Source organism: Acomys russatus, chromosome 4 (genome assembly GCF_903995435.1).
Source record: "Acomys russatus chromosome 4, mAcoRus1.1, whole genome shotgun sequence".
NCBI lineage: Eukaryota > Metazoa > Chordata > Mammalia > Rodentia > Muridae > Acomys > Acomys russatus.
The window spans coordinates 46812951-47101308 of NC_067140.1; the positions used below are offsets into that span (position 1 = coordinate 46812951).

A 288358-nucleotide genomic window follows, 5' to 3' on the forward strand; every position below is an offset into this window, starting at 1 on the left:
AGGAACTACACACTAATTAATACCTGACCTGTAGGAACCTCTAGCTCATTGGTTCTCAACCTGTGGGTTGCAACCCCTTTGTGGGGTCACATATGAGATGTCCTATATATCAGATATTTACATCACAATTCAAAACGGCAGAAAAATTACAGTTATGAAGTAGCAACAAAATAGTTTTATGATTGGGGGTCACAACAACATGAGGAACTGTATTAAAGGGTCACAGCATTAGAAAGGTTGAGAACCATTGTTCCGGTTAGAGGGATCAAAACCTTGAGTCAGGATCATGCATTTTTCCACAAGTTAGAAATCTAATCTAAACCATAGGATGGAGTTGTGTCATAAAAACAGGCCCACCAAGCAGGTCCAGGTGAGGGCTTACTGATAAAGGAGCCTGCCTTCATTCTTAGGCTTGAAAGCCTTCTTATAATAAAGACAAACTAGGTTTCATTCCTATTTGTGATTAAATCTGTTTCTCAAGGATTGGGCTATGCTCTACCTGTAACCTTAACTACAAATAGTTCTGTGCTGCCTACTCCATGAAATAGCAACCATGCCTTTGTTTCAAAAGATTGTATGGCCACTTGTACTTATGATCACCTTGTTATGACCATGTTGCAACCTTGTCTTTATTTCAGAAGGTTGTTATAAGCAACTTGTTATGCTTATATTCTATGTCTATGTTTATATTCTACCACTTATCTGTCTGCCAAATCGCCCATTTGGAAACCCCCTATCCTGAGCTACAAAAACCTTATCTTCCCCACACCCAATGCCAATCTCAAAAGCCTGCCTTTGGGGAAGACAGCCTGTGTACATGAACAGAAAAGCTTGCTTTAATTAATTTGGCCATGATTTGGGTTGGTGGTCCTTCTCTTTGAATCTGTGGGATTAACTTCGTACCCCTGCCCACTTCACAGAAGTTTCATTCTTCTTCTATTTAATACCCAATTTCAACTTAGTGGAACAGCTTTGCTTGCTCTGACCTCACCACTACCACCCCTTTTGTTGTTTTTGTTTTGTTTTGATAAAGCGTTTCAGAGTCCAGAGCTTTATATGTCTTTATCTTTACGTTCACCCAGCTTTTAGTTAAAGCTGCCTATCTCCTCCCTCATCTACCTTGCTTTCATCCTATCCTTGCTCCTGTTTGCTTCTCCCTTCTCTATTTTATCTGTTATTATAATACTGATCTATACTCTTACTTTATTTATTTCTTTTCTATCTCCGCACTTAGAAACTAACCTTTATGCTCCCAAATTACGGGAGCTGAAGAGTGAATTGACTTTAATTAGCTATGACTGCATTTTCAAAATGGGCATATACTATGATCCAGCTATATCATTTCTGAGTATATTCTGAGACTTTAAGCAAACATACTAGTGACATATTTAAAGATTCACAGTAGCCAAGTGATGGAATCAACCTAGCATTCCATTGACAGATTAATAGATAAAGAAAATTTGGTATAAATGCACAATGGAGTTTTATTTAATTATAAAGAAGAATTAAATCATGTCATTTTCACTTTTTAGAAGACAAATGCAATTGAGATTCTATTGAGCAAGAAAGACAAATAAACCCCATCAAAATTCCAACACAATTTTTTACAGACCTTGAAAGAACAATTCTCAACTTCATATGGAAAAACAAAAACAAAAACAAATCTAAATAAATCTTGAACAATAAAAGAACTGCTGGAGGTATCACCATCCCTGATTTCAAGCTGTACTACAGATCTATAGTAATAAAAACTACGTGATATCAGCATAAAAACAGATACATTGAACAATGAAATAAAATTGAAGACAAAGACATACATTCACACACCAATAGACACCTGATTTTTATAAATAAGACAGAAATATACACTCGAAAAAAAGAAAACATCTTCAACAAATGGTGTTGGTCAAATTGGATAGCTGCATGTAGAAGAATGAAAATAGACCCATATTTATTACCATGCACAACACTCAAATCCAAGTGGGTCAAAGACCTCACTCAACATAAACCTTACTCAGGGAATTTGATAGAAAAGAAAATAGAGAACAGCCTTGAACACATTAGCACAGGAGGCAATTTTCTGGGGCAGGGGGAAACACTGTTAGTGCAGGCACTAGGATCAACAATTAATAAATGGGACTGCATGAAATTGAAATGCTTCTGTAAGGCAAAGGACACCATCAATTGAATAAAGAGACAGCCTACATAATAAAAAAAGATTTTTTAAAAACCAACTCCACATCTGATAAGTCTAATATCCAAAATATATAAAGAACTCAAGAAATTAGATATAAAAAAATAATTCAATTAAAATGGGGTACCCATCTAAACAGAGAATTCTCAACAGAGGATATTTAAATTGCTGATAGACATTTGAGGAATGTTCAAAATCCTTAGCCATCAGGCAAATGCAAACAAACTACTTTGAGATTCCATCTTATGCCTGTCAGAATGGCTGATCAATACACAAGTGAGAGCTCGTGCTGTTGAGAATGTGAAGCAAAAGGAACACTCCTCCATTGCTGGTGGGAGTGCAAACTTGTAAAGAACTATGGTTGGAAATCAATTTTCAGTTCCTCAGAAAACTGGAAATCAATCTATCTCAAATCTACCACAGGACACTTGCTCAACTATGTTCATAGCTACTTTATTCAAAATAGCCAGAAACTGGAAAGAACCTAAATGTCCCCCAACTGAAGAATGGATAAAGAAAATGTGGTACAATTACACAATGGAGTATTGCTCCACTGCTAAAATAATGACATCATGAAATTTGAAGGAAAATAAATGGAACTAGAAAAAAATCATCCTGATTGAGATGACTCAGACCCAGAAAGATAAGCTTATAAGTGGATATTAGTTGTTAAATAAATGATAATAAACCTATGGTCCACAGACTCAGACAAGTTAGGTAAAGAGGAGAACCCTAGGGAGGATGCATGGATCTCCCTGGGAGGGGCAGATTGAGAACAGGAGATGGAGGGATTAGGTGAGAAGAGAGATGGAGGGAAAGAGTGCAGAGCAGACAGCTGAAATTAGGGAGCACTGGGAGGGCAAAGACTTAGTGTAGTAGAAACTTCCTGGAATCTATGAGGGTGACCCTAGCGAGGACTCCTAGTAATGGAGGATATGGAGTCTGCACTGGCCATCTTTTTTAGCCAGGCAAGGTTTCCAGTGGTGGAATTGGGTTGCATTCAACTGAGTTGTTGGCTAAAGGGGTCCGGTAGAAACCACCAAACAACCCAAGGTGAAGGTAGGACAGGTCACTCTTTGGAAACTGATAAGATGGCCATTTCCCAGGACAAAATTCCACACAGCCCATTGAACATAGAGAGGTTCAGCTGGTGCCTGTATGGAGCCTTCACTCCTCCATTTTAGTCTCTTTGGTGGGAGAAGGTACTCTGAAATGTACGGAAACAGAAACCTGAATACTGATCCTGCCACAAAACCCTCGAACTACAATTTGTCCTACCTGCAAGTTGTACTGGGGCAATTTTGGCACAGAACTTGTAGGAGTGGCCAACCAATGTTTGGTTTTAACTTGAGGCCAATGATCCAAGAGGGAGCCCATGCCCTACACTTCCTGAATGGCCAGGAACCAGAGACTGGATAGCCCAGATACCTAAGGTAGAACCAAACATGACTGGCAAAAAAAAAAATCAATGAAATGATTCCTAATGATATTCTTCTGTGCTCATAGATCAGTTTCTTGTTGAGTCATCACCAGCAAGGGTTCCTCCAACAGCAGATGAGAACAAATACAGAAACTCTCATCCAGACATTATGCAGAGAGAGTGTGTCTAAATTGGAGATCTCCATTGAGTCCCTCCCTTAGAAGATCGAAGAGATTGCTATCCAACCCCAAGTAGTCAGCTCTTCAAAAATATACACACAATCAACGGCTTTAAGTAATTATATAAAATCTAGGACTCATGAGGAAGAGAAACATGATATTTATCTTTATGAATCTGGTTTATTTGCTCAAAATGATCTCAAATTGTATCCAGCTTTCAGAAAATGGCATAATTAATTTTTTAATTTAATTTAAAAATAATAATGGTGCACACAAATACATCTGCCATCCAGGAGGTGCAGTTTTCCTTGGAAACCTTGCATAAAACACATGCATTTGATTTGCAACCTCCCAAGGGCTTCCTTCCCTTTATGCATAAACCAAGTCCCAAGCTCTCAAGGAGGCCTTGTACACCTGCTGCCTCCCATCTTCCCATATTTTCTGTCCCTCAAATGCACCTTTCTCAAGAGTTTCAACTTTTTTCTATTTTCTTTTCTTTTCTTTTTTTTTTTTTTTCTTCTCCCCAGCTCCTTTCATTTTTCTAATGCCTGCTAACTGAACTATTTTATCCTAGGCATTTCTTTGGCTGGCCTCATTTCTCCATTTGGGACTCAGCTCAAATGCCCTTCAGAGATGCTTTCAATGGCACACCATCTCTGTCACATCTAGGTTTTGTTGGGGTTTTTGTTTTGTTTTGTTTTCTTGACTTATTTGAAATTATCAGCATCTTTTGGGTTTTGTTTGTTTGCCTTTTTGTTTCATAGAAAATTCAAGCTTAACAGATACAAAACTAAGCTGCCAGGCTACCTTCTCCAGATCTGTTCTTTCTCTCACCATTCCCATCTCACCTAAAAGCAACACCATCTTCTATGCTTCATCCTGGATCCCTTCCTTTCTGTACATTCTATTTCTAAATCCCACTCACTACATTTTTATAACAGAGTCTCTTTTCCCCACCTTCAGCAACACCTCCCTCCCTTCCTCTTTCATGGTGTTCACCTACTCTGGTCTCACTGCTTCCTCCTTGTTCCCTCACAGTTTGTTTTCAACAGCACGCTCAGAGTGTCCTTTCAAAAGTGTGTCTGGCTGGGGCTAAAGACATGACTCAACACTTACAAGCACTTGCAGAGAGAAAATCCTGAGTTCAGTTCCTAGAACCCATATTGGCTCACAGCCAATAGTATCTCCAGTTCTAAGAGTGCCAATGCCATCTTCTCACATCCACAGGTATCAGACATTCACATGGCTCACATACACACATGCATATATACATACATGATGTAAGCATACACATGTACACACAAATTAAAAATAAATAGAAACTGTAAAGTTAGTCTGGTCATATAATTTCCCCGCCTCAAACTTTACATTAATTTCTCTTGATTCAGTAAAAGCCAGTGGCCAGTGGCCACCTTAGACATCTATGCTGTTCATTCTAGTTACAAATAGCTACTGAACACTTCATATAATCATTTCAAAAGGAGACACGCTATGAATACATACACTTCAAAACGGTATCTGTGGCTTGTATTATACTTCATTAGATAACACTAAGATACTATGAGTGTTAAGATTCTCATGTAGCCATGAGACAGAATGAGATCATGCAATGTGTGAGCACAGACAGAAAGCAGAAGAGAGATACGGACAGAACCCTTAGATTTCTCCAAAGTTAAGACTCTAAGGAAACAAAGGCCTATTTTAAAGAATTGGAAAAGCATCCATTGAAATGAGACAAGACTTAGACGGTGACATCCCAGAAGCCAAATAGAGTAACCGCTGGAAGGAAGAAGAAATCAATTGTTTTATATGAGCCATGACGAAGAACCGATCATTAGTTAGAGCAACCTGGATAACTAGTTCTCTCCCCACTCCCAGCTCTAGACACACTCATCTCTGTCTCCTCTGTGTCCTTTGCAGCTGCCATGTGTGTTGATTTTAGATTTATTTATTTATTTGTTTATGTACATCTGCATGTATACCTTCATGCCAAAGAAGGACATCAGAGACCATTATAATGGTTGTAAGCCAAGATGTGCTTACTGGGAATTGAACTCAGGACCTCTGAAAGAACAGCCAGTGTTCTTAACTGCTGAGCCATCTCTCTGGCCCCTAATTTTTATTGTTAATTTGATACAACCTACAATCACCTAGGAAGAGGGAATCGCAACTGAGTACTGTCCAGATCAGAGCTGTTTGAGTGAAATTGTTTAGAAAGGAATTATTAAGGAGCTCAAAAGGGGATAGGAATAAAGAATATATACTATGCATACGTAAACTACACTTTGAATAAGTCTTGTAGTGAAGGTGACATGAATTGATGGTAATATTTTAATATGAGAGATAGTGCTTATATGCTAATGGAAATAAAATTCAGAAGAAGAGAGAACCTCTTATTTTTGAAAATGCTAGAGTATTCTTTCTAATCGGGGAGAAGGCTTGAGGTCCAAGAAACTGGTTTATGGCATATAGCAAATGTGCAGGCAGGGGCAGCAGGGGTAGATGTTATGTACAAAAGGTCTTACTGATTCTTTTGTTTTCAGTGAAATAGGAATGGAATCCTCCCTCTCGATACTTTGGAATCCTCTCAAAGGAAAGAGTATAAGAACATGCTGAAAGTTTGAGAAAAAAGCTTGAAATTGCGTTGTAAAGAATTACTAGAGTAAGAAAATCCATCAGAATTAGTTGGGCCCACTGAATTAGCGATTTATAACTTTTAAATGAGACCATACAATAAAGTGGGAGGGGGTCCTTTTCTCTAGACAAGCATCAGTCAGATACGAGTGCAGAATAGAGAGATGATTGTACATAACTGGATTAGAAGTTCTGCAAAAGGAGGAAGGGTATGTGAGAGTCACCAGCATCATGATAGACTAAGATCTAGGATGGATAAGGAAGTGATGAAAACATGTGGAATATAAAGGACAGTGAAAAGATGGTTAGCCGAAGAATTTTTAGTGAGCTGCAATATCTGCGGTGGTGGTGCTCGAAGGGAATTGCCAGTGGCTGAGATTATGGAAGGACAAATGCAGGGTAGAACACAAATGGATCATTCTGTGGGAATGAATGGCCAAATGGTTAGGAAGTTGTAAGATTATTACAAATGAACAGATCAAAGCACTTAGAAGCCAGAGTACTGAAATTACCCTCTACATCAGCAGGTCTCAACCCGTGAGTCACAACCTTTTGAGATCGCGTATGGATACCCTGCATATCCAATATTTACATTATGATTCATAACAGTAACAAAATTACAGTTTTGAAGTATCAGAAAAAAATAATTTCATGGTTGGAGGTCACCACAGCATGAGGAACTGGCATTAGGAAGGTCAAGGCATTGGGAAAGTTGAGATCCACTGAGCTACATGGAAGTGGAAATCATGGAGAATTCTGACAGATTTTTTGTTGGAATGAGTGAGAGTAAACTGGAGGCTTAACTCTTCATAGAATATGAGAAATGACCCCAAATAAGATGGTGGTTGCAATAGGAAGGATAGTTAGTCATGACGTCATTGTTTCCATGGCAAATTCCTCAAGGAAGATGAGAATATGCTCTGTTTGGAGTGATGAAAAAGAAACAAAGTCCAAAATTTTACCCCAAATTTACATACATACCATCAACAGCTTCTATTTCACTGACTCCACAAAAGTCATACTTATTTTTAGGAAAAGGAGCTGAAATGATGGTAGTTTTACTTATTTAATTCAAAATTACATAAGAGGGAATCTCACACACACACAGAAAACAAGCACCAGTTGGCTAGGCTGCAAGAAAGCAAGACTCTGGGAGGTCCAGGCCTCATTTAGAGCAATAATGTGTAAGACACAGGGGTTTTTGCTGGAGACAGGCTTCAGGGCATAGAAATGAATAGGAGTGGGGAAAAAGGAAATGTGCTCAGGAAAAAGAATAGTCACATAGATTTAGGTTTTAGGAATGACCAGGCAATCTGGGATACGAAAGGAAGTGTTGGGATTGTCCTTGATCATCTCCTGGGAAAGTTGTGGAAGCTCTTAGTAGTGGAGAAGGAAAACAGGTGAGGGATAGGACAGAATTTGGGGGCACTTTGAAACGTTGATCTCAGATTCACCACTTCCTTTGACCCATGATAAGAGGCTGTCCTATCCAAACTTATGCTAGAAGAGTTGAGAGCCGCCAACCTGAAGCATCTTATTCATGTGTGAAGAAGTTTAAGTTCCTGAGGATAGCACAAGACAAAATGACAAGCAGAAAGGGCAAACTACCTACATTAAAAGTGTAGGGTTTTGATGCCAGAAAATTCTTACACCTGTCTAAAGATGCAGGTCTGGCTATAGACTTCATGGTGTAATTTAAAGCTTAAAAACTTGACAATTGCTGGGGTAGACTACTGCTTATTACCTGTGGGGTAGGACGTTTTAGAAAGGGTCTTCAGCCCATTTCTGTCACAGTCCCCCCAAGTGTGCAGCTGTTTCTGCGTGGGACGTTATTTGTATTAATAACAATAAAGCAGAAAAATCAGCCCAAGGAGAAGTGCTCAGTAATGTTCAGAAAAATAAAATTTCACCTGATATCCTGAGTGAGGGAAGTTCAGGTCAAGTTCATTGAGAACTAGCAAGATGAGTCAGTGGCTGAGATCTGTAGAAGGCCTTAATGATTTTTACAATTGTTTCCTTAATAATGGAATCTTAATAAGCAGGTCAATGTTAAATTAATAACATGGAAGTACTCTAAAAAGCATATTAAAACATGATTTTAGCCTATTCGCCCAAGGCTTGAAGCCATATTCTTTTCATTCTTCCTGATAGAGTATCATCTATCAGAAAGAAATATTTAAGCTAGGAGATGAAGTTCAAAACATAAAATTAATGAGGAAAAATATTGTTTTAACAACCACCGAACAAAGGCTATGTGGGTACAGAGCTCCTCTTTGCCACTCACTCCCTCTACCAATGCTAAGTCCAACTGAAGACCATTCAGCCTAGGAAATAAACCGAGGTAACACATTGATATCTCCTGGAAGTCAGAGATGAATATAATGCATTCACACACACACACACACACACACACACACACACACACACACACATTCACACACAAATACACATACACAAACATACATGCATACATCCATACTCACAAACACATACACACAAAGGCAAACACACATACAGACATGCATACACATACAAACAAGCACACATATGCATATACAAACACACACAGACTACAAATGTATTCACACATACATGTTGGGGTGTTCTCTGGTCAAGGAACATAAACACTTGAGCAAACAGTGCTATATCGGTGATCTTTCATCACGTATAGCAGAGAACAGAACGTTTGAAAATATTCAGTTATGTGTTGGCTCCAATTCCTTAAAGATTCTACTTTATTAGGGATTCATTAAAGGCATGTACCTCCTTTACAACCCGACTACCCTAAAATGGGGAGGGAAAGGAGATTAGGGGGAACAAGAATGAAACCTTCTGGGTATCAGCTCGGTGGGGCAATTCCCCTGGCGTAATTCTCAGGTGTCTAGCAGACTATCTGTCATAGAGAAGTCGCGCCGTCAGAGGACAGGACTTGGAGGTATCCACTGAGACCACCTCTGCAAACCATGAAACTCCAGGCGCCATAGGCAGGAACCTCCGATCTCCCTCTCCAGTTCCCCAATCTTCTTCTCTCTCTCTCCCCTTTTCCTCCAAATCAGTGCTCATTTTGTGTGTGTGTGTGTGTGTATGTGTGTGTGTGTGTGTGTGTGTGTGTGTGTGTGTGTGTGTGTGTGTGTGTTTTCAATACAATGCCCCCAGCTCGACATCTCTTCTGTCTTGGGCTAATACTTCCTTCCTCTGAGTCTATACTAAGATGTTTGTCAGTTTGTAGAGACAAAGTCTCAGTAGGGTTGAGCATCCCAAGACTATTTTCATCTTGGGCCCAGACTAAGGCAAGATGACATTCTCAGTTATGTTAGTGATGCTAGAAATGAAGGCCAAGGCCTCATGCAATCGAGGCAAGGATTCTGAGACTGAACTGTATACCCTAACCTCTGATACCGGCCTTCAAGGATGAGCAAAGGTTTGCTGGACCAAAAAAAAAAAAAAGTGTACCACTCAGAAAGAAAAGCATGTGAGAAGGTAGATAGGTGTGGCCTGTTTGAAGGCAAGTGTAGTTCTGCAGAGCAGGACTATGAGGAGCTAAAGGGAAGAAGTGAGTGAGACATCTCCAGATACTGCCCAGTGGCCTACCAGCTTCCAAACAAACCATGGGTGAGCACCTCTGCTCAGCAAATTGCCCTGGTTCCTTCCAGTGAAAAATCATTCCTCCCTACTCTATCCCACACCACTTTGCATCTCTATCAAAATTCTTGCAGTTAAAGCCACAGAGTAGCAAGAACTCAGATAAAAGCATTTAGCGCCACCCCTCCCTTTTCCCCTATGTGCCAATCTTCTCCCACTGTTTGTATAAGCCGTTTGAGAAACTAATCTTTCTAGGGCTCAGCATACCACCTTACCACACTGAGTAATTAAGGCATGTTTTCTACATTTAATTAATCAAGCTATTGTCTTGGTCTGTTTGTCTTCTGACTAACCACTTAATTGACTGTCTAAGTGGAAAGATTTAGGACCTAAAAATAATTCTAATGTTGCTAAGATTTTTCTCTATACCAGGAAAGTTATAGGAAGCAAAAGAGAAAAAAAAAAAATAGAGCTGAGGGCATTTGTGGTTTGTTTGTTTGTTTGTGTTTTGTTTTAATTTTCACATGTTGGACTTTTTTTTTTTTTTTTTTTTTTTTTTTTTTGCTTTTTTCCCCCCTTGAGTCGCTGTTGCGCCTCAGATTTCTAGTTCTCCTGCCCTAGCCTCTTGAGTGCTCAGATTACAGATTTGCTCTGCCATGCCCAACTGGAACTTTTGATTGTTGAATAAATAAATGTTAATTTTCAGAATGGGTCTAGCTTAAAACAGTGATATGCTTTGCTTGAATTTAGTGTGAGTTTGTTTGGAAACTAAGTGAGTTTGAAATTTAAACTACGGAGTAGTGTTTCAGAGCAGAAGAGGAAGAAACTCCAAACCCATGGAGAGAAAGAATCCTGGAGTCTCTCCTCTGCTCAAATGGATTGAAAGTTCCTGGCAGCCAGAAGAACCCCAGTCAGATGGTCCTCTCTCCAGATCAGTGAGTGCTTTAGAATTGACTGGTTGAATACTTCAATGAATGGGGCTGGTAAGGAAGAATCAGTTGACTGGGATGCTCCAGGGCCTGCATTTCAGGGTGTTTTAAAGGCTGTGATATGATGTGAGAAAGCTCACTAGAGGTTTTAAAACAATACTCATTTCCCCATGTTCCTTGGGTTCAGAATTGAGATTTTATAGTTGGGCTCCATGCCACTAAAAATAAGAGACTTTGGAACTGGGTGTGTAGCTCAGTGAAGAGTGTGCACTTGGCATGCACGAGACCCTGGGCTTAGCCACCAAGATGAAAATAAACAAATAGCCATGGTTTGGATACAAAACGTCACTAAGACTTATACATTTGAAAATTTGGTCCCTGGCTAATGGCACTATTTGGGAAGTGCTGTGGGACCTTTAGAAGTTTGGTCCTAGAGGGAGACAGTAAGCCACTTGGAGGCAGCCTGGATTTACCAGTTATTTCTGGCCTAAACTCTGTATCCTGGACTATAAAGACATAGGGGTCCAGCCATGTTCTGAAAACTACCACAAACCTACTGTACTTTACTGTCAAACTGTGAGCCATAAAAAAAAAATCCTTGCTCCCTTAAGTCTCTTCTGTTGGATATTTTGTCACCTCAGAAAGTAACATAATACATATATAAAAAATATACATAGACACATTGACAAGAAACTACATGGCTATTTCTAGTTCCATTGCAGTAGACTGGGGCATGTAATATAGTTCTAATAAATGAAAAAAAAAAAAAAAGGTTAAAGTATTGTGTGGAGGTGAAAAGGGGGTGGGGGGGGAATGCTTACAACATGGTGGCTCACAGTCACTCGTGGTGACACGCACCTGGAATTCTAGTGTGGGGACGCTGATGCAAGAGGATCTCAGGTGTGAGACAGAATAGACATGCACATCAAGTTCCAGGCAGCCTGATGTATGTAGTGAAATTCCCACCTCAGCAAAGCAGAGAAACAAAACCAAAGGCTATTGATTCATCTGGGAAGGTACGTTCTATTCATCTGCAACTCCTTGCTCTATGTCTTTCTATTGTACAGCCTGTATGTAATGCCTGGGACTCCAGCAGCGAGGCCAGATCATGAGTGACTTTGACTATAAAAACTGTGCCCTAGGGCACTGGTACAAAATAACAGTAGCTGAGACCCCTTCCGCAAGGGCATGGTGGGGCTATCATAGGAATACCAAATTACTTATATCTGAGTTTGCTTCTTATGATAAATGCACAATTTTTTTTTTCATTTTGGTGGTATGTATGAAGATTTACATAATCCTAATTCACAAATATATAATTGAAATTTGAAGATATATGTCAATGCCTGTTGTATGTTACAACCAGAAGTTTTTTTTTTTTTTTGATTTAATGATTTATTCAATGTTTTCATACATGGAAATGCATACACTGAATCGAACAATAAACAAGCTATGCTTCTGCCTGTAAAAGCATATTTCCATCCATGACTGCTTATGTGTGATCCAAAAACAATCATTTAATATAGTAAAACATGTGGAATCATTTCATTCTCCTCTTACAACCAGAAGTTTTAAACAAAAAATTTGTCCTTCAAATTTTTATAGGTTTGAGAAAGTATAAATGTTCATGCCATGTTTAGTAATTTTTAAATTAAAAAAAATCGACATTGTAAACATGCGGCATGAATATTCAGAATTATATATGTCAAAAAATTAAGCAATTTGCATTATATATATGGATATATACCTATTATATTCAGCGCTATGAGCACATCTGGAGAGAGACAGCAATGTTTAGATTTCCCCTATGTTGCTTTTTATTCCTATAGGTTGATTGTAATGTAATGCCACCTCCTTTATTCCTAATTTTGGTATTCCTTTATTTCTTGGTCAGCCTTCCTAAGTAATTCCCACTGGACTGGTCTTTTCAAGAAACTAAATATTAGAGATCGGGTGTACTAGGATAGGCTTTTAATACTAGCACTTGGAAGGTAAAGGCGATTGGATCCTCAGCTTGATTCACATGGTGAGTTCCAAGCCAGCCAGGGCTACATAGTGAGACAGACAGAGAGACAGAAAAACAGACAGAGAGAGGAGGGAGGGAAGGGAGGAGAAAGAGGAAGGAAAGAGGAGAGCAACTATGGGCGTCAGTTCTCCACTGTGTTGATCTCTACTCCATGTTTTTGGTTCTGTGTTGCCAGTATTTTCCTTTGCATCTGTACGGGCCTTAACCACCCCTTCTTCTGTTTAATTTGGTTTTAGTATGTGATTCTCAAAGATGACTTAAGATAATGACTGATATTACTGATTTGAGATCTTGTTTTATTTTTGATTTTTAAATATAGACCCTTAAAGCTATCAGTTCCCCTCAAGGCACCCTGAAGCAGCATGATGAAGCATTTCCAAAACACTTAAGTGCTCTGATGTGCTAACTTGGTGAGAAATATGCTGTACTTTTTTTTGCCATGTAACAGTTTTGTTTGTGTTTTTCCATTTCCCACCACGGTTGCTGATATTTTTAATAGGCAAAGCTTTTCTTTTTTTATTTAAATAATTTATTCAGATTACAACTCAATTGTTATCCCATCACTTGTATCCTCCCATTCCTCCCTCCCTCCTGCTTTTACCCTATTCCCCTCCCCTAGGTCTATGACCAAGGAAAGCTTTTCTTATAAAGCAAAATTCCTTGGCTTTTATCAGACAATATTTAAAAAAAGGCTCTGGTTTGCAGCTGAAAGGTGCTTTTCATGGTCTAATTTAAAACTTGGTTTGCTTTATTTATTTATTTATTTATCTCTTCTGAGAAGGTGCCTAGAAGAGGTCGGTCCTTCTCCAAGTTGCATGTCTCCTCTCCAGCCCATATTTCTACGTGGTATGTTTCTAAAGCCTGGAAACAAAGCTTACATAGTCCAAGTAAAACTCAACTAATAGGAAAAACTTTCCATGCTAAGTCCTTTCTCTTGCCATGCTTTTTTCATAATTTAGCAGGATTATCACCGACTCCACGTGACAAGTGACATCATTGCTATAATGAGAATTCCAAGCAGCACCACTGGATCAAAGCCCATCTGTGTGCCTGCTCCCACACTTGACAAAACAAATTCCAAATTCATTCAGCATGCCAGTGCCATTTAGTCACTGTGACATATCCCCAATTTTGGACTCTGTGCAAAAACCAGTCTGTGCCCACAAAATTAATCATGGAACATATTTTATGACGTTTGACAACAACTTAAAAGGTTCTCATCTCTGGCAGGTGGCTCTGCCAGTCTGTAAGTATGTGCATGATAAATCCTGAACAATATACATTGTGTAACTGAAAGGACTTTGTGAAGGACGTACACCCAGGAGAGACCCCAGAGTAAATGCTGAACTCTTACTCAGACTTGTGCAGGAAGTATGATGGCCCCAGGTACTCATAGAGAGCCAAAGAAAAGGCAACAGCTCATGTGCCAGGAGATGCTGAGAACATTGGCACATTCGCCTGTGTTGGCAGGATCAAGAGTTTGAGATGGCTAATTTAAGCGACAAGATCCTGGCAAACAGATTTATTTAGGGCAAGGGTGCGTCAGGAGGATGCCAGAAAAATACATCAAGCTGTGCCTTATATGTACTAGAGAGTGATGATGAAACAATTGACATTAAAAAGTCAACTCTTACACTTTAATATAATCTGAAATCCATCAAACAAGAGAAACAGGATTTACTTTAGATCTCTGGAACTCTGAGTGAGAGTTGAGTTCTGTGATACAAATTTCCCTTCAAAGGGTGAAGAGACTTCTCCATACTTTCAGGTTTAATTGATTAGGCAAAGTCCTAAGATATATTGATTAATTTTGATTGCTTGTTTAGAGACAAGGTTTCATGTAGTTGAAGATAGCCTCAAACTCTATGCATAGCCAAGAATAACTGACTTTGGATCATCCTGTTTCTAATCCCAAGTGTTGAGATTAAGTGCATGGGACAACACACTTGGTCTACGTAGTGTTGGGGAATCCAGGGCTTCTTGCTGCTAGACAAACTGAGCTACATTCCCAGAACACATAATTCATTTTAAATGCAAATTATTTTGCATTTGACCATGTCATTCGCACTAAGTGAAGCTATTTGCCCAAGGTTTTACTTTTCTAAGGAGTGAATAACTTACAAACTGTGTTCAAGGAAAAAAAGTAAGTTGAAAATTTAATTGCACTATCAAAGACCTTTAAAAGACATAAGCCTCTTCAATTCCTATTTTATATAGCAGCGTCTAGTTCTGTACAGATCAACAGGCAATAAAATAGTAAACCATTAGAATATCTTGCTTTGTATTTCCATGTTCCTTCTTTCCGTAGACAGCCTTTGACCACCAGCACCCCAGGTTTGTCCACCTACTCCCCCTTGACTTTATTGATGCAATTACAATCTCTTGAGTTTAAAAAAAGAAAAAAAAGAAAAAACGTTTTCGTGGGCTGGTAGCTTACTTAGGACTCTCATTTGTTACACAAAACTAAATTTACATAATTTAGCTTTCACTAGATTTGCCTAGATGCAGACTTACCTTTCTAATTTTAAAGTTTCCTTTCATCTTTCAGGCAGGAAGTGACAGGGAGAGGCAAGTGGAGAAGAGGATCCTTCCACAGAAAGAAAAGGTCCCAAGCCTATATATTAGGCAATCGTCTTAAAAGCATTCTTTAGCTACCTGGATACAATGTACTTGGAACAAAATCAATTCTTCTTGTGTTTAGCTAGTCAAAATGATGTAATGCTGCCCTCCCCTTGTTTTCCACCTGGTTGTTATCTGGTTAAGGTTTTTCTTATAAAAGGCCTGCCTTAAAACTGGCATCACAGTTTGGCTCCTGAGTCCACTGTGTCCCTAGCCATGGTCAGTCTTGGTGTTTAGCATTCAATAAACCATATCTTAATAATAGATTCAATAAATCCATATCTTGCTGAGAGTGGTGCTCAAGTGATTTGTGTGGCAATTCTTTTACTACAACAGGTATTAAGAGATGAGCTACCACCTTAAGCAGGTGACAACACCCACCTCCAACCATCTTATTGGCCCTCATGTCTGTACTAAGCATTCAAATAGTTTGTACTGTAGGTCTCCTATAAGTTTTCATAAAACCTATAAATAAGAGTGAATATCTCTAAGTGAAAACATAAGATTAATACAACTTTGATTGTAAAAATAACACATATCAAGTTTTGCCTTATTTAATATTATTGCTTTTGTCTTTCACTGTTTTCATTTTATTAGAATACATCTAAACAGGTTTGGCGTGTTCCTTTCATCCTTGAGCTTTGAGCATTCAGATGGAAGGACTGTATCTTTGCTTTGTGAGGTTTGAAGATCTGCCTGTGTGCATGTATACACACCATATCCATGCCTAGTGCTCAGAGATGTCAGGAGGTCTTCAAATACTGACCTTGTGTTCCACTGCTCTGTCACACTGTGTTTAAATGAACCTTGATGCCCCACCTTCCATGCAGTTTCAGTGGATTGCTTGCTCACAACTTCACTTAAGAAGACCAAGTCCCCAAGGCTGACTCATGCAGAGAAGTCAAGGTGTGGCTCCTGGAACACTTTGACTTATTTTCTGTATAGTTTTATTGAGTTGGCTTAGGCAGAATTCTCCCCTGAGCAATAAAGAGCACCTGAGTCTTACTGAACTTTTCTCCAATTCACACACTAACTGGACTTGGAGTTTCTGGAAACATTTCAGTTGAGGCACTAGAACAAGAATTTGGACTGCTCTCCAATCACTACCAAGTTCAGTGTCCTGGGCTACCTTGATTTTGAGTTCAGGAAGCTTTGCTTAAGGTCTGATTTCATCTCCAGCTCCAGTAGTGCCTGAGAGTTACTCAACTCAAGTTTTTGGCAGTTGGGTCTGATGACACCTTAGACTATGGCTTCCTGTTGGGAGGAAAATGTTGCTTCAGGTACGCTGGGATCCTGACCTACCCCACCTGAGCCATTGGCAAGGCCAGTCCAAGTAATCTGCTGCATCTCTACTTTGGAGCAGGGCCTATTGCCCACAGAGACTCCAGCTTTTTCCCTAAATGCAACAGAAAACTGTCAATGGTTAACCCTAGTATTGATTTGACTGGCTAAAAGGGGCTCGGACTGAGAAGTGATAGTACAGGTCTTTAATCCCCAGTGTCTAGAGACAGAGGCAGGTGGATCTTGGGAAGTTGGAGGCCAGTCTGGTCTATGTAGTAAGTTTCAGGACAGCTGAGGCTGCATAAAGACTCTGCCTAAAAGCAACAAAAAGATGACCAGGTAGCTGATAAGACATTATTATTTTTGGATGGGTCAGGGTGTTTCTGAAAGAGCTTACATTTGTCTGATAAACCAAGGAAAGGTAACCATCATTACCATGGATAGGCATCATCCAATCCATCCTTTGAGGGCCTACACATGAAAAAAGGGCAGACAAGGACAACCTTCTCTCTGGTTAATCTGAGTCATACATGTTCTGTATTTGGACCAGTATTGGTTCTGATCACCAGGTCTCCAAGCACAGACTAATACTAATACCATTAACTCTTCTGGTTTTTTGTTTTTTAACCTTTGATTTTGTACTGAAACTACTGCCATCTTGTTTCCCATGTTATCATCTTGTAGACCACCGATCATGAGACTCCTTATATTTCATGATCACTTGGACCAGTCTGTCATCATAAGTCAGTGTTTGTATCCATGCATGTGTACACATGTGGATGTTCACATCCTATTAGTTATGTTTCTCTGGGGATACTAATAAAATAAGGATTCTAGAACATTTAACTTATACTAGTTTTCTGTTTTCTGAGGGTTGGACTCAGGAGCCAGGTATATGCAAGGCAAGCACTCTGCCACTGAGCTGCATCAGAGGTCTAACGTCCTAATTCTGATGGGGCACAATTTCTAGTTGCTTTTGAGAAAGTATATATGGAAAGTAATTTTAAATTTTATTATGTTTAATATGAAATTATGTTCCTGGGGAATCAAACTTAGGGTGTCAGACATGCTAGACAAATAATCAACCACTGAACTACAACTATTGTGGAGGCTTTTGGGGGTCCTGCCCTAAAACACCTTCTAGTATTTCTTCACTTCTGATAATTTCATCAGCAAAAGTTGCCCCCTCCCCTTTTTAAACACACACACACACACACACACCTAGGAACTGTAATGCAGTGGAAATAGTCCACTGCTTAAGTAACTGGCTAAGATGAGGTCATATTGAATTACAGTATGCCCCTGGTCTAATATAACTAACTGGTCATAGTATATGAAAATGCTCAGATGAAAATAACAGTGAGACTGCCAACTGACAGCAAAAAACAAAGACTAGAGTAACCCAGCTGCAGGTCAAGATCATCAAAGACTTCTAGGATACTGCTAGAAAGCCAGGAAGAGACAAAGAAGGGCTCCTATAGATTCAGAAGGAACACAGTACCTTCATTTCTGACTTCTATCTTTCAGAAATGTGAGACAAACATCTGCTCCTTGAAGATTTGTTGCACTTTGCTATGGAAGCTCTAGAAAAAAAAAAAAAAAACAGAGAATTCTAATATGGGAATTGTTTTTCCATAACAATTTTATATCTTGCAGAGTTCTCCCAGCGCTGTTGGTGAAAAGTGCATCCTGTTCCAATTCCTTAGAAAGTGACTTTTTATTCTCTGGAAACTTTTGCACAAAGAATTCTGGAATTCTATGTTCATGTGTTAATCATCAAAGATATGGAAAAAAAAGATAACTCAGAAGGAGCAGATGAGAGGAGATGTTAGCTCAGTAGTAGAACATGCGTGTAGCTTGTACAAGTCTGTGGGCCTGATTCTCCTGAAAAGTAATGTGTAACCCCGGTTCATAAGAATAGTTCCTGTCAGCAAAGAAAACCTACATATTGCATGGAGCATGGGGAATCGTGAAGGCCACGGCCCAGTGGTGGAACTAGTCTTACACAGAAGTCTGAATTGGCTCTACCTAATAACATGTAGAAAACTGTACTTGAATGGAAAGAGTGGATCACCTACAGCCAGCTATTAAAATAATCCTGTCGAGGTGTTGAGAACTTAACACAGAAACTCACGAAAATTATTTCCCCTAAATTAGGGACTAAAAAGAGTTGGGTTCACAAAGTTTTTTAAAATGGCTCACAAAGGACTTGGGGAGATGACACAGCCATTAGGAGCACTTGGCCTACTCTTCCAGAGGACCCATGGTTGGATTCCCAACACCCATGTGGCAGCTCACAACCATCTGAAACTCCAGAGCCAGTGGATCCCATGCCCTCTAGTGGCCTCTCCGGGCACCAGGCATGTAAATGGTGCACAGATTATACATGCGAGGAAAACACCCACACATGTAAAAATTCTTATGAAAAAGTGGACCTATGAAACAAATATATGCTTCATACTTCATTTACAAAAAGACTTTGAATTGGCCAATTAAAAGCGCTACGTTGTGATACATCAAAGCATCCTCTCTACCTTTCTGCTCAAACAGACTTGTGGGTAAAATTCGAATTACAGGTTTTTTTTTTTTTTTTAATTAAAGCAAGCTATGAGATCAAGACTTTATAAGGGCCTCAGCCATAGTGAAACCAACCGAGAGTCAGCCAGTGTGCAAGTCCAAGGTTAGAGGCTGCTATCGACCAAGCAAGGCCAGAAACTAATGACACGACTTCCCCGAGGCAGGGGACAAGTCGAGACATCGGCTCTTTACAACCTCAGGTTATTGGAAGTGGGAGAGCACGGTACCACAAACGGAGGCGAGCCCTCGGCTGTGCGGCTTCACCTGTTACTTCTCTGCGTATTAAGCCCCTTACTTCTAGCTCTCGCGTTACTCTCACCCTCGCCCTTCCGGCTTCCCGACCCGGTCCACCTCGGCCTCCTGTCGTCATTTCCTGTGGGTCTGCAACGCCGAAGAGAAGATGGCGGCGCTGGGAGAACCTGTCCGGCTGGAGAGGGGTGAGTGCGGCGTGTCTCGCGGCCGCGGTGGGTGGAGCGGGTCGGGACGGACTGTCCGCTTTCCCTGCGGGCCGGAGGGGAAGGGAGGCGGCGGGGTCCCCGATACCCGGAGCTTCCCCCTCCCCTGTCGGCCTTCGCGCAGGGCGCTGCTCGCGGGAGGCGCTGGTGGCGTTTGAAAGATCGCCAGCCCGTTCTGTTCCCGCTGACGGCGGGCGCAACTCAGTTCTTAACGACCCTGCCCATGGCATGGGCTTTCAGCGTCATAAATCCTAAAAGCCATGCCATGGGCTTTCAGCTTCATAAATCCTAAAAGCAAGAGCCACTCAAGCTGTTCTGGACTGCTTGCTGTCATCGCCCCCTGTGCCCTCTTGGCCTCATTCATACACTTGGCGGACACGGACGTTCCCGCAGCAACTCCCTCGCCCCCGTTTAAACTCGGATTCCTTCATTACATTGACCACAACCTCCTGGGCTTTGAGATGCTATTTCTTAGCTTTTGCACTGCTTCCAGCCACGGAGAGAATTTTTTTTTTTTTTTTAATCCAACTGACTTGATCTGGGGAAGGAGATTACATAACTAGGTAAAGTGGTGGTTGGTTGTAAATCACTTTTCAGCGCGAGGCTATTCTTTACTTATAAACCCTACAACTGGATATCTGGTTGGTTGATTGCTTCTTAGAGCAAACAGTCAAGAAAAATAAAACCTATTCAGGAGAAGCCTGCGAAAATACTGTACCAGGGTCCAGTTGCAGGTTTCCAACGTTGCCCAAATTGCTGAATTTCAGATAACTGGAGCAAGCTTTTTTATAATTGGAAGTCACAGTAGTCAAGGAGGTTCAGTTAAGCATTTTGAGTACTGTTGGCAAACAAAGTGTGGAATGGAGTTTGGCATTGCTTTGCCTGTATTAGTATTCACAATTACAGTCTATTAGTATTGCTCGAGAAGGAAATAGATTTTGAGGTTGCTGTACTTAACCTCTTTTCCTCGTGTCTCCACACACTGTGCTTCATGTGGAAGTGTCTCTCCTCTTCTTCTTCTTTCTCTCTCTCTCTCTCTCTCTCTCTCTCTCTCTCTCTCTCTCTTTCTCTCTCTCTCTCTCTCTCTCTCTCTCTGTCTCTCTCTGTCTCTCTCTGGTGTGTGTGTGTGTGTGTCTCTCTCTCTCTCTCTCTCTCTCTCTCTCTCTCTCTCTCTCATATATTTGGGCTTGTTTCTCTCCAGCCTACTACAGCTTTACTTAAAACAGTGTTTTATGACAGTGGGTAGCTTGGGGAAGGTAGGCTTATAGCCGTGACATTTACTCTAGTGTCAGTGTGCCTTGTAAATTGGATCACATCTGTTGACGTTAACAAGAGTAATTGGAGGTTTCTAACAAGACGGCATCCTTTTGTATTTTTAAATGAAGCACAAAATGTGGACCTTTAGCTGCTGACATTTGCTTTTTGCTGTTTACAGTTTTCAGTCATGAAGTAGAAAGCTCAAAATACTGATAGGAATGAAGTCCTTGTTGGTGCCAGTTAGTAGGATCAAGTCAGATGACATAAAGTCTGATTCTGATTGAGAATCCAAATAACATACTTCCGGCAGTTCCACAGTAAAATACCAGTACATGTGTCCTGTTTGTCTTCTAGTCATCAAAGCATAATTCACCAGAGCACAAACTCAGTGAGCATATATTTGGCACAGTTTAAATTATTAATAGTTTTTTAGCTTGTTTCCAAGCGTTTATTAGCTGGACTCCCTTCTACCTCTACCCTCTCCTTTTCTCTTCTTCCCCTTCCCTTCTTTCCACCAAGTTGTGTATTGAGTTGAGGGCCTTGTACATGGTGGACAGGCACTCTACCACTGAGCTAAGTGTAGGATTTAACTGTAGATACAGTATTGTAACTTTGTAAATCAACAGGTGGTGCATCAACATTTACTAGCCATTCTAGTGGTGGGAAATGAGAGCAAAGGTGGTCTGTTTGACTAATAGCGATTTAAACGTTTATTATCTAAAGCTGAATCAACTTTTTGCTTCTTTATTAAGTTTATTTGGAAAAGTTCTAACTAATTCTATAAAGTATCTGTTTTTGTTTTTGTTTTGTTTGACAGGGTTTCTCTGTGTAGCCTTGGCTGTCCAAACTCACTTTGTAGACCAGGCTGGCCTCGAACTCACAGAGATCCACTGGCCTAAGTGCTGAGATTTCAGGTGTGTGTCACCCAGCCAGTATCACGAAATGAAAAACTTCCTCTACTTAAGTAAAAAGTATGCAAGGGTTCGAATATATAGGATAGTAGGTATTGTAGACATTGGAGTTAAATGAACACAATTAAAATTTACTGACATTTCTGTTAATTAAAAGTAGTAATATACTTAGGCTTGGGTTCAGAAAAACCTTAGGGGGAAAATGAGAACAGAGGTTATGATTAATAGTGTTGTAACAAGTTGTGTGTGTTGAGGGATGGGGGTGGGAAAGGGACAGAGTCAGGCCAGAAAAGGGTCTCAGATCCCTAAAACTGGAGATGCCCAGGTAGGTGCTAGAGATGAGAGAGTGCTCTTATCTGCTGAGCCATCTCTTTAGCCTCAGTGCCTTAGTGTTTCATACGATCGCTCTGCACCAATGTGGCATAGCACCCGTGCTTGTGAGTCTTTGTATTCCCTTTTCTTTTTCCCATATGAGGAAGGTACTGTCATTGCTCTTTACAATGAAAGACTACAAAACAGAAACCTTATCCAAGCTCACAGAACCTCAAGCATTAAGACCAGGTTGATAAAGCTATTTCCCCCCCTTCTGTTTTGTAAACCGTCTCTGAACACGTCTGCATTAAAATAGTGTTAGCAATCCTCCTAGCTAACTGCATTTCCATGTGTTAACTGAACAGTTTGTATGTACATTTGTGTCATGTTTTCCTTTGTAAACAGTGGTGTCACTAGCACATGGTCTCTTGTATTTTTTGGCTGCTTTGATTACAAATGAGATGATTAGGCAAATTTTTATTGACTAAATAATTCTTAATACTGTTAGCTTTTCTGACCTAATCTAAAGATTTTCCACCTTTATTATATATTCTTTGTCTCTGGGGAATTGGGAGTTTTTTGTTTTGCTTGGATTTTGAGGCCATATGAAGCACAAACCGGCCTTTAGCAGATGTGATCAGTCTGTCTCAGCCTCTACAGGGAAGATATGCATATCTGGCCCACACCTGGCTGGTCTGCGGATTAATCTCAGCTGCCGCAAAGCTCGAAAAGAATGAGGAGAATCCTTAGCAGGAATTGTACTTGTGTTGTGTTTCCCTGTAGATATCTGCAGAGCAATTGAGTTGTTGGAGAAACTGCAGAGGAGTGGAGAGGTGCCACCCCAGAAACTTCAGGCTTTGCAAAGAGTCCTTCAGAGTGAGTTCTGCAATGCTGTGAGAGAGGTGAGTTCATATAATCGGTATTTCCTCAGATTTTCAGTTAATTAGCTACAGAAATACGCTGGAATTTGGATTTAGAAATACAGTAGAAAATAAACTAGTGCTGCACATGATGGCTTATGCCTAAAATCCCAGTACTCTTGGAGATGAGACAGGAGGATTTCCATGAGTTACCTGCCAGCCTGGACTACATAGTGAGCTACAGACCAGCTTGCCTGAAATGAGAAAGGAGAGATGCGAAGCAAGGAAGAAAACATTAGAGCTGGTATCTTCTCTTTTTTTTTTTTTTAAATAGTTGGTAGAACATTTGCCTAACATATATAAACTCCTAGGTTTAACCACCACCCTCCAAAAAAGAAAAAGTAATTTTCTTTGAAATTCCTATTCTTTTTCAAGTCTCTGATGGAGTTGAAATCCAGATAGTTTAGTTTTACAATGAAGCTTAGTTATTTAGGGGTCAAGATGTTTTTAAGTCTAAATAACTTTTAAGTTGATAATTACAAGATGTGATGGAGATTGGTTTACATTCAGAATTTTAGATGAACCAAGATAGGAAAGATGTTTTCTTCAAGGCTATCAAATACAAATAGCCAAAACACTAAGAATGTAACATTTATATAATTCCTGATTATGTCTTGGTTCTTGCTATAGGTAGTTTATTGTATATATTTGTTTTTGGTTTTTTTTTGTTTGTTTGTTTGTTTGTTTGTTTGGTTTTGGAGACAGGGTTTCTCTGTGTAGTCTTGGCTGTCCTGGAATCGCTTTGTAGACCAGGCTGGCCTTGAACTCACAGCGATCCGCCTGCCTCTGCCTCCTGAGTGCTGGTATTAAAGGCATGCGCCACCATGCCCGGCCATATTTATAATAATATAAATGTATATATAAAAAATAAAAAATGTTTAATAAAAATAAAAAATTTAAAAACTAAACAACAACAAAAAAAGATTCCTAATAGAAAAACATTTACATTTTACAAAGTGCATATTTATCTCTGGGAAAATTTAACATATTTGTTAGCTTCACAGAGAGAGAACTCAAACAGATATATTTCATAATTTAAGTATGATGAAGACTTTTGTGGTTTGCAGGTGTATGAACATGTTTATGAGACTGTGGACATCAGTAGCAGCCCTGAAGTGAGAGCTAATGCAACTGCAAAGGTAAAGGTTTTTATTTATCAAAAGCAAGACTCCAAAAATAGATCTGGAAAGGGGGCTGGGGAGATAGTTTAGTGGGTAAAGTGCTTGCTATCCAAGTGTGAGCACCTGAGTACAGATTCCCAGCTCCTGAGTAAATGCTGGGCACGGCAGTGTCTACAGCCCCAGTGCTAGAGCAGCAGAGATATGGATATTCTGCGGGCTCTCTGGCCAGTGAGTCAGCACACATATGTGCACACACACAGACACACAGGTGTGTGTATGTATACACAATACAAAAGTCATAAAGATTTAACACGGAAATTACCAGATTCATTGTAAGCTTTAAAACTAGCATGTCTTTTACATTACACTACACTTCTTAGGTACTAAGAAATAGTAATGTTTTATTGGGCTTATGTAAGACATTTATAACATGTTGAAAAGACAATAGTACATAAACCATGCCTCATATAATTTTATTCAGTGCACTGTACAGTGCACATTAATTTCGCAATCAGAGTGACTTTGTTGTTGAAGAGGAAGCATCAGAGTTACACTACGTTCCTAGCACCACACAGCAATAAGTGAATGGTAATTCTAGGTACCAAGGTACACCCTCAAATTACTCTTGGGTTTTCTCTTGACTTTGGCCCTGCACATATTGGACAGTGTTGGTCCTAGGCCACTTCTTCAGGGCCATATATGGCGTATTTGTGTGCCTTTTTTGAACTAGGATAGTTTCCTTCGTATAACTGAGACATTGAGATGGATGCATGTCATGTGTGCTTGGAATACTTTAATGTACACTATAAGAATGGAGTAGCAGGCCACTTATTGCTGGTTCCTGGCTTGTAAGGGAAGTACTAGAGTCTTCATTAAGTACAAGTACTTCAGTGTGTAGGTTTCCTTCGTCCAAGGCATGAAATCCATAGAAACTAGGATTTGGGCTGTGTGTGCGTATATCTCAGTTTATAGAGGACTTGCTTAGCATGCATAAGGCTTTGAATTCTATCCATCCCTACCACCACATAACCCAAATGTGGTAGCATATGCCCATAATTGCATCATCTGGGAGGCCAAGGCAGGAGGAGCAGAAATTCATATTTGTTGCCAGTGAGACCCTGTCTCAGAAAGGAAAAGAAGGAAGCATTTTTTGCAAGTTTTGACAGCGTACTTGTAACCCCAACATTTGAGGCTGAGGCATGAAGGTGAAGAGTTTGAATGTAACCTGTGCTACAAAACTGCTGGCTTTCACCCCACCCCACCCCCAAAAAGAAATTTGGTTATCTCTAACTTGTGTAGTTCTCAGTTTGCAAAGCTTGTGAACCTTAGCTCTGTTTGTAAAATGGTGCTGTCTTTAGTAGGTCAGAGGTAGTAGTTGGTGTTCAGTAAGTCTTTCTTTCCCCTCCCTTCTCATTTTTGATTTTCCATCCAGCATCCATAATGCAAATGGTGCCTTTAAAAGCAAAAGGGAACAGACTGTAACCCTGTGTTAGAATATAATTAGTTATATTTCATCTACGTCTTTTTTAGTTGTAACTAGATATGTAACTAAAACAACAAAAATAATCGATATAGGTTATATGCATCCTTCCTTTTCTCATATTCTTGACATTTTTGTTATTTACTATTTGGTACAAGCAATATAGCAGCCAAAATTAGTTGATATAAGAACACATTTATGGCTGGCGGTGGTGGTGCACACCTTTAATCCCAGCACTAGGGAGGCAGAGGCAGGTGGGTCTCTATGAGTTTGAGGCCAGCCCTGGTCTACAGAGCAAATTGAAGGACAATCAGAGCTATACAGAGAAACTCAGTGTCAAAAACCCCCTACACACACGCATAAACACCCACACAAAACAACACATTTATGTAGGTAGGTTGTGCCTTGCCAGGGGCCCCAGAAGGAACCAGTCTACCGAGAAGCTCAGGGCTCTTGGCATCCTCAGAGAGAGCTTCTCACTGTCTTGACCAGCCCTGTGTGTGTGCAGCAGAATTTTTCTGAGACTGGAGGAGCTGGTGGGGATCTGAAGCTTACTTTCTACAAAATCTCTTGAGTATTTATTATTTTCAGTTATCTCCTACAAACTTGCTTGACTTACAGACACCCAGTGAAGTTGTGGGAACTCATACTGAAAAGCTGTGTTCCACAAAAGTGGCTTTTGTAAGCTCGGGCTGTAGAGCAATACACATGCCTTTATCCTGTCTGAGTCCTGGATTCAAACGTGGCACCTCAAAAACAAGTTTGTTGTGTGCATTTTTCTTTCAGGCTACAGTTGCTGCGTTTGCTGCCAGTGAAGGACACTCTCATCCCCGAGTTGTTGAGCTCCCCAAAACAGAAGAGGGCCTTGGATTCAATATCATGGGAGGCAAAGAACAAAACTCACCAATTTATATTTCACGGATAATTCCAGGTGGAATTGCTGACAGACATGGGGGCCTTAAACGAGGAGACCAGCTACTTTCTGTTAATGGAGTGGTAAAGATAAATTGTATTTATTTTTTATTTTATTTTATTTTATTTTTAAAGATTTATTCATTTATTATGTATGCAGTGTTCTGCCCACATGTACGCCTGCATGCCAGAGATGGCACCAGATCTCATTATAGATAGTTAAGAGCCACCATGTGGTTGCTGGGAATTGAACTCAAGACCTCTGGAAGAGCAGTCTCTTAACCTCTGAGCCATCTCTCCAGCCCGATAAATTATATTTATATTTGCTATTTGTAGTAATGTGTTGTAGCCACTTGGGGGTGCACTGGAGCAATCATACCAGAAGATAGAAGGGGGAAAAAATGATATTTAAAATCCCCTGAGAGAAGCCGAAGTGGTACTGGTGGATACGGGGTGTGATTGCTTTGATGGGGTGATGACAGTGGGGGTTACTGTGGAGCTGAACCTTGTGCACACTAGGCAACTGCTTACCACCGAGCCACATCCCAGTCAGTGCTGCTTAAAGTCCTTCAGCTGTGGCTATGGGGCTGTGGGGCACTCCAGCGAAGTCCACAGAGCTCTGGAGTGGCTAAAGCTGTGTATTATCTCAGAAACAGACCCTCTTTTTACTTGTGTAGAGTGGCAATTACTTGATTTCCTGACCTAGTGCAGTAATAATAAGGTATGCCTATCATAGGATTTCGTTGATTAAAGTTGTAGGGTATGATTATTATTTTTGTAGTACTGAAATGATGTAACATTGAAAATTTTACTTAATTGTGTCTTTTTTACAGGTATGATTACTTGTAAACTTCAATGTTAATTGTGTGTGTGTGTGTGTGTGTGTGTGTGTGGTGTTTTTCAGAGTGTTGAAGGAGAACACCATGAGAAAGCTGTAGAGCTACTGAAAGCAGCCCAGGGAAAAGTGAAATTAGTTGTGCGGTACACACCTAAAGTCTTGGAAGAAATGGAGTCGCGCTTTGAAAAAATGAGATCAGCGAAACGCAGACAACAGACCTAATCATTTAAAAACTCTGTGTTCCTTTTTGCTTTTAGCTAGAAAAGTTTTACTTGTGACCTACTGATGGCCTCAATGCCAGTGACTGTAGAACACTAGAACTTCCGTGAAATCTTCTTGCCATTTTATAAATGCCTGTTTTAGCATCACTTATGGTTGTAGAGAAGCATACACTTTTTTTCTCACGAGAAAAAGTCAAAGGTGATGAGGGCAGTTCTGTCCTGCTGTTTTTACAGGCCTTTTTCAAATGCAGATTTTGTCACAAAGTTGTTATAGATTTTTAAAAATGCTTTTTTAATATTAAAATGTACTTTTACATTCTTAATCTTTTTTTAAAAAGAAGTTTTCTTCATTTGGCCACTTATTTACAAATAACAGATCTCCAATATTTCTTTTTGCTTACTGCAATTTCTTTGTGAAATTTCTTTTCATTTTTTCAAGAAATTAAACCTAGCGGTCTTGCCTGTGGCAGTCTCTCACACTGTTGAGTGTTGGCATCTCTGCTGCATTTTGTACTTGGAACATACATATAATAACTGTAATCAGTGGGAAATCATTGCTATTGTGAAACCTTTTTTTTTTTTTTTTTAAACCGTGTATAATGTATCCATTTATACTGATTTGTAAAAATAAGTTTTTAAACACTGAAGCAATCATTGCTAAAATATGTATTCTTTCATAATTAAGCAGTGAGATGAGAGGATGTAATTTGATTATTAGCATTGCTGATTAAATCCTTTATTTATATTTAACAGTATGTCATGAATTATACATAAAAAAGCTCAGATTTCAACTTTTCAAATTTTTTATACTATTCATTTGTATTTAAATATATTTCTCATATTTCAGTTCTTTCATGCCTAGGGATGAGTCAATTAGTTTGTGCTGTGCAAAATGGAAAGGAGACAAAGTAATGAGTTCAGCATCTGAAGCCTGAAGAGCCGCACGCGTTCTTGCTATCCCAGCTTTAGTACCGACTTGAGATACAGAGGAACGATTTAACATACCAGGCAGTCTCACAGTGCCTGAGGCGCAGATGCTTTATGTCGTATGTTTTGAATGGTGGAGGGATCTGGACAGTACTTTTTACCATGTGTCCACTGCGTGTCACCATTTTACCAAAAGGCAGCTAGCGATGTGTGATTGTGACTGTGGTCCTCCACAAGCTAAAATCAAAGGTGATTGGTTTTCAGTCACACAGATTGTTGGAACATTTGTAAAGGGTTTAAGTGATGTTAAAAAGAAATGGGTGGGTGAAAAAATTAGGATTTTTGTCATAACTACGACTTAATTATTATTGTTTTCTAAAAAATGGGCATTTTGTAACATTCCTTCAGGAAGAATGGAAGTGTGTGCGTTGTTCTGCATGTTTGTGAGCACTGTGAGTCTTAAAAGATTACTGCAGTTTTCAGTGATTTTTTTTTTTTTTCAGAGTAAAAGTCAATCAGCATTGTTATTTATCATTTAGGAATTGAACACTGGATTGTGCATGGTTGAATGTCTTTAGTCCACTACAAAATGTGCTTGATATTGATAGGATCATGTTGAATTGTATATTTTCAGAATTAGCTGATGTGTTTTGAAATGTGGAGACCAAAGTAGTATAGAAGAGTATGACATATTTTAATTTAATTGTAAAATTATTAGAGGTATTTGTTCTAAAACTCTATTAAAGAAAGGTGTTGGTGCATATAAAACAGAAATATTGTTGTGCTTGTGTTCCTGCATCACAGGGCAAGGAAGCCCCGGGGAAACCTTGCCTTAGCATAGCTGCTACGGCTGCAGTTGCTCCTGAGGACGCATGAACGTCCCATTATAATTACAGCTTCCTGGTTTGTGTTTCAGCTGTTGCAGAATTTCAGCCAAGTTACTTTTTTTCCTTCTTTTTTAAGTATGTTGAGTAAGCTTTTTTTGTTCTGCAGTAATTCACACAATCTGTTCTTTGTGTGGGCTGACACCTATTTATAATTCTTAAAATAAAATTAACTTAAAGGAGCCAAATACATAGCTTTGCTTGGTACTATTGAGCATGAGTAACAGTAGTTTGCTTTCATTGATGCGATTCTTGTATCTCAGACTTTTAAATACTGACCATAGGAAACTTCAGTGGCAAGTGCACATAGGCTTCTTGTGTACATAGGAAGCGAAGGGAACTTATTCTAATAAATGGATGGCTTGTGAATAAAAATAGGCAGTAAGTATATGAGAGTGTTTGTTTGATTTGTAACTTACAAATGTAAATTCCCGTAGCCCCAGTTTTCCATTTATTTTCTTAAACATTTCAAAATTAGTTGAGTTGTTGATTCTCAGCCTTAGCTGTATATTAGAATGTTCTGCAGATCTTAAAACTTACTGACAACTAGGTCCCTTCCCATAACAGCTAATTCCAAATCATTGCTTTATTGATTGGCAATTCCATACTATGTGTTTAGGGAGTCTTTGGAAGCTCATTCGCCACAGTTATGATGAACACCCAGATTTGAGAAGCACTAGCTCGTGGCTTTCCGATTATACTGGACTCTGTTTGGAAGTACATTTAATTTGAAACTGCTTAATGATTGATTCTATTTCTTAATACCTCTTTATGGGCTTAAAAGGTATTTGACATCCCTTACTAACAAAATAATTACAGTCTACCTTTTTTTTTTCGGATAGGGTCTCTACATAGCTCTGGCTGCCCTGGAACTCACTATATACCAGCCTGGTTCCCCCGTCCAGTACCCCCCTTTTTTTTTTTTTTTTTTTTTTTTTTTTTTTTTTTAAGTAAAACCGGCCAATAATTCAATTGTAAAATTTTAGTGTTTTCTCTTTCTTCCCACTTTTACCTTTAAAAATTGTTAAAGGTTATTATTTGAAAGCATGTTAAATATTGCAGATGTGAAAACACTGAGTAATGATTCTGTGCCGTCTACACATGGCTCCTTTACCCATTAATGTACTACTACATTGACGTAGCTTTGTCCTTTAGGGTTTGATGTTTCACTTTTTAAGATCATCTTCCTGTTGTAAAACTTTAAAGTATCTTGCTCAAGTACTTTGTTCACAGTTAAAATGAATAGAACTTAATAGAAGATACGGTCATGGCTTACCCGGACAGTGTTGTCAGCATGGCGTGATTGTAATGTGGAGTGGTCATTGGTGTATAAGGACTCTAGTCACTGTACCTCCTGAATAAATGTCTGTCTGTGCATTTTCTAACTTACAGTTCATTGTGTCTCCTGGCTATAATCTCATTTTGTAGATTTTATTCTCCGATATATATGTGTAATGTTTCTTCCAAGGTTGTTGAAGTAATAATAGTTACACAATGGGGGGAAATCACTTGATTATTCATTTTCAAGAACTTTTAAACTAATTTGTAACTGGACGTGGTTTTTAAAAATATTGGCAAAGATTTGATACACTTGTACTCTTTTTCATTTGAGAAAATAATTTGGAATGTCAAACTGTTTTTTCAATAGATTGATCATTTAGCAATTAAATTCTGATTCTAAGGCTTATTTAAAATATAGCTGTATGAGTCGTGCTTGTCCTTTGCATTTGACAAAACTGACATAACTACAAATAGATGGATTTCTGAATGCTGTGTATAAAGTAACTTTTACATAGAGTAAAAGCAATATCCATGGTGGTTCTTGAAATGAAACTTCAGATTTCTGTATTTCATTTGCCTTTCATAAAATATAACTAAACAAAAATTTCTCTTCTGTTATTTCGAGAGATGGTGTGATATGACTGGCGCCATAGACACCTAGATACTCTCTTAGGTGGGCATTTCCCTGTTCTGCTGGACCGCCCTGCAGAGCTTCGCCTCACCTGCCATCTTCAGTCAGTGTGCCTGTGCCACCTCATTGTCTGTAGCACCCTTTGAAGGCTGCATGCAGGTACTTACTGGCTGCATAGTCCACACACTAGGTAGCTCTAGGATCAATCCTATTAGCAACAGGATGGCTCAGCAAGTAGACATAAATGCCAGGGAGAGCACCACTCTTTCAAGCTGCACTATGACCTACACATATGGGCAAATAACCATTACAAGATGAAACTTTTAAAGTAAATTGCCAAAATTTAAAACTAGTGATTTTTTGAAGGGTGAGACCATACTCGGAATGAAAGTTGTGGGAATGTAAGGTCAGTTACAATATGTGTTCAGTGAGGAGGCAACTTGTAAGGAAAATGGCCTGGCTCTGCCTTTATAGACCGTGGGTTGCATGGGTAGTGGACAACAGGGTGAGGCTATTGTTCAGGGGTGGAGTCCCTCACACTGTACTTGGATTTGATACCCAGAAACTCATCTTCCCAAATTACTGGGCAGCCAGGATACAGCAAAAGCATCTGTGAGAACTTAAGGGAAAATACAATCTGAAACAGGAAAAAAAAACTTTTTCGGGGCTGGAGAGATGGCTCAGAGGTTAAGAGCACTGTTTGTTCTTCAAAAGGTCCTTAGTTCAATTCCCAGCAACCACATGGTGGCTCACAACCACCTATAAAGAGATCTGGTGCCCTCTTCCGGCATGAAGGCATAAAAGGGGGCAGAGTACTGTATAAATAATAAATAAAATCTTAACCAAAAAAAATTTTCCCGACTAGCTTTGTAGACCAGGATAGCCTTGAACTCACAGAGATCCTCCTGCCTCTGCCTCCCCGGCGTGCTGAGATTACAGGTGTGTGCCACTGCTCCCAGCTGAAAACATGAAAATTCTATTTCTGGCTTTTAAAACACATATTCTGAAAGCCCAGAGTTTAGGTGTGACCTGACCTTGGACTTTGTGTTACAGTGTAATGGTGTGTCTTATTTATGTCCCTTTAAAAAAAAAAGAAAAGAAAAGGAAAAAAAAAAAAAAAAGCTATGGAATCCTAATCCCCAGCCTTACATGGAGTTAGGTCTCTCCAAAAGTAATCAAGTTAAGATGGCGTAATTCAAGGCAGCCCAAGTCCTCACCAGGGAGATTGGAACACAGACATAGCACCACACAAAGGCAGGGAAGGGGAACTTTTGAACATTGCAAAAGGTAGGAGTTTGCCAGGAGACCCACCCCTGAGGTGAGGACGGTGGTGGGCATAGATGCCCCTCAGCACGCACAATCAGCCAGCACGCATCTTGGACTTAATTTATTCATCCAACCAGTTCGCAGTAGTTCATCTAGCAGCACTTCTCACTGGGGGCATCATTACCAGAACCCACCCAGCACCGAACCAGAATTCAGTGTGGCTTCTTCATGTGCAATAAAGATGTCAGTAGAATCCCCGAGTACGAGGATGAGATTGCTGACACTTGACAGACAGGGGCTTGCTGCTTCTGTTTCCTGTGATGGAGATGCCTCCTTAGACACTTGGAGCCTCAAGTGGCTGCCTGGACTCATCCATTGCACAGAGCATAGCTTTCCTTATGTTAGCTTATTGTCACGATGGCTTAATCTTTCTCAGTAAAGGGCTGGAGTTGGCACTGCGTTTAGTTTGAGAGACAGTTTCTACAGCAGCCTTTTCTCTAGTTGGCTTCGGCCAGAGGTAGTTTGTGCAGGATCCCCAAGATCCATGTGCCTGACGAAAAGCACCCATTCAACCAGAGCTCTATCGCTGCCTCTTTTTGTCTCCATTATGCTGACAGCAAAACCTAAGAGGTTCCGCGTAATCCATCTCATTCTCCAGTTCCCCCTTCTCCAGTTCCCCTCGGCTGCAGTTCCCTCAACCTACTGCTACTCCTCACACACCATTTGGGCTGGGTTGGTTGTTTTAAAGTAAGGTCTCACATTGCAGCCTAGGCTGACCTCAGCTGAGCCAACAGATTACTGTCTGGCTAGAGTTCACATTTGCGTTAAAGGATGGGCAGTCCTGTATATACTTGAGAAGAAAATGGCCTTCAAGTGTAGGCAGGCTTCTGTGGACCCGAGCCCACAGAGGGTTCACATCATACAGAGATAAGGGCATATCCTTCCCCGACTTACCAGTCAGATCCTCACTCGAGGGAGCGCTCCCAGCAGAAAGAACACCTCGGTAGAATTCAAATCTAGCAGCTAGATAAAAATGAACACCGAAATGGTTTTGTTTGTTTTAGTAAAAAGGAGAATGTCTAAAGACGGGGTTTTTCTTTTTTTTTTCTTCAGAGTTAATTGAACCTTGCATAAATAATTCTAACACTGAGTGAGTCCCCAGTAAAATATGTTTTCAAGCCTTTGTTGTAGACACTGGTAGACGTGGAACTTTAAAATGTGTTGATTATTTCATAATATGAATACTTTCTTTGCATCTGATGAGGATATGGGGGCAGTAACACATGTTTTGGTTTTCTGCTTGGTTGGCTTTTTGTTTGTGACATTGAGATCTTACAGTAGTCCCTTAGGTACAGGGAGTAGTACATATGCATATGTGTGATTTTGAATGCAATTGAAAATATAGACATTTACAGGGGGTGGAGGCTATTACTTTTTGTTTTTTTTTTTTTAAAGTCCTGTCTTTTGAACATTAGGGCCCCTCAGCCCCTTGGCAATTTCATTTCTTAGCATTCTACAAATATAGGCAGAATAGAGGAAACACTTTTTTTTTTTTTTTTTTTTTTTTGCTTGTTTATAGTGAGCATGTATGGTGTCATTCTTACATGCTGTCCCAGCCACTTCATTTTATCATGATGCCCATAGATGTTATAGCTAAGGAACCAAGATACAGAAAGATTAATTTGATCTATGTCCTGGCTGGTAGTGTCTTCTCTTGAGTTAAATATTACTGCCTGTACTTTGTGCAGGTATACTTCCTCCCTATGTTGGTAGCCCTTACAAAAACATTTTAGAAAAAAAGGATTCAAGAAAGTTCTTTTCAAACCAAACCAAACCAATGTGGTGTATACTTAATTTTCTTTTCTTTCTTTCTTTCTTTCTTTCTTTCTTTCTTTCTTTCTTTCTTTCTTTTCTTTTTTTTTTTTTTTTTTTTTTTTTTTTTTGTTTTCTTTTTTTTTCTTTTTTTCTTTCTTTCTTTCTTTCTTTTCTTTTTTTTAATTTATTCTTGTTACATCTCAATGGTTATCCCATCCCTTGAATCCTCCCATTCTTCCCTCCCTCCCATTTTCCCCTTATTCCCCTCCCCTATGACTGTTCCTGAGGGGGACTACCTCCCCCTGTATATTCTCATAGGGTATCAAGTCTCTTCTTGGTAACCTGCTGTCCTTCCTCTGAGTGCCACCAGGTCTCCCCCTCCAGGGGACATGGTCAAATAATTTTCACCACCTTCTATAAATAATGAGCTAGCCACCAATTTATTCACAATTCAGGGATGACATTCTCTGATGTCACCACAGGGTGGCACCAAAGCACCATTTTAGAATTTAGTGCTTACAAACTAATGAAATTGGTGCTTAGGTGCTAAAATTGAAAAGTTTTGTTTTTTTGTTTTTTTGGTTTTTTTTTAAGAACAGAGGTTTTCAAATATAGACAAAAAGTTCTTCCAAATAATACCCTAAAGTAAGAAAGTACATAGGAAATTTCAATGGAGGAGAATGCCTATAGTCTTGGTTGGGGTGTATACAGCAATGGTTGTGTAGCTGTGAACCATGTTCATGGAAAGAAACTTATCTTTGGCTCTGGATCTTTTATGCTATCTTTACCCAAGCTCCTTGAAGATATGAGGAATAATTATAGGGGCACAGCAACTTGCTTTAAATAAGCGAAAGGCCACCTGGGTAGTTAGGGTTAACTTGCTTGCATGGCATTAAATGTGTCTAACAACTTTCATTTCCTGTAAAAAGTAGAGTAGAAAGAACAGTTGACCTGAGTATTAATTCCAGTCATGCTAGAAACAAAGTATGCTGCTTTTGAGTTGTGTAGTAACCTCTGGAGATGATTTTGCAATGCAGTGTAAGGGATTTTGCTTGTGTTTTAGATGAAAGTCTCACCATGTTGCCCCAGTCTTGAATTTGTGACCTAAAATGATGCCTTGGTCTCAGCTGGGGTGACAGGCATGTGGCACCCAGGCTAATCCTAGCATTTATAGTCTTTGCTTTGTGGGACTGGGGACCAAACCTCAAAGGTGTACCCCAAACGCCTGACCTCTCACCTTCCCTCTTTGTCTCATTCACTGTTCCGGAGCATCTTGAAGGCGTTAAAGAGAAAGCTATGGGCAACATAAGACAACGTTCTAGCCGCCGCTGCTCTAGCGTAGCGTCTCCTACATGTGCCCATGCGAGTGTGTTAACTCTAAAGTTATGCCCAGGAATCATGGAGAAGCTGCTAGGTTCCCAAGCCTTAGGAAAAGGATTAAACCATTCTTTCATCTCTTTTCATTCCTGCGTTCCTAAATTCCAAAAATAAACTCTGATTGCAAGCTGCTTGATTGAATAGAGGAACCTCATGTTACCCCTTAAATACTGAGACTGTCCAGAAAATGCAGCTCTTGACTGTAGGGGCCAGCCTAATAGAGACATGCAATGGAGACTTTCCCGTCCATACCGGTGTTGCTGTCTGCACTGAGCCCAGGCATTGGCTGAGCTAAGCCATGATATGAAAGGCAGAGCTATGCCTGGATGACACGGGGCTCCTCTGATGAAGGAGCTTTTATGGGGCTGCATTGCACTCCAAGACTCGCCTATCTTAGTCATATCAGTCTTTTTCATTCTATTTCTTCCTTGCCTGGGGCCAGACCTAGTATTGACTCAGTGCACAGACTTGACCTGCCTCCGTTCTCGCCCCAGACCCCCCAAAATGTTCACACAAGACCCTGTATTGGGGTCTGTGTGTAAGAAGACCCCTGCTGGCAACAGTCTGAAAGCAGAGAGTCATGCATTGGGGAATGGGGTTATATCAGGATCTGTAATTTTTAAACATTGGCAATCCAGGGTCTATCTCAGACCTACTCCAGTGAAAACAATGGAAATATTTCTTTGTGTATTCTGTTTTCAAAATCTTCCTGGGTGATTTCTGGGCAGATATGCCTGTATCAATCAAAACTCTTCAGTCCATAGTAAAGTAGACCCTGAGGAGTAGATACGTAGTAGGTGCCCCTACAGGGAGCTAGAGCCAGGCAGGTGACTTAGGAGGTAAAGGAGCCTTCTTGAACACCTTAACCTGAGTTTGACCCCAGAGACTCACACAGTGCACAGAGTCTGGTCAGCTGCCTTCAGTCTTCTACTCCACACATAGTATGTGCTTGCCCATGTATGTATGTACACACACTCACACACACACACACACACACACACACACACACACACACACACACACACAAATTAGTAAAAGCTTTTATGGTTTCTAAAATTCAATAAATAATAACTGTGTCATTTGGACTAAAAGTAGTGAAATAAGCTATAATGTGTTTCACTACCACCTCAAGATCTCCCATTTTCCAGTTTAATAAGAATGTTAGCTTTCTCTGTTGTCTTTTTCAAAGTGATTTTTATGTGGTTTAATATTCAGCATGAGCCGGGTTGAAGAAGGGCAGCAGGGAGGATAAATTACAATGTTTGACCAAACAGAGGGAATTGTCAGAGTGAGCTGTGATCCAGAGATACCAATAAAATATCATGAACATGGAAGTACTTTTTCACAAATAAATCAATAAGTATAATGCCTACTTAGAACTCTTTTTTGAGAAACTGGGACCAAACTATGCACATACTGAGCTATAGCTCCCCCCCCAAAAAAATTCTGTCCTGATGCATCCTAATATTCCATAGCATTGGCTAAATCCTTGTAGTGAATTTTTTTTTGTCTGTTTGTAAGGGAAAGGTTTTATTTTTTGCTTTATCATTTTCCAAGCTAATCAGAATACTATTTATAGTTGGCTGTGTGGTTTTTAAAGAAACGATCTTGGACTGGAGAGATGGTTAAGCAATCTCGGTGCACTTGTAGAGGATCCATGCTTAGTTCCCAGCCCCCCTCAAGGTGGCTCACAGCCATCTTTCCTAGGTTTCCACTGCCCCCTTCTGACCACCAAGGGAACCAAGCAACAAAATATACATGCATATAAAATAAATCTTTTTAGGACATTTAACAAATGAAAGCATTGCCTCCAGATGTTTTATTCCAAACGTTATTTTAAAGACATATTCACCAGGCAGTGGTGGCGCACGCCTTTAATCCCAGCATTTGGAAGGCAGAGGCAGGCAGATCTCTGTGAGTTCGAGGCCAGTCTGATATACTAAGAGAATCCAAGACAGCCAGGACTACACAGAGACCCCTGTCTTGAAAAAACAAAAAACCAACAAAAAAGACAAGTTCAAAAACTTTAGAATGATGGTAGTGGTTGTCACCATTATAGTTGTTGTCACAGTGTTAAGAACCAGGAGTCAGACCTCCCTAGCATTACATTCTACCTCGGAGCCACACACCTCAACCCCTGGACATGTCTCTTAAATTTAGTATGCAGGTTAGAAAAAGAAAAACAATTCCTATTCAAAGTTTCTGCTTTGGTAAACGTTCCCCCTTTTCTGGATTTTCCCACACATGTTTGTGTAGACAAGAAAAACCTACCAAGGGCCTTGCTCTATTTTACCATCAACATGTCATTTCACCCCAAAGGCTGCTTTTTCTTATGTGCATGACTTACATGCACTTCTGTAACATAATTGTCTTATGCTAAGGTCTTTCCATAGAGTTGAAAGCTTATTTGGAATTCTGAAATGTACCCAGTTTAGACTATCAAGATGGAAGAGCAGACACCAAGGCTGAGGACTTGAGTTAAAGCCCACAAGGTGGAAAGAGACAACTGACTCCCACACGTTGTCCACATACTTCCACACGTGCACAGTAGCGTAGCATGTGCATGCCACCCAACCACAAAAGAAATTATTTCTAAAAAAAATTTCAAAGTACTCTTTAAAAAGAGAAAAAGAAAAATAAGGAAGAGAAGAGAGAAAGGATGGGGGGGGGGAGGGTAGTGGATGTAAACATGTTTTTGTTTTGATCCCATGTGTGAGATGTGAAACCAACTTGTGTGAGGGTATGCGGTGTTTGCTGGAAACAGACTTGTGAGAGAACACGAGGTGTTTGTCCACCTGAAGAGAAACTGCATCTTGTGGGGGCATGGTCTTTGCTAACTGATAAACATCCTAGTGTGGACTCTGAGAGCCAAGAGATTTGGGCTTTTTGGTCTTGGCATCATTTTCTTTCATATGGGTGTTCATCTACCATTCTGCTTCGAGACACCCCTAGAGCGAAAAGCTCTAAAGAAAGCTTCAGGGTTCTGGGTTCGGGCTGCTGCTCTGGATTCCAGCTACTGCCCCTGCAGTCATCTTTGCTAAATTGCTGGTTTGCTGTTTAACTGGTGTGCTGGAATCCTGCTAATTACGCCAGTGGAATTGCTCCAAGGAACTGAGTCTGAAAAGATCTACTTCTCCTGTTCCCATTAACCTCTTTTCTCTCCTATATAGGGTAAATGGGTTAGAAGGGAGATATAAGCATTAAAGAGCTCCAAATAAAGTAGATTTGAAAAAGCTCAAAGCCGGGGCTGGACAGGTGGCTCAGCAGTTAAGAACACTGGCTGCTCTTTCAAAGGTCCTGAGTTCAATTCCCAGCAACCACATGGTGGCTCACAACCACCTACAATGTGATATGGCGCCCTCTTCTGGCCTGCAGGTGTACATGTGCATTCATCCATTGAATAAATAAAAATAAAAGTTGAAAGCCTACAGAGAAGGAAGAAGAAAAAGAGATGACCCCCCAATCTGATGATGAAACAGGGCTGGTATTTTGGTCTTAACAGAGTCTCAGCATAACCCTGTAGCAATTGCCTTGGCCTCCTGTTTTGACTTCCCCCCTTCTGCTCTTAGTGCAGGGTTCCTAGGCACACGACTTTTGGCTTGTGTTTCTTATATACTCTAGATTGAGACCTACGTTTGTTTCACGGATAGTTCAGAAACTGTTCCTGGAGGCTCATTCTCTTCATGGGTTGGAACTGATGCGAAAAGTTAAGTAAAAATCAGATTTACATAAATTTAGGTGTGAGTTGGGGAGCGTTTCTGATCTTGATCTAATGTTTTGGAATTCATTGTCACTGTAGGTCTGGAAAAGTATAAAAAGGACATCTTACCTGGGGCTATGGCTGATGATGACAAAATGGGCTGACTCTGAGAATGACCTTCAGCCAGGTCTGCCAGTGCTTTACCAGTGTGCACATCCTAAACAGGATGCCTCCTGCAGGCGGCGTTTATTGATGTCATCCACTTCCAGGCATTGCCCTACCAGTGGGTCAGGAGAGCAAGGAGACCCAATGTAGCCACGTGTGTGCTTCAGAAGATATCTTTAGTTTGCCGATAATCTCACAGTATAATCTCACAGTATCACCTCTATACTATTTTAAATCATCTCCCTGTATTAGACACAGTTTCCGTGCATAGTAAAAGCACTCTTTGGACACTAAAACACAGGAGGAAAGGACAGGTATGCTAAAGCCACTGACATCAGACCATGATTGCCCTACGTGATGCAGGTGTGGGAGCATTTCCATTCCAAAGCCCCATATACAAACATGGAGAGTCAGGGTGTAGAGATTCCACTGTGCTTGAGGCTGTGAAGAGTGATTATCATGCAGCTTTGACTACTAGAGCAGGGTGCATAGTAGCTACCTGCTCAGGAGAGAATAGACTAGACAGTTTCTTTATTAGTTGATTATGGCTTACCAGGCCTTTGTGTACATGTGTGTCCAGGGCCTACAGATGCACACAGTTGTATATTATTTTGTACACATTTAGCAGCTAGCTTCGCATGACGTTGGATACCTATGATTTATTTACACCAATAGCCATTTCTTACAGGCCATGAGATTACATCAGGTTAGAAAATATTTGGGGTGCATTTTGAATAAAAGCTAACATGAACTCTCAGTGTTCAGAATATCCCTGAATCATTCATTCCAGAAAGAGGGGCTTTCTGAAGCTGGTAGTGTTTGTTTGTTTGTTTCTTTCTTTCTTTTGTTTTTGTTTGTTTGTTTATTTTTTCAAGACAGGGTCTCTCTGTGTAGCCTTGGCTGTCCTAGACTACCTTTGTAGACCAGGCTGGCCTCAAACTCACAGAGATCTGCCTGCCTCTGCCTCCTGAATGCTGGGATTAAAGGCATGTGCCACCACACCCAGAGCTTGTAGTGTGGTGTCATTTTCCAACATAATTTTTAGTACTAGTTTGCCTAGACATCACAAAGATGGGCACTTTTGAGGCATAGTCTTCTAAATGTTACATAATCTCCCATAAGTTGATTCTCAAACCTTAAAAGAGTTCAATAAAGGATTTGCACCTTACAAAACTGCATTGGGAACCCAATTGTGGCCTATGAGCCACAACTAATTCAATGCTTGTTTTATCTAATAATGATGATAGCGATGATCTGAAAGGGCCTCTGAGTAAGATGACACAGTGAAGGAGAATTTTTAAAAAAGGTGGGGGAGCTTTCCATCCAGGCATGGTGGCCCACAGCCCACATCTATAAGCTAGCAAACACTTGGAAAGTGAAGGCGGGAGGATCAAGAGTTCAAGGTGTCCAGGTAGAGTGGTTTATACCTCTCTCTCTCTCTCTCTCTCTCTCTCTCTGGCTCTCTCTGGCTCTGTCGCTCACTTTCTCCTCTCTCTCTCATCACTTCCAATTTGAAGCCAGCTTACTCTATACAACAAGTTCTGGGCCAGCCAGGGCTCCATAGAGAGATCCTGTCTCAGAAAGAAAGAAAGAAAGAAAGAAAGAAAGAAAGAAAGAAAGAAAGAAAGAAAGAAAGAAAGAAAATGTCAAAGTCATTTTGCTTTATTCAGTGGGTTTGCGACCAACCTGGTCTCCATGTAAACCTAGGGAGGGAAGCTTAGCTCTGCTCCAGAGACCAAATGTAGGAAAAATCTTCAAGATAGAAAAGACAGGGGATAGTCAAGCGTGGTGGCGCACACCTTTAATCCCAGCACTTGGGAGGCAGAGGCAGGCGGACCGCTGTGAGTTTGAGGCCAGCCTGGTCTACAAAGTGAGTCCAGGCCAGCCAAGGCTACACAGAGAAACTCTGTCTCAAAAAACCAAAAAGAAAAGAAAAGACAGGGGCAAATCCCAGAAAAGCCATGGTGAGTGGACCCCAGAGGTTGGGGTGGAAGAAAAGATTGCTGACAGTAAGTCAAGAGGCCCTGCTAAAAAGGAAGTCTGACCTATGTGATGGTTCAAAGCCCTCACAAACCTCCAACGTAGTGCAGGTTTGTGTGAAACAATGGTTCATTTCTCAAGTGGAACACTCATGTTATCAGTCTACATGAGGGCATATCTCGGGAGATAATTTATTATTAAGTTACTAAGCAACTTTTAACTAAGCTACTATGGGCACCAGAGAACAGGAAATAAACAGAGGACAGGGAGCTTGAGGTTAATCCACCACATTCCCAAAGTGACTGACAGCCCTGGGAGGCAGCGGCCGACAGCAAGAGAACCAGTTGATTGACAAGCAGAAAAGTGTAGGCAGCAGGACACTCAGCTCAGACAGTGAAGTACACAGGGTGAGTCAGCCCCACTTGCCAGGTGCAGATCCCATCAGCCTAGACTCACTTTGGGGTTTGGTAGCCCTGTGTCGGAGCTCAGCAGGTGAAGTGATCTCTGGATCTGCCTACCCACAATTCACTTCCGTAAAGCCTGAAAGCTCAGAAGCTTCGGTGGTCTGTCTACCAGACACCCGCAGCTGCATCCCTCCAGCAAGGGATGCCTTTAGAATATGACCGCAGGGCTTCTGTCTGTACAGATCGCGGTGCTGTGCTTGCTTCTTACACCCGCAATGCGACTGGGAGACAGCCTCCGTACCCAGCAAAGACATCACCGACTTCAAACTGGAGAGACAGGAGAGGGATTGAGTTCTCAAGAGAAGGCTGCTCAATAAGATCCGCAAGACTGGAAAAGATATCTCAGCCAAAATATGCAAAAATAGTGTTTACAGAAACATGAGCAGGCAAATAATAGTATGTGGTGATTTGAATGAGAAATAGTCCCCTTAAGTTCATGCAGTGGAACGCTCGCTCCCCAGTTGGTGCTGCTGCTCAGAGAGGACACAGAACCTGGCTGGAGGAAGTACATCCACAGGGATGGGCTTTTAGAACATACAACCTCACTCTACTTCGAGTTTGCCATTTCTGCTTCCTGGGTGTGGATGAAGTAGTTCTCAGCTTCTTACTGTCTCCTCCACCGTTCTAGTCTCTCCCCTCACCCCATGGAACCAGAGACCAAACAAACTTTCTTCCTTAAGTTCCCTTTGGTCATACTATTTTATTACAGTGACCACTAATACGTGGTCCAAAAGACTATATTCATCAACTATTCACTTCACACATGTTACAATAGATAAAGTGCTGGATGTAGATTTCCAACTAACTAATAAAAATGATCAATAAATAGATAAAAAAAATAAGCAGACACATTTATTTAGTGCAGGTGCTGGACAGCAAACTCAGAAATACTGAAGAGAAAAAGTAAAAAACCTGGATGAGAAAAACTTGCAATGTAGATGAAAAAGTAATAAACATAAGAAGAGAAATTCATCAAGGAAATTGAGACCTTCTTTGCGACCTAGACAAGGTATCAAAAGCATAAAGTAGGAAAATAATAGGGGTTGCATCCATCAAGAAACCAGGAAGGTCTCAAGTAACTTAGTAGTGCAACTCAAGGTCTCAGACAAATAAGAAATAAACCAAACCCCAAAGCAGCAAGCTACAAGAAAAATAAAAAGTAAGGTAGAAGTGAATGAAACAGAGACTAAAAGAATAGTGCATATAGCCGGGCGTAGTGGCGCACGCCTTTAATCCCAGCACTCGGGAGGCAGAGGCAAAGGCAGGCGGATCACTGTGAGTTCGAGGCCAGCCTGGTCTACAAAGTGAGTCCAGGACGGCCAAGGCTACACAGAGAAACCCTGTCTCAAAAAACCAAAAAAAAAAAAAAAAAAAAAAAAAAAAAAAAAAAAAAAAGAATAGTGCATATCGTTTGTCAATCAAGGAAGACGTTGATTTCCTGAAAAGCTAAACAATGCTGGCATCCCCCTGCAAATCAAAATTAAAAAGAGAGAAAAAAGACCCAAATGAATATAATTAGAAACGAAAAACAGAGGTATTGCAGACTCCAGTAATTAAAGGATACTTCGAAAACACATATTCTAAAACAGTGGGAAATCTAGAAGGACTAGCTAAATACCTATATGTCTGTGACCTACCAAAATTAAATCAGGAATGTACAATCGATTTAAATTGATCCACAGCAAAGCAGAAACAACGAAGAAGCAATTATTAAAAAGTATCCCCACAAAGACAAATCCAGAGCTGAGTGAATTTACTGATGAATTTCCCAAACCTTGAAGGAACAGCTAAAACTGTATTCCTCAGACTGTTCCACAAAACAGAGGAGGAGGAGGTGCCACCTTATTCACTCTACAAAGCCAACATACCATGACACCAGATCCAGGAAGGAGACCATAACAAAAATACACTAATCTCCCTGTTGAATACAGACACAACCTTTTAAAATAAAATTTTTGCACACATCAACACATGATCATAAACCATGACCTAACCAAGATGGTTTATTCTCAGGGTTCCAAGCTGATAAATGTAATACTTAAAGACAGAGATCGCATTGTTGTCTCAATAGATATAAAAAAGGCCTGTAACAAAATTAAATATTTGAATATGATAAAATCTCTAAAGAAAGTAGAAATACAAGGTGCATATCTCAACTTAATAAAGGGTCTATACAGCACACCTGTAGCCAACATTATACGAAGTGGAGAGGAACTAAAGTTTTATCTAATTTTGTTTAAGACCACAAATAGGGCAAAGGTTCCCATTCTTATTGTTCTTACACAGTGCAGTACTTGAGATAGTGACTAGAGCAGTAAGACAGGAGAATAAAATAAAAGGGATGAAACAAGTTTAAAAAGAATGGAACAAATTACCTCTAATGAATATAACATGATCTTATACTTACAAAACACTAACAGCTTCACAAAACAAATCTTAAATCTGACAAATACTTTCAGCAATGGAAAAGCACACAGTCAATACATAGAAATCAGTAGTCTTTTTGAAAAAAAAAAAGATTTTATTTTATATTTTATCAATAGTGTTCATAAATAATAATAATGAACTTGCCAAGAAATAAACCAGAAAAAAAAAACCCTTATTCACAACAGCTTTAAGAAAATCAAAATATTTAGGGATACACCTAGTCAAGGAGGTGTAAGGCATCTACTGTGGAAACTTTGGGACATCGAAGAAAGCAATGAAGAATTTACTTTAAAATAAGATCTCTCATGATTATGGATGGCAGAAAATTGATGCAGTCCCCATAAAGAATTATAATTATATTCCTAATAACAATAATAGCTAAAAATCAGATCCCTGGAATTCACAACCAAAAAATTCATATGAAAGCACAAAGTCCCTGAGTAGCAAAAGCAATCTTAGACAGAAGAAGCAATGCTGAAGGCAGCACAAACTCATATGTTGCAGAGCCATTGCTACAAAACCTGCATGGCAATTGCATAGAAACTGACAAGGGTGGGATAAATGAATGGAAGAAAATAAGGGGTCCAGAACTAAACTCAAATAGCTACAGCTACTTAATTTTTTACAAAGGTGTCTAAACAGAATATGGAAAATAGAGCCTCTTAAACAAATGGTGTTAGGAAATCTTTCTGTCCTCCTTTAGAAGAATCAAACTACCCATATTTGTCACCCTAGTCAATGAATCAAAGACATTAATGCAACATCTGAAATTGCTAGAAGAAATTTAGTAAACCTCTTCAAAATGTAGGCATAAATGAGTCCCCCTCCCCAACAGCATAGGAAATGATCCCAAGATTAAACACACTGAGTTATGTTAAACTTAAAAGCTTCTGCACAGTAAAAGAAACAATCCCCAGCATGAAGAGACTACCTAATGGGGCAAGTCTATGCCAACCGCACATCCTCCAGGAATTAACATGAAGACCACACAAAAAACTGTGAAAACGAAACACCAAGAGAACAAACCATCCAATCAACACATGGCTGATGAACTAGCAGACAGCTCTCAGACAGAAAAAACAAAAACAAAACAAAACAAAAAAAAAAACAAATGCCAATAAATATATACAAGGGCTCAGCATGCTTACCCATCATCAAATGACAAGTTAAAACATGTCACCCCAGTCACTATTGCTAACCACAAACAACATTGGATACTGATTAGGATGCAGGGACAAAGGAGCCAAGCCTCAAATAATGACAGAGGAATGTAAACTGGTGCAGTCACTCAGGACGTCAGTGTGGGCATGTATCAAGGAAACTGAAGATAGAGACCGGCAGGATAACGTGAGCACATGAAGCTGCGTGCCATGTGAGGTTGGAGACCTGAATCAGATCCCTGGAACCCGTGGAAAGCCGGGTGGAAAGAACTGTCTCCACGAACTTGTCCTTTGATCTGCACATGCACACCATGGCATGCTGCACACCTCCAAACACACACACACACACACACACACACACACACACACACACACACACACATGAAGATTAAAAATTAAAAATGAAAACAGGACTGCTCAGCATGTGTCCTAGAGCCCTCTTGGAGACGTACCTGAAGGAGTAAGCTGGCAAACCACAGAGACAGTTGCACATCGTGCCTATAGCTTCACCAGTCGGAATAGCAAAGAAATGAAAGCACAATACATGTTTATCAACAGATGAGTAACTAGGGAAAATGTGGTTCATATGCCTAATGGGATTCTATTTAGTCCTAGAGGAAAACAGAACCACAGCACTTGCAGAAAAATGGGTGGAACTGGAATCACTGTTAAGCAAAAGAAGCCAGACTCAGAAAGACAAATTGCCCAGTTTCTTCTCAAAGGTAAACTAAAGATTTAAAATGTGTGTGTGTGTGTGTGTGTGTGAATGTAAAAAGCAGACTCTGAAGAAAAACAGAAAGAAGTTAGGTGAGAGTGGATAGTAAAAAAATAAGATAAGTGAAATTCATGTGATGGGACATGAGAAGGGAACTTCTGTGGGAGAAAGGGGAACAGCTGAGGGTAATAGGAAGAGATGGACTCAGACAAGGAAGTAGTGAGAAGAAGAAAAAGTATAGCGATATATACATACACACACACACATATATACAGGAAATTGTCAATAAAACCCTAATACTTTGTATATTAAAGAGGAGAAATAGCTGAATATGGTGGCACTTGGGCAACAGTGGCAGGAAGATCTCTGTGAGTTTGAGGCCAACGTGTTCTACACAGTGCGCTCCAGGACAGCTTGGACTAGATAGACCCTGACTCAAAGGAAAAAAAAAAAAATCTGTAACCATAAGTATCGAGAAACTCTTATTGGAATAAGCACTGCCATAACTCTTGCTTACATGTTATACGTGGTTGCTTTTGAGTTACAATAGTGAAGTTGAAGAATTGTGATAGACATAACCATAAGAAAACACTTAAAATACTTAGTATTGGATCTTAACAGGAAGTTTATGGATGTTTACTGTAAACTTGTACTCTAATACTGAGTTAAATCCTCAGTCCCCTGGGCAAAATTCTTTCAATGGAACATAATACAACAATGAAAATTAATTAAGGATAGCTATTAACATCGCAGACATGGGGAAAATTCATAAGCTGAGTGCAAGACAAAGGGCATTGCAGAAACGTGTTGAAGGATATTTTTCTAGGCAATACTGTACATTGTTTAGGGACACAATGAAGCCGTGTAGCTGTGTATGGGAATTGATGCTGACATTTAGAAAACCGCTTACTTAGCAGGGAGAGGAAGGAGGACAGAATGGGGAGAAAGACAAAGAGAACTTCTACCATATTTGTAACCTTTTATTTCATAATCAGCTTGCTGTAAATTCACATTTGTTGTAAGTCAGAGATATTTCATTAAGAGATTAAGGTCTGTATGGCTGAGAGCCCCTACTGTTCCAGCTTTGTTTTGGGGTTTATCCTTAATAAAGTGCCTTGGACCTTTACCTAGCATGTAGGACGTATATAAGAGCCTAAGGGCACCAAAGCGACAGTATCACCAGATGCTGGGTGCGTCCTTCTTTCACTTCTAAGACTTCCACAGGTCGCAGCCTCAAGGCCACACTTTTTTTTTTCCTTTCCTTTCCTTTTAAGATAATCTCCTTGTGTAGCCCAAGATGGAGTTGACTTTCCAATTCTCCACCTTCAGTTTTTACTGGGCTAGAGTCACAGTGTCTAGCGACACAGGCACTTCACAGGCTGTAGGCCTTACCTCCCTGTGGGTGCTGCAAGTGTACCCCCATCTGTGGCCACGAGAGAAGAACCTGCATTTAGCAGAGACTAGTAAGTTGGCACTTTTGCTTGTCAGCAAATTTGTACTTGGGTTATTGTGCTATCTTCCTGTGCTTGTAACTTAGGTAAAAGCTGACCACGTTCTCTAATTATTTGGTACAGGGCACTAGAGAGTGTACTTCTTTATTTCATTCTGTTTTATGCTCTAGCAGGACAGCTTTCCAAGGGGTGAAAACTAGTAGATAAATTATTCTTAGCAAGGCTCACCGATGTGGTAACTACAGAGCTGCAAACTTTTCAACACATTCTGTTCACTTTCCTTCAAAGTCTTTTGTGATCTTTTGTCCTTTTGGCTAAGTGAAAATATGATTTTTTTTTTACCATTTTCTCATTTCATAAACAATAAAAATTGATTCTTTAATAAAATCCATACCTTTCCCTTTTTGAAAATTTGAGTCTTTGCTTTCACCTAAATTACCAACCACAACAAAGTTTTTGAAAGTGGTTCCATGAACCACCTGTGTGCCTTTCATTTCATGACCATTACAATGCCAATGCCTGGCCCTGTGCAGACACACTAAAATGTTCTGCATTTTTAATTATACTGTACATGTGACTCTTATAACCACTTAACTTCTGGAAACACTTTATTCTTATTTAATGTATATATGTGCTTTGCTTGCAAATATATGTGCTTGCCATATACACATGCATGCCTGATCATCATGGAGGCCGGAAGAGTGTCAGAGGCCTGGACTTGGAGTCACAGACAGTTGTGAGTACCATGTGGGTGCTTGAAACAGAACCCCTGTCCTCTGCAAGAGCAACCGATGCTATTAACCACTGAGCCATCTATCTCTCTAGCCACTTCAAAACACTCCTACACACACACACACACACACACACACACAGAGAGAGAGAGAGAGAGAGAGAGAGAGAGAGAGAGAGAGAGAGAGAGAGAGAGAGCCGTGAACCTGAAGCAGGAGTATGGTTAAGTTGAGATCTGGGTTACAAATCAAGACCCTGTAAATAAATGTTATTCACCAGAAATGAAAGCAACTAGTAAAGTTTATAGTTATCATATATATATATATATATATATATATATATGCTATTTTTATTTACATTGGTGTTTTGCCTGTATGTATGTTTGTGAGAGGGTTTTGGAACCTCTGGAACTGGAGTTACAGACAGTTGTAAGCTGCCATGTGAGTGCCAGGAATTGAACTCAGGACTTCTGGAAGAGCAGCCAGTGCTCTTAACTGCTGAGCCATCTCTCCAGCCCCTATAGTTATCTTAATACAGCAGGTGTACCTTAGGTGGAGAAATTGCATTTCTAAGAAAGAAGGCTTCAAGGTATCAATAGAATTAGAATTTTTCCTCGCTTTGTTTACTCCTGAAAGTAGCTAGAAAGTAATAGAAATGGAAAAATAAAAACAAACAAACAAACAAAGACAAGTTGGGAGAAGCCTCTGAAATACCAACCAGAGCATAATTCAGATGCTCTTAGGCAGGAGGCAGAACATGGTACTCAAGAGATTCTGATGCACTGTCTATAAAACCAGAAGGCTGCTCACCTTTCTTTTTAACGTTCTCTTTCAACATTGTAGTGGGGAAATACATCATTCTTAAAATTTGTCTATATTTACTGATTCACTAACATAAGATTATAGTATACAGATCCAACCTGGCTTTATCATCATTATTAATTTGCCATAAATTCTTGGATGTATAGATGGTGGATTTTTTTTCCATTTAAGAAATCTTCTGGGTCTTCATTAACTTATTTAAGTTTTCTTTTTTCATTTGCATGATATGGCTAGTTAACTTTATACAATACAGATATTTTAAACCCTTCTTGCTCTAACTTAATGTGTTCATTGAGAATGTCTACCATTTAGAGTAAAACAACCCAAAGGCATAGCAGAAAGCAAGACAGGAAGCACGGAGAAAGCTGTAACTTATTTGTACAAAGATTATGAGGGTTGGGCTGGAGAGATGGCTCAGCAGTTAAGAGCACTGATTACTCTTCCAAAGGACCCAGGTTCAATTCCCAGCACCCATACGGCAGCTCACCACTGTCTGTAACTCCAAGATCTGACACCCTCACACAGACATACATGCAGGCAAATCACCAATGCACATAAAAATAAAAATAAAAATAAAAATAAATAAATAAATAAATAAAAAAGATTATGTGGGTCTAAGGCCACAGGGCAAATAAAAGCTGAGAAAAAGAAAGGAGTGAAGAGAGGTAACGCATGGTTGTTTCCGGTGCCTCAAGTGCAGTCAACTGTCACTCAAACGTTCTCTTCCAGCCCACCTCCTTGGAAGCTTCACTCTTCAACAGCCTTGTGCTTAGGATGTTAAAGGGAGAAAGAAGTCTGATTTGTGTCATGGGTGATTAACTGCTAATTTAGCTCCCAAGTGTGAATGAAAACGGGTACTAAGATCTCAGAAGTGGAGTGAGATATGGGGGGGGGGGGGGGGAAGAGGTGGGAACACTGTTTAAATTAGTGCATGGCTGAAACTCAAAAATTTGGGTCAGATTGAAAGAAATGTTTCCTTCTCCTTGTCCTTCCTCTCTCCCTTTCTTTTCTTTTCTTTCTTTTCTTTTCTTTCCTTCCCTTCCTGTGTTTGCAAAGCTCTAAATGCCCTTGCCCTTAGGAACAGCCGAGAGTCATTTGAAACGACTGAAAGCTAGAGGCGAGTTTTACTTTTCAGGTCATCCAATTTAGGAGATCCAATTTCTGCGGAGAGAAGAAAAAGACTGGGTGGGGGAGGGAAACAGGAGACTCCTCGTGTTCCCATACGTCTACCTTCAGTCTACAACCTGACACACAGACCCAGGAAAGTCAAGGGCTTTTTCTTGAACCTCCACCACCACCACCACTTACTACCACCACCAAACGCAGCAGCCCTACCTTGTCACTCAAGCCAGAGAAACACGCCCCTCTACTGTTGACCAATAGCGGCTCCCCTGTCTGCATAGTAATAAGCTCGAGACCTTCGCTGACCAATGGCGCTCCGGGAGCAGGGTTAGTTTTGCATGTACCTAAGTGATTTGCATAACCCGGCGGCCTGGGGGCTCCCGAGGCGAGCGTGCAACCCTAGAAGGGAAAAGGACGCGAGGAGCGGGAGCCGCCGCGGGCAGATCGCGGACAGCCAGGGTGTTTGTGAGAGCCGGGGCGGGGGTTGGGGCGCCGGGGCGGCATGGCTGAAGGCTGCGCTCCGCAACCTTGAGGAGCCGAGCGGTTGGAGGAGGCCAGAAGGCGGCGGCGATGGCAGAGCGCGGCCCCGGCAGCTGCTCTAGGCCGGGTCGGCTGGCCTGAGCCAACGAGCCGCGGGGCTGCCCGTGCGCGTCCCATGGAGCAGCGGGAAGGGAGAAACTGCGGAGCGCCGCGTCCTAGCGCTGCGGCGGCGGCGGACTGCTGAAGGAAGCGAGCGCACGCGGACCACCGAGGGACGGCGCCCGGGCCCCAAGCCCCGCAGGCCGGCTGCCCCCGGGGTGGCGTGGGGCGGCGGAGGGCAGCGGAGGCGAGCCGAGCGAGAGGCGCCGCGGGAGAGGCGGGCGCGGGCGGCGGCCGCAGCAATGCCGGGCCCGCTGCGGCTGCTCTGCTTCCTCGCCCTGGGGCTGCTCGGCTCGGCCGGGCCCAGCAGCGCGGCGCCGCCTCTCTGCGCTGCGCCCTGCAGCTGCGACGGCGACCGTCGGGTGGACTGCTCCGGGAAGGGGCTGACGGCTGTACCGGAGGGGCTCAGCGCCTTCACCCAGGCACTGTGAGTGCGGGAGACCGGGGTTATGGGCTGAGAGACCCGCGGGGCGCTGCGGGGCGGAGCCAGGGCTCGACCCCAGCCCCCAACCCCCAGCGCTCTAGGGTACAGGGTGCACGGTTCACCTGTGTGCGTGTGGAGGGGGGGTTACAGGTGGGGGTTCTGGCATTGTCACCCTTTCCTGAATGGTGTCCTTTCCACACTTAGCCAGCTTAGATCTGAGGTTCAAGGAGCTTTCTCTTTCTCACACTTTTTGGGCGCAGTTACCACCCTCATCCCCCATGTCAAGTCCCAAGTGTATCTAGCGCCAAGAAGGAGGGGGAACGCTGTAAACGCTTTCTTTGGTAGCCTTTCACGCGACCTTTACTCTCATGCGGGCCCCTGTTCCTCTGGCAAAACTTTGGCCACGGATGAGGGCGCCTAGAACTTGGCCTGCGTTTGCGGACCAGGCACGTTCCACGGGGGAGCACCTGGATACCCCCAGGGTTCCAGCAGGCGGAGAGAAGAAACACCTGTACCTTAGAAGGTAAATCTCCTTCTAGTTTGGTCCCATTCTGCCTGTGCAGTGTGGCCCAGTAGCCCAGATCCACTCGAGACTCGAGACTCGTTACCACATGCCAGGCACCAGGGAGGAGGAGGATTCTCTGGGCGGGAATCCTCTTACTGAACAAGGCATTTTAAAGAAGAAATGCTGACTGGAGATATACTATGCTGGGAGAGAAAGTTCCAGAGCAGGCAATCGTTTTCTGCCTGTACCTTCACCCGCAGAACCTTTCATTTGAACTGCCAGGTGTCACACAAACAATTCCTCTAACCTTCCACATCTCTTTCCTCGGAGACCCTGAGAGCTTTCAACATCTCAGGAGAGAGGAGGGATTTGGAAGAGGTGTTGGGAGGTGCTGTTGGCAAATGCCACCGATATAAAAATAATAGGGTAATTGAGCAGAGGGCAACTTGTATGCCCCTTCCATCCTTCTCCGTGTTGTGTGGCCTATTGCTTGATTAAATCAGGAGCAGGCAAAGATCTGTTAGAGAGGAAGGGGCTGAGAGGCCCTTGGGCAAAGGAAACTTCCTTTTTACCTTCAAGCTACCACAAGACCTCTTAGACCTAGCTTTAAAGGAATAACAAAACTCCCTTGTAGGCAAGCCGGGGCATTGCTGTATTTCCAGGTGGGTGGTGACAAGGCATTCGGCTGGCCTTCTCTGGCTTGGGGATAATGTGAGTTGAGGCCTGTGGCTTTGCAACCCTACTTTTTGTTTTTGTCTCAGTCTCAGGTGCTATTTATGCGTGGAAAGACGTTTTCCTTCAATATGATAGTTAACTTTTTACCGAAGAAGTTACCTGTGAAGCGTTTTGCTCACACAAGTATATTAAGTGGCAAGGTTTGAGCAGGGTTGGCACGTGTGGATGGATGTAGGTTTTTACTCTTTCTTGAAAACTCTTTGGAAACACTCAGAGAATTCAATTAGAAAGAGACATTACCTGAATGATTTAGAAGGCTTTATATAATAGTAATAGTAGTTTAAAAAAACCTAGGATTTCACCTTTATTTAGCTCATCTGTACCAACTTTGGTTAGCACGTTTCTCAAAGTTTTAACAAGACTTGTCCCATAAGAAAAAGGGCTGTTTTGTGTGGTACCTGAAACCGGAGAATAATGTCATAATTTTATGGGAACTTGCTTCTCTAAAGAGAGTGTCACACAACCTGAAGATCTCACTGGCGACAGTGAAACACCCTACCTTCGACACAGAGCCTTAGGGGAGTTATGTGCGTTGCTTGTGGAGTGGACAGAAAACATTTTCCTGCAGTAGTGGTCAGGTGTGCTCTGTTTCTTTGTAATCAGTAGGTAGAGTGGTTGCACATTTGTAGACTTCATCATTTCCTCCAGGTTTCACCCTCAGAAGTATAAATGTTTTGTGTGTGTGTGTGTGTGTGTGTGTGTGTGTGTGTGTGTGTGTGTGTATCCACTCTATCTTTAAAGGTTTTGAAGGGCAGTGTATTTGCATGTAACACCTGAGGAAACCAGGTGACTTTCCTGAGCTTTGTCTGAGGAGGGGCAGGTGCCTCAGGTCTGCACTCTATTTGCTTTCACAGGATCATTTAGGATCACCAAGGGCTTCCATTCTAAGGCACCATTGCAGCGTTCATGAACCACAGTTCATACTAAGAGAGTAAGGCCCGCAGTCTCTAAGCTTTTGTTTATATATTCTAAATTTCTGGATCTCATCACTTGTGAAATTGCAAACACAAAAACAGAAGCGTTAAGATGAGACTATAGCGCTCAAAGTTCTTTCTCATTCCTCAGCGACTTGTCCAGTTATGGGACTTTCCCTAAGGTACGAGCACAGCTCACCTTGGAGACCACAGGGCTGACTGAGAACAGAGATTTTATTTGACTCAGTTCACAGAGCCTGGTACACTGGAGAAACTTAAAAATTCTGGAATGAATAAATAAGCACATAGGACCGCACTAAAGAGCTTCGAATCTAGACACCACTCCCATGAAGGTTTGCCAAACTTGGCGTCTCCACTTTTAGCCTTTTGTCCAGAATTGAGAAGGCCCCAGAGAGAACATGCCTGCTGCTGTTCCTACTTCAGGTTGGCTTAACTTTGTGCAGTCCAACTGTCTCCGTCTTAGTGATTGCTACCTTATCAGACCTGGGAGATAGAAACAGATGTAATCTCCAGTATACTTCATGGGGTCCTGCATTCAGACCATTTGTAGTGATTGTGTGAGCCTATCAGAGTTAAGTAATCTTACCAATATTAACATTTCGCTTTATTTTGTCAAAAGGATTCAAGGTTATCCCTATGTTAGTGTTGATAAAGAAATTATTCACCCGCATTGCAAGGTTAGGGGAGAAAGCGATGAAGTAACAATGGTAGTGTGTTGGGGAGCTTTTAATGTGTATTTTCTGGTTCATGCGTTTCTGCAACGAAGTTTGAGAACCGTAGATTTGGGACAGAAAGTTTCATACCCATAAAACATAAGTTTCAGATGATAAAGTCTGTTTCTGTGGCTTTCTGGGCAGAGAGATAGAGAGGTAACTTTTTGCACTGTCTCCTGAGCCTTTGATCATCCTTCTTACCTCCCCACTGAGTAACTGTATGGCCTTGGGCAAGTCGTTCCACATCATCTTGGAGTGAGTGAGAATTTCCTTATCTGGAAAAATAAAGTAATTGAATTCCCTAGACTATCTGTCTCTAAGTTGCTTCTTCCATCCAGAAACTGGGTGATTCTACAATTCTTCCTCGATTTGAGGACTGCGAACTGACCGTGATGGTCAGTGACCTCTTGAAAAGCTCTCAGGAGCAGCAGGACATTTCTCCAGTTGAAGCTGCATAAGCCTTTTTTATTACCACTCGCTTGGAGGTGTTCTTGTCTGTATTTAGAAGTGTGTGTTAGGAAATTTTCCATGGAGACTTGTTGCAGAATTCATGAGTAGCAGGGGTGCTTTGCTAGGGTAGAATAGCCCCGATTGTTTCCTGTGTGTATGGCTTAACACTTGGGAAAGAAAATCACTCTTTCACTAATTTGGATACAGTACAAAAAGTTACTCAATGTTCTCCCTTCCATGCAATTAGTCATAACTCAAACCTTCACAGTGGATATTCTGTACCTGAGCAGATTATCAAGCCTTTCTTATGGAACTGATGGTTACCTGAAGGCCTTTGAAGTCCTATTTCAAGAACCAGTTACTTTTTCTTCTTTTATTAGTATCATCTTGGATTCTTCTGCAAGGTGTGTTTCTTAAGTATACCACACACTTTCTTTTAGAGATATCAGTTGAAAGTATTTTCTTTTTCCAACTTCAAGTATCTACTGCATAGTCCATAACAGGTCAGGACAGTAATCAGTATCTGAATGTTAATATTTTATTAGAAAGAAAATTTAATATTTATTTTGATTTCTTAATTCTTGGCACATTTCATTGTTGGCATAGTGTGTATGTTTAGAGGTGTGTTGGTTTTGTACAGATGTGTACTTTAAAGCAAGGTCAATTTATGAACATCTTTCTAACTACCCAAGAGGAAAGAGTATTCTATGGAAATCATAGGAGCTGGGTTCCAGGTCTGTCAGTAATTCACTGAAATAGCCTTGAGTGAGTCATGCACCTAACCCTTCAGGGCCCTAATTTCCTCAGTCCTGAAAACAACGATGTCAACAACTCTTATTGACAAAGAGCTTTCTTTCTATTTAATCTAAATAATTTTCATGAATTGGGGCTTCAGGACCTTGCATGTGCTAGGCACCCACTCTACCACAGAGTATACCCATTAGCTCTGGATTTTAATCTTACACAGTTCTCAAGTCAGTTAGTGCAGAGAAGTGATGGGGACTCGTTCCACCTGCCCAGCAGTCCTACAGTTGTCCACTTCACCTGGAGTACTTCCATGGAACAGGGCATCATCCATGCCTCAGTGAGGTGTTGCCTGGACGGTGCTGAGAATTTATACTGGGGATTCACTTATACTGCATGTTTTAAGACTTGCTGTAACCAGTAATAGTTCACAATTTCCAGTTTAACCGAATACTGTGCCAGTTTTGGTGTCACAAGTATTTACTGTCCAAATACTTGGCTCTTAGCATTAGAATTGTAAGGTAACGTTTGACAGCTTAATCTCAGGAAAGATCAAAGATCTGTCTTAGTAGGTGGATCCAGACAAGTTCTGGCATTTTCTTGGACTCTGCCTTTGTCAGTCTGTCTCTCAGATTTGTATTTTAGTCATCTTTATAATGGTAGAAAGCACTGACAGCCTGCCAGTTTGGATTTTAGTTACTGGTCTCCTTGATTGTACTTATTCTATTCGTGTGTGTGTGTGTGTGTGTGTGTGTGTGAGAGAGAGAGAGAGAGAGAGAGAGAGACAGAGACAGAGACACAGACAGAGAGCGACAGACAGAGACAGAGAGAGACAGAGAGACAGACAGAGAGACAGAGAGAGAGAGAAGAGTATTTGACTAGATGGTAGCTTCTGACTCTACTTTGGATTTCTTTGAGTCCCTGTAGAACATAAAGTTGTAAGCATCATTTGGTGAATGATAGAATCTGAGACCAACTCTCACTTTTGTTTTCATAAACAAGTAGTGCAGGTATTGAAAAGGCAAGGCATTGATTGCTTCCTATACCTGGGAACAAATTCATGTTAACACAATACTTTATTGGGTTGCTAAAGTAAAATTTTAAAAGTTAAATCCCACCAAATATGCCTTTCAACTTTGAAAAATGTAAGTAAGCCAGCATATGTCTTCAGGATAAGATATCAGTGCTCTTTCCATCTGCTTATACATATATTATCTGGATTGATCTTTAAAAGTCATGGATGGTCCGTTTTTGGCAATGCCAAAGATTATTTTCAATACATAAAAAAGTAAGCCCCCCCCCCCAACCTCTGCTTAGTGAAGTGTGGTTTTTGTAAAAGCTTGACTGAAGGTGATAAAATGCTCCAATTTTAAATACTGGCAGTAAAGAAGAAGAAAAATCTAGGGCATGTACTCAGTCAGTACTCTTACACAATGGCTAATTTGTCTGCTTTCTTGACATTTCTGTTGTATCTTTAATCACCTGATGGCCAAGCTACATGCCAGATATCAGTCTATTTGAAAGTGAGCAGGTTCCTAAATTGAGTTAAAAACTCATCTTAAAGAGAGAGAGACTATGCTTTTATAGTTCATTGATGTTTAATGGTGTTTCAACTTTCTAAAGACTGTAGCAAGATAGTTTCACATACCCCTTTAAATAGTACTGTGTACTGTGTGCAGTCTGCACTGCATTTACTCACAGAGACAAAGGCTACTAAGCTCTGTATGTGGCTATTTGTTTTTGTAAGATTCTTAAAAGTACTGAGGTATTACATTCCATGGCTGGGCAATTAAAATTTCTAATGTTTGGGTTGTTTGCTTTTAGTTTGTGAAACAAGGTTTTCTATTATGATTTTTAAAACCATTAAGGCACAATAGCCACGTCCTCCCAAACCACCATATTTAGTATTAAGTGCCTCACTTATTTGTTTATTTATATATTTGTTTTTCATTTATTGTTTCTGCTTGTTTAAGTACAAGTGATTGAGGTTTGGAAAGAGCTTTTTCACCATCTGGGTCCAAGATACAAATATTTGAGTGTTTTAAGTAGATGCATATATGAATTTCTTAGCTTTTTGTATTGAAAGGTCTTATGGGCAAGCAAAACCCTGAATTGTGCACCTGTGGTAGCATATTATCCCATAGAATATGAAACTATTCCTCAGGGAATGTAAGCCGTAGATATTTTAGGAGGCAGCTGTGTGTACAGTTAGATTCTGAGCTAGTGTCATATTTGCGAGTAACGGGACATGTGGAAGAGGCAAATTTAATATATTGCAAGATATTCAATGAGTCTGTCTTTCATGTGTGATGTATATTTGAATATTATGAGCCAGGATAAGCATGATAAGCAGGATAAGCATGTATGAGCCTTCTTGGTTGTTTATCTGTTTATTTTTTGAGACAAAATTAATGTCTTACATCATAGCTCAAGTTGGCCTTGAACTTGTGATCCTCTTGCTTCAGCCGGAATGGTTTATTTTTTTACATTAGAAGAATGTAGTATATTTATTGTTTTGTTTTAGTTTTAGTTTTTAATATTGACTGTTCAAAGAGTGAAATCTCATTATGCTCTGACTATAAAGTATATTTGATACTCTATTTGAATCATAATGTGAAATCCTTAGGAAAATTGTGAGGTATGTACCCTCCCTGCTTATTATCAAAGGTCTATTTAGGGACATTTTCCTTCTTTAGAAAATGGCCAGAAATTTGGCAAGCATATGGCTCCTTCACCTTGCAGTGGCCCTAGGTATGGCTAAGGGATATGTCTAAAGTTGACTCAAGCCTAACTTTTCCACTGTCCCTGTGCATACCGTTTAATGGTGTAGTGCTCAGCGTGAATGACAGAGTACTTTAGTACAAGTGATGGCATCCAGACTTCCCCCAAGGAACTAGCTTGCAGCCCTTCTCAAGTGAAGGGAGGGATCTGGAGAGATGGCTCAGTGGTTAAGAGCATTGACTGCTCTTTCAGAGGACCTGGGTTCAATTTCCAGCACCCACATGGCAGTTCACAACTGTCTATACCTCCCAGATCTGACACCCTCACACAGACATATATGCAGGCAAACTACCAATACACATAAAAGAAAAATAAATAAATTAGCAAGTGAAGGGAGGTGGATGGATTTCACCATCCTTTCTCTCCTCGGGGTTTTGAGTTTGAAGGCGCCGAGTGGGAGGTGTGCTTCCGGTTGGCAGTGTTGGGCTACGCCATAGGTTAACTTCTGGGTTTTTTCTGTTTCCCTTAGTGATGTTCTTTCTATCCTGAAGGTTTTGAGCAAAGTGTACACCTCATGAAGGACTTGGCCCACTGCAGACTTGTAGGCGTGTGGAAGAGCATAGTCACCCTTAGATTCTCTATTGTCACGCTCCCCGTGTGTGCAGACCATCTGAGAGCTGCCACTTTGCAGGAGAATTCTCCCCAGAATGAGAGCAGCATCTCTGGAAGCATGGATACTTCAGCAAGCCCTTTCTTGTGCGTCAACTTCTATGCAGTATTTGGGAGAGAGAAAAACCAAGTAATGACAGCTCCGGACTTGAAGCTATGGCCCTATGCTCCTCAGCATTTTGTTTTGTTTTGCTTTACTTTACTTAATATTCGTATTTTCTAAGTGTCATACATGTTCTTTGGATCTTCATCAAGTCTTCCTTACCTCACATAAGTGGAAATGTTCATGGACATCATAATGCAATGGGGGCCCTGTTCATGGGAGGAAATATTGCATGGATCCCATATATTTAACATATTTTGGTACTGTGGTTTTAATAGGATATATTTGGGATTTACTGACATTTAACAGCCTCATGAAAACTCAGTTTTCATCGTTTCTGTGATGCTTCTGCTCATGTACTTTGATTAATTTTCTTCTAACTTGATGTTTGTGTGTGTGTGTGTGTGTGTATGACGTGTGTGTGTTTGTACAGGGTGTGTATGTACGTATATATATCATGTACTTAGGAGTACAAAGCAACCATAGTTGTTAGTCCTTCCCTTCTACCTTGTTTGAGCCATGATCTCTTGTTTTCTGCCATTTGTACAAGACTACCTGGCCTGTGAGCTTCTGGAGGTTCCCCTATTTTGACCTTGCATCTCTTCTCTTTCTTTCTTTCTTTCTTTTTTTTTTTTTTTTTTTCCTTTTTTGGTTTTTTTGAGACAGGGTTTCTCTGTGTAGCTTTGGCTATCCTGGACTCCCTTTGTAGACCAGGTGGGGCTCGAACTCACAGAGATCCACCTGCCTCTGCCTCCCGAGTGCTGGGATTAAAGGCTTGCGCTACCACGCCCAGTCTCTGCCTCACATCCCATGTTTGTAGGCCAAGTGCTTTATCCATTGAACTGTTTCCTCAATCCTCAGTATTTCCTTTCCATTTTATCTTTTGAGACAAGCTCTTGGCTGGCCTGAAAATTACTGTGTATACCAGGCTGACCTTGACCTCACAGATGACTGACTGTCTGCTTCTCTTTCTCAAATGCTTGGGTACTATAGGTATGTGCCATCGTGTATGGCTCCAGCATTTTCTTTGAAAGTATATGCTTCTTTTTAAAAAGCCAACCTTGTTGGTTTTCAGCTCTCCAAGGTCATTTTGAGTCCATGGTCATATCATCTGTCTTTTTATGTCACTGTTGGTTTCCAGTCTTTGGTAGGCATGCTTTCATGAACAGAGTTCAAAAGTGATTTTTGCTTTTTAATGTTTTGAGTTTTACAAGGAATTGAGAGGTCAAGCAAGCCAGTTAATCCCCCAGCGCTTCAGACTTCGCATCTGGAAAAAGAGCGAGGTTGCTTTGCTTTCACTCTTGACTTAGGGCCTCTCTTCAACATGGCCTTGTTGACACAGAGTGAGCACCTTGTGTATTGTCATTTCTTTGGGGGAGTTAATAGGTAGCTGCGCATGTGTGTCATTAGTTTGTGGTTTAAAATTCTGTATCTTCCTCCTTTGGAGGAAGTTTGAAAGTTGGATTTGCATTTCGTGGATGAGCCACTGGGCTGATGGAGAGGTCTGCTTAACTACCACATATTTCTAACAATATCCCAGTGAAGAAACATCAGTCTGTAGGTTTTGCAGTGATGCTGCTGTCCTGCAGGCGGGCTGCTCACTTTCTAACGGGAAGGGCTGTGATGTGAGGAAATGATTTTTTTTGGAGGAGGCAGCCCAGAGGAAATCAGATTTTTTTTTTTTTAATGTTGATCTCTGGGACGTGGTGTTTCTTTCCTCAGGGTTTGTCAAGTAGCAGAGTGCTGTCTCAATAAGGGAACAAAGTATTGTTGCACAAACAGCATATGACCTTGTCCAGCACAGTGAGACCAAACAACACCAAGGATTTTCATTGAATCAACTCAACTCTTTGAGAATTCTCTGAACTATAGTTTCTCAGATTCACCTGGTCATTTGTTAGATATGGTAAAGACAAAGTCAGAAATAAAAAGCCAGCCACATACTTACTCCTTTACATCAGTTTCTTTCTGGAAATATTCAGATTGCTAGGGCTTTTTCTTATAAGTATTTTGAAAAAGTATTTTTACTGCTTACTGGATATAGATTAGATTAGAATCTATATCTGCGCACACACATATATTTGGATATATATTTGCATCTGAGACCAGAATGTTCCTGATGTGTGGATAAAGATGCACTTGTTCTCTTAAGTAGTTTTAGAGCTAAAATTTTTTTCTACAGATATGTCATTTCTAAAATGTTATGTAGCTTTCTTGTTCATTTTTGGTGCTGGGATTTAATCTAAGGTCTGTGTATGTGCTTAGCACATACAGGCTGCTAAGCTGTGTTTTTGTCCCTGGCGGTTTTGTTTGCCTTTCATTTTATTTATTTATTTATTTTCAGAAAATTTAAAAGCTTTTGGGGTTTTGATTAAGCCCTGCTTTTAAATGACTTTTAAGCCAGAACAGCAGCTAACACTGGCTGCAGTGCCCACGGCCTGTTTAGACTGCCTGAGTAGCTCAAGTACAGTTTGCATATTCTACCCTGGGTGTCTCTTTAAAGAAAAAAAAATGTTTGAGATGTTTTTGCTATTGCCATCTTGACATTTGCCTGGTTACACATGAATAGCCTGATCCAATCCCTCAGCAGGGAGACTACCAGAGTCTGGCTTTCAATAGCCTTGTCACCAACAAAGAAAACATATGGAATATTTCATCCATGCCCTTTACAAACAGTCTGGGCCTGTGAGGGCACGTAACAGAATGCTTCCTCCTTCATGGTAGGTTGGTACATTTGCGCACTAATGATGGGCTCTGCTACTGGGAAGCAAGCCATGATTCCAGAGCCTGGATACTTTTTGTACAAAGTAAACCCTACACTTTGCTCTAGTCAGTGTCTAATATCAATTTGAATGCAGTTGTACTGTTTGTTTTTATGGATGACCACTTACTCATATGTTCACTAAAGGGAGTGCAAATATACACATGCATGCACACACCCTGGAGCTCACACACACACACACACACACACACACACACACACACACACTATACACACAACATCAGCAGCATTTGGTTGCTGTCTTTTCAGATTTGATATGTGACGTGTAAAGGGAGTACAGATGCCTGATTTCCCACAGGACATGCCTGGAGGGCTACCTGCATGTGTGTTTATCTTCCTGTCAGTCGAAAGAAAGAGATCAATGGATCATTCTCGTGCTAGCCACACACGGTTGCATTAGCCATTAAGGATTTTCTTCTTCACAGTACCAGCCTTCTGCTAACACTAAGGGCTTTGCTTTGTGCTGTCCAGATCTACAGAGCAGAGAGGCAGGTTGCTGGTTCAGTGGGAGATAAGCACGAAATATGAAAAAGGAAGGGTAGGTCAAGCTCTGTCTTTACTAGGCCTTACTCTGTGTTGGGAACTTGCCTGCGGTACCACTCTGCTTGGGATGGCCCTCAGAAAAAATAATTTCAAACAAACAAATGTATAGAAAAGAAAACCTAAGACATCCAGTGATGAGACAGATCGTAGCTTTGCTGAAGGAAATAATGATGCTCGTTTCTTCAGGTCTTTCCTAATCCCTAAGTTACCTCAGCCTGAATTTCTAGTTTCATTGTTTCTCATATGCATGGACTGGCATTGAGAAATGATCATGGTTTTGCTAAGGGATGTGATTGCCTGTAGGTTCTTTAATTCCACATAAAAACAAATGTTTAAATTTATATATACATCTTATCCAAAAGTTATTTCTGATGGCTTCATGTCATAACTGAGCATAAGCTGCATAATAGATTAGCTAATAGAAATTAATGTCTTCACACTTTCTCTTTCTTTTCTTCCTTTATTTCTTTTTTTCTTCCTATTTTTGTTGTTGTTGTTGTTGTTTGTTTTGTTTTTGTTTTTTGAGACAGGGTTTCTTTGTGTAACAGAGCCTTGGCTGTCCTTGACTGGCTTTGTAGACCAGGTTGGCCTCAAGCTCACATAGATCTGCCTGCTTCTGGGATTATCCAGAATGCACCACCATGCCTGGCCTTCTTTCTTAGGTAAGAATCATCCTTTTTGTAGTCCTTAACCCAAGGTCCTGCGTGTGCTCAGCAAGTGCTCTATTATTGAGCCATAGTGCAGCCTTGCCCCTTATTTGTTTTTGATAAACTTTTCTCTAAATTTGTTGACCCTTGAGAGCTAAATTTAAATTAAAATATGTATTTATTAATTTTATGTGTATGACTGTTTTACCTAAATGCATGTATGTGCATTACATGCCTCCCTGCCTGGTACCCAGGCAGGCCAGAAGAAGGTGTTGGATCCTCTGGAACTGTAGTTACAGATGGTTGTGGGTCACCATGTAGGTGCTGGTAACTGAACCCAAATCCTCTTCAAAAGCAACAAATACTCAGAACTGCTGAGCCAAAACCTTCTATTTGCTGTTCTTCACAAGTGAGTCTACTCAGTTCTCCTTTTTATGGTATAATTACGAATTCATAATGAGGAAAAAAATCAGCCCTGATTTAAATTGACCCTTATTTTTAGTGTTCCTATTGGTATATGTAGAACAAAGGTTTTTGAGCTTTGATATAAAGCTTTGGTTGGCAGAATTCATGTGACCCAACATATTAGTTTCAATTTGAATGTCTTAACACTGTGGCAAGGGTTGTCTTTACTGGTTAGTTGCAGCTTAGATAGTTTAGTATTCAACATTAGTCAAACCTGTTAAAGTTGATTTTGTTTAGAAGTTTTTGCTTTTAGAGAACATTTTGTAGCATCCTTTAGGTGCATGGCATTTACTCTGATATCCTGAAGACATGTGCAGAAGTGGCCATTGTAAAACATTTGCCAACAGTGAAGTCTTTGGATTATTTGGATTATCTGTGTTTGAAAAAGCATGATTTGTAATAAATGGAAATTTGGTGAGGAACTGCCAGATCTGCCTCCTGTATTAGGCACGTTATATGTGCTAACTGTAGTTTCCCATTATGGCTAAGTAAAGTGAGATTTGCAAGGATTAGGTAATATGCTCAAACACCCACACTTAGTGGGTGGTGGTTTGGAAACTTGGGTGTTCTGTACTTGTCTGCTCATCTGTGTTGTTTGCTTGGGTGTTTGACAGCTTATCATAAGAGAAAAGAGTAGGAAGAAAAGATCAGGTCTAGTGAGATGGCTCAGTGGGTCAAGGCACTTGCCACCAGACCTTATGTACGGCCTGAGTTCCCTCCCTGGAACCCAGATGGTAGAAGGAGAGAATTGACTCTTTCCTGCAAGTTATCCTGGGATGTCACACTGAACCGCGGCAGATGGTATGCACATGTACACAAGCACACACACACAGAAGAACTGAAAAAAAAAAAAAAAAAAAGATGAAAAGTTTTAAGTTATTACAGGAAAAGAAAAAGTCAGAACTGAAAAGAAGCATGTGCATGTCTAGACATCTATATTTGATGAGAGCAGCTGATGTTAAAATCTGTGTGCTCTGTGTATAAGATGAAGTGTGTAGCAGATATTTTTAAGTGCCAGTCTCTGTCACTTTCGCTCCCTCTCTCTACAACCCCTGCTTTTTTATTTCTCTGCAGAGAGAAGAGGTGAGTGATGAGTATGGTCAAGATACAGTGTGTATGTGTGTGAAAATGTCATTAGGAAATCTGTTGTTTTGTACAGTGAATATCTGCTAATGAAAGTTTAAAAGAAACAAGACCTGTGAGAAAGGAGAAGAACTTTGATGTGAACACCAGCAGAAAGTCCCACCTCGCTTAACAGTGAGTGTCTGGAATGGGTGTCCGTTGTATATTTTTTACTAGCTTTTTTCTCTCTTGTGGCGTGTGCATGGCATAGGAGAGCCAGATCTGCTAGCAGACTCACTTTTCTATTACTCAAGGAGCAAGTCTCTCAGTGTGCTTCTGTAAAGCAAAGCCTCGAGGAAGATTAAAAAACCAAGTGTGCAGTGTGATGGTTTCCATATAGCTGCCCCTGTTCACTCACTGGAATTTCCTGCCTCTCCTGTGGAAGATGTTTTTATAGGGAAGTCAGCATAAAAGTGAATCACCCATGAGCCGTTTTTCCCCCCAAGGCATTTCATTTACTCAGCTTGGTATTAATTTAGTTGGTACTCTTTAGTTGACTTGAACACTGTGTTTGTTGATAGTGTGAGCTGATGTTTATTAAGCTGTTAATATTTTACAGACTTCATGAGTTCCTGTTCAGATCTATGCACACTTTTTCCCTTAGCACCAAGGCTATTCATGATGGGTCTGTGGCCATAATTTCAGTGTTCTGGTGATTGCCAGTGCCGTCCTGGAGAGCCATTTGTTTGCTAGTTCTAAAGCTTGTTTTTTTTTCCTCTGGGAAGTATTTTTCTGTTTTTTTTTGGGGGGGGTTGTTTGTTTGTTTGTTTTTTGGATTTTTGTTGTTTTTGGGGGGGTTAGTTTTTTTTTTTTTTTTAACCTACATTGCATTGTCATGAAGAGCTCTGTAATCTTTCTGACCTTTCAGAGAAACCCTTATCATCTTCTTGCTAGGAACTTGCTTGTTAAGAATGTCACCAAGTGCTTCACCTGTGGCATCTGTGATGCTGCCAGTGGCACTCCTACTTTGTTCTATTCATGCCCGTTTTAAAAAAGCAGAAGCTAAATGGACTGTGCTTGTGTGAGTGCTTTTGCCACAGCTGAGGAGAGAAGCCTTGCAGAGGAACCAGAATCATCCCTAATCCTCAGAGTCAGTGAAGGGCAGAAGCATAAAGATCCTCAGAGAAGACATCCTCTTTAGACTTGGTAAATCTTCATGAGAGAAGATATCCTCCTTAGACTTGGTAAATCTCTATATCTAGTAAGACTTTCTGACTCGCGTTGATACAGCTTGTGCAACCAGCTGGCAAATGTTCTCCCCTGGTCTTTCTAGCCTTTTATGGGCCTGGTACTCTTGGACAACAGTTGGTTTCACTGTGAAAGTGAATAAGAAGATCATTAAGTTGTGAGAACTAATAGCGTTTATATAATAGCATTGATGGTCTCCAGCTTTAGAAGAAGAACTACTCAGATAACAAGATAATATTTAAAAAAGTAATTTCTCCAATACATTTATTATATCTGATGTAGTAGGGACAGGGGACAAAGAATTGAGTGATGCCTGATAGTATCCCTACACTCATGTCACTTACCTACTGGGGAAGGAAGACAGTAGTTAATTAGACAAAAGTAATTAAACACAGTGAATCTTATACTATCTGGTAAATACTGTCAAAAAATAAAGCAGGATGAAGGAAGTTCCTCTTTGGTTAGTCAAGGAGGGCTGCAGGAAGTGACTAGTTAACTAGGAACAGAAATCCATATTAGGCACTGGCAAAACAATGTTATAAAATTTCTCCAACATGTCCCCAGGAATCTCATACTGAGAGATGAAAAAGGCTGAGGCCTGGTGCCATCCAGAAGGGAAACTTCTCTCCCAGAGGGAGATCTAACATACTTCTGACAACTTGCCCGACCACCTTGCAGGAGAGTCTGGACCTGAGGATAGTAGTGGGACCTCCACTTGACTAGGACTGCTTAGCTGCGCCCTTTAAGGAAACCTCAACCTCATGTAGGACACCAGAGTTGGAATTTTGGGGTCCTGGGACCTCTGCTCCTCCTCCAGTGTGGTCACATTGAACAATTCTCCTTTTTCTGCTTTAAGGACAAAAATTATTCTCCATGCTATAACAACAAATTGATTTGAATATATAAGGAGTAAAAATCAGTGTGGCTGGATAGACTAGTGTCATGGAGCACCAGACAGGAGTGAAGGAACAGTCCACTGATACCTGCAAGAGTAAAGGGCTAGATGTTATAGGGTTGTAGCTAAAACAAAATTATAGTGATGGAGAGCAAGTCTGTGGCAGCTACAGTCATGGAAGAGATGGTGCGATTATAATGTGTGTGTGTGCGTGTGTGTGTGTGTGTGTGTGTGTGTGTGTGTGTGTGTATTCCCTTGTAATGATGGACAGTTCTTATAATCGTAGCATTGTGATTTAAGAAATGAGTGCTGGCCGGGCGTGGTGGCACATGCCTTTAATCCTAGCACTCGGGAGGCAGAGGCAGGTGGATTGCTGCGAGTTCGAGGCCAGCCTGGTCTACAAAGCGAGTCCAGGACAGCCAAGGCTATACAGAGAAACCCTGTCTCAAAAAAACCAAACCAAACAAACCACACCAAAAGAAATGAGTGCTGCTAGCTTTGGTGTGGTGCAGGCCGATTATCCCAGCTACTCAGAAGACTAATATGAAAAGATGGCCAGTTTGAGGCCTGCTGGAAAACTTAGTGAGTCCATGTCTCAATATAAAAAGTAGTAACTAAGCCTGGCAGTGGTGGTGCCAAACCTTTAAACCCAGCACTCAGGAGGCAGCAGCAGGTGGGTCTGAGTTGGAGGCCAGCCTGGTCTACAGAGTGAATTCTAGGACAATCAGAGCTGTGCAAAGAAACCCTGTCTTAGAACAAAAAACAAAGAATTTTAAAAATGCTTGGGGAGATAGTTCAGTGGTGGAACACTTGCTTAGCAGTGTTGGATTCCCTAGTACTTACTGCAAAAGAAAAACAATAAAACTAGTGAAACCTTGTTAGGCCCCCCAGTTTAGGAAATGTATTATACCAAAGTAAACTGCTGGCTTAGCTACTGTGTACATAAAATTCTAGTTGGCAAGAACAAGGCGAAAGGGACCCACTGTAGTCTTTTTGTAGCTTCTAGTGAGTCTTAAATTATTTCAAACAGGAATGGTAACACACATACCAAATGAGTTGAGAGTCCTGCAAAGTCTTAGTCTTAGATTTTATCTTTTAAATGAGATTAGGAAACAGACTCTGAAGTGAGGCCACAGATGCGCGGCTGTGAAGCCAGAGGCTCTGTCTGCACCTTTGGCTTCAGGGTCAGGACTGTTTTGCTCCCTGAGAGCATCACTGAGTTGATTTGTTACTGAGCGACTGTTGCGTGCTTCTGTCTTTCTCTCCCAACTTCCTGCCTCTCTGTGCCTCTTTCTGTCTCTCTTTCTGACTCTTTGTCTGTTTGTCTGTCTCTTTCTTGTGTGTTTGTGTGCACTATCCAGAGTCCACGTTTAACCCATTACAGTCATGTTTTTGCATGGAGCACCCTTGCACTTCCTGTTAGTGGCAGTGTTTCATGACTGAGCACCCACACAGTCTAAGCCGTGTGGGGCGTGGTGCTGGGTCTGTCTGTGAATTAGTAACAGTTTTAGTTCAGACAACTTGGTATATTTGCCTTAATTGCTAGATTAACCACTTCTTTTCCTTCCACAAAAGGTGCACACATTGGTAAAAAGCGAGGATGAATGAGTGAAGTTTTAAAGACTAATTTTTGTGGTATTTAGGCAACAATAGTCCAGATTACCCGCAACCTCAGTTTCCTTTCATGAGTCCTACGGATGGGCTTTGTCACTGTTTACACTTGATTGCTTCATTGTTAGTCCCAGTGATGTGATTTAGCATGCAAAGACTTAATTATTCGTTTCTGGCTTAGTTAGAAATTTCCTTCCAATAATTGCCTCCCCTGCCCTTTAGCCTCTTAAATGTTTAGTTTGTTTGCAAGAACGTGGCTGCTCAGTAAGCAGTTCCAAGCTCAGCAGTGTCCAGAGCTGTCTTTATCGTAATTTATGCCCTTGACATAGTGACTGAGGCCCTGGTTCTTAAGTGGTGGCTGGTGGCTGTTCCTTAGGGTAGCCGTGGTCAGGCATTTGTCTCAAGTTGCTGTTCATGGCTAAATGGCACTAAATGGTTCTCTAAGGTCTCAATTTTAAAAATTTGATATTTCCTAATTTTAAGTGAGAAATTATGCCAACTCTGGAGACAAAACTAGATTCTTAAAACCTTAGTATTTAGACTTACAAAAGACTTTAGTTTTGAATGTGAAACCTTTTCATGTTTGGAAGAACTATTTTTGTAAGGCCATAACATGCAATCCTAGTTGTGTGGTACAGACAAGATCATTACATGTTATCCATTGGATGTTAGTTTATGAACAGCAAAGAGGTTTATATTTAGGGTTATATTTAGGGTTAGCAAAGAGATGATTTTCATTCTCCTTGGGTCTAAAATATACTTGATACATTCATGGCCTGAAAGCAAGGGATGGAGAAGAGAGAATCTGTTTTCTGAAAATAATTTTGTATGGCAATTTAATGGGAAGTTCTGTTTGATTTTCAAAGTTGAAGTTTGTGGATTGAAAGTGTATTTCCTGCCAGGGGGAAATTACTCTACAAGGAAGAATTAACATTATTCATTCTACCTAAGGACTTTGTTTCAAGTAGTTACAGTCCCATCTCTGTAGGTAGGTTGTAAGATTTCTTAGATATTATTTCTTAGGTTTTTGTTTTTGTAATATAGTTTTCATCCTCTTTCTTCTCGTTTCCTTCAACAATATTAATCACTCCATTATCTATGGAGTGAGGGTAGGGGTGGGCCAACAGTAGTATGCTGCGGGGGAAATTAGGTATTCTCAATAAAAGCAATGCAAAGTGCTTTGTTTAAATAAAAAGCTAAAGGTTTTTGATTTAATAAAAAAATAATATACTGAAGACACTAACATCTATAACAATGAATCTTTCATTTGTACAATTGCTAAGAAAAAAGACTCGTTTTGCTAGTTGGGTTATAGCTATTCCACTATAAGGCTGAATATTGAATTTATCAGACTTAATTGAGGGGTCTTTGAAGATGTATTATGAAGCAAGATTATGTTCAGTTTCTGTGTATTCAAGGCAGTATAACCTTAAATCACTAGCTCATTTTGCTAACTTGGGAAATGTCAGAAATACATATTTGAAGAAATGTGCATAATAATGCAGCTCCAACCATTTAAGGACTGAAGAAGAAGTGTAGCAGGAACCTCTGAAGATACAGTAGCACATAAACACATGCTCCTATGAGAATGTACATCTATGTAATGCCTTTCACTTTAGCCTTGTCATGACACCAAGCGCTTAACTTTTGCAGTTGTGTGTTACACAGCAAAGGTTGAATGATGTTCTTTTTGGTTCATTACAATTTCACAGACAGAACATTCATTGTTACCACAACATATGATTATTTTTTTCCCAACCATATTAAATCAGGAACTTTTAGCTTTGCACATAGACTAAGTACTTGGTTGGGGGAGGAGTATATATGAGATTTGAAGCATACGCCATTATTTAGCAGAAGCTGGGTTACTTGAACACACATACTTGTAACAAAACGGTCAGTCTCATAACCTATCTACTGTGAGACCAGAAGTGGTTTGAATCCTATGAACAGTGGGATGACCCATATGTCCTGGCCAGGATAGAGCAGGATAAATAATTTTGGACAATGGCTAACTGAAATCATGCAAATGATTCTCAGCATAACACGGGCACCATTGGACCTTTCAACAGTAATTTTAATGTGCTTAAGTAGCCAGCCTACAGGCATTTCTTGTTTGAGTTACATTTATTTCTTGTAATATATATTTGATTGCTTGATGGTTATGCACACGTGTTTGTGTGTGGATGCATTTGTGCTATGACACTTGTGCAGAGGTCAGAGGACAACTTGTGGGAGTTTCTTCTTCCACCTTGTGAGTCCCAGGTTGCAACTCAAGTTGCTTTTCCAGCTGAGCCATCTGGCCAGCTCTTGAATTCTCTAGTAGTATAGCAAAAAGCAATCCCCTCATCAATGAGACATTTCCTACCAGTAGTTGAAATAGATTATTCTAAGGCTATCATGAGTTTTTTTGTTTATTTGTTGCTTTTTTGGTAATTTTTTTTATTTTGCTGGTTAATGGTGGTATATGCCTCTAATCTCAGCACTCAGGAGGCAGAGGCAGGAGGTCTACAGAGGTCAGCCTGGTCTATAGAGTTAGTTCCAAGACAGATAAGGCTACACCGAGAAACTCTGTCTGGACACACACACACACACACACACACACACACACACACACACACACTGTTGTTGTTGGAAACACACACATTATTATTGTTGTTGTTGTTGTTGGTATTTAGGTATGCATTGATTATTTGACAGCTAGCCAGAACTATCTGGACAGTGTTGATGTAGCAGAACCATCTTCTCTTAGACGAAGATAGTGAGACTAAACAGTCTGGCTTTTTTTTTTTTTTTTTTTTACAACTTAATTATGTGTGCTGGTTGGACATCATCAAATAGGTTGAGTTCCTTTCCTTGTTTATCTACAGGCAAATGAGGAAAGAAAACATTTAATGGGTGATGGACTTTCCTTTTTCTTGAATTTGAGTGAGAAAAGTCATCTGTTGGTCTCTAACTTGTTTAGAGTGGAGGGTGAAAGAAAGTCCCCAGCCCCCAGGGGCCTTGCTACAATGGTTGGTTTTCTATTACTTTAGTCTCCAGGAAAAAGCATGGGGTGCTTGAGTTTTCAAATGCAAATATGTATTTGTGACTTTAATACTTAAATCAGATTTGTGAAGTTACTGCTGAATCTTAAAATGAGTTGGACAATGAATAAATACACAGCAAGTTCATTCTGTTTCCCTAATTTCTTTTTAGTTAACAAAACTCCAGATGATTTATTCTAATTTAATAATGGTTTTAGCTTAGTAAGGATTTCATTAAATTAGGGCTTAGTGGAATTGCTGCATATAATCAAATGTTCCTGTATTTAATGAGAAGGTCTTTGAAAGATACATAAAGAAGACAGTGATTGAGGGAGGGAGGATGGGTAATGGAGGTTACGAGCAAGGGAGGGGGGTAACAGTTGGGCATGTAATATGAATATTTTATATATATAAAAAGAAGACAGTGGGTTTTGCTTTCCTATTTGTTCATGGCACCAGTGGCCTTGACTCTTACCCAGCAGTACAGGTCTGCAGCACACGTGTGTGTGATCAGTACCTGTGGGGAAGACTATCAATGTTGCTAAGTTCCAGTGAAGTGCAGTGAGTAGAACATCAGCGCCTGGGTGTGTTACACACCTGCTTAGCTTGCACGAAGCCCTGAGTTAGTCTCAACACTACAAAAACAACAAACAACCACAACAGAAAAAAAAAAAAAAAAAAACCCTCATGGTATCTCTTCTTTAGAAAAAGTAGGAGCTTTGGTTATCTTTTTTTTTTTTTTTTTAACTACTCAAAGATTTAATACACCGTTGAGGACATATACATGTGAAGTATAGTGAACATGTAGTCTTAGCCATCACCAGCAAACGTTTGGCTAGGTCCTCAGCTTAGAATTGTGCCTGAGCACTCGGAGGGAGGGTGAGAATCAGCTCTTACTTGGGGTTTAGCTATTACTTGCTTTAGCTCTTCTTCTCTTGCATATAATACAGAAACTGATCTATATTGAAGAAATTGAAGACCATGAAAAAAAAAATCATGTTTGGAAATTGTATTTTTACTTGCAACATTTTATAAATGAACCTGCTTAGCAAAAAAAAAAAAAAAAAAAAAAAAAAAAAGAACAGTTCATACCGTCAACAAAGTACGCACTTATTATACTTCAGGTGTGTTGCTGTGCTTAAGGGTGGAAGAGGAAAACTAAGGATGGGATTTCCTGTTTAATGCGTAGCAGGGTCTTTATATGTGCCAGGCATTATACTCAAAACTATACTTATTAGTTCACTTGATCATCACAACTGTATTGGAGAGGTCTTTTTATCACCATTTAAAATGAGGCACTGATAGGAAACATTTAATTAGTTAAGTATGGTTGTGGTGTATATCCAAGGTCGTGGTTTGTAGTTTCTAACCAGGGCTTAGACCCCTGCTGTCTGAATCTAGGGCCTGTGCCCTTTTCTCTACAGCACTGGCTCACAGGTATCCATAGGTGATGTGCTTTGGGGGAGAAGGCAAAGTAAGTACAGGAAGAATCAGTAGGAGTGTGCCACGTAGAACCCATAGATTGAGGTCTGTGGGAACAAGAGGAGGCCGAGGAACTCACTCTGCTTTGAGAGTGGGAAGCCTTCCCAGCTGAGGTGACATTTGAGCTGGGTCGTTTAGTCTTTGGCAGGGCAGCTGCCAGGTTCTGCCTTGTCTGAAATAAGCACATTTACAAGAGAATAGGGGGGCACATTCCACTTGATGGATTAGATTGACAGATTGAAAGTAACTCCCCAGAATGATGGCTTTGTTAGGTGTTTGTTCTCTGAGAACTCTACCTGCCACTCCCCTTTGGTGAATTGTGGCAAGAAAGCTGTCACATTAAGCTGTCATTCAGGATATGGGGGGTGGGGGGGCGGCGACGCAAATTATGAGCAGGAGTAGGTATTTTCAGACTAGCCTACAACCCGGAAAGATTATATTTCAGAGCATTTAAAAACGAACACAACAGCCCTTTTTAATCTGTGCAAAAAGAAAATTGGATAATGAAAAGTTAATTAGGCCATGGATATTTTTAAAGCTTAGACATTCTGATTCTTATCCACCATAATTAGATGAATCTTTGTTCAGGCTAGGATAGAAAAAGAAATCAATTATAAAATCATGTAATATTCTTACAGAGAGTATCTATTCTAAAAATACCTTTTTTTTTTTTAAAAAAAATTAGTTTCTAAGAAGCAGGTTGGATTCCAGCTTCTATCTCTCTATTTCAAGTCTCTAGTTGTTTGCTTTAAGACCATCTTAGATATTGCCATTTCTTTCCATTCGTGTGTTAAATTATTGAAAGTTTGCGAACACAGCTCTAGATATTTCTAAATTATGGATGCTCACAGTTTTGTGTCTGGAGAAATGGCTGAACAATAATACTTTGGGGTTGGCACTCCCCTCCCTAGACCTTGACCCGGCTTCCCCACTCCCTTCTAACCAACTCTTCTTTCACCCTCCACTTCCCAAGCCTGAAATAGAAAGAACTTGTTTTGTTACTTATGATAATATTTAAGCTCTAAAATTTTAACAGTATTTCAGTTGCAAATAAATGGAAATTGTGTATTCTGTTTAATGTGTTTCAGAAAATCCCTGCCATTTTTTTTTCTTTAAATACAAGAAAACAGGCATGTAATGCCTCATTGAGAAAAGCCTGGAGGGGTGCTTTGTGCAGGTCTTAATTAAGGGCTTTGAAAGACCAAACAAAAGGAAAAAGGAAAATGCTACAGGGCTATTGTTATTCCACCCCATTGGCTCAGCTAGCTGACCATCCATTGGAGCATTTTGTCCATTTTGAAACTGAATGACACTTTTGTTCGTGATTAACAGAGGTGAAAGAAGCCAATTATTGGGCCCTCTTTTTCCATAGAACAGCTGCTGTTGGATTTAACTGCGGGCAAATATGGCCTTTTACTACTGCAAGGATGTTGTGATGAAAGTTTATTTTTATAGAACTATGTGACTGAAAACAAAATCTGGCTGACTTTTTGTTATGAATATGCCCTGGAATTTATCATGGAAGGGTGAGTTTGTCGAGCCTTTTCTGTAGTCCTCTGTAAAAGTATCAAATATGTTGTGTATAATACACATGCTCATATTCGTGAGGATTCAGTGTTAAAAATCTCTTTTTTACTCCGTACATCTGTAGCTCTTTCAGTCTGTTTCGATTTTACTTTTAATGAAAACTCATAATTTATTAAGGTTAGGAAGCAATTAGTGGGAGAGTGAGTGCTCTTGAGTAAGCTTCAAGCTGTTCTGAGGTACTTAAGTGGGACAGATGAATCCCAGAGACCACCTACCATTAGTGCAGAGCTCCGGCTCTGGCACTCCATGGTAAGAATGAGCTTGGGGAACTCTCTTGCATCTTGGTATTAATGAATGTATAGTGATAGTTACAACTGGGCTCAGGGCATAGGGTGTGTGGGATGACTTTTTTTTTTTTTTTTTTTTTAATGTTTTCAGATTGTGGGCCATGCAATGGTTCCCTTTAGTATAACTCTAAGCCATTTTCTTTAGTTTTCTCAGGTGATCTAAAAGTAATCTTATCTTTTGCCAGGAACAGAATCAACATGGTCCTGTCTACTAAAAGAAGTACATGTATATTACTGCCTTGCTTTTGGGAACAGTTCTATGAAGCCATTTGAGAGGCTGTTCTGGGCTTTCTTAAGTCTTTCTGTATTTATTGGCACCAAATAAATGGAACCTGTACTCACTCTTCAGTTATCTTCTGAAGATGAACACACCTAAGTGATTTATAAGCTGTCTGTTGAGATTACTACATTAAAACAGGAAGTGCAGTTCGTGTATTTACTTTAATCATCATTGTGACAAAAGTAATTAACAGAAGGGGTTTGTTTTGGCTCACAGTTTCAGGGAACTTCAGTCTATCCTGGTAGAGAAGCCATGGTTGAGGGAGCCACTCAGCCTGAGTCAGTAGCAGCAGGAGCCAGTGGCTTTGCATAACTCCTGCTTGAGAAGTGGAAGTTGTTAGGTTCTGCTGCAGGGTGTGGCTGGCATGCCCTGTCCTCTACCTAGGGGTGGGCCTTCCCCTCTCCCAGAGACCCTTCACTATGTAATCCAGACATTTTGGTTCCCTGGGCCCCTTTTGGCCCTTTCCCACTTCCCTCTCTCCTTCCCTTCCCCTCACCCCCAGCACTTGCTCTCCTTTCTCTTACCCCTCCAGTGCCACTTCCAATAAACCTGCATTTATATATTATAGCTCCGTGGCCATTAGCTCATTCTGATATTTAATCAACCAGAGGCAGGTAACCATCCCTACCAATCCACCTCTACTATCCCTTGCTACAAATCCTCAATCTCTCTAAACAGCACTCCCAGCTGGGGAGGAGTGTTCAGGGTCACGAGCTTCTGGGGAGCATTTTAAACCCAAACAGTCCCTAAAGCCTTAAAACAAAGTGAAGTAAATTTTTATGGCAAGATACAAATAGCTTGGTTGTGTGGCCTCATGGGCCTGGCTGTCATTTGAGCAAACTGTTTAATGCTCACTCTTCTAAGTCTAAAAAGAACATGTCTTCTTTCTGTAGCCTTTGCAAAAATGATGGTCTGGAGCTGAGCTGTGTGCCACTTCTCATCTGGGTTCGCTTCCCTCCTCTCTGTCTCAGTCTTGCTTAGCCGTGCCCTCTGAAACTCGCTCTCAGGCTAGTCACTTTCTAGCATCCTTGGCCTCTTCACTGCTTCAACCTCAGAACAGCGTTCTGTGTAGGCTCCTGGATTGAGGCTGCCCATCTCCCTGCGCTGTTAAGGGAGTAACCAAGCATTGAAGGCCTTGCCTCTCTACTTGGCTTCCTGCAGGTCACTGGGATACTACTGTCTTCACTTCCAGTCCTTGCTCCTTCTGTGGTCCTGAGGTCAGTTCCCTTACCAACGGTGTCATCAGCTCATTTCTGTGCTATTCACTTTAGAGCCAAGTTCGTGGTCTGATGATTTCTGCTGTTCTGTCTGTACTGTAGCTCCTATCATTTACCTCCCCTAGATAATTTTTTCAGCACTCTCATCTTTTGTGAGTCCTACATTAAGCCTACTTCAGTCATTTACCCCCTGCCCACATTTGGACTGTGTAACTACTTCTGACCTCAACTTTCTCTCTCTCTCTTTTTTGTCTCTTCAGTTTTCATATTTTTCAGCCTTATTAAACCTTCAATCCATGAATCCTTATACTCCCATTATTTCTCTGGTCAGATTAAGGCCTGGTATTATTCCTTTATCTTGTCTCACCAGTATTCTTTACTTTTTTACCCTATTGCTTTTTCAAATCTAACTTTTATTTAATGATGAGATCCATCCTTTTAGTAATCTATGCCACGGTTTTGTGAAACACTCTACTGCCTGGTGGGACTACATTGGATCATATAACTGAATGTGGGAGTCATGAAATATTTGTCAGCTGTAAAAGGTTTCTGGATGGGTCACAAGCAAGTATTAATTCAAAATCAAATGTGTAATATATCCAAGCTATTTGCACACATTCATTATGGCCATGGCTTTCCCCATCCAGGACAAAGAATACTATCTGCAATACCTTGTCTCACACTTGAGACTGTTGTTTGTATGTTATGAGTTACAGTTTTTTTCCCCCTGTATTTACAAATATCTTGGCTCTTACAGAGACATAATGGATTAATTTTGAAAACAAAGACTTCACATTTTTCTATCACTGTTCATCTTGGTGTAAACATGAGATTAGTGTATCTTTGAATTGTATTGTATTAGATAAAATTCGATCTTAAAAAACTGCTGGTGGCACTGATAAATAGTTTCAGTGGAAAAAAAAAATCATTCAATGATTTTTGGCTTAGGATGAGGATAGGATTTCCAGCAGCTTCTGATGGCCATGAATATACTTCTGTGTCAAATATTCAGCAAAGACTTAAGTTTTTTAAATGAAAAATAGGCACATCTATTTTGTTCTTACACATTTTTTTCTAGTCTTTAATTACTGGTAAAACTATATTAAATGAATTTATGGTTTATTATCAGCAGATATTTGATTTGTATGCCTATGTACCCGACCAAGATTGTGTAAGAATTTTTTGGGTGAAAGGGGTTGTACATTGAGAAGTTTTAACAAGTGCCAACCTAGTGTATCCCAAACTAAGTGCTTATACAGACAGCTTCTGGCTTCAGGAGATGGTTAAGGGGTAGAGATCGGCTGCTTGTATGTAGTGGTTTGATGGAAACTGAGGCTTGTGCTTCATGGTGGTGCTGTCTGACTTTTGCCCAGATCATGTAACCTCTCTGGGTGGTAGTTGCTTCATCTACATAGTGACGGTGCGTGGCTCAGTGATTCCAGCATTGCTTTTACACAATACATACTAGCTTCTTAGGATTAGCAAGATGGCTCAGTGGTTAAGAACCTTGAAAAAAAAAAAAAAAAAAAAAAAAAGAACCTTGCTGTTCTTCCAGAAGACTCAGGTTTGATTCCCAGGACCTACATAACTGCTCACAACTGTCTGTAACTTCATTTCCAGGACTCTGTTCTGGCCTTCCTGAGCACTAGGAATACACACATGCAGTCAAAACATGCATATACATAAAAAACAAAACAAAACAAAACCCCTGAGCCTCTTGTTCTTGTTTCAGAGGCAGCTGCTCTGGCCTTAGTTTCTTTGTGTGTAAAAGGAACGTTAGAGATGGAGGGACAGTTTGGCAGAGCAGTTATTATGTGTCCTATACTAGTACGGCACCATGTGCAAACAGACTGTCTTGCCATAAGAGGTCTCTAACACAGGAAGATACTCAAAGAATACAGACAGGTGCCCAGAGAAAGTGCAAGGTGATATGGGGATTACTTTTCTCAGGTTTCATAGGAGGGAGTCATTGTGACTTGCAGGGTTATTGAAGAGAAGGGTCACCTGCTGGACAGGCAGGTGTGTTTCTTCTCACGTTTTCTGGCCTTCTCTGGGCCCTCCTACCTTGCTTAAGATGAATTAGAGAGATTGAACATCAAGGAAAATGAAAAGTTAACTATTGACATAAAAGCACCAGTTCTTGCAGTTTTCCAAGGATTTGTTTACTATGGCCTTTGTAACTGGGCACAGGTGCTGGAGGGAAGGGTGAGAGGACATTAGACCGGAGAAAATTCTGATATTGGGAGTTTTGTCGGTTAGAAATATACTTGAGGAAACATAACGTCTCTGGAAAGCAGTGTGGTGGTTCCTCAAAAAGTCAAAAATGGAATCTTCAGATTGTCCAGCAATTCCATTCTTGGAGATGTCTCCAGAAGAACTGAAGGATCTTTACACATTTTCATCATGGCAGCCTTCCTCCTCCTCCTCCTCTTCTTCACTGGCTTTTTTCAACACAGGGTTTCTCTATTTAGACTTGGCTGTCCTGGACTCACTTTTTAGACTAGGCTGGCCTCAAGCTTGCAGAGATCCACCTGCGTCGCCTGCCTCTGTCTCCTGAGTGCTGGGATTACAGGCGTGTGCCACTGCGTCCAGCTGCCAGCGTTATTCTTAATAGTAAATGCAGAGATACATCTCAAATGCCATGACACATGAATGGATAAACAAATGTGGTGTGTATATAATTGACTATCACTCCGTCTTAGGGAGGAAATATTTCCTTTTGCTATAACATGGATGAACCTCAAAGTTACTGTTACAGTGATATATACTAGAAACAAAAGAATATATATGGTGTCACCAGTTATTGCTTGTTTTGACGTTTCGAGACAGGGTGTCTTTGTGTAGTCCCTGCCCTGGAACTCGCTCTATAGACCAGACTGGTCTTGAGTTCACAGAGATCTGCCTATCTCTGCCTCACAAGTGATGAGACTGAAGGTGTGTGCCACCATGTCGTGTGAGCTTGAGACTAAATCCAGATCCTCAAGTATGCTTCAGCGAGAGCTGTGCCCTTGAACTGCACCCACACCTCGCCACTGCCACCGTGTTTAAGTTCTAAGGATATATATACCCTTTTAGACAGTTTTGAGGGGTATTATTTACTATCTCTCATCTAAAAATGGTTTCAAGAGGTTGTTTTGTAAATGTTCTCATATGTTAAAATAAAAAGTTGACACGAGTGCTTTTGGTCTCACTGAGTGTTGGAATATTGCAGGTGAGGGTGAGCCCTGCGTTGATTAAGGTATGAGAGCTTTAGGAGAGAGCGGCATGCTAGGGACCTTTCTCCATAGTCCTTGAAGGATGGTGGTGGTGTAAGCACTAACAAGGCAGCTGTTTCTCCTACTAAACAGTATTACTGCACAGGCATGAATAATGTTCTCTTCCATTATAATCTGGGACATTTGACCTTATAGCTCACTGTAACAGAAAGACCATAGATTTCTGCTCCATCTGTTGTTATTTTGCTTGACATAAGACCAGAATTCTTAGGAAGACAACAACAAGAAACCCAGCTCACTAGCCTACCTACTTATCTACCATTCACGACGCCTTATTCATGGTAGCTCATGCCTGTTAATTCTAGTACTTAGGAGGTGGAGACAGGACGATAAGGAGTTCAAGGTCATCCTTAGCTACATGAAACCATGCTTCAATAAAAAGACAACAACAAAAGAAATAAAAGAAGACCCAGATGTGAACACTGAGTACATACTAGGCACCTATGAGCCATTACTTCTCAGTTGCTCTGGGTGCATGTCCACAGTACCTGGTTCACTGACCTATAGTCATGAAGGTGCTGTTGTCTTTCCTACAGCTGAGTTCTGAAGCTTCTTCCTCACTCTCACCCTCAACTCCAGGGCAGCTGTCCTTTATCTCAGTGCCCTTCTCTCCAGCTCCAGTGTTGAGTCCTCTCACTGATCAGCCCTTCCATCTTAGAGGCAGAATATTTGAAGTTGTTACGTTGTTGGTGTCATGCATTCATTCGCCCTCCGGAGACACCTTCTGTATACAAAGTAAAAGTAATGCCTTAAGGTGCATGGAGGCCTCTCGTTTAGAAACTGTTTTCCTATTTCCCAGCCTTGTGGTAGGGCAGGTAAAAGGGATGCGTCCCAGTTTGCCCAGGGAGAACCGGTGAGCCTTTCTAAGATCAAAAAGCCATCATTTAATTTTAGAGTTGGAAAGGGTTTGACCTCCCATCCCAGAAGACAAGCTAGAGGCCCAGAAGAGTTAAAGGGCTTGCCTCAGGCCACATGCCCCAGGTTTGGCTAAGGCCTTGGTGCATGGAGGCCTCTCGTTTAGAAACTGTTTTCCTATTTCCCAGCCTTGTGGTAGGACAGGTAAAAGGGATGCGTCCCAGTTTGCCCGGGGAGAACCTGTGAGCCTTTCTAAGATCAAAAAGCCATCATTTAATTTTAGAGTTGGAAAGGGTTTGACCTCCCATCCCAGAAGACAAGCTAGAGGCCCAGAAGAGTTAAAGGGCTTGCCTCAGGCCACATGCCCCAGGTTTGGCTAAGGCCTTTGGAAACCACATTCCATTTTAAATCAGAAGTTGAACCACACAGTAAGGTTCTGCCTCTGTTGTACACCACATGGAGAGAAGCAAGAAGAAAGGGGGCTTCCTTAGTGCAAGGGGTTAGCACATCAATAAAATGAATTATTTTCCTGTTTACTATGTGAAAAAATTCTGTCTGTCTGTCTGTCGGTTTTTTTGAGACAGGATTTCTCTGTGTAGCCTTGGATGTCCTGGAACTCACATTGTAGTCCAGGCCTGCCTCTGCCTCCAAGGTGCTGGGAGTAAATGCGCACGCCACCACACCCAGCTCAAAAACTTCTTAGCAGCTGCAGTGATGGTAGTTCATAAACTTCGGGAAGAAAGATGTGCACCAAATAGGAATGGATTGTAAAAGAGTCCTTCAACAAATTAGATTAGGGTGTGGGAGAAGCAAGTGGAAGAGTGTTCCATGTGAGATGTCTGGGGTTACTGTTTAAAATAACTGGTGATGGGTCAGATCTTGTTAATATATTTCTGATTTTGGATTGCTTAATACTCTTTTAAAATACAGTAAGGAATGTTTTTTTAGGGAAAGAAAATATACATAGTATAAATCCCAGCCCCCCCTTTAAAAAAAACATAGAAAGTACTTTTACTAGATAGGAGTGACAGGAGCACTCTGTGTTTCTGCTTGGTTCACTGTCAACTGCTAACAGTTTGCAAACAGGCCTTGTATGACTGTTCTAATGTGAAATAACATGGAGGAGAAACCAGCTGTTGTGGGAGGACCTAGCCAGATCATATCAATTTAAGTGGTGAGTCGTGAGTCGGTACTAGCTGCTAGAGAGTCTCATATTCTTCCAGGGGAATGAGGAAGAATTTAAATGTGACCCCAGCAGTAGTGGGGAGCTACTTGAAGATTGTGGGCTGATATATTCAAGGGCACTTCTTATCATTCACCACTGTTTGTAAGCTCTGTGTAACTCTAAAAATGCTGTGTTTTGTGTCAACTGTTCCATGTCATGATTTTATTTTTTTCTTTATTTTGTTGTTTATGTCATTCAAATAGCAGAAATAGGCTGTGGTTTCAGTATTGTTACCGTATTAGATGTTACGCCTTCTCGGCTTGGATATTTTGTTTAGAGGTCAGGGATCTAGCTCCCTGCTCTCCTGTGTGCTGCACTGTTTCTCAGAAAGTGTCTTATTTGTTAAACAAACACTATTTTGTTTTTTAGCATTTTCAAGGCAAAGTCTGCATAAGGGCTGAGGAAAGAGGCTATTTACATGGAAAAGGTTATCAATATTTAGGAAACCTTGGGGAAGATCTCTTGGGGAGCTATAAAAATTACAGCGTATCTTTCATAGGGTTGATGTTCTTGCATGCTGCATACTTTTTTACTGGTTCTCTAGAATTGAATAGCAATGCTCTGCTGGAGCCAGATTGTTAGACCTGGGCCATCAAGGCTAAGCAATTGCCCAACCCTTAGCAGTTACCATCAGAGTGTGCAGAAGTACTTGCTGAATGATAACACTGTCCAAGCATTTGACACAGGTTATTTTATTTAATTCTCAGAGCAAGTGTGTAAAGTAAATGGCATGGTTCATTATTTTGGAGAGGAAAGGGAGGCTCAGAGGTTAATCTGTTTCTAATGACTGACACAGCTACACCTAGGGGACGTGCCTCAGTGGTAGAGTGCTTGACCAGCATTCGTGAGGTTCTAGGTTCAATTCTTGTTAGTGGCACCACACACAGAACTAATCTAAAGTGGAGTTTGAATGTGAAAATAGCAGCCTTGAAGCAAAGTTGGTCATTTCCTTCATTAAGCTAGTCCTGCCTGAGATGGAAAGATTCTTGATGTACGTACGTATAGGTTTCTGAGGATTGTCCATTTCAGATGTGGAATCATTTCATCCTGAAAGCTGAGAAATGTGGAAAGGAAACAGTGACCCAAGAATTACAGAAACAAAACATAAACAAACCACAGGAAGAGCCATCTGTGCTACAAAATCTCTTTGCAGACTAAAGCATGGCATCAGGCCATGTAGTACCCTACTCATGAAGGTGATGTGGTACCCTACCCATGAAGGTGATGTGGTACCCTACCCATGAAGGTGATGTGGTACCCTACTCATGAAGGTGATGTAGTACCCTACCCATGAAGGTGATGTGGTACCCTACCCATGAAGGTGATGTGGTACCCTACCCATGAAGGTGATGTAGTTTTGGTTCAGTGGTCTTTCCCAATACCTCCAGATGACTGCATGAGTGTGATATGTGAGAGTTGTTCACACACATACACACAGAGACAGAGACAGAGGTGGAGGTCAACACCAACTGTCTTCTATCTCTCTTTGTCTTCTTTGAGACAGGGTCTTTCACCGAACTCTGAGCTCATTGATTTGGCTAGGTTGGCTGCCAGGAAGGCTGAGGATATTCCTGTATCTTCCACCCAGTGGCAAAATTATATGTACAGTACCTTCACGCCTGGTTTGTACCTAGGTGCTGGGAATCCAAACTCAACAACTCAACCCCTTGTGTTGTGCACTTTACTGACTGAGCCATCTTTGCAGCCCTAGAAGCTTTTTATTTCCTAAGGGAGTAAACGGGAACATAATTTAAATGACAGGTACAGGGAGGAAATGGGCTGCGGAGTAAGACAGACACAAACGGAGGTCACTTTAAAGGGACTAAGAAGAATGCAAAGGATGAGGCTGCTATGGAAGAAACTAGAGAAGAGCAGTCCAAGCAGATGATGAAGGCAAACGCTGGGGGATGAAGGGTCTGAGCCTTAGCCACGAGGAAGCTGTCCTGAGCTAGGGGTTCAGGGATGGATTGAGATGGGGTTAGGAAGAATAAAGGAGCAGCTTATTGGAGAGCAAATGGTGCTCCAAGGCCGAGGTGCTATCTTTCGTTTTGTTTTGATTTGATTTAAGATTGCGTTGGCTGATTGGGAGAGGGATAGGAAGTGTGGAAATACGAAGATCAGACAGGAGACTGTAGTAGGAGTCCAGAAGGGCTGGGGCATGAGGAGGCTGTGTGCTCAGGCAGTGGAGGTGAGGTGGAGAAATAAAGGGAGGTGAGCCCAAAGAATGCATCCAGTGTTTTATCACAGCAGTGAATGCTCATAATGAAAGCCCATGAAAGGTTGAATTACATTTTATGTGTGTTGTCTTAAAGGAGATGAGCGCAAAGAACATTTTGGAAAAACATTCATCATCAAAACTTACTTGTGTCATTGCCTTCCCTTTTGTCCCCTGCAGGCAAACCTTCAGCTATCTGGAGAGCTTGGCTGGCCAGGACAACTTGTTCCCTGAGCTCTCTGGTTTAGCTATATTAGTGTGGAGTATAATCTGTGTGTGTGTGTGTGTGTGTGTGTCATTGCTTAATTGTTGGCATGTAGTGACTCAACTGGCAATTTAAATTAATAGACTGTGCATATAGGCATACTATTGTTCTTAGATCTCGATAGAGCTTTGATTGGCAGTTAAGTGATGGTGTGTTCAAATTAATTACTGCAGCTGAGAAAGAGCTGGGAAAACACGCTAGGAAAAAAACAGATAGCTGTAATGTAGGAGTGAGAGGAAAAGATTCAACGTGAGAGTGAGCCTAGAATAAATTATTCTGAACTTAAAGGCGAGAGTGGGTGCCAAGTGGGGCTCTGACTATCACTGAGGTACAGCTCATCGCCCCACAGTGTCACGGCCTCTCCTGAGCAGTCACATAGTGGGTCCCGTCTCTTGTCTTTTGGGATTCTGGCCCAGTCAGTTCTACCTCAGGCAGTCTCTTTCTCACATGTTTACACACACCCTCTTTAAACTGTGTTTCTTTTTCCTTTGCTCTTTTAATTCTTGCCCAGTTTACCTCAGGAATTTTTTTTTTCTTTTCTTTCCTTTGTTCTATTCTAGAGCCAAAATAAGAAGGAAAAATCCTAGTCATGGTTAATATACATGAGGTTCATGCTGGGATAATCATATTGACAAATGATCCAATTACCAAATCCTGTGGCTGCTGGACTTACTGATTTCTTGGCTGCCTTTGTCAGTGCAAATTCTTTTTCTCTGCTTAACTCTCTTCCTTTAGGGTCTAACCTCTTTTCTAATCATTTCGGCCTGCTCTCCCCTTCCCCTTTTTTCTTTTTTGCACTGCAAATTGAATTGCTTTTTAGAAATGTTTTCTCAGCCATTTTCTTTATTTTTTCTTCTCTCCCTTCCTAGGAGATGCCACCACTCCTAAAGTTTCCATTCATTATAGTGCTCACCTCATTAGCTGTTCTTCCTCCCTCGCATTTCAGCTCAATTCTGGGCTTGAATTGAAATCTATTTCCTAGTTAGTGTTACAAGACAACACACCAACTTTTATCTCTTTATATGACAGCAGGCTATTCTAAAAAAACAATACAAAACAAAACAAAAAAACAAATAAACCTGTGGAGGAAAAAGTGTTTCCTCCAACTTCTCCTCTGAAGAGACTATTTCATCAATCTGTCCTTAAGTCTCTGACTGTCCACCCTTCAGTCTTTCCCCCTATCCACCCATCGATCCATCCTTCTCTGCCCCATATGCTGGCCTGGTAGTTCAGGACTTTATTTTCATTCACAGATGAACTTTCCACTTCAGCTTTCCCTCTCCTTTTCTTCTCCGCCTCCTTCCTTATTTTCTTTTTCTCTACCCCCTCCCTCCCCCCAACCACTTAGATAAGGTTTCACTGTGTAGCTTTGGCTGTCCTGGAACCCTTTCTGTAGACCAGGCTGGCCATGGACTCAGATCCACCTGCCTCTGCCTCTGCTTCCTGAGTGCTGGGCATTAAAGGCATGAGCCACATGCCCAGCTTCCATATTTTCAAATGTTAATCGTTTACCAGTTTTTCCTGCTGAAGATCAAACGTGAGGCCTCATGCACGCAGCCTTAACCGTCGTGACGTTTCAATTATTCCTGCCTACTACCAGACAGAATGATTGTACATTTGTTGGCTTATGTGTGGCAGGTACATGGAAAAGGCTTAAAGACTCCTGCCTATTTGATTCTAAAAATAATTTACAATAGCTTTTGATAAGTCAAGATAAAATACAGGACAAATGAGAGGACTAGAGACACCTCCTCCAGCTAAGTTAGCAATAGAAATTCCTGAATCACCCACCTAATATATGTGTTTGTAAACAAAATTTTAGTGGCAGGTGGAAGAGGGGCGGGGGATCCATTTCTGTCATTCCTCACTGTCCAGAGGATAGGAGGAGTTGTGCAGAAGAAAAACAGCTATTCTTGGAATGGAGATCAGAGATAACTTTCCCCCCAAGGGCTCTGAAAAAGGGAATTCCCTGCAACATCATGAATAATCTCGTTGGCATTCGTACTGCCATCACTTTGGAGGTGATTGCTGCTTCTAACACTGCTGAGTGTGAGCCAGCAGAGGGGATCAGTGTGTAAGTTCAATAAAAGTGGTTAAGAGTGTGGGGAAAAGAAACATTAAAAAAAGAGTGTGGGGAATGTACACACACCACAATTTCTTTGTAAAGCAGTCTTCACTATATGTGCTCAACTCCTTGGTCCCATCTGCAAACCTATTATTTCTCGGACTTCATGGCTCTGAATCTGAAGCTGTTATCTTTAGGTCTCAGCTACTTTGCACATCTCTCATGCTGTTTCCTGAGTGGCCCTGACCATTGAGTCTACCCTACCTCGATGCCCAACCCTTTGAATAAATTGCTTTCCTCCCATCAGGATCAGAAATAATGTCTAAGTTGCCGTGCTAATAGGATTTGCAAATCAACAACCTACAGAAGTTCTTTAATTAAAACTGAACACATGAACACCACCACATTAACTCATTTTTTAAAAAATTCAGGATTATTTGGTAGGAATTTTATCTCATTTTAAATTAATATGCATTGGGGTGACTAGTATTTTTTTTTTAAATATTCTTTTAAAGATTTATTTATTATGTAAACAGTATGTATCAGATCACATTATAGATAGATGGTTGTGAGCCACCATGTGGTTGCTGGGAATTGAACTCTTGACCTCTGGAAAAGTAGTCAGTGCCCTTAACCGCTGAGCCATCTCTCCAGCCCTTTTTCGTTGTTGTTGTTTTTTATTTTTGTTTTTCGAGACAGGGTTTCTCTGTGTAGTCTTGGCCATCCTGGACTCACTTTGTAGACCAGGCTGGCCTCGAACTCACAGCGATCCGCCTGCCTCTGCCTCCCGAGTGCTGGGATTAAAGGTGTGCGCCACCACGCCCGGCTTGTGACTAGTATTTTTAATAAGAAGAAACTTTACTTGTTTTGATGTGTTTGTGCTATTTTGTAAAAATTCATTTGCTAACTACAGTTCAACTGACTTACTTAGAGTCAGTCTGGAACTTTTTAAACTATTTTCTTATTAGCACATATTAATTGTAGGTAATAATAATAATTGATATTACTGGGATCTTAGTCTTGTTAATAATAGAATTTAGAAACAGATTCAGAAAGAAACTTGAAGGCAGTTACTTTAGTTTTTGAGAAAAGAAACAACAGAGCAGGCGAGCTGAGATTCGGCATTTGCCAGGAGAGGGGAGAATAGGGAAAGTTTCATTTTTTGATTAGGGTTCTGGAAAGCTGGCCTGTTTCAGCAGGTAGGGCAGCAAACAGTAGTTTATTACAGCAGACATGTAGTCAAAAGTGGACTAGATGCTTCAGAGAAAGAACGAGAAAGCCCAGGGAAAGCATGCTTAGATTTTTGTCCAGAAGAAAAAAATGAGCAGATCCCATGGCAGAGGCTCTGTGCCCAAGTGGCTGCATGGAAAAAGGAGTTCTCCTGGGAAGGACGAGTGAGTATTCTGCCTTGTTAAGGGAATAATTATTCCTCCCATCTTCCTCTGGGCCTTAGGTGAATCAGCCTTCTTAAAGGGTGGTCTCCTGATCAGTTGGCTGATAGGCCTAGTTGGAGGAGACAATAGTATGTAATATCCTAATCTTTAAAGCAGATCAGATTGTCCTATCTCTATCCAGGGCCAGAGGTGTTGTTTTGAGGCCTAGGGAGAGGCAAAGTTGCTGTTTACCTTTCTAGTGTTATGAGGGAAATGGGAGGTGGGGGTCCAAGTCTCAGAGTTGAAGTATTGTTTGTGAATTGTTTCTGAGAGAAATTGTTGTTGTTGTTTTGTTTTTCACATTCTGGATCATAGTGCTAAGATATTTTTATTTAAAAAAAAAAATACTCCAACTAGGTGCAGGTGAAAGACGCCTAGGATTTATCTGTTAGATTCTCATCTTGATTCTTTAACTAATTACTTGATGCTTCTGGTATTTAGTTGTTTTGTTATTAAAAATGATATGATTAAACAGTGGTTGAATAATGGCAGGACAAATTATCAAAGGTGATTTCAGTCCTGGCATTGGTCAAGCTACTCAGTCTTGGGATTGATGTCCTGAAGTCAGGATTTTCATTCCTGTTTATAGGAGTAGGGGCCTAGGAACAGAGATTACAGGGTTTGCACAGGGTTGGATAGCCAGTAAGCAGACAGGCTTTTGGCCTGGCTTCTGGAAGAAACTTTTAACCACTATGCTTTCTAGTTCCGTGGTTCTATCATGTGCTATTTATAGGGCAAAGCCTGTATTTTGAAATTTTGAGGTAGTAAAATTAGTTTTACTGAAATTCAGTTTTGTATTATTCTTCCCAACCTATTTTTAATCCAGTAACTTATATTTAAATGAAATGTTACTCTTCCTTGTTTGTTCGCAAATGTGTTTGCATGTGAGACTATTTGGCCATAGCAGCAGACACAGGGAGGAAGTCAGTCACTGTTCTTTGCCTTCCAAGAGCAGTGGCGTGTTCTTAGTGTATGTCTAGCTGGAGACCCAGCATCACGAACAGGTATGTTTTCTAGACCCAGCCTTCTTTCTACAGTGAGGACTTTGGCTCTCTCTGAAGCACTGGAGAATGGTCAAGCATGGAAAAAAATTTTTTTGGAAGTATTAAGTATTTAGTATGGTCACTATGTGAAGTATTTAATGGGTTGACTGGTCATTTACTCCACAGATACTATGACTACTGATTGTGTTAGAGGCTTGATATGAAATTGTGAACAAAGCATAGGTCCTTAAAGAGACATCTGGGTAGTTCTACAGACTTTTGATCCATTGTCATCAAACTACAGCTACTCTCATATCATCATATGAGGAGCTAGTCTTATTCAAGCCTTTTCCAATGTGGCCCAAACCAAAGCTTTCACCTCTTTCCATCACAGCCCATCAGCCATCATTCGACTGTATCTATTTCTGTTGGTAGGATGGTCAGTTTATTTATCAATCTAGGATACTTTTCAGAGTGAAAAAAGTGTATGTGTGTGTATGACGGGGGCACTATTAATATTTATGTTGGGATAGTAAATGTAAGCCGGGATTGTACCAGGTTAAAGGAAATGTATTTTCATTCTACTTATCTGAATTGACGCCCCACACTTAACATTCTTGAATTATAATGAAGGTGTGTGTGTGTGTATGTGTGTGTGTGTGTGTGTGTGAGAGAGAGAGAGAGAGAGAGAGAGAGAGAGAGAGAGAGAGAGAGAGAGAGAGAGAGAGAGAAATGGCTCTTGGTTTTTGTGGAGTTTGTAGGCTTAGGTATGGTTTTCCTTGCAGGAATTCATTTTCAAGTCATCCATAGAAACTAGAAATTTTCTCAGATAAGTGTCATAAAGTAATAATTCTCACTAAAGTGTAAAGTAACAACTCTGAATAATCTTTTTTTTTTTTTTTAGACAGAAAACAATGAGAGGGACAGAGAAAGGTAGAGAGAGAGAATGAGATTCTTGCTAAGCAAATTTCGTGGCAGCACATAGTTTTTTGTTCAGATAAAGAAATACATATTTAACCCATATTAATTGTAAAAGTCAAAAAAAACTTTTTGTTGTTGATGGTAACATTGACAAACTAATTAATTGTTACAAATAGAGCAACCTAAAAATAACATAGATCTGCCTTGAGTGCTTTAAAATTTTACATCTATTTATCTGCAAATGTGTGTGACTGCACATACACAGGTCAGCAAACAAACTGAAAGAGTTCGCTCTATGTTGGCAGCAAGCTCCTTTACTAGTTGAGTCATCTTGCAGGCTCCGCTTTTAGAACTTTTGTTTCCAGAGATTCAGGGTTTCTTTCATCCTGAATATGTCATTAGTGATTTTAAGGAGTTGTAAGTAATTCCCAAAGAAGTTACTTGAATGATTTTTTTAATAATTCAACATTATTGATGCATGTCTTTTCATAGTTCTCAGATATTGTCCTCTCTCTCAGTTACAAGTTTTAGTAATTGTTAAAAGAGTAAGTTTTGGAAAATGGCCATCAAAACATGCAAACAGATAAAAACTGAAACAAAAGTCACTGTCTGGGCAAAGGGGGAGGGGAGTGAAAGGGGTGGTGGCAATGTTTGTGAGAGATGTCTTGACACCTCATGGCCTGAAGGGAGTGATTGCTCCACCAGCCTGTGTTATGGGGGTGGTGAAATCCCAAGACTGAGTGTAGTTGCTTTTAGGTTTAAGCCATGACTGTTGGCTATTGGCCTTTAGGCTACAACCAGAGGGTGAAGGAGACAGAGACAGTTTGTTTCTTGTTTTTGTTTTTTTTTAATCATTACATTGCTGGGCATGGTGGTGCATGCCTTTAATCCCAGCATTTGGGAAGCAGAGGCAGGCTGATTGCTGTGAGTTCGAGGCCAGCCTGGTCTACAAAGCGAGTCCAGGAATGCCAGGGCAACACAGAGAGACCGTGTCTCGAAAAACAAAAACAAAACAAACAAAAAAATCATTACCTTATCGAGGGGTGGTCTTGTTGAGGTTATTTACAACCACTTATGACCAGTAAGTGAAAAAACTACCAAGATGTTATGTGATTGTGACAACCTCAGCCTAGCCCAGGGTAGCCTGATGAAAATGTAGCTAGGTCAGTTTAGCACCAATTATCAGAGCATCTGAAAGTAACATAGTATTAAAGCCTTTGTAATACCCCTGGACTCTGAGTGGCATCCTTCTGATGGTTTCAGTCCATTTTAGCATTGTCCTACAATAGGAGAAAGTGCTAAAGTAGGAACAGAACGAAGGAGAGGCATTAAACATTACTTGATCCACCGGGGCAAGTCTGGGTGCTGGGGAAGCAGCTGCAGTTCTGACTTAATTTCAATGGAGAATAAGCAGTGCTGAATTTGAATAGCCAATTCCTTGAACTCGTCGATCTCCCTGTGTCAGAGAGGACACATGAGTTGGTGAGGCCACAACTTTCACTTTACAGTCTGGGTGAGAAATGAACATACATGCTAAATCAATCTCCATAAACCATCCTTACCTTTATTTTGTTTGCCTCCTGACATTTTTTTTTTCTGTTCTGTTTCCTTCCTATCTCTCTCTCTCTCTCTTTTTTTAAAGTTAGCTCTCAAGCGTTAAAATGATTTCACAACCCATTAATTGGTTGTGAGCTGAAGTTTAAAACTACACGTCTAAATAGATTTTTTGTGGGTATACATGTTTGAAGGCAAGAACCATGAAGTAATGTTTTCCTATCAGTCCTGTTAATAAGTATAATAAATAATGAGCCATAATAAAGCATGAACCATTTAGTTAATTAGAATATTTACCATAATACATGCTGTTGGGTTGCTTTCCTTATGAATAGTGCATTTTGTCTGCTAGGATGAAGTAATTGAGTGTTTCCAATCTGCTCAGACGGTAATCCTTACAATACTTCTTGTTGCTGTTAAATGGTCTATTGAAATAGCATTTTGTCTGTGTGTCTTGGCTGGTAATGAACACTGTTTTGTCATCATAGGGTTACCAGAACAGCTGTTGACACCCAAAGAATGCCTAAGAACGCCCATTAAGTAGCAGAAAAAAGAAATCATAGTTTTAACCCCGTTCTGTTTTATATGATGTCAGATGGTAGAGTACTTGATTATGTGGAAACTAAGGTTCTTCTGTTTCTGGCTATCATTCTCCAGGATTAGAATACTATATATTTTTTTTCTCTTCAGAGTATATTCCACAACTGAAAACTGGTCTCCATTTAAATAACACAATAAGGAAAACTAACCGAAAAGAAGCTGAACTGTTTTTCAGCCTCACTGGTTTTTGTTATTTATTTTTATTCACTCCCTTTAGAACACGCCTTTTAATCCACGCATGCTTCTTTGTGGTGTGATAGAGGGTCACTGTCTTCTCTAACTTATAGGCTTGTGCCTCCCTGAGGAACACACCCTAAGCGTCTCTGCGACTGTGTTACCTAATCAAGAGCATAAACAATTTCAGCATAAAATACTATGCTTGGAGTGAAGTCATGCGTCGTTCTTAATTACTGAACTCTTATAATTTTAAGGGGGTGTGTGTTTAAGTCTGCTCATTCACACACTTGCTAGCACAAGCAAAGGAGCCCACACTACAGGCAGGAAGAAGATGAATCTGAAGGGTTCTTGTTTTCTACTAATGCTTGCAGTGTGCGGGATCAGGAATGCTAAAGTGGGAGTCACAAGGAAAGCTGTAGCCTTAGAGTTACAAGTGACTAAAAAGTGTTTCACAGTGGAGAAAGCTGAAATCAAGAGATCTGGAAGCCTTCTTCCTGGCTTTTGTCTCATTGTCCTATATATGATATTTCTATAGCAAACTGGGCATGCTGAAATGACAGCAGCTTTTCATGTAATTGAAGTTCTGATTTCTGAAGGCCACTTAAAACACCCTGAGCTGTACCTCTGCTTACCTTCGGTGCTGCTCTTATGATCTGTAGTCATCCGGTTCATAATTCTTTTTTTTTTTTTTGAGTTCAGGTTTCCTGATGATCATATTTTTTGAAGCTTGTTATTTGTAATTCTCTAATTTTTTGATGACTCTTTCCTTCAATGACTGATTTTATCTCATTTGATCATGATTTTTTTATATTACCCTTTTCCTCCCAGAAAACACCCTCACACACCTCAGGATACCAGTTACTTAGTTCAGTGGCATTTAGAAAAAAACAAATCCAGTGGGGACTATTATTTGTATCCTGACAGTATACATTATATATGCATATGTATACATTTTATATATTGTTCTATAAACTATATACATTAATAATTTTCATATACCAATAGTTAATTTTTTATGTGATATGCTTCAATGTTGGCTATTCACTATGTGTCTTTCAAACAATAGTATTTGTCACAAGCTAAATAGATATCATTTCTTCTCCTGTGCTTCCTGTGCTACCAACTTCAAGTGTTTGTGAGGGTTTTTGGAGGTACTGGACTTGGTATGCAGGAAAATATCAATGGCAAATGGTCTACTGGTCAGCAAGTGTCTTAACCCATTTATTCAACATACACACATTGTGCCTTCACTGAGGAATATCATCAGTCTAATGAGTGAGACCAAAGGTCTAAATAGTAACTCTGTACAAAGTAGCACATTTCCTTACTCTCTCTTTGTGTGTGTGTGTGTGTGTGTGTGTGTGTGTGTTGTGTGTGTGTGTGTGTTGTGTGTGTATGTGTTTATGTGTACCATGTACATGTACATGCCTGGAACCATGGAGACCAGAAAAGACTGTAAGATCTCCTCAAATAGGACGTAGAGATGGTCGTGAGTCTCCTGATTATGGGTGCTGGGAACTGAGCCCAGATTCTCTGCAAGAGCAGCAAATGCTTTAACCACTGAGTCAGCTGTCTATCTGCAAGTACACCCCAAATGTACTTGAAGTTCATTTGCAGTTCATTGAAGGTTTCCTTCCTTCCTTCCTCCTTCCTTGCTTCTTGTTCTTGTTCTTCTTGTTCTCGTTCTTGTTGTTGTTTCTTCTTCTTCTTCTTCTTCTTCTCCTTCTTCTTCTTCTTCTTCTTCTTCTTCTTCTTCTTCTTCTTCTTCTTCTTCTTCTTCTTCTTCTTCGTCTCCTTCTTTTTGAGTGTCCTGGACTTGCTTTGTAGACCAGGCTGGCCTTGAACTCACAGAGATCTTCCTGCCTCTGCCTTCTTGAGTGCTGAGATTACAAGCATGGCCACCATGCCTGGCTCTCATTGAGGGTTTTCTTGAGCTTTTGGTCTAACTTGATAATTTCCTCTTGTTCTTTCATGTCTCTCTACTGCTTTGTGAAGCTTTTAAGGGTAAGTCTATGTTTTGTGTGTCTCTGAACACAGGCACACACACAATAGGTGCTCAGTAAAGAAGGAGAATAGGTTTGGCTAAATGTTGATAGCAGAAAAACAAACAAAAAAACCAGGAAGAGGAAAATAATCAATCTAAAACCAAAAGAACCCTAGTTTCTTGATTCTCCCACATGTCTGTAAATCACATTTTTGGTTTTCCATAAGGATTAGGGAGAGAAACCTCTAGGTATAGAGTGAATGTTTCCCCCGTCAACAGAGATGCCAGGAGGCATCTCTGTCATCTATTGACGACCACAGGAGGCATCTCGGTCATCTCTATCATCTATTGGCGGTTACAGGAGGCATCTCTATCATCTATTGATGGCTACTGATCTATTTTCTGTCTCTTAACTTCCCCTTTTTTTCCCAGGCTACTTTGCCCTGGCATAATGCATTTGAGACTCCTCTGCGTCATTGCTTGCATCCTTAGTCTGTGTGGCATATTACTAGATCACATTCCATTGAGTACACATTCAAGGGATTCCCTGTACCTAGATACTTGAATTGCTTCCAGTTTTAGGCACTGATACCATTCAGACCTAGGATTGCTGTGCCATATGGGTTTAAGTGTATGTTCAGTTTTATCAGAAACCATTGAGCTATTTTATAAAGCAGCGGTGCCTATTGCAAGAGCTCCATACGTGTATGGAGCTAGTTATTCTGAAGCCTGATCAGCATCTGTCACTGTCTGTCTGCTATTGCCCTGTAAAAGTCTAATAGCTCTTTTAGTAGCTCTATGGGTTAATTTGCATTTTCTTAGTAATTAATGCTAAATATCTTTTTATGTGCCCCCTCACCATTTGTAGATCTTCTTTGGTAAAATATTCATTCAAGTATTTTGTCTTTTAACTTTGGGTTTGCTTGCCATCACTGATTTTGAGAATTTTTCTCCACATTGTGTTTCTGTGTGCCTGTGACCTTGGCAAGGTTTACAGGAAGTAGATGTTCATGTTCCTCTGGTTTAATAATATGTTTTCTCAGTGGTTTTTTTTTTTTTTTTTTTTTTTTTTTGTGTGTGTGTGTGTGTGTGTGTGTGTGTGTGTTTTAATATGTTAATAATGACAATTCAGTTTTGAAGTATTTTCGGCAAACATTCTAAAAGGTACTAAAATGGAGGTTTTAATGATAAAGTGAAATAGATGTTCTTCCTCTCTGATATGAATGTTTAGAAATTTTCAAAGTTTGAACGTGACATTTTCTCACACACAAGTTAGGAGGAAGATCTTATACTTGGGATAGTCAAGGGCCTAGAGCAGAAAATGGCTTTATATCTTGGTAACTTTTTTCGTTGGTAATTAGCACTCACTTTTAAGTATCAGTATGGTGATTGTGGAGTATTCTAAAGAAGTAAGTGTTTGGTCCCCTCTTCCAGGGAGCAGGGGCTACACTTTGGTATTTGAATCATTAGGGAAGAGGCTGGTCAGCATGGAAGCCTTTGTACCACTGTCCAAAGTTGTTTGCAGTAGGTATGCTCACGAAGCATTTAGAAGCATGTCTGTGTTGATGTCTAGTAGGATCCAAAGAGTGCCGAATAAAACAGGGCAGAAGTCTGTGGAGAAGCATCCAATTAAAATACCAGATGTGCAGTTCTGGCCCTGCCTGCATTGTGAAGTCATGGTTCTTCATGGATATGTATTTGTTATTTTCAAAATGCAGAGATTCTATTTTTGTATATGTGAAGCTCGTGTGTGTGTGTGTGTGTGTGTGTATGCCTGTGTGTCTGTGTGTGCGCACATGCGCTTGTGTGTGAAAGTCAGAAACCAACCTTGGGCTCTCTTTCTCAGCAACCTCCAACTTTAGATTTTGAGGCTGGGTCTCTCATTGACATAGAGTTCTGTGAGTAATCTAGGCTTGCTGGCCAAAGAGCCCAGGGGTCCTTCTGCCTCTGCCTCCTCAGCGCGGGGATTACAAATATGCACAACCACACTCAACTCTTTTCTCTTAAATCAGTAATCTTTCTTATTGTTGTTTTTTGTTAGTTTTGCGTTGTTTTGTTTTGTCTAGACAGGATTTCTTGTAGCATAGCCTGACCTTGAACTCATTGTAGGCAAAGATGGCTTTGTTTCCTGATTCTCCCCTTGTATCTTTGAAGTGCTGGTTTGTGGTTTTCTGGTGTTGGGGATCAACCCCAGGACTTTGTGCATGGTAAGCAAGTACTCTACCAAGTGAGATACATTCTACATTCTGCTTTAAATGTGAGTCATGGATATTTGTTGAAGGTTATTTTTATATAAATATATAACATTTTATAGGTTTTTTTTCTGTTTCTCTCTTACCTCAGCTATCACACAAATAACTGAGACTCTATATTTGTTTATAAAGCTTTACAGCACAATCTTGAACAATTTCAGTCTCTTCTTAGCCCTTTATGTTATTCTGACTTCATGTTATCCAAAATTCCCAAGTTACTTGCTTTTTAGTTCTTTCTTTGCGGCGGCTGACTCTTCTTTACCTCTCCTGTACCTCTGCCTGTGGCAGAATCCCCTACTTCCTCTTCTAACTCCTCCTCCCCTACCTGGCAGGTTCCTCTCCCATGCTCCATGACTGGCTGTAAGCTGCTTTACTGGCATACAAAGAACAGTTAGGGGACTGAGTTTATACATTAAGACAGGAGATTCTCACAACCAGATGCTGGGGATGCAGAAATCAGCATTTGAATTACACAATAACCTTATACTAAAAGAGACTGAACTGGCGAGTGGGGGAGGCGGGAGTCATGTCTGTGTGGCATACACTGCCTGCTAAGCTATCTTTTTGGCCCAATAATGCAGTTTTTAAAAAGTTAAGTTTAACTAAATGTTGAAATTATACCTTACATAATTGCACGTTAAGAACAGTGGGGATGATGGGTTTCAAAGTGAAAACTAAATGTCAGCATATTATTTGGTATGAGAGCTTTACCGTTCATCATACCCTGGCTTCTGCACCTATGTACATACTAAGGATATTGTATGGAGCTAGTGAATGGATGACAAGCTTTTCACTCATTCATTTATTTATAATGGTAAAGAAAGCCACTAGTTAACTTCTTACTCTTTTTGGCTTTCAGTGGCAGAGATGTGGTGTATATAGGCTGCAGGGAAAAAAAGAAACCGAAAATTTTGATGTGTGTTAAACTTTATACCATTGTATGTGTATATACAGAAACACATACACCATTCTGTAGTGTATATAGGCTGCAGGGAAGAAAACCAAATTAATGAAGTATATTAAATGTTAGTACTTAGAGACACAGAAAGACATTTTTAGCAGAAACATTTTCTTCATTTTGAAAACGGAAATAGGCACCAAGAGATGAACATGCTTTGAACTATATGATATCTTTTAAAAAAAAAATCTATAATGATATCCACAAAATATGGTTATATGTGGGTGTTGACAGTGTTGAAGGCTTTATTTGTATTTTATTATTACTATTATTATTTTTTAAACAACAAAGGTTACTTTGTGATTATAAAAGGTAGAAAGAAAGATTATTTGCCTGTTAATATTGAAAAGTATCAGAAAGGAAATTTAATTCTTGCTTAATTTTAGGAAACTGGCATGATGTTAATTTTTATTGCTTTTTGATGCTAGAAGCCTTCTTTCCAAATGTTTACACTAAAGGCATTTGTTAATAATTTAAAAATGTTTATTATTTATATTGTGCATGTGTGTGTGTGTGTGTGCGTGTGTGTGTGTAGATTAGGAACAACTCTGTGTAATTGGTTCTGTCCTTCTCCTTTTATGTGGGCCCTGAGATTGAATTCAGGCCACAATTCTTAGGTGCCAGCAGTAGCTGAACCATTTTAGTGGCCTACGGCCCATGAAGAATTTTTCAAAGTTGCTTTAATTTGGGGTTGTACTGTAGACATCTGTTATCTGGAAATTGGCCTGCTATTTCTGGTTGATTACCAGAGACCCTGGAAAAGTTATTGTGAGACTACTAGTTTGCCATAACCAACATGTACTATTGGAATTAAAGTCCACCACCAACCAGTTTTGTTGTTCCTGTTCTGTTCTGTTCTGTTTTGTTTTTGTTTGTTTGTTTGTTTGAGACAGGGTCTCTCTATGTAGCTTTGGCTGTCCTGGAATCACTCTGTAGACCAGGCTGGCCTTGAACTCACAGAGATCCACCTGACTTTGCCTCCTGAGTGTTGGGATTAAAGGTGTGTGCCACCGCCCCCACCCCAAGCCTAGTTTTATTGTTACTGTTTGTTTTTTGTGCCTCCTCCCTTTGTCTCCTCTCAGAGAACACATTTAAGAACTGTGTGCCATATCTTGTATGCGCTTTCATGACTTTGGAGGTGTATAGTCAACAACATGACAGTGAGAGGGCCATTTCAAGTAATGCAAATTTAGATAACATTCACTCCCATGCTTAAAATTAAATAGTGCTGAGGTCAAAGTCCCAGACACAGCTCCCAGGGAAGCATAGTACAGAGAATATAAAAGGTGGGGTGTGGAAACAGAGTCTCTACTGTGGAGATGCTTTAGTGTTCCTAGGTTTTATGGGAGGGAAAAGATGAGAGTTTAACCACAGGGAGATGTGTCAGTTTCAATGAAAACAGTTGCACCCTGTAAACAGTAATGTCGAAATCAGTGACTGATGCTGTTTGAGTGTTCAGGTGTGTTTTTTTAGTGGAATGCTGTGCTGTTGTGTGTCTCATCTCTGTGGTGGAGAGTTGGATGCATTGTGCTGCGGGGGTGGACAATGTAGACTTGTGTTCTGTCTGTTGTGAAATCAAAGATGTATAGAAAAGATTTTCCCTCCATCCTGCCAGACTACATTTTAGATTCTGTCTCTAGTGTTCTCACCAAATTGCTTGCAGTAATCCTAATCTTTTTTTTTTTTTTTTTTTTTTAATGCATTGGTGTTTTGCCTGCATGTCTGTGTGAGGATGTTGGATCCCCTGGAACAGGAGTTACAGACACTTGTGACCTGCCATGTGGGTGCTGGGAATTTAACTCAGGACCTCTGCAAAAGCAACTAGTGCTCATAACTACTGAGCCATCTTTCCAGCCTCCCATCCTAATCTATTTGAGAGAGGATCTTGTCTTATTCCTACTGAATTTTTTTTCTTTTAAAAATGTAATTTCTTGTGCCAAGTGGTCGTGGTGCATGCCTTTAATCCCAGGACTCAGGAGCAGAAGCAGGCAGATCTCTGGATTCCAGACCAGCCTGGTCTTCAGAACGAGTTCCAGAACACCAGGCCTACACAGAGAAACCTTGTCTTGAATCCCACTGCCCCCCCCCCAACTTTTTTTTTTAACTTAAGATGGTGTGACAATCAGTATTTGGTCCTTAGCATTTTCTTTTCTTTTCTTTTCTTTTTTTTTTTTTTTACCCCTCTTTTTGTTTTCAGTGAAGTGCTTAGTCTGATAATCTCTACTAGATTAAAAGCTATGACTCCTGAAGTTTGGAGTTTTGTTAAAATTTTAGGATCTACCTTCAGTTCTAGATAATGTCACTCCTCAGAGTGTCTATAGTTCTCTTCCTGTAAAGGGGTCTCCGCTTGGGAGGCACCAACCATGTGATGCTCCGCCTCCTTTTTAGTCCTGCTGGATTCAGAGGACCTATCTGCGCAGCCAAAACAGGTGATGGGAAACAATAGCTATTACTTGGTGAGCTTACTTACTACATGTGACTTGACATTTTCTGATTTTCCCAGCAGTCTAAAGTACATGATTTCTGCCTCTATTTTAACAGTGAAGTATCCAGATGTCCACAGCTCAGCAGCCTGCCAAGGTCACACAGCTAAAGGTCACAGTACTGTCGTACGGGTGAATCCTGGGCTCTTGGCTTGGAGGCATTCTTTTCTGTTGAAGCTGCCCTTCAGTGGTGTTTGTGACTGGTCCTGACCTTGTGTGGCTTTCGTTTTGTTTTCTACGTTACATTTATTCTGGGGAAGGAATCCTAGAATGGTGAACCACCAGGTTCAGTATGATGCCTGGCTGGTAGACTGAGCTGCTCGTGTAAGTTTAAGTTTACTGATTTGTGAGAGTGTCTTGTAGCTGAAGGTTTCTTAAAATCATATTTAATTAGTTACTTACTTACTTTAGTATGTATGGAGGTGTTTTCCTGGCATGTATATCTGTGCACCACATACATGCCTGGTGCCTGCAGAGGCTGACAGAGATTGAGATCTCATAGAACTAGAGGTGCAAGTGGTTGTAACCCACCATGTGGGACCTGGGTATTGAACCCAGGTTCTCTGGGAAAGTTGTCATTGCTCTTAATGAGGTATCCATCTCTTCACTCTTGGCTGAAGATTTCTAAGCAACTTTCTTTTACATAAATATTTTATGTGAGTTCCATATATTTGTAATTGCCAGCTAGGGCTTCTATTTGTTCATTGTTGCAGTGTAACTCATCACCCAGTATGCCTTCTAACATCTTATTTGTGAAGTCTGTGCATCTTGGATTCTCTTGTGTGTGTTGGTGATGTCAGGTCTAGAATCTACTCTTGGTACTGTCTGTAGGTTGTTTATCGCCATTAGCTCTCATTATTTTAAGTGGGTACCCACCCGCCTTCTACTCTGTAACCACAGGATTCTAGGGCTGCTGTGGAGATAGTATCTTGTAGTTTATCCCTTTCACATCTTTTTACTTTATTCTTAAGTGTTTTATAACTGTAGTTCTGATAGTGCAAGGGAAAACATTTTTTAAAAAGAGCCTCCGGCTAGGTAGGGTTTGTGTGTAAAATCTCTTAAAATATTGGAAGTCTTACTCTTGACCCAGGACTTAGAAACAAAACCTCCCCATGATTTTAACATACATTAGTTTGTAAATACAGAGTCTCGCTAATTGTAGTTACAGCTCACAGCAAACTGCCTGTTGTGTCTTGTTACTTTGAGGGGGGAAAAGTGAGCTGTCTGAGTGTATGTCTGTGTGACTCTGTGTGAGTGTGTGTTTCTCTGTGTGTGAGTGTGTGTGTGTGTGTCTGTGTGGATGAATGTGTGTTTTGTGTATGTTTCTGTGTGTTAGTGTATATGTGTGAGTCTGTAAGTGAGTGTGTGTGTGTCTATATGTATGTGTATGTGTCTGTGTGTGCGTGTAAATGTGTGTTTGCATGTGAGTGTGTATGTGTCTGTGTGTGCATCAGTGTGTGCATTTGTCTGTGTGTAATTGTGTGTTTTACAAAATGCTGAATGCAGCGAAGAGTGTTGGAATAAATGGTTTCTAATTACATAACATGCCGTGCCCCCACCTTTGACGTGAGATTAATTAGTTCACTCCAGACCTTTTCTGATGAAGTCAGTTTTTCTGATACTGTTGGACTCAACCTGAATTCAAGTATGCCAACCTTAAATAGTTTTGGGTGCCTCTGTACAAAGTAATAAATCAACAATTTATTGTACCCTTTATTGTTTTATTAGAATAGCTAAAAAGCAGCAAAAACATGATTTTACGGAATCACTGTTTACTCATATGAGACTATTGCTTTGCCTTTCAAATTAAAATTTGTGTTATATTCTTTAAAATGTTTTTGGCTGGGTGAGGTGGCACACATCTGTAATCCAAGCACCCTGGGAGGCATAGGCAGGCCAATCGCTGTGAATTTGAAGCCAGTCTGGTCTACAAAGTGAGTCTAGGACAGCTAAGGCTACACAGAGAAACTCTGTCTCGAAAAAACAAACAAAAGAACTGTATTGGTTAAGGCTCATGTGGTTTCAGCAGAAGTGGTTTTCTAAGGTAAAAGTAATGCATAGCCTTTACATTTTATACCATGGTAAACTGTTCAGAAAAGATCTTTAAGTGAACCTTGTATACTTTCAATTAAAAAAAAAAAAAAAAAGAGTACTCCTCCATGATAAATTTACAGCAAAAGGAGAATCATAATATCATGTGAGTCTAGGAAGCTGCCCAAGCCAATTAGTGTACTGCTTCATTTTAGAGAGAAGGGCAGACAGAATCAAACTGGGTGCCAGTAGTCAGAGTTGGAACTTCCTTTTCTGTCCACTATTCTGATGGCATTTCTCCAGTCTTTTGCCAAATTATTATTTAAAATCTTTTAACTTTATTGTATGTGTATAGGTGTTTTGCCCACATATGTGCCTGTGCACCATTTTCTTGGTACTTGCAGAGTCCTGAAGAGGGCATCAGATCCTCTGGAACTGGAGTTACAGAGGGCTGTAAACTGCCCCGTGGATACTGGCAACTGAACTGGGCTCCTCTGGAAGAACAGCAGGCGCTCTGCACCGCTGAGCCATCTCTAGCTCCTTGCCAATGTGTTTATGGAAAAGGAGTCCTTCCACTTTCCCAACTGATGATTGTTTCTTTAAGTAGCCTTGTGACCTGGGTTTAAAAGGAATACTTCCTGGAGAAACATACAATGTCTTTTAAGTTATCTATAGCAGGAATAGGGTCGTTTTTAGTGATAGAAAAATTTGGAATGCTTGTAAGTCTGTATGGTAGTGATAAGGGAAATTTCAAGCTATGAGGAATTTATGTGAATTTTGACTCCTCGGTTTGTGAGCTGTTTATAATCCTTTTCCCACTCAGTTGTCAAGCAGACATACACTACTTATGACTCATTGATGATTATGCCAAGCTCTTGAGGGTATTATCCCTCTCCTCTTTAGGTGCCAAGGAGTGAACCTGGGACCTTCCGAATGCTAAGTGTACTCTGTCACCAAGGCTCCCCATCATCGCCATCTTTCCTAATTTTAATCTTGGCATTATTCAGCCTTTGCTTTCTGTATTGATTAGCAGCGAGGAGACTTATAGGAAATAAATACTACGTGGGACAGCTGATGAGGCAGTTGAGTTCATAGAGCGCACATTTCCTCCTCCTGTTGGCTTTAGGTTATTTTGCCTCACCGTGAGCTTCGGCTTCCCAGTTAGCAAACAGTGATTAGGGGTGCAGTTTTATACCTGCCCCTTTTTGCAGCTTCTGTTCCTGCTGGTTTCGGTCCTACAGCTGTTCCTGTCATTCCCAGTCCAAGGCATTTTCCACCTGCCCTGGGAAAGGCTAGGAAGAAGCGGGGGAGGGCGATTCCTATTTCTAAATTTTAGTGAGAGGAAAGGTGGGATAGAGTGACTTCTGTACTGGCGAACTGAAGGTCTCTTACCTTGAAAATATTTTGTCTGAATGAACAGATGACAGTTACACCTTATTTTACGTGATTTTTCTAATGCCTTTTTCTACCAATCCTCATAATCCAGCATTGGAACTGTTTCATACTCAGAGGGACCCAAGGGCTCAGCCACTGCATTTGCCTTCAGATAAGAGGCAGAGACAGGTGAGGGACTTGTTCACTTGGCCCAGAGCATGCCAGGACTTTCCCTCAGAAGGCTGTTAACGTGTCTTTCACAGTGTTGATATCCAGTGGAGTATGGAAGAGAAAGTCAAAGGCAGCTGCCAGGGGAGAGGAGAGTGATTAATAAAGTATGTTTTAACTGTTTGAACCAGTTAATTGTTGAGTTGCACCGTTGAGTGAGTTCCCTCCTTTCTAAACTGACTACATGCCTATCATGTATGCACTTGTCTCCAGCCTGCATCTGTTCCTAGGCTAAAAATGAAATCCACTGACAACTATTACCTGGAGGACTTTTATAGACTTTTTAAAGAAAATCTGACTGGGCTAGAACTAGGGCTTGGTTTTATTTTCCTTGATTGTAATTCAGAAGCCATTTTCATCCTCAGATCTGTTTGATCTAGTGAGTGTGTGAGTGTGTGTGTGCGTGCGTGCACGCTTATGAGCACTTGCTTATTTTGATCAGGTATAGGACTTTAGCCACCCCTGCTATTCAAGGACACTGGGAACCTATCCTAGTCTACTTGTTCTAGGTAGATTTAAAGCATTTTTTAACCCAGTACACTTAAAGGTGGAAATTCCAAGCTTGCAGTATGTTTCTAAATTGTGGGACATAGTTGACTGTGAGAGAGTTAACTTTCCTAAGCATTGCATTCTGAAATCAGATGGGGGCAATTCCCTTGTCTTCCATGCTCATTTTCCTAGCTTCTGTACAAAGTATCAGTGTGTAGTTGGTTTTCTGTTGGCTTAAACAGTTTATGATGAGCACTACTTAGTTAATGATGTTCCTAACTTCATGTTTTGCAGGGATATCAGCATGAACAATATCACCCAGCTACCAGAAGATGCATTTAAGAACTTTCCTTTCCTAGAGGAGCTGTAAGTACTACTTTGAGCAACATCTACCTGTGTATTTCCTGCTCCTTTCTTGTTGGAAGCTACTTCTATGGAGAGAGCCTAATGTTTTCTGTCTGAGGACTTCTGGTAGCTCAATTTCAGTGAGCTTTGTGCTCACTGGGGAGTTGCTTTTTAAGCAGTATAATTACTGAAGTTATTTTTGAAAGCCAGAACTAAAAACTGCTACTTCCATAAGACATTTCACCCCCCCCCTTGCAATTATTATAACCATGATTGCCGCAGTGACACAAGTTAATTACAGTGCGATCCTGAGATAACATGGCTCCTACATAATTACCATTGTTGCCAGAGGAGTTTCTATATGGGTAACAGAACCAGAAGAAATAACACAAGGTGTTCCAGGGTTGTGGTGAAACAGACCACGTTGACAGTAAGTAGACAGCAAGCAGGAAACGGATAATAGATCACCTTGGCTGTTTGCACATGACCTTTGGCAGGGGGAGGTAAAAAAACAAATGACAGCAGCCCGCTGCATCTCCTAGAATGCTTGTAAGAACATTTCTGCTTTTGTCAGCTACCATATGAAAAAAGCATTTTTGATGTTTTTAACCTCTCTTCTAGTTGTTCTTTCCATATGGTTTTAACGTCCATAATGAAAAGAATGAACCTTTAGTTTTTCAAAGGACCGGAAACCGTGCTTTATATTTTTTGAATCCTGGTGGAAAGTAAAATTAGATTTGAACCAGTTAATATAAGCCCCACTTCATGGCTTATGTAGTATGTGGTGGTAGAAAGGTTACAGTTTGATACTCAGAACATCAAAAAGACACAGGCCTGAAGGGATCTAAATTCAAGTTATAGTCTATGTCCTGCTCTGTAGCTGTTGCATATTAGAGCCAAGTCAGTGAAGCTGCTTCTCCAAGCGCAGCCCCTTCCTTACAGCTTAGAGTAGGAGTCCAGTTAGAACCAGATTGTGTTCCTTGCTCATTGAAATAGCAATTTCAAGACAATAAAATCAAAGAGAATTTTTTTTTCCCACACTACTTAGTTGAGCCTAATGCTTCCACAGCAAAAATTGAACAGAGATTATTTGTCACAAGTTTTAAGAACTGGGCCAAATTACTTACACTCTTTCTGTTTGGTGTCTTTGACTATAAGGTATGATTAATAATAATCCCTCATTTGTATTATTCTGGCATGTACACATGTCTTAAATGTTTAGTATGGTATATGAAACCACATGTTCTTTAAATGCATGCTAGTATTTTACCAAAGCGCATAAGGAAAAATTATGTTCAGGTAAAAGGATTTAAAGGTATAGTGCATTTTATTTATGCCTTTTTATATAATGAGTATTAATTGTTTTACAATAAATGCTGTTGGAGCTAATTGCTTTTGAAGTCTCTATCTTCACCACTATAATCAATCGTTAAGGCGCTTTTCTGCTTTCATATTTTTTCCACGTGTAATTTTAGACTTCAGGATTAATCCGTCTTTACAGAAGTAATTATGTAATCAAAGGACATTAACAAGTGGTTGCTCAGGCATTGTATAGCCACTGGGGGATGTATGACGTACCAGACAGGAAGTGGAGAAGTTCCGACACTCTAGAGGGCCCCTGTGTGCAGACCACCTTTGTTGATGCCTGCAATTACCAGTTACACTTTTAGGGATTTTTGTAGTGGGAACCTGGCTAATCTTTGCTTTGTGAAATTTCTCGTCTTGGATTTCTTAAAATCTCAGATGACCAAGTATTTGTGAACCTCATGAGCTCTATCAACTGAGAGTTTTAATTGGAACCAAACTGAGTTTGATTGCTAGTTCTTTGTAGCTGAGTCATGGTCTCTCTGTATTCCACCATCTCAATAATGAAGCCTATCAAATCAAGCTGGTATACCCACTCTGAATACTGTATAAGATTTTAAAAAATAGAAGAGCTGAAAGTTATTTACAAAGTATATTTCAAAATAGTCTTTAATACTCTAGCAATACTTTAGGCACCCAAGAAAGCTTATTTCCCAGGTTAAAGTGAACATTAAAAAGTAATTTTTGTGTAAGAAAACAATGTAGTGATACGGCCTTGCAGCCTTGACTATTGTAATGCTTCATAAACATAACCATTTGTTCAGAAGTCATCTGGAAATGACTTAAGAGTGATTGTGAAGCTTAGTACACTTAAGTAGAAATGAGTGACTTGCCCAGGGTTTTTTCCATGTTAGTTAATGAGGTGGTCTTTACAACACATGACTGGGTTTGGCCAAATTTCATGTAGGGATCTGTAATGCTTAGAGGATGGGGTAGATTCACTTCCCAACAGTATATAAGTATGTCCATACATATTTGCACATCCATTTACTCTTTCAGCAAGCACCGAGTCCTGGTCCTTGCTCGTTCTTGTGGTGCTATTAGGGATATGGCCACAAGCGTAGTTCTGTGGGGAGATGACAGTATTCCTAGAGCTGCATTGTTTGACGTCATACCAACCAGAAGTAGGTGGCCATTTAAATTTAGATATGAATCAAAGTAAAAAATTCAACTCCTTTGCTGAAGTAACAATATTTCACACAGGTTATTTTTTTATTTTTTGTAGCTCTCATACACACTGGTCAAATGTTTTGCACAGAGCTACATTGCCAGCCCTGAACTACCACATTTTAGTATCGGTAGCTACCTATGCTTAGTGGCTACCATATAAGACACAATTTCCATCATTGCAGGAAGTTCTGTTGGACAAAGTTGATCTAATCTGCAGAGGGAGATGAGTCTAAAAGATGGTGCATTGTTGCTGACGCATGAACAGGATGGGTGGAAGCCAAAAGCACTAGATTTACTTGAGACTGTAGGATGGATGTGGGAAGCTTCTTTTCATTCCGCAAATCATTTCCACTGGGTTTTGAGTGTAGGAACTGGCCAGATGAAGACAGGTAGTTAAGGGGACCATGTAAGCGCTTCATAGAATTGGCATATATGAAGTGACTTGTTATGAAAGGATTGCGTGGAGGTTCTAAAGACATTTCTCAGATGACGCTGGATCATGAAGTTTTTTTTTTTTTTTTTTTTTGAGTGAAGCTGGGGGCGGGTGTTAAATGATTCCTGAGGGAGATTGGTTTGATAGGTTTATCAGGAGGATGCTAGAATTGTTAGAGGCCAGTTACAAAGACTGGAGACACTGGCAGCTGGCCTGCTTGGACCTAAAGGGTTCAGTTTTATAAAGATACAATGGTTGACAGCACACATAGAAAGCCTCGCATTGTGTGTTAAAGTTGTTTTTATGAAACTGTGTTTGTTTCTTAGTTTCTCTCTTAACCCAGCTACCATACAAATAATTGAGACTCTATTATATTATTTTAACAAGATCCATAGCACAAGAACTGAGCAGTTTTAGCTCTAAACCCTCTAAGCTAGTTTGGCTTCCTCCCAGCGATACTTGCACTTTGTAGCCTTCCCTGCTTTAGTTCTCCTCCTGATGCCTTGTGGACATCTGCCTGTGCCTGAATCCCCTGACTCCTCCTCTAACTCCTCCTCTCTTGGCTGGCAAAAAAATCCAGCCCTGTTCTCTCTCCTGTTCAGTGATAGGCTGTAAGCTGTTTTATTGGCACATCAGAGGCCAATTGGGGAGCAGTGTTTACACAACAATGAGGCAGGAGATTCGCAGAAGAAAGATTGCAGCCAGATATGGGGGGTACAGAAGCATTCGAGGTACACGGTAACCTTATGCCCTCCATTGTGTATAAGTCCTCTCTCACACCAACAAGAAAGTTAACTTTATAAAGTCAGAGCTGGGCTGAATGTAGTGGATATAAATATACAGAAGGGAAGTAAAGTCATTAAAGACCCTCAAATAAAGTTCATGCATCTTGATGTTTTATTATTTTGAGTCCCTTCAGAGCCTGTTCCTTCTGACTTCTGAAGAATGTGTACGTACTCTTAGAGAAATATTCCATCCAACCTTTCTATGTGGGTTACATATATTAGATAATGTTGTTGTCAGTTATTTTCACATTTAATCTACTTTTGAAAGCTTTATAGCTCATAAGACTGTTACTTAGCAATATTCTCTCCTGGATTCTAGCCCCAAATTCAGTACATGCAAGGTTCACAGGTTTTAGAACAATCCCTTGATTTTTATCTTGTGTTTCTAGCCTTTAAAAGGAGACTCCACAGGACCACTACAGAAGGAATATTGGATAATATGAAAAAGCATCTGTATGCGAAGTAGGGAAGTTTTAATAGTTATGTAAACATATCTGCCTTTTCACTGACATATTTGGAGAAGAGGAAGTTTGCTTGGAGGAAGGAATTGGTGTAGGCTGGTGTATCTGCTAGCAGTTTTCAAAGAAAGCTGGGATTCTAGGAAAGCATCCATGCAGCAGTGTTAGGATCTATGGTCCGATACTGTCTGTACAGCTACAACTGCTTCTCGTTCTCTTGAAATTCTTAGGACCTCAGTAACCATTTGGGGAATGCTTGAAATTTAGAAGTGTGAAAATTGATTTAGTTCTGAACAGGAGAAAGAATACCAACTAGGTTTCCACAGACTGTCACTGAGGACCCCCCCCCCCCCCCGGATATTATAGGATCTAGCAACACCAGTGGAAGCCATTGCCAGTATTGTCATTCAGTCAGTTATTATTGAATACAGTCTGTGACTAAGATAATTCTATCATTTCCAAACACTTTGACTCTGAAGGCTTCAGGATACTAAAGTGAAGGTTAGGAGTTTGAGTACCAGATAATTGTTACTTGTTTTGTTTTCATCTCTTCAGTACTGAATGGAGCTACTACTTTATCAAGGGGGAAATGTAAGCAATTCCAACAGGGATGGGTAATCAAATATAATATTTGACCACAGCAAAAATTTCACCTCTTTGAAACCTCCATGTTCTCATCTGTAATCCATGAAAATATGCTCTGTCTCCTCGTAGGTGCCGTGCAAGCACCAGTTAAGTTCTAGGCATATAATAAGCTCTTTATCAATATGACCTGCCACTATTATTTCTGTTTTATTATATTTCTGTTTTACCTTGTAGCTTTACCAAGCTTGAGCAATTTTAGGTATTTTTTTTTTATAAATAAGTTCAAGTATATAAATTTCTTGAGAAATTTTAAATAAATTATTATCAAAAAATCTCAGCGTGTGCTGCCCAGGTGGAGATAATAACTGGCTTTGTTCTTTTCTGATACTATACTCCGAAGGACTTACCTTTGCCTTTAAACTACATGTGACTCACCTCACCTTTACTACCCTATGAAACCTTCTACCCTCTCATTCTTCTCATGAGCTGTTTGGTTCTTACCATTTTCTGTAATTGGTCATTTGGAGAACTCTCAGACTAGAAAGAAGTGCTGAAAAGGGAGAAATGGGAAGGGAGCTTGCACTAATTGCGACTTAACAGTTACGGGATAGGCTTTTTTAGGATGTTCTTCTCTTGGCTTTGATTTAACCCATAAAACACTGCGGAAATTGAGTTTTTCCTCACAGAAGCACCTTGCCCAGGTGACAAGATTCATTAGGAGTTGGGCCTGTTATTGGCCATAGGACTGGCTCTGTCTACTGTACAAGTGGGAAGGGCTAGGAACGACTTGCTACATCATTTGTTAATCCAATAAGCCTTTGTCAACTAACACACTGTGTTCCGTGTTGAATTAAATGAGATTCTTGACTTCAAGGGAAAGAATAGTGTATTCCAGCTATGAGAGTTCAAAGGAAAAGGGAAATTGCATCTAGCAAGAAAGATTAAAGAAGAACTCATCAAAGAGTTGGCATTTCTGGAGAGCCTTGAGGGATGGTAGGAGTTATTTATGAGGAGATACACAAAGAAGCTCAGGCTGAGATGGGCAGTGAAAACGCTAGGTGAGGTAGTGCTGCATTACTGAAAGCAGCCATGGAAAAGAAATCTAGAAAGGCCTTTGGAGCCAAATTGAGGACCTTTCTTGGCAGACAGAGGGGTTCTTGAGTGACTGTTGAAGGGTTTTGAGCCAGGAACTAACTAGTTCAGTCAGTTAGGGTCTTCTGTCACTATAATTTCATAGCAGAGGGCTTAGAATTGAGAGAAGTCAGGAAGGTAACAGAGCCAGCTAACTGTTAAGGTGTATGTGAGAGTCATCAGAATCTGGGTGTAGCATGGTGATACATACCTGTAATCCCAGCACACGGGACTCAGAGGCAGGCAGAGCTCTGTAATCCACAGCCAGCTGGGTCTACATTGTGAGTCCTGGGATAGCCAGGGATTCACAGAGAGACACTGTCTAAAAAGTGTTTGTGCGTAAATTTGAAGTAGGGCAGATGAGAGGCAAAATAGAATCAAGAGGCTATCTCAGCTGAGGTTACATCAGTAGTACTTAGTTTTAGTATTTCCAGGAGTTGTTAACAATTAGCAACAGTGTGGGAAAAAAAGTTGTTCCAGAAGAGCAAATATCAAATTTAATTTCGAGTAAGCATGCTGAGTCCCATAGACTATAGACAGAGGCATATGGAAGCATGTGAAGGAAATCTGGAATAGATATTCATGGGTGTAGAGTTGAGTCTTTTATGTTGAGGTGACTCTTGGAAACATGAGATCATAAAAGGTTGCCAGGGGATAGAGGGCAGAAGAAAAGGGAAGAAGGCCAAGCACAACTCCTTGGGAAACACTTGAAGCAAGGTGTGGGAAGAAGACAGGTGCCAGGTGAGAACTGAGGCAGAACTCTTCCCTAGGAGTGGTGGAAGAAGAGGTTTCCACAGTGAAACCAGGGTCAGTGTTGACATGCTGGAGAGAGGGGCCCATAGCGTGGCACTCCTTTACTTTAAGTAGCTTTAGAGTTCCAGCAGCACACTGACTTGGGGAAAGGTGTTTATTAGACAGGTGGCTTCTGGCCTTTGGAGAGTGAATAAAGCTTGTAATATGGTCCGTATGTTACAAGAGTCCACGGAATTTAAGACACAAGCCCCACCGAGGCATGGTAGAGAATTGTTTCTCGGAGAGCGCAAGTGTCTGAAGGTGGAGTTCAGCTGGCATTGCATCTTGAGGCTTAAACGTTATGAGAACTTTCACATGTTCTCTATTGGTTACTGTTGAGTCTCTCCTCTTGTGTTTTTGGTTCCTTGCCTGTTGTAAATATCCTGCCTTCATATGATGGGGACTGAAACCTTCATGAGTCCCAGCTGGGCTTTTGCACCCTCGTATTACTACAAAAAGCATTCCTTGCTGCTTTCAGCAGAGGCCTGCGAGGACTTTGCTTGGCAGTCTTGCCTCCCTTGCCTGGTATTAAAATGTTCATTCTGTTTGATAATATGGTTTAACCTGTTTCATCAATCTATCCCTAACAGAACCTTTTAGACGGGAGAAGCTGTCCCCTAAAATGAGCAGAAGAAAGCAGGAAGGACAAAACCTAGCTCCTCCACACAACCGCAGGGGATATTTCTTTAATGGATCAATCTGAAATGAATAAGAGAATTGTTGAAGAATTCTCCGTTTAAATAGGAAATAATATCAATTAAGCTAGTTCCACTAAACTACACCTGTAACTTTGTTGCAAGTGCTTAATAGCCCAGCACTTGATGAAAATGGAAGTAATCTGACTTTAGTAAATCAGAATTTAATAGAGAGCTAGAAGAAATCAAACTGGGATATTCCAAGCAGTTCACTGGTAAAGTAATTCAAAATACAAAAAACGTAGAAAGGCACACAAAACCACAGTTTGTTGGTTCATTTATATGTTTTAATCAATGATGATTTTTTTATTCTTTATCTGAATATAATAGTGATTACAAGTAAATAAAAATACATTTGATTTTTGTATTAGCATGATTAAGTTTTCCAACAGGGTAATAAGATGAGTCATCTCTTTATTTATTGTATACTCTTACATAAGCCATGCTTATTTAATATAATATTCAATAATACTATATTTTATATAGGATCTTTGGCTCAGTGTTTGTTTTTACCTGCTCTGTTTACCATCAGTTACTTTGGGCACTATCTGTACTTTGAAGATGGTCATATTGGAGGCTCTGCAAATATTTGTATTGAAGATATATATATATATGTGTGTGTGTGTGTGTGTGTGTGTGTGTGTGTGTATGGTATGAAAGAACTTGATAAAAGCTAGAATTTTCAAAAATTAAATAAAATTAATGGAAACTCAAATGTTCAAAACATGTACATGTAGTTATAGAAAAGAAATGATTAACCAATTATTATCTCACCCCTGAGAGATACTCTGTTACTATTTTGTTACGTATCCTAGAGTATACTAATACTTTAGTATACTTCCTTTGAAAACTAGAATCTTATTATCTACACTCATTTGCCAAAATACTAACATACTGATAGATCTAGGTTTTCCACTAATGACTATAAAGTATATTTTCTTCTGAATGCTTATCTTTTGTTGTAAATAATTTTAGAACCTCTTTACCTAGTTTTTGTGTCTTTTAAAACTATTTTATTTGACATACATGCATGCGTATGCACGTGCGCGCGCGCACACACACACACACTCCATAAGAAGCTGCAGCATCAGTTCTCAGAATTACAGGTGGTTGTTATTAGCTACTTGATATAAGTGCTGGGATCCTAAGTCAGGTCCTATAAAAGCAGCAAGGGCCCTTAATGTAGTGGGTTTTGTTTATTTGCTCGTTTGTTTGTTTGTTTTTTGGTTTTCAAGACAGGATTTCTCTATGTAGCCTTGGTTGGCTGTCCGGGATTCACTTTGTAGACGAGGCCAGCCTTGAATTAATAGCTATCTGCCTGCCTCTGGCTTCTTGCGTGCTGAGACTAAAGGTGTGTGCCACCACCGCCCGGCTTAATGTACTATCTTTAATTGTGCTGTTTTTGTTACAGCTTACCCTGCTCCTTTCCTAAATATCTTGAATTGGAGTTATATCAAACTATAGTGGAAAGTTTCAGTTAACAGTGGCTTAAAGACATAATGCCTTCTTTTATTTGCACGCCTATGAAATCCGCAGCAGAGCAACCAGGAGCAACTGTTGAGAATCACAGTTACTTGAAATGTAGAAGAACCTAAGTTAGCATTCTTGTCTGCAGTTCACTGTTTACAGTGCTCACATCTAGATCATGCAGCGACTGGAGACTGGAGCTCTACCCGTCAATACTCACTGTTCAGAGGAGGAAGGAGGAAGAGGGGATGGAAATGTCCCACTCAGTCACTTCTTTGAAGAAACCACCTTGAATATATTGTATTACTTCTGACATCTCATTGGCTAGAACTTAGTAATGGATTTTTAGCAGGAAATGCTGGCTAGTAAGAGCTTTGTCACCTGGCCTCAAGTAAGGATTCTCTTGTTAGGTAAGAAAGGAAGAATGTTTATCGGCAATGCAGTCAGTTAAAGCAGCGTTTGACTGCAAGTAACAGAACGCAATTTCCTATTGGAACAGTAGGAGATGTGTCCTTACCTTCCATGACACAGTGTCAGAAGAGCTCTGGAGCTGACCAGTTCAATACATTTCATTCTGAGCGCCTTGTGCTTCCTAATAGTTCCTCTACCCTTCCTTCCCTAAGTTGTTCTGTTATTCCATTCCTCACCCCTTAACTTTGTGTGTCTTGCCATCTTATGATGCAGTAGGTCAGAGAGTCACTATCTGCTGTGCACTCTGATTTTTCCCTAAAGGCAGAAGGCACCCTCTCTTACTTCAGTATGACTCATAGTAACAATAACCTCATTTAAATTTTTATTGTTCACTTATTGTGTGCATGAGTGTGCAAGTATGGGTGTGTATGTCACGGCTCACATTTGGAGGTCAGAGGACTACAGCTGGTCGTCCTCTCCTACCAATGTGGGGTCTAGGGAGTGAACTCAGGGCATCAGCCTAGGCAGCCAGTGCTTTTACACTCTGAGTCATCTTGATGGCTTAGTAATCATATTTTGTAACCTACATGCAGTGGCACATGTCTGTAATCAGCACCCAGGGAGGCAGAGACAGATAGATCTCTGTGAGTTCAAGATTAGCCTGATCTACAAAGCCAGTCCAGGACAGCCAAGGCTACACAGAGAAACCCTGTCTCAATAAACCAAAGAGAAGGAAGAGAAGAAAAAAAAGAAAAAAAAAATAGGGGAGAGGATAAGACAATTTCTTTCAATTTTGAATTTATTGATGCAAGAAACTTTGTCAGCACAGATAGAAACCTAATTCTGCTGAAGTTCATGACTGCTGGACTTAAAAGGAGCAAAATGAGAAGCAACTGGGAGAAAGCAGTACTTCCTTTGCTATCCTGTGGTAGAAAGGGAATAAGGAGCTGATGATTGCTGTTAGGTGTAGATCATTTTAAAGTTGGTTATCCTCACATGGGTGTGGCTCAGGTGTGCTATCCTCAAAAGGCAAATGATGAGATGGTTAGAGTAACTTTTCAGAATCATTACCATGGCCATGGTGTCTTTTTTTTTTTTTTTTTTTAGACTTTTTTTTTTTATTAATTTATTCTTGTTACATCTCAATGTTTATCCCATCCCTTGTATCCTCCCATTCCCCCCCCCCATTTTCCCATTATTCCCCTCCCCTATGACTGTTCCTGAGGGGGATTACGTCCCCCTATATATTCTCATAGGGTATCAAGTCTCTTCTTGGCTACTTGCTGTCCTTCCTCTGAGTGCCACCAGGTCTCCCCCTCCAGGGGACATGGTCAAATGGGCCATGGTGTCTTAACCTCTAAAATAAGCCTCTTCCTGGTTATTGGGGGAAAGTGAGAGTCACAAGAGGTCAATTTGGTGCAGGTGGAACTTAAATATTTTTGAGTTAATAAAGTTCTTTAGTATGTGGGAGAGTTCTAGATGGCTTTATACCAAGTTTTAGCAGGGATGTAATAGTTTTATTTTAGATTACTATAATGGGGTGTGTGTGTGTGTGTGTGTGTGAGAGAGAGAGAGAGAGAGAGAGAGAGAGAGAGAGAGAGAGAGACAGACAGACAGACAGAGAGACAGAGAGACAGAGAGACAGAGAGACAGAGAGAAAGAATTCCTGCTTTAAAAACATCAGTGACTATTTTGTGAAAGGTTCTGATCTAAATACATGTGTCTTCTTAAAACATTGTAGTTTTACAATGCTTTGTTTCTTTGCCAGCTTTTTGTGATAGGGTCTCATAGAACCCAGGATGCCCCACAGAATACTTGTGTATTCCAGGTCCATCTCAAACTTGTTATTCTTTTGCCTCAGTCAAATGCTGGGTGGCATGTGCCACCACTTCCAGTGTGTGTGTGTGTGTGTGTGTGTGTGTGTGTGTGTGTACATTATATATACATATTTAAATAGGAGCTGTTTGAAGATATAAAAGCCTTCCTGAAGATGTGGAAAAAATGTGGATAACATGGCTGGAGATGTCACTCAGCATGCCCAAGGGATGGGTAATGAAGAAAAGAAAAAAAAAAAAAAAAAAGACAGTAGAGAAGTAAGATAGGCATGGTTAGTAGACTTTAGAATACTTTCATCTACTGCATCAAATGAGGTTTAACCCTGGTAGGAAGAAGGTCCCAAGGGACCTAGAAAGAATGCTGCTTATTTATTGGCCTTTTTGGTCTGCTGCAAAAGGATCTTTTTCTTGTGGTAGTCTTGAATTTAGCAGTAGAAAAACAATCAAACAGCAGTGTTAGCTGTCTGGGATTGACGTTTCATTTGCTTTGTTGTGTTTCTAGGACTCACATTTCTAGTGGTGGTGTAGGACTCTGGGCTAGATATGTCAGGAAGTACAAACTCACAATCTTGATTTGTTAAAAAGGGGCCACTGAGGATAAGTTGTTGAGGCGTATTAAGGTGTTTAAAGGGCCAATGTAATAGGATAATGAAAATGGAAAGGGCAAAATGAGTATTCAACTTTTTATTGTCTTTGCTGTCGCCAGATAGCCTAAATGGGGACCAGTAAGCCCCTCATGGTTTTTGGTTTTTTGTTTTCACAGAAGCTCCATAGTTCTGAACACACAGTCAGGATTTCACATATAAATTAATATGTGGCTTAGGATTAATAAGAGGAATGCTTTATACTGTTGAAAATGGACGCTATCATTTTACATCCTGCTGATTTCAAATAGTGTTTAGAAGAGTGACACCTCCTGTCAAGTGGTGGCCATACTTGCCTAGTTTAGTCTTGACTTAGAACTGTTAAGTACAGCCTATTGTACTCTGTAGGCAGTCTGACTGACCCTGGCCATCCCCACTTGAGGGAAGTGATGGCGTTGGAGGCGCAGCCTGGGCACGGTTCAGTGTGAGCTGTGATATTTCCTTTTGCTTGGCTTCAAAGGTAGTGTAGAGAGAAGCAGTGGAAGAGGAAAGAAGACATTACTGAGGACAGAGAAGTGTTGATTAGACTGAGGGGCAGAACTGTGCTACTTCTCAGTAAGGATTAACAGCAGTAGCACAGTGCCAGAACAGCTTGTAATCACGTGCAAACGAATGTTAGGGACATGAGCAGATGGCAAGATGTGCAGCCTACTTCTCAACTCACCATAATGTGAGAAGAGCTGTCTTTGTAAAGCTCGCTTGTTTGTGTGGGGAGCAAGTTTCCTGCCTCCCATCCACAGTTGCTGTGGTCTCACTGTCCCTTTTCCACCCCATGTCTCCTCAGAACAGCTGCTAGAAGCCTTTAGCCACATTCCCCTCAGTGCAGTAAATATCTAGTTGGTGTATAGACTGTGGTTTTACTCTGCTACGTCTTGACTAGAATTCCAGCCACCATGAAATTTATATAGTGACCCCAATGTAGTATTTCTTGTGCAAATAACACCAGTTGGTTTACTCTGTTTTTCAGTTGCCTCTCCCCTTTTAACAAAATACTTAACATTTTTATTTGTATGTGTGTATGCTTGAGTGTATTTATGTGCACCATGTGCGTGCAAGAACATGTGTAATATGTAACCAGAAGAGGCACTGGATGCCCTGGAACTGGAGTTAGAGATGGTTGTGAGCTGTCATGTGGGTGCTGGGAACTGAGCCATGTCTACAGCCCCCGCCTCTCCTCTTTCAGTTGCTTCCCACGTGAAGAAATCCTATGTTCTTGTGTGTATTACATGAAGTTATCAACCTCCTGGCCTATATTTCCTTTTGACATGTAGCTTGCTCGTTCTTATCCATCATTGACCCATTTCCCATGTGTAAGCCACACTGTTTCCGTCCTCTGCTTTCTGGCAGATGGAAATTTCATGTAGCATATTCATTAAGAGTAGATAGCATCATTCAAAACCCTTGCTTCTCCAAATCTTCCCCTCTAAGGAGCCCCTAATATGAGTCCATGGTGCTTATGAATAATAAACAGATTCATAGGGACATTCACACTGCACCACTTGGTCCCTGTACCCTGGAATAGCTCCAGATGTATTGAGGGACCATAAGCCTAGTGAACTGATATCTCCCTACCAGCAACTCTTGCTCATCTCTCCTTTCTCTGCTTCTGAAATTCTTGTAGCAAGCAGGGTAAATAAGACTTGCCCTGAGGTAGACAGACTGCTTGAAGTCACTGTATGAAGTGCTGTTGGACTTGTTTCAGTTCTTTATGTGTGTGTACACAGTGCAGTGAGTTGAGATACTTCTGTTGACCTGTGAACTGGTCTTTCCAACTTTAAGCTCCTCTTTAATACTTGCAGGATGTATTAAAAGAGATGAGAGTTGCACTGGCACCTGCTACCTTAAATTCTAGCCAAGTTACATCTTTTCTGTTAATGAGTATGAGGGAGGTTGTGGGAAAAGGAAAGATAATCAGGTAGCTCTCCTATATTTTAAATACCAATGTCACATTCTCAGAATCTTATATTGGGGCTTAGTGGAGGCGTTACAGCATATTTGCTGTATGCATGGTTCATGCAGGAATACAAAACAAATGTGTTTTAATCCCCACTCATAAGGAACATTATAATGCCATAGGGAAAAAAAGATGGGAGCAGGTGAGAAAGTGGTATTAAATGATTTCATATAGGTGGTAGTCCTCAGCAATCAGCATGGTTTCAATTGCCAGAAGTTAGGACATAGGGGTATTACACATGAAGAAAAACAGTGTGAGTGTTGAGTTATATAGGGAAACGCTGATGTGTTTAGATATGTAACAGTCAGTGCTAAATTGTAGGAGACAAGATCATTGGGTTGAAGTATAGAGGAAGACAGTTATGTTGAAGGTCCAGAAAATTCAACGTGGGGTGGGGTGGGGCGGGGAATGAGGCTTTGAGAAATTTAACAGAATTACATATTTAAAAATTTAGATCTCGATAATGACAAAATGTGATGGAGATTGATTTGCATTCAGAATTTTAGATGCACCAAGATAGGAAAGATGTTTTATTCAAGGCTATCAAATACAAATAGCCAAAACACTAAGAATATAACATTTATGTAATTCCTGATTGTGTCGTGGTTCTTCTTGCTATAGGTAGTTTATTGTCTGTATGTGGAATACTACAAATGTATATGTAAAAAATAAAAAATGTTTAAATAAGAAAAAAAGAAAGCCAAAAAATTTAGATCTCATACTATTACATATATATATGCACACATATATTTAAAATATTTATATTTGGCCTCCAAGTATATATGTGCACTACATGTCTTCCTAAGTGTCAAAGAAAGCCAGATATGGAGTCAGATCCCTTTAATGAGTTATGGCTAGATGGTTGTGAGCCACCATGTGGGTGCTGGGAACTGAACCCAAGTCCTCTGAAACAGCAACCTGTGCTCTTTTAACTGCTGCTACCTCACCAGCTCACTCACAGTATTGGGTCAGTTGAGGCAGAAGTCTTGTGGAAATTCAGGGCAGTAATCCAGGTGAATAATAGTGAGACCCTGAAGTCAGACAACAGAAAGACTAGGAGTACATGGCTTGGAACCTTGTACGGCGATTCTTACTACATGGGGAGCCATCCTACTGAGGTGCACAGGTCACGGACATGATGCCCGGTACTGTCTACTCGGGTTTGCAGAAACTGGTCCCACATCTACCTTCTGCTCTGACATTGATGATGTTTCTTTGGAAATTAAGAGCCACTGAGGTGTGTGCTACTAATAAAGGTATTTTGTGGAATAAGAAGTACAACTCTCCATCTTGTTGATTTTTCTGGGGGAGGGGAATGGGATGCAAGGGGGAGGGAGGGTGGGAACAGGAAGATAAAAGCAAGGGGATAACAATAAGGATGTAATGTGAATAAATTATAATACATTAAAATCAATTTTAAAATGTCTTCAAATAAATCGAGTGCTCCCTAAAGAAGAAAAAGAAAAAAGAATTACAAATGTCACTGTTTAGCAAAAAGACAACTGTTGTGTGTTGCATGGAAGTAAAATCCAGGCACAGAATGGGAAATAGCTGGTCTTTGTTAAAAGACATCATTGGTTATAATTCTGCCTCAGGATCAGCCATCTCATTTTTACTTGAAAGTTACTTTTAAAAAATGCTAATAGATTGCTCTAAATGCTGAGTAGTTCCAGAAAGAGTCCCCATATATGGACTCTGAGGGGTCTTGTTCTCATCATCTTCGCTCTGGGCATCCTTGGCTGATGGAAGCATGTTAGTCGGCTGGGAAATTCCCTCATAATTGCAGTTGGCAGTTCAGCACTCCTAATGCATAGGCTGAGCTCGTCATCTTTGGGCTGCTGGACAAGAGCTGTTGATACTCAAACAAAGCTGTTAGCAGGCCCAAGGCCACAGTGCTCCACCTCTCCTCTGAGAATGATTTCCTAATCCTTTGGTGACACCACAGAAACACCTCAGGTCAGGAACAAATTGATAAACATTGAGACAATTAGGCAAGCACTAGAATGCTGTCTTTCCACCTTGAAGCCATGTGGGGGGGTGTTGTGTATGTGGGGGGGGGGTTTGTTAGGTTTTGTTTTATTTTGTTTTGTTTTGGTTTTTTATTTTGTTTTTTCCCAAGTCACCTAAATTTTCAGGTTAGAAAAGCAGGGTTGTTGTCATGATGTGATTAAAATGAAAAAAAAAAAAATTTTTTTTTTTTTTTTTTACACATAATCTGTTTTGACCCCTGCACCTGGTAAGATCTCAGGTGCTTGTCTCCTAAGGATTTGGCACTTGTCCCCAAGTCTTGTCATTTATTCACTTTGCTTTTATTGGATCTGAACTTTTTATTAAATGAAACGCCCCCAAAATGTACTGCTACAAGAAGTACTGGCTCCTAAGACTGCTAACTAAGCAGTCTGTGAAAAGGTTCTGGGCTGAAGCTACAACGTGTATCAATCCTTACCACAGCAGCTTAGCAGATAGACTTCAGGAGCCGCACCCTGTAGCATGTTTACTCTCCAGAAACAAAGTCATTGGAGTAGTATGCCCCCTGTTGTGAGGCATTATCACCCGTCTGCCACACTCAGGGTGTTTATTTCAGTTCTCCAGATTGTTGGCTTGTGTTTCAGGATAAGCCTCGTGCGCAGAGCTCATTGTGTCATTTCTATTAATGATAAGTCCAGGAGATGGAATGTTTTTTAGAACCAGGTTACTTTAGTATTCACATAGTTTATAAAGGGGGCAGAGATTTGGGGAAAAGGAAGCAAATATTTTGACTAATGTGGTTGAACAGTCTTTTTTGGTTGGCAAGTTAAGATAATCAGGTGTTCTGGGTTTTACCACATCCTTGCTTACTTAATAAAGCACTCTTTCTCAGGGTCACGGCATAGAATACTAAACTTCTCAAGGACGGCCGCAGATATCAGGACTGTAAAGGTTAACATTAGAGACAAGGGGTGAAAGACCCTGGAAAGCTGTGGTTATAGCATTTCTTTTTTGCCAGATGCTTTTAGCATAGGTTTTAAGGACAGCTGGGAGGAGCAGGGTTACAGGACTATTCGAGGAATTTGGGGAAACATGGCTACTGCCTCTTAAGGCCCTTACGGTGCAATTTGGGCTTTCAAAATGTGGTCTTTTACATACAGTGTGTTACAATTGTGAGCATCCTTAGTTGAATTTAGTGAGGGTGCCCCAGCGGAGCAAACCCTTTCATTGTTTATGTGGAGCTTGCACAGAGGTGTGGACTACAGGAAGCTATGTACTGGCACAGGGGGTGATTGCAAAGAACCCTGCCTTTTATTTGCTCTGTTGGCAGTGGTGGAGATCGAACCCAAGGCTTTGCCCCTCCCTGTTAGGCAAGCTCTCCACTACATCCCTGATGCAGGGAGGAACATCATAGAACACTTACAGGTAGTAAACTCCTAGATGAGATTGTTTCTGCCTAATGACGTGGCATCAACTGAAAGGTGGTAATGAAAGTGTGGGATGTACACTCATTCTGAGATGTATTTGTACTTAGCCTGTGAGACTGATGTGCAATAAACAGTCAAAAGGTAACCCGTGACCTTACTTAATTTTGTGATTGATTGATTGATTTCCTCTTTAACGGAAGAAGCGCTACCATTGGGTATTTAAAGAGTGGCAGTGGCGTTACACAAAGTGTTTATATATGGTGGAGCAGGTGAAGCTGACTAGTTTGGGACCAAGAGGAGAAATGTCTTGAAATGATTGCATTGAAGAAGCTTTATAAATGTTTTCTTCAGTTTTGTTTTGTTTATTGTCAGTGGCATACGGCCTGATGTTTTGTTTTTTTTTTTTTTTTTTAAGGAAACTATGTACAGTAAATTTTTTCTATTTATTCATTCTTCTTCATGTAATACATCGTGCCCTGACCACAGCCTCTCCTCTCTTCCTCCACTCCTCTCAGTTCCCACCACCTCCCCATCTCCCAGATCCACTGCTACTGATTTCCGTTCAGAAAAAACCAGCCCTCCTAGTTATATCCACCAAACATGGCATAAGAAGATCAATAAGACTAGACACAAACCTTCATACCAAGGCTAGACAAGGCAGTCCAGGTCGCGGAAAAGGGTCCCAAGAGCAGATAAAAGAACCAGAGACACACTCATTCCTATTGTTAAGAGTCCCACAAAGTCCCCACCCTAAACAATTACAGTGTGTATGCAGAGGACCTAGCACAGACCCAAGCAGGCTCTGTGACTGCTGCTTCAGTCTTACAGTAATGTTTGTAAGATTTATTTTTATTATTTCTAGCTATGTATATAGGACTCTGAATAGTCTCCTGGGTTTTATCAGGAACACATGATATGTCTGAATATGGGGTACGTGCACATGGGTAGCAGGTGTCTGTGGAGGCGAGAAGTGTGAGATTCCCCACTCCCCCCACTCTGTGAGCTGCCAGGGAGTGCCAGAACATGAGCTCAGGTGCTCTGCAAGAGCAGTGGAAGCTCTTAATTTTGAAGCTATTGCTCCAACCTCGTAAAACTTTCTAGTGAGCAAACAATTCAGGAACTGGGCAGTTACCCACCGGACAAGATTCAGGAACTCCACTAAAGAAATGCAAACGAGGAGATTTTATTGGACCAGCATAGAAGCAAAGAAAAAAGATTTTTATCATGAACACATATATACTTATGATCGTCTAGGCCTGGCTAACTGAGCTTAAATACTTGTTTCCCTCTAAGGCATTTATAAAATATAGCTCAGGTTTTTGGTAACATTTTCAAAGTAAGCAAGGTGTAAGTCACTTAAGGAGACAACTTGTTGCCTTTTTCTGCTTAGATTCTTTAGGCCCTGGCAGCGTTTTAGATGGCATTTAAAAGGCTGGTGGTATGGAATAAGATGTGACACCCAAATTGTGAGAAGCTTCAGAAGGCATGTAGTGTAGCTACCGGAATAGAAGGCCATGTATCTACACCCCATGTTAAACCTGTGGCTTCCCTGAGAATCCAGCCTCATTACCTGATGGTATGGAAGAAGTTATTTCTGAGTTGTTCTTCATCCATCTGTAGAACATATGTCTGATGTGGACCAGAGCTCAATAGGTTTTCGCATGCTGTTTGCATATTAAGTGGTATAAAACCTTAGAAGAAAACAAGGCTTTGATAGTAGAATTTCAGACCTTCATTACTTTGAATTTTAGAGTTAGTAAAGATTTTTCCCTGCGTCCCTAAAGTGCAGGTAAGTGTAGCAGATTAAAGAAGGGTGGGGGGAGGATGTCAAGTTGGGTCCTCAGCCGCAACTAGAACTTGATAGTGAATGAATAAACTGAGCAGAGCCAGGGAAGGAATGTGCTTGCAGAGTGATCAGAGAGAACAAAGGAAAAGCTTCCTCTCCTTCTAGATATTTATTTTAATGTGTATAAGTGCTTTGTTTGTATGTTTGTTATGTGCACCACATGTCTTCCTAGTGCCTTCAGGTCAGAAGCGGGTATCAGATCCCCTGAAACTAGGGTTATAGATAGTTCTAAGCTGTCATATGGGCACTGGAAATCGAACCTGGGTCCTTTGGAAAAGCAGCTAGTGCTCTTAATAGCTGAGCCTTCTTTCCAGCTCCTGCTTTCTTATTTTTGAGACAAGCTGCCTTTGAACTTGAGATTGTACTGTCTCGGCCTCCTGAATATAAGTATGTATTATCTGACTAGGAACAGACTGTTTTTAAAGGCGAAATTACAAATTTTGTTTCATAAATTAAAAAATTAGTTGAAACTAAGTTGTAAATAGGAGTATTTAATGGAAGATATGGAAAGACTTTTTTTTTTAAGAAATTGAAGAATTTAGGTGCTTGAAAGACTAACCCTGGTAGAACTAAGAAGTGAGCGTCTTGCACTCCATGACAGGGACACTTGACTGCCAGTTCCCAGGTCATCTGTTTGCAGGTGATTTTCTATGAGTTTCTGTCTTATTTCCTGGTTGGTTGGTTTGTTTGTTTGATGCTTAGGCCTGAGGAGACAGGAGGAAAAGTGAGGAAATAATGCAAAATAATTCACATCCTTTCTTATTCACTATACCTATACTGAAATGCTCTATTTAACAATTTCTTAAGGAAAATGTTTCTGTAAGTGTGTATTCTTAGGCCTTTATTTGAAATCTAGGCTCCCAGACATGTCCTTTTTGTCTGGAGTATGCTGTGTGGGTCTCTGTGGAGATAACAAGCTAACTTGCCTCCTGAGAGCATTCCTCCTTGACAGACTGGTTTGCTCCGCTCTGTGTAAACACTGCTGCCTGCTGACTAGGAGTAGGCTGTATTTATGAGGCCTTTGGAAAACACTGCAAGCTGCAGAGTGACCATGAATAGCAAACTTAATTTGGCTTAATGTGTTTTGGCTTGCTTGACCTCACCAGAATAAAAATGTGCCTACTTAAATTATTGTATTGGAAGTTTTTTTAAAAATCTAGACATTCTTAATTCATTGGAATAATCTTGGGAATACTTTAGCAGAGGTTTAAGTCTCTGTTTAACGTCATCTAGAGAAATGTTTAGCATAGAGTTTTAATCACAGAGAACTGTGGATTCTGAATTTTGACTCTGAATTACTATTTTTTTCTCTTGTTACTTTCTTTCTAGACAACTGGCTGGCAATGACCTTTCATTTATCCACCCAAAAGCCTTGTCTGGCTTGAAAGAACTCAAAGTCCTGTAAGTAATGCATTTTTAGAGCTTCGCAGCTGGCTGTGTATTTTCTTTCTGCATAGTCAATATGCTTGGAGCTAGGTTAAGCACAGTTTCTTTTAGTTGAGGATTAAAAGATTTAAGGCATGGCCAATGGGTAGGGGAACAGGCTAGAGGTTGGTCTGGGCCAATTTGGGTCTAGATAACAAAGGTTAAAATTACCATAGTGAGTATTCTGAGCTCCAAGGCATCACAGACTTTCTGTGCTGCCAATGTATTAAGTTGAAGCCATATTTAAACATTATTGGTAGAGTTTGATTTCTCCTTACTTTATAGCTACAAGGATTTTTTTTAATTAGCCAACACTAAAGGGAGAGAAGTTTATAAGTGCTTTACATGTTAAAAGTATTTTAGAGCTGAAGAAATTGAGGTGCCTATGATTTATAAAGATAGAGACCAGAAGAGAAATTCCTGGCCATGCAGGAGCTTAGAGGGTGACAGACTGAATATCATGTGGGTTGACAGGGACTGCTTCACCTACTTTTGTCACTCCTGCTGTGGGCCAAGTCATCAGGCCTCTGTGGTTCAGTGTGTTTAGGAGGTCCTGTTATGTTAGGTGGTCCATGGTTATGATTCATGTCAAGTAGGCATTAACCTGACAAGAGTGGCTGTCGGGAAAAATGCAAAAGTTTTGGTTTTTTCAGAGAGCTATCTGCCTCTGTTCTCTAGGTCCCAGCTGAGACTTAATGCCTGTCCTCATCCTGCAGACATTGCTGCTGCTCCCTACTGGCCCACTGTCTGGTCTCCTTGCAAGCTGCCTTTTTCTCATGCCCTGGTTTCTGGGCTCTGTTTTCTTCCAATTTGAGAAGGCATTGGAAATTCAGACGAATTTTTGATTAGACACCCCAATTAGTTTGTTACCCATTCTGTAGACCACCCCGCAGCTCCATATAGAGACGGCCTGGACCAGCAGCATACACTTGATTTCTGAGTTTACAGTAAATGCTTCTTGACATTTTGCAGTTTTCTTGACTTAGATGCTTTCTACCCCCACCCAATCCACTTTTGATATGATTAGAAGTATTTTCGGGGAAAAATGGCCCAATATTCTTCTATTTAAAAATGGTAACAATGGCTTATTAATCACTAACCAAAAATTTTCTTCCAGAACGCTCCAGAATAATCAGTTGAAAACAGTACCCAGTGAAGCCATTCATGGACTGAGTGCTTTGCAGTCTTTGTAAGTAGCTTTTTGTCTTCTGCATTCTTGGGTCATTGGAAGGCCACTCTGCCTGCTAAAAGAATAAAGAATTGGAACCCCAAGGCCAGAGGAGATTTATCTTCTTCCCTGGGATGCAAATGAGGGTGGCCAGTTGCTGTCATCAAAATATCCTTTGGTGAAGCAGAACGTGAACCTTCGGTTTTACTTTCTGTCTTGACTCAGGCTAGGAGCACATCTGTGAGTGTGAGGTGTGCTACTGTCAATGTGTACATGGCTGCTGATAATAGCTCTTTGAAAGCAGAGTTAAATATGTGCTGGAGGTCTGGCGTCTCATGACCTAACAACAATCATCACAATATGATTCTGGGTCAGGCAACAATAGCTGGTATAAATTGAGTTTAGTGCCTTACCTGTGGGCTGGAAATGCATATTGGCAATAACTGGGCTATCTGAACTGTCTCCTTTCACAGGCTTTTCTTTTTAGATAAAACTTTTGTTTTACATGGTATATTAAGGGTTTTAATTCTTGGATTATTTTCCATGAGCCATTAACTTTGAATGCTTCTTCAAATACCAGTTTGTTTTTTACTTTTTTTTTTTTACATTCAAAGAGCTTGGCTTAATATAAATTATAAATGCTTTTCTTACGTTAGAGTTCATGATAGATAATGAGCAAGTGACTTGTAGAGGGAATGTTAAGTAACTTGCCCAACAGCACATAGCTGGTAAAGGCACAGTGGGGATTCAAAACCAGACAAACCTGTTCCAGAATCCTAATTAATCTGAATTTCTTAGCAGAGATTCTAGTAGTCAGTGTGAAGTGAATGTTAGAGCAAAAACCATACTAATAAAACATATGTTGTAAAAGTTAAACATTAAGTCATACCTGTCACCAACAGGGAAGATACAGGGTGTTAGCCATTTAATTTTTACTTCAAAAAGAAGTTATGATTATATTAAGTAGTTCACTTTGCGAATGTGGCAAGTTATGGCTATTTGGATTTGTTGCCCACCAGAGCATATTTGACTCAGTATGGGTCAAATAGAATGAGCTGCTTTTACAGAAACATTTGGCTGAGTCTTCACTCTCTTGCCTCTAAGGAGGCAGAGCCGTCTCATCTCCTCCAGATCTGAACCCACTGAGAAACTAAAACAGTTCTGCTTTCTTTTGGTGCTTTACAATTAATTGATTAGACTTTGAGACCTTCACAGGGAATCATTATTTTCATAGACCTAATGATGAAAGGACTGCTTATTTTGCCTAGTTCAAAGGCAAAACAGAGAAGACTAAAATCTTGTTTTCAACTTCAGGGCAAAAAAATGACCAAGAAAATTTCAACATATTGTTTCTAATTTGTGGTCAATAGGTACATTTGAAGTGCATGTGGTATTCGTTTGTAAAAGGGTGAATTTAAGGGATGTTGGTACAGAAATTGGAGGCTTCTCCCTCTAAAATAATGAACTAGCCAAAGCACATTGTGTGCTCATCACTCAGTGCATGAGTTCCTTAGACTATCTCCAAGTCTACTCAAAACAAATTCATTCTCTCTCTCTCTCTCTCTCTCTCTCTCTCTCTCTCTCTCTCTCTCTCTCTCTGTGTGTGTGTGTGTGTGTGTGTGTGTGTGTGTGTGAGAGAGAGAGACAGAGACAGAGACAGAGAGACAGAGAGAGAAATTCTAGTCTGCTTTCATATGTAAAAAACTGTAGGAAGAATTCGTTATCGGGCATGCTGTAGTGTTCTTGGCTTTGTTAGCAGAGTGGGTGTTGTGGTCAAGTGAGATATCATTGAAATTCTACCCTGGTGTAAAACAGCCTTATCAGTACTTGAGTCAGTTTTAAAATCTGATCTTCAGACCCAAGTTACGTTAAAGATTTCCTTGTGGTTTCACCACAAACCTTAAAAGGAACAAAGTTCATTAAGTGTTGAAATTGACCAGAAAGGGTTTGAGATAAGTGTATAGTTCATGGTGACTATAAAGTCAGAGTGAATTGTAGGTACTAATAAAAAGATAAAAATGTAACAACCTCAAGGACAGCAAGTAGCCAAGAAGAGACTTGATACCCTATGAGAATATATAGGGGGACGTAATCCCCCTCAGGAACAGTCATAGGGGAGGGGAATAATGGGAAAATGGGGGGGAGGGGAGGAATGGGAGGATACAAGGGATGGGATAAACATTGAGATGTAACAAGAATAAATTAATAAAAAAAAAAAATGTAACAACCTCTCACAAAGTCACTGCCTGAATAGAATATTAAAATGGCAATTAGAATTAGCTCTCAGGGAGTTTTTCTTTATATTGAATATTAAAGGATCTCAAAGAATAAATGTCCCTGAATATCTTCAGTACTTTAAAATATAACCATATTTGCCCTATTGCCAGAGTAGAAAAAGGGAGCTTTTGATTACAAAGAATAGTTGCTTATTGATCACAGATTTCTAGCACTAGAACAGTTATGGAACATGAGATTACCTACTGTGCCCCAAGTCAGATTCAGCCACCCATCCTTAATAATGCAATTAAAAGAGTCTACTAAATACTGGGAAGCAGAAGATGGAGGTTTATTCAATGTGGATAGGTCACTGTAATTTTATTTAAGGCAAGAAATTAAAAGATGTGAGTTTTAGGACTAAAATGGATTTCTCAGAATTGATAATACACATTTACAAGCTGAAATGTGGTTAATGTGTCACTAACCTTTTAGAAAGGGAAAATTTTTTAGCACCTAAAATTATTATATACATACTGTATGGAGTTTTTCATGGTACAGCATGTTGGAGAAGCTCCCATAACCACTCTGTAAGGTCTGATGCTGCTTAGCATCTTGTAAAGTCGTCTGTTGTACTCCTCGTGGTATGTTGGGATGGATGTGTATGTGTGTGCGTGCGTGTGTGTGTGTGTGTGCACGCACACGTGCGTCTGTCACTGAGACACAGCCCCCTTTTTTTTCTCTTGGTCGTAGTGTTAGGGATTGAACTCAGAGCTTTTCAAATACTTGTCAAATGGTCTACCACCAAGTTAACAAAGCCACACTTAAAGATTTTCCTTAAAGCTTTGATCTCTATATAAGTCTTTACACTTACAGGTAGCTTTGATCTCAATATAAGGCTTTACACTTACAGGTGTGTTGTTAATGCCCACATGAATTGAGTATAAAGATTAAACTCTTGATTTCTTTTACAAGAGCCCAGGAATCTGAGTCCACAAATTCTTTTTACTTATTTATCTTTGTATTCCAGGGAACCATTTTTCTGTGGGTCTTGTTTACACTCTTACTTGTGTCCACCTTTCTAATTTTTGAAAAACTTTTAGAGGAGACCACACCTCTGCCTATACTACTGTGTTACTCTTTCACGTACAAGAGTTTCTTGTTTTCTTAGTTTGGATTTACTTGGTTGATAGTGTATGGCAGGGAATCTATAGGAATATATGTCGCTAGTTCTGAATTCACATTTAAAAGGGATAGTACCTCAATATAGTATTTGTCGTATTTAACGAAACACTTTACAGAGGAGACTTGATTTTGATGGAGTATTGTTGGCTTATGTGGAAATGCCTCGGGGCATTATTAAATATAAATACAAATTATCATCAGTAATAAAAATAAGCAATTTAAACTATTAAGCTGCTATAACACTGAGAATCTGGGGAAGATTTTAATTTGTTATCAAAATACAATCCAAGTTCCTTTCTTGGCCTGTGAGCCTGTGTAATCTGGACCCTGTTTACAGGCATAGGTGTGCATCCCTGGACCCCGCTACTCCTTTTTTCCTGTGTTCTCATCACTCTGGCCTTCTGGGAACTGTGTAGTCTAACCAAGCTTGTTTTTGCTGGACTTGGCCTTTGCCTAAAACACTTCCTGTTCAACTACTGCTTCTGCTTGCCCTTGCTAATTAATTCATTGGGCTTTAGTTTAAGTATCATTGTTTTAAAGACTCTTTTCTTGACCATGTACGTTATAGGTAGCTTCTGCTATTCCCAGTGTCCATCAGTTTTTATCTCCGTCCCTGCTGCACTATTTAAGCATTCTATTCACTTTGTAATTTATTAATCACTGCATCACCCCCCCCACACACACACACACAGAGTTCCTCATACCATTTCACCCCTTATGTCTATCAAGATGCTCAGTCTGAATGTGGAATGAATTGCAGCTAATCAAATCATTCACAAGTACAATTCATTTATACTGTGCAGTTAATCTGTTTGGTTACAGTTAATGTCTCTTCCCAGAGGTTGTGACTCATATCTGTGTTTGGACACTTTCTTATCTATTCATTAAAACACATCTCCTAAACAGTGTCCAGTACACTGTCAATCTGTTGAAGATACTTAACCCTCTCCACAGTAAGCTCTAAATGCTCAAGGAACATACAAATCTAAAATGCTTATGGTGAGTGGAGCCATAAGGCAGCTGCTCAGTTTCCTACAATCTCTTGTCCGTGTTGATGCTATCAAAAGAAAATGCCCATTAGATATCCGCAAAGACCCATAGTCATGAGCCCTTGGTAATCTGCCACAAGAAGGAGAATTGGGTGAGCTGGGAGCAGGTAGCTGGAAGTGGGAGGCCCCCAGTTTCCTGGAGTTGAAAGTTACAGTAATGGCTGAAGTTGGAGTAAGATAAACAAAACAAAACAAACACACACACACACACACACAGACACACACACACAGACACACACACACAGACACACACACACAGACAACAAACAAACCAAAAAAAAAAAAAAAAAAAAAATGAGAAAGCACAGAAATCTCACTAAAACTCAGAAGTTTTTGAACTTTAAAACTGCCAGATGCCATTTCTTAAAAAAATAAAAATAAAAAAGTCATTCTGTTTCTGGGTTTTTATCAGTTTTTTATCTTCCCTCATTTCACAGAGAGGACCAAGGCTATGAGACAGGAATGCATGTGATAAACAGCAGCAAGAGATTATGAGGAATGCTGGGATTTCCTGGCTCATATGGTTCCTCATCCTGCTAACACACCAGGCTGCCTTTGTATTGAAAAGTGATTATAACAATTAAACTTGGTTGTGGCAACAGAAACAAATGCTAAGGATTTAGTTTTCTGGTTTTTAGATGGAAACTTAAAACTTGCTAATAAAGTGACCCCCTAATGAAGAATTTTCTGAAAAAGATGAAGCTTTATAACCACAGTAGCATTGATTGGAGGAGTTTAATTTTCCTGTGAATAATCTGGCCTTTGTTAGGAACCTAATTTTGGCAAACTTAAACATTTAGTGCTAAGAGAGGAGCCTGTGTTGCCATTTGAATCTACTGGAGTGAGTTTGTTGCTATTTAAAAAAAATTGTTAACTGTTTTCTTATTTTTTCCTTTTGGTATCAAATTAGAATAGCAGTTAAATTCACTCTAAAATTGTGGTTATACTGTAGCATTGGAGGCAAAGTAGCTTATGTGCTTGCTCAGCTTCATTTTTCATGTCTCTGTCTGTCTGTCTGTCTGTCTGTCTGTCTGTCTCTCTCTCTCTCTCTCTCTCTCTCTCTCTCTCTCTGTCTCTCTGTCTCTCTCTCTCTGTGTGTGTGTGTGTATGTGTGTATGAAACATAAATTTCTAACTTGAGCTCTGTGAGTTTTCTTTTTAGTGTGCCCTACTATAATGAAGTTACCCAGGAAAGAAATGTAATGTACTGATCTTGGGAGAGTTTTAGATTTGTTGTTGTTTTGAGACCTTCTTTTTATTCTAGTTAAGGAAGAGAGGCCTCCACGGCTCTGGCTAGTTTTATGGCTCCCTTCCATTTGGAAGCCCTAGAGCTGTGTTCTTTGCATCGACTCTTTCCAGTAGAACTTGTTACTCACTGTGGATGTTTCTGTTTCTCTGTTTCTCAGACGCTTAGATGCCAACCATATTACCTCAGTCCCCGAGGACAGTTTTGAAGGGCTTGTCCAGTTACGACATCTGTGGCTGGATGACAACAGCTTGACGGAAGTGCCTGTGCGTCCCCTCAGCAACCTGCCAACCCTGCAGGCGCTGACTTTGGCTCTCAACAATATCTCAAGCATCCCTGACTTTGCATTCACCAACCTTTCAAGCCTGGTTGTTCTGTATGTGGTCAACCCTTTTACTGTATTTTTTGTGTTAGTTTGGGGGCAAAATGGGTTTCATGTGCCAAATTATTATAAAAGTGGCCCTGTGATCCTGCTTTTGGGCAGATAGTGTATGGGGGGAATTGCCTTTGATAAGATCAAACACTCTGACTTCTTGAAAAATATCTAGTAACAGATGGTAAGTCTTTAAAAAATAAGTAGCCACTTATAATCCCTTTTTAAAATAATTGCGTCCAGCCAAGGACAATACAGGAGGTAAACTTTAAACCCCTTCCCAGATCTAGCCAATGGTCAGAATATTCTCCACAGTTGAGTGGAGAGTGTGATACGACTTTCTCACGTACTCTGGTGCCTCACATTTGACCATGTCCCCTGGAGGGGGAGACCTGGTGGCACTCAGAGGAAGGACAGCAAGTAGCCAAGAAGAGACTTGATACCCTATGAGAATATATAGGGGGACGTAATCCCCCTCAGGAACAGTCATAGGGGAGGGGGGGGAGGAATGGGAGGATACAAGGGATGGGATAAACATTGAGATGTAACAAGAATAAATTAATAAATTAATAATAAATAATAAATAATAAATAATAAATAAATTAATAAAAAAAAAAAAAAAAAAATTACGCTGAAAAAAAAAAAAAAATAAAATAAAATAATTGCGCCATTCACCAAATAATTTTTTATAATTTGTTTTTTTGTACAACTTCTGTTTCTGCCCCAACAGTGAGTATGTTTATTCAATGTTAAAGAAGAGAAACTGTGTTTTAAATACTGAGAGCAAGAATGTTTTATATTTTTTCCATCTTAATTGCTCAAAATGTTTTTGATTCTCTATGCCTTTCCATCTTTCAAAACTCAGTAAGACATAGTAGGGTCTTGTTTCTTTTAGAATCTATTCCCATCATCAATGACGTAAACTCCATAATACCGCCTCATCACGTCAGAGAACTCACCAGTGCTCTGCTTTATATGAGCGAGGAGCTAACCTAAGGTTTTATTTCAATATGAACCAAAACCAAGTAATCTTAAATGTGTCATCATTTTCTGTGTTAGATTTCCCCTAATGCTGGCATTCTGTGTTCAGCAAGTCTCTGTAACTGCCAGCTTTCTGTAGTTGAGTGTGGAAATATTTAGCTATACCATTGCTTTCAGCCACACCAGTTTAGACACATTAAGCAGCTCTAACAGCTGCATTTGGGAGATGTGCATGTCATTTCTATGCTTTTTTTCCCATAGGCATCTTCATAACAATAAAATTAAAAGCCTCAGCCAGCACTGTTTTGACGGACTAGATAATCTGGAAACCTTGTAAGTACGGTTATATTTTTGTATAATCACACTGTGATTTGGGCAATACAGTCTTAAACTTATTGTCGATGAAGAGAAGACATTGTTAAGTATAGTCATTTTAAATTCACTATAATTAACAACTCAGTTTTTACCATCTAATAATCCACTTTTGTGAAACGTAATTTCAATTTATGATTTAAAACTAATATTTAAGTGTCAACTTCAAACCCTCTCTTTCCCCAAATATATATTAAAAGCAGCTCCACTGCCAAGATTTAAACGTTCCCCAAAATGTTAATTTTGTTAAATTGTGAGAGTTTGGAAACTTTGACATTTTAAAAAACCAATTCTGTAGGAAACAGTTTGCTATTTATTGATGAGTTTTCTCTGATTTCAGTAGCATAGCTAATTGTTTAAATTGGGTTGGAATAGCATGTCTGCTTTTATATGCTGAAATGTAACAAATTAATGTCTTAAAAATTTGTATGATCCTCTGTTCCTACTGGCTGAAGAGGGACTTCTGTCCCTGTGGCCTGCACATGATATTTGCTGTTGTGATATAGTAAGTGGTTTCAGAGAATGTCTCCTCTGGGTGGCCAAGGCCTAACTGGAATGCTTATGACCTGTAGTATTTTGGTGAACTGAAATTTCTGGTTAACTGTGAACTGCTGAGGAGAATTCAAGTCTTATAGGACCTTACTCCACCCGTCAAAACAATTAAATCATAAACACTAATAGATATTTGAATGTTAAAATTGGAGGAAGATAGCTCTAATCTCAGATCTACTCTGCTAGGTGTAATTTTTACCAGGTGGAAAATAAAAGCTAGTTCATGTATGCTATTCAGATGATATTAAAATTAAATCTCTTCTTCCCAGTTAATTTACTTTTTACCTGTCATTTTTTTTCTTCTGAATAGAAAAGGAGAACAATAGATTTCGAAGGAGCTAGGCTTTTAATTTCTTTTATCTCTCTCTCTGAAATCAGCCACAGTAACCATATGCCATCGTAGTCTTTGTGCTAAGAGAAATTAAAATGTAGACACTCTCAGAACTAGACCTGGCTGCTTTGTCAGACCACTGTGGCTGAATCTCATCCTAATGAATATAACATTGTCAGTAATTCATAAGCTGCATGAGAGCAACTCGGGTCCGTCCCTTGGCTTCTCATTTCAAGTTTGTATACCACAATTGCAGGGAGCTCCATGGGACACCGCTGTTTCCTACTCTAGTCACCCATACATGGGTGTTCAACACTGCTGCTTGATTGTGAATTTTCCAAGAAATGACACAAGATTCATGTGTTTAATCATTCAGTGACATGTGGTCTGACAGTTCTGAGCTCGCAAATTTATTAACCTAAAAACCTAGAAGATAACTTTTCCTATTTAATATTCTCTAAAAATCTGTAAATTAAGTTTCTGTAGGATTTTGAATGGCAATATAGTTAGGAAAGAAAGATTTCCAGCTACAGGTTGTGATCTTTTAATATGTATTTATATCAGAATATCTTGTGAACTATGACTTCTATTCACTATTCTTCGATATTTTCTCCCAAATTTTTTCTAGGGACTTGAATTATAATAACTTGGATGAATTTCCTCAGGCTATTAAAGCCCTTCCCAGCCTAAAAGAGCTGTGAGTATAGCCTTTTCTCTTTATGTTGCGCATCCTGCACTCATCATTAAATACTCTAGTAATAAGGTCTTGGATCATCTCCTTCTAATTACATATATGTACAGCACATACAAACACACTCAGTCAGTCCACAATTCAGAGTGTATTAGCCAGCACAAATGGCTGTGAGCATACAATAGTTCAGTGTTAGATGCTATTGAAACTGAAAGGCATGAGGCACAGTCTACCTGCAGGGGTTTGTAATCTTAGCCTTGCTGGAAAAGCAGAGCGTGATTATAGGCAGATCACTGTTTCCCATATGGATATCAGGTGTGAGTAAATACAGCAAATAAATCATTCCACAGAAAGATTTCACTAAAGCCTGGGATCATTGGAAAATGCATCACCGAAAGAAAGGAATTTGACCAGACCTAAAGGGTAGAAAAACTTAAATGAGTGAAGGGGGTGAGGGAACATCTGGGGCTGGGTTTGTCTGAGTCGAGATAAGGATGTGTATGGCGCAAGAGATTGTGTCTTGAGTGGAAAGGTCACATTGCAGAGGTAAAATACAGGCTTCTATCATAGAGATTTGGAGCTTGTTTCAACATAGACCTTCATGCTGTCTTTGATGATGAAGCAACAAGGGGCCAATGAGATACCAGGCAAAGGAGTAGGCTTAAAGAGAATGGAGTAAAATCCGGTAAAAGATGACATGGAGTTCAAAATTCAGGTTTCTCAGTTTTAATGATGTTTATGTTACTACTGTCAGTTCTGTTTTATGTAATGCTGAACAGTAGTGGGCACTCTGGTTTTAACTTGTTTCAAAGTGTTTTGTTTTTCTCCTATCATTCTAGGGGATTTCACAGTAACTCGATTTCTGTTATCCCTGATGGAGCATTTGGTGGTAATCCACTGTTAAGAACTATGTAAGTGTTTTTGAAAGTTTCCTTGTATATATCACCATGTGCAGCCATGTCTGGAAATGCCAGACATCTGCATTAGGAGGAAAAACAACTCTGTATGGACACAGGGGACATGGATGTAATCTCAGTGCTCATACACATATGAAAACATTGCCTTCCTTGGATATTTTCACAGCCACTTGTATGATAATCCTCTGTCTTTTGTGGGGAACTCCGCATTTCACAACCTGTCTGATCTGCATTCCTTGTAAGTATTATGGAAGTATGAAAACATACCTGAATATTTATGCAGTTTGCTAAGTCAAAAACAAGAATTCTTATTGCAGCTTCAGAAAACAAGTGTCTTTCCCCTGCTCTTTATGTGACATTTCAAAGGATAACTAATAATTTACAGTGACTGTTTATCTGAGTACCTGTCCACATTATCACCTTTTCAAGAACCTTCAAGATATGAAACCAGATATATTTGGTTATAATGTTGTAATTTAAGATTAAAAAATGAAAGTACTATGTAAGGAAAACTGTTTATTTTAAGTTACCTCTTTTCTCTCTTCCCAATTTCTTAGAGTCATTCGTGGTGCAAGCCTGGTGCAGTGGTTCCCCAACCTGACTGGAACCGTCCATCTGGAGAGTCTGTATGTGTGCTACTTTAAAGGAGGGTCATGTAAAGACAGCACTGCAGTCCAGTGTGCTAGCAGAGTGCCAGTGCTCTTCAGTGATGGGCGTGGCTTCGTGATCATTTGTTCAAACTCCTTTCATGACTGTGAAGCTTGGAGATGAGTGTAGGCTTGAGATCATTTAGCTCACGCAGAGTGTAGCCTCCAGTGTGGGCAGGTCCGAAAAGGCTTCTGAGAACAGAAGCTAGCAACTAAATGGCTAGTTAGAAGCAAAACTTCAGAAATTCAAAAGCAGGATCAAACGGTGTCGATCATCAGAAAATCCTTAATGGAGGAGATACAATATTTGAAAACTGAATAATGTCAAGAATTGAGACTTCCACTTAGAAAGCAAGATTTAATAAAACTGGGAATACCAAAGGTGGCATACAGATAATCAAATACAGATAATGGAATTATAATGGAATGGGAATATGGCATTATGTCAGTTGAAAAATTATCTGGGACAAGACTTTTAAATGACCAAGTCTTGAACCCCTGCACATCTGACTGTAGGAAAGATTCCTAGTGAGTGGTCTGTGAATGGAGTACGGGCACATCCGAGATCTTGTTTTCAGCCCTCTAGCTAGCCAGCTTAGTAGCAGCCCAGGCCCATTATCTGTAGGAGACTTATTACTATGGTGCACTATATAAGTGTAAAGATTTTCAGGCATGCTAAAGTAGGGAATTAAAGAAGTTGGGAACCCCCAAGAAAAAGAGTTCCACGTTGGTCCTAAGGTCGTTTGTGCGTGTTGGGAATATTGAGCCAGGTAGTGTGAGGAGGGCACAGTAAAGAGATGAAGATGTACGCCATGAGGTCATGGTCAAAGCCAGGGACTAGACACACCAACCAGTTAACTTTACTCCAGGCTTTCAGTCCATATTGGAGTTTTTCTGGAACAAAGGGCATGATCAGACTCTTTGCTGCTTTCTGAAATATTGAACTATTTCACCCTTGATCTGCCTAGCAGGAAAAAAACAAAAACAAAAACAAAACAAAATGGAGAGAAAGTGTCAAATCCTGGACGTATTAGAAGAAATAGCTGACTCCAGATGGGGAAAGCAGCAGGGAGGAGAGTAGGAATGCTTCAGAGTGGTGAAGGGGCTGAGGAAGAAAAGGTGGAAACAGGATTCGCCGCAGGGTTCTCAGGTGCTTTCACATGTGTTGGGTGTGACAAGAGATGACAGGCTGTATTCCTACAACCTAGGCCGTCACCTGGACAGTGTTAACATCTCATGCCACAGCTCCTTTTCAGTACTGTGAGTGAGGATGGTATATTGAGAATTAGTTCACTTCCCCACGTGCCTACCGGTAGTTGTTAGTTAGGCAGAGGGCTGCACAGGCACATACCACTAATGTGCGGTCATTCGGTTTTTATATATGAGAGGGATGCTTCGCTTACTATCCCGACTTGAACTGTCTCTTAGACGAGCAATTGGTTTTGTCCACAGAACCCTGACAGGAACAAAGATAAGCAGCATACCTGATGATCTGTGCCAAAACCAAAAGATGCTGAGGACCCTGTAAGTTGGGTTTTTCTCTCCTTCTCTGTATCCCTTTCATCTGTGCGCTTTGCAGATGCTCACTTTTCTTTTCAGCGAACTATGTTTATAAGGTGGTTGTGGTTTGATTAGCTCTTGTTTGTTTCTTCCACATAAATAAGGAGAGTTTACTTCATAAGCTAGGGAGCATCTGAACTTGGCTTTAGGATTGTGTATTACGTGTTGATCATTTTGTTACTTTGTTTGGTGCAAAATAACCTAGTAGACCAGGTAGTTGCTATTCTGCATTCCGCTTGGACACCATGCACATTTTTCTCTTTCAGTCATAGCTAAGCAGATCGTGAAGCTTTGCTTTCCTGAATCAAGAATGAACTGCTTGTAGCTCTCTAAAATTTGAAACTGACCTACAAACTGAAAGTGAGGTTATAGAACTCTCTCCAGAACAATTAGATACTGATTTGTTAATTACTGGAATGAGGTCATAACAAAGTAAAGGACAGACTGACTGAGTAATTAGTTACACTATAGTGCACCTTCTAACTTAAATATGGTGACTGTGATTGAGAGAAAAGCCCAGTGACACCAAAGGTTAACTTCTCTGACATAATTTCATATAAATGATCTGAAAGATGTAATAAAGATATTAAAGGACAGCATAATGTATGATATAATGATGTATTGGAAAAATAAAATTCCCTAAAAATCTGTGGCTTTACTACTCAACACAGACTTCACGCACGTCTTGTTATATTTTATATATATTGTAGAACTTTGATATATTTTAGCATGTTTTATGTTGTCTGTACTCAACAGTGTGTACTTTAGTTCAAGTTTGTAGTAGAGGCCTACAGTGTCAAGGAAATGAAAGCTTGCTTTTCTTGTTCAGCAGTCCTCTTTTGAAGACAGTGCTGCCTTCAATACTTCTAGGTACAGCAGTGTTAATATAGTATTTTAATAGAGGCATCAAGTGTTTCTTTTGTTTCTAGGGACTTATCTTACAACAATATAAGAGACCTTCCGAGTTTCACTGGCTGTCATGCTTTGGAGGAAATGTAAGTTGGCCTCTGGCTTACTCTGCTGTGCTGTACTGTTAGTTCACTGCTCATTTGCTGTGATGAGTTGTTGCAAGAAATCAGAATTTCATCTAGTCCAGTGTCCCTGTAAATAAAATGTCCTTGTATCTGATGTGTTAGTGCAGTGAGCATTTCTTTCATGATTTATAACAATGTGAAGTTTTTCTGTTACCTGGGAGATGCGCCTTGACATCAACTTTATCCAGTCTTGATGTTTCTGTTACGACACAGTTTAAGTTTGGTTGTAGATGTTTTTGTTTCTGCTTCATTAGCTCCAGAATGTCAGTGATTTGAGGGTATGTTCCTAGACATAGAACTAAATCTGTGCTGTGTCTAACAATTTTGATTTCCTGCTTAGGAAAAGCCTTCGACCTATTAGACATTCTGTCAGATGCCAAAGGGTCATCATATTGGAAGCAGGAAAATGGGTTCTGGCTACTGAGGGGAGCAGTTCTGAATCCTAGTGTCCAGCATACTGGAGTCAGGGCAGTTCTCTCTCTCTTTCTGTTCTATTCTCTCCCTTTTCCCTCCTCCTCCACTCTTCTCTTTTCTCCTGTCTCTTCCCGTATCTTCTCTTCCCCTCCCCTTGTCTCTCTTCTTCTTCTTCCTCCTCCTCTTCTTCAGCCTATGCTCCTCCCCCTCCTTCCTATGCTACTCTTTATGCCTGTTCTCAAATCTTTTCTCACTACGTCATCTTTCTCCTCCTGTATCTGAGTGAGACTAGATAGGGGATTTAGAGAGGGTACCAGTTAACTCTCGGTATAACTCGAGATGGAATATCAGTTCATGTAACCTTTCCATTTTCTAGATAAAGAAATGACAGCTTTTACTTCCAACATGATCAGTATTACATATACATATTTAAATTTAGAAAAACTTAACAACATATTTTTTAAATAGAATTTTTCCTTTTATTTATTAATTTCTCTCTACTCTCCTGCCTCTCTTCTCCCATCCTTTTTTTTTTTACAGTTCATTGCAGCGTAATCAAATCTACATAATAAAGGAAAATACTTTTCAAGGCCTAGCATCCCTAAGGATTCTGTAAGTTTGTCTGTGATTATTAAAGACAAAAGCTTTGTCAAGCTCTACATTTACATATCATGATTGTCTTAGGTTTTCTTTTACTGTGATAAAATACCCTGACAAAAGCAACTTAAGGAAGAATGACTTGGTTTGGCTCAAAGGGCTAGGTTATGGTCACTGCAGGGAGGTCAAGGTGGCAGGAACTGAAAGAGGCTGGCTGCATTACATCCGCAGTGCAGGCAGAGAGACTTTAGTGAGTGCCTCCACTCTATAGCGTCTGGGATCTCTGCCTAGGAACTGGTGCTATCCACAATGGGTGGGTCTTCACACCTCAGTTAGTATAATCAAGGGAATTCCCTATGCATACACCCACAAGCCAACAGCCCTCATTGAGACTTCTTTCTGAAGTGATTCCATATTTTGCCAAGTTGATAATTAAAATTGTCACAACGATTTTCATATTGTTATCAACACTTGGAAAATGATTGATATTTTATAAACATCATTTAGACTTTGCCTTATGATACTTCACAAAGAATGTGTGCTTTTAGTACTTTTCCTTATAGCTCATTGATCTTGCTCCTCAGACGGTGAAATGTTTTTAATTTCAAAGAAGAAACTTGGTTGTTTTAAAGTTACAGCGAGGCTTGGTGCTTCATTAGAGCAAGGGTGGGCTGATCTCAGCCCAAATGCTGTCTGCAGCTTGCCTCCTGCAATTACGAATATTGTGGGAACACAGCCAGGCTTCTTGTTAAAATGTTGATTTAAGCTGATTATTCTCATGCCATGGGACAACTGATCAATAGCAGAAGAAACCATGTCCTGGCCTTGCTCTGTAGTACCTTATCAAACATAGTTCATTCAAAGCAGGTGTACCCATTTAAAACACTTATATTTGAGTGTGTATTTATTTGTGCCTTGTACTCTACTAAACCTGGGAACATGGAGGTGACTGTACAGAAAATATAATGCACTCGATTAATGCTCAGTTTTTAAATACAATGTTTGAAAAATTGATGTAGGAGAAATTATACCTATTGAATCTGTTTTTCTAGTAGGTCCGCTTTAAGAAATAAAACAGGCGAGAGCTCTGGCTTGACAGCAGAGTATTTGCCTCGTAGACACCAGGCTGAGTTCATTCTCCAAGGGACATGGGCAGTTCCTACCTGCCTTCACTTTTAGAGCACTGACAAATGACCACCGAAAGCTGGTCATTTGAATTTCTGTTACCCAGGACATGTGCTATGAATTAATCCAGTCTTTTAATTAACGTTAAGGTCCAGTTTAAATGTGAAACTATGTCTGTGGTTTATTAATGCTGTGGTATCAGAATTTGTCAGGGTGTGTTCTGTAAAGTAGGGCTAGTTCTAACATTGCTAGGAGTTTGATTTCCGGCTTTGGAGAAGAGTGATATCGGAAGCCCTTTGGAGCATTCTTGTTTGCTTATTGATTATTTGTCTTCTTGTGAGGCCTTACAACTAGGCTTTGAGAAAGCAAACATTATGGAGCCCATTTATTTTTTTTTTCTTTTAGGCTTTGTCAAGATTTTAGCTTTTCTTGCCCTGTTTAATAGTATCAAAGGAGATATTATCAACACTATTTTGAAACTGGTACCAGAATGATAAAATAGAGAAAATTCACAACTGGTTTGAAAGAGATCCCAGCTGCAATTATTGATATAGGGGACAAATTCTAAGAAGACTGTTGTAAAAGAGAGGCAGTGACTGTGAACATTTGAAAAATGTTGGGCAAAACAGAAGATCTTGTTTAAGGGGTATTGTGTTACTTCCTCAGATTATAACATGTCGTCTAAGTAGCTGACTGGAGTTTTGAGTATTTATGTAAAATAACTAACATGATGCTCTTATAATTGCAGAGATCTGAGTAGAAACATGATCCAAGAAATTCACAGTGGAGCTTTTGCTAAACTTGGGACAATTACTAACCTGTAAGTAAATGGATAGCTGTTCGCTGTAGTATCATGAGGGTAGTAAGTGGTCTACAAAACCTGTGGTCAGACAAAATACTTATTCAGTTCTTTCCTATATAAATGCCACACCATGATGATATGGGCACAAGAAGTAACAGCTTCTTAGATGTCAAGTCCTGTGTTAGAGCTGTCTTTTCAACAGATCTAAGGCTTCATTTTACTTATCTGAAATATACCTAATATTTTCTAATGTTATATGTAAATAAGATAAAATTATATAATCATAAATATCTAATATTTATGATGTTAATATATATTTTTATATCTTCTTGTATTACTCTGTGTGTGTGAGAGCGTGTGCACGCGAGCGCGTGTGTGTGTGAGCGTGTAAGCGTGTGAGCGTGCACACACCCGAGTGCACATTCTGCATGTGCCAACTTTGAGAATGGGTTCTCTACTTCTCCTGTGTGGTTTCTGGGGACTGAACACAGGCTGTCTGGCTTCATAGCGCCCTTCCTGGTGTCTTGGCAGCCCAACAGAGATACTTGCATGTGATTTGTATCTTAGAAAGGTAATCTTTCACATTTCAGGGATGTAAGTTTCAACGAATTAACTTCACTTCCTACGGAAGGCCTGAGTGGGCTCAATCAACTAAAACTCGTGGGCAACTTCAAGCTGAAAGACGCCTTGGCAGCCAGAGACTTTGCTAATCTTAGGTGTGTTTGTGCTCATTCTTCCTTTCTATTAGTTATGGTAGGCCCCAAACTACCTCCTTTTTTTTTTTTTTTCTCCCTGTGGTCTCTAGGTTTTCCTGATAGATTGTAAGAGTATTTTCTATCTCTTACCCTTGCAAATTTGGGCAAAAGAGAACATGAGCACTGTATCACAGCTGCCAAGCACATGAATTAAGCTCTGGATACTCTCAGAAAGATGTTTTGTCAGCTTTTTTTTTTGTTTTTAATGGACTTGTCATTATCAACAAGATACTGGAAATGTCCTAAGGGCAAACTGACAGGAAGCTGGCACAGTGCCATCACATGTCCTAGAGACTGCAGATTTGTAGGGGTTCATTAACTGCAGCAGGCAAAGGGCTTGAGCATATTCTTGTACAAAGAGAGAATGTGTTCGCTTCATTTATATGAGCAAAGCAAAGCTGACTAATGTTGCAAAGCAACAGATGACCTGGGGTATTGATTTTAAATAAGCTATCCATTCCCTATGATACATTGGACAAGGTTCAGACATGCATAAATGGATCACTGAGATATTTACTTTAAGTTGATTATGGTTGTGAAATTTTAACATATGGCTTGGTTTACATCCGGATATTAAGAAACAACTCATAAAAGGGGAAAGCTTCAGCTATGTTCATGAGCTTGACTAGCACCCTGAGGAAACTGGTCTGGGGAGGGTACATAGCCAACTGAAGGCAAGTGCCAGGTGTTTCTCGTGATTTGGCTGGGTTCAGTGTTTTTGCAGGGCTGTCCTGTCTGTGAGTCTGTTATTCAGTGTGTGTTTTACAATTCTTTTCCCAGGTCTCTATCAGTACCATATGCTTATCAGTGTTGTGCATTTTGGGGGTGTGACTCTTATGCAAATTTAAACACAGAAGATAACAGCCTCCAAGACCACAGTGTGACAAAGGAGAAAGGCAAGTGTGTCCACTCTAACTGAGAACTCCCTAAGACATTAATCAACCTGTCCTTCCTATAATCAGTTGGAAAAGGATCAGTACAAAATCTGAGTAAAATAGCATTATCTGCACACAAAAAAATAATATTTTATATATTCTTTGACAATTTCATACATGTATATAATGTATCTTATTCATGTCCAACCCTAATGCCCTCCCCATTTCCCCTCCCCCACCCAACAATACTTTTTACCAGCGTGTTTCATGCTATCAAGCCTCATAAGCTGATCGTGCCTTAGTCATATAAAGGAAAAACTGTAGGGAAATTTGGTCCTTGTGAGCTGTCAACTTAAATTCAGTATACTTTATTTTATATTCAGGTGCCACTGATGCAACAAATGTCACCAGCACTGCTGAAAATGAAGAACATAGCCAAATAATTATCCACTGTACACCTTCAACAGGTAGTGCCCAACCTATGTAACTGTAATTTCTCACTTAAAGTAGTATTGGGTAAATAGACCTAAAATGTCTGGGGATGGATATAATTTCTATAGGTAGGGGAGGGATTGCATGACCTGATAGAGCCATTTTTTTGAGCTCAGACTAGTACACTTTTGAGAACCAGCTCCATAAGTCACTGGAGTTGAACAGGGATGTGTTCGTGAGGGTGTGTGCAACCTGTGTATGGAGGCCAGAGGTCAGTGTCAGGCATCTGTTTCTTTTACCCTCACCACATTTTTTGAATCAGGGTCTCTTGCTAAACTTGGGATGCCTTGATTTGGCTAGACCAAATGGCCAGGGAGCTATAGCAATCCACCTGTCTACCCCACCTCCCCCAGTGCCAGAGTAACAGAGCTAGGCCTTTATGCCAGGCTTTTTACAAGGTTATTGGCGACCCAAACTCTGGTCCATGTTCTTGTCAGCAGGCATTTTACCAGCTGGACTATCTCCCTAACTATAAAGTGAGCCCAGGACAGCCAAAGCTACACAGAGAAACCCTGTCTAACATAACAAAACAAAAACAAAAACAAACAAACAAACAAACACACACACAATCAGAAAGAATGACAAAAAAGTTGAATTTTCTTTCAGTTCTATATATGTGATGCTTCCAAATATTTAATTTCAAAAATTAAGGGGAGTTATTTTTTAAATAAATAAACATGTCTTAGAAGTACTAATCTTACAAACCCGGTGACAGGCTTATTCTATATTTAATTGCTAAACCAGACTATACGATCCATGGTTTTCTCTAGGTTTCATTGAACCCTTTCTTTTTCATTTCTAGGTGCTTTTAAGCCCTGTGAATATTTACTGGGAAGCTGGATGATTCGCCTGACAGTGTGGTTCATTTTCCTGGTCGCCTTGCTTTTCAACCTGCTTGTCATTGTAACAGTGTTTGCATCTTGTTCGTCACTGCCTGCCTCCAAGCTCTTCATAGGCTTAATTTCTGTGTCTAACTTACTCATGGGCATCTACACTGGCATCCTTACTTTTCTTGATGCTGTGTCCTGGGGCCGGTTTGCCGAATTTGGCATTTGGTGGGAAACTGGCAGTGGCTGCAAGGTAGCTGGGTCTCTGGCGGTCTTCTCCTCAGAGAGCGCCGTATTCCTATTAATGCTGGCAGCTGTGGAAAGAAGTGTGTCTGCAAAGGATATAATGAAAAACGGGAAAAGCAGTCACCTTAGACAGTTCCGGATCACTGCCCTCGTAGCTTTGCTGGGTGCTGCAGTGGCAGGCTGCTTCCCGCTTTTCCACGGAGGGGAATATTCTGCATCTCCCTTGTGTTTGCCATTTCCTACAGGAGAAACACCGGCGTTAGGATTTACTGTGACCTTAGTGCTATTAAACTCACTAGCATTTTTATTAATGGCCGTTATCTACACTAAACTGTACTGCAACTTAGAGAAAGAAGACCTGTCAGAAAACTCCCAATCTAGCATGATTAAGCACGTTGCTTGGCTGATCTTCACCAACTGTATCTTCTTCTGCCCTGTTGCGTTTTTCTCGTTTGCACCATTGATCACGGCAATCTCTATCAGCCCCGAGATAATGAAGTCTGTTACACTGATATTCTTCCCGTTGCCTTCTTGCCTGAATCCAGTCCTCTACGTTTTCTTCAACCCAAAGTTTAAGGAAGACTGGAAGCTAGTAAAGCGGCGTGTTACTAGGAAACACGGGTCTGTTTCCGTCTCCATCAGCAGCCAAGGTTGTGGGGAACAGGATTTCTACTATGACTGTGCCATGTATCCCCACTTGCAGGGTAACCTGACGGTGTGTGACTGCTGTGAGTCATTTCTTTTGACAAAACCAGTATCGTGCAAACACTTAATAAAATCACACAGTTGTCCTGTGTTGACAGTGGCCTCTTGCCAAAGACCAGAGGCCTACTGGTCCGATTGTGGAACACAGTCGGCCCACTCTGACTATGCAGATGAAGAAGATTCCTTTGTCTCAGACAGCTCTGACCAGGTACAGGCCTGTGGACGAGCCTGCTTCTACCAGAGTCGCGGATTCCCTCTGGTGCGCTATGCGTATAATCTACCAAGGGTCAGAGACTGAACTGCAGTGTCTGTAACTGTTTCCCTGCATCAGCCAAATCACAGGATTCAGTGAGCTGTCTGCCCTTTGACCTTTCATCTGGGCAGCACTTCTGTGATCGCTGCCTGGTGTCAACGCAGAAGGGGAAGAAGGTGGCAGTTTATTTCTCAAGCCAGACATTTGTCAAGAATGGATGCCTAAATTATAAATTGTTGAAAAAAATTGTGATGTCCCAGTAATGTGTGCTCTATTTGAAAGAAGTACAACTTAAAAATGATATGATGTATGGCACAGCAATATAAAATTAGGTTTGGTTTTTTTTTTTTTTTTTTTCTTTCCTGGTCCATCAAGTGCAAAGTTCAAGCTATTTCTGAATTTAGCACAAGATAAAGGACAGCTGTTAATATATTTTAAGTGAAAATGTGAATTTATAAAACTAAGAAAAAGTCTTGCTAATTTTATCTAATGTTTCATCATTAATCTCAGGAAGATTTACTTCAGGGCCAAAAAAGGGATTGTCTCCCAGCGATAGCTATAAGAGTTCAAACAGGCATTACCTTCATGTGTTTTCTATGTCCATAAATCAAATGTTTTCTTCAAATGATTTATAAATCTAAAACCTGGAGATATTTTGAAGATAATATTAACAGCTGTTAGATTTTTTTAATAGCAGAACATTTGTTTTTTGTTCAAACAGTGACCCCCTCCTGCCCCCCCCCCACAGTGTGTTACATTTACAGTACTAGGACAAAGCAAAAGGCTAATTGCTATGTGGGTTTGGCAGAGATCACTAAACCACTAAGTAAAATTGTGATTTTAGTAGTATCCAAGGGGTGTGATGGCTCCATGGAAGGATCCCACTGACACTTCCTAACGCCATTGGCTGCACTGATATATCCAATTTTGTTGACATGTTATCTGTAGTTTTGATTACATAAGAAGTAAACTCAAGTAATTTTATGTAATTGTAAGAAATTGATAGTAATCATGACACAAAGCACTTAAATTTATATTTTTTTAATGAGCTGGAGTCTCCTGTGCTATTTTATGAAAATTTCCATACATTTTCCCCTCCTATAATTAAAAAAAAAAAAAAAATCAGTAGCCCAGATGCTATGTGCTTTGATTAAACAAGACACATTTTATGGGTGGGGGAATCAAAGCTTGTCCTATGTCTTTAAATTTTTAAAATTTACTTGATTCTTACCTACAGGCTTCTCATGTGTTCCTATAAGAAGACTTAACACTGTGTTAAGTCAGTAGCAAACCCACTGCCATCTTACTTATCCTGGTTAAACGAAAACTTAAGCTAGATTGCAGCTTGATTGAATTGTACATACTGTGCATATGATGAATTTTTATCTTATGTAAATTATTTTTAGAACACAAGTTGGGAAATGTGGCTTCTGTTCATTTCATTTAATTAAAGCTACCTCCTAAACTGTAGTGGCTGCCAGTAGCAGAATGTTGAATTGTGGTTTATATACATGTTTTTGTTTTTGATTTTGGTTTTTTTTTTCCCCTTGCATTGTAAATAGTCTTGGTTGTACATTGTCAGTGGAATTAAAAACAAAATCTTTGTATATCAAAATCATGTAGTTTGTATAAAATGTGGGAGGGGTTTATTTACTGTGTGTTGTAATTTTGTAAGGTCATCTATTTACAAGTTAAATATAATGTTTGTATATTTACATATCTGATAAATATTAAATCATAACTTGGTAAGAAAATCTCAATTAAAGGCTTTCTTCCTAAAATTCAAGTTATTGAAGACTGTTCATTTTGTTCTTTAAGAAATAGAGGGCTGGAAAGATGGCTCAGTGGTTAAGAACACTGTCTGCTCTTTCAGAGGACCCGGGTTCAATTCCCAGTACCCACATGGCAGGTCACAACTGTCTGTAACTCCAAGAGCTTACATCCTCACACAGACACATACATGCACGTAAAATAAAAATAAATTATAAAGAAATACAATAAGCTGGGAAAGGTGGTGGACTCTTGTAACCCCAGCACTCAGGGGCAGAGGCAGGGGGATCTCTGTGAATTCAAGACCAGCCTGGTTGACAAATCAAGTCCAGGATAACCAAGGCTACACAGAGAAACTTTCTCCAAAAAACAAAACAAAAAAGAATAGGCCAAGCATGGTGGCTCACACCTTTAATCCTAGCACTGCACATGGGAGGTGGAGACAGGTGGATCTCTGTGAGCTCAAGGCTAAAACTGGTGCACATAGTAAGTCCCAGGACAGCAACAGCTTTGTGGAGAGACTGTGTCTCAAACAAAGAAAGGACAAAACAAAAACTATAGCAACTAGATAAAGTATGTGGTAAACTGTGCTACACATTTGGTATTAAATATAGCATTGTAATGATGTTTTGAACAACTAAGTTTCTAGAAAGCAATCTAGTATTTCTCACTTTATAACTAGGCATGTTACTGAGTGGGCTTAGTGTTACAGGGGAAAATTAAAATTTTTACGTAGAGAATATGTAAGGAAATGTTGGAAATAACCACTAGGAAACACAATTTTCATGTTATCTATAAACATCTAGGACACTATGCTGAAAATTGGAACGTTTTATCCCGGATCTGAACCATATGACGGAAAACAAATTGTGATACATAAGAGAGAGAATACTACCAATTAGATTTTAAAGGCAAATGACTAACAACCTGCATGACAATACAATGACTTACCCAGATGCTTAGGAAAACCTTCATTTTTTTCAAATGAGAGCATAATTGATAAACCTCAGCAAATAAGACCCAAAGCTGAAGCCAGTGTGTGCTCTCTCTCTCTCTCTCTCTCTCTCTCTCTCTCTCTCTCTCCTCGCTCTCCCCTCTCTCTCTCTCTCTCTCTCTCTCTCTCTCTCTCTCTCTCTCTCTCTCTCTCTCTCTCTCTCTCTCCCTCTCTCCCTCTCTCTCATTTTCTGAGTGTGGATCTATGCAGGTGTGCTTGTGCCTGAAGACTACCAAACCATCCTCAGGGAGGCTGTCCATCTGCTTTGGGACAGGTTCTCTCATGAATCACTGACTAGGCTAGATTGACTGGCCCAAGTGTGTGCCACCACATGCAGCAGCTTTTTGTAGGTGCTGGAAAGTGAGTTCAGATCCTCGTGCTTGTAAGGAGGGCACATTACTGACTGGATCATCCCCCAGTTCCATTCATCTTAATTCTGGAAGTAGTAGTTTTCAAATGTTGGAAATTTCTGGAACAGAAAGACAGTGTAATTACCTCACCTACACCTTTCAGAATTGTCCACAGCACACAATAAATCTTTCATCTTCACCATATTCACCAAGCCCCTACAGTCCCTCTGCCTCTTGGGTTATTTTGAGGCAAGCTAAGACATAAGACTTCATATGTTAATAGTTCAGTATGTGCAGGAAGACATTATTGAACCCATATCATACAGCTGCCATAAGGCGAACTGACAAAGTTTTGTAATATAGTTAAATATGTTTAAGCAAAAGTCACTCTTTCAGAAGTTGCCATGCCAGTTAAAACAACAAAACCCAAAACATAAATAAATAATAAATAAATAAACCTTCATATTATTAAACTAAAAATAATGGAATATTAAGGAGATGTCATTAAGTTCACACCCTATAACTTAAGGGAGAGCTAATTTGTACATTTGTATAGCCCTACCCATCTTGGCTGTGCTCAGCCCAAGTCATGAGAAACACTGAAAAATGTTATAATTCAAACAATCACAGCAGGGCGTATAACTGGACTCCAGTGTCGCTGAAGCATAACGCTGTTGGTGAGCCCAGTGATCCTAGAGCATCAAGGATACTTTACTAAAACCTTAGGGTGGTAAGGAAGTACATAATATAAGATTCTCAAGCCCAGAGTTTGAATGAGGGAGCTTGTCGGAGTTTAAGAGCATTTACCATTGTAAATGTCCTGAGGTAGAGCTGAGGATTAATGAATAAATATCATAGTGGGATAGATTATTTTTGGAGAGGATTAAGTTAAGATCATTGTGGTCAAATAGCTTATTTAAGGATATTAAGAGGAAAGCCACTGGTTCAGATCCAGGTCTCCTCCATTCCCCAACACCTTTGGGTTATTTCTGTTGAGAAGTTGTCTCTCAAGCTTCCACCGTTGCGGAGCCATAAGATAGATAGTCCAGTGTCTCTGGGTTACTGACACAAAGGATGTTTTCTGATGAAAGTTATTTGTTTTGTTTTTTCAAGACAGGGATTCTCTGTGTAGCCTTGGCTGTCCTGGATTCACTCTGTACACCAGGGAAGATTTTCACCAGATCCGACAATACGGAATAATTTCCTGGAGTGAGGCACAGCAATACTGCTAAATCTTTTCTTAGTTCGATGTACAAGTTGTCAGATTTTGTATCTTTGCTCATTAAAGTTGTGTGCTGTGTTAGTCATTCTCATTTTTCATTTGTGGTGTTTCTGACAGTAATATACATCGGAATCTAGAAAAGTATATGCAGTTTTGTGGGCCTAAATGAGAAGGCACGTTGCAGTATCTTCCACCTTTTCCTTGTGGGCTTCATCTAGCTCCTCGGTTCTTAATAGGAGGGTGCCTCGAGGTACCCAGAAAAGTGCTGCAACACAGTTTTTGAATTTTCATTCTAAAAAGAACGAAATATTTTAAGGTTGGCTCATGATCTGCTCTGGTATGGACATGCTGCAGTGTGGGCAGAAACGCTTTATTTTTTTAAATTTTATTAATTTATTCAGATTACAACTCAATTGTTATCCCATCACTTGTATCCTCCCATTCCTCCCTCCCTCCCTCTTTCACCCTATTCCCCTCCCCTAGGTCTAAGACCGAGGGGGCCCTTCTCCCCCACTATATGATCATAGGTTATCAAGTCTCATCTTGGTAGCCTGCTTATTCTTTGAGTGCCATCAGGCCTCCCCACCAAGGAGAGGTGGTCAAATATGGGGCACCAGAGTTCATGTTAGAGTCAGTCCCCATTCTGCACATAACTATGGAGAATGTCCTGTCCATTGGGTAGATCAGAGTAGGGATTTGATGTTTACTGCTTGTATTGTCCTTGGTTAGTGCACAAGTTTAAGCAGAACCCCCTGGGCCCGGATCCACCCGTCAAGATGTTCTTTTTGTAGGTTTCTAGGACCCTCTGGGTCCTTCTATTTCCCCATCTCACCTATGAGAATTACACCTGACTTCTCTAAGTAACAGAAACGCTTTAAAAGGCCAAAAAGTTCACAAACCCTGACAAACCGATTTGCAGATACACTGTGCCCAAAGAGAATTCTTAGCTTGGATAAAGTTCTCTTCCTAGACTGCAGCCTAATGTACAAAACAAAAACAAACTAAGGAACAAAAAATTAATCCTGAGTGCTAGTTGTTTTGTTGTTGTTGTTGTTTTTAATGACCCTGACCTTATATGAGAGCGGGGTAATATTCATGACTTTCGGCTTCTGCTTTTTTCTGCCTTAGTGACACCTACACGTGTCGTATACCAAATGGCCTACACCACCACAGCAAACACAGTAGTCAGGAGGGCTCCAGGACCTGGCGGAGCCGACGCAGTCAGTGGGGAACCTCCCAACTCTGCACTGAGGAAGCCAAGCTCCCTAGGCCCTGACAAAGCCTGTCGTGGTCTCCAAGCGTCGCTATGACAACATGGCCCAAGGTTGGCTCTGATTGGCCGGCGCGCGCGCGCAGAGCTTGCTGGGAGAACGCGCAGCCTACTCAGCTCCTGCGGTTTAAACTTGGCGGGCCTGATGCAGACGGCGGGGCCATGGCGGGTGGCCTCTCCTACTCTGTGCACCCGCTTCCTCGCCCGCTGCCAGCCAGACTCCCGACCCTCCTCGATCTCCGTCGCCAACTTCATAGCGGACTCTCGGGGCCCAGGCCTGGAGGAGGTGGCGGTGACTGAGTGCCTGTCGCCGCCGCCTTTGAGCTGCAGCAACTCCACCCTGTCCCTGTTGTCTCCCCTTGGCCGCCAGAGCTTTCCATTTGGCGAGGACGACAGTGAAGGGGAGGATGAAGAAGCCCTGGACGAAGATGCCCGTGTGTCAGAGGCCATGGTGGAGAGTCTGGAAGGAATGGAGTTAAAGGGGCGCTCCAGGTAAACTCAAAGCCCGGCCCTCACAGCCCTTGTCAAGCAAGACCCCTTAGAGATGGTATTCAGAACCCTTTGCCGCCCTCCTTAACCCCATAGCCGCCTGTCTTCCAACGCAAAGGCTGTGCAGCTGGGCAAATTCTTACAAAGAACCACTGATTTCCCCTGATTCTTAGTGCCTTTTCCTGGAGCTGTGATTATTGCAGCCTCACGCTCCATGGCAACTTTGGTGTACACAGTCGCAAGCACACAAAACTTTGCTGCTAGGAGTCTTGAAAATCCTCAAAACCCACATAATTGACTCCAGAGTTCTTATAAGTTTAGCATGAAAATGTGTAGTAGTTACTAGGTTGTAGTAAGCAGGCTTTTTTGTTGTTGTTGTTGTTTTGTTTTGTTTGTTTGTTTGAGACAGGGTTTCTCTGTATAATAGCCTGGTTGTCCTGGAAATTTCTTTGTAGACCAGGCTGGCCTCGAACTAACTGAGATCCACCTGCCTCTGCCTGTGCCTCCCGAGTCCTGGGACTACAGGTGTGTGCCACTATTCCTGCCTAGGTACCTTAAATATAAAGAGCCAAGCATGGACACCAGTAATGTTCTTACTCTGCAGGAACAAGTTATTCCTGATTTGAGTAGAAACATTTTAAAAATCTATTTACTTTTATTTTATGTACATTGATGTTTTGCCTACATACATGTCTATGTGAGAGTGTCAGATCTTGGAGTTACAGACATATGTGAGCTGCTATGTGGGTGCTGGGATTTGAACCATCGTCCTCTGGAAGAGGAGTCAGTATCTTTAACCCCTGAGCCATCTCTCCAGTCCCTTGACTAGGAACATCTAATGGAATAGTGAATGTTCTTCAGGGTGATTATTAACACCATCTCAATATGCTTATTTACATTTTATTACATTCAGCAAACATTTACTGATTTGCCACATGTTATGGTAGGGTGAGGTGACGATAACCAAGATATAGGAGGCTTCTACTATCAAAAAATGAAAGCCCAAGTCAACCATTTTACAAACAACAAAACTGTATCAGCATACATAGTAAAAAGTCTGGCTTGGGGTGGAGAGACAGCTCTGTGGTTAAGAGTACTAACTGCTCTTGCAGAGGATTCAGGTTCAATTCCAAGTACCTGCAACTCCAGTTCCAGGAGATCTGACACCCTCCTTTTCCCTTCTGGCACTTGCATGCTTGCATTTGGTGCACATAAATTCATACACAGCTACACAGAAATAAAAATAAACCTTTTAAGAGTTTCCGGGGGCGGGGGCGGTGAGGGCGGGGAGAAGATAATGGTTTCTGTCTATTTGTTTAGGTCTGACTCAGAAGCATGCAGCTAGTTATGAGCAGTCCAGGCTTTACTTAATACTGCCGTATTCCTGTCAGGTTCACTTTCTTTATACCATGTACTCATTACTCAGTATATGGAAAATGAAGCAAAGAGCCTGTCCCTGCAGGAATATTTCTCAGACAGCCTCATTTTAAGATATATTCCTTATAGCATCTTGAGGAAGCATCTCTAAGTTTCTGACTGAATTCTTAGCAAGATAACCCCCTTCAGTATAAGGCGTTCATATGAAAGTCACTGAAATGCATGGATACCTTTGTAAGGGTGGGAGGGAAAGTTGTACAATGGTGAGGGTGTAAGCAACACAGAACAAGCAAGCAAGCCATTTTTTCAGACTTCTTACAGCAAGCAGAAAGAGGCCCTTCTCTAATCAGCCTAAAGGTACTTTTAGTTAGAATTTTAGGAGTCTTTTTACAGGAGCTTTTAGGACAGAGTGGGTTTTACATATTTAAAAAATAAGTTTGAAGGCTTTGGTGAATACCTTCTATTGAATTCTAAAAGAACCAAGCAGTATGTCATAGGAATAAAGGCCGCCAGAATACAGCTTGGCTACTGAGACTTCCATTAGCTTCAAAGAGCCAAAACTAAGCGAGAAAGAGCCTTCTAGGAAGGAACAAGGCATATTTAGGTCTCATGCAACGCCTGAATAAGCTGATAGGACCTAGGTTTAGCCTGCTTTCACACTTCAGTCCCGAGTAGTTAAGACAGCATCTAAAAAAATGGTGCAGAATTTATTGGGCTTTGTGGAGTCAGAGGAAAGGAATTTGACTTTTAGGGAAAGGCTGTAGACAGAGCACAATGTCATCACACATCCATCAACCCCACAGTTCAGCAAACCTGAAGTATGCAGTCTGGATCAGTTTGCTAAAAGGAGCCAATTCATGAGTGTCACACTCAGGAGTGTGGATTTTATGCTGAAGGTAAAGAGTTGTGGGTTCTCTAAGAAATTGGCAAAGGGGCTCAACTATAATATAATATAAAATACTGAGGAGGCAGGACTGTTGGGATATAGTTCTTTGTAGTTCATGCTGCATACTCAGTATACTCCAGGCCCTGGGTTCAATTCCCAGCACCAAAAATTAGAGAAAACAAAGAGAAAAACAAAAACAAAAAAATCCCATAGTAATAGAGAAGTGTCGTTTTCTTTGTAACTTTTAAATTTAAAACATATCAAACTTTTAAAAATTGAAAGAGAATGTTTATTTTAAAAAATCTATTTACCCTTCACCCAGAATCCCTACATTTTTGCTTTTTATTTGCTCAGTGTGTATACACATGATTTTTTTCCATGTACTGTTTACGGAAGGGAAAGGGGAAAGGGTTTGGTTAGGATTGAATATAGTAATTAGCTTTTGGGAAACTCCCATGGATTCTTAAATAGTGTGGTTTTTAGAGGTAAAGGGAGTTTGATGGATAAACTAATTCAAATGGATTTGTAAAAAACAAACTGTTAGAAATACCACATTTTGCTCTCATTGTACAGCTAAATGACCTTGAGTGGAAAGAGTTCTCTCTCGTCAGTGCTGTACTTCCTGTCTTGTAGCTGTGAGCCTGAGTCCCAGGATAAACAAGTACAGAAGCAGGTGCAGTTACGGGAAAGCAGCCTGACACCTTGGGAGATATGGTTTGTTGGCAAAGAAAAAGAAGAGCGTGGCCGGCTACAACAGAAAGTTCTAGAGGTAAAACTAAACAGTGATCTCTTTCTTGAATCCTGAGCTCACAGAGATCCACTTGTCTCTGCTTCTTGAGCGCTAGAATCAAAGGTGTGCACAACCACAACCACGCCCAGCCAACATTGCCATCTTAATCTTCATATCCAAACATAGCCAAATAATTTAAAGGGTTTCTTATTTTTAAGCAAATAGAATAAAATTCTTTTATAACCTGCATTTTTTTCCTGTTACAAATTAATATATTTTCACATCATTGAAAACATTCCTCTCTTCTGAGAACTTAACCCAGGGCAAATGTTCTTACCTTTGTGTTGTACTCCCAATACTAATTAAATATTTTTCAATATTATCTCAATGTGGTTTTCTGATATCATATATGGAATATGTTAGTGTATCAAAATAATGTATCAAAATTTGTTCACTGTGTGATTTATTTTCATCTGTTAGTGACCGTGTTAACATATAAAATCATAAACACTGAAGACTTTGTAGTTTTAGATTAAATTTTCCTTGTTAGTCTTAAAACTGATTATTTCTGTGTTGAATTTCTTACTAGGTAGACAGTCAAAAGTCAAGAGGCTTGACATAACGCAAATGGTCGTAGGTACCTGTTCATTCAGCTGTTTCCTATTACACACTAGCTACTCTGTATTCTAAAATGTAAAGCCATTCCTGGAAAAGTACCCTGTGAGGGAAGCCCTTCCTTAGTAGCACTTAAGGAAGACCTTATGATTTCGTGTTAGGAAGGCTTAATAAGAGCCCCAGTTACAACCTTTTCACTTGGTGCTTGACACTAGCTGTGCTATTTAAACTTTTGTACTTCAATTTCTCCATTTGTATAAGAGGATCGAAACTATACTCATCACAGGGTATTTGTAAAGATTAAATGAAACAAAGCATGAAAGTGGCTGAATTTGGTTTATCATTGTCATCATGATCTTCTTAATGCTTTTTTATTTATTTTGCATATTAATTTGTACTTTTGAAACCCCAGACAAGAGTCTTACCTTACTAGCCTAGCCTCAGCCCTCACCCTCACAGTACTGGCAATCAAATTTAGGACCTTGTGCATGCTAGACAAAGACTCTGCCACTGACTTATTCCCATAGGCTCAATATAGTGTTTCTTACAAATAATTGTTCAGGGCTGAAGATCTGGCTTAGTTGGTAGGATGCTTACCTAGCATTCATGAAGCCCTGGGGTCCTCTCCTAGAGTGGCATAAACCTGACAGGGGTGATAGCAGATGCTCATTTCCTAACCTGCAGTTGCAGTATCTGGGAGGTGGAGGTGGAAGGATCAGAAGTTCAAGGTCATCCTGCAGTTAAAAAAAAATAAAAAAGCAATCTGTAGAAATACTTGTCCATAGTAACAATTCTGTGTAATTTTCTACTACACTGAAATGAATATGTGTATACATATGTATCTGAAATGTCTGTTTTACAACAGCTGTATTTTGGTTTTGCTCATTTTTAACCCCATCGACTTGATACTAGACTGACAGTTTGATTCACTCCCTTGTGGTAAAGCAGAGAGGCCAATGGGGCCTTTATGGCTTTGTCTGGACCCTCCCGACAAGTCACTTGTAAAGAAAATGGAGTTACTTCAAATAATTTTTTATTCAGTATACAAAGCAAGACATTTCTTAAATTAGAGAAGAGTAGTAAGAGAGCCTATGGGGTTACATAGAGCAAGGCTGAGAATTTAGCTTGGGAAAGTTTACATTCTCTTGACCCTGGTTTCTTCATGTACAAGGCAGACATTAGCAACAAAGTAGTTAATAGCATGCATTTGAGCCAGGCTTTCTATATTCAGAACCTAGACTTTGAGCAGATCCATCTGTGCCTTGGTGGAAGGGAAAGAGCATGCTGTTGGGATGTGGCCTAGTGTATGGAAAGCGTACAGGTCAGTTGTTACTGAGCATGGAAGGCAATGATTACTGTGACTAGCTGTATTGAGAACAAACTAGAATAATGTAAGTCCATGCCACAGTGGTTAAGCATGCAGAAGGGTGTGATCATCTGTAAGGACTCAGTCCTCTCATGCTTCGGGTCATTTGGCACTCTTGTACTGCATCATTACTTAATTTTGACATGATGAAGGTATTTTTGTCTGAATCTCTTTTGGCTTTTCGTTAACAGGATTTCTCTGTGTAGCTCTGGCTGTCCTAGAATTTGCTTTATAGTTTAGGCTGACCTCGAACTCATGGAGATCCACCTGCTTCTGCCTCTCAAGTGCTGGGATTAAAGGTGTATGCCACCTCCACTGGCTTTTCTCTGAATTGTATGTTCCAGACATGCTAGGGATATCATCATGTAGGCTGACCATTTTGCTTTTTGCCAGATTATTTAGAGTTGTAATCAGTACATTTTTTTATGCCTTTCATTTTGTTTTATTTCCTTATTTATTGTATTCCTTCTTTGGTTTTTATAAGCTGTATCAACAGAAGCACAGATTTTTTAAAAAGGGATTTATTTATTCGTGTATGTATGAGTGCTCATGTGTGTATGAGTGCTCTGTCTTCATGCACACCAGAAGAGGGAATTAGATCCCATTACAGATGATTGTGAGCCACCATATGGTTGCTGGGAATTGAACTCAGGACCCTGCAAGAGTAGCCAGCGCACTTAACCACTGAGCAATCTTTCCTGACCCCAGATTTTGTTGTTGTTGTTTTCTAAACCATAGGAGTAGCGCAGCTCAGATTCCTACTAAAGCTAAAAATCAGCAAGATACAGAAAATTAAGACAGAAATTGATTGCCAATATAAACACCATTCCCCATAAAATCAAGATATATCTTAGAAATAAATGAGTCACCATTCACACTTACTATTTTGACAGTTTTGAGCCTGTATTTTTTTTTTTTTTTTTAGTACTCCAGGTGTCCCTGAACTTGCTATGTCATCCTGGTTGGTCCAAACTCAGTGTTCTTTCTGCTTCAGCCTCCCAAATTATAAGATTTGGTTGTAGGCTATCACAGTTATCTTAACTACTTAACTATTACTGCATATTTGTTGCACAAAGTGAGGAGTTTTGTAATGAGAATTTCATTCAAGTATGTAATGTACTTTAGCCATATTCACCCCTCTATCCTAGTCTATCCCTCCTCTCACTCGTCCTTTTTTCTCAAATTTCTGACATTTTGTTTTCTTCTTTTATGCGGTAAGTTAGATCATGGAAAAGATGAGCCTCATTCATAAGTGTCTTACTGCACTAACAGACACACTCATTTCAGATGGTTTTGTTAAATAGATTTATAATTATCTTAGGGCATTAAAATTACCCATTTACAAATTTTAAATATTTATGCTTCTTCTTGAACATCAACATTATAAAAGCCAGCATATTGAATTTCACCAGTTATTCGCATTTTATTTACATTTTTGTCACTTTGAGTAATTCTTTACCTACTTGCCTAGACCTGGAGCTATAGTTACAGGCAGTTGTGTCCACCTGACATGGTCCTAGGAACTGAACTTGGGTTCCCGGAAAGAACATGCTTTTAACAACTGAGCCATCTCTCTAGCCCCATTGTCTCTGTAGTCTTTAGTTCTATTAACTAGCCTTACACGTTAATAAAATGTGTTCAGAATTGTAAAGTACCTATTCTTAAGAAACCAGATAGTTTTTCTTTTCTCTTTTCCTCTCACCACATTAAGTTCGGTCATTTAACTAATTAGCCTCTGATAAAGCAATCGGGTGGGATATAGAACAGCCAAAGCTATTTTGTTTTAGTTTTAACTGTCACCTTCAGTGGCTAAAACTTCTTTGCATTTAGTCACAATATATTGAAGTATAAATGCATGTTGATTTTATTTTTACCATAAAGTGTGTACTCTTTGGGAAAATAGCTATAATCCTGTTGAAATTCAGTGGTATACCAGAAGACCATGTCGGGCCTTTGTGTGAAGACTCCTCCTATCCTGGAAGAGGCCTACATTGGTGATGACCAGATGTCTAGAATGGGATGTGTATTTCAGATGGAAAAAATATTTTAAAAGACCTACTGGAATAAGACCACTACTTTAGGTCAGTGTTAGCATTTTCTAGGTACTACTGAGTCTTTTTTAGCCTTCATGCTAATTGAAAATTGGCAGCCATAAAACAGAATCTAAGATCTGAGTAATCTCCTTCTGCAATTGTTGATTATTTGAAGAACCTTTAAAAGGATATAAGTATGATCATTCACACCTAGTTGTACATTTAAACTTTGAAACTGCTTTTAACTCTGAGGACATGGCTTTAAAGGATAAGATGGTGGATGGAGATGTTACAAAAGCATAGTGTGCTGTCAAATTTCCTCATTTTGAGAAAGCCAGCATAAGTTCAATACTATAAAGCAAGAATTCATGGCAAAGGATGTGATTTAGAATTCTTAGTGATAAAGGCTGATGACAGTGATTAATGGCTTGAAAACTATTCTGAGGAAGACTGGCTGGAAAATTATTGTGCTACATGTTATAAGGCAAAGACTGGAGTTGTATCAGAAAACACAGGGGAAAAATAATCTATGTATTCACCTGTGTGTACATGCATACAAGTGCATATGTGTATATAAGTCTTTACATTTAGATCTGATAGTTCTATAAACAGAAATTTTCAAAACAGCCCTAATTTTATTTTTAAGAGTAGTTCATGGGTTGAGGAGATAGCACTGTCCATAAAGTGTACTGTATGGACACCCAGGCCTAAGTGTGATTTCTCAGACCTTTAAAAAGCTACTTGTGGTAGCATGTGTTTTATAACTCCAGTGCTGGGGAAGTAGAGATGGGATGGCTTCTGGGATTTGAACCATAGGTCCCAGTGAGACCCTGTTCTCAAAAAGCAAGGTGGGGTCAGTGAGTTGGCTCCGTGGGTAAAGGTACTTTGCCTGCAAACCTGATGACCCAAGTTTGATTCCCAGTTCCCACAGTGAAAGGAGTAAACTGACTCCTAAAAGTTGTCCTGTGATCTGCACTTGTATACAGTAGCATGTATATTCCTACACTCGACACGCAAGCATTATGTGAGCATTGCAAGCACATTCACACCCATACACACATGCACACACCACCCAGTTCATGTTAGACATACAGCAAGTATTCTTTAAAAATGTATTACATGAGTGAGTAAGGAATACTAGCTAGTTAGTGAAGAAGTCTTAATACCAAGATGGAAATTTACTTTTAGAGGGACAGTGTTTAAAAGTTGAGAGTTTCTGAGTGAAGGAGGCAGTGGTCTTCCATCTAGTAGAATTGAGAAAAGACAAGACAGCCTGTGTTTTTGTTCTAAAGTGTAAAAACTTTTTTCTTGTGTAAGTTTTATCTTCCTTTACAGTACTGAATTAGTCTGAGATAAAATTCTCCCCCTTATTGGCATGTGTGCTCAGATAGGTAGGTCTTAGGGAAAGGGGAGAATGGGTAAAAGAATAAACTAATGGAAGATGTGTAAAATGTATCTGATTATTAATAACTAAGGAGTGGGAACACAGAAGTCAGCAGCGATTGATTGCAGAATCAGGGAGAAGTCTAGTTTGAGCACTTCTCTGAACCAGGGCATGGAGTTAACTGATGAGTAAAAAGTTATGTGTTATTCAGTTTGTGTTTTATTGGCCGTACTTTCTTCATTCCTTCTCCCAAGGAACTGCCCAGACACGTTGATGCTAGTGACAGCAAGGCAGTTAAGTAATCTGGGATCTGAACGTGGTTTTGCTTTACATCCCAGCAGCTGTAAAGTCGATGTAGAAAACTCTCCAGATTTTTTTTTCCCTAAGGAAAGTTAAATGCCTTTATATTTCTTTGGTGTAGCTATGAATTAAAATTTTAAGGCTAATTTTATTCTTATCCTTTATTTTCACTAAGAATCTAGAAGGTTTTTTCTTAGTAACTGTAAAAAGAAAGTTATAATTCTGCCAATAGCTCACAGTAATGCCAAAATTTATATGTGGGGAAGTTGATTTTAGTAATTTTGCTAAAGTTTAGTCTAAGAAACTAGTGTTTTGCTGCCAACCAATTATTAGTATTCCCACAGAATGAGTTACGTGTTGTAGCAATGCTGTCTTTTATTCTAGAGTTAGTTAAATAAGATACTGTCACTAGTGATATATGTCCTCTAAGAGAAGTTATATTCATGTTTAATTGAGCCTCAGCCTTTTTCAATTATGTGATTTGGGTATTTCTATTAAGTGCTGCTCTTTGTTTAAAATCTTACAGGAATTAAATCAACAAATAGAAAAAAGAAAAGAAATGGAAGAACGTGAAAAAAGAAAGATAATTGCTGAAGAAAAGCACAAGGAATGGGTTCAGAAGAAAAATCAACAGGTAAAGAAAACCAAATGCATCCATGTACCTCACATCTTTTACTAAGTCTTGCTTCCTCCCCCGTTATCCAAGACTGTTTATCTTTTGCTTTTTTGCTTTTGTATTTTGTTGGGTTTTCCCCCTTTACTTTCATAGACACTTATCAAGAGTCTGGCTTCTGCCCTTCTGTGACTTCCATTGGTATCTCCCTGCAAGTCTATCACTAAGTCTGTCTTTAGTGGAATATCAGGGTCTTGAACCTGCAAACTAGTAATTCAGGGAACTCCTGAAGCAACCAATGGCAAGACGCCATTGCCTCTTCATAGAACCTTTCTTCTATCTGCTTTATTTTTCTTACTACTTCTGAGGCATAATCATAATTCTTGTTGCTAATCTTTTTATGATTGTTTCTGACTAGTCTGGTTACTTCTTGAATTCAGCATTGTTCTTTCCTCCCCTGTTCTGGAACAGAAACTCAAGCACCATAAATATGTTACCCAGAAACAATACTGAGCGAATACAGTCATCTTTTATCACTGCCAGATTATTCTTGCTGAAGTCTGTAAGACAGTCCCCTAGTTCTCATGCCTCTTCTCTGTCTCCAGAGCGAGATGCTTACAACTGCAGCCGGGCTGGCTAATGCACTGCGCCATGCTTTTGGATCCCAACTTCCTCTTCGGCATTTCTCCCATCTGTGTTTCGCTTTAATCTGTAATGTACGTTTCGGGGCTTCTCTGAGAGATCTCGCAACATATTCACAACCCAGCTTCGTTTAGTGTAGTTTTACTGAAAAGCTTTAAGAGGGAAAACATGGTTTATTTTATAGTAAAGCAAACACAGATAGGAAATAGAATTTGCTATTTCTCCCACTGGTGAGGATATAACCCGTGGCTTCACATGCACTAGAAAAATCTTCCTTTCATTCATCTATATTCCCATCCCTAAATATTTGTATTTTTTAAGATATAAGTAGTTTTTGTTGTTGTTGTTTTAAAGAAATTTAGTCTAGAGCTTTGGCTGTACCTTCTAGCCCCCAAGAAATTTTGAGAATGTATTATTTCTTAATGCTGTTCATTTCCTTAATAACTTTTTAAGACGTGCACGCGCGCGTGTGCGTGCGCGCGCCCGCGCCCGTGTGTGTGTGTGTGTGTGTGTGTGTGTGTGTGTGTGTGTACATGCTTGCATGCCTGCCTGTAGAGGCCAGAAGAGTCATCAGAACCCTAGGACCTGGAGTGACAGGTGGTTGTAAGCTGCCTGATTTGGTTACTAGGAACTGAACTCTGGTTCTCTAAAATAGTAACAAAAACTCTTAACTGCTGAGACATCCCTCTAGGCCCCTTGGTTTTATTGTTGTTTTTGTTTTTAAGTGCTTACAAATAGATTTTTATTGAGTCTGCTACCCTCCACCCCCACAATTTAATAACTTTTGACAATTTCATACCCGATAACCCTTTCTGGTCACACTTGTCTCTCTACCCTCCCTTATCTTTCCACCCTCCTGAGTTTTGTTTTGTTTTAGCACTCCAACAAACAAGGTGACAAGCAAGCAAGCCAATGAGAGAGGGAGAGGGAGGGGAAGGAGAAGAAGGAAAGAGAGAGAAGCTGAATGAATGAAATGCTATTGTGAATTTGTCTTTGAAATTCACTAAGTTTTATGGTTGGAATGTTGTTGCTTAATTGTTTAAATCTACTTTTATGAATTGAGACAAATATTTAAGTTGTAGGAGACAAAGTTTTAAAATGTCTAATTATAATTTGTCCTTACTTTTAAGTTTAATGCCTTGTTACATTACTAAGAGGACCAATATTTTCAGGTAGAGTGATTATAAGAAGAATATTGGTTAGTTATGTATATCTGCACATTTCTTTTTTCCTTTAGAAATTAATTGTAGATTTTGTTTGCTTGCTTCATGTGTGATAAAACCAGGAAGTGTTCTTTGTGAGTAAACGCCAAGAGCAAAAGTGACCATAATAAGACTTTGGGTGATACCGTTTGGAAGTTTATACGTATAAATCATAATAGCTCTTCATGTGTAGAGTGCTGTTTTCTGATCTGAAAGCCTCTCTTCAACTTCATTAAGCTAATTTTGCCATGCCAATCATACATAGTTGTTATTTGTCTAAGAATGGAAGATAATACTGACAGATTGGTGATATATTTGCTGTTTTAAATTGGTGATGGAATGGCTAATCCAATTATTGGAATAGAAATAATTCTCTTTTTCTTTTCTTTCTTATTTTGGCGGGGGAGGGATAGGGTAGAAAAAGAAGTTGCTTGCCCTGGTATAAATTGCCATTCCAGAAGTTTGAGAATAGGTTAAAAAGGAACCCTGAAGAATTGAATTTACCCAGTAATTCTACAGAACTCTTATGCCTGTTAATTGTTTGCTCTTTTCTTTTTTAAAAAACTCTTGAGTTTCTTTTTCCAGCCTTCCCTACACTTAACTTCTGTTTGGAAAGAAGCTCTCCTGCTTCTTTTCCAGTCTGGCATCTAGGATTTGCTCCTCTGTTTACATTTCATGGTGTGTGGTCCCCTGCTGCCTCTGCTTGAGGCTGGTTCAGCCCCAGCCGGCTGCCACCTCTGTCGTTTTCACTGTACTGTATCAGAAAATCAGACAAGGAACTTATCTATCCATTAACAAAGTTGGTTCCTTATAACTATAAATTGTTAAATCCTTTTTAAACAAGGCCATATCTCATCTGGAATTTTGATATTTGTGTACTGGCTCTTTCTAGACTTGGCTTTTAGTGTTAATACATATTTTGTGAGAACGGCCTTTATTTTCAGTGCTTTAAGGTTACTTAATTCTCAAACACAAGTGTTATTTTGTGTCAATTCTGGCTGCAGCTCAGAGCTTTGTGACTGATGCTGCTGCCTGCTATCAGTGTGTCCTTCAAGCTGTTAGCTGATGTTTGCTCAGCCTTTCTTCTGTGTGGGGCAGGACAGTTAGAGGAAGCACAGGAAACAACCAGAAAGTTTTAAGTAGTCCTTGTTTTTTCTTCTGAAAAGAAGATGTATTGTGTGCCTGCCTGTGTAGGAAAAAGTGTGCTAGAACACTCTGAAGCCACTTCTCTCTTGGTAGAAACGAGCCTGCTCTGCTATCTGCTGTCTACAGGCATTCTGTTCTCTTTAGGTCGTGGTGAAAGCCTGCCTAATTTTAAAAATGCATGTGTGCATATATTCATTTTCTCCTAACTCTTTATTAGCATGTTTTATTCAGAGTTCTAGATTCATGGTGTCATTTTTCTGCATGCTGGTAAGTGCTTGATCGTATCTAGTTCTGACTACTGTCACCATCCCTATGCAGTGTAGTTGTTTTATTTCATTGGGCTATAACTTACATCTAATGTATCAATTGTAAGTTTGTGAAGCTTGATAAACTTGTATGCCCAGGCGGTAGAGCATTGCTGTCATTCCAGAAAGTTCCTTATGTCCACTTACACTCAGCATCCTGCTCCTTACCCCAAGCTGGCCCCAGCCACACGGTAACACAATATTCCTCTTCCGGAAATTAGATCTGCCTTTCCTAGAATTTATTTAAATACGATGATAGGATGTACACTCCTTTGAGTTCATTTTTTGTGTTTAATTTTATCATAGCATTTTATATATTTTTGATTCCTTTTTATTGTCCTAATATCCTGTGAAATAGCACAGATTGCTTACTCATCCACTACCTAATAGGAAATTGAGTTGTTTTCAGTTTATACTCTGATACAAATGGATGTTTGTTTTCGTTTGTCTTAGGCAAATGCTTTAGAGCTCAGTTGCTGGGCTGCATGGAAACTGTTTCAACTTTATGAGAATCACCAAACTTTTGTAAAGTGCTCGTATCATTTTATGTCCCTGTCATTAACATGAAGATCTAATTGGCCTTTGTCAAGCTGTATCTTACCATCATTTTATTTTAAGTCCTTCTCTAGTCAGCATGCAGTGGTGTGCATCGCTGTGTTTAGTCACTCTGAGATGTAATGATGTTTAGCACCTTTTCTTATTTTATTAGTCTCACTGGGAAATTTATGTTATTTGTCTAGCTAGATGTTTAAAAAAATGGAAGATAATTTTTTTTTTTTTTTACAGTCTGGGAGCCTAAAAATCAAAAGGAAAAGATGAACAAGTTCAAACTGTTCACTTGGTTTGCAGGAAAAAAAATCTGTTTTTGTTCTTTGCATGGCTTTATATACATACATACACCCCAGTATTACTTCCTTTTCTCTAACAAAATCAGCATTCTAAGACTAAGATTCCACCATTATGACTTCAGTTCAATTCAGTTACCTTAAATGTAATCATGCTGGGAATTACAATAGCAGCTCAGGAATGGAGTGGGGCAAATTGAGTCAATAACACATTTTGACATTTTCTATCTCTTTTGTAGTTTACTTTTGTTTTATGTATCTTTTGCCTATTTTTGGAAGGTGTTGTTATTCATGCAAAAATTTGGCCTAATGACATAGCTTATATTTAACATGCATAAAGGTCTGGATTCAGTCCTCAACCCTCACTCTCTCTAAAGATATAAAAAGCAGGATTACATATCTCTTTGAGATGGGGTTGCCAAGTTGCCGATGCAGTCTTTGAACTCCTGCACCCAAGTAGTTCTTTCTCTCTTCTGAACAGCTACTACTCTACACATGCATGCTACCATAGCTGTCACTGGATTTTGTTTGCTTTTCTAGTGCTGGTGATTACACACACATGCCAGGCAAGGGCTCTGAGAGAGATCTCCAGCCTTGGAAGTTTATATCCAGGCCCAAGTCCCTTGGCAGATATATATGTGATGAGAAAATATTACTTGCCATTTATTTTTCTTTAAATTAAAAAAAATGGATGTGTTCAGTCTGTCTTTATGTCTGTGCACTACGTGCATGCATAGTACCTGCAGAGGCCAGGAGAGAAAGAGTTGCATCTCCTGGAAAAGAGTCACAGACAGTTATGAACTACTATGTAGGTTCTAGAAAATGAACCTCAGTTCTCTGGAGGAGCAGTTAGTGTGCCTAACTACTAAGCCATGTCTCCTGGCCCTGATTTTAATGGTTTATGTTTTTATTTTCATTTTAAAGCTAGCATACAAAATAATGGGTTTCATGATGGTATTTTCCTATGTATGAGTCAATGCATGTTGCTCTAACTGATTCTCATTGCCTGTCTGCCCTCCCTGCACTCCCAGCCTGCCCCCTGGTTAGTTTGCTATCTTTATCTTTCATGTCAGGTGTATTGTAGTCATTGCTCTATCTTTTCCTCCCCTCTTAAGAGTTCCTCCTCTACTTTTATCTTCTGATCCCTTTTTTTAGTTTCATGTGACACACACACACACAGACACACACACACACACACACACACACACACACACACATTTGGTTTTACATCTAGGTTCTCCTTATAAGAGTTGTCTTGTGATTAATGCCTTTCTGGATCTAGCTTGTGATTTCCAATTCCATTTTCCTTAAAATGTTATATTTCATTTTTTCCTTATGCTGGGATAAAAATTCCACTGTATATAAGCCATGTTTTCTTTATCTAGTCTCTTTTGATGGACATGTAGGCTAGTCTCATTTTCCAGCTCTTGTGAATAGTGAAGCAACAAACATGAATGCACAGTATCTCTAAATACTGTAACCTAGTGTTGGGGAAGTAGCTGGAGATCGGGGTCCTATTAGATGTGTTTTTAGTTTACGAGGCCTCCACGCTGATTTCCATAGTGGCTGTACTAATTTACATTACCACCAAGAGGAGAGGGTGTGTTCTTCTTTCCCCATATCCCTGCCAGCATTGTTTTCTTGAGGACAGCCATTTTGACTAGAATAAGACAATCTCAAAGCAGTTGTAACTCATTTGCCTAATGGCTAAGGAGGCCTCAGACTTTATTGAGAACTGTCTGTTGAGTTTATGAGCCCATTTTCTGATTGGATTTGTTCTTTGAATCTTTGACTTTTGCGCTCTAGGGATCCTACATTGTGGCTCCCCTGTCTGGTGTGTGGTTGGCAAAGTTTTTGCTTTTGTTTCCCTCATTCTGCAAGCTGTCTGTATTCTGGTGATTGTTTTCTATGCTCTTTATTTCACGTAATCCTATTTGTTGATTCTTGGGCTTGTTTCCTTGCTAGTGTATTCATTTTCACAAAGTCCTTGCCTGTGTCTATATCTTTAAGTGTTTTCCATAAAACAATTGCAGGAGGCTTCTAGACCGGATTTGACTTTTATGTCTTCACTTGCTAGCCTCTCCTCCCTTCCCCTCCCCTACTTTTTCTATTTCACTCTGTAGCCTGATTGGCCTAGAACTTACTATGTAGCTTAGACTCGCATCAAAGTTATATTCGTCTGCCCTTTCTTCCTAAATGTTGGCCTTGCAGGTGTGAACTGGCTTTTGACTTTGAATCTATGTAGAAATTTTGTAGCCAAACATTTACCTGTTTGTGCTCTAAAGCACTGTGGATTTGCCCTCTAGAACTCACTGACGGTGCTGATTTATCCAGGGATTTGCATGGGCAGACAGTCGAGGAAATGTGTGCATGCGTGCCTCATATTTAGAGTGCGAGGAAAAATACTGTCTCCAGTCAGGATGATCAGCAGATGGTAGTCTTTATGCGCTAACGCAGTGAGCCTTTCTTGAGTACCTACCATTCACTGTCCCTAGCTCAGAGTAGCCTTCCTGCTATAACAGGAATTACAGATATTACAGATACTTCAATTAAAATTCCTTCATTTTTATTGAAGGAAAGGAAAGAAAGGGAACAAAAAATTAATAAAGAAATGGAAGAAAAAGCAGCAAAGAAACTGGCAAAAGAATATTTGCAAGAAAAAGCAAAAGAAAAATATCAAGAATGGTTGAAGAAAAAAAACGCTGAGAAGTGTGAGAAGAAGAAAAGAGAGAAGGTATTTTACGTCACCAGTCAGTGCACATACGTTGGTATTTATATGTGTATTTTAGAAATGAAAAACATAATTACTTAGTTAACACTGTTTAAGTATAAAATATACAAACTATCCTTATGTTATTTTGTGTTTAAGCTTCAAAATGAATATGTATTTATGGTATTCTTTGAAAATTATGAATAAGCCTGTGGATATTTATTAGGTTCAAAATTTTTGTTACTGCTTTGATCATTTTTATGATATTTTGTAGTTGTTTTACTGCTTGTAATTGTTATCCTTCTGAGATAAACTTGCACTTTTCGTTTTGTGGATTTGATATCTTAATTGTTCTTCAGTGGTAGACACTTTAATGCCACATCTCTGATCATGTTCACTTTTGCTCTTTGATTATAGAGACACAGTTCAGTTTTATGGCCAGTGTGTCAGTAGGGCAGAAATAACCGGGGGGGGGGGGGGGGGGGAGACAAACAAACAGTAAGACCTGACTGGAATATTTAGTTACAGAATACCCCAGGGAATTCTTTGGTCTTGTCATTTTAAGGAAAAAGAAAAGCAACGGCAAGCAGAATTACAGGAGAAAAAGGAAATAGCAGAAAAAAAGTTTAAGGAATGGTTGGAAAATGCAAAAAATAAACCTCGTCCAGCTGCACAGAGCTATGGTTACGCCAGTGGAAAGCTTACAGGTTGGTTTTTATGTCATGTGGCTTACATAAGTGTGGTTTGCAGAAGCAGATACTACACACACACACACACACACACACACACACACACACACACACACACACACTTCTCTTTGGTAGAAATAGAAATGTATAAAAGTAACTTTTCTTTGAAATTATTGATTTCTAGAAGATTATAACTATATGTTGCTAAAGAAATACTATAAATTTATTGCTCTTTGTGCAGTTAATATATAAATATATTTCTTAAAGGCAATAGTTGTAAAACTTCACACTTACATTTTATCTTATCTTGTTATTTTGAAAGTCTTTCTTTGTTGCCCAGGCTGGCTTTGAACCTAGGAATGTCTTGCCATAGGTTTCTGAGTCCTGGACTCTCAGGCATGTGCTGCCACACTGGGACTCACGCACACGAGCCATGACAGCTCGCTCTGCTCTTCTTCCCACCCTGCTCCTGTTTCTTTCTTTCTTCTTTTGTGTCACTGATGATCCATTGTCTTATTTTTCTCTCACCTCTTTAGATCCAGCCGTCCCTCTCATGATCCTTTTTCAGGATATGTACAGAGCATACACATCTACTTAATTTTAATTCCAGGCTTTACATATGAGGAGTCACACGAGGCATTTGCTTTTCCTAGTCTAGCTTGCTTCTCTTAACATGATTCCCAGTTTCATCCATTTTCCTCAAAATGTCATGATTTCTTTTTTTTTTTTTTTTTTTCCTGTTAGAATAAAATTTCGATTCTCTATGAACCACATTTTCTTTACCATTATCATTCATCTTTGACACACATCCAGGCTGATTCCACTTCCTAGCTACTGTGATTCAGGCAATAATAAACATGAATGTGTGAATATCTCTATGGTATACCGACTTTACATCTTTCATGTCTATACTCAAGAACTAGGTCATACGGCAGTTCTCTTTCTATTGTTTGTTGTTCTTTGTTTGTTTTTTTATTTTTGAAAACCTAACTTCTTTCTGAAGTGGCTTTATCATGTTACATTGCCACCATCAGAGGGCTCCTCTTTCCCCCACACACTTGCCAGCATTTGTTTTATTTTTTCTTTTCTTTTTTTAACAACTTTTTTTCCTTTTAATTTATATTTTTAAATGTGTATATGAGTTCTCTATCTCCATGTACTCCTGCATTCCAGAAGCAGTATAGATGGTTGTGAGATATCATGTGGCTGCTGGGAATTGAACTCAGGACCTCTGGAAGAGCAAACAGTGCTTTTAACCACTGAACCATCTCTCCAGCCTTGCATTTGTTTTCTTGGTGACAGCCATTTTGACTAGAGTAAGACAGGTCTCAAAGTGATTTTAATTGCTTCAAGACTAAGAATGTTGAGAATATTTTTTTAATGTATTTTTGAGACAGTCTCAAAGCAATGACCCTCCTCTGCTTCTCAAGTTCATTAATTAGGATGTACACCACCAAGCCTGGCAGCTCTGTCAAATCCCTATTGGCTATTTGTACTTATTTTTCAGAGTTACCCAGTCAGTTCATCAGCCCATTTATTGATCGGATGGTTTGTTCTTTGGGTATTTCATTTTTGCAGTTCTGTTTAGATTAAGACTGTGAATCTTCTATGTAAAAGTGTATAGTTGCCACAGACTCTTCCACATCCTGCTTGCTATTTTTTTAATCTGATCATTGTTACTGTGCTATGCAGAAGCTTCATAATTTCATTTGTTGGTTTCTGGTTTTGTTTTGTTTTTTCCTGCACTACTATGTCATTTTCCGAAAGTCTTTGCCTGTGCCTGTATCCTAAAGTGTTACACCCATTTTTTTCTAGCAGTTTGAAAGTTTCAGGTCTTACATTAGGCCTCTTGTCTAGGCCTCTTGTCTAGTTTGGATTTATTTTTGTTCAAGGTGATAAATATGGCTCTAATTTTATTCTTTTGCTTGTAGAAACCCAGTTTTCCCAGAATTTATTTTTAAGAGTTCACAAACATACATTTTAAAGCAATGATTTTTAATGCTAGCAAACAAAAAATCTCATGGTTGGCAGTGTAGTTCAGTGATAGAGTATAACTTCAGCATATGCCTGACTCTGTGCTCAGGACCCAAGATTTGAAAATAATCCTGTTATTTATTTAACCATAAAACCTCAGTTGACATATGCTCATAGGGTCATTTTGCTTTTCCTCTTCCTACCGATGTATAAGGCAGAGCTTCCAGGGTCCAGTGCATTCTTCTTGAAGAACAGACTCCTAGACAGCACAAGACCAAACAAATGTACCCAACCTGCCTTTAGGCTTGGTCTGATTATAAATGGCAATGCATGTTTTTCTTTGTGCTTCATGTTGGAAACTCATGCCTTGCTGACAGCTGCCTTCACTTGTTTAAGTGATTTATTATTAAAATACTCCCATTCTGTTTTGTTCACACACTAGAACATACTCCAGACGTTGTTTTGACCGTCTTGGTGAAGTGTGTGTTGACATATCTTTGCAGTCAAAGTGGACTGGGAGTGTCTGAAAGACACATTCCTGCTGTCAGGATTAGGCCTCTCTTACATGTCACAGGATCGTCTATTATGGATACTCAGCACTGGCACGGCATACTCCTTTAAAAACATTTTTTACTTTTTGTTTGGAAAAATGATGATAGGCAATTACTTTAACCTAATGACAAGACAGTAAAGTGAGAATGGAGATATTGACCACAAGATAATTACCAAAATAATAATGAACTATTACCTTAATGTTTTAAATTTGGATGTGTTTAATTTTCACAAGCACCCTGTTTTTCAGCAAATTCTGTGCTTCTCCTGTCTCGTTCCTTTGTTGTTATCATTGTTACAAATTCCATAGCACAATATTTGTGTCTCTGCACTGAGTGGAGGACTCGAAGCCAATTCATAAAATGTTGTTCTTCGTGCACCCCATTATGGGTTGTCAGATGTCAGCATTTTGTAGACAGTTCATGTGCACTGGCACAATGCCTGTCAGTGGTCAGAATCAATGTGGCACTGTGCATTTTTGCTGATTTGACAGTGCTGCAGAAATTCTAAATAGGAGTCTTGAATTATTGTAGATAGCTATAAAAAAGTAAATTAAAAAAAAAAATAAACTTTAGTATCTGATAAGGGAAACTACCACACAATTAGCCATTGCCAAGACTGGATTAAGAACATAAATGTTTTAAGAGTTATAAAATAAATTGCATAGTGAAACTTTCATAAGTATTTTTATTTAGATAGGTTTTCACAGTGTTATTCAGTTTCTCTGAATTTTTACCATTTAATGTTTGATATAGTGATTACTACATTGGGACAATGTTATTTCTTTAAATATTTCAGGCTTAAAGTTTTAAGTTAGTCTATGATTTATCAATGATATTTATTTCTTTAAATATTTCAGGCTTAAAGTTTTAAGTTAGTCTATGATTTATCAATGATATTTTGTCCTGTTGTCATTTCAGTATTTTTCTAGGAATTAAAGACAAGTGATTCGTTTGATCTAAGAATTGCTTTCTTATTCATTCTGATTTTCTAATAATTATAGGTTTTTACAGTGGAAATTCCTACCCAGAACCAACTTTTTATAACCCAATCCCATGGAAGCCAATTCATATGCCCCCTCCTAAAGAAGCTAGGAGTGAGTCTGGAAAGAAGAGTAAGCGCCCTGTGACAAGTCAGCCCCGCCCATCGTCGTCCCTGGCAGTTCATAAAGCCAAGAACAACCTTTGCCTTGTAACTCTGTGCCCTGCCCAAAGATAGAGCATATGGACATAACATACCTTTGTATCTAGAGCTTCTGAGGTGTAAACTCTGAACAGATTTCTTAATACCTCTCAGTCAGTAAGTCAACATCTGATGTGATAATTGACAGGTACCAAAATTTAAATTTGTAGGAATCCTTAGAGTTAAACATAGTTTTTACATTTTGGTGTTTGTAAGCCGTGTGATTGATTTAGTGATTATATTTTAGTTTTTATTAAAACTAACCATAGTATCAATAAACCAACAGTTTTTCTTGTGTTCTTTGTACTATTTGTTATTTGCTTGTGTTCTATACTTATAAACATAAGAATGATTTGTTCAAACAAGCACTTGTAAAGCTTACTTAAATGGGGTAGAGTAATAAGCTTCAGTGTTTGCTAATGGTTTTTAGTACAGTTTTCCCTAAAGGTATTTTTAAATTTAGTTTTAATTTATATATTCATCTTATAAATTTTCCTTTTTTACACTTATTTGTTTTGTATGAGTATGCGGATCCATGTGGGCATGCATATGCTACAACATGACTGTGGAGATCAGGGGACAGCTTGGAGGGAGTCAGATAGGCATCTCCTTCAACAGTGTGGCTTCGAAGAATTGAACTCAGCTTGTCAGACTTGCACAGCAAACACCTTTACCACACAAGTCATCTCACTGTGGAAATATTTTAAAGAATAAAACAAAATAACTTAAAGACTGTTCTGCAATATAGAAGTAAGGGTTGGGGTTTTTAAGAGAAAAATTTAAATCCTGTTTTCTGGTGTAGCTCTGAGGCTGGTGTTTTTATGAGGTTAAGATACTGATGATCTTTTGTCACACTTTATAAAATCCTTTTTATATACTAATTATAATGGGTTGCTAGCTTTGAAATCAGGGTCATCATTAGATTACTATTGGCCACCTTAAATGTAAAACTTGTAACTTTCTGATAAGTTTTAAAAATCTCCATTTTTAAAAAGGAAATTTGTTTTTAGATGATGATCAAGAAATGAAAATTTATTTAAATATGATTTCTATTTGGAGTATATTTTGTGTTTGCTAGATTAGTAGTGTCAAATTTTTGGTGATAGAGTAGTAATGGTAAAGAAATACCCACAGTATGTTTGACGTGTATTCATGTTATCCCAGATCTAGGGACAGATAGTTTAGAATCAGTTTTGTTTGGCCAAACATTTTAGAAGCCTGATCATCTATTTGAACGAATTTACTTTTATAGAAAAGATGGAAGATGAATAATTTTTCCAGGGTAGCAATATTTCTATGGTTACACACATGCATGGGCTTGCATGTGAGCATCCATGCGCACGCACACGCGCACACACACATATACACACTTGAATTCCTAGGCATTTTAGATACATTTATAAACCTATTTCACAGGCTACGTTAGCTATTAGCTCTAACTGTTTAGTATAAATCATAGTACTGTTCAAGAAGTTGTTGAGCTACTAGTCACTGAATCAGAACATGATATGCTAATTGTAATGGGAAGTCTCTGGAAGACTTTATGCAAGATGTTGCAAGATCTTGCTTATGCTTTGTCATGATTCTGGCTGCTGTGAGGAAGTTGTAGGACAAAACACATTTGAGAGATTTTTGCAGTATCCACTAGACATTTCATAATGTTTGGATTAAGGTGACAGCAGCTACATGGTAAAAACTGGAAATGGATTTGGGAATTAGGGAGATCTTTAAAAGTCTGCCATAGATATTGTTGAATTTTTCAATACGAATATCAACAAGAAATTTGATCAGGTTACCAAGGAGGAATTCAAATAGTAAAAAAGGTGCTGACATTAAGTAGTCAGCAAAGCTCCTATGAAGAAGCATCTAATAAAGTAGAATGTAATAGTCCAGGCTGTCCATCTCCATAGCTTCAAAACCTACATTAAACTGACAAGGCCTAAGAAGCTACCATTATGGTGCACACCTTTAATCCCAGCACTTGAGAGGTAGAGGCAGGCTGATCTCTGAGTTTAAGGCCAGCCTTGTCCACAGAATGAATTCCAGGAAAGCCAGGACTGCATAGAAAAACCCTGTCTCTAAAAACAAAACAAAACAAACATACAAAAAGAATCTACCATTAAACTAAATTTCTCATCTAGACAACACACCTGTAGTTGTACAAGCACACACACATTTATTTACTTTATTTACGAAGTGTATAGCATGTTGCTAGCAAGAAAATGAAATAGAATGGAATGCTAAGAAGGAGAGCCAGTAGAGTACAACAAAGACATTTGCTCAGCTATGTTCATAGCCGCTTTATTTGTATTAGCCAGAATCTGCAAACAACCTAGATATTCAACCAAAGAATATATAAATTGTAGTACATGTTACACAATGGAATACTACTCAGCTATTAAAAACAAGGAAATCATGAAATTTCCAGGCAAATGGATGGAACTAGAAAAGATCATCCAATACTTATTTATAAGCAGATATTAACCAAATAATTCAGAAAACCACACTACAATACACAAACCTAAGGAAACTAAGTAACAAGGATCTTGAGTGAGGTGACCCAGACCCAGAATGACACGCATGGTATATACTCACGTATAAGTGGGCGTTAGCCATCTGGTACAGGATAAACATACTATAGTTCACAGACCCAAAGGATGCTTAAGTCTCACTCAGAAGGGGAACTAGAATAGACAGCGGTAGTAGTTGAAGAGAGGATAGGAGAGGGAATGTGGAGAGATAGGGTGGGAAGAGCAGGGAAGGGGGCATTCAGGGGACAGAATAACTGCAGAGAAAGGAGAAACTGGGTTGGGGCAGAATAGGCCTCTGGAAGGATATGAGGGAAATCGTAGCTGCGACTCCGAGAAGCAGGGGCCATGGAGACTAAAGAGGACACCCTCTAACTAGACATTCTCGGTGGAGGGGCGAGAAACCTACCCACCCACAAAATCTATTATCCAAAACTCTGATCTTGCCTACAAGACATGCAGGGATAAAGATAGAACAGACAGAGCAGAGATTGTGGCAATGTCCAGTCAATGCCTGGCCCAACCCAAGACCCACCCCATGGAAGAGAGCCAACAACCCCTGACACTAGTAACAATATTCTGCTATGCTTGTAGACAGGAGCCTAGCAGAGTTGTCTTCTGAGAGGCTCCAACCAGCAGTGGCTCAAAACGTATGCTGAGACTCACAGCCAAACACTGGGCAAAGCATAGGGAAAAGTGGGCGAAGGAGAAAAGACCCTGGAGGTGACAGACCCTCTACAAGAAGACCAACAGAGCCAACTAACCATGGCCCAGAGGAGCCTGTGGAATCTGAAGCACCAACCAAGGACCATACATGGACTGGACTTTGGTCCTCTACATAGATACAGCTGATGGGTAGCTCAGACTTCATGTGGGTCCAGTAGTAAGGCGGGGGGGGGGGGCTCTCTCTTACATGGACTTTGCTGCCTGCTTTTTGATCCCATTCCCCTGACGGGACTGCCTTGTCAGGCCACAGTGAAGGAAGATGAACTCAGTACTAATGGGATTTGATGAGCTGGGGGGGGGGGTGACTTGAAGGAGAGGAGGGAGGGGGGCTGTGAACAGGATGTAAAGTGAATAATTAATAAAAAAAAGAAATATAATAAAAAGGAAAGAGAGAAAAGAAGGAAGGAAAGGAAGGAAGGAAGGAAGGAAGCCACTAGAGGAGCAACAAAAGTGGTGGGAGGACAGATGATAAGGAATTACTCCCGCTGTGGGAGAGGTTATGAATGGAAAAGTCTCTAGCAACTAGTACTTACTACTCAGAGCTTGGGTGCAGTGAGTGAAGCCTGCTAGAACCACATTCTTAGTGCTGGCTCGATTCTAGGTTAAAAATCCTGACCTAAGCTGGGACTCGTTAAAGCTTTCCTGCTGCCTGGTGTTAAGATTTCAAGTGGTAACAATTGAGTTGTAATCTGAATAAATTAATAAGATTATAATTAAAAAAGGAATTAATTTAAAAAAAGATTTCAAGTGGTATTTACCTAAAGCTCAAGCAATGAGGGCATATGTAGAGGTGGCTAGCCTTTGTTGTGGGTCGAGATAAGTACTCAGGAAGAAGCTACTAAGCTGAAATGCAGGTCGAAGGCTCCCAATCAAACAAAACTTTGGATGCGATGAGTTTGAAGGCTGCAGTGGATTTAGAATGCTGATGGTTCCACATACAGTCTTTCAAAGGTCCATGATAGATGGTAGGTCAGCGTTTTTCAGGCAACTTGAGTCCAGTGACACATTTCTCTCAAGTTACAGAAGTCTCCAAATTCTTAGTAGTATGTAAAGAAAACTTGGAATTCTAAGGGAAAAGACACTTTGAATTTTGATTGTAAAAACACACCATCATGGCCCCAAAAGTTTGAAGTGATACAGATGGAGCTATTTATAGAAAAAATAAATTGGTAGTTCTATACCTTGCAGTTCAAAGCCTGTGCTTTCATGCGCTTGCTTGTTACACACTTGGCCCAGATAAAGAACAGTACAGAACATCACACTTGGTGACTATGATCTAATATTTTAATTGAAAGAATATATGGCTGATACTGTGTGCTTACTATACTATTAATATCTTAAATTCAGCTCATATGTTAGCTTAAGAAAAGAAAACCCACGAAGTTCCTTTACAGCGAATATTTACTTACTGCTATTGGTAGTGGCAATCTGCCTGAGTAAGCTTTCAGATCAGGCAGTGGTGTCATGAATTTCCTCTTAAAATTGAGGATAAATAAGGCACCAGGAGTAAGCAAAATCTTAAGTTTGGGAGCACTCAAGGAACATTCCATCTGTTTCCCTAGGAACCTCTGTGCTCTATACCCTCGTCAGCTGCTTTTCCTGTACTCATGGAGCTGCATATGAACTTGGAAAAAGAAGGCTCTCTCCCTTACTCTTCTCATGGTTCTGGGAACCCCCAGCAGGCCAGAGAAAGAAGAAAGCTACCAGTGTTCTTTGTTGGTGGCAGTGCAGGGTATTTGGGTGAGTGAGGTGTTTTGTTAGTTTTAATAGATTTACCCAAATGATCACTCAGAGGCCACCTTTCTACAATTCATATACTCTCAGCCAAGGGCTTTCCTCCCAGAGTGTGGGTTGAGACAAGAATGCCAAAACAGGTAGACACTGTTCAATTGCTATGAAGAGACACCAAGAACACAGCAACTCTTACAAGAGAAAACATCTAATCGGGACTTGCTCACAGTTTCAGAGGCTTAGTCCATTATTACTAAGATGGGAACATGGTGGTAAGCACGGCAGGCATGGTACTGGAGAAGCAGCTGAGAGTTCTACATCTGGATCTGAAGGCAGAGAGAGAAAGGAGAGGAGAGGAGGAGGAGGAGGAGGAGGAGGAGGAGAGAGAGAGAGAGAGAGAGAGAGAGAGAGAGAGAGAGAGAGAGAGAGAGAGAGAGAGAGAGAGAGAGACTGAGTCTGGCTTGGGCTTTTAAAACCTAAAAGCCCACCCCCTAGTGACATTCATACACCTTTAAACAAGGCCACACATAATCCTTCTCAAGTAATGCTGCTCCCCAATGACTAAGTGTTCAAATACGAGTCTATGGGGTCATTCTTTCTCAAACCACCATGACAGGCAAATCTTAGATTCTACTGTCCTCGGTGGTTCACTTTTATAGTAGGATGCAGGCATTGGTCAGTATTTATATCCAGTAAGGCCAATAGGGGCCATCATTTCTTCCTTGGAAGAATGAGCAGAAATTTTTTAAATTTTATTTTTAATTTTATTGTATTAATTTATTCATATTACATCTCAGTGGTTATCCCATCCCTTGTATCCTCCCATTCCTCCCTCCCTCCCATTTTTCCCTTACTCCCCTCCCCTATGACTGTGACTGAGGGAGACCACCTCCCCCCGTATATGAGAACGAGCAGGATTTAACAACAGCCCCCTCGTCATCTTATGCGCTATGCCCAGCTCCTGGTGAGAGGAAGCCAGCATCAGGACAGCACTGGAGACTCCTCTGTGTCCGGTGGCTGCTTTCCAGGAACTTAGGCAAGTCTTTTCACCCCTCTAAGCCTCATCTTACAGTTGAAAAGCTAGCTTAATAATGCTGTGCCTAAAGGATGGGTGACAAAGATTATATGAAATACTAATACAATTTGGTGAACTCTGGCTAAACAACATTTACTAGGTTGTACATTAGGTTGTGAGCAGAAAAGAAAACTAGACAAGTAAGGCGGAGCCAACATTTATTTATTTTTAACTGTCAGCCTAAGCAGCATGTTGGGTTTAATATGATTTTTTGAGTCAAGCAGTAGCTAGATGAAAGTTATATTTTACAATTAATCTGCCATTTCTTTGAGCACGGAGCTAGTGGAAGGCGAGTTCTGGCAGGAAACAAGGGTCAGCTAGGGTAGAGGAGTTATGTTTAGAAAGAAGTCAACCTAAGATCTTTGAAAGAAGCTCATACTTCCAAGTGCAGTGTGGATCCTACTAAAATGTTGTCTCCCTGGCAAAAAGCGCCTTTCATCTCATCCTGCTCATCCAACAGAGCTGTGCTGTGTGTACTGCAGGTCATTGCCACACAAGGTCCTGAGAGCTTAGTCAGGGGCCCAGCTTTGCCTCCTCCTGTCTGCGAAGCTGCAATTTACATGTCCTTGGCACCCATCACTTCCCCTTCATCTAGCTAATAACCTACTTCTGCTGGCTTAATACCCTAAGTCAGTGGCTCCTTCCACACATCAGCACACGAGCCCCGTCTAGGAGAGATCCCGAAAGGCAGATTCCACACCTCAGATGAGTGAGAGCACAAGGCTCTTAGGAAGTTTCTCAAATGGTTTCAATGTGCAGATAAGTTAGAAGACCACCAAATGTTCAGATCTCACTGCCTCCCAACTATCACAGCAACCCATCTCACTCAGATGACCACACCAGCTTCCTGCCTGGTTGCTGTGTGCCTAACCTAATCCTGACCCTAGTATTTATCTTCTCCACAGCACTTGGTGACTTAGAGACAAATCGAACTATGTCACACTGCCCGACTCCCAGCTTTTCCAAGGTTCTCAATCTGTTTTCCCCTTCGCCTAACCACAGCATTCACCAGCATAACATCCTTGAGCAAGGGCTGTACGGTGATTTTTCGCATACTTGTATCCCTTCTGGGGGAAAGATAGAGTCAGAATAATACAAAAGTTCTCAGCTTTCATAGCTTTATAATGTACACTCTTTTCTACTCCTTTTCCCCCTTCTACACATTCTGACACACAGTCCTTTACTAAGAGGCTCATTTGAAGTGAAGTTGAATTCAGCATTTTTCCTAGTCTCATCCTTAAATACCCTCGCCTTGCTCCCTTTACTACATAGCATAACTCATGCTTGTTTCTATAGTTGGTTTTTGCTCACTTCTCTCTCCTCTCCGGAAGGCCTCACTCACTTGTTACCTTTTCCAACGCTATCTTTTAAACTCACTTGAAGTTGTGAAAGCATCCGTTAAGTCTGAAATCAGGAAGTACCTCCAGGGAGCCTACTCTGGTTCCTTAATTTGCTAGCTTGGGCTCTTCCTTCTTAGGTTATCTTGCACGTTTTTCTCTTTAATCTTATTATGTTCTAATTACCTGTCCCAATGGCTCTCCATTTTCTGTTCTTTGAGTTTTCTACATTTAATTTTTGTAATATTTTGATTTTTTTTTATTCTTTGGCATTTCATATATTTATATTGTGAATCTTTAGGCATTTAAAAATCCCTGCTAACTTCTTGAATCCCCGTCACTTTTAAATTCAACTAATTTGAAAGCTAACAAAACATCAACTTAGTGAAAGGAGTGTTTTGAGAAGTAGGGAGTAGCTTGGCTTGGTGTTGCATATCTATAGTACTTGGCACAGGGATGTAGGCCAGCCTGCGTTATGTGGAACTTGTCTCAACAAAACAAAAGCTGGGTGAGGAGGACTCCAGGAGAGGCTTAGACAAATGGTCTCTTGAAGTAGTTCCTCTCTGTTGTGACTCTGGTCCAAGAAGTAGCATCCACTGGAGAAGAACTTAAGCCTTCTGGAATCAGACTAGAGCTATTTAGGGATACATTAAGCCACTCAGCCATAAGCTACACTTGAGTAATTTGAGTTTTTTGAGGACTCTGGGTTTTGAAAAATCACCAAATCTTGAGAATTAGACATTATTAAAAACAAATGCAAATGAGCATATAATATCGCATAATCTCATCGGTCACTGTCTGCCCCTGCCCCCTCCCCTCCTCGCCCCCTTCCTCCGTACCCCCTCCCCACAAACACACACTGCTACACCATCCCCAAGCCTTTATATTTGCACATGATTACACTACCAAATACTAAAGATAGCTTGAGTCATGAGGACAGTGATATACTTGACAGATAAGAGCTATCTTCCTGCTCAGGTGTTAGCAGGCCTAAACCCACAAAGACATTAGAAGGGGGAAAAAACAAAAACAAACAAACAAAACCCCCTTTGTTCTCATTTTCCCTTCTATTAAAAGATTCTCTTGTGCTTCTAAATGGGTTCTGCCTGAACATAGCCTGGATTTCTGTCCATAGACTAACCAAGGTACTAACTTGGACCTGCTAGCACTGCACTGGTTCAGGCCATCTTATGGAAAGCCTTCCTCAGGGACAGTAGCCACCAGCAATGCTACTCACCTCATCCACCTGTCTTGGTTTCACTTTTGCTTCTTTCAACTGGCTTTGCTTCATTTATTCCCTTTTCAAACTAAAGAGATTGAGAAAGCAATAAAAGCATCTGGCTTCAAAAATAGGAAAATAGTAACTTACATTTTTATGGGAGAAGGGCATTTTGTCAACCTTAGGCTTTTGTCAACCTTAGCTCATGAAAAGAGCAGTGATGTATTATAGGAAGTTCAAGGGCCTGGTTAATACTTTAGAAATGATGACATTTGTGTGAGATACATTGTAAACTTTATTTGTACCCATTTTTATGATTTTATTTCCTTTGGTTAAGCATTGAAATGATTTTGCAGTGACGAGAGAGAAAGGGCGGGGTGTACATGTTGGGAGGTTGACTTGGAATTCAAAATGTGCCTTGTGCTATTAGTAGTTGGGTCTTAGGTTTGCTCTGTGGCATTGCAAAAGCAAAAATAAACAAATCCAAACCCAGTACACAAGTGTGTTGTCATGCAAAATCATGTTTAGTTGATTTAATCCATATCTAAATATATGAAATCATAAACTATTAAGTGAGCTCTACACAGTGCTTGAAACCATTGGTGTTGCTGCAGCTCAGTAGTTAGGGCCAGTGGATTGCATTTACCTTGAAATACATTTCCATAGTCTCACACAATTTTGAAATCTTTTGAATTAACTGGTAATATTTAAAATAGTGAACCCTGAGGTTGCCTTTCAATTCTCTCTCTCTCTCTCTCTCTCTCTCTCTCTCTCTCTCTCTCTCTCTCTCTCTCTCTCTGAAAGAGTTTCTCTGTATAGCCTTGTCCTGGACTTGTTCTGTAGACCAGGTTGGCCTTGAGCTCCCAGAGTTCCACCTGCCTCTGCCTCCCCAGTTGCTGGGACTACAGGCATGTACCACCACACCCAGCTGTTTCTATTCTCTTTTAAACTGTAAGGGCGCCTCAAGGGCTTAGAAAATGGTCCCGTGGGTAACAGACTTGCAGTGCATACACGAGAACCTGAATTTGGGTCCAGACCCATGTACTGTGAGATGTGGTAGTGAACATCTCTCATCTTTCCTGCAGAGAGATGGGAGGCAGAGACAGGAGAATACTCAGAAACTCGGGGCCAGATAGCCTGGTGTTTATACCAGTACATAACAGACCTTCCTTCAAAGAGAGGGAAAGGTGACGACCAATACCCAAGGTTAAGGTTAATTAACCCCTGACCGCCACATGTATACCCACTCCCTCTCCTATTCCCCCTCCCCCCACATAAGGAACTGACAGCATCAAGCTATTACATTCTGATATAGCAGCAGTCAGGGAGGATGTGGGTGCACCATTACAATGACTTTCCCACTTTGCTGTAATTTTTTTTTGTTGTTGCTATGGATCAAGTTCCTAAGAAAAATTAAATAAACCAGCCATTTCCATGCGAACAAGGCAATGTTGTTTCATAAACTCACAAAACTGTACAACCAAAAACTTTTGCCTAGTTCCAAACTTTTCATCACCCAAAGAAAGCTCCACTCTAAGTTACATTCCATAAGGCCCCCAGCTCCAGCCCCCACAACCCGCTTTCTGCCTGCAGGTCTGGACATTTAATAGAGTCAGGCAGTATGCAACCTCTAGTCTCCAGCTTTTTCCCATAGCATACTGTCTTCTGTGGTGATCCGTGTAATATCAGAATTTCAATCTTTTTAGTAAAAAGAATATTTCATTGTATAGCTAGTGGCCACAGCAATGCAAAAGTAGCCAACACAATGAGGAAACTATCAGTTTTTGAAGGTTTAGAGAGCTCTTTGAGCTACAGTTTTTGGGCTGCCTATGGCTCCCACCTTCACATGCTCAGCGCACTATATTTGCTGCCCCACCAGCTTTTCCATTTTGTTATAGGCTTGAACATATTCACCCCCCATTATTTCCTGCACTTCCCTCCAGATTTGAAGTAATTAATAAAACCCTGTATATAAATTTTATTAAAGATGTATTTTGGTGCTAGAGTTTCTGATTTCTCATCTCTCAGCTTTAGTCATTTTATAATAAATATTGGCTGGGGGTAAGGTTTGCTTTTATTTTCTTCTGCTTTGACATTAAAAGGTTAGGTAGTTTTGAAATCCAAGATAAAATGTGCTTTTCTCTTTTATGCTGTGATAAATTTATAGATGCATTGGGTTGAATTATAGTTGGTAACTCTGAGCTCTGAGGAGGAAGGACCTGTTTGTGACAGCTTGAGAATGCAACCACCCAGATGCAGGTTCACTCTTTGGGCCTTCTGTGCCCTGGCCTCAAGATGTCTCTTTGCTGCCTTGCCTTTCCCTTCCCTTCCATTTCAGTCATTCCTCAGATTTCTCTTTATCACTCATTCTAAGTTATAGGACTGTACTTCTTATAGCTATATCTTGCCTCCCCGGCTAGATTATAAAAGCCTGCTGATCAGAATCTGCTTTTGTGTCTTATTTCTTAATGTTTTAGTCCCCCCCCCCCCAAATGTGATATGTTAAATATGTGCCACACAACGTACATGGTATAAGGTTTATTGTAGAAGCATGGGGAGAGAAGGAAGGGGGAGTGCCCAGGGAGGACAGAGAGACAGAGAGAGATGAAGACAGAGTGAGAGACAAAGTAAGAGTAAAAGCGACAGATGATGGGTTTGTCCTTTTAATCCTGTGCCTCCCTAGTAGCAGCGGCAGGTAATGACATCAGAGGTCGCTAAGCAACCTGGGGTCAGGCTGCTTCTATGCCAATAATATGTGTGCAATAACTATTCAAAGTAGTGGCTCACCAAACCAGAAAATATCACTTTACAGTGTACCTAATTTCTTGGCATTATAATGTTAAAAAAGGTTTGAGAGTATTTAGTTTTAACTTTCTAATATAGTTTTTATAACCAGGGTTGGTAAGAGAGTAACTTGAAAATACAAGTTCTGTGGTAAAGCAGCTAATATACTTTTTGGTTCCTAATTCATAAACTATTATATGCTAGTGATTTTAAACATATACTGCAAAACACGTATGTGAGAATCATCTGTGATGTTGCTTTTAAGCGGAACCTGAACCCTATCCCTAAACCTACATTCTAATACAGTGGGACTAAAACCTAGAAATCTGCATTTTTAAAAAGCCATCATGGAGTCTTATATTCTAAATTTTGAGGCTGACAAGCCTTGCTTTAAAATGACACTCCTTAAAAAGTTACATGCAGGTGGGCGTGGTGGCACACACCTGTAATCCCAGCAGCACTTAGGGAGGCAGAGGCCGGGGTGAGTTCGAGGCTAGCCTGGTCTACAAAGCGAGTCCTGGGACAGCCAAAGATACACACAAAAACCCTGTCTCAAAAAGAAAAAAAAAAAATTAAGTGCATGTGTGTGTGTGTGTGGTTCCTGAACATGAGTATGTGGTTGTGCTTGCCCATGTGTGTGCATGCAGAGGCCTGAGGAGAACATTAGGTGCCATCTTCTATAGCTCTCTACTTCATTCCCCTGAGATAGACTCTCTCATTGTCCTGGAAGCTTGCTGTTTTTAGGCTAGTCTGTCTCTGTTCCCCACTGTTAGGATTACAGGCATATGTAGCATGCTCTTGTAGTGTTTTATTGCTGTGAAGACACACCATGACCTAGGCAACTCTTACAAAGGAAAGCATTTAATTAGGGCCTTGCTTACAGTTTCAGGGGGTTAGTCCATTATAGTCATGGCAGGAAGCAAGGTGGCATAAAGGCAGATATGGTTCTGGAGAAGAAGCAGCTGAGAGCTCTACATCCTGATATGTAGGCAGTAGGGTGATTAAGACTCTGGGCCTGGCTTGGGCTTTTGAGACCTCAAAGGTAGAGAGGGAGTCAGAAATGATTTTCCTGGTTCTGGGACATTAAGACTGGGCCTGGCTTGGGCTTTTGAGACCTCAAAAGTAGAGAGGGAATCAGAAATGCTTTTCCTGGTTCTTTGAGTTAAACAGTGTGCGGTTATTATTATGTTTCAGCTCCCAACTCCCAAATTTCCATATGAATCCAAGATCAAATGCAAATACGAAGACACATTCCAGAATTGGATAAACTACTTTTGGGTTATGTGGGTCACTAGTCATCTCTGCTAATGTGTTCAATCAATCAGTGATGATGCTATGGATAAGTGGGCCTTCTGAGTAGTGTCTGGGTGTTTAAATTCCCTGCAGAAGTCGAGTTTGGCTTGTTCTGACAAGACTGTTTTTACAGGACCCTTGTTCACTCCTATGAATTTCAGAAAAGCTTTTGAAATTCTCAGCTGAAGAAGCAGAAGATAAAGTTGGCCAGGACTAACAGGCCATGCTGGACTGCAGATCATCAAGTGCAAACTACAACTGTTGAAACAGCCAAACACAAAACAGTCACATATTATCTCTGGCCCCACTTCATTCTTCTCTCTTACATGCAGCTTTATGATGTACTGGGCAGGCCAGTCATTAGTTACCATTTGCATGCTGACCGGGAGGACTGTTTTGACTTGGAGCTGGTCAAGTTGAACTGCTTTGAAGCTATTAATCTGCCGAATTAGCTGTCTGCTTTCATGGTATTCCAGAACAAACAGATCTCCCTTTAAAAATCCCCACTTTTGTTATTTCAGGTGGTTTGAGTCTGTTGTTCTTACATAAAGATGTTAAGGGTTTTCCAAGAGAGGGTTCAAAGAGAGATTTAGAAATAAAATGTTAAACAGATTAAAAGGACCTTCAATATAATGATCCTGTCACTGTGTGAAAGATGAGGTTAAAACTGAACATTCCTTTACTGTGCCACCAAACATTTCCTTTTCTTGTATAGAAAGTCTGAAGGCAATGTTAACTTCAGAAAAGAATGTCAGTAGGACATAACTAATAGTGATGTTTATTAAATGCCCACACTAATAGATCCAGGAGGTAGGGACTGATATTCTTCCAGGATTCCAGAAAGGAAACCAGGCACAGAAATCTAGGTCATCATATTGAAGGTAAGAAGGATGTGTATCCAGCTGAAGAGGTACTGGAAAAGCAAAGAACTTCAAAAGCAGGCAGAAATGGATCAGGCTCTAACTGATCCACCATTTGCTGAGTATCAGCCTGTTTCCAGGGAGTGTGAAGCTAAATATCCTCTCATCTGTAAAACAGAACCACAACTTCTACATCAATGGGTGACTAACTTGAATATCTACAAGCAATGTGTGAACATTGGGTACTTATTGCTACTGTGTACCTTTGTCACTTAAAACACTTATGCAAACTTTTTGTGATCACTCTGTTACACAGGTATTTCTATTAGCAGTATTTTTGCCAACAAGGTAAAAATAACACTGAGAAGCCAACTTGCTAGTTAATGGCAGAACTGGGTTTCTATATTCCTAGTAAAACACACAACTTCCAAAGGCATTTGATAATAGTATTATCATCAGGCCGGGGGTGAAGTGCTGCACTATGTCAGAGTCATGCTCATTTTCTCATAATTCTCTCAAACACGTTTACTAATAAGGATGTCCTTTGAAGAAGGATAAAGTTATAAAACACATTACATACATAGGTGGTCTAAATCTATGCATCAAGATGAAATCAGAGAGAAATAAAGTGCCTTTTAGAAAACCTTATTTCAGCTCTGTGGCAGTGATGCTCTGAAAGAGCCATCACTGTTTTCATTGACGGTACAAGTCAAATGAGCACACCTCAGTAATATGCAGTGATTAACAGATAATCATATCTACCCATGAGTCTACAGACTCATGCGTAATCAGATGTCATCACTTACAGGAATCAAAATATTAAATAATCTTAAATTCTACTTGGAGGCTGTTTTTCTTTGACAGAGTTTGTGTCTGCCTTTTGGGCCCGTGAATGGTTGTTACACGAGTTTACATATAAAATATCAGGATTCTCCAAGATCTCTGTCCTCTTTTCCTATCTGTTTTGGGCTTTCCTATGATTTTAATCACACATACACATGAGGGAGGGGAATTATGTAAAAATAATGTTTTATAATGAATGATTTCTGCTAAAAGAGAAAAAGGGGAGGTCAAGGAATGTTTGGAAACTGTATGTAGAAGCCAAAAAGGTTTATCGCCTTCTAAAAAAAGAATCTCCCACATTAACAAAGATCCCAGGATCAATTGTTCAGGTGCCAATATGCAGTGTGGGTAAAGCTGCTATCCATTATTCCTTTCTCATACTAAAGGAAATTCTATACAATGTGTCTGTTTAAATTCTCATGTAGACTCCTCCCGTGCCCTTCACCACCCTGCATATACATGTACTTATGTGAAGTACATGAAGCCAGTTTGAGTTTTGCATAGTCTCAGACTTTTGGATCTTCAAAAGGATTGGAGGATCACATAGCTTTTTGACTGTCATTTCTTCAGCCCTGAACAGCTATCTCCCAATCCTAGGCAGCATCTGCGATGCAAGGAAGCGGTGTGCTGAACTCATTCTCAGGAAGGAAACTCCCTGATAGTCACATCTTTGAGATGAATTTCTCTCCACAGCCATGTCTTAAGCTGTCTTTGGATTTGTTCTTCCTACAACCGGAGGAGTTCTGTACCCTTCATAGGCTGCTTTCAGTACTTTCTAACATAACTATACCATAATAATTTCAATTGCTGTGAGAACTGAAATTAGCAGGAGGTTTACTGTGTTCCAAGAACCTTGCAAAACTGATTGCATAGCTCATGTCATCCGGTCATCCTTGCTACTCTTAGTCTGTTAGTTGGACTGGAAATTTTTTGTCTGTCAAAAGTTGCTTAAACAATTTTTTTTTGTTTTTTGTTTTTGTTTTTTCTAGACAGGGTCTCTTTGTGTAGCCCTAGCTGTCCTGGAACTCACTCTGTAGACCAGACTAGCCTCAAGGTCTCAGAGATCCACCTGTTTCTGCCTCCCAAGTGCTGGGATTAAAGGTGTGTGCCACCACCACCCAGCTGTAAACACAATTTTTAACCTGTCACTTTTAAAATTAAATATGCTTTCTTGAACATTACTTAAACTATGTGTTTCACTTATTTATGTCATTAACATGTATTTTCATTTACTTATCACATGGTTTTGGTGGAAATGAAAAGGAGGGCAGGTCAGACATCAATGCAAACTGGCTGTGTGAGTTAATATGTGAATTGGAATTTAAAGGACAAAAGTGTTAAATATATGAGCAAAAGGGAGAAGGTATCTCATAGAGGGCAAGCGCTTTCTGAAGTCACAAAGTCACCTCGTGTAATTTGTTTTAGTTTTAGTGGTGTACATTTATTGTGCCATGTAGTGAGTTTCATAAAGACTGTTTTAAGTGCACTGTGTACTCCAATGACATTCACCCTCCAAGACCCTCCATATTCTCCCTCCTTCTCACTTTGTCTCTCTTCTAGTTTCCTTTCTCTCCTTCCTTTGGCTTTCGTATGATTTTATATGTCTATATACAACATGCATCCACAAAAGAAAGAAAGCACACAATATTGTTCTGTTTGTGCCTGCCTTATTTCACTTATTAAGTTGGCCTCTAGTTCTATCCATATACCATAAAGTGGCATCATTCCATTCTTTTTTCTTTTTTTTATATCTGAACAAAGCTCCATGGCTTAGATGCTGGGAAGATGGCTCAGTTGGTTAGGTGCTTGCCTTGTAAGCATGAAGACAGGAATCCAATCCCCAGAACCTAAAAGCCAGCCATAACAGTGTGTGTTTGTAATTCCAATGCTGGGGGTATTTGTACCCCTCTTACTTTCTTCTCTTGCTTTTTAGTTTTAGATACTTCAAGTACTACATTGAGTAAGAGTGAAGAAAGTAGATACCCTCCTCTTATTCTTGATTTTAGTGGAAATGCTTTGAATTTTCCCCATTTAATATAATACTGGTTATAGGTTTTGTCATATATAGCCTCTATTTTATTGAGGTATATTTCTTTTATTCTGGGTTAATTTAGGTGAACACAAAGAGATACTAGATTTTGAAGCAAAAATTCAGCATCTGTCAAAAATGACCACATAACTTCTGTCCTTGAGCACATCTATCTATCTATATCTATCATCTATCTATCTATCTATCTATCTATAGCTTATATATCTTATCTATCTATCATATAGCTATCAATCTATCTAGCTATAGCGATCAGCTATCTATCTATCTATCTATCTATCTATCTATCTATCTATCTCTATCTATCTATCTATCTATCTATCTCTATCTATCTATCTATCTATCTATCATCTATCTATCTATCTATCATCTATCTATCTATCATCTATCTATCTATATCTATCTATCTATCTATCTATCTATCTATCTATCTATCTATCATCTATCTATCTATTATGGTGTGTGTGCTGTATGCTATGGCTCATATGTAGAGGTGAAGAGGACACCTTAAGGGTGTCAGTTCTCTTCTTCCACCATGTGAGTCCTGAGATCAAACTCAGGTCATCAGCCTTGGCAATAGGCACTTTTACCTATTGAGCCATTTTGCCAGCCTTCATTTATGTAATTTGTAACATTTATTAATCTACAAGTATTGAACCATGCCTGATTCTGTGACATAAGCCAGCTTGATCATGGTGAATGATCTTTAGTAATGTTTCTTTTACAAATGTGGGTTCCCTTGTATTTGGGATATAGATGTTCAGAATTGAGATGTCACCTTGGTGGACTTTTCCTTTGGTGAGTACAAAGTGTCCTTTCTCATCTCTTTTGATTAATTTTGGTTGAAAGTCTATTTTATTAGATATTATAATGACTACTCCAGCTTGCTTCTTTGGTCCGTTTGCTTGGAATACTTTTTTCTAGCCCTTTACTCTCAGGTAATATCTATCTTTGTTGCTGAGTTGTATTTCCTGTATGTAGCAGAATGATGTGTCCTGTTTATACATCGATTCTGTTGGGCTATGTCATTTTATTGGGGAATTAAGTCCACTGAGGTTGAGAGATATTAATGACCTATGATTGCTAGTTCCTGTTATTTTGATATTGGTGGTTGTGGTGTGTTTGTATGTTTCTTTTCTTTTGGTTTTGATGCAGTGGACTTATTTATTTTCTGTGCTTTCTTTGGTGTTGTTAACCTCCGTTGGTTATAGTTTTCCTTATAGTATCTTCTGTAGGGCTGGGTTGTACATAGATATTGTATAAATTTGGTTTTGTCATGGAATAGCTTGTTTTCTCTGTCTATGGGATTGAAAGTTTTGCTGGGTATAGTAGCCTGGGATGACATCTGTAGTCTCTTAGGATCTTTGAGATAGGCCCTTCTGGGACTTAGAATCTCTATTGAGAAGTCAGGCGTGATTCTGATAGGTTTATCTTTATAAGTTACTTGGCCATTTTCCTTTGCAGCATTCACTTATATATTTATTTGCTCTGTACACTTCGTGTTTTATTATGTGGCGGGAGGATTTTCTTTTCTAGTCTAACCTATTTGATGTTCTATAGTGCTCCTTTATATTTATAGACATCTATTTAGACTGGTGACATTTTCTCCTATGATTTTGTTGAAAATATTTTATGGGTCTTAGAGCTGGGAATCTTTTCTTTCTATTATTTTTAGCTTTATTCTTTTCATAGTATCCTTGATTTCATGGATTATTTGTGTCAGAAATTTTTTAGATTTAACATTTTCTTTGACAAATGCATTGATTTCTTCAACTGTATCTTCTTCACCTGAGATTCTTTCCTTCATCTCTTGCATTCTGTTGGTGATACTTGCTTCTGTAATTCCTGTATTCTTCCCTAAGTTTTTCATCTCCAGGATTTCCTCAGTTTGTATTTTCTATATTGCTTCTATCTCTATTTCCACTTTCAGGTCTTGAACCATTTTATTCATTTCCTTTACCTATTTGTTTGTAGTTTCCTGTGTTTTTAAAAGTGATTTATCCATTACTTCTTTAAAGGAAGGCCTCTATCTGATTATATTTTCCTGTATTTCTTTAAGGGATTTATTCATTTTCTTTTTAAAGGCCTCCATCATCTTCATATGCATAGATTTAAGGTCACTTTCTCCTGTTTCAGTTGTGTTAGGGTATCCAGGGCTGTTTGCAGTGGGATAACTGGGTTCTGGTGGTGCCACACTGCCCCAGCTTTTCTTGATTCTGTTCTTACACTGGCTTTTAACCATCTAGCTGTCCTTGTCCTTGGCTGGTCTCTCCTGATGCCCACTGGAATTCTAGAGACTGTGGAAAGAGCTCTAGAAAACACAGATGCCGGTGTTTGGGAGTCCACAGCATAGCCTCTTGTAGTCACTGAGGCCCTGGCACCCAGATACATGTACACTGGGTGTCGCCATCTTGGATATCTATGGTGAGTGATCTTCATGCATTATTGAATTCAGTTTATAGTATTTTACATTCTGAGAACTATTTACTTATTAGTCTATTTATTGACTGGGTTGTTCAATCTTTTATTTATATATTTTCAGTTCTTCTCATAATCTAGATATTAATCTCTATCAGATTTATAGCTAGCATATCCAGTTTCATTCTTTTACTCCAGTTTATCCACCATCCTTTTATGAAAAGATAGTTGTTCCTCAAATTTGATCAACTTTGTCTAAAATAAGATGGCTAAAGAAATGGCTCTGTGGCTAAGAGTACTAGTTCATCTTCCAGAGGACCATTGCTATATTCTGAGCATTCATATGGTGGTTCATAACCATCAGGAAATCCATTTTGGGGCATCTAATGCCTCTTCTGGCCTTCACAAGTACCAGGTGCATATGTGGTAGTACAGGTATATGTGCTTCCACATGAAATTTTAGTCTTATTTTTTTCTTTTTAATAATATCATTGAAATTTTATGAAGATTACATTGAATCTGTGAATGGCTTTTGATAATTGTCATTTTTGTTATATTAATTCTACCAATTCATGAATATGGTGGTCTTTCTAATAGTGTCATTGATTTCCTCAGTGTTTCAAAATTTTCATTCTTGAGGTCTTGCACTTTGTTGCTTAATTTTTTTCCTAGGTATTTGCTTAAAATCTTGAGAATGGTGGGCTGGAAAAATGGCTCAGAGGTTGAGGACACTGACTGCTCCTCCAGAGGTCCTAAGTTCAATTTGCAACAACCACATGGTGGCTTATAACCATCTATAATGTGATCTGATACCCTCTTCTGGCCTACAGCTGTACATGCAGGCAGAGCCCCACATACATAATAATAAATAAATAAATCTTTAAAAAACTTGAGAATGAGATTGTTTACTTAATTTATCTCAGCACGTTCAGCATTTTGTATATATAAAAGCTACATATTTTTATATGTGTATTTTATACCCTGCTACTTTGCTGAAAGTGTATATGAGCTTTGTTCTAACATCCTGTATGTTCCAACCTCAACTAATGTTCCTTAGCAAAGCCTGTTCCTAGTAGAGGTTTAAAGAAAGTTGCTCAGGTAATCAAGTTTATTCCTTCTCAAGTCTGATGGAAGTGAAGACCAGGTAGCTTAGTTTTACAATGAAGCTTAGTTGTTTAGGGGTTAAGATGTTCTTAGGTCTAGATAGATGTTTTAAGTTGATAATGACAAGATGTGATGGAGATTGATTTACATTCAGAATTTTAGATGCACCAAGATAGGAAAGATGTTTTCTTCAAGGCTGTGAAATATAAATAGCAAAAACACTAAGAATGTAACATTTATATAATTCCTGATTATGTCATGGTTCTTCTTGCTATATGTAGTTTATTGTATATGTGTGTAATAATACAAATGTATATGTAAAAAATAAAAATGTTTAATTGAAAAAAAAAAAAAAAAGAAAAAAGAAAGTTGTTGATCTCAATTGGTCCCAGCATTTCAAACTGTTCCAAACAGGACTCCTATTAATTTAAAATGTCTCAACATTTAGAGACTGGACCGCAAGTGTTATTGCAAGCTTGCTTAACAATTATTCCCCAATTTTATTTGGGTCCCCAAAAGGGTGTTCTTAACCCCAAAATCAGCAAGAAGCAACCTTGAGAATGACACCCCATTTCCCTTAAGGAGGATTGGATAAATTTTTGGCTATTTTCTTGTGCTATGGATGTTTCTTGCCATTGGCAATTGGTTTTAGGTTATTAATAATCTTATTCAGAGAGAAAATGAGGTTAGACTCAGGAATTGCTCTCTTTCTTTTCTCTTCTTTCTTTCTTTCCTTCCTTCTTTCTTTATTTTTCAGGTATGGAATTGAATAGAAAAGAAAGAAGGGGGATGACAGAACAAAAGGCAGTTTATTGAATCTGCTTCTCAACTCAGGGTTTTAACGGTTACTCTCAAATATGGTTATTTTTAATTCATTGGTATAGAATTATATCAATTAATGCAACAATAAAATAAGTTTACTTTTGGTACATTGGTATAGAATTCAGATTTAAGGTTATCTTTGATACACACATCATATATATATTTCTACTCTGGTGTGAGGTATTGCATCCATAAAACTCACTTATAATATAAGGTTTACTTACAATACTTTTAAAATTGCTATTGCAGGATGTCTAGGATAATAAGTAATGGAAGTTAATTGTTAGTTGATGAATTCATGGTCATGTTAAATACTAGTCTAATTTAGCACAGGAATATAATTCTAGGTTTAACAGATAGGTGCGATAGATAGATAGATAGATAGATGATAGATAATTTATATTGTATAAAAATAACTAGATAAGGTCCTCAAAAACCTCAGAGACCTACAGAATGACATTTTAAGATGATGATGATGATTATAGTTATGATTTTGATTCTTTTAAGGATTCTTTGACAATGAGACAGGTAAACTCCTGGCAGCACTCAGCCTACCTCAAAAAGATGATGGGCATTGAAGGACTTCCATTTCAGAGATGGCTTTAAATATGGCAAGCCAGACTCCTGGGCAAAGAAATAACCTCATTTCTACAACAGGTAGAATTCTGCTTAAAATGGGCAAACTTGGATGCAAACTGAGTTGGCTGCTGAACTCTGCCAAGACAGGCTAAGCAAATTCTTAATAGTTCCTGCTTTACAAATATGTCTTTTGGATATACTGGGCCAAATGGCTAAAGATGGTCCACCTACATTATAGAGAGTTTTGGTTGGTTGTCCAGGTAGCAAACCATCATTTTTGTTTTGAAGCTGCTAACCTGTACTTCATGTTTACTTAAATAATTAATTTTAGTCCTTCTCAAATCTCTGATGGGGCTGAAGAACACATAGATAAAGTTTTATAATTAATCTTGCTTAGGAATTAAAAAGATATATTAAGGTATAGATAAATGTTTTTAGGCTGTTAGATAGAAGATATGATAGAACTTAATTTAGGTACAAAACTTTAGACACACCAAGATAGAATAGATAATATTCTCTTCAAGGTTGCCAGATACCTTTTAACTTGGCAATATATACACTTTACCAATTGGTTTTGATAATTGTTTCATACTTGTTTTTTTACTATATGTTATTGTAAAAACGACCTTTTTATTTAGACAGGAAGGGACAGTTATTGGAGGTTGGTCTAGTGCTATGTATTTTGATGCTAATTACTGGCTCCCAAGATCTAGTTGCTGCTCTGATGAACACATTCTCACATACCCTAAATGCTATATAACCTTGCCTCCCTGTTTGACCAATAAAAATCTTGGGCAGGGTGGGCGGAGGAGGGTAGGCATGGGAAAGACTTGTGGGCTATGGGAGAAAAGAATCTTGGGAAGAAGAAGCAGACAGGTGCCAGAGGAGAGGGAAGAGGATCACCATGGGGTAGGATAGCACCATGTAGGCTAAGAGGAAGAACTCTGAAGTTCCACATTGGAAGAAATGGCTCAGATGAACATCATTAGCAAGTATTTTTGGATTTTGAACAGGAGGTAGCCCAGTAGGAATTATTAGAAGCAGGTGGCATAGGACAGAGGCTGTGGAACATAAATGGATGCCATATTTTGTCTAAACTTTTTTTCTGCACTTATTGAGATGGTCATATATCATCTGTCCTTGAGTCTATGTGATGTATTTTATTTATTTCTGTATGTATTAATTCCTGCCGTTTCATTCATTTTGCACTATGGTTATTTCCTGCGTTTCATTTGCTTGTCTACTCTTCTAGTATGGTTATTCCTCTACAACCTCTTGTCTTGCTCAGTGTTCCATTGCTGTGGCAGTTCTTTCAAAGGAAAGCTTTTAGTTGGGGCTAGCTTACAGTTTCAGAGGTTTAGGCAATTATCGTCACGGTTCGAAGCACAGGCAGACATCATGCTAGACTAATTGAAAGTTCTACATCTGGATCCATAGGCAGCAGAAAGAGAGAGATACTGGGCCTTGCTTGAGCATTTGCAAACCCAAAGCCCAGCCCCAGTGACACACCAGGACGTACCTACACCAACAATGCCACACTTCTTAATCCTGTTAAGTAGTACCACTGCCTAATGACCAAACATTCAAATATATATGCCTATGGGCGTCATTCCTATTCAAACTGCCATACCTCTTGAGCATGTTTCTCCCTCTCTTCAGTGTGATAGATCCTCAAAGTATCTTCTACAGTGCTGGCTTACTGTCTATGAATTCCTTTGGTCTTTATCACAGAATGTTTTTCTTTCTCCTTTAATTATGAAGGATTGTTTAGTGCAGCATTGTAACCTAGATTGATGATTATTCCTTTCAGAGTTTGGAATATGTCATTCATGTTCTCCTGAGTTGTAGGAATTTTTTTTAAAAATGTGAGATGATTTTGATTAGTATGCAGTTATATGTGGCCATTTGCTTCTTTTTTGTAGCTTACATGTTTTGTTTGTTCTCAATGTTTAGCATTTTGACTAAAATTTTTCTGGCCTATGCATTTGGCATTCTAAATACCTCCTCAAACTGGATGGTCATCTCTTTCCCTAGATTTAGAAACAAAATTAGCAATGATTTTATTGGATACATTGTTTATGTTTTTAACTGGCAGTTCTTAATCTATTCCAATGATTCATTAATGTGTTAGTTAATGATGTCCCATATATTTCATACATTGTGCTCATACCTTCTGGTTATTTTTGTCAGTGTTTGAATTTCTAAATTATCCATCTTGGTTCCATTTCCAATAGTTTGACTTCCATCTGCTTTGTTCCATTGCTAAGGCTTTCTACTGAGGTTTTATTTAGCTTGAGACTGTTCTTTTCTAATATTCCAATTTCATTATTCCAGGATCCCTTGCCCCCCCTTCTCTCTCTTCTCTCTATGTAACACTTTTATTGAACTTTGCATATGCATCCATATACATATGTCTATATAATATCAATGCTTTATAGAAGTCAAGGACAACTTCTCTGTTTTAAATTCTTTTTAAAATTTATTTTTATTATAACTTAATCATATTACATCACAATTGTTATCCCCTCATTTGTATCTTCTTGTTCCCTCTTCCACCATCTTCTCTTCCCCTAGACATCTGATGGGGGAGGGGTCTCCCCGCCAAGGGGAAGTGATCAAATCAGGGACACCAGAGTTCCTATCAGAGGCTTTTCCTCTTTCCCCCATAGCCATGGAGAATGAGCTGTCCATTGGCTGTATCTGAATAGGAGGTCTAGGTTCTCTGCATGCATTGTCCTTGGTTGGCACAACAGTTTGTGCAGACTGCCCCTGGGTCCAGATCATTAGGCCTTGATGGTATCCTTGTGGGGCTCCTGAACTCTTTGGGTACTTCGATCCCACCATTCGTCTGTACTACTCTCAGCACCCTGCCAAGAGTCTATCTGCAAGTCCCAGTATCTGTCTCGATGCCCTACTGGGTGGGATCTCTAAGAGGACATCTATGTTGGGCTAATATCCACTTATAAGTGAGTATATACCTTGCATGTCTTTCTGGGTGTGAGTTACCTCACTTAGAATGATCCTTTCTAGTCCCATCTATTTGCCTGCAAATTTCAAGATTTCCTTGTTTTTAATAGCTGAGTCATATTCCATTGTGTAAACATACCACAGTAACTTTATCCATTCTTTGGTTGAAGGATATATAGGTTGTTTCCAGATTCTGGCTATTACAAACAAAGCTGCTATGAACGTAGTTGAGTAAATGTCCTTGCTGTATGGTAGAGTATCTTTCTGGTATATGCCCAGGAGAGGTATGGCTTGATCTTGAGGTAGAACTATTTCCAATTTTCTGAGAAAGTGCCAGATTGATTTCCAAAGTGGTTGTACAAATGTGCACCCCCACCAGCAATGGAGGAGTGTTCCTTTTTCTCCACACTCTCGACATTATGTGCTGTTACTTGAATTTTTGATCTTAGCCATTCTGGTAGGTGTAAGATGGAATCTCAGAGTCATTTTGATTTTCATTTTCTTGATAACTAAGGACATTGAGCATTTCTTTAAGTGTTTCTCATCCATTCAATATTCCTCTGTTGAGAATTCTCTGTTTAGTTCTGTACCCCATTTTTTAAATTGGATAATTTGTTTTGGTGGTGTTTAATTTCTTGAGTTCTTTAAGGAGGAAGGAGGGGGCATGTCTTTGTCTGACCATTCCGACTGACCTCAGTCTGAGTCTTCCACACTAGGCTTGATTCTCTGCTTCAAGCTTTTTAGTCCCGTCACAGTCTAAACTGGTCCTGGTTCTCACCACCAAACGTCTGTCCAGCTCTTGATCACCTATACAGTGTCAGTATGTGTAGTAGAGGAACACTTTTCTGATGGAGCCTGTTGGTCTTATCTAGAGATGTATGATGGATGCTCTTACTTGGCTCCCCACCCTGATCTCATCTGGCTTAGTAAATTTGTGTATATTTATTTTCTCTTGCAAGAATAAAGACTATTTAGTATTAGCCAGGCTATTTTCTTTTACTGACTCAGGGCTTCTAATCTACCATTTACCATCTACCATTTTGTTTTAGAAAGGCAGATTCTCATTCTATATTACAGGTTGTCCTAGAACTCACTGAGTAGACAAGGCTGGTATTGAACTCATAGCAAGCCTCTGCCTCAGCCTTTCAAGTATAGGAGTTATAGGCATGAGGCGCCACACTAAGCTATTTTGTTTTCCTAAGAAGAGTCTCACTGTATACTCAGACTGTTCTATAATTCTTGATCCTCCTCCCCTCTGCTTTCTGAATTTCCCTACATGCAAACTAAAGTAGTTTTAAATTATTTTCATTTTAGTCAAGTTGACTGATGATAAACATTTAAAATGAATTAGAATAGGATAGCCTAGATTAAATAAAACAAGCCATGCATGGTGCCATATATATTACCCCAGCACTGGGATGGTGGAGACAGGAGGCTCAGGAGTTTGAAGCCAGCTTGGCTTATATAAGACCCTATTTAAAAACCAAAATAAATAAATCATAGAAATGACCACATATTATTTTCTTAATTTTTGTCACTAATATACTAGTAACATGGCTCTTGTTATTCTATTAACCCTATTGTAAAAATATTTCTTAGCATTAATTGTGCTAAAAAATATTAAAAGATTCCTTACAACAGAGAAAGTCTCACATGCACCAGAAAACAAAGACAAAAAATGTCTATGGTAGTAGTGTTTTCAATAACAAAAAGCTAAGAAGAAGGTATATTCCTTTGTGTTTGGCAGAAAATTTATATAGATATTTATTAGGTCCATTTGATTCATAATATCTGTTAGTTTCATTATTTCTCTATTTAATTCCTGTCTTGATGATCTGTCCATTGGTGAGAATGGGGTGCTAAAGCCTCCCTCTGGATCGATGTGTGATTTAAGCTTTAATAATCTTTATTTTACAAATGTGGGTGCTATTGTATTTGGAGACATAGATGTTCTCAGCACTGCACAAAACCCTCTCAAAAATCAACCATATAGCTGGTCACAAAGCAAACCTCAACAGATACAAGAATTTTGAATTATCCTATTGTACTGTTGTATCACCAACTCCCCATTGAGTGACCACTGAGTCATGAAAGAAATAAAGAAATTAAAGACATCCAAACTTCAATGAAAATGAAGGTACAACATACCTAACTTACAGGACACAATGAAAGCAGTGCTAAGAGAAAGGTTCCTAGCACTAAGTGCCTTCATAAAGAAACCGGAGAGATTACATACTAGTAACTTAAAGCTCACCTGAAAGCTTTAGGGAAAAAAAAGGCAAACACACCCAAGTCCCAAGAGAAGTAGGTGGCAGGAAGTAATCAAGCTCAGGGCTGAAATCAATAAATTAGAAACAGAGAAAAATACGATGAATCAACAAAACCAAGATTTGGTTCTTTGAGAAAATCAACAAGAATACAAACCCTTAGCCAAACTGAAAGGCAGAGAGACAGTGTCCAAATCAACAAAATCAGAAACAAAAATGGGAACATAACTATAGACACTGAGGAAACCTGAAAATCATTAGATCTTACTACAAAAGCCTGTACTCCAAAAAATTGGAAAATCTAAATGAAACAGACAATTTTCTAGATAAAGCCCACTTACTAAAGTAAAATCAAATTCAGGTAAACAAGTTAATTAACCCTATAGAAACAGTCATTAAAAGTCTCCCATCCAAAAATAAAAATAAATGTGAAAAATAAAAAAAGCCCAGGGCAAGATTTTTTCAGCACAGACTTCTACCAGACTTTCAAAGAAGAGTTAATACCAATACTACTCAAACTATTTCACAAAATAGAAACAGAAGAAGCATTGCTAAACTCATTCTATGAGACCATAGTCACCCTGACACCTAAACCACACAAAGACTCCAAGAAAAAAAGAGAATTTCAGAGCAATTTCCCTTATGATCATTGATATAAAAATATTCACAAACCAAACTCATGAACACATCAAAAATTTCATCCATCATGATCATGTAGGAGTCATCCCAGGAATATAGGGATGGCTCAATATATGAAGATCAATCAACATAATCCACCATATAAACAAACTGAAAGAACAAAACCCACATGACTATCTCATTAGATGCTGAAAAAGCATTTTACAAAATCCAACATCCCTTTGAGATTAAAAATCTTGGAAAGAGCAGGGATACAAGACACATACTTAAACACAGCAGGCCAATAACCAACATCATCTTAAATGGAGAGAAACTTAGAGCAATCTCACCAAAATCAGGGACGAGACAGGGCTGTACACTCTCACTGTATCTCTTGAATATAGTACTTGAAGTCCTGGTCAGAGCAAAAAGAGAACTAAAGAAGATCAAGGAGATACAAATTGGAAAGAAAGATGTCAATGTATCTCTATTCACTAATGATATGATAATATACATAAGTGACCCCCAAAACTACCAGAGAACTCTTACAGCTGATAAACACCTTAAGCAAAATGGATGGATAGAAAATTAATTTTAAAAAAATCAGTAGCCCTCCTGTATATGAAGGATAAATGGGCTGAGAAAAAAATTAGGAAAACTACACCCTTTACAATAGTCACAAATGATATAAAATATCTAGGTGTAATTCTAATCAAGCAAGTCAAAGACCTGCATGACAAGAACTTCAAGTCTCTAAAGAAAGAAACTGGACAAGATATCAGAATATGGAAAGATGTCTCATGCTCGTGGATCAGTAGGATTAACATTGTAAAAATGACCAACTTACCAAAAGCATCTACAGATTCAATGCAATTCCTGTTAAAATACAAACACAATTCTTTACAGACTTTGAAAGAACAATTCTAAATTTCATATGGAAACACAAAGAGCCCAGAATAGCTAAAAACAATCATATACAGGAAAAGAGTTCCTGGATGTATCGCCATCACTGACTTCAAGCGATACTACAGAGAAATAGTAATAAAAACTGTGTAGTACTGGCATAGAAAGAAACTAGATGATCAATGGAATTGAATTGAAGACTCAGAAATAAATCCACACACCTACGAAAGGCTTTGAAGAACACTTGGAGATGAGAGAGAGAGAGAGAGAGAGAGAGAGAGAGAGGAGAGAGGAAAGAGGAGAGAAGGAGAGAGAGAGAGAGAGAGAGAGAGAGAGAGAGAAGAAGGAGGAAGAGGAGGATGGGGAGGAGAAGGAGGAGGGGGAGAAAGAAACAGCTGGGAGAAGTGAAGAAGTGTACACCCCTTCTTTCCACTAACCTTTCTTCTCTCACACCTAGTGTTAGGGTGTAAGAAGGGATTGGGATGGAAAAGGGAGGTAGAAGTAGTAACTACCCCAATTAAAACAGTTTAAAAACTAGCTTCAAAAGATGGCAACCTACGTGGTTGGTAAGAGCCCAATTAAAATAGAATAGGAATAATGGGACACTTGGTTTCTAATGTTGTATAAGAGATGAAAGGTTACAAAGGAATGAAAATATTGTTTTATGATGTCAACAAAATGGCAGCAGCTGCAATTTGGTTTTGTCTGGCATTGCTCCCAGATGGGATTTTCTGTTTTTCTTTGTCTTCTTCCTGTATTTCATTTTTAAAAAGATTGAAAGAATGACTGAACAATTACAAAGTGTAAAAACGTTACAAGTGGATATGAAGAGTTTTGAGAAAAAAGTGTTTGGAACTCGATTCTTTCACTTTGGAAAGGATTGCAGAGTTGGCTGTGTAACAAGAGAATTTGTGGGTGGAGATGGAAGCACATGGGAAGCAAATAGCACCCCTGATAAAGGGAGAAAAATGTGTTCAGACCTGGTAACTGAGAACAGGAGTTTTCTGCTCTTGCCATGCGACCCTGTTCCATGCCCTTTCACTGCCAGGTGTCTGGAGCACCTGCACACAGCAAAGGGCTGGGAAGAGCAGCAGGCTGTACCAGGCAAAAGGACTAATCATGAGCCAAGTGCACTACAAGAGGAGTTGCCTGGGATTACAAGTCACCATCAGTTTTTCCATAGTTGTACAGCAAATGCCTACTAATAATGGTGGGTTATGAATATAATAAGAAAATATGGCATCCAATAGAAATATTAGACGAAGTGTTTTAAAGTCTATTATTTCTTATGGAATGCAATCTTCATTCATTAAACAAATATGTTTAACAGCTAAATCAGAAAAAGAGTTAACCCTGGTAGAACACAAACTACAAGAAACATATGTAAACTTGATTGTATTTTGGTTATTTTGCCTTCAACTCACTCTCCTACTGCCTCATTATGCAAAGGGAAGATGGTATTATGAAATGGATTTTCTTAGCACATAAAGTAAGAGATTGAAGACATCCATAGAGATGGTTTCTGAATTAACTATAAAAGGTAGAATAAGAAAACTATGTCAATTGCCAGGGATAGACCAATCCAACTGAATTTGTAGTGTTTCTTACTAATACTGAGATTATGCCATTGTGGATTATCAGTGAAGATTGGCAAGGAGCTTGTATGTTGGCATACTGTTCTTGTGGACTGTGTACAGTTCATCCTTGTTCATTCAACATGCTGATTTCTCTACGCCACTATCTGGTTTCAATCTAAACATTGCACTGTGATGTTTATTCTAAGTACCTACTGTCTCAAGTTTATATAAACATGTCACCATTTGTTCTCTGTATTGCCAATAAAAGCCAACTACCCAGTGCTGAACAATAACAGAGACTAGGGTGGGACATCCTGTTCTGGTGAGGGGAGGAGAAAGAGCAGAAAAGACAAGATGGAACCACAAGGAGAAGACTTGGAAACATCAGGAGAAATGAACTGTGTCTAGGAGATGATTTAAAAGCAGGTATAATGTGGGAAATCTAATGAGAGGAAACGATACTAGCATGGAAGTTTAGGATGGAGTAATTATTGTGCAGCGTTGTGCTACAGGCTAATTAAATAGATCTTGATCTCTCTGTGTGCTTATTTAGGTATAAAGCTGGTCAACTGGTAACCGCTAATTTTATTAAAATTATTATTAATATTAAGTATAAATAATCATTCAACACTTGTAGTAACTACTTGGGAGAAATTAATAACAAATATACTAAAAAATACATACAGTTTATAAAAAGAACTCATTGGATTCTTCCACATATTGTAAACAGAACACCAATTCCTGAGTCACCTACATTCTATACTGATGCAAACAAGATGGGAATGGCAGGCTATATGTCAGACAAAATAAGCAAGGTGATCTAAATCCCATATACTTCACGTCAGAAATCAGAATTGAATGCAATCTTTATGGTATTATTAGATTTTCCTGAGTTTCTTAATATAAATACTGACTTTCAATATGCAGAAATGGTATTTTCCATATTATAGAAACTGCTGAATGTATTCCCAGTAACTCATAATTAATGTTGTTCTTTATGCAATTGCAACAGGCCTTCAGAAGTAGAAATGATCCATTGTATATTACTCATATTTTGTCTCATACAGCTTTGTCACGTCCATTGATCGGTACAAGGAAATGAGGAAATTGATAAATTACTAACAGAAAATGTGTTAGAAGCCTCAAACTTTTATAAAAACACCATGTTAATAAGAGTAAACATTTAAAGAAAAAAAATTCTATCAGTTGGCAACAAGCCAAAGGAATAATGAAAAAAATGTCCTATGTGTTCTCCGTATAACCAAATTCCATTGCCTGCTGGGAGTAACCCTAGGGATACCAAAAGAAATGAAATCTAGCAGATGGATGTGTTTCATTTTGCAGAATTTGGAAAACAAATGTATGTACACCATATCAGTGATAGATATTTAGTGTTTCAATGGACAACTGCTTTAAGTTTTGAAAAGACTGTGTAAGTACATATTTGTTGGAAGTAGTAGCCACTGATCTGAAAAAGCCTTTAGTTCATTCAAAATGTCTCTGTTTATAATTTCCCACTAAACACAGCACAATTAATGACTTAAAACAGAAAGAGGAGGGAAATATAGTGAGATTTTTTTTCTTTAAAAACGCAAATGTGATGGGAATATGCTGTTGTTTTAATCTCAGGTGTGGGATCTGGGGTTGCGTCAGATATGAGATTGTTTCTGATTACCCGTAGCAGTTGACTATGATTTGCCTTGTGCTCTAGCAGGGGCATGATTTGGCCACCTGCTGATAGTTTTCAGAAATGTATGGTATTTCGAATTCTGGGGACTCTTATGAGGGTGTATAATGCTAGAGCTCCTAAAGGGGCTGCAGAAGTTGCTCCCGCTGCTGCTGGTTGCTGTTTTCTGTTTGCAATGGTTGTTGCAGTTTGCCAAGTGGTCTTGTGCAAAGAGATAAGAAGAAGAAATTGAATATCTGGACGTGGAAGATCAAACTTGCCCCAAGGAACTTGATGCCCCTAAAGATCAGGAAGTAGTCTAACCATAACAACACCCGCTTCCCCCTCTATCCTTCTTTCTCATCTGCCTAGAGTTGGTGCCTTGGAAGGGTGGAATAAGGGTGGAGAAGGGTTGAAGAGAGTAAGGAGCCCACAAAATAGTTTAAACAAACAAACAAACAAAAAAAACCAGTTACAAGCAGGATCTCTTGTAGCTCAGAGTAAATTTAAATTCACTATGTATGTGAAGATGATCTTGTGTTTCTTTTTTTTTTGTTTTTTTATCTTGTATTTTTTATCTTCTGCAATTTTTTGTGTGACAACACTTTTCCTTGAGAGATACAAAACACACATCCACTCGCCCCAGACAGGGGCCCATGACAAACCAAACTATTGATACTACTGTGAACCAATGACTTTTGGGAGGTGTTACCTACAGGAACGTGTAGAGGGGTTACTTATAGGAGCTGAAATGACTCTTAGCCTGCTGAATTACTGAAGCCCACCATAGCAAGGGGGATAGCTTATAAAACTGGGAGCCTGGAGCACATTAGGCAGCTTGCAAGCAGCTCAACAGGTTGGAGAGTGCTCTTCTGGTTTCTACTTTTTCTAGGCAGCTGGTCTGATGTCTGAGTCTTGCTTGGCTTTTCTGAGAGTGTTCTTGAAGCTTTTACTGCTTACTCTGGTGCACTTTTATCTGCTGAGCCATCTCTCTGGTCTGAGGACAGACCTTTTTATAAGTATAGTCAAATGCCTATATAAAAGGTTCTCAACCCATGGGTCACAACCTTTGACCTTTTCACAGGGGTCACCTAAGACCGTTGGAAAATAGATAATTACATTCTTATTTATAACAGTAGCAAATTTTCAGTTATGAAACAGCAATGAAAATAATTTTATGGTTGAGTGTCACTAGAACACCAGGAACTGTCTTATAGGATCATGGCATTAAAAAGATTGAGAACCATGATTTATATACTGAGATTATCTGTGTGGAGGGTTCTACAGAAATGCCTTGGGTAATCAAGAACTGCTGGTTGACTGTAGGAGAGGAAATGAACAGGCTCTCAGAGAAGTTGACCCAATAAAAGCTATTTATACATTCAGTTATTAAATATTTATTGGATGTGCATTACTGCCAGAGACAGTTTGGGCTGTTAAGAATATGAATGAATAATAGAGACATTGCCTTTTCTTTCATGGACTTTACATGGAAAAGATTTAGGAAACACACACACACACACACACACACACACACACACACACACACACGCACGCACACACACACCCCTCTAGTCCCAACACTCAGGAATCAGAGGCAGCAAGTTAGAGTCCAGTCTAGGATACATGGCAAAAGTCTGTCCCCCAAATGAAAAACTAAACTGCGGTTTAAGCATGTGGGAGGAGACATTTATGTGAATTAGCAAGCCATGGCTGTTCACTATGGCCTTTCCAAAGCTGTTGAAAATATCAGGTTGAAAAGAGATAGGAATTTAGAGACAGCACTGCATTTTCCTCACTGAATAAAGCCCGTCTGTGTTCACGAGGTCACTGTTTCAGTTAGACTGAACCAGCCAGCTGTACTCTGGTATGATCTTATATTTGAAAAGGAAAATGCTTCCAAATTGCTACTTTTCTTGAAATATCTCAGTTTGCTGGTAATCTTAGACACACCTGTGGGAATACTAGGATTCCTTGAAGTCAGCATCCACTCAATTTTTCTTAAATCTTAGCAAATATATACTGATTTGTTAATCATTTTAATTGGTCTGAATATGGGCTGAAAAGGCAACTAAATGGGCCTGGGAAACACCATAATTAAGAGGAAGAGTAGGAAAAAAAAACCCTCAAATTTTATCTTCTTTAAGTTCTGAGTATCTCAAGATTGCACTCATATGTTGAACGAATCTTATTGGGGTCCTTGGAGTCCTGCGCAGTCTAGAAATTCCTGATACTTTGTGGAATCATTTGTAAGTAGAAGTCCATAATTCCTATCTTGAACATCAAGCATCACGTCTGCAACTCTCTTGAAAGTGCTTCCAGTAAAGGAAAAGGATAGCAGTGTCTACATGACTCTCCATGGGTGACTTTCCACGTTTGTTGTGCAGAATGCAACAAAGCAGCGTGAAAGACTCCAGGGGACTTGGCTTTCAGCCCTAGTTTCCTTACCACCAGCCAAGTGACTGTGCAAGACCAGACCCCATCTCAGCCTTAGTTTGCTGTATTGACTAGAAGTTCATAAGACTTGTGTTATATGAGATGATGTCTGTGGAAAAGCTATCGATTCTATAGTACAGAATCCAGGTGTGTTTTAAAGCAGGAGGCTTTAGAATGTGTTTACTAGCCTGGTAGATGGCATATGTTCCTGGTCACTAGAGGGAGCTTTAGGATTCGGGGCGGGGGGGAGATAAGCCAATGACATCTATAAAGTTTGCAGCCTCTAGAAATAATCACTTCTTCAAAAATTAAACTTACATTTTATAAAATGTATTTAGTTTATAATTCTGCTAAGCCTACAAAAGCAAATATGGCTATAGCTTTTGTGCCACTTCACCATGCAACAACAACACCCCTCTCCCCCCTCCCCACACACACTCCCCCCCCCCCCAGTGAGCCCACAGGATTCTTCTTTCTTTTTAAAATGTTAATTTTTCATTAGCATCACAGTTTAGGTTTCACTTTGACATTCCTCACACAAAGTCTGATTTAGGACTGGTGAGGTCTTTGCAGACAAAGGCACTTGCCATACAAGCCTGTCACCCTGGGTTCAGTCCCTGGAGTCCACATGAAGGTAGAAGGAGAAAATGAGGGCTCTACTCATCCCTTCTGAGGTTTCACTTATTTCCCTTTGATTCAGACAGACACTCGCACATCTACTCCACATATATACATGCAGGGTCTAGTGAGCTTTCTTTGTGTAGAATGGAACACCAGTGAGCAGACTCATGCCTCACACCCCGAAAGGCAATGTTCTGCAGGAGCGCCTTTCAGCCTTATAGATTTGGGGAAGGTGGACTCCTGTGTTAGTTATTTTCACACTGCTATGGAGAAACACCTGACAAAAACAACTCAAGCAAGAAAGGGTTTATTCTGGCTCACAGCTCAAAGGTACACAGTTTGTCGTGGACAGGAGGTCATGGCAGCAGGAAAGGGAGGCAGCTGGTCACTGTGTATTGCGGTCAAGAAGCAGAGAGGTGAATGATGATGCTTAGCTTGTTTTCATTGTTTACTAATTATTATTTTGTGAGAGTGTGGGCATATGTGTTTACTATTTGTGGTACTCTGCCTTTTGTGTGAATGCACGTGTAGGTGTGTGAGTGTGCATGTGAAGGTCAGCAATTGACATGGACATGTCTTTCAATCATTTCACGTCTTACTTTTTTGAGACCAGGTCTCTTACCAAACCTAGAGTTGGCCTGTTGGCTAACCTGGATGTCCAGTGAGCTTTATGGATTTTCCTGGCTTTGCTTCCCCAACAATGGGATTACAGATGTGTGCTAAGGCACCTGGCTTTTCACATGAGCCCTGAGGATCTGAACTCAGATCTGCATGCTTGTATGGAAAGTACTCCTTGACTAAGCCATCTCCTCAGCTCCCGTATTTCTCTTTTTTTGTTCAGTCTTGGATCTTGGCTTATGGGATGCTGTTTCTCGTTTTTCATAAATTAGAAAGATTTTATATTATTTTATTTTTCTGTACAAACTTCTTTCTTTTTTATTAATTAAACATTTTCTATTTTTACATACACATTTATATTATTATACACATATACAATAAACTACCTACAGCAAGAAGAACCATGACACAATAGGGAATTATTAAGGTAGATCTTCCCACCCTAGCTCACTCAATCTAGAAACGTTCCCCAGACATCCCCAGAGCTTTGTCTTCTCACAAGTTCTAGATGTTATCAAGTTGAAACTCAGTATTCACAGTCACAGCTCTTGATACCTCTTCTTTATAGGTCTTCTGATTCTGTTTGAGTCCTATAATAAGGCAAATACTGCAGAAAACAATGAACACATGTTTTTACATGTTTATGGAATGCCATGCAAATATTTATTTTTTTATTTTAAAATTTTTGATCTAAAAATTTTTCTGTACAATATATTTTGATCATATTCTTTCCCCTCCCTCAACTCCTCCCAGGCCCTCCCCACCTCCCCATCAGCGAACTTCATCTTATTTCCCTCCTTCCTCCCTTTCCCTCTTTCTATCAAAAAATCCCTGCGGATTAGGGTAACAGGCTGAAGACTGTCCAATGCTTTTAGTTCAGATGAACTATGCAAACAGTAGTAAGTTTTTTAGAAAAATATAAGCAGCTCCTTTAATGCTTCTATTGATGATTCCACTCTGGGTCGTTTTCTCCTCTCGCTGTTTTTGAAGCAGAGGCTGTTTCTTTGTAAAACTGTAAAGCAGCAATAGAAAACAGACGTGGAAAGAGAAGCAGGAGTTATCATTATCAGCACTGGGAATGAGCATGTTTTCATATACAACGGGGATCCCTGGGATCATTCTTAAGAGGTAGGCTCTGAGCCAGGCGCTGTGAGAGTGAGCTTAGAGACGGAGATGAGATATTGTGTCACTATGCCTCCCCCAGATGCCGAGGTGGTTGCTCTTTGGAACAGACCTAGTAGGCTTCATGTGGTTTAATTTTTACTTCCTCTTTCCAACTGATGTTTGGTGTCAAGTAGGATAAGGAATACTTTCTTTTTTAAACCTGGTCTTCTGAGACTTAGAAGTTGAGAACAAATAAGTCATGATTTCAGAACCCATGGAAAATCATGAGGCCATGGATTCAAACTCCTGAACTGATTATTGGAAAGCCATGTTTTTGAAGGCTAATTTATTAAAGATGAAAATGGTGAAAGCAGACCTGTAAAGCACACACACAGCTAGCAGAATTGAAAAGACCTTCCTCTCCCTCGTTTTTCTAAAGAAATTGTGAAGCAAATGAGGTTTTTATCATTGGTGAGAGTGCTTGTGTATAGCTTTCAAGCAGCAACATGCTGGGGACTGGATGGGATTCCATGTGCCATTGTTTCTTTCCCTTCCTTCTCTCTTCTCCTCCCCCTCTCCTTTTTCTTCTTCTCTTTCCTCCCTCCCTCCTTGTCTCCCCTCTTCCTTTTCTATTTCTAGGCAATCATCCTACCACTGACCTACCCCTGTTTTGCCTCTAAACCCTATATTTTTGTTTTTCCCCTTACCACTAGGAACCCAGGCCTGTTATTGCTTAAGAAAGAGATGAGATTTTTTTCCCCCAGGTATGGAAGAATTTCACATTTTATTCATATTTTATCTAGCAATTTTAGGATTGCTACACTGCTTTTAGACCACCAACTTGGCGTTTATTAATTATTTACAGTTTTTGTTTTCTTAGTGAAGCTGTGAAGTACTTCTGTTTTGTAGGCCTGAGGATTATAAATTAACTTTAAACTCATCAAATCCTATGTCCTCTTTCCTACTTGCATTTCTGCAAGTGGTCTCTCCTTGAAATGCACTTGGTGGTAGGACTTTTGTATTTTAATTTTTGGATAATTTTGTGTGATAATTTATTCAAGTTTGCATAAACAAGACTTGAGCAAATACAACACCAATAGCTATGCTAACATGGAAGAGGGTGATCTCAGGGGCCTCACTCATATACAAAGAGCTTATAGGCCACTCAGAAATGCTGAGAGTGATAAAAACAGCCTTCCCCTACCAAGTGGTCAGCCCAGAAATCATATCCAGACAAGTAACACTGGCAGACCAAGCAGCCTATAGTTATAGAATCAGGGTTGTCAGGTTTTGGCTCGGTTTTATTCTCTAGAGTCAATTCTATGTTCTTGAATAGACTTCACACTCTCAATGTTCACCATTAGGGAAATGATGTGTACCAAGGTATAGGGTTCTATGGATTTCTAGGTATCCTCATACAGGAGAATACAACTCAGCTCGGGATTTGAGGAATAAATTTGGGGCCAGGTCCAGAGTGTACGATCTGTCATTATTTAAACCAGGTAAGGTCAGTCCCTACCAACAAGACTATCCCTGCATACTGCCCATCTTCTTCCCTCCCTCCCGCTCTCTCTCTTCATAGCATAGATTGCAGGAGCTATATTTCAGCCTTTTTTATTTAATTAACTAATTATTGCTTTATGTTTGTATTTTTTTGTAACAATATTTTACTAAGTTGCCCAAGCTGGTTTTGAAATTCTATAACCCGGGCAGGCCTTGCCTTTGCAATCCTCCCTTGTAGTGGCAATCCGTGCCTTGAACCACATATTCCCTTCTGCTGCTCCTCCTCCATGGTCAGTCAACACTTATCTGTTCCTTCTGTCTGATTCTTCTGGCAGCTGAATTTATCCAGAATGCCCTTGGCTGCTAATAGGCTTTGGTTTCTTTAATGAATCCTTCATAAGGTGCAAGATCCATGGTGCTTATCTGCCAGCCTCTACATCAATATTTTTACATTTCGCCAAGCACTTATCTCCAGATGGCCCTTAGGTAACGGTTTATAGTTGGGAGGAGTGGGTAGCACCATGAGGTCATGGACTGGAAACCCTTTTGATCTGTGAGCCCCATAGTACCCCCTCATATCACACCCACCTCTCCCTCCTTACATAGGCTAGTACTGTTTTCTATAAACACTAACAAGAGCTTTTATAACTTGTAATTAGTTATTACATCTCCTTACCATGCTCTGAGCCCTACGTCGAGGGGTTACCAGATTCTAACTGAAGCCTCTGCAGCCTTCTCTTTGTCTAACCAATCAACAGGAAAGAGCCCCGAGATCAGGATGTCTCCTCAGACAAGCTACAGTGTGTCCAGGCTGAACATAACATCCTCCATTTGTAAGTCCAAGGGCCTTGCTCATCTTTTCCTCTCAGCTCTCCTCTCTTCCACTTTTCTGTGCTGAGAACAGCTTCCTCTGGATTCTGCATGCACATGCATCACAAGTATCTGTTAGTTAATTATAAGGATTTATTATGGAACTGGAGAAGGGATAGTAACAAATGCCATCTGGGCTAATTTAAAAGAAAAGAAAAGAAAAGAAAAACAAACCCAAAACAAACAAACAAACAAACAAAACTGTTTCTGAATACTGTGCTGCTTCTTCCTTTCTGGAGGGTACAGACCCAGCACCATTTTGATGCCAGAAGTGTGGCATGGTTTGATGGGAGCCAGGAACTAAGACAACCCTGTGTTGTTTTTGAGAAAGCAAGCTGGCCTGCCATTTTTACTGAATGAGAAATAAAGTTTCCCTACAGTGTTAGCCATTGGCAGGTGGGTCTGTACTATGCCTAGATTTTTTGCTTTTTTTTTTTTCCTTTTTAATAAACATCCACATGAATGAAGGGAAAACATTCTCTTTTGGAGAATTAAGTATAAAAAGACAGCAGGAAGCTGCAATCATGATAAACACACCAATTTGCAAAATTTCAGTTTCCCAGAGTGACCATCCACTGAGGAAGGAACATCTAGTCCTTATGCTGTCCCAGCAAGGAGAGCAATGCTTGGGCACTGGGCAAATGGAAACTGTCCTCATGACTGGGAGAAGACAAGTCCTTTGACTGGACCCATAAGGCAATGGATCACCTCAGGCCAAGACAGTGTTGAGCACAGAAAATGTATTCATACTCCTTCTGTGATTCTTCAGTAATTTTGAAATAGATGTACATGTTAATCTGAAAAACACAAATCCCCAAGAACACTGTTAATTTTTTTTATCAAAAATATAAATATTTTTCAAGATTAGTAAAACCTGTCATGACAGCTATGCTTGCTTTCTCATCACTCAGAGACTGAAGAAGGTGGGTTACCATGAGTTCCAGGCCAGCTTGGGCCACATAATGAATTCTAAGCTGTGCTGGCCTACAAAATGAGATCTGGACTCAACCAACCAACCACCAACCAACCAAACAACAAAACAGTGATTCTGTTGGGCTCCAGCCTATGGTCTTTGAGCGTCTCAGAGTATCATTGAGACTCATTTCATTGACTTTTTTTTTTTTTTTTTTTTTGACCTGTTATGCTTAGTTCTATCGTGGGTCTCTGAGTTGCCCAGCTACTGGTTCCTGACCCTCCTGGAAATGTCAAGGGTGAGCTTCCTCTCATGGCATGGGTCTCAAGCTGGATCAGAGACCAAACTTCTGGGTTTTCTTTTCTTGAGACAGGGTTTCTCTGTGTAACAGAGCCCTGGCTGACCTGGACTTGCTTTGTAGACCAGGCTGTCCTCGAATTCAGAGAGATTAGCTTGCCTCTGCTTCCCCAGTGCTGGGATTAAAGACATGCATCACCACACCTGACCAAGAGCCCAAACAACTGGTAAAGATTGTCAGACTTTTATATTTGTAATGTTTTGTGTTTGTGATATTTATCAGTCTCAGATCTTGGGGAATGAATTCCCCCTCTCCAAAAGGGAAAGGTTACATCTTAAAAAAAATAAAGAAAGGTTACATCTTAAAAAATGTTGTGTGTCAAGCTGACAAAGGGTAAATTGTGCTCTCTAATTTTATGTCAACTTGACACAGGCTAGAGTCATCTGAGAGGAGGAAACATCAATTGAGAAAATGCACCCATAAGATTGTACAATAGTTTCTAAATAAGTGATTAATGTGCTCATTGTAGGTGGTGCCATCCTTGGGCTGATGGTTCTGGGTTCTATAAGAAAGTATGCTGAGCACACCATGAGCAGTAAGCCAATAAGCAGTACTTCTCCAGCCTCCTGCCCTGCTTGAGTTCCTCACTTCTTTTGATGATGAACTGTTTTATGGAACCATTAGTGAAATAAACCCTTTTCTCTTCAAAACAAAACACACACACACACACACACACACACACACACACACACACACGGAGAAAAAACAAGCAAGCCAACAAACAACTCAAATCTATCAAGCCCAATTAAAGAACTAATAAATGAAAGAAAGAAAACAAACAAATGAAAAACCCCAAAAGATCAGTAAAGGAATATTTTTGGTTTTGGATATATATATATATTTAACCTAGTCCTCTTCACCACCAAGGTAATTATCATTCATTCATGTAAGTACTTCATTCATTCATTCATTTATGCAAGTGTTCACCATATGCCGCTATAAGCCAAGATCTGCATAGTGTGCTTGAGATATAGTGAAAAATGAAACCATCTCGACCCCCCAAAAGGAGAGACTCTGGAATTCAGCAATTGCAGGTCATAGTGTCTATGACAACACCATGGAGGGATGATAGCCAGCCTGCAGGCATCCATAAATGTCTCCTGTAAAAGGTGGCATCTCAGTGGGTCCTGAATGAAGGGACCCTAGGCAACTGGAGCATGGCAAACACCCTTGCTGAAAAACAGGAGGTGGCATTCCTAAAGCTAACTAAGGTCTGCTCCCTTATTTGATGACTTCCTTTTCCTGAGGCTGACTACCAAGGTCCAGCTATCAAAGTACTGAAGTCCAGCAATCAAAAGCCACCTTTTGGCTCACCTAATTAACATGCACAATTAAGATTAAACACCTCATCCTAACACAGGGTTCACCTTTATAAACTGCCATTTGCCTATGCCTGTCTCCTTTCTATCCAGAAACAGTCCTTTGTCCTTTGGGGACACATATCCCTTCTTCCTTTCCCTTGTTCCCTTCCTTTTCTCCCTTGTCCTCTATCGCCTGTCTTTGTCTCTTATTCCCCACCCTTTGTCCCTTTGTCCCTTTGGGGCAAATAAATCTCCTTTGTTCTGAGAACTTGGTTGTGGGGTGTATTGGGAGCAGAATACTGGTTCCAAACTGGAGTTTGTCTACAGAAATTGTTTTTGCATAATATTCCTATGCTAAGGGAAGAGCACACATGACTAAGTAGCTATTATATCAAAGACACAGAGAGAATTAACTTAAATAGTACAACTCAAGGGAGAGTGCAAATCACTGCATTCTTTGGCCTCAAATGACTAAGGCTGAGATCTCTGATAGCTCTTCGATATGTAAAACCAAGTGGATTGCTTATGATTTCTCAGATCCAGAATTTTATAGAGTCTTCAGGATTCAATAAGAGAATACATGCTTGTGCTTGTTCAGGGTCTGGTTTTCTTAGAAGCTAATTAATGCCAACTCATCATAAAGCATTATTATTATCAGTGGGATTCTTTCATGATTACCCTTCTATACTACCTGAATATTCTGTCCCGATCTTTGCCTCTATAGAGAAATAAAGTCAAACTAAAACTAAATGAACACACACACACATTCACACACACACACACACACACACACACACACACACACACACACACACACACCAAGGCCAAGAACCAAATGAGAAGAAATGTGAGCTTATGCTGTGGCTTCAAGTGGGAATTGGAGATGAGGCTAGGACTGCTCTGAGGTGAAAAGCTGAAACTGAGACCCCTCTCAAAAAGCTGGAGCTTTCAAGTGCTTATGTGCAAAAGATGATCTGAAAAAAAATCTTCATTATATAGGAAAGATGATAAAGAAGATGGCGTTAACTTTATATGAATATAAACTTGACTTTGGACCCTCTTCTGCAAGGTTCTAGAAGTATCTTGATGCAACTTGGTGACTCGGTTCAGTGGAATCCACAAAAGTGGCTGTTTGATTTGAAATGGCCGGTGTGCTTATGATGTCTTGCTTTTCCTTTGAGACAAGCAAAGAAAATGAAGCCCATGAGCCTAGACAGGTCTTAAAGTCACTATGTAGCTGAGATTGACCCTGGACTTCTAAAATCCTCCTACTTCTGTTTCCCCAACTTAGACATTTCAGGTGTATGTTGTCTTGTAAAACAAATTCCAATTGTTCGATTTTAGCAATGGAAATTCAGGGGCCAGATGGAATGAAAACTTGCTAGCTATGAGAGCCAGAGAAAGCTCCCAGCTGACCTTTCTACTCACCCAACATCCCAGAAGGAAAAAGCCCTTTCTGTCCTAAATAGTCTCAATTTATATTCTTCCTTTATATTTCCTTATGTTTACTCTCTTCGACTGGTTGCTTGCTCTAGTCTTGACCTATGGTTGATTTTATTTAGCCCTTGGATTAAATGTGTGTGCCAAGGATAAGCAATGCTACAAGTACTTAACAACAACAACAACAACAACAAAAAACAGTAAACAGAAAGCTCTTGGGTAAATGTGAGGGATGAACCACACCCAAATAAGAAACAGGCTATTTTTTTCAGTTCATAATTTTGGGGGTTCACAATATAATCAGATATCCTGCAACAAGTATGTACCACCACACCAAGTTTTATATGATATTGGGGAATCAAATCCAAGGTATCATATATGATAAGCAAACAGCCAACTGGGCAATATCCCTAGCCACTGATCAATAGATTTTTAAGACAAAAATTCATTGTTATGGATTATGTCAGTAATCTCCTTAGGCCAAAATAAGTAACTCACCACTTTCATGTACTTAATAATAGCTTCAGACATTTTAAAACAAGAAATCAACTGAATTATTAAAATAAAGTTAAAAATATCTACATAGTGGGTTTTAAAAAGGCCTATTAGTAAATGGTAGATTAAAACCTAAAATCACCAAGGATACTAAAGGTTTGAATAGACCAATTAACTAGATTAATCTGTTCTACACATTGGGAACTACTGGCCACTTGTTATGCCACAAAGGAAATCTCACCAAACACCAGAGACTTGATAAAATATATAGCTCACAGTTTCTGACCACATTGCAGTAAAATATAAGCCCCCCAAAAAGTACTTGAAATTATTTTTTTTAAAGCTTAAAAACAGAGAAAGAGAACTATTTCTAAAGATTATTTTGTGAATGCAACAGTCAAGTTAACTGCTATTAGCATGCATGTCACAATTTCTTGAAAACAATGCAGGTTTATATTTCATTTATGGCACAGTTACAATGAAGCCAGCTAAATCCTACCTCACATTTTCCTTCTGTTGGGATCTATGCTTAAATACAGTCTACCAACATTAGCTGCCATCCCAGGAAGGAATGTGGGACACCCGAGCAGCTTTGGGCTTGGATCTCTTTTCACTCACCCATTGCTTACCAGACTGGCCCATCTGGGACCCAACAAGCAAAGGTGAGTGGGGCTCCAGCCACAACCCACATTAGCTGCCTTTCTTCAGAGGCCTGTGGATCATCTAAGCAGCTTAGGGCTTGGATCTTTCTGCCCACTGCTTACAGGCCCAGTACATTGGGTCACAGAAAGTGAACAAGCAGAAGTGAGTTGGGCTCCAACCACAACCCACATTATCCACTATACTAAGGAGGCCTGAGGGGCACCTGAGCAGCTTGCAACTTGGAGTAAACTCAGCCCGCTCCTCTCCTGCCTGACCCAACTGGGACACAGACAGGAAACAAGCATAGCTGAGCTGGGAGTGGGCTCCAACACATATTCTCTGCCATCCTAAAGGAGGTCTCTGGGGAGCCATAGAAAATATCCTTTGGATTAGAGCTCTCTTTGCCTGCTACTGACCTGGATCAGGTGAGACATACACTGATAGCTACCCCATTGGCAGAACTCCAGGTCTGCTAATACCAGAGACAACCAGATGGCTAGAGGCCACAGAGTACAAGAAGATTTTAAATCTGAAGTGCTGAAAATGATAGACACCTTGAAGGAAGAAAATTAACCTCTCAAAGAAATATAGGAAAATACATTCAAACAGATGAAGGAATTGAATAAATCCTATAAAAATTACAGGAAAATTCAATCAAATGGGAGAAAGTAATGAAAGAAATGAAAAAAAAAAAAAAAAAAAAAAAAAAAAAAAAAAAAAACAAAAAAACTACTCAAGACCTAAAAAGGGAATGAGAAGCAACAAGGAAAACACAATCTGAGGTAATCTTGGAGTTGGAAAACCTAGAGAAGAGAGCAGGAACTTCAGACACAAGCAACACCAACAGAAAAGAAGAGATGGAAGAGAAAATATCAAGTGTAAAAGATATGGTTGAAGTTAACGATACATCTGTCAAAGAAAATGTTAAAATTAAAAAGTTCCTGACAGAAAATCAACCAGATAGACAAACCCTTAGCTAAACCAACTAAAAGGCAGAGGGAGAGTCATCAAATCAACAAAATCAGAAATGAAAAGTGAGACAACAACAGACACTGAAGAAACCCAAAGGGTCATTAGGTCGTACTTCAAAAGCTTATGTGCCACAAAAATTTGAAAATCTAAATGAAATGGATGGTTTTCTTGCTAGATTCCACTTGCCAAAGTAGAAAAAAGATCAGATAAACAAAGTAAACAGTCTTATATCTCCTAAGGAAAAAGAAGCAATCATCAAAGTCTCCCAACAACAACAACAACAACAACAACAACAACAAAAAGCCCAGGGCTGGATGGATTCAAAATAGAATTCTACAAGACCAATTCTCTTCAAACTGTTTCACAAAATAGAAACAGTAGAAACATTAGCAAACTCATTCTAAGAGGCCACAGTCATCTTGATACCTAAACCACACAAAGACCCAACAAAGAAAGAAAATTTCAGAACAATTTCTCTTAGGAACATTGATGCAAAAATACTTAATAAAATACTTGCAAACCGAATCCAAGAACACATCAAAAATATCCCTCACCATGTCCAAATAGGATACATTCCAGGCATGCAGGGACAGTTCAAAATATGAAAATTCAACAAAGTAATCCATCATACAAACAAACTGAAAGGTAAAGATTGTATGATCATCTCTTTTATATGCTGAAAAGCATTTGACAAAATCCAACACCCATTCATGTTAAAAGTCTCAGAGAGATCAGGGATATAAGGCACAAACTTGATCATGGTCAAGGCAATATACAACAAGCCTATAGCCAACATCAAACTAAATGGAGAGAAACTTAAATCAATTCCACTGAAATCAGGGACATGGCAAAGCTGTCCACTCTCTCTGTATCTCTTCAATATAGTACTTTAAGTTCTAGCTAAAGCAGTATGACAACTAAAGGAAATCAAAAGGATACAAATTGGAAAGGAAGAAGTCAAAGTTTCACTATTTGAAGGTAATATTATAGTACACATAAGTGTCCCAAGAATTTGACCAGAAAACTCCTACAGCTGATAAGCACTTTCTGCAAAGTGGCTGGATACAAAATCAATTAAAAAAAAACCCAGTAGCTCTCTTTTATACAAAAGACAAACAGACTGAGAAAGAAATTAGGGACACAATACCAATACAATAGTCACAAAAAAATATAAAGTAACTCTAACCAAGCAAGTAAAAGACCTGTATGAAAAAAAACAAAAAACAAAAAACAAAAAAACTTCAAGTCTCCGAAGAAAGAAATTGAAGAAGATATCAGATGAAAAGATCTCCTATGCTCATGGATTAACATAGTAGTTTAACATAGTAAAGATGGGCATTTTACCAAAAGCAATCTACAGATTCAATGCAATTTCCATCAAAATGCCAACACAATTTTTTACAGACCTTGAAAGAACAACTCTCAGCTTCATTTGGAAAAATAATAAATCCTGAATAGCTAAGACAATCCTATATAATAAAAGATCTTCTGGAGGTATCTCCATACCTAATCTCAAGCTGTACTATAGAGCAACAGTAATAAAACTGGCATGATACAGGCATAGAAATAGGCTGGTTGACCAATGGAATCAAATTGATGGCCCATACATAAATCCACACACCACGGACACTTGATTTTTTTTTTACAAGGAAGCCAAAACCACACAATAGAAAATAGTATCTTCAACAAATGGTGCTGGTCTAACTGGATGTCTACTTGTAGAAAAATATAAATAGAACCTTGTTCATCACCCTGCACAAAACTAGAGTTCAAATGGATTAAAGACCTCAACAAAGAACCAGACACACTAAATCTGTTAGAAGAAAATGTGGGGAAGAGCCTTGAGCTCACTGGCACAGGAGACAACTTCCTGAATAGAATGTCAATAGTTCAGTCTCTAAAATTAACAATTAATAAATGGAACCTCATGAAACTGAAAAGCTTCTATAAGGCAAAGGTCACTCACTGTCAACAGAACAAATCAACAGCCTTCAGATTGGGAAAAGATCTTCACCAACCCTACATCTGACAGAGGACTAATATCCAAGATATATAAAGAACTCAAGAAATTAAATACCACCAAATCAAGTAATCCACTTTAGAAAATAGGGTACAGAACCAATCAGAGAATTCCCAATAGAGGAGTATCAAAAGGCCGAGAAACACTTAAAGAAATGCTCAATGTCCTTAGTTATCAAGGAAATGCAAATCAAAACTACTCTCAGATTCCATCTTACAGCTATCAGAATGAGTAAGATTAAAAGACCTCAAGCGACAACATATTCTGGCAAGGATGTGAGGAAAGGGGCACACTCTTCCATTGCTGGTGGGTGTGTAAACATGTACAACCACTTTAGAAATTAATCTGGCATTCTCTCAGAAAATTGGGAATAGTTCTACCTCAAGATCCAGCCATATCTCTCCTGGCCATATACCCAAGAGATGTTCCACCATACAGCAAGGACATAGCAGCTTTGTTTGTAATAGCCAGAATCTGGAAATAGCCGAGATGTCCCTCAACTGAAGAATGGAAAAAGAAACTGTGATAAATTTACACAATGGAATACAATTCAGCTATTAAAAACAAGGAAATCTTGAAATTTGGCAGGCAAATGGATGGAACTAGAAAAGATCATCCTGAGTGAGGTAACCCAGACCCAGAAAGACATGCGTGGTATACACTCACTTATAAACAGATATTAGCCAAATAATTCAGGAAATGACACTACAATACATAAACTTAAAGAAACTAAATAACAAGGAGGACCCTAGGGAGAATGCCTAATTCTCATTTAGAAGCACAAATAGAATAGACACTGGAAGCAGTTGAAGAGAAGCACTAGGAAGGGAGCCTACCGTAGAGGTTCTCTGAAAGGCTCTACCCAGCAGGGGCTTCAAGCAGATGCTTAGACACACAGCCAAACTTTGGGGGTGGAGTACAAGGAATCTTATGGATGAGTTGGGAAATAAAAGGACCTGGAAGGTTCAGGAGCTCCACATGGAGACTAATGGAGCCAACAAATCTGGGTGGAGTGGGGGGTGTGCTGCTACAGACTGAGGCACCAAGCAAGGACCATGTATGGTGAGGACCTACACCGCCTGCTTAGGTGTAGTAGATAGGCAGCACAGACTCCTTGTGGGAGAATAGAGTATGCGTATGAGAGGTGAGTACAGTATGGAGAGTAGAGACTGCTTTTGGCATGGGTTCTGGCCCCTACGGGTTGATCACTTTACTCTGGCAGTGTGGCCTTGCCAGACCACAGAGGAAGAGGATACAGGCAGTCCAGATGAGATTTGATAGGCTGAGGTCAGATGTTAGGGGAGGAGGCTCCCCTTCCTGAGGACTAGGGGAGGGAGGGAAGGGATATGAAGGAGGGAGGGTGGTGCTGGGAGGTGACAAGGGAGGGAGCTACGATCCAGATGTAAGTGAACAAATTAAAAATGAAAAAAAAATCAATAAAAATAAGTAAGTAGAGTCTACACTTTGAGATAGATAGCAGGTGTAGGAGCAGAGATAAAGAGGATATGGTCCCTCAAATTTTTTTACTCCAAGTATCATTTCTGCCTCCAATGTAATTTCTTTTCTGAAATGCACCTACTGCCACAGCTGACTTCAAGATGAGAAAGACAGGACCAAAAGTGAGGAAATGATCCTAAAGATGAGGAGACATTTATACTTAAGACAATGAAAATGTAAAACATTACAAGGGGTATAGTAGAATATATAGCCTTAAATGATTGTGTATATTCATATTTGTATATGGATACACTTGCCTGTCTGTGTGTGCACATGTGGAGGCCAGAGATAGACTTCCTTTATTGTCTGCCACATAATTAATCAAGTAGTTAAGTATGGGGGCATACATGGTGTGTGCGTGCATGCATGCGTGTGTGTGTGTGTGTGTGTGTGTTCATGTATGACATGGTGTGTATGTGGAGGTCATAAAACAACTTCGGTGATCAGTTTTCTCCTTCCAGTATGTAGGACCCAGGAACTGAATTCAAGTTGGTGGCAAGTGCCTTTACCTTCAGCATCTCTGGCTCTTCACCTTATGCTTTGAGACGGTCTTTTATTGACCCCATAGTTCACCGTAGACTGTATGACTAGACAGGCTCTGGCATTCATTTGCTGCATCATCCCCCAGTGCTGGGGTTACAGGCATGTGCTGTGGCTCCCTACTTTTGTGGATGCTGGAGTTCTAAAGTCAGATATTCATGCTTGTGCAACAAGCATTTTACCTACTGAAATATCTTTTCAGTTCCTAAAAGTCAAGATTTATCATACTAAATATAAGCTTATTATAGAACTAATTAGGAATATGGACATTGTTTTCAGAATAGAACAAAGAAAATAACCCACCTAAAATGGTGGAATATAACAAATATGACATCCCATTTCTGGGAAGTGCAGTCTTGTTGGTAATACAGATGTCAGAAATAGGTTATTCATTTGAGGAAAAAAATACTGTATCACATCTTAACTCAGATAAAACTTAAGACTTAAAATGAGAATTAATATTGAAATCTTAAAGAAAAACCATCAAAGGATTTTTTTTTATTATTCTTAAGAGTAGTTTTTAAAAATACCCTTAAGCAAGGGAAGAATAGCTGAAAAGATGAATAAATATGCCCCATTAAGAAAAATAAAATCAAGACTGCAGAGATAACTCGGTGGTTGGGCATATGTATTGCTCTTAAGAAGACCCAAGTTTAGTTCCCAGCCCCCATGTTGGGTGGCTGATGACAGCCTGTAGCTCTGGATCCAGGAAATCCAATGCCCTCTCCCAGCCTCCAGCAGTGCCCACACTCATGCATACTATCTTCACATACACTTAATTTACAATAAAAATAAATTTTGAAAAAGAAAAATCAAAGATAGCAATCTTGGTGAAGATAAGAAAGATATATGAAAAAGAAGTTAGCCTCACCATTCCTGAACACATGTAAGCATAGCTTCTTATATATTATTACTATGTAAAAGCAATAAATTATAAATATAATAAAGCTATTTGAAAAAAATTTCTCATTCAGAGAGAAAGAATATCTTTATTTAAATATACTTTTATTACACATGTATAAAACAAACTACATACAGCAGGGAGAACCATGTGACAATCATGAGAATAATGAGTTCTATACATGTTACATTCATAGTGACTTGGCCATCTGCATTCATCTCGTTTGAAGTAAGTGTTTTTCCTGTCTTATTGGATCTAGATTTCCGAATGAGATTCAGTATCTTATCTCAACTCTAATAGCTTAACTTCTTTATCTTGATCTAAAACGATCTTGTCCCCTAACCAGCTAAACTTGGTTATAGAACTGTATTATCTTGTCTTCAATGCCCCTCAGAGACTTGAGAAGGAATAAAACTTAAATTCCTGAGTGAATCAGCAGTGTGGGATCAGTGCACCAAAGTGGAGTAGCCTGTTTACAGAGCAAAAGATTAACAAAACACAAGTCACACAGCATCTGACATCCAAATCACAGATTCATTGTGAGAATATTTTTTTTAAAGATTTATTTATTATAATGAATACAATGCTCTGTCTGCATGTACACCGCAGGCCAGAAGAGGGCATCAGATCACGTTATAGATGGTTGTGTGCCACCATGTGGTTGCTGGGAATTGAACTCAGGACCTCTGGAAGAGCAGTCAGTGCTCTTAACCTCTCCAGCCCCTGAGGGAAAGAATATCTTCTAGGTCATATCAACTAATGGAAGAAGACATTATTTTATGACAACACAAAATAAGTATTTCAGTTTTGAAAGATGTGCTTTATTATTTTTAATTATGCATATGTTGTGGGTATGTGCACATAAGTGCAGGTACCTGTGGAAGCCACAGGAAGGCATTAGATACAATGGAACAGGAGTTGTAGTTGGTGTGGCATGGGTGCTAGGAAAAGAACTTGGGTCTTTTGGAAGAGCAAGTACTTGCTCTTAAGTATTAAGCCATCTCTCCATCGCCTGAACATTTTATTCTTCGGGTAACCTCACAGTTGCTTCATGTGGTGGTGTCTTCTTTTGCATGATCTTCGTAGCTTGTGATTTTTTCTTGGTGATGTTAACATGAGGCAAATTCAGTGAAATGATTTAATTTCTCAAGCCTGAAGCTATCATTATCTCATAAAATGTAGTCAGCAGGCTTGATGTTCTCTTATTGCTGAGGAGCAACTTGGTTATCATGAAAACCTGGAGCTTTTTTGGTTCTTTGCTCAAACCCAGTGTCATGAGTTAACTTTTTTCATGCTTCTATATTGTACACTGCGAAGTACTGTGCTAGAGTGAACTCACATATTGGTGTAATCAGAATATAAAGCTACAAAGTTCTTAGTTAGCTAGTCATCATCTGATACGTATAGATCAGCTGAGTTTATCCTGATCGCAGGGGTGAAGGGCAGTCATGAAAACAATACCATTGCTCAGCATGGTATCATTTCTGGTGCTTTGGGTGAGTCCCTACAGCTGTAAAAGGTGACCACTCTTGGCTTATGGTCTTCTGCATTACAACTAAGCTATTCCCAAACACTCCTAGGCAGTGGCAAAAGAGCTGATTTTTATCCCATTCAGACCAGAGTGCAGAAGGTCAGATGTGACCACAGTATCTCCTGTTATTTCAGGGCTCACATATGTTTGCCTTGGCTTCTGTTTCCTGGCATTTGGTTTCTGTTATTTTTTGTTGGGTTTGGTTTATAGGAATTAAAAAAAACCCCACACATTTTAAAAAATAACCCAAGTTTGTGAAGATAAAGTTTCTGAATTGCTGATGAATGGTCATGCAGGCAACGTAAGCCTTCCAGTTTATACTGACTGGCATGGCCTTGACCTCATGTGAAGGTAATGGTTAAGGCAGGAGATTGACTAGAACCCTGTTACTGGCTCCCCGGACAAAGTCAGTACCCAGTCCTTGTACCTATTCTTGAGCAAACTATCAAGGGTGATGAAGTGTTTTCCTTTTCATCCTCAGAGTGTTTTCAACTAGAAGATTTTACTATTGGTTGTTCTGTGGAAGTGTCTTATTTTGGCTGCTGGTCTGAGCTCTCTGCAGAATGTGTGTCTACGAAATAAGCATTTACTTTCTATAGGACATGACTACAACCACTACTTTGTGTTTAACCTGACAGAAGAGTCATGTGGGTGAGGGGTTACAAGCCTGTTGATGTAACACGGTAGAAGAGATGGCACATTGGCCTGGGAAGAAGGACGATGAGCACCATGTGGTCCCAGGCGTCTCTGCATGTGGACTCTGCTGAGGATGGTCAGAAACGCCCTACAGCTGCCATTCGTCTTCAGGAAGTCATGACTGATTTGTACTGGCAAGTCACCCTGACTTTGGAAGTTCTAAGAGAGCCCCAAGAGATCTGGGATCCATGCATGTAATTGTCAAGGGCACAGGTGAAGATGAATAGCTCTGTCTTGAATACCACCTCCAAGGCTTAATAGATGTGTGACTTTCACTAAGTCTGACTTCTGGGTGTTTTGAATATGGTCTGTCTCATATAGGCTCATGTTTGAACACTTGGTAAACTAGTTGGTGCTCATGGCTTGAGTTGAAGCCTCATTAGAAAAACTGTGTCATTGGGGGTGGGCCTTGAGGTTTTATAGCTGAATCCCACTTTGTGTTTGCTCTCTCCTTCTTGAATGCTCCTCAGTGTGAGTAGCTATCTTGTCCTCCTGTTGACATGCCTTGATGGACTGTGTCCCTTCATAGGTTGTGAGCCAGAACAAAGCCTTTTCTCCCAGTACTTTGTTATAGCAACCAGAAAAGAAGCTACTGCGCTAGGCCTTTCTTCTCTTGTCTTTCCTATGGGGACAAAGTCCCTCCCTTTCACAGGTGCCACAGAGAAGGATCATTAGCTTGCATGAATTTTTTACTGAGAGTTGTGCATGAGAGAGCCAGAAAACAGGCTGGTAGCATGCTAGAGAAGCCACATGTGGTAAAGTCTCTCCTGCTATGAATTTCAGAGTTATATAAACCTGGGTGTAACTTTCAGCTCCCTAGTCTGACTTTGGCAAGTACCTTTAGTTCCGAGCATTCAGTCCTCTTCTTGATAAAATGTAAATTTATTGAGGATGAAAGGGCAGAATACATTTAACATTTAGTCTGTACAATACAAAGGTGGTTTTATTCTTTAGGTCCTTGAGACAGCTTCCTTAGAGCTAGGATTGCAGATTTATACCACCATGCATGCCTGAAAATACTTTTTCTTGGTAAGTTAAAATGTTAAAATGTCAGCAGTTTCACATGTCTGACCAAATCTTAGATTTTTAAAAGTGTTAGTAATAATAACTATTATTATTACTGATCAGTTTGGCCTTGAAGGAATTACTTCATAGTCTTAACTTCTCCATCCATAAAATAGGTACATTAAGATTCTGCCTTCTTGCTGAGTGTAAGGAAAATTATGATCATTAAAGAATGGTTGGAAAAAGTGGGCATGCTATGTACATGATTATGAACATTTCCTATGGCAAAGTTAAAAGTGCATGCCTGTACAGCACCATACAGAGGAGCAAGGCTTATTTTTGGGCTTCAGACTCTTCAGCATCCCAGAGAAGAGGAAAGTGCAGTTTGGAGCTCCCGCCATGTGCAAGTTTGTGCTACACTGTCTGTGCCAAGGATATTGATTTACACATGCAATATTCATCACATGCTGGCTTCTGCTAAGGTTTCCTTGGTCTGGACATCTCACTGAGTTCTTTAGAAGCCTCATTGTCACCCCAGTTTTTCACAGATAGAAGGCATAGAGAGGGTACCATGTCTAGACATACTACCAAAAGGGCACCCAAGAGATAACAAACGTGAACAGTGCTTGTGTCAAGTGAATGTTCAAATTATATAACAAATTATACTAGATAGCAAGCAGTGTTACCTAGAGGTGTGATTGTGTGTGTGTGTGCATGCACATGTGCGTGTGAGTGTGTGTGTGAGTGTGCACGTGTGCATGCTTTTCTACCCTTTTGAATATAATATGGGCCTTTGCACCAGTGCATGAACATTTAACATAAGAAGTGTCTCCTGCTTTTCTTTTGTTCTTGACCTCATTTCCATCCCAGACCCTTTGGGTGGCCTTATATGTGCAAAAATAACTTTTCCATGTCTCTAATTTCTTCACCTATTACATGTGTCTAATAATGCCTCCCTTGGAAGGATGTTGTGCAAACTAATTATCATAAAGTTACTTTTTTTCTTTTGCTGCTTATGCAGACTAGAAATGCAAAGGGCCACCCAGACTTTAGCCCTGTGGTAAAGCTTGGCTCCTCCTAGACAGCCAAGAGTATCGCTTCTTGGTGGGATTCCAAATGTTATTCTTTGTATAGGACAGTGCCCCTCTGTCTGTCTGTCTGTCTGTCTGTTTCTGTCTCTCTCTGTCTTTGTGTGTGTGTTTCTCTCTCTCTGTCTCCCCACCTAGCCCCCCCACCCCACCCCTGCCCCACATCTCCACATGTGACTGTACTTGGAATAAGTTGCCACACATACCTTGTGTGGTCAAGGAGTGATATCATTCCTTATAAAGTTACTGGGAAAGATTTCCAACTTAATAGGGTTCATGGAGGCAGCGACAATGTCACTTGATACACTCACAGTGCAGTAGGGAGAATACTGTTACACATAGGAAAATGTATAAAAGTTTGACTTGTTTTTAAAGGCAGAGGCTCTAGTGGATTCTAGAGCTTCCCTTTCCAGCTGTGATCCATAGTCTGGCAGCATAGTTACATATCAGCTTGGAGCGTGTCAGAAGCCTAGGACTCCAGCTTCCCTTCTGATTCCGCAGTCTAGCAAAGTAGGTGATGATGGGTTCTCCTATTCAAGCTTGAGGAGCAGCCCTCTGCTTAGACCTGTAACTCCGATGAAATGGGAATCCAGGAGGGGTGCCTCACAGCCTGCCCCAAAGTTTATGTTCCATCTCCTGAGGGCTTTTGCTACAGCTAAGGCCTGAGTTACTATGAAATGAAGCCTAGCATCCTCGTAAAGGGCTGACCATTGCTACTGCCCTGAGGTACATGGTCTGCAAGTCAGGAAAATTTTGCATGATTTTTTTTTATCCAAGTGTTTATAATTTTGTTGCATTTGGTTTGACTCCTATTATTTTTATTGTTGTTGTAATAAAAGTTCAAATTATTTTCATATTCAAAGAAAAACAGAACATGGGAATAGAAAAAGAAAAGACATGGCAAAAAGAAGAGTAGAAAGTAAACACAGGTATTGAGCAAAGAAAATATTTACTTTCATGTCTAGTTAGCTCTCCTGATTTTGGTATAAATGAAGTTTCTGTTACTCTTTAAGGGCTAATATTTTTTCACTGTTCTTTTCTTAAAAATAGAAATCTTTCTGAACTAATTGAACAGTATCAGAGAAAGAGTATGCCAAAACAATGCATTCATTTCCCTTTTAAATTTACTTAAATTAATTTAATTTATTTTAAATTGATTAAAAATTACAAAATAGGATGAGACACCAAACAAGTGTTCCTATTTTTACAATGTGGTTTTTACTCTCATCCTCATGGGTTTGTAGTCACTATAGAGTGGCCTCATTTACTTTCTCTGAAGGCACCTTTTACTGTTGACAACGTGATCTTGGAAGAATATAAATTTGAATGCTTAATGAATGATTTTATCCAGATACTTGATCATAAATAGCTGATGGGATCCTTAAAAAATCCCATTAGACACTGTGTGCTTCTTCACAAAGGTACAATTTGAGTTTTTGTTTTTTGTTTTTTTTTCATTTGTTTGTTTGTTTGAGACAAAGTCGTATATCCCAGGCTGGCCATGAACTTGTGTTGGAGGATAAGGTGACCTTGAATTTCTGACTCTGCTGATTCTACTTGTGAAAGCTGGGATTACAAGCATGTGCCTTCAAGGCTGGTTTTCTGAGAATTCATTCCATTAATCAATAGAAGCTGAATCTAAACAAGAAGCTAATCTAGTGCAGGAAACATAGAGCCTTTTGGAATCTTTGTTTTTTGTAGTCACTTTCTCTGACTACAGAAGCAACATGTAAACAATTAGAGTAACAGTTCCAGTGGAGAGCTGCAGGCATTCATGGTGAACTTTCAGTATTTGAGACTGCCATTTGGGTCATCGGACTGACACATGGCTGCTAGTACAGTCATGATTACAACCGAGAACAACCCATAAAATCTTAGTCAACCCATAGAATGAGCATGACAGTAACAAACATTTGAGGCTCTTGTTTTTTGGGGGTGTGGTTTGTTAAATATTTTCTTTCTCTAAAGTCCTGTTAGCTTCTTTTGGTCCCTTCTCAGTAATTTTTGTGAAGGCAGAAACTAAAGTTGAGCCATAGTGGATATAGACCACTTTCCACAATGCTGTGCTTGAATTCTAAGTAATCTAAAAAAAAAAAAAAAAAAAAAAAAGCCAAAGTACTGGCATCTTTTCCTGGAACAACTTAGACCTTGTTTGGTGTTCTTTGTACCTTGACTACTGTGGAAATCTTTTCTCTTTCTACCTTAAAACCCTGTGTCAATGTCAATTGCTTCCTGTGACATACACCTCTCTAGGTGAGAGCAAAAGGCTGGAAAGTGCACACTTGCTGTGGCAATTCTATACCCTATTGCCCTTTGTTTTGGGAACTTCCTGACTTATTTTCAGTGGCGAGGGCTTGGCAGTATCCTTAATATCCCTCTAGCCACAAAATCAACAACACCAGATATCATTAGAACCCATTGAAACAGAATCTACATCTTGGCAGAATTTCTAAAGTTCCTATAGACAATCATGAGAGGAAAAAAAAAAAAAAAACCATTATTGCTACACTGGTCTTCTTCACTCAAACAATCCTTTAGATCATCTGACACAGGGTCCTGGAGAGATGCCTCACCAGTTCTGATCATGTACTAGTCTTGAAGACCAGTGTTTAATTTCCAGCACTCATGTTGAGTGTCTCACAGCTGACTATATTACCAATTCTATGGAGATCTGATACCTCTGGACTGCTCAATCATAAACACTCATTTGAACATAGCCAAACATAGACCTACATGCAGCATATGATTAAAAATAATAAATAGTAAAAATATTTAAAAAGAAAGTATGTCATAAAAGATTAAACCCAGTTATCCACAGATGCTCCCCATCAGCATCGTTACAACAGGCCTTGCACTGCCTTGGAAAATACATGGGAAGCCTGGAAGGGAGGCAGTGGCTTCCCTAACATACTTAGTCATGGGGACAAATGTCTGCCTGTCCTGGTAAATACCAGGTCTCTTCTTGTTTTTCAAGTAATGGTAGGTGATGTGGTTTGTGGTTTCAGGACCTGATGCGTGTTGTCAGACGCCAGCCTGAGGACATGCTGGTTTCAGTTGGCTGAGGAAAGAGCATCATTTGACTTGTTTTTCTTTTCTGGGAAATTCAGAGTTGGAAGTTGTCCAATGAGAAAGCATTTGCTTACAGAGAAAGGGACAAGACCTGGAGTTCTTTTGATGGCTCAATGCTGCCAATTTCATTTTGAAAAGGTCTCAGTTTTAACAATAACTTGTACTCATCCTGGCTGTGACACATTCCACAGGATCAAGTTGACTTCTCTTAGGGGATGACTAACAATAAATCTAATAAACTAGATAAATTTCCCTGATTTTATTGGTTGCTAAGGTCCTGGAACAGAAAAAAAGGTGATCACTCAATCAATGACCCTGAAACTCAATATCTGAGAGCATCCTGGGCACCTTGGATTTTAAATTATATATATATTACTTTATACAATATACATTTTGTGTAATACATATCTATTTTTTGAGACAGAGGCTCACTTTGTAGCTCTAACTTGTCTGGAACTCACTATGTAGACCGGGCTGACTTTGAACTCATAGAGATTTGCCTGTTTTCATCACTTGAGTATTGGGATTAAAGGCATATGCCACCATGCCCAGCCCCATCTTTCTATTTTTAATTGACACATAGCAATTGTATGTGTTCATGGGGCATAATGTAAAATGTTAACATGTGTATACATGTTATTAGAACATATTTATTGGCCCATCCATGTTAGATGTTTATTACTCATTCGTGAAAAATATTGTCTTACTAGCTGTTTTTGAAATTTTCAATTGTCAACTAATTATCCCACTGTGCTATCCAACTGCATTGCATAACCACTAGCCAACCCTCCCTTCATCTCTCCATTATTTTACATTTTCCAGTCCCTGGTAACCACTCATCTATTCTCTACATCTCTGAGACTGTCTTTTTAGCTTCAATCACAACAGAAGTGAGAACAAGGTGTAAAATTGCCTTTCCGTGTCTGCATTATTCTATAGAGTATAATGCCTTCCAGTTCTGTGAATATTGCTGCCAATGACAGAGTTTCATGGCTTTGTGCCTAACTGTTGATAAACATGTGGATTGAATCTATATCACAACTATTGTGAGGGGAGCTACATTAAACACACAGTCATACCTAAGTCTTCAGCACACTGGTTCCAATGACTCCTTTGATAGATAGCCAATATTTGGGTTGATGGATCATTAGGGTGGTTGCCTTTCTAGCTTTTGAGGATCTCTTATACTGTTTTCTACAATGGCTGAAAAGGTGTATGTTCTCACCAACAATTTAAAAGTATCCTCCTTCCCAACAAATATTTACAGTCTGCTCATCCGAACAAGGAAGAACTTCCTGAATGCAGAAGGAACTTGGCATATATTCACCACTTGCAGACTACTTCTGTTTAAAAGCTCATGTACCAGTATCTGACTTCTCCTTTTTAGTTGTTGTTTTGTCATGCTGCCTCCAGCCAAAACCAGATTACATATTCTACACTCCTGAACTTAATACAAGTATGCAGTCTATGAATTCTAGTGGCTGTTTGTCTTTGTGTCTCCTGATTCATAGTTAGAACAAAGGAGATGGTTAAAGTGCGTGGAATGTGCACTCCTGTTCAGAAATAAGGATGTAATATAGGAGTGCAATAAAGAGGTAAAGTACACTTATATGAAACTATTACATGGGCATTCTGAAACTGAAATTAAATTTGACACAGATGGTGGGAAATGGTGAACCCTGGAAACAGTTTTATCAGAATCCTACACATTCTCCATTGATCCTGATGTCTTCAATTACCCCAAGACAGATCCCATGAGTTCTGGGCTTTGTAGGTCCTCTGTTGTTGGGCCCTTGTGTACTAACATGAAATTCAAGAACTACTCTTTCTCCTTCGTCCCCACTTGGAAGCCACAGTGTAGTCATTATGGTGATTGTAAAGAAATTCAGAACCAGGTTTCGTCAATCTTGGGACTGGCCCTAAACAACCTGAGGTTCGGGAGTGTAAGCATGTGTCTCTGGGAGATTGGAACCTACTGGGATGCTGTCTTGAGGAAATGGTGTTTGTTTTTCCGTCATACTTACTTTGGGGAAGCATTTTCTCGAAAACCTTTGTAATGCCTCACCCTGTATGAGCTCAGCTTCAACTTTTCAGCCTCCTTAACCACTTTAGCCTTGCTCTCCAAAATGAGAAAGCACAGTCTCTTAGAGTAAATGTTCCCATTTTGGAAAATCTGCCACTGGTCAGTTTTGAGAAACATTCACAGGTTAAAGTGCCACACATCTGGAGGAGTTTGTTTTCTAGAGGTTGATTTTCTATGCATATTTTCACATAAACAATAAACCTTGTATTTCAAAATGGTCACCTTGAAGCTTGCCCCTTCCTTCCATTTCTTCCTGCCCAGCTCAGGTCCTTGGATCCGTCTTCACAGGCAGTTTAGGAGACACACTGCAGGTCTGGTCTCCATAAATAAGGTTCTATCTGATTCTTGACGGGGATATTCTTTTCTAGCATTTACCCAAGCTTGTTAATTAGATTTGGTGCCAAATGTTGATTTTTCTAGAAGTCAAAATATCTGTCTAAGAGTTGAAATTTTGCTTTTGGAAAGGAGATTTAATCTAAGAGAATATCATGGAAGTTTACTGAAAGTACCAAATATAAGAATTAAAAACATGCTAAAAATATAATCCCTAGGAAAGAAAGAAAAAATAACAAGAGTACAGTTAATTGATATTATTAATTGGTATTATAGGTCTAATTTTTAGGAGATAATCAGTATCTAGAGTCACCTCAACATATATTATAAATAAGTATACCATAAAGATCTCACCAAAACCACCTCTTACCATTTCCTTTCAATATTTTTGTCATATTTATTTATTTATTTATTATTTAAAAATTTTATTCAGATTGCATCCCGATTGTTATCCCCTCACTTGTATCTTCCCCTTCCCCTCTCCCTCCCTCTTTCACCCGATTCCCCTCCCCTAGACATGTGACAGAAGGGGACCTCCTCCCCCACCAGGTGATCACAGCCTATCAGGCCTCATCCAGATAGCCCACTTCCCCTTCCTCTGAGTGCCACAAGGTCTCCCCACCAAGGGGAAGTGATTAAATAGGGGGCACCAGAGTTCATGTCAGAGTCAGTCCTTTTAATATGAACACAAGCCTTTTGTGTGTTCTGTTTGCCAAGACAGTCAGTAATTAGGTATTTATTCATTTACCATTAATCAATTTACTCAATTAAAATCTCACAATTCAACCTTAAGTGACCACCTTAAATGTCGCTGCCCTCATTCAAATGTGAAAACTATTTCAGTAGTAATCAAAGATTCATCCAAGTGAACGTAAAGACAAAACTAAACCAAACCAGAACCTACTCCACTGAGCACTGTGAAGGAGAGGAACAGATTTGAAGTTAATGGACAGTGGAAGTAAGAACCCTTCCAGAAGCGTCTGAAGGAGGAGAGGAAGCGAGGTGGTGAAATGAGGGCATGGCGGCCCTCTCTGCTAGGGGGCTTGTGTAGAGGTACCTAGACAGAGGGTGGTGGAGATTTAGAGGAACTACAAAAGCCTAATGGGTAAGAGAGGAGGATGGAGTGATCGTCCTTAGAAAGGACATGAGGACATATGGGGTTTTGTAATTTATCTCCTGCACTGGAACACTTGTTGAGAGTAAAACGAGAGACAATCAGGAACTACCCAAAATACACATAAGCCTCCACTCTCTAGAGCAAGCCAAGACATATGCTAACTTTACACATAGTCTCTTCCCTAGAGAGTTTGTTCTTCTTCCTGGAAGCAATACTAAACCACTGCAGAGGTCAAGGCCTGGGATGAGAATGAGGATGTGACCACATCTGCATTCTGAAAAGACCTTTCTGGTTATTCCACTGGGAATGGAATGGTAGCCTCTTCTTTAGATGCCAAGATGCCTGGTTTGATCCGGATCTTCTTTCGGCTCCCATCTCATTTCCCGCTCCCATCCCAGGGCTCAGCATACATCTGTGCAGCAGCTGCAGAGCTGGGATTTCCAAGACTCTGGCTAATTTGTAGCATTATGGGGACGGTGCCTGGCAGTGGACTGCTCCCATTAGTGCTGCTCATGTTCACATTGTAAGCCTGATGCCTTCCACATGCTCCTGTTTTATTTCAATCCCCCTGTGACTAGCTGGTAATTAGCTCAGTGGAGGAATTTGGTCCAACCTAGTGTCTTTTCATTGCAAAAAAATTTGAGAAAAATCTGGCCTGTGCATGTGAACCAATGGAAAACAGGCTTCAAACTCACAAGGGACTTTGTTCACATGCCTATGTTTTTTTTTTTTTCCTAGAATTTCTTTTGTCTTTCACAGAGACATGGAGTCAGAAAGAGCTTACAAAGATTGGAATCTCTCCTGTCTACAGTTACAGTTGCTCTGCCTCTGCCTGAACCCTTCCAAGGCTGACAATCCAGTCCCTCCCAGCATCCTATCTAAGGTCTGTTCTTCTTTGTCTCCTCTGCTACTAGCTGGCCCAGGCTGCCCTGTTCTCTGGTGTAGACCGCTACAATAGTCTCCTACTTGATCTTCATCAATCTTTCTCTGATCTGTTCTGCAACGTGTAATGAAATTGAATTTTGTTGGTGTTGTTTATTTTGATACTTTTGAAGTAGAGTCTCAGCTTACTGTGTAGCCCAGGCTGCTCTGGAAGTCAGCGGGAGTCCAATGCTTCCACATCAACCTCCCAAGAGCTTGAGTCGCCTGTCTAAATATCTTCAACACCTTCCTATTTTCTTTCGATTAACTGCCCTTTCCTTACTGCAAAGCTCAAGGTTTGCTTATTTCTGTAACTTTCAATCCCCTCAAGCCCCTCCTTGCCCACTGTGTTCTACCTTCTTGTGTTCAGACAAACATCTTTGTTTGTTTGGTTTTTTTTGTCTTAGAGCCTTTAGACAACCTGCACCCTCTAACTCTTTGGATTTCTGAAAAATTTTTCTGTCTACTTGGGTACAGTGGTCTGTCTGTCTTATCAATCTATATTTCAGTTCTTTAATGGCTTATTTTATAACAGTTTCTGAGAGTGAAAATCCGATGGATTTTTTTTCTGCTTCAGCCTGTCCCTGTGCTAATGTACAGACCTCTGAGGCTCATTCAATTTAGTCCTGGCAGCACCTGGCACATAGGTTGGAAAACAGTAGTAGAGATATTTGGTAACACCGATGGAGTAGATGAACTCATGACAATGTGAATGAACAACGAAGCGGAGGACGGCCCTTTGTCTTCTGGCTCCATCCTTTAAAGAGACCACTTCTTCATTTGACGCTTACAATCCTGGGTACCTCTTAGTATGCTCTTTTGAGAATCCTCTTTTAATAATAAAAACCTCACAGGTTTTTGAAAAGTTATTTCTTCTACCCTAAGGTTTCATTTGCTAAGTCATAGTATCTTTCGTTCACCGACTTTTACCATCTGAAATGGCATTTTACTTGATGCCCTCCACTATTCTTTTGCCTTACTGCACTCATGCAGTTCTCATAATCTAACTGTGCTTATGAACCCAACTCCTGAGCCACGTGCAGATCTGAGTCTCTTCCTTTCTCTCTGACGAACTCTCCATTCTTAGGCAACTTGATGTCTGGAATTGGTAAAGTTTGTTTATTTTTCTAAATTTTATTTCTGACATGATTTCTTTCTTTCTGACTCTATATCTCCATTCTTGGGTAACTTGATACCAGTGTGCTCACCATAGCTTCTAACTACCTTTTTAACTCTCCTGGTTTATATTAACGTTTTCCTATCATGATTTTTGTTTCTTCATAGTCTTCAGTAATAATGACAATAATAAGCTTCATAAAATATAAAGAAGGAAGACATCAGTCATTTCTTGGTCGTCTAAGAAAGTCTCCTCTCTTTCAAAGGAGACAAAGCAGAATTCCACTTGGTCTGAGCCATTTCCTCTTGTGTTTCTCATTGGACCCTAACAATGCTCTTTGAACTACAAAGAAAAGGGGACTTACTGGTAGGCATTTAACTCACTGCCATAGAGCTTCAGGAGTGTTTTTTTTTTCTTCCTTAGGAAGACCAGGAAGAAGGGACTGATTGCCAGTAAGCAGTGACTTATTCCATTTTTAAAGAAATGCATGCCATCCAGTCAGGCTCCCATGTGGAGAAGAGCTTAATGTTCTTCCCCTCTCGCTCTATTCAGTTATTCATTTTGCTCCCCACTTCCCACTCCTCGGCAGCTCTCCAATTCTCAATGATATTTATTAGGGACAGGCCACCCAGCTAGTCACTGGGTCTCTTCTGAATTCTTTTTACACTTTATTGTCTTTTCTACTTGACTCTTTCCAGGCTTGCATTTTTCTTTATTGCTTCTTGTAAAGATGGCCAGCTTTGTATCTAGTCAGAATATCCAGAGCCAAATTTCAGGAAAATCCTACTTAGTTAGAATGCTTGAGGACCTCAGGTTTGTGGAATTTGTACACTCAAAATTGATCTGACTTTTAAAATATAATTTCTAATATAATTTTTACATCTCCACAGTGAACTCAGGAGGATATCATGAATATTTCTTTACTTTTAGACAATTCATAGATGCAGAATTCTGAACAAGTTTCTTGCTTGTAATGCTTGGCAGCTGAAGCTAGCCTATATGACACATTATTTTCTCATTGTTCTCAAACTTTATCCCTAAGATCTGACCTTCAGTCAGAGACTGGTCTGGATACACTGCACAACTACAATAAATATTTGTTGCTATGTTTTTCTAGAGGCAGAATGTAAACCTAGTTGTTTGACTTTTTCCCCTTTATCATTTTAAACCATATAGTCCCCATCTTAGCTATAAAGCGGTTACAGAAAAATTTATTGATTGTGGCAAAAATGTTCATGCAGGAAAAACATTTAATCTATAAAAAATATCAAATACCTCCTATTGTTCTGGAAATTGCTGCTTGTGCCATGGACATGCTTCTGTGTTTGTTTGTTTGTTTACTTAGCATTTTTTTATTTATATGTCCAGGAGTGGTATTAGTTGAACATATATAGTTCTATTTCTTCTTCTTCTTCTTCTTCTTCTTCTTCTTCTTCTTCTTCTTCTTCTTCTTCTTCTTCTTCTTTTTTTTTTTTTTTTTTTTTTTTTTTTTTTTTTTTTTTTAGGAATTCTCATATTGGTTCCTACTATGACTAAAACAGTTTATAAAAGTATAAAGGTTCCTCTTTTTCTACATTTGTGCTTGTTTTCTCAATGATAACTCTTCTGAGTGGCCTGAGATGGACTCTCAAAGTAGGGCTTTAAATCCAATCAGAAAGTGGTTGGTTACTCCCATAACATTTGTACCACTACTGCACCTGTGGGCATGTTTTGTCAGGAAGTTGCTGTTGTTGTTGACAGGGTTCACATTGTAGTAAGATTGATGACTTTTTTTTTTTCTCCTTTTGGTAGTGTGTATAACACCTTGCAGCACCTGAAAGCTATCCATGAGGCACTTCTAGCACAATGAAGCTTTTGGGTTAGTTCCAGCTTGATTTTTCCATGGCCTACTACTCAAGTATGCAGTATCTTGAGCAATAGGGTTTTATTATCAAGTTCTGGAGGGTAACTAAGACCAATGGTAATATCTTATAACGTTTTGAGGCGTATGAGACCACACTTGCTACCAACTACAAAGAGGTTATCTATTCCTTGTACTAATGTTTTTATGTTGTAGAGTATGATTAAATATTGTCCTTCCGTTATAGCCTAATCTCATTTCATATATGTATATGTGTGTATATTTCAGGAAGTTCCCATAATAGTAGGCTTTTATATCACTTTTCAAAAGATCTTCAGTGTTGATTATCCCTCTTTGTATCCTTTCTTTCTCCTTGCCTTCACATCCTTACCCCATTTAATCTTTTCCTGTTCTATTATTTCCTGTTTCCCTTTTATATCACTTATTTGCGTCTCTACTCCCTTAAAAGCATCCTTTCTTTATGATCTCTTACTAGTGCCCTAGCTTCAATGGATGTTTCAAATGGAATACATATATCTAAAGGATAATGATAGAATTCACATGTGAGAGAAAGCATGTGGTATTTGTCTCTCAGGACCTTGGTTACCTCACTCAGAACAATTACTTCCAGATCTATTCATATACCTCCACATTTCATTTTTTTCAAATAGCTGAATAATTATTTATATTTTGAAAGTGTACCATATTTTTATTATCCATTCTTTGGTTGATGGGCACCTAGATTATTTCCATTTTTTGAGTAGAGCAGCAATGAACATCAATGAGCCAGTATCCTTTTAGAAGGATATAGGGTTTTTGAATATAAGCCCAAGAGTGGAATATCTGAATCATATGATATATATATATATATATATATATATATATATATATGTCTACATTCTTGAGAAAATTTCACACTGATTTTCATAGTGGCTGTACTGTTCTGTATTCCCATAACTGATGACAAGTGTTTCCCTTCCATCACACCCACAGCTGCAACTGTTATAATTGTATTTTACTTTTTCATATAACGTATTCTGATCACAGTTTCTCCTCTCCAAACTCTTCCTAGATCCTCCCAACCCTTATTTTTCTCTCTCTTTAGAAAACAGCAAGGCAAATAAAGAATAATAAAAAGCAACAGAGAAAGCACAAGACAGACAGACAGAAACACACACACACACACACACACACAGAGAGACAGACACACACTCATAAATTCAGAAACTGTAATATACAAACAAAATACCAGACCAAAAAATTCCCAGAGTGATATGAGATAACAATCTATGAGAAAAACAATTAGTTTATTTTGTGTTGGTCATCTACTACTGGGCATGGAAAGTACCTATAAGTGTGGTTAATATACACAGTGAGACTCCATTGGAGAAAACTAATTTTTCCTTTGCAAATAGATGTTAATTGGGGATAGACTCTTGCTTAGGGATGAAAGCTTGTGTCCACTTGCTGCCACAGTACTGGACTCCCACTGGTTTGAACCTACACAGACCCAATGTATGTTGCCATAGTCTGGAGTTTATATGTGCATCTACTTTGCTGTGTCTGGAAGACACTGTTTCCTTGGTGTCATCCAACTCATCTGGCTCTTTCAATCTTTCTACCTCATCTTCCACATAGCTCCCTGGGCTCTGAGTGGAAGAGATTGATAAAGAACTTTCCTTTAGGACTGAGCGTTACAAGGTTTCTCATTCTTTACACATTGTCCCATTGTGAGTTTCTGTGTTAGCTCCCATCTACTTCAATAGGAAGCTTTTCTGATACAAACACTACTGTTTTGATAAAGGAACATTAACAATAAAATGACTCTTAACATTCTGCTGTACATATATATATACGCAATCTTTGTCATTCTGACTGGAGCAAGATGAAATCTCAAAGTTGTTTTTATTTCCATTTCCATGATGGCTAACAGTGTTGAACTTAAAAAATATGTTTCTTGGACATTTATATCTCATCTTTTGAGAACTCTTTGCTTAGTTCCTTGCTCCAATTTTTAATTGGGTTGTTTATTCTATTTTATTTTTATTGTTTTGGTGTTTAGGATTTTAAATTCCTTACTAGATACTATCCCTCTGTCAGATGTTTATCTGGTACAGTATTTTACTATTCTGCAGGCTACTTCTTCTGTCAAATGATAGTATCATTTGTTATACATAAGCTGGTTAGTTTCATGAGGTTCATTTGTCAACTGCTGCTTAATGCCTGCACCACCAGGGCTCTGTTTGGAAAGTCCCCTCCTGTGCTAAGACTTTGGGCACATTCCTATAGCTTTTCTTCTATCACACTCAAGGTACTAGGTCTTTTGTTGAGGTCCTTGATCCATTTGAGTCCATTTGGAGTTGAATTTCCTTCAGGGTGGGCCATAGGACCTAGTTTTCTTGTTCTAGATGTACCTATGCAGTCTGAGAAGCACCATTTAAGATGCTGTCTTTTCCCCAGTGTGTATTTTTGGCATCTTTGTCTAATATCAGGTGGTGATGGGTGCATGGACTCATATTCAGATCCTCAGTCCTTTCCCACTGAGCAATGTGTTGTCTCTGTCAGCACCATGGTATTCTTATTACTATAGCTCTGTGGTACAATTAGAGATTGGGTCTTCAATTGTTCCAGATTGTTTTGGCTATCCTGAGGGTTTTCTTTTTTGCTTCTCTATAACATTTAAGATTTTTAAAAATTTATGTGAAGAATTACTTTGGAATTTTTATGGGAATGTCATTAAAACTATAGATTGCTTTTCATAGGATAGTCATTTTTACAATATTAATTATACCAATCCATGACCAGGAGAGGTATTTCTCTTATATTATCTTCTTCAATGTCATACATTTTTATTATATAAATCCTTCCTTCCTGGATTAGATTTATTCCATTATAGTTTTGATGCTATTATGACTGGAATTATTTCACCTAAATCCTCTTCTATGTGTTTGTTGTTTGTATATAGGAAGACTACTTCCTTGTGTGTTGGTTTGTATACTTCTACAATGTTTTCTCAGCTGTAGGTTTTTCCTGGAGGAGCTTATAGGGTCTTTTATGTACACAATCATATCATCTGCAAAGAAGAGTCTCCTGAGTTTGTCTTTTCTTATTTTATTGTGTTTATCTCCTTTACTTGTCTTATTGCTCATGATCAACTTCAATCACTATATTGAACTGGACTGTAGAGAGTAAACATCTTTCTTCTGTTCCTTCTGTTAGTAAAAATGCTTTGGGTTTTTTTTTTCTCCATTTAGTATGATGTTCTCTGTTTGTTTCCTGTTCATTATCTTTATTATATTGAAATATGTTACTTATAGCCTCTAGAATTTTCATCATGAAATTATACTGGATTTTTTTTTCAACGGCCTTTTCTGCATCTAATGATGTGATCATGTGGTTTCTATCCTTGGTTCTATTTATGTGGAGTATTAGATGTATTAATGTATGTATACTGAACTGTTCCAGAGTCTCTTGGATGAAGCTCGTTTGATCATGGTTAGTAATCTTTTGATATGTTCTTTAATTCAGTTTGCAAGTATTTTATTGAGAACCTTTTGCATCTAGGTTCATCAGAGACATTTGTCTGTGGTTTTATTTTATATTTTGTTCTAGCTTTGTCTGTTTATCAAGGCAATACTGACTTTGTAAAAAGAATTTGAAATTACTTTTTCCTTTTTTATTTTGTAGAACAATTAGAGGGTTATTGATGCTATCTGAAAGTTTGGTAGAATTCTGTACTGCATTCATCTGGCCCTGAGTTATTTTTAGTTGGGAGATTTTAAATTACTACTTTTATTTCACTGCTTGACATGGGTCTACTTAAATAGTTCATCTTGATTTAAATTTGTATATCATATATATATAGAAATTCATTTATTTGTGTTAAATACTCAAGTAGAGTAGATATTCAAATATGTATTTTAAGAATCACCTTATATCTATTGTAATATTTCCCTTTTCTTCTGTGATTTTATTAATTTTCGCTTTTTTCTTTTCCTTTGATTAACTATTTAATACCTAAAAAATAGACTATATACCAAAACTAGTCAGAAATGATAAAGGATACTTCATATTTATTGAAGGAAAAAAACTAACAAGAGGATATTACAGTTCTTAACATATATGTACCAAAGACATAAAATGCATCTGATTTTACAGAATAAATACTATTATAATCTAAACCTCAGGCTGACCTTAAGACAATAATAATGAGGGACTTTAATATCCTACTCTTATGAGTAAGCAGGTCACCTAGACAAAAACTAAACAGAGAAACTCTGTAGTCAAATGACATCATAAATCAAATGAATCTACAGACATCGACAGAATGAGCCACCCATTGGCTCCATTGGTCTCCTTGTGGAGCTCTTGTCCCCTCCAGGTTCTTCTATCCCCCAACTCTAGACCTCCTGCTCAGATGTATATAGGCAGCACAGTCTCATCATGGGTGCCGTAATGTGCAGAGAAGGGGCTACCTCTGACATGGACTCTGGTGCCCACTCATCGATCACTTTCCCCTGGTGAGCCAGCCCTGCCAGGCCACAGAGTGGATGAAGGCAATCCAGATAGACTTGATAGGCTAAGGTCAAATGACAGGGGAAGAGGGCTCCCCCTTTCTGAGGACTAGGGGAGGGGGAAAGGGAGGGTGGGACCAGGAAGAGACAAGGGAGGGGGCTACAATTGAAATGTAAAGTGAACAAATTTAAAAAAAGAGATTCTTTGACAAAATGACAAGTTAACTCCTGGCAACAACCAACCTACCTCACAGAAGATGATGAGCAAGCATCAAAGAATCTCCTTGTGGAGATGGTTTCAAGTGTGGCAAACCAGCCACTGGGCAAAACGTCCTCGTTTCGGCCACAGGCAGAATTCTGCCTGAAAAGGGGCAAGTTTAGATGCAGGCAGAGTCCACTGCCAAACTCTGCCAAAACAGGGCAAGCAAGTCCTCAATAGTTCCTGCCTACAAATATGTCTGTCAGATATACTAGGCCAAAAGGCTGAAGATGATCCTCCAATGTTATAGAGAGTTTTTGGGTGACTGTTCAGGCAGCAAACTGTCTCTGTCATTTTTTCACTTTGGAAGCTGCTAACCTGCACTTCCTGTTTACTCAGGTAATTCATTTTTTTCCTTCTCAAGTCTCTGATGGGGTTGAAGACCAGAGTCACATTACAATTAAGCTTAGTTGTTTAGGGGCTAAGATGTTTTTAGGTCTAGAGCGACGTTTTAAGTTGATAGATATAAGATATGATAGATATTACAGAATTTTAGACTCACCAAGATAGGAAAGATGTTTTCTTCAAGGTTGCCAAATACAAATAGGCAAAGCACTGTGAATATAACATTTATATAATTCCTGATTGTTTCATGGTTCTTCTTGCTGTATGTAGTTTATTGTATATATGTGTAATAATATACATGTATATGTAAAAAAAGAAAAATAGTAAAAGAAAAGAAAAGAAAACAGCAGTTATTGTTATGGGTCTTGCCTTTATTTATGGCTTAATCTTTCTCTCTTGTTGCTTTTAATATCTTTTGTTCGTTCTGTACATTTAGTGATGTGCGAAATCCCCGCCCCCACCCCTGTCTATGTGTTGGTCTCTGTGCCTCTTATCTCTTGATAACCATCTTTTTTTCTTAGATCTTGAATTTTTCCCACAATTTTGATGAAAATATTGTCTATGCTTTTGGCTTTTGTTACTTCTCTTTCTTATATGCCTATGGTACATATATTTAATCTTGTATAGAGTCCATTTCTGGATGTTTTCATGTTTATCTTTTTTTCTGACTGACAGTTTGACTCTTATACCTTGTCTCCAAACCATTATGTTCTTTATTCAATTTGGTCCATTATTTTGGTAAGGCTTTCCGTTGTTTTTTTTTTTTTTTTAAATTTTACTGATTGAGTTTTTCATTTCAAGTTTTATTTTAATTTGTCTGTTCTTATTTTGCCATTTTCAATCTGGAACTTATGCATCTCCTATTTGAGTTTCTTGAACCAGTTTATACTTGTTCTTTTGAAATAATTATCCTAAGCATCAAAAGTTGAATTTTTTAGGGACTATTATAAATGGGGATACTAATTTCTGGAGGAGAGATATTGTCTTATTTATTCTTTTTTTTTTTTTTTTTTGGTGGTTGTGACCAGACCTAAGCATCTGGAATTAGGTTCTTGGTAATGTTTCTGTGTATTGTTATCTGGTATCACTTTTATTGAGAAGATGTTTGGATGTTTGTTGGCCATTACCTGAATTTTGAGGTTGTAAGATGGCTAAATGGTGCTTGTGCAACTCTGTGTTTGTGTGTGCGTCAGGTGTCAGAAGTGGTCCCAGGTAACTTAGGGATAGATGAAACCTCTGAGGCCAGGAACTAAACTTCTGTAGCGTTAGAAGAGATTTGGCATCTGTGAAGGGCTCAGTAGATTTTCAGTGGTCCTTAAGGGTAGGGGTCTTGGGTAACATCAGACATGCAAAGTGCTTCCAGAAGGCAGGGTGTAGGTTGCCGCACTGTCCTCAGGTGGAGGTGTGTGGATAGTAGTCTTCACTTAGGTTTAAAGCACAGGATGAAATGCAGTCCCGGGACATCTTGGTGGGTGAGGTGGCAGATAGTCTCAGGAGATCCCTACTTGGGGTCTAGGTTGCAGGAAGCCATGCAATCTATAGGTATCAGGGTGAGTGGGACGGCTGGCAGGCAGGTGATGTCCAGGCTCTGGAAATTCTTCTGACTTAGGGTTGAAGTCATTGGGTGCCATTTTCCTATTTTTCTTTTCTTTTTTCTTCTTCTTTGTATTTTTGGTATCTTGAGTATAAGATGCTGTAGAGAGGTTTGTTTTTTGTCTATTTAGACTTGTAAATGCTTCCTGTGTTTTCATATTCATTTCTTTCGCCATATTTGTGGATTTTCTGATATAATTTTGTTAAGCAGATTCTCTATGAATTAAAAAAAATCTCACCATATATACAAGACACACACACACACACACACACACACACACACACACACACACACACACACACACACACACACCTCTTAGGGAACTGTAAGCTTGGTCTCCTTGTTGTAGACCAGTTCTGTTTTGCCAGCTTTCCTCCTCTCTATTTTTGAATTTGTAAGGCACCAAATTGATTCTGATTCATTTTTCTGCTTGTTTGCATCCCCTCCGAGACCACTGATCATTTTTGCTAGTTAGTTCCTGACATGTTCAGCTGGCATCTTCCCCACTTTAGTCTCTTTGAATTCAGTCATTGAAGAGCTGTGGCCTTTGGAGGAGTCTTGGCTTGCTTTCATATTTCTTGTGATTTGTGTGTCTGTTGGTCTGGAAAACGTTTCCAGATTTGTTTGATGATCTTCCTAGTTTTCAGCTTACTCTTGAAACACAATTCTCAGCACCACATAGAGGAGATAAAACAGATTTAAAATTTTATTTTATTTTATGCTTTTGCTTCTCTTGCCCCTGTTGGATAGCAGCATGGCTGGTACTGCTTTCATCATGGCTGTCCTCTTTTGTGTGCACTTCCCTTCTGGTTCTTTTCATTTTTCAACTGTCTAATCGCACCTGTGCATCTCTCAGTCCCTTCTTATCTTTGGAATAGAATGTTTTTTTTTTTTTTTTTTTGTTTTTTTTTTTTTTTTGTCTTTTTCTTTCTTTGTTATTATGTCACTTATCTTTTTAAAAAAGGATTTATTTATTGTAGATGAATGCTTTATCTGCAGAAGAGGGCATCAGATAACATTATAGATGGTTGTGGGACACCATGTGGCTGCTGGGAATTGAACTCAGGACCTCTGGAAGAGCAGCCGGTACACTTAACCACTGAGCCATCTCTCCAGTCCTGTCATCTATCTTTCACCGAGTTACACTGAAGCAGAATCGAGACTACTAACTTGCCAAATTGACATTATCATAAAAATTTTAAATTATACTCTGTGTGTGTGTGTGTGTGCGCGCACGTGCGCGCGTGCTCGCGTGTCGTGGTGAATGTGTAGATGCTAGAGGACTACTTGTAACTTGCAGGAGTTAATTTCTCTCTTTCCACTATGCCTCAAAAAGAAAAAGAAGAACCCACCCTACTGCATTTTCCTAGTATGAGTGAAGCTCTGGGTTCAACTGCCCATACTTAGCAACCCCACCTCCATACACAATGGCAGTCACATTGGACATGAAAGCAACATAATTTAGCTATGAAATGCAAATAAGATGCTAGCAGGGTAAGGAAATAGTTCATAAAGTTGTACAATACTTTAGGAAGTGCACATTATGGCTCTCCGAGTACTAATTTAGCACCCCTTGACTGGGTACTTCCTTTGTGCCAGGCAACAGAGTGGGTTTTAAGAATATACAAGGAGTGAGACAGTTTTTTTGCCCTCAAGAAAATGTAACTTAAGTGTTAAATGACTTACTCAGGTGCCAGGGACAGGTTTGGACTCTATGTGAGGGCAGACTACCTTGATCGTTGCCAGATGCATGCAATTATCTTCCTGAGTTGTTTGACACTCTCAATTTTAGTAATTACATCCTTTTTTTTTTTTTTTTTTTAATCCTTTTTTTTTTTGGTTTTTCGAGACAGGGTTTCTCTGTGTAGCCTTGACTGTCCTGGACTCGCTTTGTAGACCAGGCTGGCCTCGAACTCACAGCGATCCGCCCGCCTCTGCCTCCCGAGTGCTGGGATTAAAGGCGTGTGCCACCACGCCCGGCTCTGTAATTACATCCTTAACAGGAGACTTTTCTCTAAAGTTCTCTTATCTCCAAGGACCTTTCTGCATTTACTCTTTATGGAATTTCCTTTTCTATGTGCAGAAATGTTTTTCTAGATGAGAGGCAGATTTGTCTCTCCTTTATGGAGTTAGTGTGTCCTGTGCTGTAGTGTGATAGTTTCATTCCTGAGGAGTGTCTTTACATAACTAAAATAGTCATTTCAAAGAGAGAGTAAGAGATTTGTAGTTATACCATCTAGGCTAACACAATGGAGTAATATTGCATGCAGGCATTTCAAAAACACCTTTTTAAAAAAATAGCTGTAAGCCTATAGTTATGATGCAAAACTTCCCTGGGCAAATCCAATATTGATTATTTTGACTAAAATGAATGGCCTTTTCTTTAAAAAAAATCTTCTCTAAGATTATTATATTTCAGTCATTTTTATCACATTTTCATCAATTTTAGGTTACACATATCACAAAGCCCCTCAAGCAAAGAAGCTGACAAGGTTTCTCCTTCCTGTCTGATACAGTGTTAATTTCAGCATTATGATCATGTGTAGAGTTAGAATTTTGCTCTCCATTGCCTATTTAAACAATATTTTTGGATACCTTCCTTGTGCCAAGTCCTGAACTTGGCATTGGAGGAATAGTGGCACATAGGATAGAAAATCCCTGCTCTTGTAGAGCATGCATTCCAATAGGGTAGATGGCCTGCAAAAAGAGAAGCAAAAGTGTAAGGTAATACCATATGGTGGTTAGTGTACAGAGAAAATTAAATAGTGCCAGATGATGGCCAGATCATACAGAATGCTGGAGGCTGTCACAGAGCTTGAATTTTCATCTCTGGTCTTAATATTACCCTGAACATGCTCTATCTTGTCTGATCTCAGAAGTTAACTGGAGTGAAGCCTGCTTAGTACTTCCATGAGAAGGCTTATTTGTTTGTTTGTCTTTAATTATAAGTGTGATGGAACCTACTAGAAGATTTTTATCTGGATATTCCATACTATGATCTACAACTTTGAAGACTATTCTGACTTCTGTAGAACAAATTATAGAAGATTAAAGAGATATCTGGATAACATTAGGAAACTTTCAGGCATGATTCCTCTACAAAGCTGAGCCTGAGACGAAGGCTTCAGCGTAGGCAATTTATTCTGCACAGGAATTAAGGGAGCAAAAGTGGAAAATAATGACACATTAGGAAGGATGGAATGGAGGCAAAACCTAGTGACATGAAAGATGCTGATAAATTCTATAGACAAGTGCAGCTCCACTCCACTGTAGACCCGCTAAGAATTCAATAGGAATGCGCCTGAATTCTTCAGCTCCTATTTTCTATTGGTCTGAGGTAGTCCCCTCCCTCATTGTCAGATTTGTGTGTGAGAAAGAAAGGGACAACAGAGGCACATTGAAGGCAGGCCATACCACAGAGGAGTTTAGTGGATATGACAGAGCAGACACATGATTTAAGTGACAGTATAAGGTGACAAGAGAGAGATAGTAAATACGACAGAGCAGACACATGATGATTTGGATGACAGTATGAGGTGGCAAGAGAGAGATAGGCCCATGAATTATTTTAAGATGGCTCTGTGAAAATTCTTATAGGGGTAGAAATATCTAATTTTTCCACAATAAGCATTGGTCACTAATTTCATGACAACTTGCCTCTGGCTTTAGCTTTAATTTGTGATCATATTGTCATTCCCAATTACTTTTACTTAATGAGTTTGCATCAACATTTACAATCTGAAGCAAAGAAATTGATGAAGACTTAATAACATAAGGGGGAAATTTTAGCTATGGAAGGTATGATGACTTACTTGGGTATAGTCATCATTTTTTTTTACATATATCAAAACACACATAAGTAAGTTTCCTATGTGCTAGGGTTGTAGCTCAGCTGGTAGAATGCTTGCCTAGCATATACAAATCCCTGAGTTTGACACCCAGTGTTGAACAAACTAGGCATAGTAGCAGATAACACTTGGCTGCAATTCATCTCTTAGGAGTTGGAGATAGGAAGATCAGTTGTTCAAGATCATCCTTGCCAATACAGTGAGTTTAAGGCAATCTGGGGCTACATGAGGCCTTGCCTAAAAACAAAAAACAAAAAACAAACAAACAAAAAAAACACAAAAAAACTACACAGCATTAATTAAAAATCTACAATCAGATTTCTGCTGCTTCAGACACATTCTTGGTGTAACACATTTGATAGATTATAGGACCATTTGAAAATGAAGCAATGAGAACAGGCTTGAGCTTGATGTTGTGAGAACACTGAAGTGCATTTTAGTTTACACAAATGTCTCAAAGGGTAAGAGACCTATGCGGAATGTCAGAAATGTCTGTTTTTAAAAAAACAAGATTATCCCTCTATTGGTCATGGTTATTCAAGTTTCTCATATCATGCTAACCCAAAGCCAGGAGCATAATTCTCATAGCATGAAATTCAACATTGTAAGAAATAATATACATCAGGGCATGTCTTGGGAAAAGAGGAACATCTGTAAACTGTCAAGACAGAAACCTCCCTACGGCTGAAGGTGCCTAGGAGAGTTAGAGAAGAGTATTTCAAATAATGCTGGCAAGAGTTAAGGTGCAGATGCTGAGCTGAGACACGCTATGTATCAAATGTAGCCATGCATCTTCTCTGAGGCACGGTAGTATGTTCTGTAAATGTTTGTTTTTATTTCTTCAGATTAGGGCATGAGATGAGAGCCATACCCAAGCTTTATGAATGCATGGCTTGATCTGAGCCCACAGTGTTTCTATCTAACTATCCCTAGACCTAGGTTTCTCTCTGCTTTTTACTAAATTGCTGCATTTGGAAAAACTGCCCTGGGACCCCATGAACTTAACTGCATTAAACTGTACCGAACTCCCAAACTGTACTGTACTGTCTCCACAAACTCCTTTGCTCTCTCTTTGCACTGCTCTTAAGTAGACACCTCTTTCATTGTCTTGTGAGTGTAGGGTGTATCTATCTCTACCTCATTCTATCAAATCTTTCTCTGATTCATCACTTTGTCTGCCCTTCAACTAGATGTCATTGTTTGGGATTAAAAGTTTGTACTAAGGACATGTCTGTATTCTACCCAAAAGGATTAAAGGTGTTCAGCATGTCTGCATTCCAGAGGGATTACACAGACCTAGAAAGTCAGTCTTTGGATGTGATTCTTTGCCAGAGCAGCGACATTGCTGGATTAAAATTCCTCTACACTGTCTCTTGGAAGCATTGTCTTTCTGGATCTAGACAGGGCTCTTCTGTGCTTCCATCCTACCCTGGAAGCCTTTTGTTTATCCTGGTTTAAGCAAAGAGACAAAGCTACTGCTAATAATGGTTTCTGTTTGATGAATCTTCTTTTGTGTAAGTGATATGTCAAAGACAGAAATATGCAATGCTAAAGAAGACATGTTTCCTTAGTTGGTGATGTGGGAGTTCTTGGAGAATGCTTTTTACTGAAATATTATTATTGTTGTTATTGTTATTGTTAATTTATTTAGTTTAACTCACTCAGATATGGCATAAACTTCCGAGGCATGAGAGAGCAAACTATGCCCAGTTTTAGGTTCCTTCAATTAAAACACAGAGAAAATAGATGGAGAATCTCAGGATTGCTGTATGTGAAGGGTAGGGAGAGAGCTGGCTTGTTGCAGCTTCCTCAGAAGGAACAACTTTCAATCATATTCCAGCAGGTGGGAACTCTGAGGTGAACTAGTCCTGCATGGTGGGCAGTGACACTTCCTGGTGAAAGTCACAAATCTCAGAGAAAAGACTGCTGCTTTTGAGGCACTGAGGCATCCTGTGCTGGGTAGACATGCAGGAGAAAAGCTAACAGCTGGCTTGCCCTCAACAAGTGGGATAGCTATTTGTGTTGTCAACTTGACTACATCTGTAATTAACTAAAATCCCCAAATGAAGGGCACAGCAGGGAAGGATTTGAAAGAGGAAGATCCACTTCTAATCTGGATCTTGAGTCAGGAAGACACACCTTTTATCGGGGCCACACCTTCTTCGGGAAGTCTATATAAGGATGTGGAAGAAGAAAGCCTTTGCTCTTTGCCTGTGGGCTCTCACCTTGCTAGCACCTCTACTTTTCCACTGGCATTATTAGAATTTACTTATTTGGGGTTGAAGACCAGCTGAGACATCCAGCATCATGTACTGAACAACTACTGTATTCTTGGACTTTGTTCATAGCCAGCCATTGTTGGATTATCTGTACTGCTACATATCTATTCTGTAAGTTCTATTACTTCAAGGAACAGGTAATGCAGCTAGTGGTTAAGACTCTGGATTAAAGGCCTGTGCTTTTCTTCCTTCAACTCTCCTCCAATAACTCTTCTTGGCTTACTCTCAGATTTATCTGTGTCCGATGATGTTTCCTTCTATGTCCTATTGTCTCCCAAACTCTCTTGATTTCAAGTTGAGTGTGATTAAAACAAAGTGCTGATAAGAAAGTGGCTAGAAGAGAGGAAAGTCAGGACATTAATCTCCTCCCCTGTCTTGCTGTGGTTTAGCGAGTAGACAAATTTCTCTATCAAGGCCCATCTCTCTTACACGTACAGCTTTCATCTGGTTTCCACTATGTCAGTCAGTCAGTCTTTGTCCTTGTCCTAGGTGGTTAAAAGGTGATAATAATTCTTGCATGGAGTCCTTTGATCTGTTATTCTTCTTTCCTTATCTCTACCTATACTTTTTTTAAATGTTAAAAATTCATATTTTCCCCACTGTGCTAGAAATTGAACCCAGGCCTTCAAGCATGCAAGGCATATGCTCTGCCACTCTATTATTTTCCAGCATCTAGCCACACTTTTATTAATATTCTCAGTATTTCTTTGAATAGTGGAGTATTGCAGTGTGTGACATTGAAAAAGGTCCTCTCTTTGTACCTTTGTATTTTTATTTTCAAAATGAAGTTGAGAATGACATTGCCATGGGATTGATTATTGCAGAATGAAATAAATGGACAGACCTAATATGCTCTGCATATAACAAAAGCTAGGTACTATTATGAATACAGTTTCTCATGTAAACATTAAAAGAAATGTATCATGTAGGCTAATGAAGTTTAGGTAACAGAGCTGTGAGTCAAAAACCAGGATCTATTTGTAATCTATGTTTTACATTATTCTGTAAATTAAGATGTCCCAGAAAGCTTCAAGGGAAAGAAAAAATTGGTAAGATTAATAGCAAGTAAAAACATGATGAACACTGTAGTGATGATGGAATGTTGTCTAGATTTGTGTCTGAAGAAACTAATCTCTCATAAGTGGCTTTAGACAATGAAATGACAACAATCAATGTCATGCCAATCATGCCATGAAATATGGAATTTTGTTTTTTCTCAAAGAATGCTTGCTATTCACATCTATCTATCTATCTATCTATCTATCTATCTATCTATCTATCTACCTACCTAGCTACTACCTATAGATGTCTTCAAGCTTTAAGTCTAGAAAAAGGACTATTTTTATTTTCCTCATTTCTTGGAAAGATGTGAAATCCCGTGGTTAATGTAACAATTCTCATTCTTGCTTTTGAAGGTAGGGCTTTTTATTAAAGGTAGGGTGAAAAAAGTGAAACTGGATTACCTCAGTTTCACATTAACACCCCTTCAAAAACCCAACTGTGCTGTGAGGAGAGACAAGGAAACAATGCCAGTGATTAAGTTGGATTTATCTAGTCTATCTGGGCAGACTCATTTGAAACTTGTTTTGAAGGAAATACATTCTTTCTGGTTTCTACAGCTTAACAGGGGTCTTATTTTTCAAACTGAAAGCAACATGATGGACCACAGATAAAGATAAAATGGGGATGTGTGTGTGCCACAAGCCACTCAGGTCTGTTATAAGACAGCTGGTTCAGGTAGGACATGTAAGGGAGCTGTATCAGAAGACTGGTCAGAGGTTCGGAGAATAATATTTCTGTAAAAGCAGCACACCAAGGGTAAAAAAAAAAAAAAAGAATTTATTAAATCCAAATTGAAAAAAAAAGAGTATATGTTATCTATTTAATCTCCCACAAAGAACACTTGGAACCATAGTAAACTAGGAAGCATGGCAAACATGCTAAGCAAGCCTTCCATAATTTGTTAAGGATTTGGAAAGGTCATCAATACAAACCCAATCCATCTCACCATGCTCACTTATTTCAATAGCCCACCAGGCTTTGTCAGTGTGTAAGGATGCCTGCATTAGCACACATAAGCTGATTGTGGCCAGGACACCTGCATCAGCACATGCAGGATGATTGTAACCAGAAACATCCTTCACATCTCAGTGATGTGCTCACTTCTTAGGCGAAGAGCAACAGAGATTTTTATAATTTGTTTCTCTTTGTCTTAAGGAACGGTGTAATCAGTTCCCTTTTCATTTTCCTTAACTACAGGAGCTCTACAATCAGGCATTTCCAATATCAGAGTGGCCACCTCCTCCATCATCTCTGTTAATTGATGACCAGAAGCAAACATTTGTGGGACCACACCAGACAGTTCAACAAACCATCTCACTGATCCTGTGGAGGGAGTTTTCAGCCAAAGGTCTTAGACTAGGAGTCCTCAAGGACTAGGCTTGCCCACGCCTGCCACTACACCAGTTCAACGATGAGTAAAGGTGACAGGCAGAGAAGGCAAGCTTCATCAGTGTGATTCAACTCCAGTACTTCAGTACACGTGTCATATAGAATTATGTCATTAAAAACAAAACCAAAACCAAACAAACAAACAAACAAAAGGAATGGATAAATGTATCCAGTGCCCTTGCTGGGGTCAGGCAGTGTCCTATTCTAAGTTTCTCTAAATTGTACAAAGTAGTGGTTTGGCAGGCTTTGCCTTGCCCCCAAACAGCTCCATGTTTCAAGGAACTTTTAATTCTAGTTTGAAGGAGAAGAACGGTCACAGTAGACGAGAAACCATACCATACTGTCAGGCACTATTCATCCTGCATATACTGATACATGAATTATTACAGGCAGTCACCATATGAACTTCTTGAGATAAGACTGTAGGGACACAGTAATAACAAATAAAATAAATGTGTTAAAATTATATCAGTGAACCTGACCCAAAGTCTTATTGGACATGCCAAACCAAAAAATGGGTATCACTCTTTCACCAGGAATACATGGATGCCTCACACTGTGAAAGGCATGCCTCCCACAAATATGTCATCTGAAATCTCTGTATATGTATCAAGAACCAATAAACAATGGACTCTCTGACCATCCCTGCACCATGGGCTTGGTTCTGTGCCTTGTTAAACAATGCCAAGTAGACTGTGTGCTTCATCCATCTTGACCATTTATCTTGACCTGACTTCCATTTCCTGATCTGGAGTCATTTTTCTGCTCTTGGAATATAGTTTTGCTTTTTATCTCTCAGCTTTACTCTACAGCCCAAACTCCAACTCCAGCAGCTCCAGCAGAACCATGCTCCCAGCACACCGGTGTAGTTTATTATCTTAATATCGCCTCAGCCCATCTCCAAAGCTCTTGTATTCTGCTGTAGCCTCTTTAACTTACATTCATTTTGTAAAACATATATATGCATATAAATATATGCATATAGTTAATGTGTGCTCTGTGGTACGAATTAATATTGATAATCAGGATTGGAAAGAAAATAAGCATTTGCCTGGCCAGCTTACCAAGGTAGACTAGATTAACGTTACTAAAATGGCTAAATAGAATGTATTTATTGTTATGCAATTAATTCTGACACCAGAAAGATAAACAGACCTGCAAGTCCATCACTAAGTGTCTAATGTAAGCTTTAGGTTTAAAGAGAGAAAGAATTGGGGACAGATATGGTCTAGAGTCTTGGTCAAAGTGTGGTCTGATGGCTCACTATCTCAGTTTTGCTTCTAAAAGGTTGACCAATAAGTCCTTGTTGATAGAGGGGAGTAATCTCATTCCCACAAGATGATTACCCTGCAGCAAGGTGTAGCCTCACCATCAAAGATAATTACCCTCATTTGCGTGGTTGTTTACTTCACTTTGTTCTAGCTAGAATTCAAGGTGGCTATGCTTTTGGGACAATGGGTCTTTGTGCCTTCAGCCTTGAAGGGGTGTGAGATAAGGTAGTGTTGTAAGCTTTGTCCTCTGGTCATGAAGGGGCTGTTGTTATCTTGAAGACAGAGAAACACTGACTACATGCAAGAGATACTCACAAGATCCGACCTATTGATATTCCTTCATTGACGGGAAGGAGGGTTCATGAGTAAGTTCACGAGATACAGGAGACCCCCCAGCACTCTTCAAGGATGTATGCCTTTCAATGTTCCCAGAAGGAGGCTTCACTTCAGCTGCTTATAATATGCACATACCTCTGCAAGTGACTCCAGCCAATCACTGGCTGTCCAAGTTTGACTTAGATGAGGTTTTTTTTTTTTTTTCTTTTTAAATGTTGTTGGTGTTTCCTCTAGGGTGAGTAGATATTTGTTCATGTCTCCCTAGGAAAAATTACACAACAAGTAGTGGGCACCGGCTTCTTAGATGTATGAGTGATTGGCATGTTTGAGAGAGAGAGAGAGCTACAGAATAAAGCAGAAATGCCAGACTGTCGTCCTGGTTTTAGCACCTTGTAGCCTCAAATGAGGAGTCATTTAGCATGACTAGTGTACAATACAATGCTTTATAAAGAATGACCATTAAAATACCTGGGCATGTCTGTAGTCCCAGCAGTGGGGAATATGAAGCAGGAGGATCTGGATTTTGAGGCCAGTCTGGACTAATTAATGAATCTATGTCTCAAAAATATTTTATTTATTCTTATGAGAAATGTTTTCAGTTTTTTCCTATTAAAGGTAGCTAATGCACCAAAGCCCAAAATCCCATGAGTCTTCCTCACTCTCTAAAACCTTTATTAAAATCTTTTACTGTCCCCAACATGGTAAAACTTTTGCTTATGCAAAGGCCCCTCTATATCCCAGGACTGGGATGGCCTGGCATGACTGACCTCTACTCCTTTTCTTTTATTTCCTTTGTACAGATTCTTTTAAAACTAGTGTCAAAAGATTGTGAGATTGGCTCCCAATTGGAAAAAGACACAGTAACCACTGTGTTACAATAAACCAAGTGAAATTGCTGCTCTAGTGTGCTTACTTGTCTGGGTTTCATCTTGACAAAATGGATGTTATACAAAAGGAAGTTGCCCCATGCATTACTTTCGCTTTTCCCCCTTTCTCCCCGTTTTAAAAAATATAACAAATAACTTTTTATGTTCCCCTTCCCCCTTCCCTTCCCCCTTTTCCCCTGTGGAAAAGTGTCAGCAACTAGGTATTCAGGATGAGCAACTGAGAGGATTAAGAGGGTGGGCTACACAGAGCTCGGCTTCTTTGTGCGTCATCACAAGGCGTGCTGCTGGCCAGGCTACTTAAGCATCCTTTTTACCAGAAAACCTCGTGGAAGATACAGCTGGCAACTTTGGAAACAGGACCACAGAGGTGACTCTGAGGATCCTGGCCATGAGGTTGGATGCCTCATCTTGCTGAAAAAACACTGAACCTAAATGGTGCAGCATGACTTTGTTCCTGCTTGGCTAAATTTCTCAACGCCACAGTCAGCTGCGTCATCTACAGCCACCTTGACAAACACGGAGAGCACCTGTCCCGTGGAGAAGGTAGATTTGGAATAAGCCATCGTCGGCATAATTCCTCTGATGGCTTTTTAAACAATGGACCTTTTCGGATTACAGGAGATTCTTGGCACCAACCCTTCTTACTCCGCCATGATTCCGTGGACTCTGGTGTCTCTAAGGGAGCATATGTTGGAACCACAGGCAATCTATCTGGTTGGCATGGGTCCTCTCGAGGTCATGATGGCATAAGCCAACATAGTGGAGGGAATACAGGAAACCATCGGCACTGGAATGGCAGCTTCCACTCCCGGAAAGGCTGTGTGCCTTTCAAGAAAAACCACCAACAGAGATTAGGGAAGAAAAAAAGAGAATAAAGTAGAAAAGTTGCAGTTTGAAGAGGAAGACTTTTCCTCTTTGAATCCAGAAGCTGACAAACAGAACCAGCCATGCAGACCTGTTGGGACTCCTTCTGGAGTGTGGGAAAATCCACCTAGTGCCAAGCAACCCTCCAAGATGCTAGTCATCAAAAAAGTTTCCAAAGAGGATTCTGCTGTCGCCTTCTCTGCTGCATTCATCTCATCAGGATCTCACCGTGCAAATGGGAACAAAGTGTCAACTATGGTCCCAAGTGTCTACAAGAACTTGGTTCCTAAGCCTGCGCCACCTCCCTCTAAGCCCAATGCATGGAAAGCTAACAGAATGGAACACAAGTCAGGATCCCTTTCCTCTAGCCGGGAGTCTGCTTTTACCAATCCAATTTCTGTTACTAAACCAGTGTACTAGCTGCTGGTGCAGTTCTGAACTCTCTCAAAGAGAGTCCCTCCAGGACTACCCCTCCGATTGAGATCAGCTCCTCTCGACTGACCAAACTGACCCGAAGAACCACGGACAGGAAGAGTGAGTTCCTGAAGACTCTGAAGGATGAAAGAAATGGAGACTGCTCAGAAAGTAGAGATTGTGACAAGCTGGAGGGGGTGGAGGGCAGCCACACACCTGAACCAAAGGAAAACGGAGAACAAGCTTGTCTTCAGAATGATCTTTCTCTACCCATGGCACGAAGGGGAGGAGGTCCTGACCCGCTCACTGGAAGCAGAACATAGGTTATTAAAAGCAATGGGATGGCAGGAATATCCTGAAAATGATGAGAGGTGCCTTCCACTCACAGAAGATAAGCTCAAGGAGTTCCACATGAAAACAGAGCAGCTACGAAGAAATGGGTTTGGAAAGAAGGGCTACTTTTTTATTAATATATTTTATTAATTTATTCATATTACATCTAAATTGTTATCCCATCCCTTGTATCCTCCCATTCCTCCCTCCCCTCCCCTATGACTGAAGAACGGCTACTTTCAGAGGCAGAGTTCCAGCCTGTTCTCTCCTTGGAGAAGCACTTGGAATGCAGAGTGCGCAGACTCAGACACAGAGATGAGCAGCAGTGAGACGTCAGATGACGACGCCCGAAAATAGTTACAAATGCTCACAGTTGACATGTCCCATTGAGTTCAGCCTTGTCTTTAGAGAATATAAAGTCTTCTTTTCCTTAAAAAAAAAAAAAATCATTAAAATGGCCTGTCAGTCAGCCAGACAACAAAATACCCTTAGGAAAGCCATTTGTGCTGGGGACTTCAAGAAATAGTGAAATAGTGAAATAGTGTGAAGAATGCTTTAAAAAATGCAGGATTACCCAGTGGTCTTTCTGGCCGTTGACCACCTCACCCAACTCGGTGTCTCATTGGTGTTCATTCAGTGGATATCACAAGGACTGAGCTACGGAAGAGAGGCCAGAGCAAGATCTGAGAAAAAGTTGGGAGACAAAGACATAATCAAAGAACAAAGGACTTCCTTGTGAAAACCAGGTCCCAGAGGTCCCAGATTCCTTCTCCCGGCACTTTGTGCTGAGAGCTTTGTCCTAGCTCCAGGCTATCTCTTGTCCTGGTCACTTTCACTTTCTGTTTTCTGTGGTTTCTCAAAGTTTCTAATTCTAGTAAGTGGCGTCATTGTGTTTTCTCTGCTTTCAAACTCTCCTTCTTGTTTTTGTGCTAGATCCTCTGAGAAACCCAGCAGAACAAGTCTTTCCATTTAACAGACAGTATCTTACTTAGTCAAAGGTTAGAGACCTCCTGCCCAACGCCCAGAGCCACTGCCTGCAGAGGTCTGTTTCTGCAAGGACTTAGCAGAGCCTGGGATCAACATGAACGGCAGCTCAAGCATTCCATGCCTTTCCTGGCGGACTGGATTAAGCTGATTTCCTGGAGACTAATTGCACTGGATCTGGATCTCTCTGTCTCCTGCTGTCTCTGGGTTAGGCTGAGGTTTCTGAAACCCAGGAGATGTACATGCGTTTCTGGCCTCCTTTAAGAGCATTTGGCACCCTGTAAAAGCTGCTCATTAAAGGAAACAGTGGGACTGCTTTCCTTTTTATAGTCTGCCCATGGAAAGTTGACCCATGCAGAGTGTTTGGAGGTGGAAGGCTGGAGACTTGGAGGCAGTGGACAAGCCTGTTTGGCAGGGCAGAGCAAGACTTCAGAGGGGGAAGGCCAGTCCTCTGGAGTTCTACAGCCTTGGTCCTGTGGTCAGGAAAGCCCACTGAGGGCTCTATAAAGAAATAATGGCAGCAATTAAACCAGTTAGGGGTCCAGTTTGGGGTTGAAATTTCAGGTTCTGCTCCCTTAGCTCTTGAGGTTTGGCTCTCTGTTTCCCTCTTCTTCTGAGGTCCTGTTGGCTTGAGTGTATTGTAAAGCTCTGAGGGTGGGAAAGGATGGCTGTGACACAAAGGAAGGCTAATTGGCTGGAACTGCCCAGTCACTCCCTCCAGCTGGCCTCAATCTCCTTGGTTTTTAGGTCTTCCTAAAGAACTAAAAAGAGAGGCCTGCATCTCTTTTCAAAATATTTAAAACCAAATAAATTCAAATTAGGTCTTTTCTTGCTGTCAATGCTGTTTTAACCTTGTTTTCAAGGAGAAAAGCAGAGTGCCACGGGGGACATTTTGGCATCATAGTAAGATATGAACTGAATTAACTCCTCCTCACATAACATGACCAGGTTGTGACATCCCCTAAGCAAGAATGGCAAGTTCTGGGCAAGAATGTGGCTCTTCTGATTCTCTAGCTGTAGCAGATATTACTAATGGGCCAATGTCTTTTCCCCCTGTTGAGCATGGGAAGTCTCATAATTATTTTTAATATAATACCCCCTCGAGTGTGGCCAGGAATCATTGTGGGTTCAGCCCCGGAATCTATTTCACATCTTTGTCCTTGTCCCAATTTCTCTGAAGCTCAGATGGCATTGTCTAAGTGATAGAGGTTCTGTCTAAGGCAAGATCAGTTGGGTAAATAGTAGTTTTATTTGCAGATCCAAAATGTTTTCCTTCTTAGGCCTTCAAGCTTCCTATGCCTTCCTTTTCTCTTCCCCATCTGCCACCACACTTCTTTCCCTTTGAAATGCATTACAGCTTCTTAGGAAGGGCTCCCTGCTTTCCAATGTGCTTGTTATCATGAATCCTAATATTAGTGATGAAAGAGTGTATTTAACCCAACTGAGACTCTGTTAGCCTAGTTCAGATCACTTGCAAAAAATCTTTTGGGAAAGGCATCAATTAAAATGAAAAGCAAAGTTATCTAGAAGCTCATTTTGGAACTGATGTAGTGTGGATTGGATATAGCAGGGTGGTGAAAACATCCTAGGTGGGCAAATAGTGCTCAAATGGCAGCTGCATCATTTCCTTGAATGTCCTCCCAGAATTTAATTATTTCTTTTTTACGTGTCTGTGTTCCTGTCAGTAAATTGAGAGGAATAATAAGCCCTTATTTCAGGTTGTGAGGGAAAAAAAAATCAGGTCCTACATATAAGATGACATTTAACATTGTTTTGAATATGAGGTAGTCCTCAAAAGCTCCTGTATTGTGGACTTGGTTGTTAGCCAACAGGTAGCTGGATCCTGAGGGCTTTAAGAACTGGTAAAGGATTAATCTTTTAATGTATTCATGATGTCATAGTTTTACTAAGAAGGGATGGAAGCAGGAATTGGGGCCAACCTTAGGAACCAGGTTACAGATATGGTATCCTTGAAAGTCATATGTTGTCTTATTCCTTCTTCTTCTCTCTTTATGCTTCCTGGCTAACACAATGTAAGTTATCTTGCCATTCCCTTTCTTCCATAATGGACTGACACTAATTACAACCCCTAAACACTCTTCCTCTTTTTAAACGGTTTACATCAGGTGTTTTGTCACAGCAACACCAAGTCTCACTAACACATTTACAATATTTTGGCCTCCCATTGAAGTACTAACCAGGCCCAACCCTGCTTAGCTTCTGAGATCAGAAGAGATCAGATGGGTTCAGGGTGGCCAAGGACAATGCATACAGTAAACCTAGACCCCTGTTCAGTTCTAGCCAATGGACAGCTCATTCTCCATGGTTGTGGGGAGAGAGGGGACTGCCTCTGACATGAACTCTGGTGTCCCCTATTTGATCACTTCCCCTTGGTGGGGAGGCCTGGTGGCACACAGAGGAAGGGGAAGCAGGATGTATGGATGAGACCAGATAGGCTCTGGTTATATGGTGGGGGAATAGGTCTCCTTGTATTAGAGATCTAGGGGGTGGCTAACAGGGTGAAAGAGGGAGGGAAGGTGGGAATGGGAAGACACATGTGAGGGCATAATAATCGGGATGTAATCTGAATAAATTATAATAAAAATATTTTGGCAAATTTTGGGCATATGTCATCCATAAATTGATGGAAGATACTTCATGGAGCAGAATACTTGGGTGAGTCATGTGGAGTCTGTTATTTACTCATCAGCCATTTGACAAAGAGGTAAATTAGTTATCCAGGGTTGCAGAGCTAATATGGAACAGCTAGACTTTGACTTTGTCTCCTGGATTTCAGGGACCATGTTCTTAGTCACTCTGATGCCTCCTACTTGACCTTAAGCCATTATAATTTCGGCTTCCTGGAAGGAAAATGTTGATGAACGAAAGTTAATCTTGGTGAGGCAGTCTAAGGATTAAATCAGTCAGTACTTGTAGCATAGTGCTCAGCCTGTTAGGGTGCACCCTATTACATAATCATCACTATAGCTATTGTTTTTTCTGAATCATTCCTTATGCCCCTTCATCTACCCTTGTGGTTGGCACAGGATGCCAGAGTATGTGAGCAGTCTGTTTAAAACGGCCTATGATATTGTTATCCCAGAAAGAGAAGAGGAATGGATGGCTTTCAGGACTGAGAACTCTGGCTGACCTTTTGGCTATCTCATAAATAATTCCAAGGAGGTACTTTCTAGTTGTTCTGGAGAAAGCCTGGAGGAGTAGCTCAGGCAGAGCAACACAGCTTGCAGTAGTTCATCCAGATTCCTTTCTGTTCGTAGCTCCTCTGTAGAAGCTGACCTTCTTAAAGGCTGTGAAATAAAGCATTGTCTCATGTTTAAGAGGGAATAGCTCTAGAACCTCCTGTTCGTAGACAGGCCAGGCAGTTGTGGGGATCTCATTAACAGTTGTGTTAATTGAACAGTTGTGTGGACTAGAGCCTATTGAAAATGTGTTTTATTTTTATTGAAAAAGTGTTTGAAAAGAAGGCATCTAGAAGCCACTGCCCTGTGGCCCACCCACCATGGGTACCACTACAATGAGCAAGTATGTCATGGAAAGATGGGAGAAAAAAGCTGAGTGGTTTGTGCACTATGAAGAGAGGTAGAGCTGGAGGTGGGAGGGTGGTGAGTAACAGCCTGATGTGAAAAGCCTGAGGTGCTACCGGAGGCAATGGTGATGTCTAAGCCTGTCCTGCCATCAAGTGCTATGTCTGCATCTGTGGCCCTGCAGTACTAGAGTTCTGTGTGGATATCCATGGGCCATGGTATCACCAAAGGCCATGCAGACAGTCCTCATCTGTGCTGCGGCCTAGGGCCATGTTGATGTTCAAGGACTGTGCAGAGCTGGCCTGGCTCCTCACTGGCTGCAGGACTCAGGAGAGTGGCTAGGTTCACACCTCAATTGAGCAGCACAGTAGACCTGGTCCTGGCTGCATAGGCAGTCCCAGGACATGGGATCGGGAGAGCTGGCCGTTCACTGGCTGCATCACATGGGAGAGATGGGCAGGGATGCAAGTGGAGGCCACGTTGCTTGCACAACACTGTAGAGCTGGCCCTGGTGGCCAGGGTGCAAGAGATCTGGTGGCCTGACCAACTCAGCTTCCACCCAGGCCCAGATCCAGGGCTTTGAGTTGCCCCACCCAAATATTTACCACATATGTGCACTGCTGCATTACGTGAAGGGGCCTGTCCTCCAGACCTAAAGCTGCAGGATCTCCATGACACAGGGCGACAACAGGGTATCTGAGAGGAGTCCTAGAGAGGATCCACTATTGATAGTGCAAAGAATCCAGAGGCCTCAAACCAGACCAGTGACTCATTGCAATGAACATTTGAAGGTAAAACTGTCTGGGCAAAAGGGTAAACTGTGGCACACAGTGACATATTGCAGCTTCTATGGAGAGATTTTATTTGCTTGTTTGCTCTGTTTTGTTGTTTTTATATTATTATTATTATTATTATTATTATTATTATTATTATTATTATAATTTATTTTGTTTCTTCTGGGGCATGCAAGGGTGGATATGAAGGAATGGGGAGATGGATGAGACTAGGGTGCATGTTGTGAAATTCACAAAGAAGCAATACAAAGCTAAAAGCAAAGTTTGAAGAGATGAATTCCCAGAATATTTATAGGAAATAGAGCCAGAGAAATGCTAATAAAATATTTATAATCTAAGTTTTTATACTTCTCAACCCCATCTGGGAGTCACTTAGAACATTACTCTTCCTTAGGTCCTTAGTGGTCATTTTCTTCCAAACACTATGTGAATCCCAGTAACGGCAACTTTATATTCCATTGGGTAATTGGCAGTGGCATACTTTTCTTCCAGTACACATGTATCTGTTATTCTTAAGTTGTTGTATATTTTACTTTTTAAAAGAGGATTTCAGTTGACAGCAAGATTGGGAGGATAGCCCTGGGATGTCACACATGCTCTGACACCACACTTATGCTGTCACTTCCGTTATTAACGTCCACTGTTAGTCTCAGCGGCACAGTTGTTAAAGAGCTGTCACTGATACATCACGATCACCCAAAGCCTGTGGCTTATCTTAGGGCTCTTGCTCCATGTGGTGCACTCTGTGGGTGTCTGTAGTGATATGTGGTCATCACTACAGTGTCACACAGAATATCTTCATTGCTCTAAATGTCTCCCATGCTCCACCCTGCCACTACCCTGATCACTTACTGTCAGTTTTATCTTTGTCAGAATGTCACAGAGTTGGAGTTCTATACAGTTAAAATTATAATTAGAGAATTTTCTTTTGTTTTGGGGTGGGATGGTTTTGCTATAAGGTATCACTATATAGCATTGGTTTCCTTGGCACTTTCTATGCAGTCCAAGTTAGTGTATGAAACTTTTAACTTGGAGGTAACTGTAGATCTACAGAAAACTTGGAATGAGAGCCCAGACAGTGGACTCACGTCATTAGCTGGCTTTCTCTACTGTGCACTCTAACACAATTGTGGTACATTTGTCAAGACTAAGGAATTGATATTGGTGCAATATAACCTAACCTTTTTCATTCCATGTCACAAACTAGGATACTATATTGTATTAGTTATATTTCCTTGATTATAATAGTTTCTGATGTTTTTCATGAAATAAATAGACATTTTCAGAATATTCTCAATTTGGATCAATTTAATACATATATTTATTTAAATATACACCTTATTTTGTTTTAGATTTATAAAACTCACAGAGAAAACAGTTTCACATACCTCACACTCACTTTTCTTTATTCTTAATATCATACATTATTATACTTGTTACAATTAGTGAACAAATATTTATACTCTATGACCAATTAAATTCCATAGCTTGTAAAAACTTCTTAGTCTCTTTTTAACACACACACACACACACACACACACACACACACACACATACATATATATATATATATATTTTTTTTATTTTTTATTTTTTTGGCTGTTTCAGGATCTCTCCAGGCTACCAAGGTTGTATATTTAGTTGTCATGTTTTTTGAGTCTGCTCTGGTTTGGGATATTTTCTCTAGTTTTCCTTGGTTTTTGTGACCATGGTAATCTTGAGGAATGCTAATCAGGTCTTTTGGAATGTCCTCCAGTTGAGATTTGTCCGACATTTTTCTTAAGTTTATACTGAGACTGCTTTTGGCGTGGTGTGTGCTAAGGGGGTAGGAAGGCTGCGGACGTGAAGAGTTGTTTGCCATGTCACATAATGGGCACATATGATGAACATACTTGAAGACTTCAATGGTAATGACTTCATCTCCTGGATGAAGCAGTGCTCACTGAATTTTTTTCCTGAAACATAACTCTTTACTCCCCTACCCTGGGCACATTACTATCTTTGTAAGATCAACTTAAGAAATGGTGGCTTCACGTCTACCTCTTTCAAGGAGGGTTAGCAACATGCCTTATATGAAATTGCTTTGTAAATAGCATTTGTCTTATTGCTCTCATTTACTTATTTGATCACTTATAGTAGCAAATACCCTTTATATGTCAAACTATTGCTTTATTATTGCTTGAATTATTTCTAGGAATGCAATCACATTGTTCCTATGTTTCTTGAACATAGCTTTATATGTTATTTTTGGTATTTATTTTATTTATTTTCTGGGACAACAATCCATTAGACTCATCTTATATAACTCCTGGTCATATTGTATAATTAACTGTTTTGTGAAGATTTTTTTTTTTTTTTTTTTTTTTTTTTTTTGAGATTGGGGTTAGGAACCACCATCTAGTGTTCTCATTGCTACTAGGGCTTTCTTCTTTGCATCTCTGCTAAGTGAGAATAGAAACATATTTGTGTATTCAAACACACCATTTACTAATATTTTGTGAAATATATATATATATTCCTACTGTTATCTCGAGTTCTAATCAAGGTTTCTTTCCTTATTTATAAATCTAGATCTCACAGTAAAAAGCCTGAATCCTGCCATGTATTAAGATTTTTACCTTTGCACTGCTATATTATATGGATTAAAACTTATTTTTATTTTATATTATATGTGTGTATGGATGCTTTATCTACGGTCTGCTCACCATGAGCAAGCCTGGTGGCCCAGGTGGCCAAAAGATTTTGGATCACTTGGAACAGGAATTGGAGATGGCTGTGAACTGCCATGTAGGTTGTGGAAATCAAACCTAGGTCCTCTTGAAGAGCAGCAACTGCTCTTAACTGCTGAACCACATCTCCAGCCTCATTATATAAAATTTGACAACTATATAGTGATGCCCATTTAGTTTTTCTTTTCTTCTCTTTACTCCCCCTCTTCCTCTCTGTCTCTGTCTCTCCGTGTCTCTCTGTCTCTGTCTCTGTCTCTCTGTCTCCTTTCTTTTGTGTGTAGATGCATATGTCGGTGCATCAACCAAGAGGTCAGTGACAGGTATCTTCCTTTATTGCCATCTACGCTAGTTTTTGGAGCAAGCCTTTTAAACTGAACCCGGAGCCTGCTGTTCTGGCTACACTAACTAGGCATCTAGCTTTGGCACTCTTCTATCTCCACTTCCCAAGTGTTGAAGTTACAGAAACCCACTTCAGTGTCTGGCTTTTACATGGATACTGTGGATCAGGACACACATCCCTCTTGTTGGCCCTGCTGGTACTTTACCAACTGAGCTGTCTCCCTATTCCAGCCTTTCTTTTATTTTTTTCTTCCTTGCAGTCTTTCTACCTCTCTTTCTTTTTATTTTTTTAGGCAAGGTCTAACCATGTAGTCTATATAGAGCCTACATTTGCCTCAAACTCATTATATAGTACAGACTGGCCTTGAACTCACAATTTTTCTGCCTCTGCCTCTTAAGTGCTCATATAACTGATAGACCTCCCACCTCTTCCTTGTATATACACTGCCTTGACCTTTATTCTACTTGGGGATGACGCAGCAAAAAGGCCTTCATCACATGCCATCCTAGAATTTCCAACCTCCAGATACCTGAGAAATAAACTTCTGTTCATTTTAAACTGCCCAGTCTCTTATATCAGGACAACATTAACAGGAAGAAAATTATCAGAGGTCAGAAACTTTACTGATATGACTGGGTGTGTTCTAGAGCAGAACTTTCTAGACACACTCTGCTCTTATTTTGAAGCAAAGCTTCATAATTGTTTTTCCAAGGGCTGTTTCCCTTACTCAGTCTTTGTGTAGAGCTGGAGTTAATGCCCTTTCTGCTTGAATGGAGATCTCTTAGTGGAGAGGCAGTACTACAGGATTATAGGATTAACAGAAAATACCCTTTGTCTTTGAAAGGGTGTTGGAAATTAAACTCTTTTACTGGTCTCAAAGTGATGCAGATCATTTCTAAGATAACTATTCTCTACTGAACTGTTTTCATTTCCCCAGTGATGTCAGCACTCTGCCTCCCTGGGAGGCCTCCCTCCTAGGGATCATCACACCATCTTGCCTAGCCCTGGAGATACTATCTGCTTGTCCTGGCACATGGCCCAGGCCTGAGACATAGTGAGAGGAGATATGGCTCCTTCTTGTCTCACCCACAAAGATGTGAATCTCAGCACTTTGAGTGATGGTTTTGTGGTTTTAAATGGTGAGAAATGTTCATGGAATTGAAGAGGCAATGCTTAAGTCAAGGGCACTGCATAAAACCCAACTGTTGAGTCTTTTAAAGCTGTAAAACTTTGAGAACTTTCTTGCTTTCATAAATATTTCTTTATTATAAATCACCGTAATGATTAGCATCTGGAGCTTTCTGTAGGCTGAGGTAACCATACCATGAAAAGACTGAGGGTTTGTAAAGATCACAAAAATACAGTGTCATCTTGTTCTCTGCAGTGCGATCTTTGATGACTGTGGTTTCATATTTGAACGAGTGAGTTTATTAAGTATGTAACAAACAAAAGGAAAGGAACAACTAATTAACAGACAACTGGATAGACATGGCAGATAGATAACTAAAACATTATGAAGTTGGGAATTTGAGCTATTCAGTAGGAATGGTTGGAGAAGCCCAATTCAGAGTATAAACAGAAGTACCATGACTAGGGAGTCCCCACAGAAATGGTCATGTTGGAATTACTGATGGAGAGAATCCTAGGCACAACATCCCAGGGATGAGTGTCTGGCTTCTTCTTCCCACCACGGGCTTTTTATGCCATGGGGTAAACAATAGCAACCTCTGCTGGGAATGGCTTATCTTCTGGCAGTTCTCGAGACAATGTTTTTTAAATACCCTTAACTGTTTGTTGTGTTCCTTTCTTATTACCACTGAGTTAGGTGCCCAGGACAGGGAGTTTTGAAATAAATGTGCTGGAGTCCAGGACAGAAGAGCCTTCTTTACTCCCACAGTCTGCTTTTAACAAGCTTAAATAACACATGACAAGTTGCCAGTAGAATATATAGCAGACATGTTTATAACCAGATTCAGTTTTCATTATACTTACCAGTGTCCCCACCAGTGAAGCAAAGCCACACATAGTTCCCTATAAAACCATGGGTTTCCTGTGATTTGCCTCATAAAAGATTTTTCTTAAGACGATCTTTTTCCTTCTAAATTTCAAGTTGTCGTCTATATGGAAGCATGTTAGGTGTGTCATTTGTGCATCAGCTTTGCTAATCATGTAGCTTGTTGCTTTTGTAACAACCTTCTGGGAAAATGGCTCCCAAGGCAGTGGAGATTTATATTAGCACTTAGTGAGAGCTGGGGTTTGAAAGGCTCAAATTGGGAAACAATGGACCATATCTTGAGATCCCTTCAGCTCTAAGATTTTTCTCTTTCTAAAATAGTTTTTTCCCTACAAGTATTTAAGTATTTGAGTAAATCTGGCACATAATATATGGCTCTATTACTATATACCTGAGGATACCTACAAGTATAAACACAAAGTAAGGGTTTCAAATTCAACTTAACCAGTGACAAGAGAACAGTTAAAATTGAAATGGCTCATTGTCCCAGGCCTAGCTTTTAAAAGCATTTCAAGCTAATGGAGGCTGTGACTATAGGCGTGCATTAGGAATAGGAAGAGACAGCGGTATCTCAAGCTTTGAGATGATCACAGCAATCTGTGTATTCCACATTGCCTTCAGTCTTCTGCCTTGAATTACATTTGACTCACTAAAACATTCTTACTAAAAGATTCGTTTTATTTTAATTATATATATGAATGTGTGTCTGTATGTGGGTTATGTACACATTAATGTGAGGCCAGAGGCAGTGGGTCCTCTGGAGCTGGAATTACACCTACTGTGAGTCATATGATATAGGTGTTGGGAAAGGAACTCAGGTTCTCTGCAAAAGCAGTGTGTTCTCTTAACGGAGCCACCCAGCAGCCAAGGACAATACAGGCCGTAAACTTTAAACCCTTACCCAGATCTAGCCAATAGACAAGACATTCTCCACAGCTGAATGGAGAGTGGGGTATGACATTCACACGAACTCTGGTGCCTCATATTTGACCATGTCCCCTGGAGGGGGAGACCTGGTGGCACTCAGAGGAAGGATAGCAGGCTACCAAGAAGAGACTTGATACCCTATGAGCATATAAAGGGGGAGGAAGTCCCCCTTAGTCACAGTCATAGGGGAGGGGAGTAAGGGGAAAATGGGAGGGAGGGAAGAATGGGAGGATACAAGGGATGGGATAACCATTGAGATGTAACAAGAATAAATTTAAGAAAAACAAAACAAAACAAAACAAAACAAAACAAAACCCAAAAAAACAACGGAGCCATCTCTCCAGGCCCCAAACATTCATTTATCTATTAAATCTCATTCATTTGTTCTAAGGAAGATTCTAATTAACATTTCCGCATGCAAACAACAGAAACTGACTTAGACTAAATTTAATTTTAGTGAATACATAGAAACAGAGAACAAAATAGCAAGGCTACAATAGTTCAGAGACTTGGCTATGCTTTTCCACTTGTCTATGTCCACATTCTTTGCACCATGTTTTTCTAGCCTATTGTCAAGTAAGAGAGACAAGTTCTTATCCCACCTTAACTATGGGATGATCTTATGTCTTGCTTCTGTCAGTGGAATGCTTGGATACCATGAAGGGACAAGTTGGAACCTGGGCTTTGATGAACTGCGTGAATTTCTACTCTCTCATCTGGAAAATTGCCCAGCTGCATGTGAACACACTTAGCTTAGAAATATTGAGGATGAGATACCAGGAAGAAAAACAAGTCTCAGTTGAAGAAACTCGAGACCAACAAGCATCCAGTTCATTAAGAGCATGTTATAGACTTATGTACACACGTGTCAAGTCTAGAAGAGAGGCTATGCACATATTGGTACAAAATGGTCATCATCAGAATTTTAAGGTAAGTTAGTGCTACTGAGTTTTGACATTGTTTGCTACACAGAAAAAGTTCATAAAGACTTTGGGCAGCAGGCCCTTTTTGTGACTACTCCTCTACAGATCTGCCACTTCAGATTTCTTTTATCATGCTTGGACCCTAGCCATTCCTGAGCAAAATATGTTAACTGATTGATCTTAGGTCAGATACTGTCACTTACATAGGATGGAATAGAGTCGCTTAGCAGAATTGTCTTAGTTAGAAAAGGAAAGACAAGTCCATCCAGGCATGTTGGCACATCTCTGTAATCCCAGCACTTAGGAGGCTGTGGTAATACCATCCCAACTTCATGGTCAGGATGGCTTCCATAATGAAGCATCTCAGAAGCAAAACAAAGCAACAACAATAAAAAAAAAAAAAAAAAAAAAAAAAAAAAAACTAACAAAAAAGAAGTTCTTTAAAGTTAGCTGCTATTTCCAATACGGGAAAAAGAGATCTTGGGTACATAGAACACCATGTCCACTCTAAGCATTTATTTTGTGTACTTAGTGAAGAAGTAAAAATTTCATTTTCAACAAGAAAGTCTAACAAAGAGTCTTGAAAGCCATGGTGCAAGGCAGGTGACAGTGACTCATTATCAGGAAAAGAGTTCTGAAGGAAACAGGACTGAACTCTGAGGTAATGAGATGCTCAAAGACACAAAAGTGGCTGGGAGCACAGGAGGCCTTTGGAACATTTAGAGTTGTATGAGTAAAAGCTATCACAATAAGTCAAATTTATACATAGGCAGGGATGTTGTGCTTATAAACTCTGACAGTTCCTGTGGTTTATCTCTGGCAGATCTACTTTTCACTTGCTTTACTTGGTTCTGATATCTGCTACTCTGGCTCATAGACAGAGATTATCACTTGATCAGAGTGACACGGAGAATATGAAAAGGCTAATGTGACCCTTGAGGCTGGGCAAGTGTCACTGTTTGCTTGTTTGTTTTTTAAAGAATTTATATTTTTCCTATAAACTACAAGGAGTTGTTGGAGGTTTATGGTGTTTGGTCTTGCCCAAGTCTGTGTTTCAAAGAGATTAGGACAGATTAATAAAAATATTATATTTTAAAAAGGATCAGGCAAAAACAAGTCGAAGAAAGATATCAAGGGATAGCAAAGGGGGGAGCCATTGTTTTATAGGCAAGAAATGATAGCTTCAGTTAAAGGGAATGGAACAGAGAAGTGAGAGTTTACTAAAGACCTTCTTAGTGACAACCTCAAGGGACATTCAAAGACACCAGCAAGAACTAACTTTAGAACAACTGTTGTCTTCTTGGAGCAACTCAGAATTAAAGAGTTTCATGTCCTCTTACTGAGCTTCCCTTACATCCAATGAGATACACTTACTTTGGAGAAATTGGTGCTAGGCTTAAGTCTACATGATGCTGGTGTATAAAACTGCTCTGTTTTCATTAGGGGCAATAAATAAATAGTCTCCCTGGGTCCATTCAACTTCAGAGAGACCAGGGCATTCTCCACACCCACTTGGAGTCCTGATGTCAGCTACAGGGCTGTCAAAGGCCAGCTCTGAACTAGAGGCAGATGGGGAGGAGTCTTGCCAGGGACATCATCCAGATCTCCTGCTTTGCCTTTCATGATCAGAAGTTAAATATTCGGATGAAGTGCATCTAATGCTTTAGTCACAAATGGATAAACTGAAATAACAAAGCAGCAAGGTGGGTGCAACAAGAGAGTCAAAAAGAGGAACTGCCAGGAGATTTCACTTTCTGGGGATGGTATAGGAGGAAGGGTAGCATTTTTTGTTTGTTTTGTTTTGAGATAGGATTTCTCTGTGTAGCCTTGGCTGTCCTAGAACTCACTCTGTAGACTATGGTGGCCTCAAACTCACAGAGATTCACCTGCCTCTGCCTGCTGAGTGCTGGCATTAAGGCATGTGTCACCACTGCCTGGGAGTAACATTCTTACTAAATGGGATATGGATAGAAAGCAAAGAAGACAGATTGAGTTGAGAGTTCTTTATTTGTGATATTATGGGCTTCAAGAAGATCAAAACCTCTTGGATATCTATCTGTCATCTACCATCTACCTCTGTCTGTCTGTTTATCTATCTATCTATCTATCTATCTATCTATCTATCTATCTATCACCTATCTATCATCTATCTATATCGTCTATCATCTACCTATCTTTCTACCTTGACATTCAACAAATATTTGAAATTCAATTAATATGTTACATGCGTGTTACAAAAAAAAATAGTCCTGGAAGACGGTGGGCCCCTTCACTTTAGTTGGGAAGCCTGGTGTCTGTATGGGAAAATGCTGGCATTCACACAAAGAACAAAGGCTAGATCAATTGGCACCTGCTGGCGGTGGTAGAAGAAGGCGGTGTCTAAGGGAAGGCAACTGGGCCTCGAGACCCAGTTTTAGACATTTGTTTATCTCCAAATTGTTTTAAGTACAAATGGAAATGATGCAAAGAATTATATCCATTATACCACAGTCTTATCATTTTGTTACCTTCCTTATCACCCTGGCTTCGATACTGTGTTGATAATGAAGTTTTTGCTTTTTCTAAGTCTTGAAATTTTATCATCAGCTGCACAGTTCTATTGCATCGTGTCACTGCAGTGTATGTGTGTGTCGATCTGTTGATTGAAATGTCTCAAGTTTACATTACATATATAACCGTCATATTTTTCCATTTCCTATTTTCATTCATTTGTTAACTTAGTAAATTAGGCTGTTTCAGAGAATGAAAGTAAATGTATCTTCTCTTGACAGGAGAAATATCCTAACTTCAGTGCAGGAAAAGTTAAGAATACTATGTGACTAGAGGTCAAATAACAAATTGGCACTTATGTATAATCTATTACTGACTTGACTTATAGTCTTTCAATGGTTAAAAATAAACATTGTGTTCTTATAGCAGTACCTATGGAGAAGTCAGATGAAGAGGAAAGCAGCCTTTAGTACAATGAGATCTCTGCAGAAAGGCAGCCATGTTGTTTTCAAGTCTGATATCACAAAGTTAAGTGAGGGCCAGCACTGTTTCTCTTTTGTCAATGGGATGGAGAAAACTGAGGAAGACACTTTTCAACCGAGGAAGTAAAGAAATGTCTCTGTTATCCTGGACACTACTGGCCAGTCAGGGAATATGCTCCCATGGTTTCAGAGATGCCCATGTCTGAAAAATAGGGGTGGGGCAGGCTGCTGGATGCTTCTGCCTTGGTCACCCAGCCCTTGGGAAACATGCCTTTTCCCTAAACTTCCTCTGTCCCTGATGCAGTGCCCATGGTGAACGGATTAGCACTGCTTTGCTCATTCTTAATGATGAGCATCTGAGTGTGAGCGCTGTGCTAACTCTCCTGCTAGGAGCCCCAGGCCTGACCTGCGGCGCCATTGCTGGGAACCGAAGAACAGCATCTGTTTTCTTTCTCCCCTAGGGCTTTCTGGCTGTTCTGAGCAGCTTATTGCATTTTCACATGTCTTTTCTTCCCTTGTTCTGACAAAGATAAGGTGATGTGTTTGGCTTGGTGAAGATGTCTGTTTAGCATACCTGGGATATTTCCTGTTAACAAAAATTTTCTTTGGGTTTAGGAAACCTTTAATTTAAATTTCCTTTTATTTAAAGGAAAGGTGATGCTGTATTTAGAGCTGGGCCTTCACAGCATTACATATTCTGACATCTGGAGGTTTCTCTCTCTGCACCGTATCAAACACATTAACTTGACCCATACTCCACACTGAAAACCTTCACTTTAAAATTTTATAAGGATTTTTATATTTTTATTTTAGAAATTATTTGGCTCTATGTAAACTTTCGTTTAACTTATGACTGGTTTATGAGTTCCATACAATCAATGTGTGTACTTCAGGGAATCTGTGAAGTGAGAAAACTGAACCATTAATTTTCAGTAGACATAATGAAAATTTTATGGATGCTAACTTAGACAGTTAATGACATCAGCACACTGGGTCCTCTCTTGCAGACATTTAATTAGATATTCATTCATTTGAATTCTTATAATTTTCTTTGGTAGTTACAAAGCCAGGAACTGTTTTTCTACCCAAGTTTGTCATACAGATTTCCCAGGGCCCCTAAGAAGCTCTCAGCTCTGGACTTTCATGGCCTTGCTGAGGCTTCAGCACAGTGGTGCTTCTCAAAAGATTTGGCTCTAGCACACTTTTGTACTCTAAAAAAAAACCCTCCTGATCTTTATTTTATACCTTAAAACATGGATTATATGAATAGCTATTTATTATACTAGAAGTTATAACTGAGAAAACTCATTTAAAATAATAATGAATTGATTAATTTATATAGTTCACATTTTTAATTTAATTTTTAAAGAAGATTTCCATGTAAGAGTACAGTGTTTACACAATTTCCATCCCTCTCCTCCTCCATGTCCCACCACCATCCCCTCTCAAATTCATGGCCTCTTCTATAATTATTATTGTTACACATACATACACACGCATATATTTACTATCTACTTGGTCTAACTAGTGTTGCCTATATGTGTATGGATTTAGAGCTGACCACCGAGAATTGGGAGACTTATCAGGGAGCTTATCATTGAAGAAAACTGATTCTCCTTTTCTCTACATCCATTATCTGCCTATTGTTCTCCATGTAGGGATGAGCTTTGCTAAATTTATTCATTTCGACACATCAACAAGTGTGATCTTTTGCAGGCAATCATGTTGTTGAGAGTTCATGAGAGCAACGTCCCCGGCATGTCTGGAAAGCACTATCTTGAAGCAATCGTCTTGGTCCCTTTGGCTCTCACAATGCTTCCTGTCTTCTGGGAAGGTTTTTGAGCCTTGGGCATTATGGTTTTGTTGCAGATGTCACACCTGCGGCTAGGTGGTTCGTTTTGTTTATGAGACAGGGTCTCACTCTGTGGCCTTAGGCTGGCCTGTAATTGCTTCGTAGCTCAGGCTACCTGTAAACTTTTGGCAGCTACCCTGATCAGCCTCTTGAGTGCTGGGATTCCAGTTGCAAGCCAGAGCCTTCAGTTGAAATTAACATTTTAATTATGATAAACAATTACATTTCTCTAAAAAACATATCTAGAATAGTGATGGTTTTTTAAAACACATGACTTAGTAGAATACACATTCTCATAATTCATTTAGAACTTAATGTGTTCCTGATTATTGGTTTAGTTGTGATTAAGAAAATTAGATTATATAGATATGCATTTATAGGAAAAGGAGGTATATTTTAATAGGTTTTCTTGATATTATATGGAAACATAAAATCAGATTGTGTGCATGCATGTGTGTATGCTGTTTTTGCATGTGAATGCACAGTGTGTGTGTGCACACATATGTGTGCATGTATATTGTGGTGTCTGTGTCTGTGGATGTGGATGCACGTGTGTGCATGACTGATGCATGTGTGTGTGGTGTAATGTCTGTGTGTGGTATGTGCTTGTGTGTGCATGTGTGTATATGTGTGTGTGTATGTGTGTGTGTGTGCAGGAGCATGCATATTTGGAGGCCAGAAGTCAATGTAGAGTCTTTCTCAGTTGCTTTCCACTTTATTTTTGTTTTTTATTTTTTTGAGACTACTTGGAATTCCTTGCCTTAACTAAGCTAGAACAGCTGGCTACCAAGCTCCATGGATGCTTTCACTTCTGCCTCCACAGCATTGAGAGTCCAAGTGTGTATCATCAGGTACACACTTATGTGGGTGCTGGGAATCGAATGGACTGATTGAACCACCTCCTTCAACTTTGTGGATACATTTTTTTTCACAAGTTATTTGTAGTGTAGAAATTTTACATTATGTTAAACTCTATGAGGCAGTTTGTACTGAGAGGCTAATCATGCCTGCACAATATCTGGATCTGAGTGTCACGGGTGATTATCTGTCCTTTCAAGTACAAACACTGATCTGTGAAGAGTGAGTCTGGTTAAGATGGCAGCTGCAACATTCACACAGGTGCCTTTCCTCAGACGTGCATCAAGGTACACTATGAGGTCCTCATTCCCTCATTCGGCATGATAAAAACTCATGTGCTCAACGATTGGAAGCAATATAATCAGTAATTATTTTATCAAATGCATTCTTATATAAAGTGCTGTTTGTTTTCTACTGCAGATTGATGCCAATGAAGAAATCAGTGCCACTGGTGCGGCTTGTGACAGGGTCTTGGTTGTGCCACTGGTGAGGCTTGTGACAAGTCCTTGCTTGTGCTATGGTGCAGGTGCTGTCCCTATCTTTCCCATCTCACTATCAGTGCTAATGTAAACATAACAGAAAGGGGAAACAACTCCTTAGAGTTAATGTGAAAGTACTTTAGACTTCATAGATTCCTAGGATCCTGGGGACCCAGAACTATACGTGAGAACCCCTGTGGTACCCGGTATACATTATGACTTTCACAATGATAAGTCATTTAAAATTTTCCCCCTGAGATCTCCTGCAGCATTCCTTTGTGCTTCTCTCATTGATGCCTGACAAGCCTTTCTCTTGAGATTTTCAAACGAGCCCCCCCACCCCCCACCCCCCACCCACGGTCCTTTTTCATCTTCATACTTCATGCGGAGACTGTTGTGACTTCTGGGTACTTGTTCCTGTGTGTACTGGAAAGAGGGTCCCACCAAGGAATTCCTGTTTGTTTGAGAGCTAAAGAAAGCTGCAGTCATTTTTTTTCTCAGCTCTCGCAATCTAGTCTAGACATTCTGAGGAGGTGGAGGATATAATTACAGCTTGCAGCACTTCGCAGGCACCAGCAGTGCAGCTCCTCCAACATATGCGGGACTCAAGTCCCCAGAGGACAGTGAAATCTGATGACTCACTTGGCCAGATAAGCTGAAAGCGAAACCTTAGAGGCCCAGGGTCCAGTTGTCCTTTGTACATCCCCTTTATGCTCAACCAGTTTCTCCGTTTGGCTTGTTCTATTCTTTGTAGCAAATGTGTCTTGAGCAGTTCCAGAAGCATCTTCTTTTGGGGCCACATTGCACCTGCTATTGTCCTGTTTATTCTCTGCTGGTGGCCCAAGACTCATCTCTGCTTTGGGTGGATGCTGTTCTGATGTCATTTTGTATGGATGACAACAAAGGTTCTGGCCCCCAGTTGGATTCCATCCATCCACAGCAGATAGCACCGTGATGGAAATCAGAGGGCAGAGCAGGGATAGGCTGGCTTCTCCTCTCATAGCTGGTCTGATGAGATTACAGCTGGTGCTGGGTACCGCTTTTCCACTGCTACAGCTGCCTGTATCTCTTAGCGTAATTTGTGGTGCTATATGGTGGTTTAAATGAGATGTCCCCCAAGTCTCGAGTATTTGAATTCTTGGTCCTCAGTTTGTGGCGATGATCAAGGAGGCTTATAAGGTATGGTCTTATTGGAAGAGGCATGTCACTGGCTGTGGTCTTTGAGAGTTTAAAGACTTTTGCCATTTCTAGTGGTTTGTGCTCTCTGCTCACTGTTTGCAGGTCATGGTGTGAGTCCTGATTTTCTTGCTCCTGCCTCCATGGCTTCCCTCTGTCATCATGGACTCTAACCCTCTGGAGGGGTAAGCCCAAATAAACTCTTTTCTTCTATAAGTTGCTTGTCATGTTATTTTATCACAGCAGCATAAAAGTAGCTAATAAACTCTAATTTCTTCCTTTTTTCTCTTCTTGGGGAATAATGGTCTCCCCCTGTAGCTAGTACCTACCAAGTCATGGATTCCTCTCTTTCCTTGTCCTATCTGTCTCTATTTCTACTTCTGTAAGTACCATCTCTCTGACACTCTTTCCAGTTGAGGATTTGAGTGTGCTCTGGCTGGATCTTGATTGCCACTGACGAAAACTTGCCATGGAGAATGAAGCTCATGATTTATAGAACTTAGTTATTCCAAGCATCATTCAACTGCATGCTATCCTCACAGTCGTTACCTAAGAGTATCTCTATTTTTAGACACTGTATTTCTGTATAATTTGCTTCATTCAATACACACACACACACACACACACACACACACACACACACACACACACTGATGCCTAACTTTATGTTGATGGCTAACTTTAAACATTTAAAAATTACTGTGCTCAAGAACTATAAAGCACAATTGGACTTCCATTGCCTGGATTTGCAGAACTTTAACAAAACTACTGTTTATGTAAGATATTAGGTCACAAGGTTGGCCATTGTTTATGCTTCTGTAAACAAAAGCTTGTTTTTCTTCTGATAACGAAGAGTTGGCAAAGCAGAATGCAACCTTCTGCTTGCATGTAAACATGTACCTTTATATTCCCATCTTTTATAAAGCCTGGACTAATGTGACTGGCTGCTACATTTCCGGATTTCCCAGTCTTGGGTACAGACTTGGTGTCAGTATCTGGATAAAGGCCTCATTTTTTTTTATTGTTTAAAGTTTGTTAATGGTGAGATTGGTGAATCTCTGAATGATCCCAAACCTATAACAAGAGGTACATGCACACACACGTATACACACACACACACACACACACACACACACACTAATTCAGATTTAAAAAAGGAAAGAGAATCACAAAACTCCTTTTACCACCAGACAGATAGAAAATAGGTGTATTTGTTGCCATAGTCTGAATGCTGCTGTTCTTCCTAACTTCATAGCTGAAATCTTAAGCCCAGGTGATGATAATAGGACAAAGAGGAGTTGAAGATGAGGAAGTCATGATGGTGGAATCTTCTCCACTGGAATTAATGACCTTATAAGAGAGACCCCAGCATATTGTTGGCTTGTCTCTTCACCAGGCAAGGATTCAATGAGAAGCTACTTCTCATGAGCCCCTGTGGCAATGGCAACATTATAAAAACATCTCTTACGATCTAAGAGACTGGAACTTCACTGGACCTCATAGCCAGAGTTAATAAAAATAAAAATAAAAGAAATTATGTATGACTCTGTCCTACTATGTACTCAGCCTATTTGTTTAACCTTCCTTTAGAGAAAAATGTAACAGCCAACCTTACTTGCCTTGGGTTTCCCATGTAATGAGTGTTTACAATGTAAACTAAAGGAAACTGTAATCTTAAGTTATATATTCTTTCATCCCCGACCCAACATATTTTTTTGAGACAGCAAACAGGCTGAAAATAGCCTTATAGGTGAATATCCACCATAGCATATAAATATTGCTTGCTAATCAATGATGTTTGTAATACTTTTTGTTATATGGAGTCGGTGACTTACTACCTTGCAAAACTGTTAAAAAAAAATTCTGTAAAGTGTCCCTCATTCCTTATCCACGTGATGCTTTCAGTGCTGTTAAAGAGAAAGAAATGCCCTTTCTTAGGAAAAGACACAACACAGACACTCACCCAGACATATACAAGCACATTCAGACAGGCAGAGAAACAGGCACAAACACAACAAAAGGACAACTTCACAAGACGGTCTTCAGGCAGGCAAGGGTTCAGACTTATAAAACAGAAAATTTGGATTCACCCTTGGTTGTATGAGACCAAGGCGAAGTGCTTCGGTTTCTTCCTTAGTGCAACACCACTGGATTGTTGGTGACAATGAGTTTATTATTAACTCACTCAAACAAACAACACTTGTGTGCTTAAAGGAGGAATCATTAGAGCACCAAATATATGCAGGCCATGACATGGGTGCTCACCAGTCTCCAAATCACCCACTGCCTGGATTTTCCTACTGTTTTAGTTTATGCTTGTGTTGTTTTTATTACAGTGCAAGCTAAGATACCAGTAATATAAGGCAAGAAAAAGAAACCAACAAATGCAGTGAAAATTATGGCAATGCTCTCTTGTTTAAGAGCTTGGACCCGATGGGCACAGGCCTGAAGTTCTGGTCATCTCAGGAGGCTGAGGTGGCAAATTCACAAGGTCAAAGCTGGACTAGTTGACGGGGCCAGTTAAAGGCCAACATGAACCACTCAGAGAGAACTTGTTTCAACATAAAAGGCAAAGCAAGAGCTTCAAATAGAGCTCAGGGGTGGAGGAGCCAAGGTCATAGGTTCATTTCTAGCACTGTAACAGACACGTGAAGGACAGAAAGAGAGACAAAACTTGGAGAGAGGGAACACATAGTCTGAGGCTACATAGATTGGAATCCTCATTCACTCACTCGACAGCGATGTGATTATAAGCCACATTAGCTTTCTGTACAGCAGTTTCTTTGCCTGTAGGTTAGGAATAATGATCAATCTCTTCACAGAGTATTGAACATTAAGTGAATTTATGTTACATAAATGTTTGTAAAGTATTTGAAACACTTCCAGGCACACAGAATGTCTTATATGAAACAAAGCTGCTATTGCTCTGGTGATGATGGTGATGAAAATGTAGCTATCTACTCAGGCTCCAGGGAAAGGGATAAAGCCACGTGGACCTGAGATAGAATCTCTCCTCAGCATAGTCTAGAGAGACATGAAAGTGACAATTTTTTTTATTTTGTGATTTAGTATTTTTTTTTTTTTTTGCTTCTGTGTGTGTCACTAAAAAATTGCCTTCAGTGTCACCAGTGGAAAGTTTTCTGTATTTGGGAAATCCTGGTAAGATGAGCAAATAACTTTCACACTACAGAGCATGAATGGCAAGCAAAATGTCAGGGCCAGAACGAAGAAAAAGGCCACAAGCTTAATGTGAGTTGGAAGGAAGCTGTTGGCCACTCTCTTTAGTCAGTTAGGGCTGGGAACTTGGCAGACAAAGTCAGCCCAGAAGGGTGGAAGTACTACCATGCTTAAAGGCAGGGGAGTAAGTTAACAGGGAAGGACAACATTCACACACACACACACACACACACACACACACACACACACACACACACACACTACCCTTCCCCAGAGAGATAGCAGATGTTTCTGAGGGAGCTGCCTGAAGAAGCAGTTCCAGAGGCTGGCCTAAAGACCTTCGGAAATCCAGGCCCCACAGCCCTGCCCCAAGATCTGCTGAGTCAGAATACACTGGGGTGTGATGAGTCCTCCAGACTTACTCATGCTCTTAAGGCTTGAGAGCCTCCAGGCTAGCGGAAGATGGGTCCATGGTAACAAAAGCCACATATGAGGTTTATTGAGATATTTCTAAGCTTCTGTTTTTTGCTGATTATTTTGCCTTCACAGGTTCCACCTATCCATGTTACTTTGGACAGATGCATTGAATGCCCATTTTATAAATGAGAAAGTTCTCACATCTATGTGAGGACATCCTTTTGGGGCTCTAGGTGAGAGAAGTATGGGAGAATGGGGAAAGAGAAGAGTCCAGAGGGTCCTAGAAACACACAAGTAGAACATTATGATGGGCAGATCTGGGACCAGGGGTTTTGCACAAACTATGGTACCAACCAAGGACAATACATGCAGTAAACATTGAACCCCTACCCAGATCTACTCAAAGGACAGGTCATTCTCTACAGATGAGTGAAGAGTGGGGACTGACTTTCACATGAACTCTGGTGTCCCATATTTGACCACATTTCCTTGATGGGGAGGCCCGGTGGCACTCAGGGGAAGGATAGCAGGCTACCAAGAAGAGACTTTGTACCCTATGATCACATACAGGGGAAGGAGGTCCCCCTCAGTCACAGTCATAGGGGAGGGGAAAAGGATGAAAGTGGAAGGGAGGGAGGAATGGGAGGATAGAAGGACTGGGATAACAATTGAGATGTAATATGAATGAATGAATAAATAAATAAATAAATAAATTTAAAAAAACAAGATGCCAGGCAATAAAAATAAAAATAAAACCCCTTTCCCTGTTTTAAAAAAATGAGAAAGTTGAAGCTTAACCTGAAGTCTACTAACTGTTTGTTCACAGGCTTTTGTGTCCTTGACTAGTGATGTCATTGGGAGGAGAGAAAGAGAAGTAGAGGATGGATTATAATGAATTATTGGAAGAGTGTCTAGACCAGCACTTTTTAGAACTTTTTATGCTGGTAGAAACATTTATATATTCTATATAGCCTGACATGATGACTATCTATGATGTAATGGAAGAACTGAATTAAAATTTTAGCTACTCTTTTTGACAATTCAGGTCTAATATCTTAGAGGAAGTAAGTACGGGGGCATGGCTTAACTCTAGGTCTGTCCAACTTACAAAACTATGCTCTTGTTAATTTTCTTCTCACCATTAACATAGTAAAAATGGCCATCTTACCAAAAGCAATTTATAGAATCAATTCAATCCCTATCAAAAAACCTACACAATTTTTAAAAGACATTGAAAGACCAATTCTCAACTTCATATGGAAAAACAAAAAACCCAGAATAGCTAAAACAATCCTATACAATAAAAGATTCTCTGGAGGAATCTCCATACCTGATCTCAAGCTGTACTATAGAGCAACAGTAATTAAAACAGCATAGTACTGGCACAGCAATAGGCTGGTGGATCAATAGAATTGAATCGAAGACCCAGAAATGAATCCACACACATATAGTCACTTGATTTTTGACAAAGAAGTCAAATCTATTCAATGGAAAAAGTATAGCATATTCAACAAATGGTGCTGGTCTAACTGGATGTCTACATGTAGAAAAATGCAATTAGACACATATTTGTCACCATGCACAAAACTCAAGTCCAAGTGGATCAAAGACCTCAACATAAAACCAGAGACACTAAATCTGTTAGAAGAAAAAGTGGGGGAGAGCCTGGAACATATTGGCACAGAAGACAACTTCCTGAACAGAACACCAACAGCCCAGGCCTTTAGGTCAACAATTAATAAATGGGACCTCATGAGGCTGAGAAGCTTCTGTAAGGCAGGAGACACTGCCAAGAGAACAAAGTGACAGCCTACAGGCTGGGAAAAGATCTTCACCAACCCTACATCTGACAAAGGTCTAATATCCAAAATATATCAAGAATTCAAGAAATTGAACACCACCAAACCAAATAACCCAATTAAGAAACAGGGCTAAGAACTAAACAGAGAATTCTCAACAAAGGAATATCAAATGGCTGAGAAACACTTAAAGAAATGCTCAACGTCTTTAGTCATCAGAGAAATGCAAATCAAAACGACACTGAGATTCCATCTTACACCCATCAGAATGGCTAAGATAAAAAATTCAAGCGACACCACATGCTGGCGAGGATGTGGAGAGAGAGGAACACTGCCTCATTGCTGGTGGGAATGCAAACTAGTACAACCACTTTGAAAATCTATCTGGAGCTACCTCAGAAAAATGGGAATAGGGCTTCCTCAAGACCCAGTTTTTCCACTCCTTGGAATATACCCAGAAGATGCTCCACCACACAAGAAGGACATATGCTCCACCATGTTCATAGCAGCCTTATTCATAATAGCCAGAACATGGAAACAGCCCAAATGCCTCTCAGTTGAAGAATGGACAAAAAAACTGTGATACACTTACACTATGGAATACTACTCAGCTATTAAAAACAAGGAAATCCAGAAATTTGTGGACAAATGATGGGACTAGAAATCATCATACTGAGTGAGTTAACCCAGAAACAGAAAGACTCACATGGTATATACTCACTTATATTGGGCACTAGGCGAAAAGGCATGTCCCATGAAAGTCTTCACTTACCAGGAAATTGGGATAGATGTGAGGACATCCAACTGGGACTTTAGGTAGGAAAAATATAGGAGCATGGGAAAATAGAAGGACCCAGCGGGTCCTAGAAACCTACAAAAAGAATATCGTGATGGGTGGATTGGGGCCCACTGGGGTTTGCTCAAAATATGGCACTAACGAAGGACAATACAAGTAGTAAACATCAAACCCCTACTCTGATCTAGCCAATGGACAGGACATTCTCCACCATTATGTGGAGAGCAGGGACTGACTCTGACATGAACTCTGGTGCCCCATATTTGACCACTTCCCCCTGTTGGAGAGGCCTGGTGGCACTCAGAGAAAGAATAAGCAGGCTACCAAGATGAGACTTGGTAGCCTACGACCATATAGTGGGGGAAGAGGCCCCCCTCGGTCACAAACCTAGGGGAGGGGAATAGGGTGAAAGCAGGAGGGAGGGAGGAACGGGAAGATACAAGTGATAGGATAACAATTGAGATGTAATCTAAATAAATTAATTAGAAAAAAAACCAGGTGCTCCTAGGTGTCTCTGCACCTAACATACTGGAAATTTTTTTTTTTTTTCCTTGCCACCACCAAGCTTTTCTTGCTCACTCTCTGAAAAGCCTGTGTTTTCTTCCTGATCAAGTGTCTGGGAAAATAACCCAGGACTAGGATGGCATTAAGTACCCTAGCATTACTTGATCAGTTGCAGGGAAAGAATGGAAAAGAGCCAACACAGGCTGGCCTTCAAGTACTCCTGTCAGTGGAAGAAAGAGTTGCCTGGTAGCTTTCAGGTCAAAGAGAATGGGGGAGGAGCTTGTCGTTCCAGAGATGTAATGTGCTGCTGGCTTTTATGTCTATATTGAGTATGGATGAGCTAGCCAGAGTCCTCTGGAAAACAACTGTTCTAAACTTAATTTCAGGACATTTTGGCTCATTTGCTTGCTGGTCCAGTGAGCTGATGGAACACTGAAAACCCCTGACACAGGAATTCTTGGCTTCATCAGCCTGATAAACTGTTCAAACATCTCCTCTCCCACTTTTCTTCCTTCTTTCAGTGATTTCATTGTTCCAGACAAGAGATGAACGTTTTCTGTAAAGAGTCTGAGAGTACATATTTTAGGACTATCTAAGGGAGGTCTCTGCTTCATGCTCTTCTTTGTGTGAAGTTTGACTTTTGTGAAGTTATTGTTATCATCATCATCATCATCATCATCATCATTATTCAGGAAATCCTTTTAAAATGTAAAAATGATTCTCAAACTCACTAACCAGGATTTGACTTACTTCTGTGTTCAAACATCAATAAGCACAAAGACTTTGGGTTAATTAGTTTCAATTACAGGCCAGGAAAAGTATTTCTGATGCAAATTGTTCTGGTCTATTTTTGAAGAAACACTGTCATAGGTGGAAGGACTTAAAGTGTTCTATCTAGTAACCAAGGTTTTTCTTTGACGGGTCAGGAAACTGAAGTCCAGGGAGATGGGGCTGTGACTTGCTCTGAGAGTTTGTGTTTGGCCTACATAGGGACCTAGTTGTGGGGGGAAGACAAAACCAATGCACGGAGATCCAGGAAATGGGAGGACACAGGATCATTGGTGATTTAATTTTGAAAGTGTCCCCTGAATGTAGCCACACCAATGAACTTTCAACAAAATCCCCTTTGTGACGTCAGGCACTCTGAGTCAGCTTCTCTTGATGCCAGGTGAAGATGCTGTAAGGGTGCAGCCACCTCTTGCCGTCAGCCTGCTTTGATCCACCTCTTCTGAGAGAAATATCTTTGAAAGAATAGTCTCAAACCGTCATCCAAGTACTTAATCCTTTAAACGTGCAGACCTTTGTAATGAAGTGGGCAGGACCCACAGAACTCTCTGCACACAAAGGCAGAGTTGATAGAGCTGTCAGTAGGCTGGACCCAGAATTGGGAAATGTGACTTTCAGTCTTGCTTCTATCACTAAATACCCCCAAAGGACACATTTTTGAATAAGCTCTCTGGGACTCGCCAGAGGCATAGAAAGGGCCATTTGCAGGTTTCCTTTGTTTTAGATAACTGCCAGGGGACTAATTATTAACACTGTTTTCGTAACTCACCACCTCTTTTCACTCCCTTTGTCTCTCTCCCTTTCTGTGTGGAGGGAAAAGGAGCCATAAAGATGAAAGCATTGGCTTTGGCCAAGTCTATTCTTCTTTGGCTGAAATTATACCTCTGAAGAGATTGTATATGTTCACTTTTAAGTCAACTGCCCTCCAACGTTTCTCTGGAGAGCCTGAGCGTTTCTTTCCCAGTTTGAAGAATGGAGCTAACTGAAAACATGACTATGGAGTAGGAGAAACGCATCCCTAACCCCACCATTTACTAAAAAATAATAAGGCAAACCAATTGAATACTATCAATAACTTTTAAGCAGTGTGCTGTTTCATTTAGGAGTCATGTTGGCATGAATTACCTGTGCCTGACACCCCTGGGGGATAGCCATCCCTCCTGGCAGGAGGATTTACCTAATTCTCCCTTTCACATGTTGTGACAGGAAACATGCAGGCCAAGAGAATTAAAATGCACAGTCACATGGAGTTAGTTTTCTTTGATTTTTCATAATGCTTGTATTTTTTTTTCTTTTAAACCCTAATACATTAAATGTTCAACGGGGCAAGATGTAGTAAAATTTAAGTCTGAGGCTAGAGGCAGCCACACAAATCCACACAAATCACATGTAATCCCACAACATAGGAATGACCACATTGGTTTAAAAAAGAAAACACACAAACAGACAAACAAACAAACACCACGTTTGACTTCTTTTCTAGTCACTGAAGCAAAGTATGCTCCGTGCTCTAGCAAACACTAAGGAGAGAAACAAATCATAGCTAATGCCCAGCTGATGATGCCTCTGTGACGCTCTTTGCTGCCCAGGCTTCTTTTTTGCTCACAAGAGCCTTGCTCCCAGGCTCCAGCTCGCTCGCCAGGAAGGGCTGTGCGCTGCCAGGGAGGCTCAGCATGTTTGCTGTAGGGCTTTGGAACAATGCCTCCCAGAGGGCTGGACCCAGGACAGGAAGAAGCAGCATCTCAAATACACAGCGGACACACCACTGTCCCTCCCTGTACTCAGCAGAATTTAAACAAGATGTCTGGCACCCTTCCAAAAAGGGGCTCAAGCTAGTGTGAATGCCAGCTGGCCCCAGCAGCAGCAATAGTGCCCAAATCACTGCTGTTTGCAGTTAGTTGCTGATGTCATCACCTTATTGACTACTTTCCTCCTCAGACCAGTGCCTTTGCTGTCACTTTATTAATCTGCCAGAAACACAACCGACCTTCTAATGCCCACAATCCTCTCAGTTATTTGCCTGAGACAAGGTGCAAGAGCTAGAACTGGCTGTGTAGTGAAGAGTGACCTTGACTCTTGATTCTCCTGCCTCTGCCTCCCAAACGCTGGAACTACAAGCATGAACCATGCCTAACTCAGCCTAATGGAGGCTTTGCCCACCCCCACTCCCACATCTTTTCTGCCTTGAAAAAATGCTGAGTATTTTGTTTTTATTTTTGTGAGAAGTAGCAATGTAACAAACACTCTGCTAAAGTTTGGGTTAAGTTCTGGTCAGTGGGCAGCATCTATATTCTAGTAGTGTGTTCTGCTTGCAGGAAGCAAGTATTTACTCCAAGGGGTATATTGAAGACTGAAGAAAAACCTAGCAGAATTTAACCAATCCATATACTTTCCTTTTTTTTTTCTTAAAAAGAATTAAAAATTTAGAACAAATTTCTTCCTAAATTTTATAGTTTTTTAAAATTCCCTTTGCCTCTTTTTTGCTTGATGAAGGACTTGCAAAACAATGTTACCTTTTAGGAATGCAAATGGTCTATAAAGCTGTAATGACCAGGACATAAAAACACAGTAGAGTATTGTAACTTTACTGTGGCCCAGATACTGTGGGAAATATTTTAAATGAATTATTTTAACGAGTCTTCGTGAAGCCATGATTCAAAATGAGGTTGTATTGCCAGAAACTGTGATCACATTTGCTAAAAGATGTCACCCTGACACCTTTCTTAGACTGGGAGGTGAGAGTAGGCAGAAGGAGCACGTATATTCATTGGCAGAGAAGGACTTTGCTGGAACTTTCTATAGCATCCAGCGGTGAGGGCACCGTGTCTGAGTCACACAGGGTAAAACTTTCCCTGGGAGCTCAGGCACTTGCAAGGGCAGGGTGAGCCTGCAGCCTTGTCCGTTATCACACTTAGGCATCTCTACTAGGTCCTGGGAAGGAAAAGGCTCCAGTACAGGGAACATCAACATGGGACTCTGAGGGATATGTTGTAGGTGGTCAACTGGGAAACAAAGATGTAATTATTTTAAACAGAAGGAGCTTTGGGCAACAACATTTTCGTGGTTTTGCTTTGTGTTTCATTGCTGCTATATTTCCTTTGGTTTGTGTGAGAAGAAAAGGTGGCCGTGAAGAGCTGAATGTTTTTTTTAAGAGCTCCTGACTTGTACCAGGTGTCTTAGGTAAACATCACCTCTTCTGGGTCACATGACAATATTTTGAGGCAGGTAGGTGGGTAGTGGTAGTACTCATCCCACTTTTAGAGGGGAACACCAAGGCCCTGGGAAGCAAAGGAAATTAGCTTAGAATCTTGAAGGCATATCAGGGCTAATCTGGAGTTTCCAATTAGTTCCTTTAGGACTGAAAATTCCCACTGGGCCCAGAAACAAAACTACATCACTATAAAAGAAGACCAACAAACATTTACCAAGTGATAGATGTATACATTGCAATGCAAATAACAATAATTTAGCGCCCAGTTCAACCAAAGATTCATAGAAACAGGCAACACTAGTCTCTCCGGGAGGGGAGGGGGTGAGAGATTGAATTCTTCACATGCTTACATTGTCTCCTAAAGTGAGGACACTTGTGGTTTTATTTCAGAAATTATTCCCCTCCTTTCCCCCTTCAATTTTACTTGATAGAATGAAGAGGTTCTGAATAAAAAGCAGAAATTGTTCTCGGGCAGTGACGGGGCAATGTGGTGACTTGCAGTGAGTGAGCTCATAGAAAGGCATTTTTATTGGACGTTTCTTTCCCTTCAAGCTGCCTGTCCCATGTCTGCTCTGAGGGCCTTGCTTCAACAGCTTGCCCTGAGAGTCTTGCTGGACCCCTTCCCTCTGGCTGAGAGAATCTCCCTCACTGACCTATTTGCAGTCAGCCCATGGGATTAGTGGGATTTGTGTCTGAGCCAGGGGGACATGCCCTGGCAAGCTAGTCAGCCACTGCAGTGTTCCCTTCAGAGACAAACAGTCCTTGGGGCCTTCAGCCCTTCCCTAGTCTTCTACCATGGGCAGTCTGTTCAGCATGGGGTACCTCCTAAAGCCTCTTGGTTCTCTTAGTTTGGAATGGGGAACAGAGGAGAATGGCGTGGATTCCAAGCCATCTGGGCAGAGTGTAACCAGGGCCGTGCTGGCCTGTCCCTGCAGACAACCACTCACAGGATTCTCCCTCACGTCTCTCTGGCTCTCAAGTTTCCCAACCTGTTCACTCTGAGTACATGGAATTGGCTCGCCAACTCAGAAAATACTCACAGCTGCCGGGGCCACTGGTTAGCCCTGTAGCGCTACCATGAAAGGGCCCTCTCTCCTTTTATAAAATAAACTCCGGGCAGTTTATTTTCAGATAGGACATTGCTTATGTTGCTATGAGGCCAACAGGAGGGACTATAGGTAGAGTGTGGCTGTAGCCACCACATCCAGCAGCTGGGGACCCCCTTCTCCCTGACCTGCTTAAGTCAAACTCTGTGATTAATGACGGGAATGAAGGGGAAATAAAGCCACTGCAGATGGACTGCTAGTGGGAACTTGAAAACCAACATGCTCGCTCCTGGCAAATGTCTTTGCCTGACATTGAGGCAGCATGCTGAGTGGCACAGTAATCAAAAGCAGGTGTTAAAGGAGTCAGACAAAACTGGAGGCGAGCCCCAAACATGTCTTCCACTAATATGGTGACTCTGAATGCATTCAGACCCTCTGGTCTGTGCTTTAGAACAGAAGGGAATAATACTACTTTTCTCTTAGTGCTGTTCCATGGGTTAAATGAGATGAACAGGGGGAGCACAGTA

General features: G+C 39.9%; 3 protein-coding genes and 1 pseudogene across 5 annotated transcripts; all 4 read left to right on the plus strand.

Annotated features, from left to right (window-relative positions):
- The first annotated feature begins 19736 nt into the window (after positions 1 to 19736).
- Lin7c (lin-7 homolog C, crumbs cell polarity complex component) lies at positions 19737 to 28809 on the plus strand. 2 transcript variants are annotated; one of them, XM_051144305.1, is made up of 5 exons: positions 19737 to 19878; positions 23160 to 23278; positions 24364 to 24435; positions 26684 to 26893; positions 27714 to 28809. In XM_051144305.1, the coding sequence occupies exons 1-5, from the start codon at positions 19842 to 19844 to the stop codon at positions 27867 to 27869; spliced, it is 594 nt and encodes a 197-aa protein (XP_051000262.1). In that variant the 5' UTR covers positions 19737 to 19841; the 3' UTR covers positions 27870 to 28809. The 2 variants fall into 2 exon arrangements, with proteins under 2 accessions (XP_051000262.1, XP_051000261.1); XM_051144304.1 differs by lacking the exon at positions 19737 to 19878 and adding an exon at positions 22536 to 22625.
- A 22830-nt stretch (positions 28810 to 51639) lies between these two features.
- On the plus strand, positions 51640 to 146415 carry Lgr4 (leucine rich repeat containing G protein-coupled receptor 4). 2 transcript variants are annotated; one of them, XM_051144307.1, is made up of 18 exons: positions 51640 to 51849; positions 104215 to 104286; positions 124561 to 124632; positions 125774 to 125845; positions 131678 to 131893; positions 133133 to 133204; positions 134755 to 134823; positions 135657 to 135728; positions 135901 to 135972; positions 136292 to 136360; positions 137834 to 137905; positions 138871 to 138936; positions 139930 to 140001; positions 141860 to 141931; positions 142504 to 142629; positions 143449 to 143564; positions 143927 to 144010; positions 144838 to 146415. In XM_051144307.1, the coding sequence occupies exons 1-18, from the start codon at positions 51665 to 51667 to the stop codon at positions 146109 to 146111; spliced, it is 2853 nt and encodes a 950-aa protein (XP_051000264.1). In that variant the 5' UTR covers positions 51640 to 51664; the 3' UTR covers positions 146112 to 146415. The 2 variants fall into 2 exon arrangements, with proteins under 2 accessions (XP_051000264.1, XP_051000265.1); XM_051144308.1 differs by lacking the exon at positions 51640 to 51849 and adding an exon at positions 52152 to 52369.
- A 5360-nt stretch (positions 146416 to 151775) lies between these two features.
- On the plus strand, positions 151776 to 172819 carry Ccdc34 (coiled-coil domain containing 34). Its single transcript, XM_051144309.1, has 6 exons — positions 151776 to 152164; positions 155058 to 155193; positions 161379 to 161486; positions 168181 to 168339; positions 168881 to 169022; positions 172534 to 172819. Exons 1-6 carry the CDS (start codon positions 151818 to 151820, stop codon positions 172746 to 172748), a joined length of 1107 nt encoding a protein of 368 aa, XP_051000266.1. The 5' UTR covers positions 151776 to 151817; the 3' UTR covers positions 172749 to 172819.
- Positions 172820 to 255108: 82289 nt separating this feature from the next.
- On the plus strand, positions 255109 to 256904 carry LOC127188575 (vasculin-like protein 1; annotated as a pseudogene).
- The last annotated feature ends 31454 nt before the right edge of the window (positions 256905 to 288358 follow it).

Bases quoted from the DNA above. Each gene is read 5' to 3' on its own strand.
- Lin7c (XM_051144304.1), top strand. From the start codon at position 22,565: ATGAAAGACTACAAAACAGAAACCTTATCCAAGCTCACAGAACCTCAA. The intron at 23,279-24,363 runs GTGAGTTCATAT...TGTGGTTTGCAG, and splicing joins TCTGCAATGCTGTGAGAGAG to GTGTATGAACATGTTTATGA. The intron at 24,436-26,683 runs GTAAAGGTTTTT...TTTTTCTTTCAG, and splicing joins GAGCTAATGCAACTGCAAAG to GCTACAGTTGCTGCGTTTGC.
- Ccdc34 (XM_051144309.1), top strand. From the start codon at position 151,818: ATGCAGACGGCGGGGCCATGGCGGGTGGCCTCTCCTACTCTGTGCACC. The intron at 168,340-168,880 runs GTATTTTACGTC...TGTCATTTTAAG, and splicing joins AGAAGAAGAAAAGAGAGAAG to GAAAAAGAAAAGCAACGGCA. The intron at 169,023-172,533 runs GTTGGTTTTTAT...TAATAATTATAG, and splicing joins CGCCAGTGGAAAGCTTACAG to GTTTTTACAGTGGAAATTCC.
- Lgr4 (XM_051144307.1), top strand. From the start codon at position 51,665: ATGCCGGGCCCGCTGCGGCTGCTCTGCTTCCTCGCCCTGGGGCTGCTC. The intron at 138,937-139,929 runs GTAAGTTGGCCT...TTTTTTTTACAG, and splicing joins TGTCATGCTTTGGAGGAAAT to TTCATTGCAGCGTAATCAAA. The intron at 142,630-143,448 runs GTGTGTTTGTGC...TTCTTTTCCCAG, and splicing joins AGAGACTTTGCTAATCTTAG to GTCTCTATCAGTACCATATG.